Below are 240,976 nucleotides of genomic sequence, written 5' to 3'. Positions count from 1 at the left end.
AAGCAAAATGAAAAGGTGTTGGAGTAAAACCTTGAGAATGAGGACATTTTGGAAAGTTATGACAATTTCAGAAAGTCAGGACATCTTTGGCAAAGAAAGCCTAGCATGTCTGGAATGTCAGAGATCTTTGTAAAGAGAGACATACTCTGTGTTCTTTGCAAACTGATACCATTTTTACAACGTCAAAAGAAATATGACTTGAGGACATTTTTAGAAAATCAGGACATTTTTCGCTGAATGAGGGAAATCTTTTTATGAGTCAGGACATTTTTTGTAAGTCACATCAGTTTTGAAGCAGCAGCTCAGGACAAATGAGGACATTTTGAGCCATCTTTACTTTGTTTATAGAGTTAAGACGGTCTGAAGGATGAAGCGCAGTCTCAGGTTGAGGTTAAGATTCGCTGAATGCATTCAAACTGTGTTAAACCAATTAGGCTCATCACAAATGCTGACATAAAAATTTTAGTCAACAGTTGAAAATAGAAGATCATGTGTGCAAGCATTTGTTTCACATGTGAAAAAGCAAATTTCAATCATTTGTCATGAAAACGTTAAATGTCAGGAACAGTCAGGATATTAAACTATTTGTGGGTGTCGTACCTGTGGTGAGCTGAGAGGGAGAGATCCGTCCTGATGTGGTGATATGATTGGAGCCATACTTTTCCATCAGGTCAGCAAACTCCCTCCTGAAGGACACACACACACACACACACACACACACACACACACACACACACACGTCATGTTTAAATGACATTTTCTGAAAGCTGAAAATTTCACTCTATATCCAAATTTGACTAAATGTAAAAATACTCGAATCATAAAAATGCATTTTAAAAAAATATATATTTTTTTCAATAAAGATACCTTTATTATTATTATTATTATTATTAGTATTATTATTATTATTATTATTATCATTATCATTATTATTACAAATGCATATGAAGGTCTTGATGTGAGCTGTAATGTTTGGAGGTGGAGGAGAGCTGAAGTTTTAAACTCTGACATTAAGTGAAAACCACATTTCTTTACTTTGGTTTATTAACAACAATTTCTCCACTTTCCCTCAAAGTAAGATGTTTGAAATATTGTATTCATTTGTCTCTTTGAGCTGGTCTGAAAACATATATGTTTAAAAACTCTGCTCCTCCTCTCGCTCAGGTCTCTTTTCTCTGATACTGAAATCTGTGGCAGGAGGAGAGATGTGTGTTCACTGTGGTGTGTTTGAGGGAGCAGGAGGATCTGTGAGTGTTTGTCTCCCTCACATGGACGCAGAGGAAACCTGAGGTCAGCGCTCGCTCACACATCACTGTCTGATGTTAATGCCTCTATAACAGGAGTCAGTCAGTCATAGAGGTCAGAGGTCACAGACACTCAACACGTCTGTCTGACTGTGACTCCACATGCTTTCCACTGATTTTGCTTTAATATCGTGATCTGATTTTGTGTGAGAAGAAACTTAACTGCAGGATTTGAAGTGTTTCATTTCAAGTTTCTGGTGACACAATTTTTGCTCAACAACAATTTTAACTATGACCATCGAAAAGAGTTTGACAAGCTGCAGAAGTAACATCGTTTAATGAAATATAAAGTTTGGATCATAACTACAGCATCTCTGTAGCAACAACATAGAACACTCACGCTCGTCCACCTGGAGAATTTTCACACCAAGCAGATTTTCATCCCAAAGACTGGCATGGACAGTAAATAAATAAATACAAATAGATCAAACTACGCATTTAAGAGTGGCCGTTTATAGTCACCTATCCAAGGCACACCTGTGCACTAATCATGCTGTTTAACCAGTTTCTTGATGTGTCACACCTGTCAGGTGGAGGGATGGAGACACTTTCAAACTAATTATTTTACGTGCATAAAAAAAGTCTTAAATCTTTGACTTCAACTTGTGAGAAATGGCAGGAAAAACACAAAAGTAAGAGGAATGAAAACAGAACAAATTGAAAGAAAGAAAGATAAATAAATGAATATAATCAATAAAGGACAATAAGAAGACTTCATCACATGAGACAATTAGAAAACAGATGAAAAGATTAAGAGCAGTAAGAAAACTAAACAGATTAAAATTAAATAAAAGCAGTAAAGGACGTTAAGAAATCACATGAGAGGAAAAAAAACAGAGAGCAAAATAGAAATAAAAAGTTAGAAAGGTGAAAACTTTTTCAAAAGTGGGTTTTAGGACGTGATTTAGAAAAGGTGACTGATTCTGAGAGCCTCAGGTGAGTCCAGGTAAAAAGCTTGGTCACCTTTTAGTTTTGAGCGTCGACTCTGGACTAAAGGGCCCGACCGGAGGATCTGAGGCCGCAAACAGGCTCATATGGGGTCAGTTTTTCAACTATGTCACTTGGGGCATGACCCAGACAAGCTTTAAAAGTAATCAGTAAAATCATCAAATCAATTCTAAAAATCAGACAGCGAGCCGGTGAAGAGCAGTTTGGACTGCAGTGACGTGATGTCGTCTTTTAACACCAGTACCAAGCCGAGCTGCTGCGTCCTCAGCGAGTTGCCCCTCGAGGACCCAGCGACCCGCCTGACTTTTCATGTCGGGACAACAGCTTAAAAATGACATAAACCCCCAGGCTCCATCCTGAACTCACAAAACTCCATCAATGAGCTTAAACTCCACGTGTGTTATTTTGTTTTTATCCATTGAAGCTGTGAGGACACCAGAACCAAATCCACCGCCCCCCTGAATGATCTCATCACGGTGTCCTCACCGTGACCCGCTGTCCTGCCCCGAGGCAGCTGCACAGAATAATCATAATTTGTTTAAAGTGTGAAACAACAATGGAGGTCGAGCTTTGAGGCGAGTTGCTGTCGGTCGGCACAAAGCTGCTTCCACACACACACACACACACACACACACACACACACTCTGGCTGCTGCTTCGGTTTCGTAATAATAAGGATGGAAATGAAAGGAGGGACGACCTTTCCTCAGCTGTCAGTCACAACAACACAGACGCTTCCATTAGCCGCTGTTAGCTGGGAACTCTTTCAAAAAACACCTTCTGTTCCTCAGCGAGTCACTCAGCTCACGTCCTCCGTGTTCCTTCAACAGTTCATGTCCAAAAAACATCAATGTTTAAAAACACACAGCGACCAACTTCTATCAATATACAGTTATCAATCAGTAAGAAGCGTGTGACGGATCACAGCAGTGTACCTCACACTGAAGGACAGGAGGCTGTCATGTATACATGAACCAATAAAAAAAACTTTTGTCATCTTCAAAGAAGAAGACGACAAAAGACAAATTCAGGTGATGTGATCTCATTAAGCCGTTCAATAATTCATTTAGAAGAAGAAACTTCATCACTAAAACTAGACGTTCTAGAAGAAGAATTAAACAAATGATGTATATTCATGATAATACGAGAACAATATTAGTGCTTATATCATATAGAATATTACTGTAGCTGCCAACAGCAAGGAGGAGGATTAAACTGAGTTGATAGTTTGAGGATGTGGAGGTCAGAGTCTCTGTGGAGGTCAGAGTCTCTGTGGAGAACAGAGTCTCTCTGGAGGTTAGAGTCTCTGTGGAGGTCAGAGTCTCTGTGGAGGACAGTGTCTCTCTGGAGGTTAGAGTCTCTGTGGAGGTCAGAGTCTCTGTGGAGGACAAGCAGTCACGTTGCAGGACAGCAGGTAGGGAACAAACACAGTGTTTGTTTGTTTAACTCAAACATCTTAACTCCTCCTGTTGAAAACTTTCACAGAAATGGAAAAATGAAAAAAACAGAAAAATGTATAGAACCTTATTCTATGTGTTCTTATTTAAGGATGTTTTGCAGCACATTCTATTCAAAATGTTAAATATTCAGACGGATCCTTTCTGATTTTCTTCATCACATTTCCACATCGTGATGTTGAGTAACAGCTTTAAACCTGCCACACGGCGCCGAGTTCAACAGCACTCTGCTTCCTTCAGCTATCTGTCACCAGCACCAGGCTTCGAAGCCAATCTTCATAGTGTCCAAACAGTGAAATTACATCATCACGTGAAGCACCGGGGCCAAAGACGCTCACATTGTCAAAGAAGTGGCTGTAAAATGATGGATACATTTCTTTGAATGTTCCGTTCCGTTTTCTTTCCGCTTATCCATGAGGGTCGCGGGATGTTGCCACTTTTTTTTTTTTTTCCCCCCTAAGGGGTTGCGGGGCTTACTGGGGCCAAATCCAGTCTTACTCTATGGGCGTAGGCCAGGGTACACTCTGGACGAGTCGCCAGCTCATCGCAGGACCCTTACTGATGGCAGTGGCTGCCTTTCACAAGGTGCCAACTGCACATCAGGAGCAACTTCGGGGTTCAGTATCTTGCTCAAGGATACTTCGACTTGTAGCTCAGTCCCGCCCTGGGGAGCTGGGATTCGAACCAGTGATCTTCTGATCACCAGTCAACCAGCTCTACCCACTGAGCTACAGCCGCCCCTATTTCTTTGAATGTACTCCTGAGAAATGACTCTCAGAATTTGATCTATTCAGTCATATTCAATATGGAGAGTCAAGAAGAGCCGCACGATTAAACTGTCATGAGAATCCCAGAAAACAACTGCAGCCTGCCGGCAAAAAGTGCAGTCAGGGCCTGCCGGCATTGTTTCTGCTGTTCCTCGTGTTGCTTCGACTCCTCGAACCAGCACGACTCTTCTCCAGAGCAGAAACCCGGCGGACGGACAGCCAGCGCGGTGTCCTTATTGTGTCACTGCTGGTTTGTGTTGACATGGCAGGCTGACGTGGAAAAGCACAGGGGACAGCAGAGTGCCAGGTCGCTTTACCTCCCGCTGGTGAACCGCAGGACGCCGCTGTCAGCCACACACATCCATCCCAGAGTTTACACCGAGGACGATCAAAGCACTCACATGCTCCATTTCCAAAGGCAGTCAGAGCTTCAGGTAAAGACACCTTCCGCTCCTCTGCACGTCAGCTGGTGTCAGGAACCGTTACATCAGGAATACAACACGATCTTGATGAATAACGTCTTTTTAAACACAGATTTCTCTTTTCCACACACTCGAGGATTCTTCTAGAAACCAGACGCACCAGGCTCTGTGGAGCTTAAAGCACCAAAGAAACACATTTACAAAACTCCACATCAATGTCTCTTTTTAGACATCCGGACACTCAAGGTGGCCCACGGACCTTTCTGAGCCACTTCATGCCACTTCTTTAAGGCATTCCTCCACACAGACCAATTTTCCAATACATATCAACATTGCTTTTGCTACTTCTGCCTCCATCTGAACAGGAAGGCCAAAAAAAAACCTAAAAAACAACAAAATAATAAAACCAGAATAAAAACTCCGGGGGCATCTCGATGATACCAGTCAGGTTTTTGTTTCAAGCGTTCAACCCTGCAGACGAGCTCCAACACCTTCATCCTCTGACTGTGTTAGCACTCATTTAAGATGGATCAAAATCAAATCCCATCAGCGCTCCTGTGGGAGAACAGAGCTTTACAAAGTCATTAAGTCTTGCTTCTTGGCGGCCATTATAGCAAGACCCCCTGGCACTTTATCCAGGCTAACAACACCTGCTCCTGTCTAAATGAGTGTTGACGGAGACTAATTTCTAGAAATGTGCAGGATGATTTGGTATGATTTGATGTAATACAGGTCTTAATGTTTGTTTCATGTTTCACAGACGAGAAAGACTCGAAACATTCTGACATTATAAGTATAAACTTATAATGTAATGAGCCCAGGAGCCTCGAGGAATGTGAAATTATTACGTTATGGTTACCGTGGACCTTGTGGAGTTTTAGTTGGAGAAACCGTCTCATGTCTTTGTCTTGCGTTTTCTTGCTCGTGCTTCCACATTATCCCTCCTCGCTGCCCGCGTACGTTTCATCACACCGTCTCTCCAGGTGAGTCTTACCATCAAACTCTCTGTTGCCGACCTCACAAACTTCTTTCTTTTAATATCTAAATGTCTTCAGAACTTCAGACTTGATGGTGGGCTGTGAACAACGTCAGCGTTGACGGACATGATGTTTTTTGGCCTGGGATCCAATAGCAACAGAGGCTTAAACGAGATTTAGCGACACTTTGCAGAATTAACAGCTGAGCTTCAGTCAGATTATTAACTTTAAAATAGGGCCATCATCCCATTTAAAGTACAGTTACACCGGTGAGGGCTAGCACATCGATGTATTCACATTTATAATGTTAAAAACAATTCCTGGTTCATATCTCTAAATAACTCCTATCATAATGAGTCCTAATAAATTTACGTTCAATGGTAACAATGAATCTGCATGTATGAAATCACCATCTGATACAAACGCATACAAATGTTGTGACTTTCAGAATAAAGTTTCATACAAAAACTTTTCCATTTAATGCTTAAACTTCTACTGGACATGCACAAAATGTCTTTTGTGCTGACCCTAAAATCAATACTGAAGTCATGTCAGTGTGTCCAGCTCTCACTTCTTCTGTATCTTCTGACTGAACCTCTTTAGTTTCTCTCGTCCTGTTTGTGCTTTCAAACATCTGCCGTGTGTTACTGCTTCATGTGTTCACTTTCAGCCGGCTCAGGAGTCGTGTTTAGTTACTGCTGCTGAACACACAACGTTTCCTGTAACGCTGCTTCATAATAAAAGCTTTTACATGACTAAATAACGGAGGGCTTTAGAGGAAATGCCATCAGATCCAAACCACATCTGGAGCTGGTTTGAAGTGCGATTCAAATCCAACGCTACGGTCGCTTGTAAAGAATTACAAAGTGTCTTTTTTGTCAATGCAATACACAACGCCGACCTCCACTCCAGACAACAGAGCGACTACGACACAGAGAAACAGCCTGTGGATAATCTGTCTGCTTCATGACTTAACAGTTCTGCAGTGTGAACTTCTCCCTGATCACCAAGTGAGTCCTCAGATTACAGAACACAACATAGAGAACAGTCCAGCGAACCCAAAATGCAACCGCAGCGAGGTTGAACTCTTTTCTCACCTGGATTCATCGTCTCTGGCGATCAGCAGGGCCATGTGATTGGACAGCGAGGCCGTCCTCAAGATCTCCACCGCCCTGTCAGGAAACAGGACAGAAAGCTCAACACACGGATCAAATACTATATTTACTATTCACCACTTTAAACGCACAGTATGTGTGTTCTGCCACTAGAGGTCTCTCAATCACTGACCCAGCCGGCCATCCACAGAGGCTGCTAGCATGGCTAACGACCAAAATACTTTCTACCTTAAAATACCTCTGCAAACACACACACACACAGACACACACATGCACGCACACATACACACACACACACACACACACACACACACACATGCTGGTAAACTGCAGACACATCACAACTCACCTCTCATTAGTCACTCCTATCAGACTGATGTTATTGACATCCAAAATGAGGTCACCTGACTTAAGCCGACCTGGAACAGAGAGTGACAGTCAGACAGACAGTCAGACAGACAGACAGACAGACAGTCAGTCAGACAGTCAGTCAGACAGACAGTCAGACAGACAGTCAGTCAGACAGACAGACAGACAGACAGACAGTCAGACAGTCAGACAGACAGTCAGACAATAACTGTCTCTTTCTACAGTACAAGCCAATGTACCAAAACACCTGCCTACCATCCTGAGCTGCCAGCCCACCACCGACCACCCGCTTGATGTAGATGCCAAACTCTTCTCCTGTGAACTCTCGGTAACCTCCGATGATCTTCACACCTGTGCACACACACACACACACACACAGACACACACACACACACAGACACACACACAGGTTAGTGATCTGTCGATACTTTTGTGACATTCTGTCTTTAGGTCATGAGCAGCAGCTGTGTAAAGAGCCCACATAAACAGATTCAGAGGTCAGACAGGTCAGGAGGAAGATGCTCACCGAGTCCCTTCTTGCAGTCGCTGAACTCCAGCCTCTGTACGGCTCGGTTGATGCCGTGCGGGCCCATGATCATCCTGGCAACAAGCAAAAACACAACAGATTCAAAAACATAACATCCAAAGCCTGTCCCGCTCTCTCTCGCTCTCTCTCTCTTTCTCTCTCCTCGGTGCTCTGCTGCACAAAATAATCAAATCATCACAGGATTTTGTCATTTTCTCCCACTCCCTTCCTCCCTCCTCCACCCAGTCACATCCTAACCAATAAAATCTGTCGCCTGAACCGTGCGGTCGACCTGGATGTAAGGAAGCCCCAACAGACACGAGCGGTGATCAGAAACAATCAAAGGAACATCACAAAGCAGTGATTATGTCCTTGACAGTTCCCGAGTGTGTGCGTGAAGAGAGATTTGTGGGTGAGAAGGTTCAGATTAGAGCTGAAGAGATTCCTCAGACGTGGTTAGCATGATCCTGCTGTCTGTTGGTTCTGCCCCGAGGCTCAGCTCACTGTCAGAACAGAGCCCGACTGAGCACAGTGTTTTAGATGCTTCTGTATGTGGGTGTGTGTGTGTGTGTGTGTGTGTCAAAGTGTTTCTGTAGAGACAGCATCTATTGTCATGGACGGACTGACATGGGCTGGAACGAGAGCTTTTCGGGGCCCTGAGGAGAATTTGATTCCCGTCCGTCCTCCAGCGTTACGTTACAGTCCTCGCAGAGTATCAGTTGTGTTATGAAGTAATCCTCGTGGTCCAAATCTCATATTTCACCACGGATTTCATCCTCGCTCCTGGGAGTCCGCCGCCTCACTGAGGAATCCTCGTCACTGATAGGACTGTCATTTCCAAACCGCATCCAATCAGATCACATCCTCCTCCTCCCGTACATCGTCAGCCTCGTCCTCCAATCCAGAGGCTGCCCGCTCCAGGCACGGAAAGTGATGAGTCACCGCGAACAGACAATATAATATAAATTACTAATGTGTAGAGACAAATGGTTTGTGGTTTTGGGACTGGACAGGGTTTAATTTGTGCCCCCCTGCCCATCAGAACTGATTTACAAGGGGCAGGGGATAAAATCTCCCCCTACGAAATGTGACAACACTCAAAGTCCCTCACACGTCATCAGTAGTTGTCGTCTCTCTTGCCTAACGGTGGCAGCCCTGGTGACATCTCTTTCCGATGGAGATAGAAAAGTATGGATCCTTGCAATTTATTTACAGCTTCTCGCCATTGATCAAATCATTGAATAACAGAACACTTCATTACTTGGACACGGTGCTTTATAGATCAACATTAGCAACCCTAACCCTAATCCCTGCAGTCTGCACTGATAATAGAGGAGCGCTACCAGGAGCAGCAACTTCACTGCTGGACTTAACATTTCAGGATGCTTGTAGCACTTGACTTGACTCTTGTCTCTGCTGAAACAGCTCTGATCAACAGGACACCTTATCAAACTTATTTTGGTCACTCTGATTTAACCACAGATATGCCATGGCAACGCGGCGCATGACGATGCAGCCGCTGGTAGCTCTTCGTGATTATTCAGTTTTTATGACTAATTTTTTGGCTCTGTTGCTGAAACACATACTGTCTATGGCCGAAAGACTCTCATCATCGTTGGAGAAGAAAGCAGGAGTGTGGTTTGGACCGGCCCAGGTAGGAAGAGAGTTGGAACAAGAGCCATGCTGGTTTGAAGCTGCTCGGGCTAATGTCTGCTCACAGGACATGGAAATGGAGAAAGTGAACCTGTTTACAGAGACCTGTTTCAACTGCAACATCTCAGATGAAGCTGCTGCACCTGACGGATGGACTGTGAGTGCAGGACTACAGTGGGACGAGGGGAAGTGGACTCCACTCCCCGTTCAGCATCCGTCTCTGTGGCAGCAAAACAATACACCAAAATATGTTTCTATTACTTCTGATAGACTCAAAGTTTATATCCGGTGGTTTAAAGCTGCTCGGGCTAATGTCTGCTCACAGGACAAGGAAATGGAGAAAGCAGACCCGTTACATTTACTGCCACATCTCAGATCAAGCTCTGTCTCTGTTGCAGCAAAACAATACACCAAAATATGTTTCTATTACTTCTGATAGACTCAAAGTTTATATCTGGTGTACACTCCTCACTCGACCCGAGACAGAGAGAGATCCAACTCACAATCCGACTGAACTCTTACACTTTAAACTCACAACAACAATCTGCAGCTGATGATGACACAGACTGATTCTGGGCTCTGGGTGCAGGCAGCACGCAGAGAGCTTTAACATTGTTTACTTGCATATTCTACCAAAATTGTAATTTGTGATACAAAGCTTGTTGAAAATCAGCAAAGTTCCTCCTTAAGTAAATAAAGTACAACATGTGCTACCTTCATGACTTCATGGGAAACAATTATCGGGTTTGGACTCGACAGCACGGCTCAGAGAACGAGCAGGGAAAGCTTAAAAGTTCAATTTAACTTGTCGTTTCCTACTTACGTCTCATAAGAGAAAGTTATCCAGTCAGGGATCAGGCAGAGAGGCAGCAGGCAGGGATTCAAACAGTCAGACGCAGATTAAAGCTGGAACGCTAAGTAGCAAGACGACCTGACAGAGAGGAGTTGGGCCGGTATGTACAGGAACAGGAACAGCCGGGCCGAGCTTTACGTTATGTTGACTTAAATAATCTTTTGTTATAACCCAGTTAACTCTTAACGCTGCAGTTTTCAGGTCTGCTGTTTGCTCTGCTACACATGGAGGTCTTGTCCACACTTATACTTTGACTTTTATCTTTTTAAAAAGGGATATTTCAGCACAAAAGCTTCTGTCTGAGTGCTGCGAGCTGTCAGGTCACATATACTGTGTGTTACATAAGGGATAATGTACAGCGAAGTGGATGAACACAGACTCCAAGGTGAAGGTGAGGTCCCTCTGATCTCTCTGGAGAGGCTTAATTTGAAATAATACTATCCGTTATCACACAGCGGACGACCAAGTACAGTAAGTGTCACATCCACCGTGTTGGTGTGTACAGTGCAATAAAACACACAAGACTGGTGAACGGTACCAGATTTACTCAACACGCCCATCCGTCCTCGTGTTTTAATCTGTGTTTTGTCTTTACTGGAATATTCCTTTGTGAGATTCAAGGACAACACTGAACATGTGAGTGTGGGCTGAGCGTGTATGTATAATGTAAGCATGTGTTAAGGCGGTTTTCATTAAATTGTTGTTAAAAAAAAAAGTATTCATCAAGAGTCAGTATCAAACTCAAGCTGTCTGCACCGGTATCAACCCGGCCCTCAGTGCACCGCAAAACAAATGCTGGTTTCTGCATGAATAACCTGAACGCAGCGGCTCTGCGGGGCCACATACAGCCGACAACATGCACCAGAGCCAGGCGGTCAACTGCTGTGACACGGGGGAGCAATTAAACTGATCACTTAATACCTGATAATCTGCATTACCTGCCACAAGTGATTAACATCACTCACAGGCCGGCTGCCAGGGGGCACAGTAACACCTCCGCAGAGACACCAGGTCACCACCAACCTACACCTGACCTGAATCCTCCAGCGTCAACACAGTTTACTTCATAGGTTTTATAGATTTCAGTCAGAAATCAAACTGACCGGATGATGAAAGATAATAATACTGAAACACATGTAAAAATCCAACAATAAGATGTTACACTCATATATTTGTAGAGAAATGTTTTACTTTAGACTTTTTCATATTATTTAGATGGAAAGACCTTAATGTAAAAATGTTAAATGTCTCAATAAAAGATTAACGTTCACATCTTTCACTTCCCATTGAAGGGAATTAAGCAAATTAAATCATTTTTTGGATAACTGATTCATGGCAGAAGATATTTGACCTTCTGTTTGTAGTATGTTTGCATGCTTCAGTCAAATTGGCTGTTCATTATTATTTGCTTTTCACTTTAAATGCTGCAAAATGACCTGCCAATCAGGATTGATGAGCTAATCTGAATTTGAATATAAAGAAGTTTAAACCGGCAATACGTTTTTCGGAGCGACGTGATCGTTCGTGTGGAGTGACGAGTGTAAGTCTGTTCACCCTTTAAGCTCCATTTTTGGTCTCCACCATCTCCTGAGGGAATCACATCTGTGTCTTTAGCTGCTAAATGTTCGACATGTTGGCTGAAACTGAAGAGAGCTCTCAGACAAAACAAACTACTTGAGAAGCAGGATAATCGTCTGGAGGAGGTAAAAGAAGAACAGTCCAGAGAGCCGAGGGAAACTAAAGTGTTCGGTGATATTTCTTTCTGTTTCTCACCGATTGGACAAACGTTCCTCATCTGTTGTTTCCAATGCACTTTGCTGATTATCACGCAGTGTTTGGATGTGTTGAATGTTCATTACTCAGGTCAGTTCGGATGCTTAAACCACACCTGACATCGCTGAGCTCGTCAGCCTATTGGTGTGCAGGATGTCTAAATATGGGCATGGTTTGCTCATTTTGAAAACAGTTTGACCTGATGAAGATCCAGCTGTGATCCAATCATCTTCCTGCTGTGTTTGTGGAGACAGAACTAGATGTTTTAAGCTTTCCTAACCATGACCAAGAGAACGAGAACTGTAAAGTTTACATTGCTGACATTTGTTCTGGTGATTGTGTTGATTATACTGTCAGACATTCTTGCAGAGAAACTCGACAGCTGACTGTTTCATTGAGCTGATATCATGTCATCTGAAGAAAGCTTGAGTTTATTCTTGACCTTGGGAGGAGTAGATAAATATGATCTTCACTTCATGTCTACTTTGAAACTTTTCTGGAGCTTTTAACCTCGTCTGTCTTCATCCTAAACCTGAATAATGAAATCTGCATTAAAAGGTTTTGTTTCCTCGGACTCAAACACACAAACCTTCCATTGAACGATCCCATGTTTGTAATGTTGTGTTTGAAGAAGAGACAGCGACGACCGGCCTCTCTGAAGAGCAGTGTTCGGTGTTTTCATTTTTTAATCTCCTCCTGTCTGTTGGCTTTCCCTCCCCGTCTGCTCCAGATTCAAATTAAAACCAGAAGCCCAAAAACAAGGGAGGAAAACAAACCGAGGAGACTCCCCGCGGTGTGGCGCGGCAGATGTTTCGCTGATGCAGACGGATCCATATGCTGACAGATTATCGGCGGTCATGTCGTGAGGCGAACAGACGCTGCTGCAGCTTCAGTTCAGACGGGATCACCCGGTGATCGGATGAGAAAAGATCAATCGTCAGTGAGCTGATTCTGGAGTCATCTCACAGCTAAAGCCGGTTTACTTTCATGTCTCCTGTGCAAATCCCGCCACCCTCACTCCATATGAAGTTATAATAAAGATAAAAACAGGATCAGCATGTTACAGAATGATCATATATACTGCGTCATGGCTGATATACACTGTCAGAAGGTGGTTCTTTCCTTGTGTATTTAGGTAAGAGGTAACATTTAAAAGCAGGACTTGTCGGTGTGAAAGAGTATTTTTACACTGTGGTGTCACCGATGAAGTAAAAGATGTCAAGCCTTCCTCTACCTTCAGCTCACCTGATGTGAAACTCTGTTCTCTGATCCGTCAGTTGAAGGATCACATGCTCCTCGACAGTGAGGCTGAACGTTCAGGCTGCACCGTCTCCGTCACGGTGCTGTGATATTATTTGTACGTATGTTTTCGTGGGTTTTTTCGGTGTATTTTGTATCCTGTTTTCTTTACCAGTGTGCTTTCCCTCCACACCTGCAGCTCGCCCCCTCGTTTATTTAGTTTGTATTTAAGTCCGGTCTTTTGCTCAGTCGTCATCGAGTCGTCTGCTTTGTTTTAATGATCCTGCCGTACAGTTTCCCCGATGTTTCCTCGTGTTGCCGTCCCCGAGAAATAAACTCGCTCCATTGCACCCCTGCCTGCCTTCTCGTGCATTAGGGTCCACCTCCAACGTGACAATATTGTTATAAACGTGTTGACGCGTTTCCACAACAGTACGAACACAAACATGACTCATCAGCCTCCGACGAGGAGCTGGGAGCTGGGAGCTGGGAGGCAGTTCCATGAAGTGGTTCTGGCTACAAGAGGTCAGACCTCCAACAGAGCCGGCACAATAACGGGGAACACGACAGACTTGTTGCACTATGAAGTTGGAGCAGACTGTGGCGACTCGTCAGGAGGAGATCACACCTGCTGGTGAGGTAAACAAGTAAAGACTCACCTGAGCAGATTGCGTTCTGCACGACAAACAGAGCAAACGGTGGGAATTACTGATGCGGTTACATATTATTTGACAGAGATACGATGCTGCTGCTGCCGCTGTTTGGTCACAGATGAACACACTAAGAATCAGTCCCTTAGTGGAAAAGGATGGAAACTATCAATGCTTTAATTCAGTTCCTCTAATAGATCATAAATACCGCTATTGCAATTTTCTCTGAAATATTATGATAAAACTTAAAGGCTGGATATCTCCGTCTCCTACTGGAAGTACTTCTCATTATCACTGACTATACATGATTTTTAAACCGATCTTCGAGCTGTTGAATTGATGAACGACTGACTAGTAATTATAAATGAAGACTGACTCATGATTGTTGCAGCTCGGAAAAATTATTCCAAACTCTCGATAACGTCTCGAGTTCATGGTGTTGAGCCGAGACGTCGTTACCTAGATGTTAAAAAACTTGGAGATACAAGATTTTTACCTGACGACATCCACATTTATCTCACGACACGAATCTTTAAAAAGAAGAAGAAGAGTAACTGCAAACAGCTACCTGAACTGGGCTGAATGAACTGTTGTTATTAAAAATGTTGGTATGGTCCTTTAGAACAGCTCTGACATGCAGGTGGATTTAAAGTCGGAGGCGTCTGTCTGTTTCACCTCTGAAGTCTGTGACCTACATGAACCACTGCAGCCGGAGATCGAGGACGAGGCAGAAAAACAGAGGCTGTAAACCACCTCAAGAGCCCAGTTTTAGAAAAGGAGACAAGAAAGGAAGGAAGGAGGGAAGCAAGGAGGTAAGGAAGGAAGGAATGGTGCAGGAGGAATTCTCTTACCAGTAGAGTAGAGATAGCCCATCGAATCGCTCGGCGTCCTGAGGGAGTAATGGCATCGCACGGCGGCCCGAGACAAAAAAAAGAACCAACCAATCACAAACACACTCTCAATGCAAAGTGTTACGGCGCCATGAGACAGCGGCGGGAGGTTCGGAGGAGGAGACGGGATGAGATGAGACGACGGCAGCGGTTCAAACGAGGTCGGTGTGTGACCGGAGAAGAGGAGAGGGATGGAAATCCGCCTAGACAGGGAGAGACACACGCTTACCTTTACTCACTAATCCATGCTGATACCCGTCCGTCACACACACACACACACACACACACACACACACACACACACACACACAACAGAAGCACGTGTAAAGACACACAACATAAGTACATGTGCACACAAGCCTTACAGCAGATGAAACTTTAAACTAGAGAGGCAACATTTGCCGGAGACGTGTCCTTTCTTCAGCGGAGAGATTAGAGTATTAAAGTTGAAAAACACTGGAAGGAGCTTAGACGTCTTCAGATGTCGCCTCTGTGGAGCCGCAGAAACACATTCAGAGAGATGAATTACCTGTAAACATTTCCCAGAGGGAAGAATCTGCAGCCAACGCTTTCTGAAAGTAACCGAGCGAGCAGGCGGCTGAATTAAGCTCATGTAGATTGAAATTCACATTTCATCCGACTAAGAACACAATAGATTATGAATCATGGATGCAAAATGTTTGTGAGATTAAAAGACAGATGGGAAGAAGGAAGGAAGGAAGGAAGGAAGGAAGGGAAAGAGGACAGAGAAAGGAGGCAATGAGGATCCGTATCAGGATTGATCCAGGAGCATTTTACTGACTCAGATGAAAGACGAGCTCTGATCTGTTGCTGTCCGGGTCTTTGGATGTGGGACGACCTGCAGAACATGAAGGTCAGCTCGTAGTGTCGCGCTGCAAGACGTATGTCAGCTATCTAAAAGATTAAATGCATGCTATATTTTTACCATTTGTTGTTCTTTACACTGTTGTCGGACAGGATAGTCGCAGCTCTGTGCTCCAGCTGTTTGCGTCGGACTTCCAGCGGTTTCTACAGGAGACGGCAGTAAAGATGCCCGACTACAGCAGCACAACACTTTGCTCCTGTGCAGGTTCTACACCGACCAGAACCATCTCTTTAAAATAGACAACTGAAACGATGGTGGAAATATAAGAGAGAAGGAAACATGTCAACATAAGTGTGAAGCGCTGTTACAACATGTAACTGAAAAGTGAACTAAAGGAAAGTGTTTGAAACACATCTGTGGTTTGTAGAACCGTTAAGTGCCGACATGTTCTGTTGGGTTGATGTGGAAGTTGATCATTGCAGCCAAAGAGAAACAAATGCTAAGTGGTGACGTTTCAGTCATGTGACTGTGATGTCGTCTGTCTGTAGTCTAACATTTGTTTTTTACTGCTAGAGTTTTAATTTACCCTTCAAACATCACAGAGTGGTTCATCTGTGAGGATGATCGTGGTGAGCAGGAAGGATCACACATCAGGGCGATGCTAACTTCAGGGTGGGATACAAAAATACATCGTCTTGATTCAGAAAAACTGATGATGGTGAATAACGAGAGACTTTTGTTTTCCGGCTGTAGCAGACTCACTTCTTTGCTGTGACTCGTGCTCTCAGTATCAACTTCTCAATGAAAAGCAGAAGCAGAAAAGTTGCCAGTTTAAAAACAGAGAATATGGAGTCATCTTATTGTGACATGTTGTAATTCAGAGTGAAATCATCATGAAGACGTCCTGATGTGTCACACACAGTGGCAACAACAGTAATCTTGTCATTTCACAACTTCCTCAAATCATTTGTACATTTGTACCCAAACAGGAAACCAGTTTCTAAATGTCACCCTCTGACCTGCGGTGCCTCAACAGTGACGCATCAAATGAAGCGATGTGACCAGCTTTGACCCAGAAAACCTTGTTTGCTTGTCTTGAAATCTGGATGACTTGTTCTACTCTGATGTAAAAAAGTAAATATATAACAGTGAAAATATCTTTTTTAGCTGAGTAGTTGTCACACAATCCTCCACCTGCACCGGCTCAACACAATTTCTGTCAGTTTTCAAGTTGAACCTGTTGACTTTTAAAGGTCCCATATTATGAAAAACAGGTTTTCTCTGGTCTCTACATATATCAGCTGGTCCTCCCTGAGCCTGCCAACTACCAGAATGAGGAAAACCAGTGATTCCTGCATGGTCTCTGCAGCCCACCCACTGGTAACACGGAGCTCCTACAGGCTGTTCAGATTCTGCTCCCGTCGTTACGTAACAAAAGGAATCATTATCATAGGCCGACCTCCTCTGAGCAGTGATAGGAGATATCAGAGAGGGGGGCGTTCATCCCCGAGGTGAAGGTCGGTGTGTCCAGCGGTGAGACAGCAGTGTTTCACAACGTCGTCGCTCAGAGCTAGACACGCAAATAACTCTGTTGTTGGTTGTAAAAATCATCATAAGTGCCTATATTCTGTCCCAGCTACAGAACAACAGAAGAGACCATGGTCGTGTTTCATTTTTAATGACAACGTGCCAGCTGTGGTTTGTGTTAGCTTGTATGTGTGTGCTAACCACTTCACATCGGACGGCTTCAGTAACGAGGGTCAGTACAAAGCTGGCTTTACCTCGACACTGACCCTCGTAAAAGGATCAGTCTCAACCATACCGGACCCAGCAACTGCACCCGAGCCACCGATCAGTGTCACCGCGGTTTGATAGCATTTACAGTTGCCTACAAGTACAGTGAAGTCAGCTGGAAATTGGCTAACTGGTTAGCTCCCTTCGGTCCGCTATGCAATGGCGTTTGAAGCGAGTTTGATGTTAATAATATTACGATGGAGCTTGGTTGTCACAGTAAAAAGTCTGGAAACATGTGCAGACTTGAGACAGAGACGATGCGAACAGTGTCCAAGAGTTTTAAGACTGTGTTGCAGACAAACACAGCTTTCGCTAGCTGTTAGCCATTAGCTACATGGTAGTAACTGTAAAAACACATACGAACAAACTAACATCATTCAGCCACACTAACCATTCTGAAACATCCTGCTGCAGCCGCAGAGTCTGTACTTCTTCAGGAGCCTCAGGGCTAGTGTAAGCGGCATCGTCTCCCAGAGAGCGGCGTGTAGCAGCAAGGCAGGCGCTGACAGACGGAGCTCATTAGCATTTAAAGGTGCAGGCACAGAAACAGCTGCTCTCAGCAGCACAGCTCACTTGAGCGACTTTTAGACAGCTGAAATTCAGGACCATGGATTTAGGGCAATACATTTCGAATACAGTGTTGTTGGACCTCTGACAGCTGTGTGAAACTGATGAAAAAAATTAATATGAATAAAATAAATAAATAAATGAATGAAATAAAATATGTCTTGCTGCTGTCCCCGTCTGCAGCAGCACAACACCTTGCTCTCATGCAGGTACATAGGCTGCTTCTCCACCTGGTGTGAGCCGACGTTACCGATGACACACTTACATCACTTACAAACAACCCCACATCAGATGGTGGAGTTCTAAGAGAGGAGGCGTTCCAACATAAGTGTCAGTCAAACAGCACGCTGGCAGCGTGGAGCCTGAAGAGGAGCGTCGGTTCACATCATAACGCTGAGATCTGTGTGTAAATCTGAAAAACTGCTCTGCAGACTGTTTAAGATCGCGTGGCTGCTGTTGTGTAGTGATTGAGATCCTTACCCACAATGCATCATGGAAGTTTTTAGCTCTAAATGACATCATCACCTCACCATCAGTAAACAGAGGACCCTGTCTGTCTGCCTGTTTTCAGGGGGGAAGTTCACTGAAGCCTCTGTAACGCCAACTGATCCTTATTAAAATGTATTTTATTTTCTATACGGAATTTTTTATGTATCTTATTTTCAATAACAACACGCGTCAAAGGAGACGAGATGTTACCGATGTTTGGTATCTTAGCTGCATGATGACTCTGTGTTGGTTCAAGTCAGCAAATATTTTACACGTGAGCTGAAGATTTGAGATTCCATTACTGATTATTTATTTTTTACATGAACATCAAACATTATTGTGGCTAATGTTTGCAGCTAATCTCACTCAACACTTTGATTTGTTTCATGGCTGAGATAAGCAGTCAACATAGTGCAGTATTCATAATTATTCACAGTGCTGTATTGATTGTTGATTCTGATCCTGAAATGTTGAATATCAACTTCTAAAAATAGGCCCCCTGCTGAAAGGTCTTGAGTAATGTGCTCTTACATATGACACGTTTTCACCGCCTGGACTAGAACAAGTGTGGTAACATGTTGACGTGGAGCCTGATGAGGAACGTCCTCCTGTCAGGGACATAAATACAGAGACGGGGACCAGCCCGCCGTCTGTACTCTCCTCCAGGTCTCTGAGAAACTCTTGACTGGTGAGTTCTGGATGTTGTTTCAGTTCACTGTGATAAAAGTCTTACTTAACGTGTCTGTGTGTTTAATGTAAAATGCATGTAAATAAATGTTTCTTTCTTCTTCTTTCTTAATTCACAGCATTCGTTCTGCTGGTGTAGGTAGAAAGTCATTACTTGAATTGTTTGTTGCTAACTGAAAAAAATTAAATGCTAGCCGGCATCTTGGTTAAAATTAGCAGCTAGCTTGTGTTAGCTGACAGATGTCTTTTTCTCATTTCAGCTGAATGTTAGTCTAATCTTTATAGTTAACGTTGTTAATATGACTGATATAATGAAGCAGACTGTCTTTATGGTGGTCAAGTGGATTGATAATTGATAGAAAATGTTATGTTGTTATGTTTGACTGTTGTAAGATTATCTGCTGTTGGATATTTTGAAGTTTATTTGTGATTAAAGCATTTTATTGATAGAGTTGAGTGATGGTTGAATTTAGTCAATTATTTTATTTAACTGGAAACAGACGTTCAGGTGGAGCACTGCACTTTAAAATGAAAACAGATAATATAGTATCATAACAAACCGCTTTCATCAATATCCAACATCTTAGCTGTCGGGGCTTTACACTTGTGTTGTTGTGCATCTCTGTGGAGAAGTGAAACTTCATGTACAAACACTTTGTTTTGTTTTTCTTTAACACAGATTTCATTCTGCAGGAAACAGGAAGGTGAAAGAGGAAGTGGTAAATTTCCTGAATCACAAAACTTTCTCAGTGTCGTCATATACACACACACACACACACACACACACACACACACACACACACACACACACACTTATTCATGTATTTTGATTGAATAAAAGGTAAAAACACAAATTGAATTACCAAAATGTTGTCAGAACAAAATGTAAACTTCACAACCATGATTCCAAACCTGACGACTCTGATCCCCGGCGGTGGAAGAGGCGGCGGCTGCCCGCCAGTCGGAATTCAACTGGAGGGCGTGATCCTGCCTCCAGTCCTCACCATTGATGTCGTACTGGGGCTGCTGGGAAACGTAGTTGCCCTGTGGATCTTCTGCTTTAAACTGAAGGCCTGGAACCCCAACAACCTGTTCCTCTTTAACCTGGTCATTGCAGACTTTATGTCTCTGGTGAGTCTGCCGCTGAGGATCGATGCCTTGCTCAGAGGCTACTGGGTGTTTGGAGATGGCTTGTGCCGGATCAACCTCTTCCTGATGTTTTCCAACCGCTCGGCCAGCATCGCACTCATGACTGTGGTGGCAATTTACCGCTACTTTAAGGTGAGCAAATGAGAGAACATTACATTATTATGGTTTGGTTACTTTGACGCACATTTATTAAACTTTATTCATACCGGGCTTCTCTAAAGACAAGTTACAGAGTAGAAAATACTCAGAACAAAGTCATGCAACGTACAACACAGATGAAGCCTGGTGATCGTGGGAAGGCCAATGTTCTGTGTTTTGAACAACCGGTCCACAGTCTCAGCTGATCTGATGCTCCAAGCTCCGAGTCTGGGTCTAAAATAGCAGTCACCTTTTGTACAAGCTGAACTCGAGCCAGTTTGATTAAGACGGCAAACAAGTGACTTACAGAAATCAAGACGAGAGAAGATGAACATGTGAATGATCAGTCAGAGGTGGATGGTAGAGATCTCATTTTTGAAATGTTTCTTAATTGAAAGAATCAGGATTGAACGGCGACAGTTTGAAGGAGACTTCTTCTTCTTCATCCTCATTTATCTTTGCTAATTTAAATGAACCCTGTCCTGTTTGCCTCTAGGAGACGACAGTATAACATCATCTTTCTGACATGTTTTTGCCCTTAATGATGTAAAATGATGCATCATACCTGTCGTCCTGCTGCAGGTGGTTCACCCTCACCACCGCTTCAACCGTATGACCAAGAGGCAGGCGGCCTTCACATCGGTGTTTGTGTGGATGCTGGTGATCAGCCCTCGGGTTCCCATGCTGGCTTACAGCCACATCAAGGGCCGCGGCCACAACACCACCCAGTGTTTCTTCTTCACTTCCTACAAAGAGGCGTCGCGGGCCATCATCATCCTGGTCAGCATGCACCGGATCCTGACGGTCCTGGAGTTCATCATCCCGCTGGCCATGCTGATGTTCTGCTCCATCCGGATCTCCAGCTTCCTGAAGGGGCGGCAGATGGGAAACCCAGACAAGGTGCGAAAGGCGATGCGAGTGTGTGCCGCCATTGTGGCGGTGTTCATGGTCTGCTTTTTACCCACCACGGTAACAACCATCGGGGTGTGGGTCATCCGCTCGTACCGCCCATGGGACTGCAGCTCCTTCTACACGTTTACCCAGCTCACCATCGTGTCTTTGGGGCTGAACTTCCTGAACTCTGCCCTCGACCCCATCATCTACGTCTTCTCCAGCTCCATGTTCAGGAGGGCGCTCTGCAGCTCGCTGCCCCGCGCCCTCCGCTGCAGGCAGGACAAAGGTGACGGCGAGAACACGGCTTCTTCGTCAGGAGGTCAGTCGACCACCCAGCAGGAACTCAAATCCATGATGGCTGACAGACGGAGTGAGGCCATGTGATGAGCTCTGCCTTGATAATGACTCGACCAAAATCTACTTTTCTGATCTAACATCCTAAAAAAAAAACATTTTCTGATTTGTGCCATCGAGCAACAGATCGATTTTAATTAATGTACTTAATAATCTTAAACTCTTGATTTGCTGCTAAGATCTTTCCTCAAATGTGAAGTTCTCAACACTTTTACTCTCTTGCACATATTGTCAGTAATGTTACAAAGCTCCAGTATGTCTCCATGAGAGACATTTACACAATATTCACCCTGAAACATTTTGTATATTTGGAATCTCTACTACTGCTCTGTCTGCTCCTACTGCTGCTGTTTCAAAGGTAAAACAAAGCCGGACTCACAGATAAGAAATAAATCTGCTCATGGGTTCACTGTAGGTTGTGATATGTAATGTGCTCCATCTAGTGGACAGATCATTAACTACATCAGCTGATCAGGTTCTTCTGTCTCACATCAAATGTATGAACTGTTGTTTGGTTGTCCTACTGTGTGTACATTTAATGTTCAGGAAACATTTTTTTAATTCAAGTTCAAAGAAATGTTTGTAAAAGGATGTGTAATCTTATCATTTCTATGTAAAAGATTATAAAACCCTTTTTTTATTTGAGGCTGTTTTATTGTTTTGACAATGATAAAACATACTGGGGTTCAGTAAAAGTCTGGCAGAAGTGAGAGAAGGCAGCACACTAAGTTACTTATCTCTTTATTTCTTTAAAGAACAATGTTATCACCTGACCACAGGTCTCAGTCCTGACGGCAGTTACCTGAATAAATAATATATCAAGGTGTGTCATGGGAGGAGTCAGTGGAAGAGAGAGAGAAATCTTACAGTATATAAGTTTCCTCCCAGAATCAGAATTCATCAGACAAGCAGCTCCAGTTGGAAGTCAAGAAGACTCACACACGACTCAGCTGATCTGCACAACTTCACCAGGTGAGGACAAACTGGGCTGATGGGTGACAGAAACAGATCTGTGTTTAGACTGAACTCCAGTCTGTGTTACAGAGTGGAACATTCATGTAACGTCTCTTTACATACACTGCATGTGCCACTAACAAATGGGCTGCAGATGTCTGGGGTGCACCCAGGGATCCAGATCAGAGCTTTGCTGGGGTCTCTAAAAGTAACTCTAACCCTTACAAACGTGAGGATAATAGTGGAACAGGTGTGTTTTGCGACAGAGAGAGAAGAGAGTATATACCTATATCAGTGGAGCAAACAGATACAACGTTTTATTACACAAATAAAGAAATATATTCATGTAAAATGTTTGTTGAATGAACATGTAAGCCAAAATAGATAAGAATGTGTTGCAGACAGCGTTTCACAAAGTTTATACAGATCCTTCAACAACATCAACAAGTCTTAAAATTGAAAATTTTTCAAGGGAGTCTGGTGACTTTCTCCACGTTTTTTCCCCCCTAAGAAGTAGCCTGCTAGTTAAAGTTTACTGGATTTGTATAATTTGACATGTTTGCTGTGGATGTGTTCATTAATCTGGTGTAAATGCTGAAATCAGTAGAGACAGTGTTTTCAAAGAGCTGCTGGGAGGAAAGACTCACCTCAGACACAGAAGCAGCCACGAAGCATTTAAACACAAAAACCACACATTTTTTACAGCAATGCCGCGACAAACCAAAACTTTTTCTAAATGAGGAACAATCTTAATGTGGTGCATTTAAAGCCGAATTCACAAGATGGGACCAATGATTTAAAATGTACCATAGCTGTCTCACAATGTTTGTTAAGTTTCTCCTCATTATGCAACAACTCTTAAAATCCCTGGATTTGTAAGGGAGTCTGGGATATTGCTGTTATTGGTTACTTCACTTGTATACCCAGCCCACTGCCTGCAACAATTGTGTCAAGTAGATCACAACAACAGTTCATTCTTTTATATAAGAAAAGGTGTGACAGTGCACACACTACGTTTCTTTTAACTCATTTATATCATTAATGTAAACATTTCTCATAACATTGAAAAATGCATTAATTGGGATCAAAATACTGGATGTTAGTAATGTAGTAGTGACCCCCACATATGTGTAATTCAACTATTTCAATTGGAGCTCAGCTCCTATTTGCTCCTGACTAACTTGAACCCTGGGTGCTCCTGGTTTTACATCAAGATAAGAGATAAGACTTTATTGATCCCTCATCACGGAAATTCAGGTGCAATAGCAGCTTACAGATACTGAAACAAGATAACAGCAAAGATAGAATACACACCAGAATAATAGAAATATAGAATAACATACAACTACATACATATTAAAATTACATTATAACTATAAATATACATGTTCACTTCTCACATATGAATCTGACCACGGTGGACAGTTGCACTTGGAGTCAAACAGAGTTGTTGATGGGACAGATGATTGTTGTATGGCGGGGCAGAGGGTCCAGCAGCTGAGGATCACATCCCCGTCCCTCAGAGGAGACGAGTGCCTGTTTACATGCTGCAGGTCCGACTCACCTGGCTCCTGAAGGGAATGTGAGAAGACGCTCTGATTGGTTTAATTTATGTTCCGCCCAAAATACATCCATGACTGACATTCAGAGACTGAACACAACCTCTTTGCGTCCAGACTATCTACTGTTTGATGAGCAAAATGGACTTGGACACGCCCTAAACGCACCACCACCATGTACTATAGACCGTTTAAATAGGCCCTTTGACTTGCTGTCGCTTTCTGCTGCCTCAAGATAGCAATCTGCCATCAGTTCACCTGATCACACCTCACTTACAGTCCAACACATCACAAGTATATTTGCTTTTAAACAATGTGGGCACTGGGTGTGAAAATGACAAGTGAGTCAGGCTGAAACTAGCTATGAGACTCGCTTTGCACCAAGTGTAAGTTGGAGCCCTGTATTGATTGATTGATTGATTTATTTCTGGATCAAAAACACATAAAATGGTAATCCAAAAGGACGACATGCAAAAGTATAACACTTATTTCCAGCATGGCCCTTGGTGTTACACATAAAACAACTAAACAAGAGGCAGACACAACACAGAACACAAAGAAATAAGAAAAGCAAAACGGAGTTAAAATATCAGTAACTATCCCCTTGTTCCATACAATCTGCTTAACCTGTCTTTTAAAAATGATACGAGTTGAGTAGCAGTAGGTAAGCCATTCCATGCCATGATACCAGTGTAAAAGAAAGAATGTTTACCTGCATTATTCACTTTAGGTTCTACGCAGGAATGAATGCTAGCCCTGGTGTTATGCCTATGCTGCATGTGGACAATGTTTATGTTGGCATTTAAGTATTTTGGGCCTTACCATTAACAGTGTTAAACAGTGAATATTGTTGGAATACAAAGCTATTTAACACTGGTTTGAATAAAAACCATATCACAACAGCTCTTAGTGTAAATGAAGTCCTGAAGGTTGTGGTGTCTCTTGAACAGATTGAAGAAAATGTCCTCAGAAGTCATGAACATCGCTGCCCTGGGTCGACCTTTCACCCTAGGAATGCTCTATGATGCTCGCAGAGATGAACTGATCCCAGGTAAGTCTTGACATTGACATATAAAATAATATTATATTTAAAACAGTTCTGTATATAGTATATCTATAAATAGGTTCAGGAATTGTCCAAGCTGTTCTGGTCCCTGGTCCACAAATCTAGTTCTGCAGATTTACTCAATCATGTTTGTTTGGACCCCAACAAATGTCACATCATCCTGATTTAATAGTTTGTTCAGTGTAAATTAGAACTGTGACCCAAAAACCATCATTATCTCTGACCTCTCTAATCATGTCACAATTGAAATATGATTCTTTGACCACATCATGCAGCCGATCCAAGATCCAAGTCCACAGTGATTCCTGCTTCATGTTGGGAATCGATGGCAGGGCAGCTGTGGTTATTAGAAATTACTAATCATTGATAATAATTAATAAAATTAATCAATAAAACACACATTATGATTAGATAATTAAATGGGGCACCACCCTGCAATCAGGGACCAATAACCAGACCAAAACTATATATATTTGTAAAGTACTTTGTGAAGGAAATGAATCCGAGCACTGACACTGACTCACAACCAGAAAATATCACAAATACATGCACAAAATAATCACAGAAAACTGCGATGTACAATACCATCCATCCATCCATTGTCAACCACTTATCCAAAATCAGGTCGTGGGGGCAGCAGCTTCAGTAGCGAGCCCCAGACTTCCCTTTCCCCAGCCACATAGGCTAACTCTGACTGGGGAATCCCAAGGCGCACCCAGGCCAGAGAAGAGATATAATCCCTCCACCTGGTCCTGTGTCTACCCCTAGGTCTCTTCCCAGGTGGACGTGCCAGGAACACCTCCCTATGAAGGCGCCCTGGTGGCATCCTCATCAGATGCCCAAACCACCCAACTGGCTCCTTTCCATGCAAAGGAGCAGCGGCTCTACTCCGAGTCCCTCCCGGATGGCTGAGCTTCTCACCCTATCTCTAAGGGAGACCCCAGCCACCCTGCGGAGAAAACCCATTTTGGCCGCTTGTACCCGTGATCTCATTCTTTCAGTCATGACCCATCGCTCATGACCATAGGTGAGGGTAGGGACGAGGATCGAGAGCTTTGCCTTCCAGCTCAGCTCCCTTTTCATTATAACCGTGCTGTGAAGCGCATGCAACACCGCACCCACTGCTCCGACTCTCCAGTTAATCTCACGCCCCATCATCCCCTCACTCATGAACGAAACCCTGAGGTACTTGAACTCCTTCACTTGGGGCAAGGACTCATTCCCCACCCGGAGTAGGCAATCCACCGGTTTCCTACTGAGAACCATGGCCTCAGAATTTGAGGTGCTGATCCTCATCCCTGCTGCTTCACACTCAGCCACGAACTGATCCAGTGAGCGCTGTAGATCTACAGCCGATGATGCCATCAAGACCACATAATCTGCAAAAAGCAGTGATGCGATCTTCAGGTCACCAACCTGTAACCCCTCCATACCACGACTGCGTCTTGAAATCCTGTCCATGTATATCACAAACAGGATTGGAGACAAGGCACAGCCCTGGCAGAGGCCAACACCCACTTGGAACAAGTCTGATTTACTTCCGAGTACACGTACACAGCTCTCGCTTTCAGAATATAGGGATTGGATGGCCCTGAGAAGGGACCCCCTCACCCCATGCTCCCACAGCACCTCCCACAGAACATCCCGGGGGACCCGGTCGTACACCTTCTCCAGATCCACAAAACACATGTAGACTGGGAGATTGTACTCCCAGGCCCCCTCAAGACCCCTGCCAGAGTAAAGAGCTGGTCCATTGTTCCACGACCAGGACGGAATCCACATTGTTCCTCTTCAATCTGAGGGTTCGACAATCGGCCGGACCCTCCTTTCCAGCACCTTGGAGTAGACTTTCCCAGGCAGGCTGAGTGGTGTGATACCTCTGTAATTGGCACACACCCTCTAGTCCCCCTTCTTAAAGAGAGGGACCACCACACCTGTTTGCCACTCGTTCGGCACTTACCCCCATGCAATGCAATGGAATTTATTCAGCACATTGATCAATAATACTTTCAAATAAACAAAATCCATCGCTCGACTAAAGCAGCTAATCTATGAAACTAAAGGGGGGTACATACATAAGGATTTTATAAATCTTAAGAGATGTTTTATCTGTAGAGCCCCCTCACATGAAGATTAAAACATCAGCTTTGATCGTACTGTGTGTGTTGTGCTCCGATATTCTCAGCATAGGACACAACACATAAAGATTATCTGTCTCACAGCTGATCTAGAATCTAGTCCGCTGAGCCAGAAATATCACGTGTTCAAGAGTGATCTACAGTAACCAATGGCAACAACCTCAGCGTCACAGGGCTCTTCATAAACGGAAAAGAGCATAGACTGTATATTAAAAAGAGTAAATAAATGTTTCAAAACATGAAAGACATGGAAGACATAGAAGAGGGAATGTGAGCTTTTGTGTGAGCAATACTTGCATTAACCACCAGTATGACAGTTAATGACAGGTAGCACCAACGCTAAACCCATTAAAAACATTAAAATGGCTAATTCAAACACCCCCATAGAAAAAGTTAGATCTCACCTCTGTTTTTATTTACGTCCACTTCCTTGGTCCTCAGTCAGCTGGTTGATGACATTGTGTTTCACATCACATTGCAAATTAATGGGACAAATTGACTCTTAACACACCATGGACCATAGGATAATCGTATAGGATAATCTTATAAAACAGAAGACTATCTTCCGTGGTCAGGAAGGTGTAAAATCAAAGCAAAATCAGCCCGATTATTGTTACGTATGTACCCTCCTTAAAACAACAAACAAACTCAAGCACGAATAACAAATAAGCATGTAGTCTGTGTGTGTCTGTGTGTGTCTGTGTGTGTGTGTGTGTGTGTGTGTGTGTGTGTTTCGGAGGAAAAAAGAAAAAAAGCCGAAATAGCGGCCGTTGTCAAAGTCAAAAGATGGCGTAGAGCCAAAATGGCAGTCATGATCTCGTGGAGGGTGACATCACGGAGTGTTCTGTGAATGACGACAACACTGGCCGGACATGACTTGGAGAAGTCGCGAACACAACTTCTGAAATTATGATTCTGGTTTTGCTGTATATATTGTATATGCCTCGTGGTAGCACCGCTTTTCGAAACAATATCTTCCGTGTGTATCCAAAAGTGCACATGAATCAAATGGTGTGGTTCAAATCCTGCGCGTTTGTTCCATAGACTCCCTTTGGGTGACGTATTCACGTCCATCATTTTTGAATTCCAGATACATGTTTCAATTAGTATCAATAATTATTCATTTCTCATAACCAAACCTGCCCTACCATCGATTCCCAACATTTATAAAAACAACTGATTTTTTCCAATTTCTTTAGGTTTGACATTGTGGGATGAAAAAACTCTTAAAGAGAAAACAGTTGAAATGACAAAACCATGGAGTGACTTTTACCATTCTGCATCTGACTCCATTGAATCCAAGTCCTCTCTGATGGACATTGAAGCTTCTCTGAAGGCCAGTTTCCTGTGTGGACTGGTTGAAGTTGATGCATCTGCCAAGTATCTGAATGATACGAAGAAATTCAAGAATCAGAGCAGAGTGACGTGTCGGTACAACGCTACCACACACTTCAATCAGTTGTCAGTGATTCAAGGTGAAACCATGAACACCCAACAGGTAGATGTCATCAAGAAGGGCACAGCAACACATGTAGTCACAGGAATCCTTTATGGGGCAAATGCTTTCTTTGTGTTTGACAGTGACAAGTTAGAAGCCAGCAGCGTTCAGGACATCCAGGGCCAGATGGAGGCTGTGATCAAGAAGATCCCCTCATTTAATGTTGAGGGTCAAGCTGACATCAAGCTGACTGATGAAGAAAAAGAACTGACCAACAAATTCTCCTGCAAATTCTACGGAGACTTCATTCTTGACAGCAACCCTGTAACATTTGTAGATGCAGTTAAGACCTATGTAGAGCTTCCAAAACTGCTGAGAGAAAAAGGAAAAGATACTGTTCCTCTGAAGGTCTGGCTGCTGCCTCTGAAGGTCTTTGACACGACTGCAGCTGAGCTGAAGAGAGAGATCAGTGCTGGATTAGTGTGGAAGGTGCAGAATGCTCTCGAAGATTTAAGAGAAATACAAATGAGATGCAACGATTCTCTGGACGACACAGTGGTACAGAATCTTCCACAGATCCAAGAAGAGTTAAACAAGTTCCAAAACTGTTGTAATCGTTACGTGTCTAACCTCCAGACAACCATGGCGAAGGAACTTCCCTCAATCCGTGACGGTAAAGAAGACGAGAGCTCAGTAAAAAAACTCCTTGATAACAGAAACAAGTCACCATTCAGTCATGAAAAACTAGACAAGTGGCTGGATCATAAAGAGAGAGAAATCAACGTCATCAGGTCCTGTGTGGAAATGATGGAGGGAACAAAGATCGTCCATAATCAGTCAGAGCTGGACAGAGAGGTTCTTGCTGCAGGTGTCGATGATGCTCTGTGCTTCGTCTTCACCTCCCTGCAGAGTGCTGACCCCTGCCTGGATGAGATGGACCAATACCTGGATTCACCTAAAGAAAGTACCAATGAAGACCTGGATTCACCGAAAGGAAGTACCAATGAAGTCCCATGGTACTACTCAGATGAAGTTTTTACCCAAATGAGAGAAAAAGCCAAATGTTTGAAAGAATTTGCCAAATCCTTGAAGAGCAACAGCAGATTCTGTTTCCTGGTAGCTGCCATCACAAATGAGAAATACACCGGAGCAACCATCTACCGCTACAGGAACGGTGAACTGGTGTCTGAGGATTTCTCAAAGCCCGCCCTCCCTCCTGTGAGGAACATCACAAACAAAAGAGATTTGATCTGGTGTAAGTCATTTACTGTGCTTCTCTGAGTCATAAATATGCTTCATAACTTACACTGCTTAAGAAATCTGTTTTTATCCATCAGAATGATTAATCATACATTTTGTTTTGGATTCTCCATCAGACGCCTGTGATCTCACCCTGGACCCAAACACAGCAAACGGCTACCTCCATCTATCTGAGGACAACAAGAAGGCAACATGTGGTAGCTGGCTGAACTATCCTGATCACCCAGAGAGGTTTGACAGTCTTACTCAGGTGTTGTGCAAAGAGGGGTTGAGTGGGCGCCATTACTGGGAGGTAGAGATGAGTAATGGTTCGTGGTATAATTCTGTTTATATACTTGCTGCGTACAAGGGAGTGGGGCGAAAAGGAAGAGGTTATGACGCTGAGCTTGGATATAATTCAATATCATGGGCTTTCGGCAAAAACGCAGGCAAATTTAGGTCTTGGCATATTAAGCAGATGTGGGCTGCTCCTATTCCCCCCGAAAGTGTCATCAGGGTTGGGGTGTTTCTTGACCATGAAGGTGGAACTCTGTCCTTCTACAGAGTCTCCTCGAACAACCTGGAACATCTTTACACTTTTGACTCCAGCTTCACTGACCCTGTGTATCCAGGCCTGTGGGCTTATTGGAATGGCAATTATGCGCACATTTGTCCAGTTGAACACGAGCAATGACAGACGTGTTAGATTCTCTGTCTGTCAAAGGTCTTATTGATAACTTTCACACACTAAACAAGTCATTCCATCTCCCCCTTCACCACACAACACTGCTGTTGTTCCAATTATCTGCCCCATAGATTTATATAAAAACCTGATACCAGAGGCAAAGATGGCGCCCAATGAGAATCGCTTGCCTTGTGCATATGCCAAAAAAGTTTACTTCCTGGTTATGCAGCTCACTGAATATGTCCAGCAGTTTTAAAAGTTTTACAAATATAAAACCACTACGGATCAAACATTCATAAATGTCCCGTTTGTAGTTATTGGTGTCAACAGTTTTACAGATGTTTCTTTTATAATGGCGTTCTACAGGGAAATGCTTTTAAGGCTGCAGGTGAATTTTTTGCTCATTAGCTTATGAAACAAAGTATTTTTGGGCCACAGTGCATCGTGTGATGATGTGATTTCACAGTTTAACCGCTACGAAAACTGGCTTCAAAGCCTAGTGCTCTTCCTGAGGGGCTTGAGTGGCGCCCTCCAGCACCTGATTTACCCCCTCAAGTGGTTGCCAGTCTGTTGTAGCTAATGTTACCAATGCTATCCAGCTAGCTAAAACTAGCTTACGCAAACAATGACATTAATGTTGCTAACGCTAGCTAGTTAACGTTAGGGCAGTACAGTTGCTGGGTCCATACTGTAGAAATCAAACATTCTTATGTTATTCAAACAAACTGGTAAATACTCAGACTGTAGATGCTGATGAAACAGAGATACCACCTGATTCCAACGGAGTTATTCTATTGGCTGACAAACCTGTTAGAAGCTATAACCAACTGTCTGTATTCTGACACAGAGATAAATAAAACAATCACTTTGGACCTGACAATATTTTTAAAATGTACTATCACAATCAGAATAATGTTTTTAAAAATGATTTGACTACATGTTATCAATATTACCTCTAACAGGGATATGTGTTCACATTTGAATCTCTCTCTGAACACAGATTTAGATGAAGTCAGATCAAGTTAGCAGACCGCTAATTTACAGAGTTTTATCAACCTCAGAAACGACCGCACGACAGCAATACACTGCAGTAAATGGATCCAAATATAAACCGCCACCAAAAAGCCACAAATAATGCTCAGAACAGCACCAAACTTCAGCAACAGTACAAATAGGGTCTCAGCACATAGTCCGGGGCATCTAACCTCCGCTAGCTTAGCTGGATTTCTACTCAAAAGCTGACTAAATTTACCACTCTTCTGCAGCAGCTTCCTGTTGACGGGAAGTCCTGACGAGTCGATTACCGAGTGCAGTAGAGTTCCGCGGCTCATGGATGAAAATGTATGATTATGACTCCATGGAAAAGCAATCAAAGTTCATCTGTGTCTTACCTGCCAGTTTATAACAGTTATTATCGAGAGCGGACAGGGAAAAGAACGGAATTGAGCATTTCTAACTGCACTCGGTAATCGTTGCGTCAGGACTTCCCCGACCCGGAAGCTGATGGAGGAGAGTTGAAGTCTGTTTTTAGCTTCACAATAGAAATCCAGCTAAGCTAGCGGAGGTTAGATGCCCCGGACTATGTGCTGAGACCCTATTTGTACTGTTGCTGAAGTTTGGTGCTGTTCTGAGCATTATTTTTGGTTTTTTGGTGGCGGTTTATATTTGGATCCATTTACTGCAGTGTATTGTTGTCGTGCGGTCATTTCTGAGGTTGATAAAACTCCGTAAATTAGCGGTCTGCTAACTTGATCTCTCTGGAGATAGAGAGTGTAACACAGTTTCACGGTGATTTAGACCATGGATTAAACTTACACCGGAATATCCCTTTAAAGAGACGGAGCTTATACTGAAACACAGCTGGTTCGCCATTACAGTTTGTTAAATAGAAGCTCACAGCTCATGTAAAGAGTAGGTTAGGATATAAGATGGTTTAAGTGCTGATTGTTTGATTTGATTTGATTATTTGTTTCTTTTTCTTTTTGCATTATTTTTTAAAGAATTGTCTTTTCAGAGTAAAAGAGAGATCTGAGCTGACCTAAAGTTCAGTGAATGTCTTATTAAGCACTCTAATTAATTCATGTTCTGATCTAAAAAATAAACTCTGTTAAGACTTTAAGCACAACACTGATGTTATAGAGCTGAAATATGTCATTTTCTATGTATTAGTCCATGTTGAGTTTATGAATGATCTTCTCATACTGGTTTGGTTTAGACTTTCATTGATTGGTATATCAGATACTTGTTGGTTATAACTATATTTTATTATTCATGATACTTATAGATCTTAAATGAATATATGATTGTTATGTCAAACACGCGTGTTAACAGATTGTGTTGAATTTATGTTTATGTTAAGTTGGGACACAATGTAGCTAAAGTGCAGATTGTTTCATTTAGCATGTTTCTTCATGATGCATTTTAAAGATAATCATCTTTCTACAATAAAAGAGGAATCTTTGTTTTTCTCAAATCTGTACCTTAACTCTGATCTTAGGTTCAATTAAGGATTTTATTGGCCACTGGCCTGCCTCCTGTGTAACTTTCTTATTGGTCTTATTGAATCTTTTAAATGAACTCATTTGAAGTCAGATGGAAATAAATGTCCTGTGAGCGACTGTCCTCTGCCCGACACCTGAACAGCAGGAAGTCTAACCGACGTGTTGATGATGCCGCTGCCTCCACCAGCCGATAGATGAGTTTGTGGTTTGACTTTAAGTTGATCTACGGCTGCTGCACCAACTGACACCTTCCTGTGGCCTGTTCACCCAAAATGTACAGGCTGCTGAGACTCTCCTGATATACTGATATGCTGGATCCTGTTTGACAAACAATGTTGTCTGTTGAGAGAAACGAGCTGTGCTAAGGTTGTTGTTGAGTGTGAAGGTAGAAAAGGTGAGAGCTCTGTGATGTTAGGGCTGATTATTGGACGTTCTTCCTTTTTGTTTTTTGACCTTTGATTTGTGCTGACCTGAGAAAAGGAAGCTTTTGTCATTTGAACTCATTTCTGTACTTTTTCTTTAAACTGTTTGTGATTTAATCCAAAAAAAATATAAAAGCTGAAATAAAACTGGAGTGTATTATGTACATTCCAACCAAAGCTCTTGACTTGACTTCTTTTTGAGGTGATCAGATCTGGTCGTCCACAGGTAAAGAGATCCTGGAGTCTCTGTGAAAGGCTGACACATTCATTTAATACAAAAAGATGTCTGAAATTTAAGGAAACAAATTGCTAAAGCTAATAAGATTCATATTCTATTTGATGGTGTCAAATCTGACTGGTTATTTCATTGGGTTTATTCTAGTGTTTTGATTGTGAAGGTTACACTTTATTAGACATTCTTTCATAGTTTATGCATTTGAGTAGAAGTTAATCCGACCTTTTTATAAATTGTTCAGATTTTCAGGGATCTTGAAGTTTCCCCATTTAAAGAAAAACAGAGTTCCCAGTTTATAGAGTGAGAGTTCCTCCAGTCTGATCTTTTAAAATGAGTCATTCTGAGAGTACAGTAAATCCCTCACCACCTATACTGCAGACTCTGTTGGTAACCAGACACACTGACATAAAGAAGTCCTGAAATATGTGTCACAACAACAGCTGGTGATTAAAGAAGCCCGGCTGGTTTGGTCTCTTTAAGCAAGTCACTGGTTGGAGATTGTGATAAAGACTTTTCCCACCTGAGGTCAGGGGGTTGTTCTGGAGAGTCCATCACTGTTTACACTATTTGGTAAATGTTAAACACAATACACATATGAATATACACAGCAGAGGTAACTCAGTTGGTCGAGCATGCAACCCATCAGAGCTCTCTGACCCCATTTCCTGTCATCTTGAAGCCGTCCTGTAAATTAAAGGCACATATAGTGGCTTGCAAAAGTATTCACTGCCCTTGAACTTTTCCACATACCCAGGTGTCCAAAAACACCTGTGAATAAATGATGATGTTTGTGTGAAACCGGTGGAATGGATTCTGAACATGAAAACAGTCTGAATGTAAAGAACACTCAGTGTTGGTTCGGGGCTATTTAACCGTCTCAGTATTCAGCTGCAGAGACACACAGGTGAGGAAGGTGAGAGGCAGCAGGTGGAACACTAACACTTATAGTGTAGCCAATTATAGACTGTGTGCAGAGCTGCAGTGACCTGTGTTCACCTGCTGAGGGCGCCGTCAGCACAGACATTTACTGTCTGCTGCAGGAGAGCAGAAGAGGAGCTGCAACTGAGCTGTTAACTAATCATAGAAACCATCATGACATGGAAGATTATTTCTACCAGTTCAAGAAAAAAAGGTGAAATCTAAGTTTGATGAAAAAATTAAAGAAAGAAATTAGTGAAAAATGTCCAAAGTGACGTCTTCAAATATCATTTTTTGTCCAACGAACAGTAACAAAAAAACTGAATGATTCAATTTACAGTGAGAATAAACAGAAATGACAAAAAATATTTGCTAAAAATGTTGTTTTATGTACAAACAATAAAGTTCATACCAATCAGATGAACAGTCTGCAGATTAAATCAATACTTCAGTAGCTCTGTTGTTCTTATTGCCTGCTGATTATTAACCTGTTTAATTCCTTGCAGAGCTGCACTCTGAAGCAGTCATTTAACATCTCTGAGTTGCACATTCATTGATATTTTAAATGAGCTCCATCAGTAGAAATAAAGTTCAATAAAACTGATGATTTAACTTCTGTCAGTCGTTTCAGCTGACTGAGGAAATCACAATGACCAGAAACACAAACCACATCTGTTTATCTGCACAGATTTTGAGTTTATTTGTCACATTTTGCAGCATGAAGTTTAGTTCTGTTAACACACACAGGAAGGTCCCAGAACTCTGTGTCAAAGCTTTGAGGTGTGTTTGGGCTTATTCTCCAGCTGCAGCATGAAGTCAAGTCAAATCACAGCTGGATTAAATGCTTTTAAGGGAACAGTGTATGGAACTCTAACCCACGTCTGCCTCACATTCACCTTTCACTGACTGAAATGGATTAAAATCACATCTAAACCACTGCAGAAATACTGTGAGATAAGGACATTAAATCAAATAAACAAAGTGATGTTCAAGTTGGTATTTAGACACATGAGTTAAGATGCTGCTGATACATTTAATGTATTTGAGCTAAAACAAACTGACATAAATTAAAGGAGTTGAATGGGGAGCTGATACTGTATCACAATAATCTTTGTTTCTTTAAGAATAGAATAAATGTATATTGTCATTGTTTCAGAAACAACTAAACAGTTAGCAACTCTTCATTTTGACGAAATAAACATAAATATAAACAAGGATTAAAAAAGATGAAAATCCTAACATATATACAACAATAATACAATATATACAAGATAAACCAGATGAATAGAGCAAAAGGTCAGACATATTAAGGGGGGTACACACTGCAGGATTATCAGGGCAATTTTTGTCCCGATTTCCCGCTTATGATCAAAGCTAGCAAAGGCCCAATTATCTGATGTTTGCAAAGGACATTGTGTCTGATTTTCCTGTAGTGTGGGGTGTGTTAAGAGTGATTTTGTCCAGTCTGATCCGCTCGGAAGGCGTCGGAAGGAGAGATCGTAAATAATGAACATGTTTAATATTTGCGACCAGAAATCCTGTAGTGTGTACCCGCCTTAAGATACTGCCAGACTCTGTCTTCTACTGACTCTTACCATGACATACCTCCAGATATTATCATGATCTGTCTCATAGCGTGACAGGCCCAACTCTAATGGAGGAAGTGAACCAAAATTAAACAAAAGATGTTTTGATGTAATCCAACACTGCTGGGGGACATAAAGTGTTTACACAGAAATAAACATCACCTACCAGCATCCATCACTATAACGCTCACGCTAATTCTGTGGAACTGGAGCTGTTTTGTTTTTTGTGTTTTGAATAGTTTTTGATAGACGACTAAATCAGATCATCTATCATTTGTCATCATGTATTTCAACTAAAGAACTGTAATCATTCAGAAAAAATGTAAAACATTCAAAAATCCAAACTCATTTTTAAGTTGTCTAATTGATTTGAAATATTGCTTATCTACAAGTGTACATGTCGCTGTTATTCCTTTGTTTTATTTCCTGAAATCCATCACTAAAGTTGATCATTTTGCCACATCTCTTTGAATTTTATCATTTATTAGTTTGTGATTTGTCTCGTGAATTCGGTCAAATTCCTGATTTATTATCACTCCTAGGTATTTTATTGACTTAGCTTTCCAGTTTAAACTATATCACTTACTGATTTCTTTGTTTGGCTTTTAATTGAAAGTTAAAACCTGAGTTTTTGACATATTCACTTTGTAGCCCGACATCAATCCATATTCTTCCATTATCTTTACTAATTTAGTAAACATTGTATTTGGGTCTTTAAGGAAGGTAATTATATCGTCAGCAACAGACCTATTTTATGGTAATCTCTTGCTATCGTGATTCCTGTCAACTTGTCTTCTTGTGTAATTATTTGAGCCAGTGGCTCTATGAAGATCAGGAAGAGGGCGGGGTGAACACAACAGCCTTGTCGTGTCCCTCTGTACAGTTTAAAAGTGCCTGTCAGGTGTCCATTGATTTTAACTCTGGCTGATGGGTCAGTATACAATGAATTTACCATTGAATCCCATCCTCTCTAGTACCTTATACAAAAAGTCCCAGCTGACCCTGTCAAACGCTTTTTCGGCGTCTAAGCTGATCAGGGCAGCGCTTGTATGGTGTTTATTGACATGGTCTATAATATGAAGGGTGCGCCTGATGTTATCCTGTGTTTGGCGTCCTTTTACAAAGGGTTAGGGTTATCAGCTCTGTCATGATCTCATCATGGCAGCCCTGCCTTCTCCCTTGTGTGTGTGTGTGTGTGTGTTTTCCCTGTCTGTATTATTCCTCCTGTGTCTCTCCCCCTGTCTGTTCTGTGTGTGTGCATGTGGGCGTGGTCTCTTTCCACAGGCAGCAGCCAGGTGAATCCACTCCAGCAATCAACCTCCTATAAAGCCACTGGATTCCCACTGTCCAGATGTATATTTAGATAAACAATGTTGTGATCACATACATCTGCTGTCCGATGGAACACTCATGTACTCTGTGTCTATCTATTGTATTCATCAGGAAAAAGTCCAACCTAGAATGTACTTTATGTGTAGCTGAATAGTGGGTGAATTCCCCATCCCTTGTATGAATACTTCTCCACACATCAAATAAGCCTGCCTCTCTAATCAGAATATTTAGGTTTTTTGATTTCTGGGGTCCATGTCTGCTCGTGCTTGTTGTGTCTAATTGGTGGTTCAAAATTGTATTCCAATCTCCCTAACAGACTTGATCTACTTTTCAGCTGCTGTCTCTGGCTGTCGTTATGTTTTTCTGTTTTACAGGCTCTCTTTCGTCGGCTTTTTGGCTTCTAAGTGTTCTTCCCCAACCCATCTATCTTTCTTATCGAGCAATACTGAATTTTAAGTTAGTTTGGGTGTAAATTGCAGTTTGTCTGGGAGAGATATCTCACTGTGTGTCTGACTACTCCATGTGCCCTGAATTTCAACTTTTTATCATGTAATTTTGACTTCTTATTTTATGATGAGTCCTTAGAACCATTCACCCTATCGCAGATTCAGAAGATGCAGTTCATCTGTTTGTATATTTGTTTATAAATAACTAGATATATGAATCAATACAACTGTATTCAGGGACCAAACTTTTGAGCGGCAGCACATTTCTAAGTTATCAATTACTGTAAGAATTTCACCATAATTAAAAAAAACAAAAAAACAAAGAAAATCTCTGATGCATTCACACTGTTGCATCATTGTTAAACGTGCTGATCTGTGATTCACACAGTTTAGATCAGTGTGCAAGTCGGGAAGAGGTGAGGGAAACAAAACCACAAGGATATTGTTCAGCATACTTGTAAACGATGGTTGATGAGATGTTAGGACTGTGTGAAATATGGGCCCAAAACAATGTAAGAAGATGAATCACAACAACAATAGGTCACTTTCCAGAGCCAGAAGGACCAAACAACTTCAACCACTAGTCAGTGGGGATAATGGAAATACAGTCAGCCTAATAAGAGGTACTGTAGTTAATGTGTTAGACGTCTATACCAGTATACATTTACACACCTTTACATGTACAGAATATGACCCTATTCATCATTATCTGCCCGCAGAGCTGCTCTTGGTTCTGTTTCATTCTCAACTCTGAGACGAGACCACATTAAAAGTCTCTGATATTGTGAAGTAAACCTGTGATTAATCAGAGAGGTTTGAGCCCTCAGAGGGTCAATTAAAGTGTCAGAGGTCAAACTGTTATTCTGAGCAAAGAGGGTTTATTTCAGCATCAAATCACGGCTGAACTCAGGCGTCCATTAGCTCAGTTGTTATAGCTCGCGTCCCGTGTACAGAGACTCTGTCCTCGCTGAACCAGCACCAGGGTTCCAGTTCCTGCCTGGAGCCCTTTGCTGCATGTCTGATCCTGATTCCTGCCATCTGTCAAGATGCTAATCAGTAAAAAGCAGACGTGTTTCCACAGAAATAATACGACACTTATCAGCATCCATCACTAAAACGTCCACGCCAATTCTGTGGAACTGGAGCTGTTTTGTTTTTCTGTGTTTTTAATAGTTGTTGACAGACAACTAAATCAGATCATCTATCATTTGTCATCGTGTATTTCAACTGAAAGAACTTTACTCATTCAAGGAAGTTTAAAAAAATGAAAAAAAAGATGTGTTTCTGTTTATTACAGTGATCGTGTAGACTGTGAGTTCATTTCTTCATGTCTTCTTCAGAAGGTTAATTGTTACCTTGAATCTCACACTGCTGGGAAATATGAGTATGAAGTTGTTCTAATGAAAACAGCATTTCTGGGAACAAATACTAGAATAGTTAGCAGCTTTTTAATAAGTCTCTGATTAAACAACAGACAGATCCTGCACCTGTCACAGTAAGAGATTTTGCAGATCCGCATTTGCATCATGTGTGTATTCTGATACACATGCAGATTTACAATGTTTTCACATTCCTGTTATTGAATAAAAAGATTGTAGGACTGGTGAACACAATGCTCTCAAGGTTCTGCCAACTAGTCCACAACTTCCTCCTCTCGTCTCCTCATGCAGGATGTTTAAGAATAATTGAGGTGGTTGTTATTACGTGAAAACCAGTTTTACAGCAAATTCCTAAAATATTAAAAGTTTATTAGATAATATGTACATGTACTATAACTCAGTGGTTACCATATTAAGCCCTCTGCTCTTCCTCCTCTGCAGGCTGAGGATCGTCATCATGAACTTCAGGATACTCTGTAACGTCTACAGGACTGCTGAAGCCGGCAGAGCCAGAAGACTGACAACGGAGAACAAGAAGGAGAGGAGAGACAGGAGGAAGTAGAAGAAGTGTTGAACTGAAATTTAGTAAGTTTATGTTCGTAGATGTTTCATGTTCATCAGTGTAATATTTGACCAAAACACAGACTTTAGTAATTAGTTTCCTGTCCCTGAAGGGGCCACCGTAGATCCTGGAGCTTCTCCAACATCCTCAGAAAATCTAATTCAATCTAGAACCTCGATGCTAGATGTCACTACGTACTCCAAATATTACACACTGGAGCTTTAAGAGAGTTGATAGTTTCAGACCAGGATGTTTCCTGAAATAGATAAAAGACAAAGTGATATAATAAGACTTTCATTAACAAGCAGATAAAATAATCTGTTTTGGATCTGTTCCTGGACAAAACCCCCTTTCTTACATAGATCAACTGCCACGACCACCATGAAGCCGGTCCTGAAGAAGACAGTCTGCCTCATCGTCATGGCTGAATGATGACATATGGAACAAACTAAGCAATGAAATTATAACAATTTCAGACACAACTGATCAGTTAAAAGCATGTTTTCAAGAGCACTCAAGGGATCATCAATCACTCTGGTGTTGCTCTGTTCATTTAAAGAATGAATTCCTTACATGTGACAACATCAGCACCATATACAGGGTGAGTCACTCTGCAGAGTAAAACACAGTGTACGTAACGTGTTGAAGCTGTGTGTGTGTGTGTGTGCGTGCTAACGTTTCCCCTCAAGAACATTGAATAGAACCACCTTTCGCCCTGCTGCTGAAAGTTCTCAGTTAAAATAAGGAACATTTTATAGTTTGACTTTTCGGAAATAAATTACACTGGCCAAATACAATGATGAAACATGGTTTGGCTTAACTGTATTGTTGAAGAGTGGTTCATAAGAATTTTAAAAAAAGGTCGTTCAATCTTCAACTTTTTGCTTTAAGTCATATTTTTTAATGCAGTTTTTTGTTAATCTTGTTTGAGTACATTTTAAGGATTGCGTCATTGCTCCTTACACAAATTGAGATGATCCTCAATCTCAAGTCAAGTTTCACTAGCAAGGACCACACCTTCAGCAACAAGATACGTTTAAATGATTTATTATGAAAGACAGAGAAAACCAAATGTTGAAGATCTTGGTTCTTCGAGCTCTTGGACTGCGTTGTGGGGAAGCTCTGTAGAGAATCCGCCGGGCAGCGACGGACCCCCTCATGGTCCTACGAAGGAGTGGAAAGAAAAGAAGAAACGGAGAGAGAAATTGGGTGGGGGGGAGGGGCGCAGAATACGAGAGCGAAGACGAGGAGAGGGTCAGGTGGTTATTTATAGGAATATCGGAAGTTGGCGCTGTTGAGGTGTGGTCCTGCTCCTGAAACTTCGCCGTATAAGCTTCAATACAAGTTTTCAACATCCAAGTCACGTCTCAGTAATTTATTTTCTGCTAAATCATCAAACAGTGACTCCAGTCGATGACTCCAGTCCACATCTCTGGTATTTGGTCAGACCCGACCTGATTGGTCACAGTATGTTTAGCCCCGTCAGTCATTTGTGGAAAAAATCAGCCATTACTCTCTGAAGTTTGATCAGAAGTCATATAATGTACTTATGTTGGCTGTATTTGTCCGTGCATCTCCCGTAGACTTCAATGTGTCTGTCACCACAACCCGGCACCAACACAAGATTTGTTGACATGATGAACTTTCCTTCTTCTTTAGGTTCCTACCGACAAGCAGGACAGGAACAGGGTTTGTGGGTTCCTGACATACATGTAGTGTGCAGTGGGTGATCCACAGGTGTAATTAATGACTGACTCCTGACCTGAATGCTCAGTGTCCAACTAGTTACAGTTTATATGAAATAATAACTTTCACACCATGACACTGGGAGATGCATGTGGCCTCCTCAGAGACTCTCACATTAGACATCACATCGATCAGTATTAATTCATTTACAGACAATAAAATAAAAGGTGCCTACTTTTCTTCTTCTCTAAGATTTGAAACACTTTTAGGGGTCTCTGTAAGACATAAAAGGCCTCAGATGGCAAGTCATAGGGTCAACTACATGTGTCATTTTGGCCCATATGGAGAAAAGGTATACAAATGATAATTCGACTCAAACAACCCAGGTGTGGAGTAAAAATGAACATCAACACAGGATTAAGGAGACAGAGATGGTGTCACCACTGGTGCTAGAGGTTTGCCCAGAGGATCATCAGGGCAAAGTGGGACCAAAGTAAAAACGTCAATTCAATCAAAATCAAAGTCAAGGATCAGCCTGAGGGACCAGGTTTTGTCCTCAAAGTCAAAAAAACGTTTTCGTTCTCAGGTGGGGACGACATCGGTCAACTGACACACACACACACACACACACACACACACACACACACACACACACACACACACACACACACACGAAAGCCTCTGTAGATAAAGATAAATTCTCATCTTAATTGTCTTACTTTCAGTGATAACTACTGACACAAGGGCTTAGACCCTGACAACTGGCTGACCATCAATCCAAAGACAGCTGAGATTAAATTTAACAAGCAGCCTGTCAGAGATTCTGAATTCCTGGTCAATGGGACATATTTTTCTCAAGTGATGTGCATCACAGAAGGTACACTCCTCCCCTGTGTGTCTGCTCCAGCTCTAGATGTTTTACATGTCAGACTGAACTCTCAGCAAGAAGCCGTCTTTGTATTAGTTAATCAGAAATCTATCAAAACACTGGAGCCTGTTCAAGTTTTCATTCCACAGAAATGCTGCAGTCACTGGAAGGTCTTTATCTTCACAGTTCATCATTTCTGTGGAAAGACTACATGTTGTGGCAGGAAGCATGTCGTGGGAGAAGTCAGTATCTGACAGGATATAATGAATCCTGCAGCATCACTGATCACTCTGGAAGCTCCAGTCAGAAGCCAAGAAGACTCTCACAACTCAGCTGACCTACACACCTTTCACCAGGTGAGGACAAACTGGGCGGAGACAAAAACCTTTTTAAAGTGTGTTTAGACTTTTTCAGTACAGTGTAACAGTATCAGCATAAAACTAGTGTTTGATGCTGATACAGGGGAATAACTGCATTTACATGTAGACTTGTAGGCTGACTCCTCCTGTTATAAACAGTGTAACTGCAGTACAGAAGGCAACGTGCTCACTAACCTGACTTTTCTCTACAGCTTGAAGAAATGGACAGCTCAGATCCCCTTGAAGTTGCTGCCCTGGGTCGACCTTTCACCCTGGGAATGCTCTATGATGCTCGGGAAGATAAACTGCTCCCAGGTAAGTCTTTACTAAACTCATATTAATAATATATTTCATTCTACCTCTCTTTGAAGTCATTTCATTAACTGGTGAAACTATTTTAACCAAACCTACATTCATATACATGACAGAAAGAATGAGAAAATGCTGACCACTGTTTGTCTGTTTTCAGCAGGTTCCTGTTCTGTAAAACATGGAACATAACCACAGTCATGTCACACACAGACACAAACACATTTATAGGACATTAGCATGGGCTAGACAGATACAGACAAGTAAACAAACAAACAAACAATACAGATAGTGTAAACAATAGTTAAACAATACACGAACAATCAATGAGTGCAAGTATAAGGGTTGAGAAGGTGTATTTTGTCTGTCTTTTTGAAATATGTGGTAGATGGTAAAGTTCCAACATTTCTTGTTGTTGTTTCATGTCACCAGTGTTGCTCTGTGAATCCAAACTCTGAATGGGGGCTGGTTCTAAAATAGTGACAACAGGTATTTTGGTTCTGAAGACACCAGAGAGGGAGATTAGAGAAGTGAGGACATGATTTTGTTGTAATCATTAATGTGTGTGCTGCCCTAACACTCATGCTCTCTGCTCTCCTGCTCTCTGGATGGAAGCCTGGTTTGCATGAGAGTGGGGCTGAGCAACACTATGCTTGATTTAAAATTTGAGGCTCAAAGTGAGAGAGAGCTGTAATGTCACGTAGTGACGCCTGAGGTGTGATTACAGCTGTGAGTCTGAGTGCAGAGAGAGAGAGGTGAGGCAGGGAGGGAGGGGGGAGAAACCATGGGAGAGACGGGGACGGGGTTCTGCAGCCTCAACGGTAATAACAGCTTTAATAAGTGAGATATGGATATAATACATATAAAAGTATAATAATAACAACAACAATAATAATAATAGTAATAATAATAATAATAATAATTAAAGCTGCAAGCAGCGATGAACAAGCCCTCGCAGTCCACACAACAACGCGTGTGGACTGCCTCCTACCCGGCCCCATTGCTCGATTATTGGGTACGCATCTCTTAACTGTACCTGTTTCGAACAGTGCAGGAAGGGATTAAATGTCATTTCCTGTGTCCAACATGTGGGCTGTGACTATGACTGTATGTTGGTCTATGTTTTCAGGGCTGGACTGTTATCAAACATGTGAAGTTTGGTCCAGACAGGAATAAGGAATTTGTTCCTTTATGATTTTGTGGCCTGCTCCTGCCGGTATTAAATAATGTACGCTGAAGTCAGAAGAACTCCCTGCAATTACATAAATAGAAAATGGACTACAGGTAAAAAAAAATCCCTCAAACTAATTTGTGGTCAGTTGTGTTTTGATTATTGATCCACAGTCCACGCGCATCGGACAGCGGCGCTGTCGGAGGGTGCGTTCACCTTTTAGTTGCATGTCATCTTGTCGTGTATGATATGGAGAAAAACCCTATAAATGTCATGTAAATAGGATGATGTTTGTCTGAATTCCTTTGTCCAGTAGGTGGTGCTGTGGATATGACACAATATTCATGCATGGAGGTATTCAGGGCAACATCGTATACATGTGTGATATCTTTGGTGTACATGGGAAATTGTATGTTGAAGTTATAAGGACTTGGGCATGAAAATGAAGGCGAAGCATGAACATGGATCGCACCATGACACCCACCATGTTAGATGTCGGCAAAAGCTTTTGATAACTTTTCTTCTTCAAGGTTTGAGAATGATACTGATGAATTGGAAGTCTGTGGTGTTCAATCTGTAGGAGGAGTTTGTTGAAGTACGAGGCATGGAAATGAATCAAAATGGGGATGGTATGGGAACTTTGAATCAAAATGGCCGACTTCCTGTTGGAGTGACAGTTTGGTATGGTGGATGTTTTTTGTGCGTCTGGTCATGATACATATGCATACCGAATGTCGTTCATGTATGTGCATGTAGGAGGTGGGCTTGGATTTTAAATATTCCAGGGGGCGCTATAGAGTCCGATGGTAACACCTTTGGTCAGCTATCGTCAGGAGGGCATTGGCAATAATTGTACCAGGTTTCGTGTTAATCTGACTCACAGATGTGGAGATATAAAATACTTCAATTTAAAGAGGGCCACCTTGTGGCCCAACCAACCAACATTTTCCACAGAGCCTCAGGGGCTCATGGGGAAGTAGTCACCTGAATTTCATGTCATTCAGACACACCAATGTGGAGATATGCAACACTTCCTGTTTGTAATGAAATCTGCAGGAAGTTGTCATTTAATAAATTGTGTATTCTTTGGAATATCAAAATCCTTTAAAAACTTATCGTCAGGAGGGTCCACAGATGCTGTGTGCAAAGTTTAGTGAAACTGCCAAGGAGGAGTTAGAAAAAGTAGGTTTGCGACATTTTGCCAATTAGCAAAAAACAAAACATCCAGAAATGGGCGGGGCCTATATCACAAGATTCAGCACAATTCAGCGAGCGCATGGATATAAGGTTTTGCGATAAATTATACGGCACTTATAAGCAAAAATGCACTTTCCTTTATTATAGCGCCACCTAGTGGTGGAAATTCCCAATGACAATAGATTATAAAAATAATCGCCAGGTGTGACATATATTCCAAGTTTGGTGAGTTTGCGATGAAAATGCGATCATTTGGGACAAAAAAGTCATCACTACAAAAACAATAATAACTAATTAAAACTGCAAGCAGTAATGAACGGGCCCTCGCAGTCCACGCGTGTCGGGCTGCAGCGTTGTCGGACTGCGGGCTCACCTGTTACAGGCATGTCATGACGGGGAGAAAACAAGCAGTGAACGTCATGTCAATCGGATGATGTTTGTCTGACTTCCTGTGTCCAGTGGGTGGCGCTATGAATATGACACAGTATTGATGCACAGATCTATTCACGGCAACTCCCTCTAGATTCCTGAGAGATTTGGCTGAGATTTGAAATAGTATGAAGAAGCTATCAGGACTTGATGCTTCATGACAAAGGATTTTAATGGCGGGCACCGCCACTGCCAGCAGGTATGACGTAGGATGAACATTTTCCTAGCGTGTCTTTGGCATGGTCCAAGGAGTATACTGACTGACTGTGAAGTCTGTGGTGTCCAGTCTGTAGGAGAAAGAAGTGAAAGCATGATGTACAGCAATATTTCATAATGGCCGCCAAATTCAAAATGTCCGACTGTGAATGGAGTGTAGATGTATTCAGGGCGAGACTGTCTACATTTATGAGGAAATCTATGGAGATGGGGCATTGTATGTTGAAGTTATAAGGAGTTGATGCTTGACAGCAAAGGGAAAAAATGGTGTCCGCCGTCACACCCACCAGGTTTGACACAGCTGAATAATTTCCATAACTTTTGTTCTTCAAGGCATGAAGAAGATAATTGAGTTCATGTGAAGACTGTGGTGTTTAAGCTCTAGTACAAGATAGTTTTCAAAGTAGGCAAGAATTTGTCAAAAACGCCGCCACACATCAAAATGGCTGACTTCCTTTTGGACCTGAGAGTATGGGTCCAAATGGGTTTTTTGTGCGTCTGGTCATGATGAATGTGCGTACCAAATTTCGTCCTTTTATGTGCATGTAGGAGGCGGGCATCACAATAGGGGTGCTACAGAGCCCACACGTCACAACAACGCCCCATGACCACACAGATCTCATCAGGGCGACTCCCTATGCATTCGTGAGAGATTTGGTCGAGATAGGACATTTTATGAAGAAGTTACGAGGACATGATGCTTTACGGCGAAGGATTTGAATTGACCGCTCGACTGCAGCCATAAGGTATGACGTAGGATAAAGATTTTAATAACTTTTCATCTTCAAGGTCAACGGATGATACTGAGTGACTGTGAAGTCGGTGGTGTTACGTTTGTAGGAGGAGATCATTTAAGTCCGAAGATTGGCAATATTTCAAAATGGCGGCCAAAATCAAAATGGCCGACTAAAGATTGATGCTGAAATTTGTTCGGGGAGAAACAAATGAAGAAGATAACTGAGTTAATTTGAAGACTGTGGTGTTTAAGCTCTAGGACAATATAGTTTTCTAAGTAGGCATGAATTGGACAAAAATGCCGCCACACATCAAAATGGCTGACTTCCTGTTGGAGTGACGGTATCGGTGAGGGTTTTTTGTACGTCTGGTCATGAGGAATCTGCGTATTGAATTTCGTTCTTCTACGCACTTGTGGGAGGTGGGGCTGAACATTAGGGGGCGCTACAGGGCCCGCTGATCACAACCTCGCCCAACGACATTAAATTATCAAATTTTTCGCCAGATGTGACATAAATTCCAAATTTGGTGAGTTTTTGGGTATGTTCAGGCTTCCAAAACTGCAGTTAAAGCGCAGAAGAAGAATAAGAATCATTTTTCCAATTTCACCATTTCTTACCTGCTCGGGCCCTAATAACAATAATAACTGCTCTATCCACTCTTCGTTGATACTCTCCACAGTCTGCCGAGTCAGGAGACATTAGGTTTGGAGGTAGGTTGGGTTGATCTGCGATGAAAGCTGTCGCCTGCCTCAGGATCTGCTGATAGCAAAATTAAACTGCAATTTTTAGACATTATACTTAAAAAGGTAAAGCTAAGTAAAAGACGACTTGAACAATGTCCTTTAATAATAAATGTGATGTGTACAGCATTTATTATTTCTTTACAATATGGTTTTTTTACTTGAGGTCCTTCTGCTTTGCTTTTATGGTAAAATAAAAGTAGCCATGAATTGTCTTTGGCAATGAATGAATGAATGATGTATAACTGCAAAACAATTCAGCAACCAACAGCATTGCCTCCTCTTTTTGTCCAGCAGACGTACATCATCTATCAGTGTAATATGTGCCAGTATTTGAGACTCGTAGCAGCAGATACAAGCAGTTATCAACTTATTTGTGTGAAAAAAGCTTCAAGAAAAAAACATTCAAACTTGTATGTTGTCCTTGACTTCATATTTTTTGATGTGATTGTGTTGAAAGCATTTTTGTCTGTCACTTACGCTTCACTGATAGACCAGCGGCTATCTGCAAAACTATCAGTTCTACTGTCACAGATTCTCTGTTGTTCTGGTCCAAAAATACCTTCATGATGAAGCTTCAGAAATCCAAATGATTTTTAGCATTTTGTCATTTTTGGATTATAATTCTGTGTGGCGATACCAGTTGAACTGCGAGTGGCAGATCTAGAGAATCGATATAACACCAACAACGCCACCTTAGGACTTAAAGAGTATACTCCTTTAACTTTAATTTCTCTGAGGTTTCCCAAAAACCACCCATACACAGGTTCGTACACAAATGAATACAGGCACGATGTAAAATAATTTAACAAGCTTTATTACTCACAATAAAACAATTTCATTTATCAAGTTATGTCTCTAAAACATTTATATAGTTATTTTCTTTAATCTCTAACACAAGTGATGTTCCACCTACACCAAATCAGTGGTTCAGTCAGGAAGTGAAAGGCAGACCACCACGGCGAGCTCCGGCAGAGGTCACTGCACTCAAATGATTCAAAAAAAGAAACAAAACAAAATTTACAAATCACTGCAACTCAAAACGGAAGAAGAGAAACCATACAAGAGGTATAAATGTGGCAGGTCCTCCACTATAGCTGCTGCAGTAACCCCTCCCACCCCCACTAACGTCTCGCAATCTGATTGGGGCGGAGCACATGTGAACTCAACTACACTTTTTAAGAGAATGTCTATACGACGACAGAGCAACTGTTTCCTGCAGGCTAACTAGCAAGGCAAGGCAAAAAAAAGAAAGAAAAGAGGTTAGAGGCAAGGCAGGGCAAACAGCAGCCTCACACCAGACAAGCTTTTAAAAGGAAACAAAGTCAACTGTTAGTGACAACACCTAACCACACTGGCAGACACAATAGCATTTAGCTTATAGCATTAGTTACCTGTGTCACACACACATTGGAGCTTGTAGCTGCTAGCGGCTACAGCGGCAGCAACAGCTAACCAGACGGGGACACACATACACACCACCTCGTCCCAACACGCCAACCTACAACAGAGGACCGTCAGCACAGCATCGTATTACATCTTCACATCACGAGACTGCGCTACATGCCTGCAGAACGCACACTGCACATACACATCTGGACACTACAGCGTGGCGGAGCTGCGAGCCGGCCACACTCGCTTCAGCAGAGGAAAGAGAAATACTAACGACTGGGGGGGGGGTATATGAACCGCCCCGCATTAGCGGGTGAGGACGCGGCTGCACTACAGGTGCCGGTAAGGGCCGTGTCATACACCTGCCGCGATCGCCATACCTGCTGCAAAATGAACAGACTGAGGGACACCAGAGAACTGAAATGCATACACAATATAAACCATCCGGTTAAACATGCTCTAACAGATTACTGATGTTTTCTTTTTTCTGTAGGATTAACTCTCCAAGGACAGATAACTAATAACCCTCAGCCTTACAGTAACTATGAAGTCTCATCATCTGACTCCATTGAATCCAAGTCCTCTCTGCTGGATATTGGAGCTTCTCTGAAGGTCAGTTTCCTGTGTGGGCTGATTGAAGTTGGAGGATCTGCCAAGTATCTGAATGATAAGAAGAAATTCAAGAATCAGAGCAGAGTGACGTGTCGGTACAACGCTACCACACACTTCAATCAGTTGTCAATGACGCAACTTGAAATCATGATCAACCAAAAGAAAGATGTCATCGAGAAGACCACGGCAACACATGTAGTCACAGGAATCCTTTATGGGGCAGATGCTTTCTTTGTGTTTGACAGTGAGAAGTTAGAAGCCAGCAGCGTTCAAAGCATCCAGGGCCACATGGAGGCTGTGATCAAGAAGATCCCCATGTTTAATTTTGAGGGTAACTTTGGCATCAAGCTGACTGAGGAAGAAAAAGAACTGACCGATAAATTGTCATGCAAATTCTACGGAGACTTCATTCTTGAAAGAAACCCTGCAACGTTTGAAGATGCAGAGAAGACCTATGCAAAGCTTCCAAAGCTGCTGGGAGAAAATGGAGAGAAGAGTGTTCCAGTGAAAGTCTGGATGATGCCTCTGAAGGTCTTTGACACGTCTGCAGCTGAGCTGAAGAGAGAGATCAGCGCTGGATTAGTGTGGAAGGCGCAGAATGCTCTCGATGATTTATGGGAAATGAGAACTAGATGCAACGATTCTCTGGACGACACAGTGGTAGAGAATTTTCCACAGATCCAAGAAGAGTTGAAAGGTTTTAAAACACAGTGTGATGGTTATGCATCTAAGCTTCGGAAAACCATGAGGGATAAATTTCCTCTCATCCGTGAAGGTAAAGAAGACGAGTGCTCAGTAGAAAAACTCCTTGATGACAGAAACAAGTCACCATTCAGTCATGAAAAACTAGACGAGTGGCTGGATCATAAAGAGAGAGAAATCAACGTCATCAGGTCCTGTGTGGAAATGATGGAGGGAACAAAGATCGTCCATAATCAGTCAGAGCTGGACAGAGAGGTTCTTGCTGCAGGTGTTGATGATGCTCTGTGCTTCGTCTTCACCTCCCTGCAGAGTGCTGACCCCTGCCTGGATGAGATGGACCACTACGTGAAAACGTTTGAAAAAGGGTGTATCCATGAAGATCCATGGTACTACTCAGATGATGTTCTTCACAAAATGAGAGAAAAAGCTGAAAGTGTCCACCATCTTGCCAAAGCGCTGAAGAACAGCAGCAGATTCCGTTTCCTTATCGCCGCCATTGATAATGTGAAATACTCAGGAGCAACCATCTACCACTACAGGAACGCCAAACTGCTCACTGAGGATTTCTCAAAGCCCGCCCTCCCTCCTGTGAGGAACATCACAAACAAAAGAGATTTGATCTGGTGTAAGTCATTTACTGTGCTTCTCTGAGTCATAAATATGCTTCATAACTTACACTGCTTAAGAAATCTGTTTTTATCCATCAGAATGATCAATGACACATTTTGTTTTGGAATCTCCATCAGACGCCTGTGATCTCACCCTGGACCCAAACACAGCAAACGGCTGGCTCCATCTATCTGAGGACAACAAGAAGGCCACATGTGGTGATTGGTTGTATTATCCTGATCACCCAGAGAGGTTTGACTGTCTTACTCAGGTGTTGTGCAAAGAGGGGTTGACTGGGCGCCATTACTGGGAGGTAGAGATGAGTAATGGTTTGAAGGATTCTGTTTATATACTTGCTGCGTACAAGGGAGTGGGGCGAAAAGGAAAAGGTCTAGATGCTGAGCTTGGACGTAATCCAATATCATGGGCTTTTGGGAAAAAAACAGATGAATCCGAACTTAGGGCATGGCATTGTGGTCAGGTGTGGGCTGCTCCTATTCCCCCGCAAAGTGTCAACAAAGTTGGGGTGTTTCTCGACCATGAAGGTGGAACTCTGTCCTTCTACAGAGTCTCCTCGAACACCCTGGAACACCTTTACACCTTTGACTCCAGATTCACTGAGCCTGTGTATCCAGGCCTGTGGGCTTATTGGACTGGCAATTATGCGCACATTTGTCCATTTGACTAAGAGCAATGACAGCCGTGTTAGATTCTCTGTCTGTTAAAGGTCTTATTGATAACATTCAGACACTAAACAAGTCATTCCATCTCCCCCTTCACCACACAACACTGCTGTTGTTCCAATTATCTGCCCCATAGATTTATATAAAACCAGATACCAGATGCAAAGATGGCGCCCAATGAGAATCGCTCGCCTTGTGCATATGCCAAAAAAGTTTACTTCCTGGTTATGCAGCTCACTGAACATGTCCAGCCGAGTTTCAAAAGTTTTACAAATATAAAACCACCATGGATCTAACATTCATAATTGTCCTGTTTGCAGTTCTGGGTGTCAACAGTTTTACAGATGTCTCTTTTATAATGGTGTTCTACAGGAAAATGCTTTTAAGGCTGCAGGGGAATTTTTTACTCATTAGCTTATGCAACAAAGTCTTTTTAGGCTGCAGTGCATCAAGTGATGATGTGATTTCACAGTTTGGCCGCTACGATTACTATCTTCAAAGCCTGGCGCTCTTCCTGAGGGGCTTGAGCGGCGCCCTCCAGCGCCTGATTTACCCCCTCAAGTGGTTGCCAGTCTGTTGTAGCTAATGTTGCCAACGCTATCCAGCTAGCTAAAAGTAGCTATGCTGATGAAACAGATACCACGTGATTCCAACAGAGTTATTCTATTGGCTGACAAACCTGTTAGAAGCTGAAACCAACTGTCTGTATTCTGACAGAGATAAACAAAACAATCACTTTGAACCTGCCAAACTTTTGAAAATGTACTATTAGGATCAGAATAATGTTTTTAAAAAATTATTTGTCTTCATGTTATCAATATTAACTCTAACAGGGATACGTGTTCACATTTAAATATTAACACAAGCCTGAACACCTACTGAACACAGATTTAGATGAACTCATTCAAACAGGAGGAAACAGGACAGCTGACAGTGTGACGTGTGTGATTTTCTTTGCATCAGTTCTTTTTGATTCTTCGCACTTTTGTGTTTCACAGTCAGGTTTTTTAATCATTTGCTTGTTGTGTCTCACATATTTATTTAATGACTTTCTATAATTCCTGACACTTAAAGAGACGGAGCTTATACTGAAACACAGCTGGTTCGTCATCACAGTTTGTTAAATAGAAGCTCATAGCTCATGTAAAATGTAGGTTAGGATATAAGATGGTTTAAGTGCTGATGGTTTGATTAACATTTGTTTCTTTTTCTTTGTGCATTATTTTTTAAAGAATTGTCTTTTCAGAGTAAAAGAGGAATCTGAGCTGACCTAACGTTCAATGAATGTCTTATTAAGCACTCTAATTAATTCATGTTCTGATTTAAAAAATAAACTCTGTTAAGACTTCAAGCACAACACTGATGTTATAGAGCTGAAAAATGTCATTTTTTATGTATTAGTCCATGTTGAGTTTATGAATGATCTTCTCACACTGCTTTGGTTTAGACTTTCATTGATTGGTATATCAGATACTTGTTGGTTATAACTATAATTTATAATTCCTGATACTTATAGAGCTTACATCAATATATGATTGTTGTGTCAAACACGCGTGTTAAGAGGTTTTGTTGAATTTATATGTATGTTAAGTTGGGACACAATGTAGCTAAAGTGCAGATTGTTTCATTTAGCATGTTTCTTCATGATGCATTTTAAAGATAATTATCTTTCTAGACTAAAAGGGGAATCTTTGTTTTTCTCAAATCTGTACTTTAACTTTGATCTTATGTTCAATTAAGGATTTAATTGGCCGCTGGCCTGCCTCCTGTGTAACTTTCTTATTGGTCTTATTGAATCTTTTAAATGAACTCATTTGAAGTCAGATGGAAATAAATGTCCTGTGAGCGACTGTCCTCTGCCGGACACCTGAACAGCAGGAAGTCTAACGGACGTGTTGATGATGCCGCTGCCTCCACCAGCCGATAGATGAGTTTGTGGTTTGACTTTAAGTTGATCTACGGCTGCTGCACCAACTGACACCTTCCTGTGGCCTGTTCACCCAAAATGTACAGGCTGCTCAGACTCTCCTGATATACAGATATGCTGGATCCTGTTTGACAAACGATGTTGTCTGTTGAGAGAAATGAGCTGTGCTGAGGTTGTTGATGAGTGTGAAGGTAGAAAAGGTGAGAGCCCGGTGATGTTAGGGCTGATTATTGGACCTTCTTCCTTTTTGTTTTTTGACCTTTGATTTGTGCTGACCTGAGAAAAGTAAGATTTTGTCTTTTTCTTTCAACTGTTTGTGATTTCAACCAAAAAATATATAAAAGCTGAAATAAAACTGGAGTGTATTATGTACATTCCAACCAAAGCTCTTGACTTGGCTTCTTTTTGAGGTGGTCTGATCTGGTCGTCCACAGGTAAAGAGATCCTGGAGTCTCTGTGAAAGGCTGACACATTCATTTAATACAAAAAGATGTCTGAAATTGCTAAAGCTAATAAGATTTATGTTATATGTGTTAAATCTGACTGGTTATTTTATTGGGTTTGTTCTGATGTTGTGATTCTTAAGGTTACATTTTATTTGAGATTCTTTTAATTGTTTATGCATTTGAGTAGAAGTTAATCAACAGAAAAAACAGAGCTCCCAGTTTATAGAGTGAGAGTTCCTCCAGTCTGATCTTTTAAAATGAGTCATTCTGAGAGTACAGTAAATCCCTCACCACCTATACTGCAGACTCTGTTGTTAACTGGACACACTGACATAAAGAAGTCCTGAAATGAATGATGAATGATGAACAATTCTGCACACCACACTTTTTTGTTTTTCATTTCTAAAAAAGAAACACTTCATAATTATGCATCACTTTGTGTTGGTCTATCACATAAAATCCCAATAAAATAAATTTACATTTTTGGTTAAAACGTGACAAATGTGGGAAAGTTCAAGGGGCGTGAATACTTTTGCAAGCCACACACAAACACACTCACACACACACAAACACACTCACACACACTCACACACACACAAACACACACACACACACTCACACACACACACACACACACACACACACACACACACACACACACACACACACACACACATATATTTACAGCGCATCATGAAACAAACCTTACCTTTATCATCTCGTTTCTCTTTTCTTGTATCTGAACCAGATGAATGGTTTGTATTGATGCCATGCTGTGAATGACCGGTACCGGCGGCTCAGTGCAGCTCACCTCACCTTTTCCTCCTAGTACTGGTCGCCATAGCAAAGCTGCACAGTAGAGACCAGATCTGACGAATCAGCGGGCCAGGTGCCAGGTACAGGTATGCACCTGCATAGTCCGCATATAGCAAGAAACGGCTCTGTTCTTAGGGTTGACTTTTACCTTTTGATTTGTAAGATTATCTGCTGTGTGATATTTTGAAGTTTATTTGTGATTAAAGAATTTAAGAGTTGAATGATGGTGGAATTTTATACACTCTGTCCACCGCACCTTATATTTTATCTTGCACTACAATTACTCTGCTGGCTTATTTATACATTTTTTATACATTTTGTACATTTTGTATATTACATTCTTATGCTATTTAATATGTGTAGGTTGCTCCTCTTATTTCATAGTTTTGTTATTGTCTCTGTGTGTAATGCTGTTGCTACACTGTAATTTCCCAGCTTGGGATCAATAAACTATATCTATCTATCTATCTATCTATCTATCTAATTTAGTCAATTCTTTTATTTAACTGGAAACAGACGTCCAGGTGGAGCACTGCACTTTAAAATGAAAACTGATAATAAAGTATCATAACAAACCGCTTTAATCAATATCCATTTTCCTGATGAACTGTTTTCAGTCTTAACAGATAACAGATATTAGATGTTGGTGCTTTAGACTTGTGTTGTTGTGCATCTCTGTGGAGAAGTGAAACTTCATGTACAAACACTTTGTTTTGTTTTTCTTTAACACAGATTTCATTCTGCAGGAAACAGGAAGGTGAAAGAGGAAGTGGTAAATTTCCTGAATCACAAAACTTTCTCAGTGTGGTCACACACGGGAGTTCATCATCCCGCTGGCCATGCTGATGTTCTGCTCCATCCGGATCTCCAGCTTCCTGAAGAGGCGGCAGATGGGAAACCCAGACAAGGTGCGAAAGGCGATGCGAGTGTGTGCCGCCATTGTGGCGGTGTTCATGGTGTGCTTTTTACCCACCACGGTGACAACCATCGGGGTGTGGGTCATCCGCTCGTACCGCCCGTGGGACTGCAGCTCCTTCTACACGTTTACCCAGCTCACCATCGTGTCTTTGGGGCTGAACTTCTTGAACTCTGCACTCGACCCCATCATCTACGTCTTCTCCAGCTCCATGTTCAGGAGGGCGCTCTGCAGCTCGCTGCCCCGCGCCCTCCGCTGCAGGCAGGACAAAGGTGACGGCGAGAACACGGCTTCTTCGTCAGGAGGTCAGTCGACCACCCAGCAGGAACTCAAATTCATGATGGCTGACAGACGGAGTGAGGCCATGTAATGAGCTCTGACTTGATAATGATTCGACCAAAATCTACTTTTCTGATCTAACAATCTAAAAAAAAAACATTTTCTGATTTGTGCCGTCGAGCTACAGATGGATTTTAATTGTTGTACTTAATAATCTTAAACACTTGATTTACTGCGAAGATCTTTCCTCCAATGTGAAGTTCTCAACACTTTTACCCTCTTGCACATGTTGTCAATAATGTTACAAAGCTCCAGTATGTCTCCATGAGAGACATTTACACAATATTCACCCTGAAACATTTTGTACATTTGGAATCTCTACTGCTCCGTCTGCTCCTACTGCTGCTGTTTCAAAGGTAAAACAAAGCCGGACTCACAGATAAGAAATAAATCTGCTCATGGGTTCACTGTATGTTGTGATATGTAATGTGCTCCATCTAGTGGACAGATCATTAACTACATCAGCTGATCAGGTTCTTCTCTGTCTCACACTTCGGCCAAATGTATGAACTGTACATACACATGTGAAATACACTTAATAAACTTAGATTTCTGAATGTATAAAAATCCACAGAGGAACAGAAAGTGTGTATTGATACACATCTTTAATGTGCACTCAGTCTTTTCAGTCTGATTATTGTGACGTCTAGAGAGAATTACACATGTAGTTTAAAAAACCTTCACTGTGATCACACTGAGTTGTTCACCTTGTTTTTACTGTCTTCTGTAAATATGTTTGTCAGTGTGCATAATGATAATTACACTGAGAATGATCCTTGTGTAAATAAACAAATGAATACATGATTTTTATAGACATAAATAAAGATAAATAAAGATGTATTATTGGGGAGTAAGAACACCTTCAGGTGTAACCAGCACTGTATAAGGACTGTAGCTGTGCATGATGGCTGTGCCACATGGTACAATGACAGCTTTGAACTTGCTAGAGGACATGTCCAAAGTGTGAGTTAGGCGAGAGAACGTTAGATGACCGCTCATCAAGCGGAGAGAGCGCAGGGATCCCCTCTGCTCCTCAGGAGCTCGCACACCATCGCTGTGTGCAGAGACGAGCTTCTTCACCTCTTTGTTATTGAGGCCTCAGAGAGATTCATGTGCAGATAGGAAATAAATGTCATATATTGATTCTGTGTGAGTTTCTGTTACACATCATCCATTCATTATCAGTAACCGCTTCACCTTTACATGGTAGTCCGTTGTCTGTTTTTCATTTTGACAGTTATGGTCCTCCATGTTTTTGACTGTGAATATTTTCAAAAATGTTTGAAGCTCATGATTCAGTTAAATCAGTCTGAATTCCTGGAGAGCGTTACAGTTGTTTGGAGTCTGCTCGACTTGAGATGACAAAACAAATAAAAATGCACACAATATGTGTTTCAGACTTTCAGTATGTGGGGTTTGGGAGGTGCAGTTCTGTGGGAACACTCATCAATATAGACCACCAGATGAATACTGATTGACTGTAATCAGCTTTTAGACCTCATTTTCATTCTACAGAAATCAGGAAGGTGAAAGAGGAAGTGGTAAATTGTCTGAATTCTGATTATTGTGACGTTTGTTCCCTGTGCAATGCTCTGCTTATGTGATAAAATATGTTATAGATTGATTGGTTGGTTAAAAGAAATGCTTGTAAAACTATGTATCATCTTATCATTTCTATGTAAAAGATTATAAAACCCTTTTTTATTTGAGGCTGTTTTATTGTTTTGACAATGATAAAACATACTGGGTTCAGTAAAAGTCTGTCAGAAGTGAGAGAAGGCAGCACACTAAGTTACTTCTGTCTTTATTGCTTTAAAGAACAACATTATCATTATCTCAACAATACAGCCCAATGGGGCTATTTTTTTCTTTACTCCTGTCATGACTGTAAATCTGTCTGTTGTGTTCTTGTCTGGTTTTGTCTTGTGGCTTCTTGTATTTGATTTCCATGTCTTTGTATCTTGTCTTGTGTCTTGTTTTTCCATGCCCTCATGTGTCCTTTAAGTTCTCCTGTGTCTTTTCCTATGTTCCCTCTGGCTCCCTCTGTCTATTGTTTTGTTCCCCTCATGTCCTCGTGTGCTCCTCCCCTTCGTTACCTCACCTGTTGGTCCACCTCACCTGTTCCTCGTCTCGTCATCAGTGTCTGTGTACTTAGTCTGTGTGTTTCCCTTCACTCCCTGTCTGGTCATTGTTCTTGTCAGCGTCCGTCTTTGTCCATGCTCCAGTTCCTGTGCCTCTGTCTGTTCCTTGTTCCCCCATGGTATGTGTTTTTGGAGTTTTGCATTTTGCATCTTTGATTTGAACTTTGCCTTTTTCTTTGTACCTTGTCTTGCTTTAATTTGCTACTTTGCCTGCTTCTGTTTTTGTGTTCAGCTTTTAAATAAAGCTCGCCTTTTGTTCCGCACGCCCTGCCTCTTGTCCGTAACTGCATTTGGGTCCACCTTCCCCTTTTCCTGAGTCTTCCCTTTAACCCCCCACCTGACAACTCCTATCAAAATAAAACTTTACACAATGAAAGTACCCATGAAAAGTAACATTTTTTGTATTACAAGTTTCCTTGAAAATTTATTTGAATATGCAAATGAGCTATACACTAATTGAATATAGGCTACCCAAAATATACCTGCATAGGCTTAATTTTTTCTTTACTCCTATCACAATCAAACCTCACACAGTGAAAATATACATGAAAAGTAACATTTTTGTTTTACAAGTTCCTTGGAAAAATCCATTTTAAATATGCAAATGAGCTCAACACTAGGCCTAATTGACTTATGGCCAAGAAGCCATGAAGTCACAAGTAGAGAAAACAGGGGCCAAATAACTAACACATTCATGTCCATTCAGTAAGTTAAATTTGAAGTCACTTGCCACAAAAAGACTTATACTGACCTTAAGAATTGATTGCACAATCTTGTCTCCAGTTGCTTTCTAAATTCATTTTTTTTGCGAACAAGCCTTACCTAATGACATTCCCCCACAGATAACATCAGAAGAAAGTCAGAATACCCATCTTAGTCATTGGTAACGTGGTGAGATTACATTTTGGGCTGGTAGATTTACAAATGATTGGTATTGTTGGTAAAATTACAAGATTACAGGCAGAAGTCATTCTTACCATCAAAACGATTCACTCTCACACAGAAGACAGATGAAAAACCAGATGGACACACTTTCCAGACATTCCAGTTCTTTAAGATAATTTTACCAGACACTAAAACTGCTTCTCTTTTTGTAGTTAGCAAGTATTTCAGACCAGGCGGGCCACACATCTGACTTCCACCGTTTGTAAAGTAGCTTTGCAGTGTTCTGAGAAGTTAGCAACAGCAATATCATTAGCGAAGAATGTCATGTACTACCTGCACAAACTCACAGTTGCCTGGTTTATCAGATGAATATGACCCAGAGGGGAAGAACTAAGCAAAGAACAAACCAGGAACTGATATAGGGGGTGCCAGAACTAGAGCCACAGAGAAGGGGTCGAGGATCCAGGCTGGATTTAAAAAAATAAATAAATAAAAAAACCTCCCCTGTTGTTGCTACCTTGACGTGGTGGGGAGGCTTGTGTTCCTCCGTGACCCTGAAGACTATACCAGGGGCGGGCAGGTACTACCAAGCCAGGCAGTTTTCAAGTTAGAGACCAATCTAAAAGCAGCATTGCCATCACCTATTGACAGTAGGATGATTGGATGAAGATTGGGCCGATGTTTTTGTCATACATATTAATGGTGTTTCTGCCTATGCAAATTAGGACATATTCAATAAGTGTGGAGCTCATGTGCATATTCAAATTCATTTCAAAAGAAACTTGTAGTACAACAAAAGTTACTTTTGGATGTATTTTGGGCATATTCGAATAGTGTATAGCTCATTTGCATATCAAAATTCATTTTCAAAGAAACTTGTAATACAAAAAATGTTACTTTTCATGGGTACTTTCATTGTGTAAAGTTTCATTTTGAGAGGAGTAAAGGAAAAAAATAGCCCCATTGGGGTTTATTGTTGTCTGGCCTTACTGGCACACATCTCGGATTGATGAGAATTTAACATATTTCCACGACTAGCATTTCTTAGGACTTTTAGTATGTTGTTCTGGACACCTCATAGAAATGATCTGAGCTGCAAAAAATTATTTTACAATTAGTCTGTCGTAAAACGCTACTTTTCCTGGACTATAATGGCCTCTGCCAAGGGCTCCATGGCGAGAGCAAACAAAAGGGGGGAGATCGGACAGCCTTGTTTAGTGCCCCACCTCACTGTGAATGCAGGGGATCTCATGCCATTTGTATTAACTGAGGCACAAGGGGCGGCATATAGAAGCGATATCCATTCAATAAAATTATCATCCAAGTTAAATTTAGGGAGAACATATAACAGGTAAGGCCATTCAATCCTGTCAAAGGCCTTCTCTGCGTCAAGGGAGATCACAAGAGATTTGACTTTTGACTGTGTGCCATGTTGCATAAGATTTAGGAGTCTCCTTACATTATTATAAGAGTTACGACCTGGAATAAAACCAGTCTGGTCTAATGAAATGATATCTGGGAGGATACTTTCAAGCCTTCTGGCCGGTATTTTAGCAAGTCATTTTCGGTCCACAAGACGGTTATTTCTTAACGAAGCCTTATGAAAGTTAGCTATTGCCCAAAATATGACAGTATATAAGTCAGAGGCACGGACTAAAATGCATTCTTCCACTCGTTCCATCCCTGAAACAACACCTGAGACGAAGTACGCGAGCAGCCTAAACATCGCAAAAAAGATTACAAGAAATCTTCAATAGCAACAAACCAAGGGAATAACAGCACAACGGATTAACCATTTTTACCAACAAGCTGTGGAGTGTAATTTGGATATTGGAATACTTTTGTTCACTCTGCTGGCAGGAAGTTTCAATTTTGAGGAAGTTTACGAGACCTCGGACGGGGTTGTGATTTACCTCAAGATCTTGAGCTCTCAGCAGGAAGGGAGAGGCAAGCCATGGAACGACCTAACCCTCTTCATCTCACTTTCATTCAAGCAATGTAACCGACCTCAGCTCTTTTAAATTGATTCATTATTTACCGGGTTTAGATTTTAGAAATAATTTTTGATAATGAGTCTATGCAATAAAACCAACATAAAATAGTTAAAGTAAAAGTTGTGGACGTTGATTTTATGTCTCTTTGATGGAAGTAAAAAGTTAGTTGTCAAGTGTGCAAAATATCTTAAAGGTTCTTAAAGGTTACTCTAGCCAACCAAACTGAAACAGTCCCTTAGGGTTTACCAAAAGCCCTTAAAATCCACGGGCATGGCTGGTGGCCGTATCTGACTCAAGGGCTGTTCATGTCAGATGCCAAACCAGAGGAAGCAGGGTAGACGTTCGGATTCAGACAGTGAGAAGCTAGGCGAGTCTCTTCACTACCAGCTTGAAAAATCCTTATTTAAAATTCCCACTTTTTTTGCAACCTCTTGTAGGTTTAGGGATCTAACCCTTTATTACGGAGAGCTGGTCGAGTGCCTCCTGGACAGGGGCAAACTCGGTATCTAACAATATATTCATAATCACTTCTCACATCAGACTTCAGGAAGCGTGGGGTCGACCCACTCCCTCTGCACATCAACAAGGAATCTGTTGAGAGGGTTCACAACAGAGATGGGGACTCGAGTCACTGGGACTTGGACTCAAGTCGACTCGAGTCGCTGTTTTGATGACTTGTGACTTAACTTGAAAAAAAATAAGACTTGAGACTCGACTCGGACTTGGAAGTTGATGACTCGGGACTTGACTCGAGACACAATGACTTGAATGACTTGAGTGTTATTCAGTTCATGATTTCTGTTTGAATATAAATTAATTAGGGCTGTCAAACGATTAATTTTTTTAATCGCGATTAATCGCATTTTGTCCATAGTTAACTAGCGATTAATCGCAATTTTTTGGCCACTTTTCTTCTTTTCTAAATTTAGCTTAATGTATTTTTGTCATGTTCTGAATACTTTTAACAACATAAGAAAGGGCAAATATGCTTGCTTTATAAAAATGATTATTCAACACTTCAAATCATGCAGGAAAATGAAAGGCTCAAAAAATATCCCCTCACCCTAAATGAGATCAAAACATGGTGATGTCTGCTTTTGGCGAGGGGGCGGTGGGCTCTCTGCATCTGCCAAGTGTTTGGCTTGCAAACGATATTTGAGACTCAACATACTTCAATGGTAACTCATTTCATGTCGACAGTATGCGCAGATAACTTTTGTCCTATAGACCGAATCATCTGGCAGTGTTTTGAAAGCGATAGACATGCGACATAATCATCTCGGACAGCCAAGCGACAACTTCAAACTTTGTTCGTCATTTGAAGAGCCATTCTGCCCAGTAAGTGCTTGTCAATTAGCTAATATTATCCTGTTAGCCTAGTCAGTCGTTAGCTAACTTTAGCTTAATATGATACGGAGGTGGGGGTGGGAAGGGTCGGTTTGATGGAACTTCTTCTTTTTAATTTGCCAACATCAACCCCAGACAACGTGAGCAAACCTTCCGACCGGTTCACCTTACAAGACTGGCGTGCATGCGAGGGTCATCCCTGCAAAGTAAATATTGCAGCGGTAAAGTCACCTAAAAGTAGTAGTAGTAGTAGTAGGAACTAAGGTTGTGAAGTGGAATGAATACAGTTTGAGATGGACTAAATGAAGCAATTGTCTTAAAAGTGAGTAATTACTACAAGCTGAAACACTAGTAAATAAAGTAGGTGCTGCTTAAAAACAGATCATGACACAAATATGGTTTTAAAACTTAGCAAAGTAAGTAAATACAATTTAAAATAGAATACATATGTTAAAACAGTACATGAAATAAATAGTATTTTAAAATGAAGTAACCCCTAGTTAAAAGATAGCATATGAAGTTGATTTGGGTTAACAGCTGAGTAAATGTAAATTTCTGTTTTGTTTGATACCATTATGTATTTTACTGAATATCAGTAATTACAATGCAATTCCAAAGTATTGTCATTTTTTAAACAGGTTGGACACATTGGCCATTCAGATTCTGCGGGTTAAATTGCAATAATAATAACTTGACTTGGACTTGACTTGACCTAGAAAAATTGACTTGGGACTTACTTGAGACTTGAAGGTTAAGACTTGAGACTTACTTGAGACTTGCACATATGTGACTTGGTCCCATCTCTGGTTCACAACTTTAAATTCTTGGGAACCCTCATCTCGGACTGGCTCACGTGGACTGACAACATCACGGTGGTTGTGAAGAAAGCACGACAGCGCTTGCATTTGACTTCTTAAAAAACCAACCTGTCTGAGAAGCTGCTGGTGCTCTTCTACCGCTCCACTATAGAGAGCATCTTGATGTACTGTGTGACTGTGTAGTACACAGGATGCTCAGCAGAGGACAAAAAGTCAGTACAGAGAGTCATCAGCACAGCACAGAAGATCGTTGGCTGTCCTCTTCCCTCTTTAGAGGAAATCGCCAAAACAAGACTGCTCTCAAAAGCCATCAGGATCATAAAGGACTGTTCTCACTCACTGTTTGAACTTTTGCCCTCAGGGAAATGCTACCCATGTCTAAAAACAAGAACTAGCAGATTCAGGAACAGCTTCTTTCCTAATACAATAACAGTTTTAAATGAAGCCAAACTTATTTTTTAATGATGCGGTTTGAACTGACTGACACTCAACACTTTACATTTTATTATTTTCATGTTTATGATTGCCAACAGGGATACATCTCTGTGTAGATAATGGTGTGGGTGTGTGTATTGTGTGAATGTTTTGCATTGAATGAAGTGTGGAATGAGTTTTTATGATTAATGAGGCACCTTACTGGAGCAGCTCTCCAATTTCGTTGTACTTAAATGCAATGACAATAAAAGCATTCTATTCTATTTACTATACTATAAATAAAGATAAAGACTATATACACAGCGCATACGGAAAGTATTCACAGCGCTTCACTTTTTTCACATTTTGTCATGTTACAGCCTTATTCCAAAATGGGTTCAGTTCATTTTGTTCCTCAAAAATACAATGAACCAAAAAAACACAATACCCCATAATGACAACATGAAAAATGTTTTTTTCAACTGTTTGCAAATTTATTAGAAATAAAGAACAAAAATATAGTATGTACATAAGTATTCACAGCCTTTGCTCAGTACTTTGTTGTGGCACCTTTGGCAGCAATTACAGCGTCAAGTCTTTTGGAATATGAAGCCACAAGCTTGGCACACCTATCTTTGGCCAGTTTCGCCCATTCCTCTTTACAGAACCTCTCGAGCTCCATCAGGTTGGATGGGGAGCGTCGGTGCACAGCCATTTTCATATCCCTCCAGAGATGTTCAATGGGATTCAAGTCTGGGCTCTGGCTGGGCCACTCTAGGACATTCACAGAGTTGTCCTGAAGCCACTCCTTCGATATCTTGGCTGTGTGCTTCGGGTCCTTGTCCTGTTGAAAGATAACTGTCGCCCCAGTCTGAGGTCAAGAGCGCTCTGGAGCAGGTTTTCTTCCAGGATGTCTCTGTACATTGCCGCATTCATCTTCCCTCAATCCTGACTAGTCTCCCAGTTCCTGCCACTGAAAAACAACCCCATTGCATGATGCTGCCACCACCATGCTTCACTGTGGGGATGGTATTGGCCATGTGATGAGCAGTGCCTGGTCTCCTCCAAACATAACGCTTGGAATTCAAGCCAAAGAGTTCGATCTTTGTCTCAATAGACCAGAGAATTTTGTTTCTCATGGTCTGAGAGTCTTTCAGGTGCCTTTTGGCAAACTCTAGGCGGGCTGCCATGTGCCTTTTACTAAGGTGTGGCTTCCGTCTGGCCACTCTACCATACAGGCCTGATTGGTGGAGGGCTGCAGCGATGGTCGTCCTGCTGGAAGGTTCTCCTCTCTCCATAGAGGAACCCTGGAGCTCTCTCAGAGTGACCATTGGGTTATTGGTCACCTCCCTGACTAAAGCCCTTCTCCCTCGATCACTCAATTTAGAGGGCCTGCCAGCTCCAGGAAGAGTCCTGTTGGTTCCAAACTTCTTCCATTTACGGATGATGGAGGCCACTGTGCTCATCGGGATCTTTAAAGCAGCAGAAATTTTTCTGTACCCTTCCCCAGATCTGTGCCTCGAGACAATCCTGTCTCGGAGGTCTACAGACAATTCCTTGGACTTCATGCTTGTTTTGTGGTCTGACATGCACTGTTAACTGTGGAACCTTATATAGACAGGTGTGTGCCTTTCCAAATCATGTCCAACCAACTGAATTTACCACAGGTGGACTCCAATTAAGCTGTAGAAACATCCCAAGGATGATCAGTACAAACAGAATGCAACTGAGCTCAATTTGGAGCTTGATCACAAATGCTGTGAATACTTATGTACAAGTGATTTCTTCGTTTTTTATTTTTAATAAATTTGCAAAAATCTCAAACAAACTTTTTTGAAGTTGTCATTATGGGGCATAATGTGTAGAATTTTGAGAAAAAAAATGAATTGAATCCATTTTGGAATAAGGCTGTAACATAACAAAATGTGAAAAAAGGTGGACAGTTGCACTTGGAGTCAAACAGAGTTGTTGATGGGACAGATGATTGTTGTATGGCGGGCAGAGGGTCCAGCAGCCGAGGATCACATCCCCGTCCCTCAGAGAAGACGAGTGCCTGTTTACATGCTGCAGGTCCGGCTCACCTGGATCCTGAAGGGAATGTGAGAAGACGCTCTGATTGGTTTAATCTATGTTCCGCCCAAAACACATCCACGACCATGAAACAAGTTTCTGTTTTCTTGTGAGATTGGCTTATTGATCTCATTATGTGGAGATATCAACACGTTGTTCCGCCAGACGGAGGATACGATGTTTGAGACGTCAGCAGTCTGAGGGGAGAAGCTGCGACCAGAGAATACATCCAGTCTTTTGTGAAAATTAAAAAATGATTAAAGTAGTTTTATTTTTCTAGACGGTTCCACGCTCACTGATCATACAGCATGTTGAGAGTAATCAAAAAGAAATTAATTATATTCCTTTCCTTGAATCATTTCTTCTTTTCTGAAGTTCTGCTGGTTTGACTGAACTCAGCAGAACCTTCTCGTGTCGTCGCTGCTCTGCCAGTAAAGCTTGAAGTCAAGTTTCTGGATGAGAACAGACTTCTCGTTTATCTTAAATGATCAGCTGACTGTCAGGTTGATTCACATCCTCTTTATTAGAAAGAGCTGAATCTTTACCCTGAATGCCCCCTGATAAATCCATGTTGGTGTTTTTCTGAACCACAAAGATATATTGAAACTTCACATTTTATTATGATGCAACTTTCTGTTCCTTAGCTTTCATGAGAAATAATGTTCTTTGTGCTGTGATTCTGACCTGTAGGCACAAAACCAGCTTGGTCAGGAAAAGATGATCTTTTGGCTCAAAGTAGCCATAAAGTAAAAACCTCCTGCTGTCTGGTCCAACCTGTCGGGTTAATTATCTCGTTAGCAATGATCTGGTGTTAATGCTGCAAACACATGTGGAAAATGTCCCGACATCTTCACCTAAACTATCTAGTTTTTTGCAGTAAACACAATTGAAAAATCCAAACGTTTTGTCAAAAATGTACAGATATTTTTTTTTATTTGAGGCTTTTATTGTTTTGACAATGATAAAACACATACTGGGTTCAGTAAAAGTCTGGCATAAAGAACATTATCACCTGACTACAGGTCTCAGTCCTGAAGGCAGTGACCTGAATAAATAATACGTCATGGTGTGTCATGGGAGGAGTCAGTGGAAGAGAGTTATATCTGACAGTAGATAAGTTTCCTCTCAGAATCAGAATTCATCAGACAAGCAGCTCCAGTTGGAAGTCAAGAAGACTCACACACGACTCAGCTGATCTGCACAACTTCACCAGGTGAGGACAAACTGGGCTGATGGGTGACAGAAACAGATCTGTGTTTAGACTGAACTCCAGTCTGTGTTACAGAGTGGAACATTCATGTAACGTCTCTTTACATACACTGCATGTGTCACTATTTATCAGGTTATTTATTAGTTTGTTTAACAGGGACAATGCACGGCTCTCAGCTGTACCAGTATGAGCTACTAGCTGAATTTCATCTGTAGTCCCTGGGCAGGAACAAATAACAAAAACTCATCACACAAGCAGCCTTTCAAACAACAATAACATGGTTTTACACTCTTAAAACACAATACAACACAACAACAAGAATAAAATCACAATGTTAAGACACAACAAAATAATGTTAAAATACACTAAAAACATTACAAAATAGTGAGCTAATGTTTGAATTTATGGTTGGTGGGTGCATAATTGAGTAGATTTAAGCCATGATTTTGTCTTAGATTTAAAACCAGTAAATGTACTAATGTCTCTGATCTCGTTTGGTACAGAGTTCCAACAATTAGTGGCTCTGACAGAAAAGGCTGATCTGCCAAACTCAGTACATCTGTGCTGTACTGCACAGTGACCTCTGCTAGTAGTCCTCGTTCTTTTGTTGTCTGGGCGCAGTGATATGAACTCCTTTAACGGAGGAGCAGCCAGATTCTGAATTACCCTATACACTAAACTAACATTGGCAAGACACACTCAATTTTCAAAAGTCAAGAGTTTGTGCTTTTGAATGATGTTGCAGGGATCCAGATCAGAGCTTTGCTGGGGTCTCTAAAAGTAACTCTAACCCTTACAAACGTGAGGATAATAGTGGAACGGGTGTGTTTTGTGAAGGGGAGAGAAGAGAGTTTATACCTATATCAGTGGAGCAAACGGATACAATGATTTATTACACAAATAAAGAAATATCTTCATGTTAAATGTTTGCTGAATGAACATGTAAGCCAAAATAGATAAGAATGTGTTGCAGACAGTGTTTCGCAAAGTTTATACAGATCCTTGTTTACAGCGTTTTTTGAGGGAGTCTGGTGACTTTCTCCACGTTCTTTTCCCCCTTAAGAAGTAACCTGCTAGTTAATGTTTACTGGATTTGTATAATCTGACATGTTTGCTGTGGATGTGTTCATTGATGTGGTGTAAATGCTGAAATCAGTAGAGACAGTGTTTTCAAAGATCTGCTGGGAGGAAAGACTCACCTCAGACACAGAAGCAGCCACGATGCACTTTAAACACCAAAACCACACATTTTTTACATCAGTGCCTGTTACGACCCAGCTCATGGGAAAAAGCAAAGCAACATGAACCAGAATGTTTTTGGTAAAATTGCAAGTTATTTATTTGCAGAATTTACAAAAAGAACGGAAAAAAGGGCTGTTGGACGCTGCTTAACGCAAAGAAATAAATACAACTTAAAGAGGTCTCTCCAAAATGAGAGATAGCCACTAGCTACTTCCAAATCAATTATTCAATTTCAACAATAATCAAAAATACAAAATAAGCAGCATCCTTTAAACCTAGTGTGTCTAACAACATGAACCTGCAGGTGTCTGGTTGGTGTCAGTTAACCCCCACAAAAATCCTTGCCCAGTTTCCTTACCACAGTTCACAGGTTAAGACAACACAGGAAACACAAAGAGCACAACACACATGAGGCCAGTTGATCAAAGGGCCAAATGTCAACTGAGGGCAGCTATTTAAACAGAGAGATGGTCTGGAAGGTGGTAGATGGTTGGAGGAGATTGTCAGACGCCGCACGAATCAGATCATGAACCAGGAAGTAGGCAGGTCTCGCACCAGCCAATCCTCGGCAAGGGATCGCACATCCTGCTTAGCATGACACAGCTGCACAACACAGATACACATACACATAGATAACGGAGGAGGCTGTAACAGTGCCGCGACAAACCAACACTTTTTCCAAGTGAGGAAAAATCTTAATGTGGTGCATTTAATGCTGAATTTACAAGAAGGGACCAGTGATTTAAAATTTGACATTTCACAATGTTTGTTAAGTTTCTCCTCATTATGCAACAAGGCTTAAAACCCCTGGATTTGTAAGGGAGTCTGGGATACTGCTGTTCCTACTGACTTCACTTGTACACATGGTTAATGTCTATGACTTTCACACACACTCAGCAGCCCACTGCCTGCAACAACCGTGTCAAGTAGATCACAACAACAGTTCCTTCTTTTAAATAAGAAAAGGTGTGACAGTGCACACACCACGTTTCTTTTAACCCATTTATATCATTAATGTAAACATTTCTCATTACATTGAAAAAATGCATTATTTGTGATTAAATTACTGGTTGTTGGTAATATATCAGTGAGCCCCACATATGTGTAATTTCACAGCCGAGGATCACATCCCCGTCCCTTAGAGAAGACGAGTGCCTGTTTACATGCTGCAAGTCCGACTCACCTGGCTCCTGAAGGGAATGTGAGAAGACGCTCTGATTGGTTTAACTTATCTTCCACCCAAATCACACCCATGACTAATTCAGAGACTAAACACAACCTCTTTGTGTCCAGACTATCTGCTGTTTGATGAGCAAAATGGACTTGGACACGCCCTAAACGCACCACCACCATGTGCTATAGACCGTTTAAATAGGCCCCCTTGACTTGTTGTCGCTTTCTGCTGCCTCAAGATAGCAATCTGCCATCAGTCCACCTGATCACACCTCACTTAAAGTCCAACACGTCACAAGTGCATTTGCTTTTTAAACAACGTGGGCACTGGGTGTGAAAATGACAACTGAGTCAGGCTGAAACTAGCTATGAGACTTGCTTTGCACCAAGTGTAAGGTAAAGCCCTATAACAGTGATTATTGTTGGAATATCGAGCTATTTAACACTGATTTTGATCAAAACCATATCACAGCAGCTCTAAGTGTAAATTAAGTCCTGAAGGTTGTGGTGTCTCTTGAACAGATTGAAGAAAATGTCCTCAGAAGTCATGAACATCGCTGCCCTGGGTCGACCTTTCACCCTAGGAATGCTCTATGATGCTTGCAAAGATGAACTGATCCCAGGTAAGTCTTGACATAGAAAGATAAACTAATATTATATCTAAAACAGCTCTGTATATAGTATATCTATAAACATGTTCAGGAAATGTCGAAGCTGTTCTGTATTCCAACAATTGTTTGGACCCCAACAAATGTCACATCATCCTTTTTTTTTTAAATAGTTTGTTCAGTGAAAATCAAATCACATCATGCAGCCGATCCAAGATCCAAGTCCACATCCAAGTCCGCAGGTGTGATTATTATAAATTAATAATTATTGATAATAATTATGAAAATTAAATCAATAAACATACAAATTATGATTAAATAATTAAACGTGGCACCACCTGTTACGACCTGTCCCATGTTATTGTTTCTCCCTGTATTGTATTGTTTAATTACCTCTCCTCTCATTTTAGATCCCCTCTCTCTACTCAAGCGATTTGCGCCCTCCTACATATAAAAATATCACAAACATATGCACAAAATCATCACAGAAAACTGCTATGTACAATATAATAGAATTTATTAATATAATCACATTCATCAAATCAATAATACTTTCAATAAACAAAATCCATCACTCGACTAAAGCAGCTAAACTATGAAACTAAAACAACAAACAAACTCAAGCACAAATAATAAACAAGCATGCAGTGTGTGTGTGTGTGTGTGTGTGTGTGTGTGTGTGTGTGTGTGTGTGTGTGTGTGTGTTTGTGTCTGAGGAACAAAGAAAGAGCCGAAAAGTTGGCCGTAGTCAAAGACACAAGATGGCGGAGAGCCAAAATGGTGGTCACAATCTCTTGGAAGGTGACGTCACGTTCCATGAAAGGACTACAACAATGAAATCACGTTCTAAATACTACAACACAGATATATGTATATAGATAGATATATGTATTCACGTCCACCATTTTTGAATTCCAGATACATGATTCAATTAGTATCAAAAATTATTCATTTCTAATAACCACACCTGCCCTACCATTGATTCCTAATTCATGAGATAACTAATGTTTCCCAATTTCTTTAGGTTTGACATTGTGGGATAAAAAAACTCTAAAAGAGAAAACTGTCGAAACAACTCAACAATCCAGTAACTTTGAAGTCTCTGCATCTGACTCCATTGAATCCAAGTCCGCTCTGATGGATATTGAAGCTTCTCTGAAGGTCAGTTTCCTGTGTGGACTGGTTGAAGTTGATGCATCTGCCAAGTATCTGAATGATACGAAGAAATTCAAGAATCAGAGCAGAGTGACGTGTCGGTACAAAGCTACCACACACTTCAATCAGTTGTCAGTGACTCAAGGTGAAACCATGAGCACCCAACAGAAAGAGGTCATCCAGAAGACCAGGGCAACACATGTAGTCACACAAATCCTTTATGGGGCAGATGCTTTCTTTGTGTTTGACAGTGAGAAGTTAGAAGCCAGCAGTGTTAAGAACATCCAGGGCCACATGGAGGCTGTGATCAACAAGATCCCCTTTTTTAATGTTGAGGGTAAAGTTGACATCAAGCTGACTGAGGAAGAAAAAGAACTGACTAACAAATTCTCCTGCAAATTCTACGGAGACTTCATTCTTGAAAGCAACCCTGTAACATTTGTAGAAGCAGTGAAGACCTATGTAGAGCTTCCAAAGCTGCTGAGAGAAAAAGGAACCAATACTGTTCCTCTGAAGGTCTGGATGATGCCTCTGAAGTTCTTTGACACGACTGCAGCTGAGCTGAAGAGAGAGATCAGCGTTGGATTAGTCTGGAAGGTGCAGAATGTTCTCGAAGATTTTAGAGAAATACAAATGAGATGCAACGATTCTCTGGACGACTCAGTGGTACAGAGTTTTCCACAGATCCAAGAAGAGTTAAACAAGTTCCAAAACTGTTGTTATCGTTACGTGTCTAACCTCCAGATGACCATGGCGAAGAAACTTCCCTCCATCCGTGAAGGTAAAGAAGACGAGAGCTCAGTAGAAAAACTCTTTGATGACAGAAACAAGTCACCATTCAGTCATGAAAAACTAGACAAGTGGCTGGATCATAAAGAGAGAGAAATCAACGTCATCAGGTCCTGTGTGGAAATGATGGAGGGAACAAAGATCGTCCATAATCAGTCAGAGCTGGACAGAGAGGTTCTTGCTGCAGGTGTCGATGATGCTCTGTGCTTCGTCTTCACCTCCCTGCAGAGTGCTGACCCCGTCCTGGATGAGATGGACCAATACCTGGATTCAGTTAAAGAAAGTACCAATGAAGACCCATGGTACTACTCAGATGAAGTTTTGACCAAAATGAGACAAAAAGCTGAAAGTGTGCACAATCTTGCCAAAGCACTGAAGAACAGCCGCCGATTCTGTTTCCTTGTTGCCGCCATTGATAATGAGAAATACACCGGAGCAACCATCTACCACTACAGGAACGCCAAACTGGCCACTGAGGATTTCTCAAAGCCCGCCCTCCCTCCTGTGAGGAACATCACAAACAAAAGAGATTTGATCTGGTGTAAGTTATTAAATGTGCTTCTCTGAGTCATAAATATGCTTCATAACTTACACTGCTTAAGAAATATGTTTTTATCCATCAGAATGATTTATCACACATTTTGTTTTGGATTCTCCATCAGACGCCTGTGATCTCACCCTGGACCCAAACACAGCAAACGGCTACCTCACGCTGTCTGAGGACAACAAGAAGGCAACATGTGATAGCTGGCTGTATTATCCTGATAATCCAGAGAGGTTTGACAGTCTTACTCAGGTGTTGTGCAAAGAGGGGCTGACTGGGCGCCATTACTGGGAGGTAGAGTTGAGTAACGATGATTCGAATGATTCTGTTCAAATCCTTGCTGCGTACAAGGGAGTGGCTCGAAAAGGAAACGGTTATGATGCCATGCTTGGACGTAATTCAATATCCTGGGCTTTCGGCAAAAACGCAGGCAAATTTCAGGCTTGGCATATTGATCAGGTGTGGGATGCTCCTATTCCCTCCAAAAGTGTCATCAAGGTTGGGGTGTTTCTCGACCATGAAGGTGGAACTCTGTCCTTCTACAGAGTCTCCTCGAACAACCTTGAACATCTTTACACTTTTGACTCCAGCTTCACTGAGCCTGTGTATCCAGGCCTGTGGGCTCATGATTATTACAATTATGCGCGCATTTGTCCATTTGATTAAGAGCAATGACAGCCGTGTTAGATTCTCTGTCTGTTAAAGGTCGTATTGATAACATTTAGACACTAAACGAGTCATTCCATCTCACCCTTCACCACACAACACTGCTGTTGTTGCAATTTTTTGCTTATCAGCTTATGCAACATAGTCTTAGGCTGCAGTGCATCATGTGACGATGTGAATTCACAATTTGGCCTCTACGAAAACTGACTTCAAAGACTGAGTGGCGCCCTCCAGCACGTGATTGACCCCCTCAAGTGGTTGCCAGTCTGTTGTTGCTAATGTTGGCAGCTAGCTAAAACTAGTTAATGCAAACAATGACGTTAGTGTCGCCAGCACTAGCTAGTTAACGTTAGGGCAGTACAGTAGATGGGTCTGTACTCTAGAACTCAGACATTCTTACGTTATTCAAAAAAATGTGATTCCAACAGAGGTATTCTATTGGCTGACAAACCTGTTAGAAGCTGAAACCAACTGTCTGTATTCTGACACAGAGATAAACAAAACAATCACTTTGGACCTGACAAACTTTTAAAAATGAACTTTCACAATCAGAATAATGTTTTTAAAAGGTGATTTGTCTTCATGTTATCAATATTGCCTTTAACAGGGATATGTGATCACATTTGAATCTTAAAACACGCCTGAACACATCCTGAACACAGATTTAGATTAACTCATTCAAACAGAAGGAAACAGGAAAGCTGACGGTGTGACGTGTGTGTGATTTTCTTTGCATCAGTTCCTTTTTTTTATTCGCACTTTTGTTTTTTAATTATTTGCTTGTTGCTTTTCACATATTTTTTAAATTATGACTTTTTATAATTCCTGACACTTAAAGAGACAGAGCTTATACTGAAACACAGCTGGTTCGTCATCACAGTTTGTTAAATAGAAGCTCATAGCTCATGTAAAATGTAGGTTAGGATATAAGATGGTTTAAGTGCTGATGGTTTGATTAACATTTGTTTCTTTTTCTTTGTGCATGATTTTTTAAAGAATTGTCTTTTCAGAGTAAATGAGGAATCTGACCTGACCTAAAGTTCAATGAATGTCTTATTAAGCACTCTAATTAATTCATGTTCTGATTTAAAAAATAAACTCTGTTAAGACTTCAAGCACAACACTGATGTTATAGAGCTGAAAAATGTCATTTTCTATGTATTAGTCCATGTTGAGTTTATGAATGATCTTCTCACACTGCTTTGGTTTAGACTTTCATTGATTGGTATATCAGATACTTGTTGGTTATAACTATAATTTATAATTCCTGATACTTATAGAGCTTACATGAATATATGATTGTTATGTCAAACACGCGTGTTAAGAGGTTGTGTTGAATATATATCTATGTTAAGTTGGGACACAATGTAGCTAAAGTGCAGATTGTTTCATTTAGCATGTTTCTTCATGATGCATTTTAAAGATAATCATCTTTCTAGACTAAATGGGGAATCTTTGTTTTTCTCAAATCTGTACCTTAACTCTGATCTTATGTTCAATTAAGGATTTTATTGGCCACTGGCCTGCCTCCTGTGTAACTTTCTTATTGTTGTTATTGAATCTTTTAAATGAACTCATTTGAAGTCAGATGGAAATAAATGTCCTGTGAGCGACTGTCCTCTGCCCGACACCTGAACAGCAGGAAGTCTAACGGACGTGTTGATGATGCCGCTGCCTCCACCAGCCGATAGATGAGTTTGTGGTTTGACTTGAAGTTGATCTACGGCTGCTGCACCAACTGACACCTTCCTGTGGCCTGTTCACCCAAAATGTACAGGCTGCTGAGACTCTCCTGATATACAGATATGCTGGATCCTGTTTGACAAACGATGTTGTCTGTTGAGAGAAATGAGCTGTGCTGAGGTTGTTGTTGAGTGTGAAGGTAGAAAAGGTGAGAGCTCTGTGATGTTAGGGCTGATTATTGGACCTTCTTCCTTTTTGTTTTTTAACCTTTGATTTGTGCTGACCTTAGAAAAGTAAGATTTTGTCATTTGAACTAATTTCTGTACTTTTTATTTCAACTGTTTGTGATTTAAACCAAAAACAATATAAAAGCTGAAATAAAACTGGAGTGTATTATGTACATTCCAACCAAAGCTCTTGACTTGGCTTCTTTTTGAGGTGGTCTGATCTGGTCGTCCACAGGTAAAGAGATCCTGGAGTCTCTGTGAAAGGCTGACACATTCATTTGATACAAAAAGATGTCTGAAATTGCTAAAGCTAATAAGATTTATGTTATATGTGTTAAATCTGACTGGTTATTTCATTGGGTTTGTTCTGGTGTTGTGATTGTGAAGGTTACACTTAATTAGAGATTCTTTCATTGTTTATGCATTTGAGTAAAAGTTAATCAGACCTAGAAGTAGAAGTTAATCGTTCAGGTCTTTCAGGGATCTTGAAGTTTCCCCATTGAAAAAAAGAGATCTCACAGTTTATAGAGTAAGAGTTTCTCCAGTCTGATCTTTTAAAATGAGTCATTCTGAGAGTACAGTAAATCCCTCACCGCCTGTACTGTGGACTCTGTTGTTAACTGGACACACTGACACAAAGAAGTCCTGAAATGAATGATGAATGATGAATACTTTCGCACACCACACTTTTTTGTCTTTTATTTGTTAAAAAAACACTTCATAATTATGCATCACTTCGTGTTTGTCTATCACATAAAATCCCAATAAAATAAATGTACACATTTGATTAAAACGTGACAAAATGTGGAAAAGTTCAAGGGGGCTGAATACTTTTGCAAGCCAAACGCAGGCACACACACACACACACATATATACATATATACATATACATACAGTATATATATATATATATATATATATACATATACATACAGTATATATATATATATATATATATATATATATATATATATATATATACATAATATATATATATATACATATACATACAGTATATATATATATATATATATGTATATATATATATATATATACATATACATACAGTATATATATATATATATATATATATATATATATATATATATATATATATATATACAGTATATATATATATACACAGTATATATATATATATATATATAGATATAGATATACAAATATATATTTTATCTTGCACTACAATTACTCTGCTTGCTTATTTATACACTTTTATACATTTTGTACATATTACATTCTTATTGCTATTTAATATGTCTAGGTTGTTCCTCTTATTTCATTGTGTTGTTATTGTCTCTGTGTGTAATGCTGCTGCTACACTGTAATTTCCCAGCTTGGGATCAATAAACTATATCTATCTATCTATCTAATTCAGTCAATTATTTTATTTAACTGGAAACAGACGTCCAGGTGGAGCACTGCACTTTAAAATGAAAACTGATAATAAAGTATCATAACAAACCGCTTTAATCAATATCCATTTTCCTGATGAACTGTTTTCAGTCTTAACAGATAACAGATATTAGATGTTGGTGCTTTAGATTTGTGTTGTTGTGCATCTCTGTGGAGAAGTGAAACTTCATGTACAAACACTTTGTTTTGTTTTTCTTTAACACAGAGTTCATTCTGCAGGAAACAGGAAGGTGAAAGAGGAAGTGGTAAATTTCCTGAATCACAAAACTTTCTCAGTGTCGTCATATACACACACACACACACACACACTTATTCATGTATTTTGATTGAATAAAAGGTAAAAACACAAATTTAATTACCAAAATGTTGTCAGAACAAAATGTAAACTTCACAACCACGATTCCAAACCTGACGACTCTGATCCCCGGCGGTGGAAGAGGCGGCGAGTCGGAATTCAACTGGAGGGTGTGATCCTGCCTCCAGTCCTCACCATTGACGTCGTACTGGGGCTGCTTGGAAACGTAGTTGCCCTGTGGATCTTCTGCTTTAAACTGAAGGCCTGGAACCCCAACACGCTGTTCCTCTTTAACCTGGTCATTGCAGACTTTGGGCCCTATCTTAACGATCTGAAACGCAAGTATCAAACGCAAAGCACAAGTAGCTTTGTGGGCGGATCTCAGGCGATGTTGCTATTATGCCGGTGGGATAAATGACTCTTGCGCCCCGCGCAAATCTAAAACGGGTTGGTCTGAAGTAGCTACATTAGTCATACGTGTGGTTTGGGCGTAACGTGCAATAAACCAATCAGAACGTCATCTCACACTCCCTTTAAAAACAGGAGCTTGTGCTATGGTGGATTGCTATTATAATGGCGAATTTGCCAGGCGCACGCCAGGAGCGGTTTACAACCAAGTAGACCGACGTTCTCGTCAGGGCCGTAAAAGACCGAGAAGTGGCCTTGTATGGGGATGGGAGAAATCCATCCAAATTAGCTTTGGTTAAACGGGCGTGGGAGGAAATTGCCACAATTGTCTCTAAGGCTGGCATCCCCAGGACATCGCACCGGGCCTCGGGAGCAGTGCGCACGGGCCGAGCAGAGCGCAACGGCCAGCTGATGAGGGAGCAGCGCAAATTCCAAGGTGCAGAGGACCCAGACCCACTACACGCCGTGGCAGCATCTGTCAACCGTCTTGACCGGGTGGCGATGTTGCTGCGGCCTCTCAGGCGCATCGCCTCAAGTCTCCAAACGCACCACCTGCTCCTGTTGTGCCCCTTCCTCCTCCTCCCCCCAACTCCATCTCCGTCCACCCGCTCCACTAGGAGTACATCGCGCATTGCCACTCCCGGACCCTCACGGCTACGGCGGGCGCGTCACATATCAGAGGGAAAAAGGATTAGTTCTTCTGTTTAAATCTGTTCAACTTTTTTTTGTATGGTTCGCATAAACGGGAACTGCTTCCTTGTAGATGAGAGAAACAAAGTGTATGCACGTTGAGCACATGCTACATCATGGCCAAGCATGCCCCCTTAAAATACTGCATCTGAATAAGCGCCACTGACTTTAGACCAGGTTTTTCCTGGTCTGTGGCGCAAGTGTTTTCTGAAACGGCAAAATAGCACCAGTGAACGTTTGCGCCAGAACACGCCTCTTCTTTTCGCTGAACCGCCCCGGGAGCGCAAAGTCATTCCCTAATTTAAGGACGTGCGTCTGCGGAGGGAAAATTCCAATGTGCGCCGAATGCAAAATAGGAATTACACAAGCGCCAGTGTACAAAGTCAATTGCGCTGAGTGCAAGATAGAGCCCTTTATGTCTCTGATGAGTCTGCCGCTGAGGATTGATGCCTTGCTCAGAGGCTACTGGGTGTTTGGAGATGGCTTGTGCCGGATCAACCTCTTCCTGATGTTTTCCAACCGCTCAGCCAGCATCGCACTCATGACTGTGGTTGCAATTTACCACTACTTTAAGGTTAGAAAATGAGAGAACATTACATTATTATGGTTTGGTTACTTTGACACACATTTATTAAACTTTATTCATATCGCGATTCTTTATTCTTTATTCTTCATTATCTTTGCTCATTTAAATGAGCCCTGTCCCGTTTTCCTCTAGGAGACGACAGTATAACATCAGCTTTCTGACATGTTTTTGCCCTAAATGATGTAAAATGATGGATTATACCTGTCATCCTGCTGCAGGTGGTTCACTCTCACCACCGCTTTAACCGTATGACCAAGAGGCAGTGTCTTTGGGGAAGAACTTCCTGAACTCTGCCCTCGACCCCATCATCTACGTCTTCTCCAGCTCCATGTTCAGGAGCCCCGCGCCCTCCGCTGCAGGCAGGACAAAGGTGACGGCGAGAACACGGCTTCTTCGTCAGGAGGTCAGTCGACCACCCAGCAGGAACTCAAATCCATGATGGCTGACAGACGGAGTGAGGCCATGTAATGAGCTCTGCCTTGATAATGACTCGACCAAAATCTACTTTTCTGATCTAACATCCTAAAAAAAAACATTTTCTGATTTGTGCCATCAAGCTACAGATGGATTTTAATTGTTTTACTTAATAATCTAAAACTCTTGATTTGCTGCTAAGATCTTTCCTCCAATGTGAAGTTCTCAACACTTTTACTCTCTTGCACACATTGTCAGTAATGTTACAAAGTTCGAGTATGTCTCCATGAGAGACATTTACACAATATTCACCCTGAAACATTTTGTATATTTGGAATATCTACTGCTCCGTCTGCTCCTACTGCTGCTGTTTCAAAGGTAAAACGAAGCCGGACTCACAGATAAGAAATAAAAATCTCTGCTCATGGGTTCACTGTATGTTGTGATATGCAATGTGCTCCATCTAGTGGACAGATCATTAACTACATCAGCTGATCAGGTTCTTCTCTGTCTCACACTTCTATGAACTGTGCATATACATGACAAATAAACTTAATAAACTTGGATTTCTGAATGTATAAAAATCCACAGAGGAGCAGAAAGTGTGTATTGATACACATCTTTAATGTGCACTCAGTCTTTTCAGTCTGATTATTGTGACGTCTAGAGAGAATTACAAAGTTTAAATAACCTTCACTGATCACACTGTGAGTTGTTCACCTTGTTTTTACTGTCTTCTGTAAATATGTTTGTCAGTGTGTATAATGATAATTACACTGAGAATGATCCTTGTGTAAATAAACAAATGAATACATGATTTTTATAGACATAAATAAAGATAAATAAATATGTATTATTGGTGAGTAAGAACACCTTCAGGTGTAACCAGCACTGTATAAGGACTGTAGCTGTGCATGATGGCTGTGCCACATGGTACAATGACAGCTTTGAACTTGCTAGAGGACATGTCCAAAGTGTGAGTTAGGCGAGAGAACGTTAGATGACCGCCCATCAAGCGGAGAGAGCGCAGGGATCCCCTCTGCTCCTCAGGAGCTCGCACACCATCGCTGTGTGCAGAGACGAGCTTCTTCACCTCTTTATTATTGAGGCCTCAGAGAGATTCATGTGCAGATAGGAAATAAATGTCATATATTGATTCTGTGTGAGTTTCTGTTACACGTCATTCATCCATTATCCATAACCGTTTCTCCTTTACAGAGTCGCAGGGGGACTAGAGCCGATCCCAGCAGCGGCGGGGTCCACCCTGGACGCCAGTTCATCACACGGCTGACATATAAGCTTTCACAAACAATTTAAAGTGACTAAGCTAACCTGTATGAGTTTGGACCGTGAGAGGAAGTGGCAACTCATGCAAACACAGTCTGCTTCTGTAACAAATAAACCTGCTGCATATCCTCCGTGGAGCAGAGTGGAGAGTTGCTTCTGAAACACACCACGGCTGTGATCTGCTCCGGCGGTCGTGTCGTGCTGTAACGTGATGCAGATGTGCCCAGTGGAACCTGCTGGTGAACTGCGGGGGAAAGTAATTGGCTGTTATACATGTACACAGGCACTGCTCTACTATACGGTTTGTATCCTTAGCTTTGTATGTCACTCTGTAGGGGGGTGAGGTGTGTATTTAGTGTACTATGGCTGTACACAGTGATTAGAGTTAATGTTGGACCGCAGGAATGAATTTCCTCATGAACTCTAGAGTCATGTGAGCTGATCTTTAATGTGATATATGTGAAGGAAGAACACTAAGTTGCCTGTTGTCTCATTATGTCCTTGTTCCTTAAAACATAATGTTCACATTGGTTGTTGTGTCTGGAGGCGCGCATGCCTGAAGTCAGGAGAGAGTTTCTGTCAGATCAGTATTTCTGCGTTCTTTCACACAGTAGACTTGCCAGTGTTGGTGAAGTGCCAGCCGCATATGTTCAGCATTCATAACATGTGAACTGTGTTAGATTAAGGGCTGCCCAGTGTCTGTCCTCTTCCTCTACAGCTACCTGTAGGATCTATATCAGCCTTTTTTAATGCTGAATTACATTTCTATAGACATACAGCAGGACCTGGGTGTCATTCCATGTTGTTTGAGTATGATTTGCAGTTGTACACGTTATCCAGAGTGGATACTTAAAGTCTGTCGTGTGCCACCAGCACCAGGCTCTGTCAGAGGTACACAGAGTCGGTGTAGTGGTGGGTGGTTGGTTGGTTGGTTGGTTGGTTGTTTTTATTGGTTATTGAATTGGTTGGTTGGGTTTTTCTTTGTCTGTTTTTGATTTTGGCAGTTTTGGAACAGAAAAGTGTGAATTGGGGTGACATTATTTGGAGCTGTTTTTTTTTCACTAAAGTGTGTTAGAATTATGTCTCTAGTTTAAAAAAAACTTCACTATGCTCACACTCGTCTGTAAATATGTTTGTGCATTATGATAATCACAATGAGAATGATCCTTACGTAAATAACCAAATGAATACATGATTTTAAACACATACATAAGGATTATTTTCCTGTATTATTGGGTAGTAAGAACACCTTTAGGTGTAACCGGCACAAAAAATTCACACACTTGTTCGACCGCCTTTAGCTTCGATTACGGCACAAGTTGTCAAACCTTGACAATTCACTCGCATTATCATTGTTCATGAAACAAGCATTGGCCTCTCCCCATGCTTGGGATTCTGAACATAGATCAGGTGTATGTTAGACTGCACAAACCATCCAGTTTACTTTGAGCCCTCAGGCTGTAGATCTACAGTTCAACGGTTCAAGTGCAATAGGAGTTAAAACTTCCTTGTTCCCTGTGCAATTACTCTGCACATGTGATAAAGTATGTTAGAGATTGTTTTGTTGAGTGCACATTCAATGTTCAGGAAACATTTTTGAACTTTTGTTGGTTTTAATTTGATTCTCCACATTTAGCAACAAAACAACAAAAACAAGTGTTACAAGGCTACAACACTTTTTTTTTGCAGCAGTACTGTTATTGAATGAATGATTGATTGAAAACATGGTATCAGCATAATTATGCACCATGATTATGTTGACCAGACATTAATTTCTTTGCTGCTCTGCCTAGAAGGCCAGCATCCTAGATTCTCCTCTTCACTGTTGATGTTCAAATTGGTGTTTTGCTGGACCCATTTAATGAAGCTAGCAGTTGAGAACCTGTGAGGCTTCTGTTTGTCAGACTAGAGACTCTGATGCACTCGTCCTCTCGCTCCCACCACTTCTCTTTTTATTCTTGTGAGAGCCAGTTTGTGCTGTTCTTTGAAGGAAGCCTTACCGGTAAATTCCCCTAGATCTGTGTTTGGTCAGTCTCTGCTCCGCCACGGCAGCAGAGCTGATGAGTGTCACTCTAGTCTGTATGTTTACTGCTGTGTCGCGTATTAACTCAGTTACAGCTCCGGCAATCCGGACCCTTCAGCAGCAGATATGCGCGGCTTCTTTTTCTGCCGGATGCTAGAGCACGGCTCAGTAATTCAGCTGAATTCAGCACAGAGCAAACAGGATGACACACTGAAACAACAACGTAACATCCTGTCAATTTTCATAATAATGCAGGTTGACGGACAACGGAGCACGGAGCAAAAACACAACGGAGCTGTTCCACAATGCACATGCATCCAGTGGAATTCCAGCATGACACGGCCTTATATATGATACTTAGTTTCTTGACAATTTCTTGTGTGGAATAGCCTTCATTTCTGAGAATAAGAGAACACAACAAACTTGTAGAGACTCCTCGATCTCACAACTGCAGCTCTCTGGCAGTGGTGGACTCAAGACGCAACCGGTGCGGGCTGCTGGACGACGGAGCACGGAACAGATAAGTACCAGAGCTGTTCTACAATGCACATGCATCCAGTGGTATTCCAGCATTACACAGCTTTATATATGATCTTCAGTAGTTTGACAATTTATTGTGTGGAATAGCCTTCATTTCTCAGAATAAGCGAACACAACAAACTTGTATTTGCTAACACTGTGTGCCATTGGACCACAGGAGTGATGACAACTGAAAACAGTTTTCTGTACACATGTGAATCAATAATTGATGGATTAATCATTTTAATTTGGTTACATATAACCTGACAGACAAGTTTGGACTGTGGGAGGAAGCTGCAACTCATGCAAACACAGGGAGAATTATTTTATGTCTCGTTATTTCCTTGTACACCCAGTGTAGTCATTCACATTTCACAGTCTTTTCAGTCTGTTTATGTGATGTTTGTTCCCTGCGCAATAACTCATGCTTATGTGATAAAGTATGTTATATGCTGTTTGGTTGTCCTATTGTGTGTATTCAATGTTCAGGACCTGACAGACAGACACGTTTGGACTGTGGGAGGAAGCTGCAACTCATGCAAACACAGGGAGAATTATTTATGTCTCATTATTTCCTCGTTCCTTAAAACATAATGTTCACATTGGTTGTCGTGTCTGGAGGTGTGCATGCCTGAAGTCAGAAGAGAGTTTCTGTCGGATTAGTATTTCTACATTCCTTTACACAAAAGACTTGCCAGTGTTGGTGAAGTGCCAGCTGGGTGTGTTCAGCATTCATATCAGATCCAAAACCACCTTCTTGTATGTTATGCCTGCCTGTTTCACACAGATACTGTGTTCTCCAGACAGTAAAAACATTAGAAATATTCCATCAACAAATGGTAAAAATAATATGTGAACTGGGTTAGATTAAGGGCTGCCCAGTGGTTTTTTCTTAGTCTGTTTTTGATTTTGGCAGTTTTGGTCCTCCATATTTTTAACTGTGAATGTTTTAAAAAATGTTTGAAGCTCATGATTCAGTTAAATCAGTCTGAATTCCTGGAGAGCGTTACAGGTGTTTGGAGTCAGTTCGACTTGAGACAACAAAACAAATAAAAATCCAAACAGACTTTCGGTATGTGGGGTTTGGGAGGTGCAGTTCTGTGGGAATACTAACTAATATAGACCTCCTGATGAATTTGTGACTGTTTTTACTGTTTGACAATGTTAAGATTATCACCTGACTACAGGTCTCAGTCCTGAAGGCAGTTACCTGAATAAATAATACGTCATGGTGTGTCATGGGAGGAGTCAGTGGAAGAGAGAGAGAGATCTTACAGTATACAAGTTTCCTCCCAGAATTCATCAGACAAGCAGCTCCAGTTGGAAGTCAAGAAGACTCACACACGACTCAGCTGATCTGCACAACTTCACCAGGTGAGGACAAACTGGGCTGATGGGGGACAGAAACAGATCTGTGTTTAGACTGAACTCCAGTCTGTGATACAGAGTGGAACATTCATGTAATGTCTCTTTACATATACAGCATGTGTCACTAACAAATGGGCTGCAGATGTCTGGGGTGCACCCAGGGATCCAGATCAGAGCTTTGCTGGGGTCTCTAAAAGTAACTAACCCTTACAAATGTTAGGATAATAGTGGAACAGGTGTGTTTTGTGATAGAGAGAGAAGAGAGTATATACCTATATCAGTGATGTAAACGGATACAACGTTTTATTACACAAATAAAGAGATATATTCATGATAAATATTTGCTGAATGAACAAGAAAGCCAAAATAGATACGAATGTGTTGCAGACAGTGTTTCACAAAGTTTATTCAGATCCTTCTGATCAACAAATCTTAAAATAGAGCGTTTTTTAAGGGAGTCTGGTGACTTTCTCCACGTTCTTTCCCCCCCAAAGAAATGGCCTGCTAGTTAATTTACTGGATTTGTATAATCTGACATGTTTGCTGTGGATGTGTTCATTAATCTGGTGTAAATGCTGAAATCAGTAGAAACAGTGTTTTCAAAGAGCTGCTGGGAGGTAAGACTCACCTCAGACACAGAAGCAGCCACGAAGCACTTTAAACACGAAAACCACACATTTTTTACAGCAATGCAGTGACAAAACGAAACTTTTTCCAAGTGAGGAACAATCTTAATGTGGTGCATTAAATTTACAAGGAGGGACCAACAATTTGAAATTTGCCATAGCCGTTTCACAATGTTTGTTAAGTTTCTCCTCAATGTGCAACAACTCTTATAATCCCTCGATTTGTAAGGTAAGTAAGTTAGTTGTAAGTGAAGTCCGGGATTTCACTTGTATACGTGGTTAATGTCTATGACTTTCACACACACTCAGCAGCCCACTGCCTGCAACAATCGTGGTGCTCCTGGTTTTACACCCCTCACTGCAGAAATTCAGGTGTAACAGCAGCTTATAGATACTGATACGAGAAAACAGAATAATAGAAATATAGAATAAAATACTGCTATAAATAAAAAGAAATTCTATATACATATATAAACATATTCACTTCTCATATATGAATATGACCACAGTGGACAGTTGGAATTGGAGTCAAACAGAGTTGTTGATGGTGTAGTGTAAAATAACCTTAGTAAGTAGAAAAACAACCAAAGTTAATAAATAGTGATTAATGGTAACTGATAACTGTTATAATGACAAAAGTAAGAAACGATGGGTAATAAGTGTGAAAGACTTGCTGAAACATACTACTGGGCACCAGCTGACTGAAAAGTACATCTACTGCTTAAAAGTTTCTACAGTCAGATGATGTGAAATGTGAAAATGTAATCACAAATCTAAGAGTTAAGTCTTATAAATATGTAATACTTTCATTAAGTCAAAAAATATAGTCCAAAGAGTGATCAGATATGATGGGTTGCATTAAGAAAGGGACTGAGTTATCAGAGAACCTGAAGGTCTGAAGGCCAGAGTTTCTAAGAGCCAGTGATAAGGACACAGGGAGAGCACCTTCTTTAAAAAAAAACAAAGCAAGGCGAGGAGCAACTGGTTGACATGCAGTTCTGCACGTACACCAATCTTTGCGCAAGCGCAGAAGGTAGTACAGAGTTATTCCATAGGGAAATAGCAGTGCCAGCAGAAATTAAGAAGAATAGGGATCGAGGCAATGACGCCTGAGAAGACACTCCGAGTTTTTTGTGTTTAAAAGAGGATGCTCAATGCTTTCAACCTCAGATCAGTTTGGTTTTTCACAGATTTTGTCTGTGTCTGATCCTGTTCTTTTTTGCCGGCAAATAAAGTCCTAATGCACTCAGCCTTAAAGACTCCTGGTGACTTTTTTGATCTTTGAAATCTTTTGGACCAACCGAGAAAAGAGAAGTCGATATACGACAATGGGACAGATGATTGTTGTATGGCGGGGCAGAGGGTCCAGTTGCCCAAAACACATCCACGTAGCCCTATAACAGTGATTATTGTTGGAATATTGAGCTATTTATCACCGATTTTGATAAAAACCATATCACAGCAGCTCTAAGTGTAACTGAAGTCCTGAAGGTTGTGGTGTCTCTTGAACAGATTGAAGAAAATGTCCTCAGAAGTCATGAACATTGCTGCCCTGGGTCGACCTTTCACCCTAGGAATGCTCTATGATGCTCGCAAAGATGAACTGATCCCAGGTAAGTCTTGACATTGAAATATAAACTAATATTATATTTAAAAGAGTTCTGTATATAGTCTATATATAAGTAGGTTCAGGAAATGTCCAAGCTGCTCTGGTCCCTGGCCCACAAATCTAGTTCTGCAGATTTTCTCTATCATGTTTGTTTGGACCCCAACAAATGTCACATCATCCTGATTTTAATAGTTTGTTCAGTGAAAATTAGAACTCTGACCCCAAAACCACCATTCTCTCTGACCTCTCTAATCATGTCACAAGTGAAATATGATTCTTTGACCACATCATGCAGCTGATCCAAGTCCACAGTGATTCCTGCCTTATGAGACAACTGATGTTTTCCAATTTCTTTAGGTTTGACATTGTGGGATCAAAATACTTTAAAAGAGAAGACAGTTGAAACATCTCAAGAAACCTGTAACTTTGAAGTCTCTGCATCTGACTCCATTGAATCCAAGTCCTCTCTGATGGATATTGAAGCTTCTCTGAAGGTCAGTTTCCTGTGTGGACTGGTTGAAGTTGGAGGATCTGCCAAGTATCTGAACGATAAGAAGAAATTCAAGAATCAGAGCAGAGTGACGTGTCAGTACAAAGCTACCACACACTTCAATCAGTTGTCAGTGGTTAAAGGTGAAACCACAAACACCCAACAGATAGATGTGATCAAGAAGGGCACGGCAACACATGTAGTCACAGGAATCCTTTATGGGGCAAATGCTTTCTTTGTGTTTGACAGTGAGAAGTTAGAAGCCAGCAGTGTTCAGAAGATCCAGGGCCACATGGAGGCTGTGATCAAGAAGATCCCCAAATTTGATGTTGAGGGTAAAGCTGACATCCAGCTGACTGATGAAGAAAAAGAACTGACCAAGAAATTCTCCTGCAAATTCTACGGAGACTTCATTCTTCAAAGCAACCCTGCATCATTTGAAGAAGCAGTGAAGACCTATGTAGAGCTTCCAAAGCTACTGAGAGAAAAAGGAAAAGATACTGTTCCTCTGAAGGTCTGGATGATGCCTCTGAAGGTCTTTGACACGACTGCAGCTGAGCTGAAGAGAGATATTAGCGTTGGATTAGTTGGGAAGATGCAGGATGCTCTCGAAGATTTAAGAGAAATACAAATGAGATGCAACGATTCTCTGGACGACACAGTGATAGAGAATCTTCCACAGATCAAAAAAGATTTAAACAAGTTCCAAAACTGTTGTAATCGTTATGTATCTAACCTCCAGACGACCATGGCGAAGGAACTTCCCTCCATCCGTGAAGGTAAAGAAGACGAGAGCTCAGTAAAGAAACTCCTTGATGACAGAAACAAGTCACCATTCAGTCATGAAAAACTAGTCGAGTGGCTGGATCATAAAGAGAGAGAAATCAACGTCATCAGGTCCTGTGTGGACATGATGGAGGGAACAAAGATTGTCCCAAATCAGTCAGAGCTGGACAGAGAGGTTTTTGCTGCAGGTGTTGAAGCTCTGTGCTTTGTCTTCACCTCCTTGCAGAGTGCTGACCCTGGCCTGGATGAGATGGACCAATACCTGGATTCACCTAAAGGAACTACCAATGAAGACCCATGGTACTACTCAGATGAAGTTTTAACCAAAATGAGAGAAAAAGCCAAATCTTTCCAAGATATTGCCAAATTCTTGAAGAGCAACAGCAGATTCTGTTTCCTGGTAGCAGCCATCCCAAATGAGAAATACACCGGAGCAACCATCTACCACTACAGGAACGGCATTCTGCTCACTAAGGATTTCTCAAAGCCGAACATCTCTGATGTGGAGACTGTCAGAGACAGAAGAGATTTACTCTGGTGTAAGTATTTTATTTTCACTGTAAGACAAATAAGAACAAATGAGTCTCCTTCAGAAACCTGACTGCTCATTCCTTTTATTACTCTCACACTTTATTTTAAGCTTTCTTACAAAAGTCCTGAAGATTTTCTCGGAGCTGAAACTGAAACTGATTTATAGAGGGACTTCAGAGAAATGAGCGACAGTACTATGGATGCACAGTGGTTAAAGAAGTACTCAGATCCTTTAACCCTCTGGGGTCTGGGGTATAATTGGCCGTTTTTGACTATTTTTGATTTTACCATTATATTTCACCTTAAAAACTATTCACCTTGCCTTGTTTGGTGTCATTATTTTCAGCACAACCTCACATGGGTGACTGAACAGTTATTGTTTCATTTTGACATACTGTATTAACACAATGGACCTAAAATCACAAAAAAACATAAAATCCGAGTAGGAAAAAGTTAGATGTTTTTCTGTGAAAACCACAAATATGTTTAACGAACCATTTTTATTACTTACAATGCAAATATAAATTGTTGTTTGCTAAATTTGTGCATGAGTTTTTGAAATTTACAAAGTTATATGTAACTATTTACATTTAAATGCAGGCAATGCCTCAGGCCTCCCTCAGCTCCTTCCTGCCTGCTCAACATTCAGCAGTCTCTTCATTGTTTTGATTCATTAAACCAAAAAACCCTACACTACACACTAAACACACTACACAAACACTACATAATACACTAACTATACACTCCAAACACGCTAAATGTCACAAATCTCTTAACTCTCAAAACCTGCCATCTCTATCACTGTGTCTATCTCCGTCACTGTCACTCTTTCGCCTCCGTCCCTCCCACAACTTCCCCTGTTCCTCAGCAACCAAATCACTTGTTTTGCCATATCATTTTCAGTGGCGTGGCGTGATGAAAATTTCCGGGGAAGCCAAGTGAGACATAACCTCTAAGCTGTGTATGTTTTACGGGGGTGGGGTCAAAAAATCGTATGTTGCAATTTATTTGTTGCTATTTCATGTAGTCGGATGAACTATTAGAGCGCCCAGCATCATTTTACCAGGACTTACACACGCTTGTTATCTGACCGACACTTTGAGCACCGACGTGCTCTCTCTCTCTGTCCCTCAGTCAGTCAGTCACTCATACACGCACACACACACACACACAGTCCTCACAAACATCTCATTAATGTAAGCAACCACCCTCCCAAAAGCACAACCAGCTACTTAATGCACAGCACACATTTGATATTGGACAGATGCGAATTCATTCACACACTCAATCAGAAGCCGTTAAGTTTTACGTCCACGTCAAACACGACTTGTACGCTCTATGTGAGATACACAAATGCTTTTCACTTTTCAGTTTATATACATAATAATAAATGTAAATGTTCATTATACAGCAACACAACAACCCAGTACCAGTGGCTGTAAACAGCACACCTGACATGTGCATGTATTCAGACAACCCGGCCCGTCACGGCCGCTGTCCGTGGTGCTCATTTTCTCCACATAAACAAAACAATAAACAACAACTTCAGGGGACTCACATGCTGCTTAATCAAAGCAAGCAAGACACAATAAGGACTATAATCACATCATTATGATGCGCACAGAAAAAAAAGCGTTTTCCTCACCCTATTCGTAGAGGAAGGCCATCCTCCTGTCTCTCATGGTGGCAAAGTGATCGTGACCATGTCGTATAACTTCCCACTGGCTTTTAGGTCCTCCACAACAACAGAGTCAATGGATATCTTGGTCAAGTTTATAAGCCTGTCCTGTCCACATGTGTTCCTCAGTTTTGTTCCTCTTTAGAAAGGAGAATGAGCGCTCTGCTGATGCGCTGGTCGCCGTAATCGTGAGCATACGCTGCAGCAGTTTGAAGACCTCGGTGTCAAACTCCACAGAATTGCCCCTGTTTGCGCTGCCAGTGGCCTCACTGTGACCCCTGAACGCTTGCTCTTGGCGCGCAAGGTACAGGGCTGCAACGATGAGTCTCATTAAATATCCCGTTTTTTCTTCACCTGCTCATTGTGCTTCTTTGTGCTCAGACTTTTTGCCAAATCCAGAGCCTCGTTAATCCAAGCTTGGCGCTACCAGCTAGCCACTCGGTGCGGACGTAATTCTCCTCATTAAAAGTCCGAAAACTTTTCTTCATCTCAGTACGGAGCTCTAGTGTTGGTGTTAGCCTGCCGTCAGATTTAATTCGGACTTGAGTTGCTGCTGTAGAGGCAGTTTAGTAAAATTATTTTTCACTATATACTCCAAATCTCCACCCTCCATACTTGCGCTTAATATTTTTGCTAGCTTACCAAGTATTGACACAAAACAACAACTTCCGTCATTTCATTCAATGACGTTAACGTACTGTGATTTTATTGGCCTGAAGCCAACGAGTTTGTGGCTTCCCTTAACACTGTCCTGACCAATCACAGGGGAGCAGTGTCGTGCCAAACGCCTCACCTGATTGGTCAATCATTCTTTTTTTTTTTCACGAAGGGAAGCCAGCTCAGCTTGGCCTCCTCACAGAGAACAGAGTGCAGTACCATGTTTTCAACGCTCATTCACCACGTAACATTTAGAGGGGCGCTGTTTCACACATTATGAAACGCTCAATAGTTAATGAAGAGGGACGAGGAGGAGACGACAGGCAAAACACAGAAGGATTACGTAAACTGTTAAAAAAAAGTCCTTTTATTAAATGACGGTTATATTCTGAAAAAAGTGAGGAAGCCTGGCTTCCCTTGGCCTCTGCAAGAAAACGCCACTGATCATTTTGTGATTGGTTTGGTTTGCGTAGTGCCTTTTTCCACCAATAGGAACGTGTTTTTTTGCTTACAAACACTTCCTGCTTGCCGACACGTTCGTGAGAAAAGCCCGTTTTTACCATCTGAGCCCAGAGACCAACAGGGTCAAAAAATGGTGGGGGGTCCCATCCATGTACTTTATTTATGGTGATTTTAGCCATCACAGGTTAGCTTTACAGTGCACACTTTGTGTTGATGAGAGCTAACAAGTCCTCATAGATCTGACAAAAGGCTTCTTTGTCAGCGGCCTACACAACAACACTTCTGAGTGTTTTGTGATCTGACACCTCAGTGGTTCATGTCTGCTGAGGATGTGTCTGTTACGCTATCTGGTTGGAGGTGTCAGGTTCTGGTAAACAGGGGAATACTCAGGAGGAAGGGGTTAGACCCAAACACAGTAAAACAGGGGACATGAGGCAAGATCAGAGATAAACAAAAAGCGAACTTTATTTTAAAGCTGAGTACAAAACCCAAAACAGACAAAACAGGGACGAAAGAACAAAGTAGCAACTGAACAGCGACACAACAAAGTGCAAAGGAAAAAGGGCAAAGTACAAATCAAAACCAAAGTTCAAATCAAAATGCAAAATACAAAACTCAAAATCCAAAAACACATACCAGAAGGAACAGGGAACCGACAGGAGCAGGCATGAGCAAGGGCAGGTGCAGACAAACCATACGGAAGACATGCAATGACCGGGCGAGGAGTGAAGGGAAACACACAGACTAAGTACACAGACAGTGATTACCAAACGAGGAACAGGTGAGGAGAGAGAGGAGGGAGGAAGCCAGGTGTGTTAACGAAGGGGAGGAGCACAGAGGAGCACACCAGGAGGGAACAAGGCAGACAGACAGAGGGCAGACCACAGGAAAAAGTTAAAGGCACATGAGGGCATGGAAAATCAAAACATAAGACATGATACAAAGACATGGAAATCAAATACAAGAACCCACAAGACAAAACCAGACACAAGAACACATGACTCTACAGTCATGACAGGAGGACCTCGTTCATGTAACGGGAACAGATGTGTACCTGTGTAGTGGGGAAGATATAAGGGGAAGGACCCCCGGAAGTACAGGTGTGTGCTTAACGAAAAGAGTTGTAAATAAAGCGAGCTGCAGACTTACAAGTGTCTCCCGTGTGGAACTATATACACAGCCTGAGCCTGGCATGTTACAGTTCATGCAAACAGATTCTTGTTCATGTTCAGCAACTCAAAGTGCTTTTTCATCAAATTTGAAGGGATCTTTTACAAGAGCTGAATTTGAACCTTCTTGCTGTCCATTTAATATTGTACAGGAGTGAATGTTGCCAACCTCTGCACTGTCAAGAACTCCAAAATCCTTCAACCACCACCAGGACAGTCGTATCCTGACCTCCCACAGAGATTTCATTATTGGAATCAGGTTCTGTGCAGAGAGGAGCTGACTGGGCGCTGTTACTGGGAGGTGAAGTGGGAAAGTTTTAAGGTCAATGTCACTGCAGGAGTTTGCTACAGAGGAATGGCAAGGAAAGGAAACAGTGACCAGTCCAGGCTCGGAGGGAATAAACTGTCCTGGGGTTTAGAATACGCCCAGATCCCAGGTCCAGAAGTTCTCTGTGCAGAACATGATAATCAGAGACATAATTTACCTGTTCCTCCTGCCTTCTCTCGTCTGGGAGTGTATCTGGACTGGTCTGCTGGCACTCTGTCTTACTATAAGGTCTCATCTGACACTGTGAGTCACATCTACACCTTCCGCACCAAGTTCACTGAGCCTGTTTACCCAATCTTCATGATTTGGGAGAAATCCAGCGTGTCTCTGTGTCTGTAAACTTGTCAGCACATGATTCAGTTCAGATTCAGTTCAGTTCACTGAAATCACTGATTCAAATGTTTTGATTGTGAAGCGTCATCATGTCAGTCACATAACAATGTTAAATAATATAACGCTTCTTTATGTTTGAGTATCTTTAGTGCACATGTAATCATGTTTGAGGTTCTTTAGTGCACATGTAATCATGTTTGAATATCTTTAGTGCACATGTCATCACGTTTGAGGTTCTTTAGTGTCTTTTGGACGTTCTTCCTTTTTGTTTTTTGACCTTTGAAAAGGAATCTTTTGTCATTTGAACTAATTTCTGTAATTTCTCTTTCAACTGTGATTTAAACAAAAAAATCATAAAAGCTTAAATAAAACTGGAGTGTATTATGTACATTCCAACCAAAGCTCTTGACTTGGCTTCTTTTTGAGGTGGTCTGATCTGGTCGTCCACAGGTAAAGAGATCCTGGAGTCTCTGTGAAAGGCTGACACATTCATTTAATACAAAAAGATGTCTGAAATTCAAGGAAAGAAATTGCTAAAGCTAATAAGATTCATATTCTATTTGATGGTGTTAAATCTGTCTGGTTATTTCTGTTACACTTGAGACTCTGGTGGGATCCAAAAGCGGACTCAAGGCCAGAGCAGGTTGTAAAGGTTCTTTATTGAAACCAATTAACACTCAGATGAAGGGAGCGAGCTGGATGCGGTTAGAGAGCGGTGTGGTGGTTATCAGCTCCGAGGGGTGCAGATCAGGCGGTGTGCAGGTGACGGAGCTGGAGCGCTGCGCGGTAGAGCCGCTCGGAGGAGCACAGGGCAGGTGGAGCGCTCCAGCTGGGCTGAGACGCGTAGTGTGAGTCCCTCGGAGAAGCGCAGGGCAGGTGCAGTGCTGCAGAGGTGCTGGGGCAATGGTTCACTGGAGCAGAGTGGTGGGTTGTCGGGTACAAAGGATGTCACAGGAGATAGAGCCAATATTAGTCACAGTACAAGAAACACAGTTGTTATCTAAGTAACACAGGAACGGAGCCATATACCACGTGTGGTTCACGAAATCATCTGGCGGCAGGTAGCGCGATGACCAAGGCTTTTAAGCGGGCTCTGATTGTTGATCTGCTTATGGTGCGTGTGATTATTCCAAAGACCGGCAAGCTCTCCAATGCACCTCTGCAGGCAGACGAAAAATACACAAGCACAAAAACACAACACCCACACTCGTACACTGCAGCCATATGATCGTGACAATTTCATTGGGTTTGTTGTGGTGTTGTGATTGTGAAGGTTACACTTTATTAGAGATTGTTTCATTGTTTATGCATTTGAGTAGAAGTTAATCCAACCTTTTAATTAATTGTTCAGGTCTTTCAGGGATCTTGAAGTTTCCCCATTGAAAAAAACAGAGCTCACAGTTTATAGAGTGAGAGTTACTCCAGTCTGACCTTTTAAAATGAGTCATTCTGAGAGTACAGTAAATCCCTCACCACCTATACTGCAGACTCTGTTGGTAACCGGACACACTGACATAAAGAAGCCCTGAAATATGTGTCACAACAACAGCTGGTGATTATAGAAGCCCGGCTGGTTTGGCCTCTTTAAAGCAACTCATTTTTTGTAGATTGTGATAAAGACTGTCCCCAACGGAGGTCAGGGTTGGTCTGGAGAGTCCATCACTGTTTACACTATTTGGTAAATGTTAAACACACTACATACACATATGAATATACAAAGCACAAAAGCAGCTCAGTTGGTCGAGCATGCAACCCATGAGGCTGCTCTCTGATCCCATTTTTTATCATCTCGAAGCCATCCTGTAAATAAAGTCATTAAAAGGCATATGTGTGACCACTGTGTAATGTCTTCTGCCTTAAAGGATAACGTACATGTTCATGTTACAGCCTGTCATGAGCCATTAGCCTTACAATAGCCTGTTATGAGTCTATTTGCTCTGCACTGAGAGCTAGCTTGTCTGCGCATGCACATGGTTCTCGCAAAGAGGAGAAACTCGTCAGTCAGATGATGATCAAAGCAGCGCTATGAAGTGATTGCAGTAAGTCTATGTCGTGAAAATGGTTCGAGTTTTTTTCATTTGGACACAACATCCACAAGAGCACCGCCAGGTCGCCGATGTCCTTGGCCGTAAAGCCGCCTCTGCCTGTTCCGCTCTCTGTGCCTCACTCTCCGGCCTCTCGTTCTCTAGTGCAAGTAACTCCTCATCTGTATACTCCGGTTCGAACAAATATGGTCTAACGTTGAATTCAAAAGGTTCGTCATCGATGTCTTCCACTTCGACATCAGACAAGCTCTCCATCGTGACTATTTCGGAAACAGCTTCGATCGCCACTGACGAGTCCCCTCTCTGAACGAGCTACGATCATGCGCAGACAAGCTAGCTTTCAGTGCAGAGCGATTAGACTCATAACAGGCTATTGTAAGGCTCAGGGCTCATGACAGGCTGTAACATGGTCATGTATGAACAGAAAAACGAAAATGCTGGATTACGGTTTCTGATTGCAAAATTCAAGATTTCGTCTCTGTCAGTGAGGGAGTAAGCGCAAGCTCCACAGATTGACTAGTTTGGACTACCAGAAGACAGGGATGTCAACAAACCGGTATGTGGCTGCTTGCACAAACACACTGTTTTAACCGCTTTTTTATTCATTTTGAGTCATACACGCTACAGTGCTGTGTTGTAAGGTGTCTGCTGATGTTGCATAACTTTTGGGGTGAGATTTGGAGCATGTTAAGATGCTTAAAACACAGTATAAAGTTCTGACCCCATGCTGTTAGCTGTCAATGCTAACTCTCCGTTCAAGGAGCCCTGTAAGGGTTGGACCAAACGTGTTCGCGTCTTTGGTACTGGCAAGTCAAGGGTAGCTTGAGCGATAAAGCTGCATGTTTAAATCGACTGAAATTATCTTTTAAGGAATCATTCGGAGGAGTTCAAGTTTGACAGCAGATTCATTGGACACCTGGGTGACAGGAAAATGGATCAGTAACGGTTCTTTGTGTTGACAGGACAGCACGAGCTCGGTCTCTACAGTCGATCTTTCCCGGGTCTGAGGACCACCCACAACAATACAATTATATTACACGCAGTACAATGTTCACTGTGATCGTATAGTGTATTTGGATTGAAATAAATGAAATAAAAGCAGAAAATGAGTATAAATATATAAAAGTAGACAGTACAATTATCTCACTCTGAACAGTTACAAATGTTATATATACTTGTATTTATATGGATTTAAAACGTCACATTACTTCCACCTGAGGTCTAAAAGCTGATCACAGTCGATCAGTTTTCATCTTTCATTCTTATATGAAGTTACTTCGTACTCACTGCTATATATAACAGGTCTCTCTTGTAAATGAGACCCTGGGTCTCAATGAGATTTTACCTGTATAAATAAAGGTTAATAAAAAAATAAATATGAGCACTTCTTATAAAATGAAGCATCGAGCTGATACATCATTACTGTGCCAGGCGGACAAATGGAGCCCTCCTTCGTGCTGCTCCTCCCTCCGTCAGCAGCTTCATCTCCTGTCTGAGCGTCACATCCGCGTTTCAGCGTCCGATTCTAGCGTCTCTTCCCTCGGACGAACCCGCCGCCCTCCGCAACGATCCGCTTCTGGAGGCCGGGGAGAAGGATGGAGGAGCGGGGTCTGTCCCCGAGTCAAGAACCGGCCAGAATATTCCTATAATACCTGTCACGGTGTGTCTGCGGTGCTGCACAGTGAGTCCACTCAGGCCCTTCATCTTATTATTTTTGTTATTGGTATTAATATTATCATCCTGTTTGATTCAGGGTCATATTTCAGTCAGTTTTTTGTGATTTATGTTGATTTTTTGGTGTATTTGTCTTAATAAAACGTGATTTCTGTTTTTATTCCTGATCTCCGGTTCAGTCCAATATCATTCTACTCCTGTGACGTCATGTTGTTCTATATGTCCGGCCCGTCTCACCAATAACACCTCAACCTGTCACCTGACCTGTGCTGTGAAGAGGTGGATGTGTTCTTTATCTGTACGCTGCTTTATGCTTCAACTCGACTAAATGTCAAAGTGGAACATTAGATGTCTCCTCAGTCTGTGGTTGAGTCCTGTGTGCAGACAGGTGCCGCTCAAAAAATTACTTTTTTTTCACCCTGTAATTTAATTTATTTGATTTCATGGTTACAGCTCATGAAAGTCAAAAATACTTTTCAGCATGTCCACATTTCTTATTATAAATCACTCTTTAAAATTATATGTAATATAATCTAATATTTTGAGATACTGGATTTTTTATTTTCATGAGCTGTAAGTCACAAGCATCCAAATTTAAACGAAAAAAGGGGGCTTGAAATATTTCACTGTGTGTGACGAATCTACAAGATATTAAAGTTTCACGTTTTGAATTAAGTTCCCGGAATTCAAAAGTACTTTTCTGTGATATTCTATTTTTTTAAGTGTTATATTTGCTTCTCATGGTGATCTGCTTCGTTAAACAAGCTGATTTTGGGGGCATGTTCTCGCTGCACTGACTCTGTTTCACATGTTTTAAAGGAATAGTTGGAATAGACATTTTGAGGTTCATATGTATAAAACTGTTAAACTCCTTCTGTAGTTTCACAACCTCCCTACTCACACTGACTCACACATCTTGTGCACAGCAAGATGTAACACCTGGATGACCTGTAGGGGCAGAGAACAGCTGGTACAGGGATGTGACGGGGTCAGAGGTCAGCGAGCATCATGAAACTGAGTTTTTCTGTTCTCTGATGAGCCATCTGGTGGTTTCCTCCAGTCACATGCAGAGTATATGCATACAACCCTCGTTACTTTAGTTTGATGCATCTGAGGTGAATTTTGGATCCTTGTTATTTCCCACCATCAGCAGACTGATGTGGACCAATCAGAGCACATCACGCACGGCAGACGCAGCGAGACGAGACAAAGACGTAAAAGCCGTAAGAAGGCGTAAACAGACAGAGAGGGAGACTGGAATGTGGAGAAAAGTCGTGTTAGTGTCTCGTATCTGCAGAGAGTTTCTGATTTTCTCTCTTTGTTGCTGCTCGGGACGCTTTACCACCCCAACATGTGTCTATTTGACGTCCTGGGAATGAGACTCAACAATCAACTGTCTTTGTGGTGCGTTCAGGAACAGCTGGGACAAATCCTACTGATTCTACCTTTAACTTTAATAGTCTTTGAATTCTATTAATATGACGTGAGCTTCAGTTAGCTTTGACCACAAATGTCCTTCAGAGGGAAACTTTTTACTCTGATACCCCGAGTACATGTCAGAGCCTGTAATCTATTACTTGACTGGAGTAAAGAGGCTGAATCAGTACTTCTGCTTTTACCTGAGTCTGTTTTTACACATCTTCTTTGTTCTTCTTCTTTTATATGTTATTTTAAATCTCTTGATTCCTACTCTGATCTCTTTAGAATTTATGCTCAGTGATGTTTAGGATCTATAAATCCTGAGTGCTTCCTCATCCCTAAGATCTGGTTCTGGGTCTCATCGTCCTGCATGGCCTCAGTAGCTGCAGGGTTCTGGGGTTTCGCCGCCTGCTGCTCGCACTCCAAACTCTCCAGAACCGGCAGTCTGAAACTGAGACGAGGCCGATCACCGCCGTGCATGTTGTCCAGCCGGAGATGTTCAGGTGTGCCAGGTCTCGGGGGCGGAGCAGTGTCCCCGGGCCTGTGGTGGCAGAGTTGGTCGAGCCCTGTGTTGGTTTGGGGACCAGCGAGGGCAGCAGGGAGCTGTTCGAGGCCTGTCGCAGCGGAGACCTGCAGCGAGTCCGTAAACTGTTGACAGCCGAGAATGTGAACAGCCGGGACACAGCGGGGAGGAAGTCCGCTACACTTTGCTGCAGGTGAGACACTGTTCAGGCTGTTCAGGCTGGTTGTTCTCTGCTCACTGATTCTACAACATACATTTATGAACACAAAAGTCCTGATGTAAATCCTTGTTCGCTGCCGCGGCGCTCTGCTTTACTGCAAATGTACTGAATACTTTATGGTGATGGAGCAACACGAGACACAAAGACGTCTGAGGGCTCAGACGGTGTGTGAGTAACAAACTTCAGCAACTTCAGAGCTACACTCCGCTTCACAAGGCCGCGATCAAGGGCAAGACTGACATGTGTATTGGTACAAACACACTCATACCTGCACAAACACCTACACACACTCACAGAACTGACTGAGATACTCACTCTGTGTGTGTGTGTGTGTGTGTGTGTGTGTGTGTGTAGTGTTGCTGCAGCAGGGTGCCGAGCCAACCATCAGGAACACAGACGGTCGAACCGCTCTGGATCTGGCAGAATCGTCTGCAAAAGCGGTGCTGACAGATGAGAGCTCTTTGTGGTTTCCTCCATTTCTCTCTCCGACCCGGTTTACCTCGGGCCGATCACAATGTTTTCCTTCGTTTCCATTTTTTAACTTGTCTCGTCACGACGCCAAACACACACTTCTGACGTTTCTGTTTTTTCAGGTGAATACAGAAAGGATGAGCCTCTGGAAAGTGCAAGGTACAATTTGTTTCCATCATGTTTTAGTTTCATCAGAGCCAAAAGACATCGGTCGAATGTATCGTAAGATCAACAAGGGAAAATAATTGGCAATGTTTTAATAATCAGTTAAATACCAATTATTGTGTGAAGTGTTCATGAGCTGCTGTTTGAGTTTGGACTAAAAACATCTGAGATCAAAATAAAATTTTAGAATATTTCAAAATATTTTGGTCTGTGCTCCTCTTGCTTTAATGACGGTGTGCACTCGAGTCGGCACGGACTCCACAAGTTAGTCAAAGCGAGCTGGGATCACATGACCAGGATGAGGGTAAACATTGGGTTTACCCTCGTCCACCATGTTTAAGCATCACATGGCGTCAACTCTGCAACTGACCAACATTTTGTCACTTTTATCTTGTTGGTCTGACGTCCCGGCAGGAGTGGAAACGAGGAGAAGCTGTTGGCTCTGCTGATGCCGCTCAACGTCAACTGTCACGCCAGCGACGGACAAAAGGTGAGGAGTCACCTGTCGAGCCCACTATGAATAAGTTGGTTTTGGTGTCATTAACCATTAATGTTGGGATTCTGTTGGGAGGAGCGGTTCTGGTCGCCGTTGTTACAGTTTGAGTGTTTGTGGATCATCAGCTGGTTTGGCCTTTTTGTTTCAGTCAACACCGTTACACCTGGCGGCCGGGTACAACCGAGTCAAGACTGTCCAGCTGTTACTGCAGCACGGCGCTGACGTGCACGCCAAGGACAAGGGGTACGACGGTGTGTGTGTGTTGCGTGTGTGTGTGTGTGTGTGTGTGTGTCACAGCGGGCTACAATAACCTGGAGGTGGCGGAGTATCTGCTGCATCACGGAGCGGAGGTCAACTCTCAAGACAAAGGAGGACTGATTCCTCTGCACAACGCTGCCTCCTACAGGTTGAGGAGGGGATAACACACACACACACACAATATAGGGCCTTTCTTTATGTCATGGAACCAATAAGTGTTTTTTAATGTTTGAAGTTTGTCTCAGAGCTAAAAATCTTCACGTCAGTGATTCTCTGTGTGTGTTCTCAGCCCCACCAGCTGTGTACAACATGTATTCAACATATATCATCTTTACAGTTATCAAATTAATTCAAATAAATAAATAATGGGTGCCACAGAATTTGTGAAGTAAAGCTTCAGAGCTCACAGTGCAGCAGCGAGGCTGCTTTTCACTGGTCAGCTTCATAACAGAGCAGAGCACATTCCCTTACTTTGTTATCCACATGCACACATGCATGCTTTAAATTCATTAATTCAATAATTGTAATTTATCAAATTCAAAAACGCAGTAGATGACGGTATCATCAGCATATGGTAATAAATTACTTAAATATATTAGCTACATCTTTTTATTTGTGGGTAAAATATTGACCTAAATTTAGTGACAAGGGTCAGGCGATTTGGACGTGTTTGGATCATACCTGAAATCCAATTTGAACAAATCAAATCAGACTTTAATCTGAACGTCTGCTGACCCAAACTGTGCGAACATTTAAACTAAGTTCGGCTGAACGGCTGCGTATGCTGCATCGGTCGATCGCTGCATTGTCAAAGAACTCTCCGGTTTCTGTCTTACTGAACTGACTTCTTTCACTGAAGGAGAGTTTTATCCTCTTGGAGTCTGACTTCAGTCTCAGTTCATTCAAAAAAATAAGATAAAGACAGACAGGCGTGGAGGTGGAGGAGAGAGAGAGAGGCAGCATTTTAATCAACTGATCTGAAGACAAAGTGTCCTCTGATTGATGAGCTACTGATTGAAGAGTCAGAATGTGAACACACCACTTATAGTGTGTGTGTGTGTGTGTGTGTGTGCGCGCGTGTGTGTGTCCTCTTCAGGCCATTCATCCACTCACATCAGTTGATGAAAATGCCGTCTCTCTTCTCTGTTCATCTCTCTCTCTCTCTCTTCCATGCCTCTCTTTATCTCTTCATCTTTTTTTTTTTTTAACATAAGTGGTGCAGGCATGAAAACAACCAGCATAAACCTAACTACAGTGGCCTGAAGGGGCAAAAAGTAAGAAATTTAGTTGAAAACATTTTTTAAAATGTACTAAAATGATGAAATAACAGTTCTGATATATGTGTGTTGTGCTGCAGTGATCTCTACTGAAGTTAGCATGCTAACCAGCTAGGTATATCCGGTCCCAGTCCAAAGCTCCCATGCTAGAAACCAACACTCCCCCTGTGCCTTTTGCTCGTTAGCTGCATGGCTAACTGAAATAATCGATTAACGTTAGCAGCAATCCAGCATTTGCCTTCTTTTTAGTTTGGAGTCTGAATGTGACCTAGGCCATTCATTGTCTTCTCTTCCAGCACGTAGACGTAGCAGCTCTGCTCATCAAGTACGACGCCTGCGTTAACGCCACCGACAAGTGGGCGTTCACTCCGCTGCACGAGGCGGCTCAGAAGGGCCGGACGCAGTTGTGTGCCCTCCTATTGGCTCACGGTGCAGACCCTACACTCCGGAACCAGGAGGGGCAGTCGGCGCTGGACCTGGTCACGGTCCGTCTCACGCTGATTTAAAATGACAGTCCACTACCAAACTTATAGTCCTGACTCTGGATGGATTCTGCTAACTTTCCTGTCCTCCATTCTTTTGTTTTCTGTTTTTCTTCCTATATCCTTCCTGCTCTCCCCCATCTCATTTTGCTCTCTCTCCATCCTCTTGTCCCTTCTGCTCTCTTTTTCATCTTCTCCTTCCTCCTCTTACCCCCTGTCTCTGTTCCCACTTTTTTTCTCCTTCTCTTCCTTCAGGCCAATGACGTTCGGGCTTTGTTAACAGCAGCCATGCCTCCCTCTTCTCTCCTTGGCTGTAATAAACCTCAGGTCATCAGTGTGGCGACCTCCTCTGCTCCACCTGTTGCTGTGGTCCCAACACTCTTCTCCTCCTCATCATCCTCCTCCTCATCATCCTCCTCCTCCTCAGGTCTTGATGCCACAACAGCAGCTGCAACAGACAGCAATGCTACCACTGTGTCAAATGCTTCAAACTTGTCATCTTCGCCGCTGCCATCGTCTTCATGTACCTCTGAGTTTCCTGAGATGACAGCGCTGCTGTCATTGGTTGATGACTCATCGGGTGCTGAGAAGAAAGACGAAGGTGAGAGAGCTGGAAATGATAAGAACATGAGTCTTTGAACCAGAACCGTTTTATAGTTTGTTCTTTCACGGAAGATCCAGATGACTGTTTCCTAAATTATTCATATGTGTGAAGTTTCAGGGGTGGAGCTCAGTATCTGTCAGTTCTTAAAGAACCTCGGTCTGGAGCATCTCCTGGAGATCTTCGACAGAGAACAGGTGAGCTCACCAGGTCACTCTGGCTGCAACATGCAGTGTTTGTGTTTGTGTCTTGTTATAATGGGTGAAGCAACAGGATTATTGAAGTTAAAGTTCACTTAAACGTGACCTGTCATTATGTCCTCTCCCCCATGGTGATGGAAAGTCCAGAATCCAGAAGCCCAGAGATCCCAAACTGATTTAAAAAGATGTCATTTACACATTTTTTTTACGCTGAAATCTTCACTTTAGCTGCTGAGCTAAAAGCGTAAGCATACACTCTGTCTGAAGGGGTTGCACAAGCTTGAGGGTGTAAATAACATATTTTTCAAATCAGGTTTTTTATTTGGGTGAACTGTTCTTTTATGGCTTGGTGCTCAGAACAACAGCTCAGAGAATGAAGAGACACATTGAAAAAAAAAATTAAATAATAATTTCATAAAATAAAATCTTGGATTTTCTTTCTGAAATACAAAGAAGCAGATAAAAGAATAATGCAGTATGCAGTTTGCAAAATATGCTGTCCTTTAATACATTTAGGAACAGCTGCAAATAAATATGCTGCAGAAGTGGTCGCTAAATACAACACAACTCACAGCAGCTGCTCATTCTGTATTTTGACCACTTGGGGGCAGCAGAGTTAATTGTAGACACAACATTTTACAGCCAACGTGTGTGTGTGTGGGTGGGTGTGTGTGTGCGTGTGTGTGTATACAGATCACTCTGGATGTGCTGGTGGAGATAGGTCACCGGGAGCTGAAGGAGATCGGCATCAACGCCTACGGACACAGACACAAGATCATCAAAGGAGTGGAGAGGCTCATCATTGGGCCGCATAGTGAGCACACACTCAGACACACACACTCACACACACACACACACTCTTTGCATCAAATGCAAGAAAAGATCTGTAAAGTGAATATGTTCTTGATCCGTGTGTGTGTGTGTGTGTGTGTGTGTGTGTGTGTCAGGTCTGAACCCCTATTTGACGTTGAATACAACCAATAGTGGGACCATTTTGATCCACCTCGCAGCCGACGACAAGGAGTTCCAGTCCGTGGAGGAGGAGGTACAGGCTCATCTTTACTATTTCTACAGCTGTTAATCATTATTATCATTATCATTATCATTATTATTATTATTATTATTATTGTCATTATTATTGTCATTGCATTAAAAAGGGAATACTGAGCAATGATTTCCAATTTTCTCCAGTATCAGGAACCACTGTTGGGAGCCATCTTCAGCTGGCAGAGTTTGTCACTATCAGTGATCCAAAAGAAAAAAATCTGATTGTTTGTTACTTCACTTCAGAGTTAAGCATCTTTTAGTTGTTTTGGTGAGGCCATCTGCAAAATAACAGATGCAGGATCAGTACTACAGTGCTGATGAAGATGATTAAGACAACTGCTTTATCAACTGCTTTATGAATTAGAAAGGGTATTTTTTGTAAATATGAAAGGCTTTAACAAAATAAATGTTAGAGTAGGAGTGGTCTTCAGTTTTAACAATTGAAAACATTGTTTGTGTTGATCAGATGCAGAGTACGATATGTGAGCACCGAGACGGCGGCCATGCCAGAGGAATCTTCAACAGATACATACTTGTCAAGGTAGCGTTATTATGGATCACACTGCTTTAACTTGCAAGACCAGTCCTTCATTGCCTTTGATGGGTTGCCTGAGTTGTTTGTGTTGTTTGGGAAATACTAAGTTCAAAGTCTGAGTCAAGCATGGAGGATGTATCATGCGTAGTTCTGGTTGTGTCTCTGGGCTAGGTAGAGTGGATGTGCCAGGCTGCTACCAAACAGCATTTTTTTTAAATGATTAGGTAACATTTTTAATTTTTGCTTAATTCTATGGACGTCCTGGGTGCTTGTACCAAATTTCATGGCAATCGATCCAATAGTTGTCGAGATATTTTCCAAAGGGGTCCGCCCACCAGCCGACACTGCCGTACTTCGAGTCTTGCTGCTAATTTGCTAATAAAAATAATCCAACTGACTGGAAGAAAACCATTCAGTTATGAATTAACTGCCTTGTTCCTGCTGTCCGGTCCTGACCTTCAGTCTGACCTCTTGTGTTTCAGATCCAGAAGGTCTGCAACAAGAAGCTGTGGGAGAGGTATACCCACCGCAGGAAGGAAGTTTCAGAGGAAAACCACCACCCTCCAATGAACGCATGCTCTTCCATGGTCTGAATATTACTGTAGTATTATAAGAAGTAGCAGGAGTAGTGAGTGTAGTAATACTATTGAGTGTATGTGTTTGTCCAGTTAAAAGCTGCATATTGACATTAAATTAAGCCATAGCAATAGTAGATGTTTTAGTAGTAACAGTTAAAATAAAGTAGTTTTAACAGTGGTGTTAGTAACGGTAGTGATTTTATTCATCATACTATATTGGTTCCCTCTCAGGCTCTCCATTCATCAACGCCATCATTCATTAAGGTTTTGACGAGCGTCACGCCTACATTGGTGGGATGTTCGGTGCCGGGATCTACTTCGCAGAGAACTCGTCCAAAAGTAACCAGTATGTTTACAGGATCAGAGGAGGGACGGGCTGCCCGCTGCACAAAGACCGCTGCTGCTACATCTGTCTCAGGTACTCAGTCATTTGAATATTACAGCTTATGTCTGACCATGGCTTTATTTCTTGACAGCATCTCTACAAACCAAGAAACACACAGCATTATTTTTCATTCGTCTTCTTTTTGCATTGGAAGGAGTTAGTCTATCATTCATGAATGCAGTTATTTTCTGGGCTAAAAAATGGCCAGTTCAGGAGTCACTGGAATTCAAAGGAGTGATCTGTGTTTAGTCCGTCCCACTACAGCAGGTCAGAAAACCAGTTTTTGTCAGGTAAGCCATCGATAGAAATACCAGTTGATACAAGTTTTATTTTTTGCATATAAAAACACAAAAGCAACATGTCAGACATGTCAACATGATATAAGTTGAACAGAATTGTGTGTAGGATTGATGTAGTAAAATACATATGATTAGACAGAGAGGTGCCAATAAATGTATTAATTGTAATTTGCTTAGTCATTCTTCTTTAAACTCATAAAGGTACTTTGGTGATGTCTGTCTTTCTTTCGGTTTCTGATGTTATTGAGCTGTAATTTTGCCTGTAAACACACCGACCTATTCAGCCTCTCTCCCAGTCTCAGGCCGCTCCTGTCAGGGTCAATCATCTTAAGGAGTCAATCTTAACTACAATAGTGAGTCTGGGCTTGTTAGGGCTGTCGTTGAGCTGTCGTCTGGCTGGCCTGCTACTTGTAGTGATTCATGCATGCCTATCTTGACCCAGTAAGTAGCCATGGCGCAACTTGAGTGCATACACAAAGACTTGAAGGTAGGGTTCACCAATAAATATAAACACTGTTTTACGAGTATAACTTTGCCTACAACATGCACTTACTGGAATGCAGGGCAGTAGCAGTCAGATAACTGTGTCTTAAAGTTGACTCTGGCTGAAACACGTAGGAGTAACAGCTAAAGTATAAAACTTCTGTTTCACAGGGCTGGTAGAATGCTGTGGCTCTATCTCCGGTTCTACTTCTTATTAAGGCTGAAATACAAGGCAGTAACAGCCAGATATAAACTTTTATGTATCACAGGGCCGATGGCATGCTGTGATTAACAAGGGGAACACTTAAATTGTCATCAAATTATTAAAGCTTGACAAGAAGGCAACAAATATAGGATATTCAATGCTGAACTGAAATTCTTACTTGAATCGATAGCAGCAATAGCAAGTGGCTCAAGGTAGCAGTTAATAACCTAAAAGATGTATGTTACTCAAATGAGTTATAAATTTGATAGATTAATCAATTCTCACCACACTTTAATTGTTTGCAAGTACAAATCAACGTCTTCTCCTCTATTATACTAGTGGGGTTGAATCTGAAGACTCTGGCTAAAGGTCCAAGATGTGAATCTCAAATTTCAGCACAGTCCAAATCATGATGAAATTAATACTGCACATTTATAATTGCTTGCCAACAGTACACTGTCTCACACGTGTACCATTATGACGATTCCTCATACGGGGCACCATGTGTTGTCCAATTCCTCACATGGGGCACCATGTGCTGTCAATATCCTCACACGGGGCACCATATGTAGTGCTTCGGTCAACTTTAACTTTTGAGTTACCAACAACAATACTGGTGCCTACTGATCTGGAATACTAGCCAGACCTTTTGTCGCTGCAGTGAGGAGAAGTTCTTCTGGCCTGCTTGAAATGCAGCTAGCATCTCACAGCAGCTGTTGGACCAAGAAGAATCCAGGAGAAGAGAACTTGAGGGCAGGCAGCCCCGTGGGGAGAGAGGTGTAGAAAGTGAATGACTTAATCTGTGGGTCTCAACATGCTAGTCCACCACACAGCCTGTCTGCTCTACCTAACAAGCCCAGAGTCACTGCACTTGAGACAGCCAAAGAAGTCACTGTATGTATGTATATATGTATGTGTGTGTGTGTGTATGTGTGTGTGTATATATGTATATGTATATATGTATATATATGTATATATGTATATATGTATATATATATATATATATATATATATATATATATATATATATATATATTAGTGTGTATATATACATACTTAATTTAACACTTACTTACTGTCTTTTGATACCTTTAGCACTATTCATATGGGTGACTTTCATTTCTACCAAAGTTATATTTTATGTCCATATCTTCACTTTTACTCAGCAACAGTAAGGCAAAGTAAAGACAAAACTTTACAAAAGGAATGAATTGTAAAATTTGGCAACAACAAATTTGATGTAAAGTCATCTTGTAAATTATGTGCTGTTAATATGTAAATTGTTATATCCAAATAAAACTTCAGACAGTAAGTAACAATTTAATCGCCACGTTATCTCGTTACAGTGAATGAAATTGTTTTCTTAATTCCACCGTTTTACATTTTGTGTGTTGTTTCTTGTTCCTCGCAGGCACCTATTGTTCTGCAGGGTGACTCTGGGAAAGTCCTTCCTGCAGTTCAGTGCCATGAAGATGGCTCACTCTCCGCCGGCTCACCACTCTGTTACCGGCACACCAAGCGTGAACGGCCTTGCTCCGGTGGAGTACGTCATTTACAGAGGAGAGCAGCAAAGCCTATACTACATTTTTTTATTTATAGTTTTTGCCGACAGCAGCCATGTTAAGAGGCATTATGTTTTATCTGTATGCCCCATTCTTCTTAACGCCATATTCTTAGGAACGCCTTGAGGGAATTTCTTCAGAAAAAACAAACTTAACTTTAACTTTTGCTGCTCAAAGTAGATTTAGCTGTATTGAAGTGAATATTTAAGCCATAATATTAGTATTTCCAGGAGGTTAACTACTTCTTTATAGTGTGCTGTACAACATTTTCATAGCATCTTTGATGTAAAAAAGATTTAAATAAAGATGATGTTTCCTGGTTAATAGAACCTCCATGTTTACCTGCTGTCTTCAGTTATAAATGTAAAGCTTTCTTATTCTACTTTCTCTTATGGGTGCCTGCGAGCCAGCACCTCATTGCATGTTCCCTCCAGTTTCTTTTATTCACAGTCAAGCCAGCATCATTGCAACTCTACTATTTTTCCACAGTTGTTGGATGCAAAAAGTCCTTTTAAAAAATGTAATCCCTCCCTTACCTCTGAAGCTCTGCAGGAACCACAATAAATACCTTGTAAATGAGGAGGTATTTCTGTTTAAAGAGCAACTAATTTTGTGATTGATGACAGAGTTTTGAATATCAAGAAGAAATATTTTTGTGTTTTAATATGAACCACACAAATACCGTAAACTTATGGACACATTAGGTATAATTTATGTTGATTGGCAGTGTGAGGCATCAACCTTTGGCTCGTCATTGCTGTGAGGTCAGTGTAAGGTTTCCTTTGAAGGGCAGAGTGGTTCTCCTACATAAAAGAGCAGGACAGTAGAGAGTCACTGAATAAGTGGAGAGAACAGCTTGTGCTCAGACGATTGGACGTGTAATGTCTTCTGCCAAAACCAATAGCCGCTCAGAAGTGGCACTTCAAATCCAGCATGAATAGATGTCCACTCAAGCAATCAGCTGTGCTATTAGTGTCTGAAATTACATGTGGTGGTCGGCTTCAGATGATAGCAGCAGGAGTGAAAAGATGAAGAGGATCTGGGAGCACAGAACATTTTCTGTCTCAGGAGCTTGTGTAATTTTTCTGCAAGTTTTAAGATATAATATGTGATGTATTACTAGCTGTAATGTACATTATCCCAAATGTTTCCAACAGTGTTCAAACCACAGAAATCCAAAAGGTAACTGTGCGTTTCATTTGGTCGCCTGTCATACGTGCATTTTCTTTTCACAGTAAAAGCCAGAAAATGCTGTGTTTGAATATGAATAATATCGAATTTGACAGCAAATGTTGTGTTATTCAATGACCCAAGCCTAGCTGTCACTACTCCCATTTTGTAGCCTTCACTTTGTTTTTAAAATGCATTGTTATTATTTTATTGATAAAAGGATGAAGAAATTAGTTGTTGTTACTAAGTGTCAGTGAACACCTCTCTGCCACCGACAGGCGTATCTGGAGTACCTGATCACTTACCAGATCATGAAGCCTGACGAGTCTGCAGAGGGATGAGGAGAAAATATGATGTGCAGACGAAGAGGGCTCATCGGGCTCATCTTCTTCTGTCAGTCATGCCTTTGCATTACTAACTTCATGCACAAAGAAAAACTTTATTTATACAATGTATAAAACATGTAGTTGTTTTTTTTTTTTATCAGATTCCTGTTTTTGTTTTGTTTGTTTTTTTGCTGTTTTTTCTATTGTTTGTTTTATTCTTTACTGACCATGATGTGATGTGACTATTGGTTTCATTCTTGTCGTCAGCAGTTTTTTGACGAGTGTGTCAGTTTTATCATGTCGGTGTTGCCAGAGCTTCAGACGTTCCCCTTCGTGGCTTTGAAGCCTTTCCGCCAAACATAAAATGGTTCTCAGCCTGAACCAGAACATAGCAGGTTTTCCTCGAACTGAAATGGTAACCGCAGTGGGCATGTCGTTTGTGCAGCAACCTCCATCGATGATGCATCCTTGAACTCAAGAAGTAGAGCTAATGTGAGTGGGAAAAAAGGAATTGGAGCATCTTAAACACTTTGTTTTAAGTGTTACCATAATGCCTTTTTTTCAAAGTTGTTTTGCATGCTTTTAAAGTAAGTTACAAACTCCAGGAAGGCAGAGGTGACATTAAAATGATTCAAAATGCAAGAAAAAGACAGTTTGAAACGAAGGCAGTTATCTCAAGCTGGTCAGCAGAACACATCAATCAAAGTAGGCGCGTTTAAGTTGACCTCCTGCTGCCTGACCCAATCAGCGAGATCTGCTGGCGACAGCAGGGGTGGGGCTACAAACACTGCTGTGCAGTCGGACACTCTCTCTTCCCGTAGACGTGACGTGACCTGGCTGAGGTTGCGGTGTTTGCCTTCTTCGTCAGCGAAGAAGTGGAGGAAATTGAAATTTCATTAATGTTTGATTACAATCAACAACGACTGCGATCAGATTTCTTACCTGATGCTATGGGAACTTTGCTGGCCTTTTTCTCATATTAATCTCCTCCTTTCAAAATAGTAGTCACTAGTCAACCAAAACATTTGGGCTGAGTGAATAGAGCAGTGGAACTGCTGCCGTGTTGCATGCAGACGACCAGGGATCAAGACCCGTGTCAAGCCTGTCTTTTTGCAGAGGATGTATTCATCTGATTACCTTACATATATATATATATATATATATACATGTATATATATATATATATATATATATATATATATATATATATATGTATGTATATATATATATATGTATGTGTATATATATATATATATATATGTATATATGTATATATATATATATATATATATGTATATATGTATATATATATGTATGTATATATATATTATATATGTATATATGTATATATATATACATATATGTATGTATATATATATGTATATATATATATGTATGTATATATATGTATATATATATATGTATGTATATATATGTAGACAGTTCATATTTAGAGACAACAGAATGTGACAGCTTTGTCACAATTACTTCAAATTTGGATACTTTGTAATTGCTTCACTTCAAACGGTCACACAGTGGCGCATCAAGAGTAGATGAAGAGCCTAAATGTTGTCTTACTGTAAATGATCATGTTCTGTTTTCCTTGTAATGTCACCTTTAAATAAATTTGAACTTTGTCTATCTGGTACATTATTGTAAGTCTTGCCCGATAACAATACAATTACAACAGTTATTCATTATTATGATGACAACTGTGCTTAGGTGCATCATGATTATATCACAGCTGAGGGGAATTTGCTGACTACATTTAACAAACAAGCAAAACTGTAGACACATAAGATGAAGCATTTTCTCATAGCAACATTTTTCACAATGAATGAAATACATTTCACTGAATGAATGAAATACAATAATCAGAATAAAATGACTGAATCAGATGCCTTGTCCCGCTGCACCATCTCATCACACGCAGAATAGCTCAGGATAATTGTTTGTGTTGTTAATGTGACGGGAACAGAAAGGGTTAATTAATAAGAGTGGATAGTACAGATAACACTGGACACAGCAGTTAACCACTTCTCCATCATCACCCTAAGCTGACAGAACTGAGCAGTTTATTGACAACATCTTTCGGGATGTTGTGTTACATGAAGGATTTTATAGGTTTATTCATGTTGACTATCCCATAGGTGCGGCCACACGGCCGCTACTTATCTGAAAGTATTTGATATTTGAGTAGAAAAGTGGCAGAGGCCTGATGGATATGGAAATTCCTCGAAACACACGTCATACACGTCAGCGTAGATGAGAGCCAATTAGGGCAAAGTCCTGACGTCATGAAGCTGGGTCTGGGGTCGCCCAGTTGCTCTCCAGGTACTGCGCGACCCCAGACCCACCTTCATGACGTCAGGACTTTGCCCTAATTGGCTCTCATCTACGCTGCTCTGCAGCAGCCTCGCTCCCGCGATAACTTAAGGTCATGTGACATCAGATGCGGAGCAGAAACCACTCCCACCCAGGTCATCATGGACACATTTTAACCAGCATGCATCACAATTTATGCAGCGCTGTGCAGCGCTGTGCAGCGCTGTGCAGCGCTGTGCAGCGCTGCTTGATCTTGAACTCGCCTAGTGACTCATCCCTTCTGAGTAGCGATTGGTCACTTTTCTGAACAACATTTCCTTAAAAAACCAAAACATCTCTATGTTGCCTGGCGACATCCTAACGAGGTGAAGTGGTCATTTTATTTAATGATGATGTTGTGTATTCTTTTTTTTTTTTTACGAGCATGTCAGTTTATTAAAATGTATAATGTGAAAAAGTCTTAACTTGAGCTGGTTTTCTCTCTCACGTCACTTCATGTTTACTGAATCAGCCTTAATGAGAAGCAGCCTCTGACTGGATATTAATGTGGTTATCAGCCACTTATACAATATGAGAAAACCTGGTCACTGGCAGATGAGTCTCCTCTGAAGTGTGAACACACGTTATTTATGTGTGAATGTCATCTTTTGTTCAATGATCCAAATACATCTGATCACTGTTCAGAGTTTTGTATTCTGAAATGATGAAAGGTAAGTGATTTTTCTGAACCATGAATGAGGTGACAGGTGTGGAGGTGAGACTGACGTGGCTGCACAGGTTGTTGTTTTCTTTAATGATTGTGATGTTTGAATATTTAAAGCTGGACACAATAAACAAAAATGAAAAAGTGTGACTGGGAGGTAATAATGTAAGGACAATAAAGCACTGTGATCACTCAAGCAGGAAGTGAAGGAAATGTTACTGTTTAAGAAACATGGCTTGAAAATCTCCCAATGTCTCATCAAAAATATCCAGTTTTATCACTGCAGACAGCTGGAAATGGTCTCACATCTCATTAGAACGGGCTGAAAATTGTCCCGTCTTCTCATCAAAATATCCATATTTTGTTCTGACAAACACAGCTGGAAACTGTACAGATGTCTCGTTAAAAATATGAGAAGTCTGGATTTGGACAGCAGTTCACAGATCTTGAAGACGGCTAACGTAAAGCCTGCTTTACTAAAATTTTATTGTAAAATTACACAGCAAGATGACTCACAATCTTAATTTAATTCTGTTCAACATTTATCCTGTCCACATCTGCTGACTGCAGGGTGGCTGAAGCAGTTCAGACCTAGAAGTCAAAGACGAACCTGATCTACATTGTCATGCTCGTGACTGAAAAACATTCAGAGGAGGGCATACAAAAAAAATCTAATTTATGTAAATTTACTCAGACTGATGTGACGTTAACAGGCAGGTTTCCATGCCCTCATGCATGGTGCTGTCAGACTGTCCTCGTTCTGTCTGCTGTGGTGCAGACTGAGAGGAAAGCAGCAGCTGAATGTGGAGGGTTTAAATCCGAAATGACAGTAAACATCACCAACTCTACAAAATGGTGCCAATTGAACTTCTTAAGGCTGGAAAACAAACATGACTGGAAAATGTCCAGACTTGCCATAAAATCTGACAGTGTCCCAGCTACTTTAAAATCCAGTGTTTTCAGGCTTAAACATGACTCAACTGGCAGTCTGTCACTCCCACATGTTTGCAGAAATGTAAAATGCCAACATGTTCTGATGACCTCTTCCTTCAAATACAACTTGACCATAATTTGGTCATTTAAAGCCCATTGCATGCATTTGTAGCAATCAGCAAACAAGATTTCCTTACTGAAGCTGTTTCTCATTTGAACACAGAATAGTTTGTTTGGAGGAACAAACTTCTGGGTCAACTCAGCTCTGAGCATGCAGTTGTTGATGTCAAGAGCTTCAGTGTTCAGCTCTTTTGGCTGAAAACTGCTTCTTATTATCCCATCTATGTCACCACATCAGCCTTCAGTGGAAATTCCCAAGCATTCTAAACTAGTCGGGGACGCAACAGCTCCATGCAGCTTGTCTGCTGTAAGCCATGTCTTTGGAAGCACAAAAACTGTTCTGAAATGCCACAGGTGTGCACACCAATCCTTGTAGCTATAGTTAAGCTGACAGTGCAAATTAACTGAAATTTGTGATAGCATTGCAAAGCATGTAGCAGCTAGAGAGCAAGCTTTAAGACAAATCCTGCTGACGTCATTCCACATTGTGTCTGGTCAAAATGGTGACAATACCAAAGACACTAGAAGTGGTTACATTGTCATTTCAATATCAGGTGCAAGTGGGGGGAAAATAAAAACCATAAACTAGTTTGACTTTTGTTTCTTTATTAATTTCAAACACTCAACATAGAAACAGTTGCAGGAAGACTGAAGCTCACCCTGCAAGACAAAGAGGAGACAGTGAGTCATGATGAACTGTTAGAACAGCTTATAAGTCAGTTTACTCACCAAGTGGGACGCTGTGTCCTCCTTTAGGTCCTGTTGCCGGTGCAGACCCGCTTGGTGCCTTGACGGCCTTGGAGGGATAGACTGGCGGTTGAGGGTATTCTGGGGAGTAGTTGGTATGGGACAGGACTTCTCGTGAGCGCAGGTAGCCGTTCCTGGACTGGACGATGTAGGATGAAGGCGGCAGAGGGGACGTCTCACTCACGCCCTGTGACATCTGGTCGCCAGAGTCCAAGACGCTGAGGTCCGGGAAAGGACGCGACGGCATCCAGTTGCTCGAGTCGTAGAATGAGGCGTCAGCGCCCCCTGCAGGCTGCCCGACCCAAGGAAGGCCTGGAGAACCAGAGTTGTCATAAGGGAGAGGCGCTACGTTGTACCCAGAGCTCGGACCAGAGCCGTAGGCTGTAGCCGTGTTCCCAGCAGAGTACGCAAAGCCAGAATGAGGAGCCTCGTAGACGGGGCCCAGGTTGGATCCTCCGCTGGTTCCAGCAACAGGCTGAAGCTGCGCGGAGAAGCTCGGAGTCTTCTTCCCAGTGCCGACAGGAGGGCTGACGTACCCCAGGCTCAGGGAAGGCGCTTCAGGAGATCTGGAACCTTCAGACTGAAGGTTTGATCCAGGAGCAGGTCCACCAGCAGAGCCCCATGCAGCGGTGTAGGGATATCTGTAGTCTGGACACAGATTGTGACGAGGGGAGAAGCTGAACCTCAAGTTCATTGAGTGCAAACACAGAAATTAATGTTCAAAGTGGCTTTTAACTAAACCAGAACTCAGAAAGATCCATCCAACAAAAAAAAAAAACGCTAGAGTCAAGAAATCAGAGTTCATGTTACTTGTTCATTTCCCAAACAAGACTAACTCCAGGGACAGCAGATTAAAAGTGGTCCTTATCTGAAGTGTTGTGACTAATGGTTGAGCTGGAGCTCATGAGAGAGAGAGACACAGCAGGTGAGAGGACAGGTAGATAACTGTGCTGAGCGTTTGGTCATTTGCATGTTGGAACATTCAGACTGAATACAGAAAGCTGAGTTCTCATCGCTTCAGTCAGCAGACAGTCAAAAGTGAAACTCACCTCCTTTAGTTGCAGGAAAACAAGTGCCGCTGCTGAACAGCACACAGATCCAGGAAAGCCTGTAAGAGAGTGACGGCAGGTGAGATTCAGCTGAACTCCAGCAGCTGTATCATCACTCAATGTGAAAACAAATTCATTCAGTCACCTTCCAAAGAGCCCGAGCGCCATGTTTGAGTCAGAGAGCAGCAGTTTGCGCTTCAGCAGCCTGCTGGAGGTTTGTAGACTGAAGCTTTGTTCTGTAAGCTGCATGCAGCTCCTCTGGTCTTATATTGGTGCTGCAGCTGCTCTCTGCACTAATTAAACTCATTAAACACACCTGGAGGCCAATCAGCCCAAACAGAGGCACAGGCTGTTTCCACTGGAGGAGGACAGAGTTCAAAGTGTCATGTTTTTATTTATTTTCATTACAGTTACTTTAACAAGTGTACTTTAATAAAGTGTTACATACACGTATTGGATGTGTTGAGTGTTTGTGATAAACTGAAGGATGACATGTTCCTGTATCTCCTTCGGAAGATAGAAACTCTTTAATGTTCATCTGTCTGCATCAGACTGACCAAGAGTTTGAATTCTTTTAAAGTCATTTTAATGCTTTGAGCACAATTTTATTGATGTCTGACAAGTTTCTGAAATCTGCTTAATCTACACACACAAGGTTTAATGTCCAGCTTCCTGCAGACAAACTTTACTGTGGTTACTTACTGTTTTTTTCTCCCTGTCATGTTGCAGTGAAGTGGACTGAGATTATAGATATAAAACTCTACTCACACAGAAACTGTTGTCTGTCTCTCTTCACTCTTTTGTTTCATCGGTGATTGTAATTTAGTCATCTTCCCTCATCAGTGTGTGACATTTGTGCAACTTGAACATCCCTGAGAGAATAAACTCTGTTTCAGGTCCGGCTCTCTGTGCATTTCTATCCAGCAACTCGTCTGTTGAGAATTGTGTAGAGGCTGAGCTCAGGTGATTTTAACAGCGAATGAAAAAAAGGCTCCAACACAATCCCAGCCTTCTTCTCCTCCTGCAGATGAAAGTGGAGTGAGTGTCACAGACAGCTCTTAAAGCCGGCTGTGTTTGTTGTCTGAGCTTTGACCTTGCTGCCTCGCGGCTGCAGCCGCGTCAATGAAGTGGAACAAAAGCTTCAAACAGCGACACAGCATTGTGACACTTACTGCTGCTGTACTCCATTCAGAGAGACGATCTGTGTGAGCTGAGGTAGATTCTCACAGCGTCTTTGTTTTAGCACCGTGATTATTACCACAGGATCTGATGGATGTAACCGAGCCACAAACAGAAGCATAGATAAACAGAGGTGTCAACAGTCCACACATCCTTTCCTTCAGGAGAATTTCAGATGCTGATTACTTACTTCAGTCATTGATTCACCGTCTTTACTCCAGTAAAGTAATAGATTACAGGCTCTGACGTACTCAGAGTATCAGAGTAAAAAGTCTCCCTCTGAAGGACATTTGTGGTCAAAGCTAACTGAAGCTTATGTCATATTAATAGAATTCAAAGACTATTAAAGTTAAAGGTAGAATCAGTAGGATTTGTCCCAGCTGTTCCTGAACGCACCACAAAGACAGTTGATTGTTAAGTCTCATTCCCAGGACGTCAAATAGACACATGTTGGAATGGTAAAGCGTCCCGAGCAGCAACAAAGAGAGAAAATCAGAAACTCTCTGCAGATACGAGACACTAACACGCCTTTTCTCCACATTCCAGTCTCCCTCTCTGTCTGTTTACGCCTTCTTATGTCTTTTATGCCTTTGCCTCAACTCGCTGTAATAATCTGTAATAATCCATAAATCACCTCAAATGCATCAAACTAAAGTAATAAACCTGTTTTGAAAATGTGTTGAGGAGAAAGATCAGATATGTGTGTTCAGATGTAGAGAGAAGTCACAGAGATACTCAGAGTACACATACATGAAACATCTTCTGAAGAACAGTAATGAAGTATTTGTACTTAATTTCCCACCTCTGTATCTTAAGTTTCATTTTTAGGTCATTTTCGAGAATCATCTGCCAACACTTTCAATGGTTCAAAACTAAAAACAAGCTTTTTGTTTTTTTGCATTATTGTTCCCTGCTGGAAAAAGCAGCATAGACCAGCACCAAAACGCAACTTATGCTGGAATTGCTGTCACTAGTCACTAGCAAGACTATTATATACAATGAAATGAATGAACATGCGACATTCTGAACTCTGTCCTCCTCCAGTAGAAACAGCCTGTGCCTCTGTTTGGGCTGATTGGCCTCCAGGTGTGGTTAATGAGTTTGATTAGTGTAGAGAGCAGCTGCAGCACCAATATAAGACCAGAGGAGCTACATGCAGCTCACAGCACAAAGCTTCAGTCTACAAACCTCCAGCAGGCTGCGGAAGCTCAAATTACTGCTTTCTGACTCAAACATGGCGCTCGGGCTCTTTGGAAGGTGACTGAATGAATTTGTTTTCACAGTGAGTGACGATACAGCTTCTGGAGTTCAGCTGAATCTCACCTGCCGTCACTCTCTTACAGGCTTTCCTGGATCTGTGTGCTGTTCAGCAGCGGTGCTTGTTTTCCTGCAACTAAAGGAGGTGAGTTTCACTTTTGACTGTCTGCTGACTGAAGCGACGAGAACTCAGCTTTCTGCGTTCAGTCTGAACGCTCTGACATGGAAATGACCAAACGCTCAGCACAGTTATCTACCTGTCCTCTCACCTGCTGTCTTTCTATCATGAGGTCCAGCTCCAACATCAGTCACAACACTTCAGATAAGAACCACTTTTAATCTGCTGTCACTGGAGTTAGTCTTGTTTGGGAAATTAACAAGAAACATGAACTTTTATTTCTTGACTCCGGGTTTTTTTTTTTTGGTTGGATGAAGCTTTCTGTGACTCCTGGTTTAGTTAAAAGCCACTTTGAACACTAATTTCTGTGTCTGCACTCAATGAACTTGAGGTTCAGCTTCTCCCCTCGTCACAATCTGTGTCCAGACTACAGATATCCCTACACCGCTACATGGGGCTCTGCTGGTGGACCTGCTCCTGGATCAAACCTTCCGTCTGAAGGTTCCAGATCTCCTGAAGTGTCTTCCCTGAGCCTGGGGTACGTCAGCCCTCCTGTCGGCACTGGGAAGAAGACTCCGAGCTTCTCCGCGCAGCTTCAGCCTGTTGCTGGAACCAGTGGAGGGTCAAACCTGGGCCCCGTCTACGAGGCTCCTCAGTCTGGCTTCGTGTACCCTGCTGGGAACACGGCTACAGCCTACAGCTCTGGTCCGAGCTCTGGGTACAACGTAGCGCCTCTCCCTTATGACAACTCTGGTTCTCCAGGCCTTCCTTGGGTCGAGCCGCCTGCAGGGAGCGCTGACGCCTCGTTCTACGACCCGAGCAACTGGATGCCGTCACGTCCTTTCCCAGACCTCAGCGTCTGGGACTCTGGCGACCAGATGTCACAGGGCGCAAGTGAGACGTCCCCTCTGCCGTCTTCGTCCTACATCGTCCAGTCCAGGAATGGCTACCTGCGAGCACAAGAAGTCCTGTCCCACACCAACTACTCCCCGGAATACCCCCAACCTCCAGTCTATCCCTCCAAGACCGTCAAGGCACCAAGCGGGTCTCCACCAGCGACTGGACCCAAAGGAGGACACGGCTTCCCACTTGGTGAGTCAACTGAAGTCTAAGCTGTTCTACAACTGTTCATTACTCACTTTTACCCTCTTGGTTGTCTTGCAGAGTGAGCTTCAGCGTTCTGGAACTGTTTCCATGTTTTGGAATTCGTTAATAAAAGACTTGTTCACGTAAACTTGTCTGCTGTCTTTTTCCCCCAAATCACTGCCCATTTATAAAATGGGTCCAAAGCATCGTATTGCTGTGATGTCCAACTTGGATGACTGCTCCACTGCAATGCTGGTGCCATTGGGGTTTGAGCTTCAAACGGGATGTAAATGATCTCCTGCAGCCTCTAGAGGGCAGAAGGTCTGTGTACATTAGCGCAAAGACAACTGCTCTCTTCCAGCGCTGTTTGCCATCAAACTTATGGTTTTAAATTGTCTTTATGTTGATCCCAAGACCACAAAACTACTGTTTCAACAGCTTTCTCCTCCTTGACCCACTGAATGTAAGTGTTCAAAGGAAACTTGCCACAATTCTATTTCCTGTCACTATTGTTGGGCCGGGCCCTCAATCAAGTGTGGGGTTTTGTGTTTTTTTTTTTTTTAACTCATGACTGCATTTCCAGCTAGAACGTGCATCTCTCTCCTCCCAAGTTGCTTGTGTCGCTGCGCGGTGTTACACGTTAACCCTCGTGAGGTGTTCATATTTTGGTTACTCAGCCAGTGTTCATGGGTCTGGACCCACTGCCTTTTTTTTTTTTTTTTTTTTACAAAAAGATTTGAATGGAAGAAATTCAACAAATTTATAAATTAAGGAAAGTTTTACATAACGATTACTGTATTTGAACTTTAGTAATTTAACCCATTCAGGTCAGTTTACACTGCACAAGCTGATGGGTCGGGTGGATGGGGCACCTGAATTCTCCTCATGATGGCTGGAGATCTTGGAACATGTCCCCTCTGGATTTGAGGTCTCATCAGTACCTTTCCCAGTTCTGCGAAAAGAGGCGTCTCCCCTGGAGCTTCCCTCTGTTCCACTGTGGCCTCAGTGCCATCCAGATGAGAAAGGCGTTATACGCAGAGATTTCCAATATGTCGAATATCACTATTGTGTCAAATATCCCCAATTTGCAGCTGGGATAGAGTATGAGAATATAAGGATTGGTTCCCGCAAGAGAGGGTGGAATGTGAGTTCAGATGTTGTTGGTACTTGAATTTTGAAACGTGTGGGAATGACAGGGGCAGGAACACAAAACTCACACACGTGCGCACACACACTGACAGCAGGCCCAGACAGTACAGTGTGAAGGTACACAGAACCTACAATTCCCCCACTTTTATCAGCCCCGGGTCCAGTGGACACGAACACCCTGTATGTAATATAAATGTGTAGGGGGGGTGTACAGTGTGGTCATTGAAAATGGTTTCTGATATATGTTCTTCACAGAAAATGAGCCAAGGCCAATGAGTTTGAGGTTGAAAAAATAATTACTTGTATCATTTTTCTATTACTAAATTAAAAACGGGTCCCACAGACCCGAACACCATACAAGGGTTAAGTGCAACATGGCGTTTGAGAACGTTAGTTATAACAGCCCACGTATCAATGTCTGGTTTAAATCGGGCTCATTAATGTGTCGGGCCGGGCTCGTGTCAGGTCTGGCTTGATATTTTGGGCCCGATCTAAGCTCTGTGTTCACAGTAGGGTTTAACATTGGCACTCACCAAATGCGTTTAAAAATGTTTTGGCGAATAAAATGTCACAAGCCATTGGCAGGCTGCTAAAATTTGCCGACTTTGCTATGTAACTTTCAACATAAATGCCAAACAGTTTACAGCTACAGCAGATCTACTGATTGCTTTTGAAATTTGTCCCTCGCTGTCGACCGTCATTCAACATTTGAAAATGTATCAAGTTGCGCAAGGCATGGGTCGGGTATTGGTAAACATCATGACCGGCCACCGCTGTCAATGTTTTTGTCCCTCTGATTCATGTCTTCATGTCACTCCGCAAGAAGTCCATTCATTTATCACGACGGAACTTCATTGAAAGCAGAGCTCCACCAAAGACTCTCAATCGTTGTTGAAGGTTATCTGACGTGTCAGTGTTTCTCCTAATTGCATTCTGCTGCATGATTTTCAGTGCCGCCGTCGCAAAAAAAAGGCATGATTTCTGTAGGTTTAATATCACCGGGGGTGAATTTAAGTTGCACACAGTGAAAGCACTACACCCTAAGTTATCTTGAAATCTATTATTGTCATTACTGCTATTTGTATAATTTCTGCAGTCACCGTTTAAGTTGAGTGACTGAAATCCTCGTCATCCTATTCAAAGGCTGCAACAGGCGACTCGTCGAACCCTGTGAAGTTAGTTTCAGGTTGGGTATTCGGCGAATATTCATTCGGGTCCAGCTGCGACTTTACTGAGGTTCACCCAGTGTCAGCAGCAGGAGGATGTTGGCTCACCTCTGAATCACCGCCGCTCTGAATCACTGAGACTGATTTAGGGACCGTCATTAAATTACTTAGCAGAAATATATTAATACAAAATAATTGCAGTTCTTTCAATATCTTCCATGTCATGTGACCCAGTGACTCCAAACCAGCAGCAGATTGTATTAGTAAACTGGAGGAATGAGACACACCTATTGTTATTGTATTATAGTGCTTCCTCTATTTTATATGAATATGAATATGCAGAAATCATGCAGAAATGTTTTCTCAATAGCTTCCATGTCACGTGGCCCACTGACTTCTGAAACAGATTCTGTTTCCATAAAATATATAATAGTAAAGAAAATAATGGTAAAAAAGTTGTCTAATGCTCAAGAGGTTAAAATATTTTCAAGCAGCAATGTCAACTTCTAGACTATTTTGTCTCGTGTCTTAGATTCTGATCCTGAAATTATGAAAATGATTTTTTTTTTCAAAAGTCTCACCAGTAGTCACCATTTAAAGGGTTATTTTTCAAATTTTCTTCCAGACCCCCCTAGGGTTGCTCAGTTACCAACTCAGAGCACCGCTGCTACAAAGAAATCTAGGGGAAACACTGTGTTCAAAGAATTTTGGACACGTGGGGCGAACTATTTCTTTCTTAGCTGCAGCCGTCCCAACAGGACAAAATAAATGTAAAGAGGGACAAACTGGAGCTGTATATTTTCCTGCTTTTTTGTACTTTGCCAATCATACCTATGAGTAGTAGAGGAAGAGGAGAAAGTAGTAGTTTAGATAGTTCCCTACTAAAAAACAATCAGTGGGCAATTAACAATTATCTCTATGCTGTTCAGTGTTTCTTACAAGAAATCTGTTGGTTAAGGTCGTGATTGTGAACACTTCAGTGGCTGGTCAAAACATATTTTGGCCGGTAAAATTTGAAATTTAATTTTATACCCTGGTTCACAGTTAATGCAATGACAACAGACCCCTGCTGCAGTTTATGCAGTTGAGTCTCATTCTGCTTTACAACTGAATTTTATTCACACTGACCACAAACTATTTAACAATGAGGTAACTAAAACTGTAGGCTGAGTTTAAAATGAAGGTGCTCTCATTCAGCTGGAGGAGCGGGTAAGTGAAAACTTAATTTCTCATGCAAACATGTCATTTATCTGCATTTGTCTTTGACTTTTGTCCATTTTTCTAAATGCTAATCAGCTCCGACCTCAACATCTGGACCGAGTCAGACTCTCAACCATCCACCTGATCCACCCAGGACCGTGTTCATAAGGCATCTGTGTGTTTGTCCTTGGTCTTAAAGATCAGAGGCTCTGTCCTTGCTACAACACTTTGTCCCTTCAAAGTGAGTTCTGTTCCTTTACTGCACTGTGAAATTTGTTTAAAGCAAGTCTAAGAAGAATGAGACGAACATCTCCTCCAGTAATGTGACACTTTAATGCTCAGAGCACAGTACAGAAGACAAAGGTTAGTTTCACCTTGGAGCGCTCTCATCTCACGTCTGTTCTGTTACAATCTCCTTTTTTTCTGCTCTGTTCCCATCTGAGGCCCAGTGGCAGTTTACTACCCTCCTACCAACTGTCTGCCCGTTAACTATTAGCAACCCCTCTGCTAGTTCCATTACCTGATAGTGTTTCATTTCAAATACACTCCATGAACACTTTTACACTCATACATTTATCATAGCTTGATGAGCAATCAGGCTGGAGTTCACTCTAAATACAAGATTCACAATAATCAAATAGTTGAAAAGGCACATGACGTGCACTAAAGGTATTCAAACATGATTACATGTGCACTAAAGATATTCAAACATGATTACATGTACACTAAAGACCCTCAAACATGATACATGTACACTAAAGATACTCAAACATGACTACATGTACACTAAAGATACTCAAACATGATTACATGTGCACTAAAGATATTCAAACATGATTACATGTACACTAAAGATACTCAAACATGATGACATGTCCGTTATATCATTTAACACTGTTATGTGACTGACATGATGACGTTTCAAAATCAAAACATTTGAATCAGTGATTTCAGTGAACTGAACTGAATCTGAACTGAATCATGTGCTGACAAGTTTACAGACACAGAGACACGCTGGATCCCTGCCAAGGCCCGAAGGCTGGGTAAACAGGCTCAGTGAACTTGGTGTGGAAGGTGTAGATGTGACTCAGAGTGTCAGATGAGACCTCATAGTAAGACAGAGTGCCAGCAGACCAGTCCAGATACACTCCCAGACGGGTGAAGGGACCAGGAGGAACAGGTAAGTCATGTTTCTGATTGTCATGTTCTGCAAATAGTTCTTCTGGACCTGGGATCTGGACATATCTTAAACACCAGCACAGTTTATTACCTGCGAGCCTGGACTGGTCACTGTCTCCTTTCCTTGACATCCCTCTGTAGCAAACACCTACAGTAACATTGACCTTAGGACTTTTCCACTCCACCTCCCAGTAGCAGCGCCCAGTCAGCTCCTCTCTGCACAGAACCTGACCCCAATGATCAAATCTCTGTGGGAGGCGAGGATACGACTGTTGTCCTGGTCCTTCTGTCACCTTCTTGTTTCCCTCAGACAGAATGAGCTGTTTGTTTGCCGTGTCTGGGTCCAGAGTGAGATCACAGGCGTCTGATGGAGAGAATGAGACGTGATCATGATCACAGTTCATACTGAAAACACATTTATTGATTATCATGAACACATTTGAAAGGACAGGCTCATATATTTGAACATCACTCACATGCTCCTACGTACTGTTCATGGACAGTGGTGGAAAGTAAATATTTCACTTTGAGATACTTTCAGTTCCAACTTCAACTGATGATCTTTTACTGTCATGTAGCCAACAGTTAGAGTGGAGCAGTCTCTGCTCATTAAACTCTCAGATCTCAGCCTCTGTCCAGCTGTGTTCTTACAGATAGATATAAAAATATCTGCTTCAGATACTTTGAAGATATTTTGCTGATAACAGCTGTATAACTTTACTACAGTAGTCTTTTGAATGCAGGACTAACTTGTATGAAGTCATTTTCTATTACTAACTAAAGGATCTGAGTACTTCTTTAACCACTGTGCATCCAAAGTACTGTCGGTCATTTCACTGAAGTCCCTTCTATAAATCAGTTTCAGTGTCAGCTCCCAGAAAATCTGCAAGACTTTTGTAAGAAAGCTTAAAATGGAGTCTGAGAGTTGTAGGAACATGTCCTGTCTTTATTCACCTCTATCCATAGGCCTGTTGTTTCCTAATGACTTAACTTTCACCTACAGCACTGCTCCCCCATCAGAGGGTCTAGAAGAACCCCCTCTGTCATCTCTTGCCCCGGCAAGAAGTTGAGAACATTTGGTATAACCTTAAAACTGTGCCTGCAGGAAGAGCCTGACTGCAATAATATATTCTTAACCAGCATGAGAAGGTAGTAATTTGATGTCTTCCACTTTTCTATAGGACCAAATTAACCCAAATCACAAATTCTGGTCTAATATGTCTGAATGTTTGGTGGAACCACAGTGCCACTTTTTGGTAAGTTCTGGTATAGTTAGAAGGCTTAGTTAGGCTTTCTAAAAGAATGTATTCGACATTTACGTCAATAAATATAATTATCTACCTCTGACATATATTTTTGCATTAAGTGTAAAGCTAGAACTATACGAAATATGTATAAGCCATCAGTGCTGTGGCTGCATATGTCTGTGTGTGTGTTTGATATAGTCTAACAAGTAATTTTCTTTTCCTATTAAGTGATTTCTGTTATGTCATTTTAAAACATGTAAACCATGTCTGTGAAACCATGGTGGATTTCTGTGAACAGTGAATCGCAATCCTAAAACTTTCAAGACGATAAGAATAGTTTAATTCCGTAATAAGGAATAAGTCCGTGAGATAAGCTGTGATATCACCGGAGGAAGTGATGCGGTCAGCAAGCCCTCGGTTACGCTTCAGACTAAAATATATAAGAGAAAACTTCGTTTCTGCAACACACTCTGAGACTTGCAATCTCTGCAGATTTAAACCACTTTGAATTTTTTCTTCAACGTTATCACTCATGGTTTTGAAGTGCTTTTATTTTGAAAGCTCGAGCAAGAACAAAACTTGTTTCTTTTTTTACGTTCTTTTATATATCATTAAAGTATCGTTGCCGACTCAGAAGAAGCTAATTTTTAGGGGGCTAAGCCCGAGGGACCAGCGGTGCTGGGAACCCTATTGTAATCGTTAAGATTTTTATTTTTATTTTTCTCCGGCTAAAACTGGTGCTGCAGGCTAAACCGTGCAAGGGAGGGCGGTGCAATTTGGAGGGTTGGTCCAGACTCCTGCGAATATCTACATATATCCGCCTGCAGGGGGTGCTATAACCTAGGAAAACATGTTTTTGCCTATAACTCCCAAACCGTATGTCGCACATTCAAAACCTTGTATCCCCAGATTCCCTGAATGGAGCTGAATCACTTTGCGGTGGCCACGCCCACTTCTGGTTGAAAGTTTTTTCACAAAATTGCAAAAACTGGAAAACCTACTTTTTCGAACTTCTCCTTGGGATTTTGTCCAATTTGCATGAAACTTGGCACAAACACTCTTTAGCTGGACCTGATCTAAAGTTATCAAAAGAATTTTGCTCGGTCAAAAAATGCACAAATTATTAACGAACAAATTTCTGTAGCGAGCTATGAGAATGTAAACTGTTTGATATCTCGGTCAAACTAAATGCTATTAACACCAAACTTCAGATCCTTGGTTGCCATGAGACTGGGAAGGGATGAGCCGAATTTGGCGAAGTTTGGCCATTAGGGGGCGCTAAAAATATGGGAAGTTTATATCTCTTGAACATCTACACCAATTTTTACGAAATTTGGTCGGTATGATACAGGGCCAATACTGACACCATGTCTTGAAGGTGGTCATGACTGGTCAATGTGGGCGTGGCTTATTACAAGACAAACAACAAACATTCATTTCAGCCAAACTATTATGCTGAGAGCTTTGAAATTTATATGGTACAGATAGAATAGGACACAGTTCTTCCATACCAAAAATCACACATGTACTCCACTAGGTGGCGCTATAATGGATGCAAACGCGTTTTTGCCTATAACATCCAAATTTTCAATGACATATTCACAAACCTTATATCCATATGTTCCCTGAATAGAGCTGGGTTTTCTGACATAGGACACGCCCACTTCTGCTGCACATTTCATTCGCTAAAGCGCCACATATGCAAAACCTACTTTTTCGAACTCCTCCTACAATTTAAGTGCCATCTGCCTGAAACTTTGCACATAGAATCTCCAGATGTGTCTGATGAAAAGTTAAGTTATCAAAAGAATTTTGGCACTCCAAAAAATCTGCTAGTTATAACCAAACAATCTTTTTTGCTAGCTAAAAAACACATATTGTTTCATATTTAGGTCTAACTACATGCTTTCAACATCAAACTTAAGTCAATTATTCCTGAAGTCATCTAGAGGCTCTGTGCCAAATTTGGTGAAAATTGGAATATAGGTGGCGCTATAATGGATGCAATCGCATTTTTGCCTGTAACTTCCACATTTTAAATAAAACATTCGCAAACCTTATATCAATATGTTCCCTAAATAGAGCTGGGTTTTCTGACATAGGACATGCCCACCTCTGCTGCACATTTCGTTCGCTGAATCGCCACATATGCAAAACCTACTTTTCCAAACTCCTCCTTGGGATTTTGTCCGATCTGCATTAAACTTGGCACAAACACTCTTCAGCTGGACCTGATCTAAAGTTATCAAAAGATTTTTGCTCGGTCAAAAAATGCGTAAATTATTAAAGAACAAATTTCTGTAGCGAGCTATATAAATTTAAACTGTTTGATATCTTGGTCAAATTAAATGCTATTAACACCAAATCCTTGGTTGCCATGAGACTGGGAAGGGATGAGCCGAATTTGGTGAATTTTGGCCACTAGGGGGCGCTAAAACGATAAGAAGTTCATATCTCCTGAACGGCTGCACAGAGTTTTATGAAATTTGGTCGGTATGGTGTAGGGCCAATCCTGAGGCCATATCTTGAAGGTGGTCATGACTGGTCAATGTGGGCGTGGCTTATTAAATAAAATCCAAATAGGCACACATTCAGCCTTTTGCACTTCCAGTGCACTTCCCATTACAGCGAATGCCACGGCTCAGACGTTGGCCTGTGTCTTCACTTTTGCCCCGAGCCCGACATCCTTTGAGGCCAACTTCGGTAGGCTCTGCGGTGCGCCGGGTCCGAGTCGCACGGGGAGGGCTTGGCCCCTGTTCATAACTGCTTGCAGTTCTAGATATTCTTGTATTTATTGACAAAGGAAGATTCACGTTTCATCCTCCAGTTATTTTTAAACAAAAAAGTTAAATCAGTTCGGAATCGAAGCTGAAGTACTACCGCTCTAAAGAAAATCTGATTAAGACATTGATCATTATTCAGAAGCCGGTGCTAGTTTCCTGCTCAAGAAGCCGTGATCACATCTCCAGCTGAACAGAGAAATTACCATCCAGCCTTGACAGACCGCTTGCAGCGCACTCAAACGGAAAACTCTGTTGGGCCTGTGAGTTTCGTCATCAGAAACGAGACGCAACGTCTCCAGCGGTTGGAGTGCTGCTGCAAACCTGCAGACAAGCTGAGAAAGGATCAGAGTAACCCAAATCCATGGACCACTTCATCTACAAACAAAGTAGGCTGAACCTTCTGTGCACAGCTGGATTCAAACATAAATGAAATCAGAGTTGGTGTTTGTAAAGCTTTGATTCCCGTCTTATAAGCTCAAAGAGAATTTTGGATAGGGCTCTGTTAGTGTAAAATTTACACCCATAATATTTTTAACTAACTTCCTGTTCGCAAATTCACCATCGTCCAAAATTCACCTAATCTCAATAATTTAACCTTTACAGTCTCCATATGTTCCGTTATTTGTTGTCATCTGTTTGAATTATTATTTCATATTATTTACTCTGAAATATTTAATCAACAAACATATATAACCGTATGTCTTTGTCTGTGCAAGTTTAATTTGATGTGGAAAATCGATGGACCCATGTAAAGAAATTACTACTTCAGAATAGGAGATTGAATATAGAACTTGGATATTGGATATAGATTTTGACATTGATTAAATTGGATAATATTGATCCTAACTGCTCCAGTCAAACTCGTGCAGTTGGATGTTTGGAATAATTCCCTCCAGCCTATTCCAATAAATTAAACAACGGAGGTGGAGCCCCATTTACGACTGTGTTATTAATCGCCAGTGATTAATTACCTTTATTATCAATTAGTCTATCTCCTCCAGAGTAATAAAAGGAATGAGCAGTCAGGTTTCTGAAGGAGACTCATTTGTTCTTATTTGTCTTACAGTGAAAATAAAATACTTACACCAGAGTAAATCTTTTCTGTCTGTGGCAGTCTCCACATCAGAGATGTCCGGCTTTGAGAAATCCTCAGTGAGCAGAATGCCGTTCTTGTAGTGGTAGATGGTTGCTCCGGTGTGTTTCTCATTTGTGTTGGCAGCTACCAGGAAACAGAATCTGCTGTCGCTCTTCAAGGATTTGGCAATATCTTGGAAGAATTTGGCTTTTTTTCTCATTTTGGTTAAAACTTCATCTGAGTAGTACCATGGGACTTCATTGGTACTTCCTTTAAGTGAATCCCGGACTTCACTGGTACTTCCTTTAAGTGAATCCAGGTATTTCTCCATCTCATCCAGGCCAGGGTCAGCACTCTGCAGGGAGGCAAAGACGAAGCACAGAGCATCATCAACACCTGCAGCAAGAACCTCTCTGTCTAGCTCTGACTGATTTGGGACGATCTTTGTTCCCTTCATCATTTCCACACAGGACCTGATGATGTTGATTTCTCTCTCTTTATGATCCAGCCACTTGTCTAGTTTTTCACAACTGAATGGTGACTTGTTTCTGTCATCAAGGAGTTTCTTTACTGAGCTCTCGTCTTCTTCTTTACCTTCACGGATTGAGGGAAGTTTCTTCGCCATGGTCGTCTGGAGGTTAGATACGTAACAATTACAGCAGTTTTGGAACTTTTTTAACATTTTTTGGATCTGTGGAAGATTTTCTGCCACTGTGTCGTCCAGAGAATCGTTGCATCTCATTTGTATTTCTCTTAAATCTTCGAGAGCATTCTGCACCTTCCACACTAATCCAGCGCTGATCTCTCTCTTCAGCTCAGCTGCAGTCGTGTCAAAGTCCTTCAGAGGCATCATCCAGACCTTCACTGGAACACTCTTCTCTCCATCTTCTCCCAAAAGCTTTAGGAGTTGTGCATATGTCTTCACTGCATCTTTAAATGATGTAGGGTTTCTTTCAAGAATGAAGTCTCCGTAGAATTTGCAGGAGAATTTGTTGGTCAGGGCTTTTTCTTCTGCAGTCATCTGAGCACCAATGTTACCCTCAACATTAAATCTGGGGATCTTCTTGATCACAGCCTCCATGTGGTTCTGGATCTTCTTAACACTGCTGGCTTCTAACTTCTTACTGTCAAACACAAAGAAAGCATTTGCCCCATAAAGGATTCCTGTGACTACATGTGTTGCCGTGCCCTTCTTGATGACATCTATCTGTTGTATGTTCATGGCTCCAAGTTGAGTCATTGACAACTGATTGAAGTGAGTGGTAGCTTTGTACCGACACGTCACTCTGCTCTGATTCTTGAATTTCTTCGTATCATTCAGATACTTGGCAGATCCTCCAACTTCAACCAGTCCACTCATGAAACTGACCTTCAGAGAACCTTCAATATCATGCAGAGAGGACTTGGATTCAATGGAGTCAGACGCAGTTATTTCAAAATCATTACTTTCTTGAGAACTCCTGATTGTGTTGTTCTGTAGAGTTTTTTCATCCCACAAAGTCGAGCCTACAAACAAAAACACAGAGTATGTGTTCAAGCAAACCCCTTATCTTTTGATTTGTCCAGCAGAACACAGGCAACCTGTTTCAATGGTCTTAAACTTCTTTGGGATAAATAAGGGAGTACCACATGGTTCTGTACTGGGTCCTTTACTGTGTACATCACAGAGGAAATAATATCACACCAACACCAACAGCATCTTTTTTAATGCAGGTGACTGAGTCTTGTATGTATTTGTCTACTCTGTGACCCACAGTTATACATAATAACTTCATGATTTCAAGTACAACAGATCTGTAGATACCGGTGTCATTTATACTTTTCAACATCAAGATTTACCTGGAATCAGCACATCTTTCCGACCATCGTACAACATTCCCAAAGTGACAGGTCGACCTAGAGCAGCCACCGCCATGTCACCTGAGGACAAGTCTCTTCCTGTCGGTAAAAAACAGCAACAGCATTTGTACACATACAGTGATAGAGTGTCCAACCTTTGATTCAGGTGTCTGAAATGAGTGAGAGACAAAACCGTCCATGCTGCCACAGAGACTGGGAGACAGAGTTCTATTTATCTGTTGATTTGCTTTTATTAAACCTGAAAAGAGGGCTGGCCCTCATTTACAATGATCTTGAGTAGACATTAATCATTAATCGATTGATCCCCATTAAAAATGTAACCAATTAAAATTACAAGTCTTCAATTCAAAGCAATTATTATAGTTTTCGTCTTAATTCTCATGCTTAAAAATACATAAAAATGCTTAATCTATCATGATCGTTTCGACTGCTCCCCCCTCCCTTCTCAATCAACACTTCCATTTTACTGCGCATGTGCAGTCTTGGTTCAGAAAGACAGTAGCAAAACAAACTTGTTAGCACAGTTTTGAGAGGTTTTGAGTTGAGAAAAATTATGCGGAGAAGAGGAGAAGGCGAGAGGAAAGTAAAGAGTTTTTTTCAAAACTACCAAATGTGTCAACCTTTTTCACAGGAGCCCCATTCACACAGGAGAAGACGCAAAAAAGTCAGAGCGGCGTTTTGCCAATTCTCCACCGATGGTGATTCACACAGAGCGAATCAGCTCCGACTTAAAGACGAACCGCCATGACTTCACACAGAAAGCCTAAAGAGGTGTAAAGGTACTTGTCATGATGATGTCGTTCGTGTGTTTTCAAGGTGTTTCCCCGGTGTCCCCCCTGTCAATCTGACTCCCTCACTCACAGGGACGGGGGCTGTTTTCTGGGGATAGTTCAGTGAAGTCTCATTCGGGAGGACTGGCTGTCGCTGTGATTTATTTTCATCACAAACAGTGGGTGAGTTAAAGTTTTTTGCCGGTGACAGACGCTGTTTTTCGGGCAGAAATGTGACGAACAGTTGGTAGGACAGGCGGGAGGACAGATGCTTCACGTAAAGCTGCAGTATTTTTTCCTCAAGTTGCCAAAGAAAGTTACTGTAACTACGTTACTTTTGTTTGGTCATGTAACGTTGCTTCGTGGGACATTTCTCTGTATTAAGTTGAGTTGAGTTAAGTTGGCTTTACCGTTCACACTGGTGCAGTTCTCCAATAATATGGCCCTGATACTACCTTCAGAGGCATATCAGCGGCAGGGAATTGGCGTACTAAAGCCGCATCCAAATACCAGTGTGAATGGGGCTAGTGACACCGAATGTAGGAGGAGATGAAGTAGAGAGTGACACGAGTGACGCTCTTCATCACAAACATGTGAGTATTGAAGCGGTCGAAATGATAAACTATATCAAATGTTGATTAATGTTCTTATCAATTACAGTAAAAGCGTTGAGATGATTCACTTGTTAGATAATAACCCTTAAGAAGGATTTTAAGGACTTTATCTAGCTCAGGAAATAGGAGAATTTTCTCAAATTCACACTTTTTAGTTGATTCAAAGTCTTTGTTTGGTGATAAATGTTATTCACTGGACAGGGGGGACATATAAAAACTGTTATGTAACTAGTAACTTAAGCTGTCAGATAATTGTAACAGATTTCAAAAGCAGCACAAAGTTGCCCAAATTGAGCTAAAGTACAGTACTTGAGGAAATCCATTTAGTTACATTATGTTACCGGGTACAAGACTAACACTCTCTTACAGTTGATTCTCAGAATGAATACTTGCTGCTGCCCACATTGAAGACCTTGTGTTGAGGTGAGGATAAACCATGGTAAAATTCCCGACGGTGAAGGTTACGTTTAAGTTTTAATTACCATGGTAACCACCACGGTCGATAACCACGGTGTAGGAAACTCGCGAGATACGCATGTGCAGTGTGCGACGTGCGCTGGTTATGTAGTGGAGAAGACATGGCAAAGGGAGGAGGTGATAGTAGCGGCCCTCAAGGCATTTTTCCGTCTTCATAGAGAACCAAATCTGCAGTCTGGGCGTATTCTGGTTATTATAAGAATGCTCAGGACAGCTGGTCGAGGATGGCAGCCCTGTCTGCAGGAGCTGTGAGAAGAAAGTTGTTGCGAGGGGCGGCAACACATCCAATTTACTCACTTTCACTTTACGACCATCACCCTCAACTGTTCAGCGAATGCAAGGTAAGCTAACCTTAAGCTCGGTTGCATGATGTATGTGTATGTCGAGTTTTCTCTGTCTAATTTGCTGTTGTCACTAATGTAAACTGTCCAGATAGTGGTATAACCGAAAGTTGATCCGTGATTTGGCACGTTATCTGAACCACTTATTAATTGTAGATTTCACTTTTTAAAGTCGACCTAATATTTCCCCAAATATTGATGCAGAGCTGCAGTGAGGAGGGTTTGAAACAGTTTTGTGATCTGTTGGTTGCACCCTTAGTATTGACAGTAATAATTAATAACAACATTTTCTACATTTCTATACACAGAGAGGTTCTGCTGGCCAATCGAGTGCTACTGCCAATACATCTCATTCTACTGTATTTAAAGGAGTCAACACCTGGTTTTTTACGTATCCAGTCCCCCTTGGATTGCTTTGGATCAATTCTTAAAAATTATTAGAATTTTTTTTTTTTTTTTTAAATCAAACATAGGGCTTGTTCTGACACCTTTTCATACCGCGACTTTCTCACGCGAGATTATGCTTGAGCTTTTGACCGGTCCGGATGTGCATTGTATTAATATGTAATGAGGCGCACATTGATTGGCCGCAGGAAGGACAGAGCCAGAATGGGGGGCGAGCCTGCATGCACACGGACTCCAAAACATAAACAGCCCCCTGTCATGGCGCACACACTAAATGACGAACCTTACGGAATTTTACAGAATTCTTTTTTTTTCCTTCTTACTTTTCACACTCGTGTTTTACATGTAAGACCTGAGTTTTAATGATGGTGGTCACGACGCATGGTGTGAAAATGACAGAGAAATAATCAGATTCGGCGTGCTCACTCAGAAAGTCTGGCTGAGGACAGCTGTGAGCTGATGCTTATGCAAGTAGCCTCCTGTGGTAACGTCACCACAGGAGCAGAGTCAAAATCTCGTGCTTTAGGAATGCGCACTGTTGTGCGCTATTCCTGTTCAGAAAAAGAGCCAAGGCGAAAAAAGTGAGCCACTTTCAAACTCCAGTTTTTCAGGCAAGTTTCAACTGAGGTCCAACACCAATATGCATGTTTTAACAAGAGAAATTGTGATTTCCGGGTGATGACTCCTTTAAGGTTTATTTTGCACAGTTTTGATACATTTTATACTTATCTAATGTTGATTTTGCAGTGTTTTGTTAAGGTTTTGGATTTGGACTATATTGATACATAATAAATCTATTTAAATATAAATCTTGGTGAAATTATTTCAATTTAGCAGTGTATCTGTGTTTTTTCAGCATTTTGAAGACAATTTAAAAATACCGCGGTATACCGATAACCGTGATCATTTTTGTCACTATTACCGCGGTGTGAAATGTACATACCGTCACATCCCTACTGCAGACTGTTTGACGAGCAGGCTGCATGACAGTATATACAGTTTTCACACCGACTTGGCTTCAGCTTAATAACAATGTATGCGGCTCGGAACGATGGCTTTAAGTAACCATTTGAACACAGTGTGGTATGAAAGAAATCTCCACGCTGCTCTCGAGCTGCTCAGTGTGAACAAATGCCTCTGACTGTTCCACCCATGAGTTGTTTGTGAGTACAGAAATTCACAACAAGATATAAGACAGACAACATGCACTTTTGGACGATTTATAGACAGTTGCGTTTTTTTTGGACAGGCATCGACACGGTCACCTGCACTGTCACTGTGTGCTCTGTAGCGCTCGTCTAACAGTGGTTTGCGGGTTGCAGACTCAGCATCTCCATGTGGAATAGTGATGTTACAGCCACATCAAAATGAAAGAACATATACATGACTTGGATCACTGAGCAGGGTGATTGGAATGTTGTTCCTGGTTAGCGGACATGGCCGAGGACCCCTCTACAGACGGAATTCTCAACCACACCTCCAGCAATTCTGCGCGAGGGATTTGCATTTCCGTCACAAGTGGCAACCTGCTTGACGGTGTTGTTAAGTCCGTTCAGGACAAATTAATCTGTGTTCCTTTGGTAACACCTCGCTGCACGTTTAGTATGCAGCTGTTTTTGTCTGAAATTGTTAAGTTTCGTGCTCATCGTAAGTAAAGACCTCTCGTCCAGCGTTCTTTTTATACACAACAGGTGTCTTAAACCAATGATGCTCTTATCTGGATCCACGCAGGACTTTCAAAGAATCACCACTAACAAAGTGTCTCCACTGATTCAGTTATAAACATATTTCTCTTTAACGATAACTTTTTCTTCATCCTTCAGTCATTTAAAAGCTTTTATTATGAAGCAGCATTACAGGAAACTACAGTAACTAAACACGACTCCTGAACCAGCTGAAAGTGAACACATGAAATGGTGAAACAGGTCGAGAGAAACTGAAGAGATTCAGCCAGAAGATACAAAAGCACTGAGAGCTGAACACACTGACTTTGGAAAAACATCTTTCTCTCTGGTGTCCTGCACAGACATGAGTTGAGTATTGATTTGAGGGGGAGACAGGCGCTTGTTACGGGTTGGTCGCAGTCGCAACACGTCACCACAGCCTGTTTGGAGGCGGGGCGGGGCGGGGCGGGCGGTTAAGTTTTGTTTTCATCGAAAGTAAAGAGAGTTGTGAGCATAAACCTCTCGTCCAGCGTTCTTTTTTACAGGTGTGTTAAACCAATGACGATTTTATCTCGATCCACACAGGACTGTCAAAGGATCACCGCTAACAAAGTGGGAACGTTTGGTGAATCATGAAACTAGAAAATACTGCAACACATTGACAAACAGGAAACATCTTTCTTCTTCTCTTTCACTTTGAACCTGACTAACAATAAAGAGTCAGACATGTTGAACTCACCTGTTTATCCTCAGTTCTGTCTCCAAAGACAAATGATACCAGTCCTTTCCAACCAGACTCCCTCCTCGTCTCTGTTGCTGGACGGCTGACTCACTCCTGGTCTGCTGCAGTGATCGGAGGAGCTTCCTGCTCTGTTATGCGGTGCATTCAGGGGCTGCTTGGAAATAGCAACCGTTGTGCAGCATTCCATTCCAATCAAACTTTTTAATTCCTATTTTATTTCAACGACTTTATATAGACTGGAGAAGTGTTTCTTCTTTCTTTATTCAGTTTACTTGTTTAATATGTAGACTGGCCAAAATACCAACAGACATATTGGGTCTCACATTACACTAGGCACAATTAAGTAATGTTTATGCAACATTAAAAGGGAGATTTAGGTTAAATGTGGCTATTAATAATAATTAATGATTATCAGGGTTAATTATTAATTACGATAAATAATATGATCCAGTTTACATTAGATCACCTCGGGGCACCACCCTTGATGAAGGGAAAACAGCAAATGTACTAAATCAGTCTCATAATAAGGTACTAAAGTATTTATAACTCTGACTAATAATTAACTTAATTAATAACACCAAATTCACCATAACAGCTGTGATGGTTGAATGATTTTGGAGTCTAACAATCTAACTACCATGTACTATATTCAGATGTGTGTGTGTGTGTGTGTGTGTGTGTGTGTGTGTGTGTGTGTGTGTGATGCCAGGTGAGAGAAGATGGTTAGTTGCATGCAGAGATTCTGAGTCTGTGTGAAACAGCGTTCAACTAACGTCAAATTAGCCGTCTAGGAAAGCAAACTACCAGTAACTGACCTGAGATCACAATAACTCCAAAACAGTGAAGAAACACAGAAATTGAACACATGTGCATGACATCAACCAGAGTTTAAAGTCCTGTGCTTAGCCATGTTATGCTATCTAAGCCCAGTTCAGCGTTACCAGTCTTTGAAGAAAAGGTGCTGGTGTTTGCAGGAGAAGGTTGGGATTCTAATGTTGAAAGCTGTTCTTCAGAGGTGGAGTAACGAAATACATTTACTCAAGTTACTGTATTGAGTAGTTTTTTGTGTGTATTTTGTATTTTTTAAGTAGTTGTTAAGAGAGGTAATTTAACTTTTACTTGATTATGTTTCAGTGAAAAAAAACCGTCTGTTACTGAGTAAAAAAATCCTGACGGAACAAACAACTACGCAGTGACGACTGACCAGCACATCTTCATCAAAGAGATGGTGATGGAGGCTGATCATGAGACCAGCAGTGATGGTGGGTCAGAGGCAGTGGACCTAGAAATGTTAGCTGGACCTAAAACATCAAATTCCTCTGAACTTGCAAACGATGAAAACCCTCAGCCACATTTAAGAGCGTGTTTTTCCTTCAAATACAAGAAGCCAGCAGCGTGGTCATGCAGTGAGGACGTGGCCTCAGCTGCTGCCGAGCAGCTCTTCAGTTGTGCTGGATGATGTTCACTGCAAAGCAAGGATGAGCAACTAACTTTGAAAATCAGCTGCTGCTCAAACCTGACACCATGTTTGTAGACTGACGCTCTGAAGCAAATATCTTTTATGCAGACGTACAGTGGGACGAGGCCATGTTAAGTGTTTAAGTTTATAGCAGCTGCCATTGAGTTCATAACAAGTTAGGAGTTTATTTAAACATGTTTTATCAGGAGATATTAGGCACGCAGCCTGCCATCAGAATATCCCGACACATAGATTTTTTTTTTTATTTTTGTTATTGATTTGTATTAATGTTGTTGATGCGTTTGAAGAAAACAAGGATAACACTCAGAACTCACAATTTATGGCGCTTTCAACTGATGTATTGTTTGAAAATGATTTATGGGATGGTCTGAACTAAAAGTTGCACATTAAACCTTTCCAAGGGTCTTAAATGTGCTGTGTTGACAACTTGACATGTTTTATGTTGTCACTGCATTTACATGTGTATCGATTTCTCTTTAATTAAAAACTAAATAGTTTGGGATGTATGACCCATTCTGTTTTCGCTACACGCCCTGGTTTTATCGTTTGTTAAATGTAAAAGTAACTTTTACTTAAAGTAGATTTTAAATTAACTACGTTTTACTTTTACTTGAGTAGATTTTGATACAGGTAATTTCACTTGTACTTGAGTAATATTTCATCAAAGTATTGTTACTTTCACTTGAATACAATATTTTAGTACTTTTTCCACCTCTGCTGTTCTTGCTGTGAGGGACTGATGAAAGTCGGCAGCGGAGGAAACAGTTCCTTTCCCTTTGCAGGATAGCAGCTTGGAGCTAACCTGCTTGGTGTTCCTCAGATTGTGAAGTTAGCTGGCAAGTTTTGCGTCACAGCTGCTGGTTCTAACTGATCTGGAATACTGGCAGGACCTCGTGTTGCTGCAGTGAGGAGAAGTTCTTTGGGCCGGCTGCAAATGCAGCTTGCAGCTCTCAGCAGCTGTTAGACCAGAAGAAGAGATCTTGAGAGCAGACTTGGGGGGAGGTGGAGGAGAGCTTGAGGATAAGAAGTTGAAGGAGTAGAGGATGTTAGAGTGAGAGGAGGTGGAGAGATCTGATCAGTGGGGGGTCTGTCGACCTGACCAATAGTAGCTCAAAGCTGATTTTTGCACCTCGGTGTGAAGAATGGTGAATTCTGGGACACTGAGTTCAGTCCAGAGTCCATTTTGAAATCCACAATGAACGAATTCATCTGATGATAATAATAATAATAATAATAATAACGTTTTACCACTCCACCTCCCAGTAGCAGCACCCAGTCAGCTCCTCTCTGCACAGAACCTGAGGCCAAAACTTCTAGAACTTGTCGTGACAGAGTTGTGTATGTATTTCTCTTCTCCGTTACCTGCAGTCACACATAATAACTTCATGATTTGAAGCTCAACAGATCTGTAGAAACCTGTTTAATTACTGGAGTTACTTTTCTGTAGTCAACATCAAGATTTACCTGGAATCAGCTCATCTTTCATCTCATCTTTGCCCCTTTTAGTCATTTACTGAATGTCTAACTGATAATCCAGCTGATCAAAGGTCAGTAACACAGAAACATTTCACCTTTACAACACAGTTCAGACACCTGACTGTCAGATCTCTTGTTCAGTCTCAGAGTCTCAGCAGCAGCGGCAGGACGAACCCTCCAACAGAAACCGCCCGCAATTACCTGAAGGGGCAATTAAACACTGAAACTAATGTTGTAATTGATATTAATTAGCCCTGTTTGTCCTCTCAGCCTTGTTTAACATATCAAAGGTTCAGTGAGTGAGTGAACCTGAACCCTCACATCAAACGTCACTGCATCAATTACACAAACTGGATTTTACTGCCGCTGACAGTTAGCCTGTCCAGTCTTTGTGTTATTAGACATGTGGGGCAGCATTTCATGGGTTATTTGTGAAGTTAAAGTTACAGCTGAGATAAAATATGAGTATGAATATTCTGCCGAATTTAAAAATCCAGTCATCAACTCCTTCTTAGTTTCTCAGTCCATGAAACACTTCTGGAGCTTCAAACTAAAACAGCGTTACATTGTCAAACTGCCAAACGGACACGACTTTATTTCATGAGCATAACGTTACAGAGGAGAGAACCAGAGTGTCTGCTGAGTGCTGAGCTCAGTCAGAGGTTGACCTGAATCAAACACACACACACTCTCAGTGCATGATGTCACTCACTATCTTACAGCTACAGTAAATTAATCTGGCTGTTTGAGGTTGAATAAACACAAAGATCCTGAAGTCAAATTCACTTCAAGTCATCAAACAACCACCACTGCTGATGAACATCTATGAGACGTGACTCTCTGACTCTCTGCTGCAAGTTATAGAAACCCGTCGTTACCTTGAGGAAATTCATAGACTTCTCTGTTGGAAATGAACAAAGGTCGAGTCGTTTTCAGACATTTTAATATAGAAATGTTACATTTAATATGTTTAAGTCATCAAATTGTACCTCCAAACGTAGGCTACATACACAATGCACATTTAAAAATACTTAAAAAGATGGTTTGAAATTAAGTCCCGCCTCTCACTGGGCAGCTAGCCAATCATACTTTAGGACACTCAGGGTGCTAGTGTGTGTGTGTGTGTGTGTGTGTGTGTGTGTGTGTGTGTGTGTGTGTATGTGTGTGTGCTCATGTGTGTGTAATGAAGTGAAATCACCAGTGACAGCAGACATCAGACTCCCTTAACAAATCGTGTGTTTATGAGAGTTGTTGCCTCATTAAGAGAAACCTGAAACACATTTTATCAACAGCTGCAGTGAATCCTGAATCATGGCCGCCTTCTTGTAAATTCGGCATTCAAAACAACAACATTAAGATTTTTCACATCCCATCTCTCATCTCAACTCACTGATTTCACCATTTATACCAAATGTATTAAAGAATATAATACAACTAACATGTAAACACAGTAAAAAGTAACTCATACTGGCCTTTTTGTTGCCTGTCAAGAAAATGACCAGACTTCCTTTAAAAAATTGCTAACTTTGAGACTTGTTGCCTCAGGAGACACTGTATATACTGTGTGAAATGCAGTCGACTATAAATTCTTAATTGTTTGAGCCTACTTGTTAATTCTCCTAACATTAAACCTGAAGATATTTCTTTATTTGTATAAAAAGGGTATCTGTTTTCTCCAGTGATGGAGGTGTATATTTACAGGTGACATCCAACTGAATGTGTCATATATGGTGTCTCCAAGGCAACAAATCTCAAAGTTTAGCATTTTTTAAAGGCAGTCTGGTGTCTTTCCCCACAGGCAACAAAGCCAAATATTATTTACTTTTTAGAGTGTGTCGGTGATGCCAAGACAGTCTTCACAAGAACAGAATAAATATATAAATATGTTTTGTATTGAATGCCGATTTACATGAAGACACAAATGATTTAAGATTCACTGCAGCTGTTTCACAGAGATTGTTAATTTCTCCTCATTATGCAACAACTCTTAAAATCGTCGAAGTGTTAAGGGAGTCTGGTGATAGCACTGTTACTAGTGAACTTCACATAGGTTGTCGAAGTCCATCACCTCCACACACACAACAGGTCACTTACTGCAAGCATTATGTAAAGAAGATCACAACACAGGTATTTCATTTAAATATGAAGCATATTAAATATTAACACAACATAAATATGTATGCCATTGAAGTAAAATATTTAACGAAAAACGATTTTCTTGTGATTAAATACTGGTTGTTGTATCAGGATGGATCAGTTTCATGGAAGCTCAGCTCCCGTTGGCTCCCCGGAACTCGAACTCTGTTTCAGCGCTTCAGGGTCTCACAGGTCCTGGATGTGACCCGGGATAAGATAACAGTCTGCGGGTCCGGAGGAGCTGAAGGGCATCATGTCTAAAGAAATCTCCGCCTCGCACTCGTACTGCAGGATGGCGGGCAGCAGTAAGTTGCTGTTGTTGCGGGAATCATCCGAAATGACAGAAACTTTGTCGAAGTTGTGCTCCAGGTTTCCGCCGGTGTGCGGCGGCGGAGGAGGCGGCTGCGTGAGTCTCTGCGCCCCGGGGCCCGGCACGGCGCAGGCCTCCTTCTGCATGGTGGTGTCGTGGTGATACGACACCAGCTCGTTGCTGAAGTCCACCGCCTCCACCGTGGAGGTGGAGCAGTACTTATTACAGCCCAGGATGGTGGAGAAAGCCTTCCTGAAGTCCGCGTTGAAGGCGTAGATGACCGGGTTCAGGGACGAGTTGGCCCAGCCGAACCACACGAAGATGCTGAAGGTGGTGTCGCTGACGCACGGCGGCTCGTCGACTTTGTCCAGGTCGCAGAAAGGCACCACGCAGTTCAACACGAAAAACGGCAGCCAGCAGAACACGAACACTCCCATGATGATGGACAGAGTCTTTAAAACTTTGGTTTCCCTCTTGAAAGATGTCTTCAGCGCACTCTCGTCCTGCGTTGACGCGCGGTGGCGGTGGTTTTGCGCACGGGGCCCCGCCGCCCTCTCCAAAGACGAGATCCGTCTGATTTGGGTTTGCGCGATGCGGAAAATGCGCGTGTACGTCCCCACCATGATCACCACGGGGATGTAGAAGCTGATGAGGGATGAGGAGATGGCGTAGCTCCGGTTCAGGCTGGCGTTGCAGTTGTCCGGGCTGTCCGCCGTGGAGTTGTGCGCGCGGTGCCAGTTGAGCTGCACGGGGATGAAGGAGATGAGGATGGAGAGAGTCCACGCGACGCCGATCATCAGGAAGGCGAACCTGCGCGTCATCTTGTGCTCGTACTTGAAGGGGCTGGAGATGGCCCAGTAGCGGTCCATGCTGATGATGCACAGGTTGAGGATGGAGGCGGTTGAGCACATGATGTCGAAGGCGACCCAGGTGTCGCAGAAGCGGCCGAAGAGCCAGATGCCGGCGACCTCGGACACCGCCCTCCAGGGCATCACCAGCACGGCCACGAACAGGTCGGACACCGCCAGAGAGATGACGAACGAGTTGGTGACTTTGGAGCGCAGGTGGCGGAACTTGATGACCGCGGCGCACACCAGAGTGTTCCCCAGCAGGGTGGACACGATCAGGGCGCACAGGACGCAGCCGGTCAGCGCGCGGAGACTGAGACCTCCACCTGGCCCGGGGCTGTCCGCTCCCGCTGTGACCACCTGGAGCTGCTCCGGGTTCTGGTTCTGGTTCCGACTGTCGTTATAAAATCTCTCCATGGGTGTCCAGACTCACGCCGTGTGCGTCACGAATCTCTCATCCTCCTCCCAGCATCACCTGCGCCAGCTCCTGTGCGCCCAGAAGTCAAAGCCAGCAGGCAGACCCTCCTGCAGGAGACGCGCTCAGATCCTCCAGTGTGTCCGCTCAGAGACCATCACAACATCCCGAACCTCAGATCCACGGTCCAAACCACAGACAGCTCAGAACCAGCTGCACAGCAGGAAGTGTCGGCAGACAGGAGACAGGAGTGAGAGCAGGGAGATAAAACAGCTGCGGGCTCATGAATAAATCACCGACAACCATTTCTGTCACCGCAAACAAAACATGTCATAACTTTTATTCATGTTAATGAAAGAAACATACAGAACCGAACCAGAACACCACATACAGACCATTTCTGCCAGTCCAACACTGGATGAAAATGTAGTCTTGATATAATATTTATGATTAATACATTTAGTGAAACACAATTTTGACTTATCATCTCAGCATTCTGACTTATATCTAATTATTTTGAGTTTTGTTCGGCGTTGTGCTGCTGCAGATCTTAAGAACATTCAGCTGACAGTCTGTGTTTGACTTCCTGAACTTGTTTTCTGATAAACGTTCATGTGTTTGTGACGTAAAGTCTTCAGAGCAGCAGCAGAGTGAAGCAAAGTGACTCCTGTCCTCTAGTGGACGAAAACACTCATCACACCAACAGCTGTGTGTCTTCATGTTGCTTCAGTCTTTAATCTGCTTCAGGAGCAGAACAACATCTGATCACTGCACACATTTGTTCTGAGATATCACATCACACACTGTGGTTCAGTGTCAGGATAAATGTTTTTTTCTTAAGTACTGTACTTTTATAATTCTGAGGTAACTGTATCTGAGAATTTCCATTTTCTGATACTTTACACTTCTACTCAACTACATTTCAGGAAACATTGTGAAAATTGGAAATCGTCTAGAATGGACTTTACGTCTTGAATAAGTCAGTTAGTGTAAATGAAAATAGTCAAGCAAAGTACAAGGACCCTAACACTTGAAATTAAGTACTGTACTTGAGTAAATGTACTTAGGTACATTCCATCACTGTTTTCTGTTACTTTATATTTCTACTCCACATTTCTTATTGACAGTTAGTTCAAATAAAAATGGATTCTGATAATCATTCAATTCATAGTTTACAGTAAATGTATATATAATTTACTTTTACTTGTACTTTTAATACTTACAGTAAGTACACGTTATACTAGATACTTTAAGACTTTACTCGATTTCTTCTTTATATGCTCTGTTCTCATCTGAGGCCCGTGGCAGTTTACAACCCTCCTACCAACTGTCTGCCCGTTAACTATGAGCAACCTCTGCTAGTTTCACTACCTGATGAAGTGTTTTATGTTCCTGATGAACACAGAATGTACAAATACACTCTGTTACATTTATCATAGCTTGAGGAGCAATCAGGCTGGAGTTCACTCCAATTAAAGTTACATGGTACAAGATTCACAATGATCAAGTAGTAGAAATTATACATGATTACATGTACACTAAACATATTCAAAATAATAACAATAACAATTAGAATTGCAAGCAGTTATGAACGGGGGCCAAGCCCCCCCGTGCGACTCGGACCCCGCGCACCGCAGAGCCCATGGAAGTTGGCCCCAAAGGATGACAGGTTCGGGGCAAAAGTTAGGACACTGGCCAACGTCTGAGCCGTGGTATTCGCTGTAAGGGGAACTGCACTGGAAGTGCAAAAGGCTGAATGTGTGCCGATTTGGATTTGTTGTACTAAGCCACGCCTACATTGACCAGTCATGACCACTTTCAAGATATGGCCTCAGGATTGGCCCTACATGATACTGACCAAACTTCGTAAAAATAGGTGTAGCCGTTCAAGAGATATAAACTTCTGATATTTTTAGCGCCCCCTGGTCGCCAAAATTCACCAAACTCGGCTCATCCCTTCCCAGTCTCATGCCAACCAAGGAACTTAAATTTGTTGTTAAAAGCATTTAGTTTGACCGAGATATCAAACAGTTTAAATTTGTATAGCTAGCTACAGAAATTTGTTCGTTAATAATTTGCACATTTTTTGACCGAGCAAAATTCTTTTGATAACCTCAGATCAGGTCCAGCTGAAGAGTGTACTTGCCAAGTTACAAGCAGATCGGACAAAATTCCAAGGCAGCTAGCTACAGAAATTTGTTCGTTAATAATTTGCACATTTTTTGACCGAGCAAATTCTTTGATAACCTCAGATCAGGTCCAGCTGAAGAGTGTACTTGCCAAGTTACAAGCAGATCGGACAAAATTCCAAGGAGGAGTTCGAAAAAGTAGGTTTTCCAGTTTTTGCGATTTTGCGAAAAAACTTTCTAACCACAAGTGGGCGTGGCCAGTCGCAAAATGTTTTTGAATGTGCGACATATGGTTTGGGAGTTATAGGCAAAAACGTGTTGGCCTAGGTTATTGCGCCCCCTGCAGGCGGATATATGTAGTTTTTATGTCTGAGATATTCGCAGGAGTCTGGACTAACCCTCCAAATTGCACCGCCTTCCCTTGCACGGTTTAGCCTGCAGCACCACTTTTAGCCAGAGAAAAATAAAAATAAAAATATTAACGATTACAATAGGGTTCCTAGCACCCCTGGTCCTAGGTTCCCTAGGCCCCTCGGGCTTGCCCCCCTAAAAAGTAGCTTCTTCTGAGTCGGCAACGATACTTTAATGATATATAAAAGAAGGCAAAAGAAGAAACAAGTTTTGTTCTTGCTTGAGCTTTCAAAATAAAAGCACTTCAAAACCATGAGTAATAACTTTGAAGAAAAATTCAACATGTGGTTTAAATCTGCAGAGATTGCAAGTCTCGGAGTGTGTTGCAGAAACAAAGTTTTCCCTTATATATTTTAGTCTGAAGCGGAACCGAGGGCTTGCTGACCGCATCACTTCCTCTGGTGATATCACAGCTTATCTCACGGACTTATTTGTTATTACAGAAATCACTTAATAGGAAAAGAAAATTACTTGTTAGAATATATCAAACACACACAGAGACATATGCAGCGGCAGCACTGATGGCTTATACATATTTCGTATAGTTCTAGCTTCATACTTTATGCAAAAATATATGTCAGAGGTAAATAATTATATTTATTGACGTAAATGTAGAATACATTCTTTTAGAAAGCCCTCTTCTAACTATACCAGAACTTACCAAGTTCCCTCGGCCCCTCATGCTTGCCCCCCTAATAACAATAATAATAATAATGGAGGATCTTGTGTTCAGATCTGACTCTTTGTGTATCCAATTGAACAGTCTGTTTAGATATTTTACATGTTGCTGTTTCTCACATAAAGAAGCGTTATATTATTTAACATTGTTATGTGACTGACATGATGACGCTTCACAATCAAAACATTTGAATCAGTGATTTCAGTGAACTGAACTGAATCTGAACTGAATCATGTGCTGACAAGTTTACAGACACAGAGACATGCTGGTTTCCTTCCAAGGCCCAATATAGTAGGCCCGAAGCCTGGGTAAACAGGCTCAGTGAACTTGGTGTGGAAGGTGTAGATGTGACTCAGAGTGTCAGATGAGACCTTATAGTAAGACAGAGTGCCAGCAGACCAGTCCAGATACACTCCCAGACGGGTGAAGGGACCAGGAGGAAAAGGTAGATGATGTCTCTGATTATCATGATGTGCACAGAGACCTGCTGGGCCACCCAGCTGCATGTATGTTAAACCCCAGGACAGTTTATTCCCTCCGAGCCTGGACTGGTCATGGTCTCCTTTCCTTGACAGCCCCCTGTAGCAAACACCTACAGCAAAAAAAAGTTCAGAACCTTTCCACTTCACCTCCCAGTAGCAGCGCCCAGTCAGCTCCTCTCTGCACAGAACCTGAGTACAATCATCAAATCTCTGTGGGCGGTCAGGATACGACTGACCTGGTCCACGTGTCACCTTCTTGTTTCTCTCAGACAGAGTGAGCCACTTGTGTGCCGTCTCTGGGTCCGGAGTGAGATCACAGGCGTCTGATGGAGAGAACGAGACGTGATCATGATCACAGTTCATACTGAAAACACATTTATTGATGATTCTGAAGACATTTTAAAGGACAGGCCTATATATTTGAACATCACTCACATGCTCCTACGTACTGTTCATGGACAGTGGTGGAAAGTAAATATTTCACTTTGAGATACTTTCAGTTCCAACTTCAACTGATGATCTTTGACATCTTGTCATGTAGCCAATAGTTAGAGTGGAGCAGTCGCTGCTCATTAAACTCTCAGATCTCAGCCTCCGTCCAGCTGTGTTCTTACAGATAGATATCAAAATATCTGCTTCAGATACTTTGAAGACATTTTGCTGATAACAGCTGTATCACTTTACTACAGTAGTCTTTTGAATGCAGGACTGACTTGTATGAAGTAAGTTTCTATTATTGTTGTGGTACTTTTACTTAATTAAAGGATCTGAGTACTTCTTTAACAACTCTGCATCCATAGTACTGTCGCTCATTTCACTTAAGTCCCTCTATAAATCAGTTTCAGTGTCAGCTCCCAGAAAATCTGCAGGACTTTTGTAAGAAAGCTTAAAATGAAGTGTGAGAGTAATAAAAGGAATGAGCAGTCAGGTTTCTGAAGGAGACTCATTTGTTCTTATTTGTCTTACAGTGAAAATAAAATACTTACACCAGAGTAAATCTCTTCTGTCTGTGACACTCTCCGGTGTATTGCTGGTGGTTGCTCCGGTGTATTTCTCATTTGTGATGGCTGCTACCGGGAAACAGAAGCTCTTCAAGGATTTGGCAGTATCTTGGAAAGATTTTGCCTTTCCTCTCATTTTGGTTAAAACATAATCTGGGTAGTACCATGGGACTTCATTGGTACTTCCTTCAAATGAATCCAGGACTTCATTGGTACTTTCTCTAAGTGAATCCAGGTATTGGTCCATCTCATCCAGGCCGGGGTCAACACCTGAAGCAAGAACCTCTCTGTCCAGCTCTGACTCATTATGGACGATCTTTGTTTCCTCCATCATTTCCACACAGGACCCGATAACGTTGATTTCTCTCTCTTTATGATCCAGCCACTTGTCTAGTTTTTCACGACTGAATGGTGACTTGTTTCTGTCATCAAGGAGTTTCTCTACTGAGCTGTTGCCTTTTTTACCTTCACGGATTGAGGGAAGTTTCTTCGCCATGGTCGTCTGGAGGTTAGATACGTAACATTTACAGCAGTTTTGGAACTTGTTGAATTCTTTTTTGATCTGTGGAAGATTCTGTACCACTGTGTCATCCAGAGAATCGTTGCATCTCATTTGTATTTCTCTTAAATCTTCGAGAGCATTCTGCACCTTCCACACTAATCCAGCACTGATCTCTCTCTTCAGCTCAGCTGCAGTCGTGTCAAAGACCTTCAGAGGCATCATCCAGACCTTCACTGGAACAGTCTCAGTTCCTTTTTCTCTCAGCAGCTTTGGAAGCTCTACATAGGTCTTCACTGCCTCTTCAAATGATGCAGGGTTGCTTTCAAGAATGAAGTCTCCGTAGAATTTGCAGGAGAATTTGTTGGTCATTTCTTTTTCTTCTTCAGTCAGCTTGGTGTCAACTTGACCCCCAAAATTTAATTTGGGGATATTCTTGATTGCAGCCTCCATGTGGCCCTGGATGTTCTTAACGCTGCTGGCTTCTAACTTCTCACTGTCAAACACGAAGAAAGCATCTGCCCCATAAAGGATTCCTGTGACTACATGTGTTGCCGTGGTCTTCTTGATGACATCTTTCTGTTGGGTGTTCATGGTTTCACCTTGAATAACTGACAATTGTTTGAAGTGTGTGGTAGCTTTGTACCAACACGTCACTCTGCTCTGATTCTTGAATTTCTTTGTATCATTCAGATACTTGGCAGATCCTCCAACTTCAACCAGTCCACTCATGAAACTGGCCTTCAGAGAAGCTCCAATATCCAGCAGAAAGGACTTGGATTCAATGGAGTCAGATGCAGAGACTTCAGAGTTACTGGATTGTTGAGACGTTTCAACTGTCTTCTCTTTTAGAGTGTTTTTATCCCACAATGTCAAACCTAAAGAAATTGGAAAACATCAGTTGTCTCATAAAGCAGGAATCACTGTGGACTTGGATCTTGGATCGGCTGCATGATGTGGTCAAAGAATCATATTTCAATTGTGACATGATTAGAGAGGTCAGAGAGAATGATGGTTTTTGGGTCAGAATTCTAATTTTCACTGAACAAACTATTAAAATCAGGATGATGTGAAATTTGTTGGGGTCCAAACAAACATGATTGAGAAAATCTGCAGAACTAGATTTGTGGGCCAGGGACCAGAGCAGCTTGGACATTTCCTGAACCTATTTATAGATATACTATATACAGTATTGTTTTAAATATAATATTAGTTTATATGTCAATGTCAAGACTTACCTGGGATCAGTTCATCTCTGCGAGCATCATAGAGCATTCCTAGGGTGAAAGGTCGACCCAGGGCAGCGATGTTCATGACTTCTGAGGGCATTTTCTTCAATCTGTTCAAGAGACACCACAACCTTCAGGACTTCAGTTACACTGAGAGTTGCTGTGATATGTCTTTTTTTTTTTTTTTTTTTTTTGAAGGTGAAGAAATCAGGGATTAAAAAAAGTTTGTTTTTAAATAACAGCAGTAATAAATCAGTAAGAGTAATTTGGTTGTAATTTGGTTTAATGAAGGGGGAAAATGGTTAACTCTGGGATTAAGATTATTCATAAATGAGATTGTAAATATTTGGAATATAAATCAAAAGGAACAGTAAAGTAAACTGTGAAAAAAAAGAGGAGCAGCGGTTCTACCCCGAGTCCCTCCCGGATGGCTGAGCTTCTCACCCTATCTCTAAGGGAGACCCCAGCCACCCTGTGGAGAAAACCCATTTCGGCTGCTTGTACCCGCGATCTAATTTTTTCGGTCATGACCCTTCGCTCATGACCATAGATGAGGGTAGGGACGAAGACTGACCGGTAGATTGAGAGCTTTGCCTTCCAGCTCAGCTCCCTTTTCATCACAACCGTGCGGTGAAGCGCATGCAACACCGCACCCGCTGCTCCAACTCTCCGGTCAATCTCACGCCCCATCATCCCCTCACTCTTGAACAAAACCCTGAGGTACTTAAACTCCTTCACTTGGGGCAAGGACTCATTCCTCACCCGGAGTAAGCAATCCTACTGAGAACCATGGCTTCAGATTTAGAGGTGCTGATCCTCATCCCTGCCGCTTCAAACTCAGCTGCAAACCGATCCAGTGAGTGTTGTAGATCTAAAGCCAATGGTGCGATGAAGACCACGTCATCTGCAAAAAGCAGTGATGCGATCTTCAGGTCACCAACCTGTAACCCCTCCACACCACGACTGCGCCTTGAAGTCCTGTCCATGTATACCACAAACAGGATTGGGGACAAGGCACAGCCCTGGAGGAGGCCGACCCCGACTTGGAACAAATCAGACTTTCTTCCGAGTACACACACACAGCTCTCGCTTTGATAATATCAGGATTGGATGGCCCTGAGAAGGGACCCCCTCACCCCCATACTCCCGCTGCACCTCCCACAGAACATACCTGGGGACCCGGTCGTACGCCTTCTCCAGATCCATAAAACACATGCGGACTAGGAGGCCCACACTCCCAGGCACTCCTCCAGGATCCCTGCCAGACTAAAGAGCTGGTCCATTTTTCCACGACCAGGAAGGAATCTGCATGGTTCCTCTTCAATCTGAGGTTCGACAATCGGCCGGACCCTCCTTTCCAGCACCTTGGAGTAGACTTTCCCAGGCAGGCTGAGTAGTGTGATACCTCTGTAATTGGCACACACCCTCTGGTCCCCCTTCTTAAAGAGAGGGACCACTACACCCGTTTGCCACACCTTCGTCACCAACCCCAGCCTCCACGCAATGTTGAAGAGGCGTGTAAACCAAGACAGCCCCTCAACACCCAGAGCCTTTAGCATTTCTGGTGGTATCTCATCGATCCCTGGGGCTTTGCCACTGTGGAGTTGTTTGACTACCACAGTGACTTCACCCAGGGAAAGCTGTGATGATACCCCTTCATCCTCCAGCTCTCACTGCATGAAAAGTGGGATTTTCGTCAGTATGCGGCACTGTAGATTGACATGGAATTTCAGGTTTGCGGCAATTTGCAGGCAACACTGAAAACTGACGTAAATTGTCGGAAATTGACGTGGGCCTTGCTTGGCAGTTGTCCCCCCATGACCCCCCTCCCACTGATTCTAGGGGAGGCTTTAACATGTTAATAAAAATGCTGTAAGCTATACAAATGCAAATTAGGGTAGCAGGGGGAGTTTTACCCCAGGTGACCTTGTTCTAAAAGGTGTTAACTTCATTTTAAGAAAATCTCTGGTATAAATAGATGAGGCTCAGTATTGCCTAATTATAAACCCTTATATTTGAGCTTGAATGGATTTATTTAATGAAAGTATGCTAGATTAATTACTGTGTACGTCATTAGCAATGGCCAATGTAATGTAAAAAAGATTATTTATTCTTTTCTCTCTCTCTCTCTTGGGAACAAGTTAAAGATAAAACGCCAGTTGTTAAGAAGTTAAAATTTGCATGAAATATTTTGAGATAACCAAGATATTTTTAAAAAAAGTATTTCTATAATTTCATGGATTCTGAATGTTTTAAAAGCAATTGAAAAGTAATTCTTATTGCCTGTGAGAGTTCATGACCTCTAAGAGTTTTTACACTTCCGGGTTGACCGGAGCGTGAGTGACGAGGAAGAAGGAGCAGAGAGTTAATGGCGTCGATAGCTAACAGAGGACTGTGTGTGTCGCCAGTGTCGTGTTTTATTACTAACAGACTGTGAACTGTTGTCGGACGACGCGCTGTGAGTGTGTGAGTTGGACTCTCCATCGCAGTTGAAGTGTTTGTGTTTTAATGGACACGAAGCAAGTTTGGCTAAGCTAGCTAGCAGAAGCTAAGATAGCTAGCAGGAGCTTGGCTAGCGGCCCGGCCATTGTCGAGAGGACGTCTTCGCTGACGGGAGGAGCTTTACCGGGTAGCCACGAAGGATGTCGCCGACGGACGGCGCTTCGCTGCCGCAGAGGGACACGGAGGTTTATCACTGCGAGCATTTTGTTTTCACAGACTTACCTCGCCTCATAACAAGGCCGCGGCCTCCTGTTAGCTCGGAGCTACGTTACGTCTGCAAGTCCAGATTTACACGATGCCGATAATGACGCCATTGTGTGTAAGTAACTGTTACTGTTTTCTCGCTGGTTTAATTTTTCTGTGACTTACGTTTCTTTATTCATACCACTCTCTTTAATTGTTTTCCAGCTGTCTGTAAGACATTATGAGACAGTACGCAGGACAACAAACAACCAGATCTTGCATCGCAGGCGGACGCTGTGAGGAGTTCAGCTCGGAGTCGATCGAGGACAAAGAGGGTAAGATTTATTAGATTCGATCTGTTTTTGGTCAATGTGACTATTAGATGTGTTGTATCCATACGCAGTGCATCGCGCAGTACTGATCGTCTTTATTGATTATTTTCACAGCTGCTGGAAGCGAGACAGAGTGCTAGCTGAGGATGAGGTGGACCTTTGGAAGTGCGCCGCCATGGACCTGATGTCTGAGGAGGAAGACGGCTCAAGATGGCTGGTGTCTGGATGAATTGTGCGACCTCCGTCCTTTCACAGCCGGGAGCTCACCGAGCTCTGTGCCACACTGCTGTCACATGAGAGGCGATTCTGAAGTACAGGGCAGCCCACCACAGACGTCTGCATAAACAGACACTTCGCGGTGTTGTAGGATTTTGGGCCTCTTGTGATCTTCCCGTTTGTTGTGTGGGCAGATTATGCTTTGTACATGCTGTGTGTTTGTATTTGTGCTAATAAAACTCTTTCTTTGAACTCCTTCCTGACAAATGTTCCTTTCCTCAGTAAATTCATTCATGTCATTGATGATATCATAAATATAAATGAATGAATAAATCATATAAATATATATATATATATTCCCACTGGGGTTTGCATTTATAATGACACAGGGTGACCAATCACGAGTGATTTTGCTTGTTTATTAGTAGTGGTTTCATCCAATACTGAGTGAGGATATTGAAGCCAGCCCACACGTTCTCTGGCCAGGCGTGGTTTCGCTGCTATTCATATGCAAATTAGGGCCGTTCGCACCTCCGGGAGGTCCACTGACGTCATGGTTCGTTTCCGACAATTTTCGGCACAGACAAACGCCACTTCACAGCCTGTAAATTGACGATAACTGCCGAAAATTAGGGAGATTTACGGGCGTTTACGGGGCCGAAAATCGCACTTTTCATGCAGTGTCTGTCTCCGTTACAGAGGGTGGCTGAGTGGGATTCAGGAGGTCACCAAAGTACTCCTTCCACCGCCCTATGACCTCCTCAGTTGAAGTCAACTAGGTCCCATCCTTGCTGTACACAGCTTGGATGGTTCCCCGTTTCCCCCTCCTGAGGTGCCGGATGGTTTTCCAAAAGAGCTTTGGCGCCGCCCGAAAGTCCTTCTCCATGACCTCCCCAAACTCCTCCCACACCCGCTGCTTTACCTCTGCCACAGCTGCTGCCCTTCGGGCCCGTCGGTGCCCCAAAACTGCCTCAGGGGTCCCCCAGGACAACATGTCCCTAAAGGACTCCTTCTTCTGTTGGACGGCTTCCCTGACCACCGGTGTCCACCACCGGTGTCCACCACGGTGTCCGAAGGTTGCTGCCCCTTGAGGCACGTAAGACCCTATGGCCACAGGACACAGCCGCAGCTTCAAATCAAATCAAATCAAATCGTATTTTTATAGCCCTTTACAATATCCAGACAGTACCCAAAGTGCTTTACATCAAAGCAATAAAATAATACATAAAAACAACACATAAAACACAAGAAAGTGCTACAGTGCTGCAAGAAAACACAAGAAAGTGCGAATGTCAGGGGGCAGTCTGTTCCACAGCCTGGGAGCTGTGACAGCAAAAGAACGATCGCCCCACTGTTTAAGTCTTGACCTTGGGACCTCTAACAGGAGCTGGCCAGAAGAACGGAGGGCCCTGCCATGAGCTTCAACAACGGAAGCTTTGAACATCGTCCATTCAGGTTCGATATCCCCAGTCTCCACAGGGATGCTAGAGAAGGACCTTCGGAGGTGGGAGTTGAAGGCTTCTCGGACAGGGGCCTCCCCAGACGTTCCCAGCTTACCCAAACTACTCGTTTGGGCTTACCAGGTCTGTCCACACTCACCCGAGTGTCCAAAACATACGGCCTCAGATCAGATGATACAATCACAAAATTGATCATTAACTTTTGACCTAGGGTGCTCTGGTACCACGTACACTTATGAGCATCCTTGTGTTCGAACATTGTGTTCATTATAGACAGAGCATGACTAGCAGAGAAGTCTAATAATAAAGCACCACTCGGGTTCAGATCGGGGAGGCCGTTCCTCCCAATCACGCTCCTCCAGGTATCTCCGTCATTGCCGACGTGCGCGTTGAAGTCTCCCAGTAGGACCACGGAGTCTCCCGCTGGAGCCCCCTGCAGGGCCCCAGCCAGGACCTCCAAGAAGGCCGCATACTCCAAACTGCTGTTCGGTGCATATGCACAGACAACAGTCAGAGTTTTCCCCTCAGCCCTAAGGTGTAAGGAGGTGACCCTCTCGTCCACCGGGGTAAACTCCAACATGGCGCTCAGCCGGGGACTTGTGAGAATCCCCACACCCGCCTGGCACCTCACAACTTTAGCAGCTCCGGAGAAGAATAGTGTCCACCCCCGATCCAGGAGTTTGGATCCAGAGCCAATGCTGTGTGTGGAGCCCCACCAGATACCACCGGTAACGCTCAACCTCCCGCACCAGCTCCAGCTCCTTCCCCCCAAGGGAGGTCAGCCTCTGCAGCACAGGTCTGGGTCGCCGAGGCACGTCACCACCACTGCTACCCATGTGGCAGCGCACCCGCCCCCAGCGGTTTTTTCCTGCGGATGGTGGGTCCACATGATGGGGGAGGGAGAAGTGCCACGTTGCTCGTTCGGACTGTGCCCGGCCGGGCCTCATGGCAGACCGGCCACCAGGCGCTAAAATAATACATGGCCCTCCGTCCAGGCCTGGCTCCGGACGTGGGCCCCGGGCTTCCTCCAGGCAGGGTCACTCGCCTCACACCTCTAGTTCTCATGGGGTATTTTTGAACCATACTTAGTCTGGCCCCTCATCTGAGACCAATTTGCCTTGGGAGACCCTACCGGGAGCACATGGCTCCTGACAACATAGCTCTCAGGTTCATTGGGACACGCAAACCTCTCCACCACGATAAGGTCATGGTTCCTGGAGAGGTTGCTTAGAAGATGCTAAGGACAGTCACACACATTCCTGGTGTAACCACAGTGGTTTAGAGTGTTAGTGCAAGTGGGACCTGAGATAAATGAGCTAGCTGGCTAGCTGTTGGAGCAGCCGACCCTATTGTTTTGAACTTCTATTTGGTGCTTCGACGAGGACCTAAAGAGGACGTCACCTCCGCTGATGGGTTCATCTCATCTTCTTGTGAACTGTGTCTACGCAATGGAAATTACACCGTGAGGTAAACTACTTTTACCGTGCTGAAGAAGAGAGTTTATCGGCCGCTCCGCACCTGTGCGATGCACAGGCCTGCCACACTTTTGTTTTGCGTGCGTGAGAGTGTGTATGTGTGTGTTTAAAGTCTAGCTAATTAATGTATCAGAAGTGTCTAAAACTTTGATGTCATGGTGATTAATGGCTTGAGGCTTTTTTTCCGAAGGCGTAGAAGCCAATAACTTGAGCTATATTTTGATATCAGCTAATTCATTTTCATACTGTTTGTGATTATTTGCTACTATTGGTAAACAATATTTGTGCCAATTTTATTTTAAAGGTATATTTGTTTGTTTTATTTGCGTTTGTATTATGTGAAGAAGGGCTTTCACATTTGTTTGTTACATCCAATCTAAACAAAGCAGCAGTAAAATATTTAATTTAATGAAAGTCGTCACATCAGTCATTGTAAATGTGTATTTGAGGTAAAGAGATTTAAATGCTAATTTGGTTTCTACATATATTAATAGGGTATTGTATCACCCAACATAAGTAAACCTTCGGGCAGCGACCTTTAAAACAACCCGAACCCAAAACACCCCATCATCCAAGTCTGAATTGATTCCAGTCACTTAAGTGTTTTTGTACAGTGGTGGAGTGCTACATTAAAATCAGTGTTAAATAACTCTATATTCCAACAATAATCACTGTTAAAGGGCTCCACCTTACACTTAGTGCAAAGCAAGTCTCGTAGCTAGTTTCAGCCTGACTCAGTTGTCATTTTCACACCCAGTGCCGAGTACACACACTTAAAAAGCAAATGTACTTGTGATGTGTTGGACTGTAAGTGAGGTGTGATCAGGTGCACTGATGGAAGATTGCTATCTTGAGGCAGCAGAAAGTTACTGCAAGTCAAAGGGCCTATTTAAACGGCCTATAGCACATGGTGGTGGTGCGTTTAGGGCGTGTCCAAGTCCATTTTGCTCATCAAACAGCGGATAGTCTGGACACAAAGAGGTTGTGTTTAGTCTCTGAATTTGTCATGGATGTGTTTTGGGCGGAACATAAATTAAACCAATTAGAGCGTCTTCTCACATTTCCTTCAGGACCCAGGTGAGTCGGACCTGGAGCATGTAAACAGGCACTGGTCTTCGAGCACATGATGTGAGCACCACCTTTGTTCTTTGTTCTCTACTATCATTAAAACAAGTGGTGATCAACCATCTTGGACCTGAGTCCAACCCTTCGATCAGCCATCTTGTTTGTAGTCTTGCTTTGTCCATGCCATTTGGCGTGGTACTTTGAACCCGACATAGAACCATTTTGCTTTTGTTTTTCCAGACACACACACACACACACACACACACACACCTGTATATAGTACATGTTAGTGTGTTTTCATCTTTGTGCTTTGAACCTTCATGCTGTCTATTTAATATTATACAAGAGTGAATGTTGCCAACCTCGACTCTGTCAAAGACTCAAAGATCCTTTAAACATAACAGCATACAGTTATGGTAATTTAGATTGTAGTTATTAAGTTAATTATTAATCAGAGTTACAACTGATACCGCAGTATCGCAGAGACTGATTTGGTGAATTGGCTCTTCTCTCTTCTTCCAGGATGGTGCCCCGAGGTGATCTGATGTGAATTGGATCCTTACTTACCATAATTAATAATGCATAGTATTGTAAGCTGAAAAGTAAGTTGTAACTAAAGCTGTCAGACAAATGTAGTGGTGTAAAAATTAACCCAAACCCAGAGATGAAGTTGAGTAGCATCAAATAACAAACATTCAAGTAAAGTGAGTATCTAAGTCAACTTTACCATCATCAAAACAGTTGCACCCCCTGAGAGTTTTGTCAGGGGTTGGTGATAGATTCATTTCCTCTAAATCCTTCACAATAAAAGTCCCCCAGTTCGTAGTTATTTAAAGCTTTTAGGCTCTTATTGACGAAAGGTAACGAGGACCAACCAATCAGGATAAAACAAACTTTGGAAGGTCTGTTGAAAGGTCAAACGGTAGGTAACCACCTCATTCTGATATAATTAATGTTATTTTTTAAGATCAATAAAATACTTTCCTAAATAGTCACCACAGTTTACAGACCATGGGAAATGATATGGATCTGGACAATAATTTCTTCTGTAATATAAATGATGATAGCTGCTATGACAGAGGAACAATATATCAAACCATTGAGACAGGTAATAGATGATCAATAATTAACTTCAACTGCAGAAGCCTGTATGCAAACTTCAACTTTGTCATAAGACAAGATGTTGTAAAAAAGGTACAAAGGTTCGGCCTGATAAGGATGAGGGCACAGTGACGTCTGATTCCGTTCCATTCTGTTTTCTTTTCCGCTTGTCCGTGAGGGTTGCAGGATGCCGCTTTTTCCTCCCAAGGGGTTGCGTGGCTTACTGGGGCCAAATCCATTTTACTTGATGGGCGTAGGTCAGGGTATACCCTGAATGAGTCGCCAGCTCATCGCAGGACCCTCACTGAAGGCAGTGGCTGCCTCACAAGGTGCCAACTGCACATCAGGAGCAACTTCGGGGTTCAGTATCTTGCTCAAGGATACTTCGACATGTAGCTCAGTCCCGCCCTGGTGAGCTGGGATTCGAACCAGAAATCTTCTGATCACTAGTCAACAATCTCTACCCACTGAGCTACAGCCGCCCCAAGGACGTCTGATCTACGAGTTTATATCGCTCATAGCAAACTTAGCAGTTTGAATCTGCTGTAGATTCGTCTACAGAACAGATCCCCGACAAACCAAAATCGTTGTTTGTGTAAAATCGTAGGATGTCCTTCGGTGGTAGAACACTTCCTGTCTTCTACACATTTTCTTTCTATTCTCACTAAGTAAGAGTTCATCTCTTCTGGCTGGTCAAGCGAGCCGAAATTCCCCAACAGAGTTGACGGAGAAAATTAGTCAATATTGATGGTTAAGACCAAATAATGACATCACAACAGTCCAATACTATTTTTAACTTAAAATGAGATATTACTCTATTATGACATTACTATTACAAAAGTCTCCCTCCAAACGATTGGTGAATCATTAAGCTAGAAAATACTGCAACACATTTTACTGAATTGACCAACAGGAAACTTCTTTCTTCTTCTCGTTCACTTTGAACCTGACTAACAATAAAGAGTCAGACATGTTGAACTCACCTGTTCTCAGTTCTGTCCCCAAACACAAATGATACCAGTCCCTTCCAACCAGACTCCCTCCTCGTCTCTGACTGAACTTTGGTTGGACTCTTGTTGGACCAGGTGACTCACACCTGCTTGGCTGCAGTGATCAGAGGAGTGTCCTGCTCTGTTACATGGTGCATTCAGGGACTGCTTGTAAATCACAAACATTGTGTTGCATTCCAGTACCATAAAACTTTGTAATTATTTCATTTCAAAGACTTTTTTCTACACTTTCTGACTTGGATTCAATGGAGTCAGATGCAGTGATTTCAAAGTCACTACCATATTGAGAGCACCTGACTGTGTTTTTCAGAGTTGTTTCATCCCACAAAGTCAAACCTACAGACAAAAAAATAGATTATGTGTTCAAGCAAACCCCTTTGGTAAGATTCAATAGTACCTCAAAATGTAACTTCAGTACTGTGCTTGAGTAAAAGTACCTCCAGGTGTGGTTAATGAGTTTAATTAGTGCAGAGAGCAGCTGCAGCACCAATATAAGACCAGAGGAGCTACATGCAGCTCACAGCACAAAGCTTCAGTCTACAAACCTCCAGCAGGCTGCTGAAGCTCAAACTGCTGCTCTCTGACTCAAACATGGCGCTCGGGCTCTTTGGAAGGTGACTGAATGAATTTGTTTTCACGTTGAGCGACGATACAGCTGCTGGAGTTCAGCTGAATCTCACCTGCCGTCACTCTCTTACAGGCTTTCCTGGATCTGTGTGCTGTTCAGCAGCGGAGCTTGTTTTCCTGCAACTAAAGGAGGTGAGTTTCACTTTCGACTGTCTGCTGACTGAAGCAACGAGAACTCAGCTTTCTGCGTTCAGACTGAACGTCCTGACACGGAAATGATCAAACGCTCAGCACAGTTATCTACCTGTCCTCTCACCTGCTGTCTCTCTCTCATTCAGTCCAGCTCAAACATCAGTCACAACACTTCAGATAAGAACCACTTTTAATCTGTCACTAGAGTAAGTCTTGTTTTGGAAATGAACAAGAAACATGAACTTGGCTTAAGTTTTTGGTTTTCGATGACGCTTTCTGCGAGTTCTGGTTTAGTTAAAAGCCACTTGGAACATTAATTTCTGTGTCTGCACTCAATGAACTTGAGGTTCAGCTTCTCCCCTCGTCACAATCTGTGTCCAGACTACAGATATCCCTACACCGCTACATGGGGCTCTGCTGGTGGACCTGCTCCTGGATCAAACCTTCAGTCTGAAGGTTCCAGTTCTTCCCTGAGCCTGGGGTACGTCAGCCCTCCTGTCGGCACTGGGAAGAAGACTCCGAGCTTCTCCGCGCAGCTTCAGCCTGTTGCTGGAGCCAGTGGAGGGTCCAACCTGGGCTCCGTCTATGAGGCTTCTCATTCTGGCCTAGCGTACCCTGCTGGGAACACGGCTACAGCCTACGGCTCTGGTCCGAGCTCTGGGTACAACGTAGCGCCTCTCCCTTATGTCAACTCTGGTACTCCAGGCCTTCCTTGGGTCGAGCAGCCTGCAGGGGGCGCTGACGCCTCGTTCTATGACCCGAGCAACTGGATGCCGTCACGTCCTTTCCCGGACCTCAGCGTCTGGGACTCTGGCGACCAGATGTCACAGGGCGCAAGTGAGACGTCACCTCTGCCGCCTTCGTCCTACATCGTCCAGTCCAGGAACGGCTACCTGCGAGCACAAGAAGTCCTGTCCCACACCAACTACTCCCCAGAATACCCTCAACTGCCAGGCTATCCCTCCAAGACCGTCAAGGCACCAAGCGGGTCTCCACCAGCGACTGGACCCAAAGGAGGACACGGTGTCCCACTTGGTGAGTCAACTGAAGTCTAAGCTGTTCTGTAACTGTTCATTACTCACTTTTACCCTCTTTGTGTTGCAGGGTGAGCTCCAGCGTTCTGGAACTGTTTCTGTTTTGAATTATTTAATAAAAGACTTAATCACGTAAACTTGTCTGCTGTTGGCCAACTTTTTTTTTCTTTTTTTTTTTTTTTTTTTCTCCCCCAAATCATTGTGTCCTTATAAAATGGGTCTAAAGCATCATATTGCTGCGATGCCACGTAGTGTAATTGATGCTCGTGCCGTTAGGGTTGAGATTTAAACAGGATGTAAACTATCTCATGCAGCCACTAGAGGGCTTCAGGCAGAAGGTCTGTGTACATTACAGTGAAGACAACAGCTCTCTTCCAGCGCTGCTTCACATCAAACTTGTATGGTTTTATTTGACTTTGTCTAAGTAGTTCCCCAGACTACAAACCTCCAACAGTTTCCACCTCAGGTTCACTGAAGTCGTGTTGCTGTTCAAAGAAAATGTGGCACAATTCTATCAACCTGAATGTTCACTGTAAATACAGTGACAGACTGTTTAGTCTCATTCTGCTTCACAACAGAATTGTATTCACACTAAATGTATTTAATGAGCTAACTAAAATTGTAGGAGTTCAAAATGAAGGTGTGGTTCTCATTCAGCTGCAGGAGGAGCGGGTTCATCAGATTGCAGGGCGGCCCTCAGGATCACATCGGGCACTAAGGTGAAAACTTTATTTCTCATGCAAAGACGTAATTTATCTGCATTTGTGACTTTCCTCCATTTTTCGTTTTGCCTTTTCTGGCAGGAAGCTGAATGTTAATCAGCTCCAACCTCTCAATCTGGACCGAGTCAGAATTGCAACCCTCCACCTGATCCACCCAGGACCATGTGTTTGTCTGTGCTTGATCTTAAAGATCAGAGGCTCCATCCTCGCTACAACACTGAGTCCCTTCAAAGTGACACTGATACCTTCACTTACTGTTGATGGAGTTCTGATCATTTACTGCACTGTGAAATAACAATGTTAAAGTATGTCTGTAAGATGAATGAGACGAACATCTCAAGTAATGTGACACTTTATTAATGCTCAGAGCACAGTACAGAAGACAAAGGTTGGTTTCACCTTGGAGCGCTCTCATCTCAGGTCTGTAACAATCTTTATCTGCTGTTCCCATCTGGGCCGACCGTGGCTCCGGTGGTAGAGTGGGTTGGCCTGTTTGGAGGGTCGGTGGTTCAAGGGTTCAGCCACGCTTCCATCAGTCTGCCCCAGGGCAGCTGTGGCTACTATCGTCTGTCAGGCACTTTGAGTGTCTAGAAAAGCGCCATATAAATCCAAACCATCATTATCTGAGGCCCTGTGGCAGTTTACTACCCTTCTACCAACTGTCTGCCCATTAACTATTAGCAACCTCTGCTAGTTTCATTACCTGATAGTTTTATTTTCCAAATGAACACCGAATGTACAAATACACTCCATGAACACTGTTACATTTATCATAGCTTGATGAGCAATCAGGCTGGAGCTCACTCCAATTAAAGTTACATGGTACAAGATTCAAAATGATCAAATAGTGGAAATTATACATGATTACATGTGTACTAAACATATTCAAACATAATGAACATGAGTTCACTCTGATAAATACAAGATTCACAATGATCAAATAGTAGCAATGATACATGAAATGTGAACTAGGTATACAAACATGATGACATGTGCACTAAAGATACTCCAACATAAAGAAGTGTTATATTATTTAACATTGTTATGTGACCAACATGATGACGCTTCACAATCAAAACATTTGAATCAGTGATTTCAGTGAACTGAACTGAATCATGTGCTGACAAGTTTACAGACGCAGAGACACGCTGGATCCCCCTCAAACCATGAAGCCTGGGTAAACAGGGTCAGTGAACTTGGTGTGGAAGGTGTAGATGTGGCTCATAGTGTCAGATGAGACCTTATAGTAAGACAGAGTGCCAGCAGACCAGTCCAGATACACTCCCAGACGGGTGAAGGCAGAAGGAACAGGTAAGTCATGGTTCTGATTATCATGTTCTGCAAAGAGATCTGCTGCTGAACTTGGGTGTTGGCAGTATCTTAAACACCAGGACAGTTTATTCCCTCCGAGCCAGGACTGGTCACCGTTTCCTTTCCATGGCATCCTTCTGTAGCAAACACCTACAGTAACATCAAATACAGAACTGTTTTCCCACCCAGCCAGCTCCTCTCTGCACAGAACCTGAGGCCAAAACTTGTAGTACTTGTCATGACAGAGTTGTGTATGTATTTCTCTTCTCCGTTACCTGCGTGTGACTACACATAAGTTTGTGATTTAAAGCTCAACTGATCTGTAGATACCTGTTTAATTATTGATGTTACTTTTCTGTAGTCAACATCAAGATTTACCTGGAATCAGCTCATCTTTCATCTCATATTTGCCCCTTTCAGTCATTTACTGAATGTCTAACTGATAATCCAGCTGATCAAAGGTCAGTAACAGAAACATTTCACCTTTACAACACAGTTCAGACACCTGACTGTCAGATCTCTTGTTCAGTCTCAGCAGCAGCGGCAGGACGAACCCTCCAACAGAAACAGCCCGCAATTACCTGAAGGGGCAATTAAACACTAAAACTAATGTTGTAATTGACATTAATTAGCCCTGTTTGTCCTCTCAGCCTTGTTTAACATATCAAAGGTTCAGTGAGTGAGTGAACCTGAACACTCACATCAAACGTCACTGCATCAATTACACAAACAACTGGATTTTACTGCCGCTGACAGTTAGCCTGTCCAGTCTTTGTGTTATTAGACACGTGGGGCAGCATTTCATGGGTTATTTGTAAAGTTAAAGTTGCAGCTGAGATAAAGATATGACTAGTCCATGAAACATTTCTGGAGCTTCAAACTAAAACAGCGTTACGTTGTCAAACTGCCAAACGGACTCGACTTTGTTTCATGAGCATAACGTTACAGAGGAGAGAACCAGAGTGTCTGCTGAGTGCTGAGCTCAGTCAGAGGTTGACCTGAATCACACACACACACTCAGTGCATGATGTCACTCACTATCTTACAGCTACAGTAGACCAATCTGGCTGTTTGAGGTCGAACAAACACAAAGATCCTGAAGTCAAATTGACTTCAAGTCATCAAACAACCACCACTGCTGATGAACATCTATGAGACGTGACTCTCTGACTCTGCTGCAAGTTACAGAAAAGCAGCGTGACCTTGAGGAAACTCGTAGACTTCTCTGTTGGAAATGAACAAAGGTCGAGTCGTTTTCAGACATTTTAATACAGAAATGTTACATTTAATATGTTTAAGTCATCAAATTGTACCTCCAAACGTAGGCTACATACACAATAATATGATGCACATTTAAAAATACTTAAAAAGATGGTTTGAAATAAAGTCCCAACTCTCACTGGGCAGATAGCCAATCATACTTTAGGACACTCAGGGTGCTAGTGTGTGTGTTTGTGTGTGTGTGTGTGTGTGTGTGTGTGTGTGTGTGTGTGTGTGTGTGTGTGTGTGTGTGTCATTGACTTGCACCACATAATGTAGTGAAGTCAACAGTAACAGCAGACACCAGACTCCCTTAACAGATCGTGTGTTTATAAGAGTTGTTGCCTCATGAAGAGAAAACTGAAACACATTTTATCAGCAGCTGCAGTGAATCCTGAATCATGGCCGCCTTCTTGTAAATTCGGCATTCAAAACAACAGATTAAGATTTTTCACGTCCCATCTCTCATCTCAACTCACTGATTTCACCATTTTTACCAAATGTATTAAAGAATATAATACAACTAACATGTAAACACAGTAAAAAGTAACTAATATTGGCTTCTTTGTCGCCTGTCGAGAAAATGACCAGACTTCCTTTAAAAAATTGCTAACTGTGAGACTCGTTGCCTCAGGAGACACTGTATATACTGTGTGAAACGCTGTCGACTATAAATTCTTAATTGTTTGCGCCTACTATTTTGCTAACATTAAACCTGAAGATATTTCTTTATTTGTATAAAAAGGGTATCCATTTTCTCCAGTGATGGAGGTGTATATTTGGACAGGTGACATCCAACTGAATGTGTCATATACGGTGTCTCCAAGGAAACAGATCTCAAAGTTTAACATTTTTTAAAGGTAGTCTGGTGTCTTTCCCCACAGGCAACAAAGCCAAATATTATTTACTATATTATTTACTAGTGTCTCGGTGATGCCACGACAGTCTTTACAAGAAAAGAAAAATATAATGTTTTGTACTGAATGCCGAATTTACGAGAAGGCACCACTGATTTAAGATTCACTGCAGCTGTTTCAAAAGATTGTTAATTTCTCCTCATTATGCTTAAAATAGCCAAATTGTTAAGGGAGTCTGGTGATAGCGCTGTTACTAGTGAACTTCACATAGGTTGTCGAAGTCCATCACCTCCACACACACAACAGGTCACTTACTGCAAGCATTATGTAAAGTAGATCACAACAACAGTTATTTCATTTAAATATGAAGTATATTAAATATTAACATAACATAAATATGTATGCCATTAATGTAAAATATTTCATGAAAAATAATTTTCTTGTGATTAAATACTGGTTGTTGTATCAGGATGGATCAGTTTCATGGAAGCTCAGCTCCCGTTGGCTCCCACGGAACTCGAACTCTGTTTCAGCGCTTCAGGGTCTCACAGGTCCTGGATGTGACCCGGGATAAGATAACAGTCTGCGGGTCCGGAGGAGCTGAAGGGCATCATGTCTAAAGAAATCTCCGCCTCGCACTCGTACTGCAGGATGGCGGGCAGCAGTAAGTTGCTGTTGTTGCGGGAATCACACGAAATGACAGAAACTTTGTCGAAGTTGTGCTCCAGGTTTCCACCGGTGTGCGGCGGCGGAGGAGGCGGCTGCGTGAGTCTCTGCGCCCCGGCGCCCGGCACGGCGCAGGCCTCCTTCTGCATGGTGGTGTCGTGGTGATACGACACCAGCTCGTTGCTGAAGTCCACCGCCTCCACCGTGGAGGTGGAGCAGTACTTATTACAGCCCAGGATGGTGGAGAAAGCCTTCCTGAAGTCCGCGTTGAAGGCGTAGATGACCGGGTTCAGGGACGAGTTGGCCCAGCCGAACCACACGAAGATGCTGAAGGTGGTGTCGCTGACGCACGGCGGCTCGTCGACTTTGTCCATGTCGCAGAAAGGCACCACGCAGTTCAACACGAAAAACGGCAGCCAGCAGAACACGAACACTCCCATGATGATGGACAGAGTCTTTAAAACTTTGGTTTCTCTCTTGAAAGACGTCTTCAGCGCACTCTCGTCCTGCGTTGACGCGCGGTGGCGGTGGTTTTGCGCACGGGGCCCCGCCGCCCTCTCCAAAGACGAGATCCGTCTGATTTGGGTTTGCGCGATGCGAAAAATGCGCGTGTACGTCCCCACCATGATCACCACGGGGATGTAGAAGCTGATGAGGGACGAGGAGATGGCGTAGCTCCGGTTCAGGCTGGCGTTGCAGTTGTCCGGGCTGTCCGCCGTGGAGTTGTGCGCGCGGTGCCAGTTGAGCTGCACGGGGATGAAGGAGATGAGGATGGAGAGAGTCCACGCGACGCCGATCATCAGGAAGGCGAACCTGCGCGTCATCTTGTGCTCGTACTTGAAGGGGCTGGAGATGGCCCAGTAGCGGTCCATGCTGATGATGCACAGGTTGAGGATGGAGGCGGTGGAGCACATGATGTCGAAAGCGACCCAGGTGTCGCAGAAGCGGCCGAAGAGCCAGATGCCGGCGACCTCGGACACCGCCCTCCAGGGCATCACCAGCACGGCCACGAACAGGTCGGACACCGCCAGAGAGATGACGAACGAGTTGGTGACTTTGGAGCGCAGGTGGCGGAACTTGATGACCGCGGCGCACACCAGAGTGTTCCCCAGCAGGGTGGACACGATCAGGGCGCACAGGACGCAGCCGGTCAGCGCGCGGAGACTGAGACCTCCACCTGGCCCGGGGCTGTCCGCTCCCGCTGTGACCACCTGGAGCTGCTCCGGGTTCTGGTTCTGGTTCCGACTGTCGTTATAAAATCTCTCCATGGGTGTCCAGACTCACGCCGTGTGCGTCACGAATCTCTCATCCTCCTCCCAGCATCACCTGCGGCAGCTCCTGTGCGCCCAGAAGTCAAAGCTTGCAGGCAGACCCTCCTGCAGGAGACGCGCTCAGATCCTCCAGTGTGTCCGCTCAGAGACCGTCACATATTCTGCCCCGTGCTGAGACCATTACAACATCCCGAACCTCAGATCCACGGTCCAAACCACAGACAACTCAGAAACAGCTGCACAGCAGAAAGTGTCGGCAGACAGAAGACAGGGAGATAAAACAGCTGCGGGCTCATGAATAAATCACCGACAACCATTTCTGTCACTGCAAATAAATCATGTTTAATGTCATAACTTTTATTCATGTTAATGACAGAAACATACAGAACCGAACCAGAACACCACATACAGACCATTTCTGCCAGTCAAACAGAAAACTGGATGAATATTTAGTCTTGATATAATATTTATGATTAATACATTTAGTCTATATAAACCCAATTTTGACATATCATCTCAGAATTATGACTTTTATCTCATAATTTTGACTGTTTTGGATGTTGTGCTGCTGCAGATCTTAAGAACACTCAGCTGACAGTCTGTTTGACTTCCTGAACTTGTTTTCTGATAAACGTTCATGTGTTTGTGACGTGAAGTCTTCAGAGCAGCAGCAGAGTGAAGCAAAGTGACTTCTGTCCTCTAGTGGACGAAAACACTCATCACATCAACAGTTGAGTGTCTTCATGTTGCTTCAGTCTTTAATCTGCTTCAGGAGCAGAACAACATCTGATCACTGCACACATTTGTTCTGAGACATCACATCACACACTGAAGTTCAGTGTCAGGATACTAAAAGTACTGTACTTATATCATTCTGAGGTAACTGTATCTGAGTATTTCCGTTTTCTGCTACTTTAAACTTCTACTCGACTATATTTCAGGAAACATCGTCTAGAATGGACTGCACGTCTTGAACAGGTGAATGAGTGTAAATGAAAATACTCAAGCAAAGTACAAATACCTCCTACTTAAACATAAGTACTGTACTTGAGTAAATGTACTTAGTTACATTCCATCTTACTTTATACTTCCACTCCACATTTCTTATCGACACAGTCAATTAATAGTTTACAGTAAATATATTTATAATTTACTTTTTACTTGTACTTTTAATACTTACAGTAAGTACATGTAATACTCGATACTTTAAGACTTTTACTCAATTTCTTCTTTATCTGCTCTGTTCCCATCTGAGGCCCTGAGCAGTTTACTACCCTCCCACCAACTGTCTGCCCGTTAACTATTAGCAACCTCTGCTAGTTTCACAACCTGATAAAGTGTTTTATGTTCCTGATGAACACAGAATGTAGAAATACACTCTGTTACATTTATCATAGCTTGAAGAGAAATCAGGCTGGAGTTCACTCCAGTTAAAGTTACAAGATTCACAATGATCAAATAGTGGAAATGATACATGATTGCATGTGTAGTAAAGATATTCAAACATAATAATAAAAATAACAATGACAATAATAATAATAATAATACTAATAATAATAATAACTGGGGTCTTGGTGTTCAGATGTGATTCTTTGTGTATCCAGTTGAACTTTCTGTGTAGATATTTTACATGTTGCTGTTTCTCACATAAAGAAGCGTTATATTATTTAAGATTGTTATGTAACTGACATGATGACACTTCACAATCAAAACATTTGAATCAGTGATTTCAGTGAACTGAACTGAGTCATGTGCTGACAAGTTTACAGACACAGAGACATGCTAAATCCCCACCAAAATATCGAAGTCCCAGTCCTGATGACTGGGTAAACAGGCTCAGTGAACTTGGTGTGGAAGGTGTAGATGTGGCTCAGAGTGTCAGATGAGACATTATAGTAAGACAGAGTGCCAGCAGACCAGTCCAGATACACTCCCAGACGCGTGAAGGGAGAAGGAACAGGTAAGTAATGTTTCAGATTATCATGTTCTGCAGAGAGATTATTTGAAAATAGAAACATGATGTATCTTAAACACCAGGACAGTTTATTCCTCCCGAGCCTGGACTGGTCACTGTTTCCTTTCCTTGACATCCTTCTGTAGCAAACACCTACAGTAACAGCAACCTTAAAACTTTCCCACTCCACCTCCCAGTAGCAGCGCCCAGTCAGCTCCTCTCTGCACAGAACCTGAGGCCAATAATCAAATCTCTGTGGGAGGTCAGGATACGACTGACCTGGTCCACGTGTCACCTTCTTGTTTCCCTCAGACAGAGTGAGCAGGTAGTTTACTGTGTCTGAGTCCAGAGTGAGATCACAGGCGTCTGATGGAGAGAACAAGACGTGATCATGATCACAGTTCATACTGAAAACACATTTATTGATGATTCTGAACACATTTGAAAGGACAGGCTCATATATTTGAACATCACTCACATACTCCTACGTACTGTTCATGGACAGTGGTGGAAAGTAAATATTTCACTTTGAGATACTTTCAGTTCCAACTTCAACTGATGATCTTTGACTGTCATGTAGCCAACAGTTAGAGTGGAGCAGTCGCTGCTCATTAAACTCTCAGATCTCAGCCTCCGTCCAGCTGTGTTCTTACAGATAGATGTTTGAAGATATTTTGCTGATAACAGCTGTATAACTTTACTACAGCAGTCTTTTGAATGCAGGACTAACTTGTATGAAGTAATTTTCTATTATTGTTGTGGTACTTTTACTTAATTAAAGGATCTGAGTACTTCTTTAACCACTGTGCATCCATAGTACTGTCGCTCATTTCACTGAAGTCCCTCTATAAATCAGTTTCAGTGTCAGTGCCGAGAAAATCTGCAGGACTTTTGTAAGAAAGCTTAAAATGAAGTGTGAGAGTAATAAAAGGAATGAGCAGTCAGGTTTCTGAAGGAGACTCATTTGTTCTTATTTGTCTTACAGTGAAAATAAAATACTTACACCAGAGTAAATCTCTTCTGTCTGTGACAGTCTCCACATCAGGGATGTCCAGCTTTGAGAAATCCTCAGCGAGCAGTTTGCCGTTCCTGTAGTGGTAGATGGTTGCTCCGGTGTATTTCTCATTTGTGACGGCCGCGACCAGGAAACAGAATCTGCTGTTGCTCTTCAAAGATTTGGCAACAACTTGGAAAGATTTGGCTTTTTCTCTCATTTTGGTTAAAACTTCATCTGAGTAGTACCATGGGACTTCATTGGTACTTCCTTTAACTGAATCCAGGTCTTCACTGGTACTTCCTCTAACTGAATCCAGGTATTTGTCCATCTCACCCAGGCCAGGGTCAGCACTCTGCAGGGAGGTGAAGACGAAGCACAGAGCTTCATCGACACCTGCAGCAAGAACCTCTCTGTCCAGCTCTGACTGATTATGGACAATCTTGGTTCCCTCCATCATGTCCACACAGGACCTGATGATGTTGATTTCTCTCTCTTTATGATCCAGCCACTTGTCTAGTTTTTCATGACTGAATGGTGACTTGTTTCTGTCATCAAGGAGTTTCTTTACTGAGCTCTCGTCTTCTTTACCTTCACGGATTAAGGGAAATGTCTTCCCCAAGTTTGTCTTGAAGTTGGATTCACATTGATTACACCAGTTTTGGAAGTTCTTTAACTCTTTTTTGATCTGTGGAAAATTCCGTACCACTGTGTCGTCCAGAGAATCGTTGCATCTCATTTGTATTTCTCTTAAATCTTCGAGAGCATTCTGCACCTTCCCCACTAATCCAGCACTGATCTCTCTCTTCAGCCCAGCTGCAGTTGTGTCAAAGTCTTTCAGAGGCGTCAGCCAGACCTTCAGAGGAACAGTATCAGTTCCTTTTCCTCTCAGCAGCTTTGGAAGCCCTACATAGGTCTTCACTGCTTCTTCAAATGATGCAGGGTTGCTTTCAAGAATGAAGTCTCCATAGAATTTGCAGGAGAATTTGTTGGTCAGTTCTTTTTCTTCATCAGTCAGCTTGATGTCAACTTTACCCTCAACATCAAATTTGGGGATCTTCTTGATCACAGCCTCCATGTGGCCCTGGATGTCCTGAACGCTGCTGGCTTCTAACTTCTCACTGTCAAAAACAAAGAAAGCATCTGCCCCATAAAGGATTCCTGTGACTACATGTGTTGACGTGCCCTTCTTGATGACATCTACCTGTTGGGTGTTCATGGTTTCACCTTGAATCACTGACAACTGATTGAAGTGTGTGGTGGCTTTGTACTGACACGTCACTCTGCTCTGATTCTTGAATTTCTTGGTATCATTCAGATACTTGGCAGATCCTCCAACTTTAATCAGTCCACACATTAAACTGACCTTCAGAGAAGCTTCAATATCCATCAGAGAGGACTTGGATTCAATGGAGTCAGATGCAGAGACTTCAAAGTTACTGGTTTGTTGAGACGTTTCAACTGTTTTCTCTTTTAGACTGTTTTTATCCCACAATGTCAAACCTAAAGAAATTGGAAAACATCAGTTGTTTTATAAAGCAGGAATCACTGTGGACTTAGATCTTGGATCGGCTGCATGATGTGGTCAAAGAATCATATTTCAATTGTGACATGATAACAGAGGTCAGAGAGAATGATGGTTTTTGGGTCAGAATTCTAAATTTTCACTGAACAAACTATTAAAATCAGGATGATGTGACATTTGTTGGGGTCAAAAAAACATGATTGAGAAAATCTGCAGAACTAGATTTGTGGGCCAGGGACCAGAGCAGCTTGGACATTTCCTGAACCTGTTTATAGATATACTATCTACAGTCCTGTTTTAAATATAAAATATGTTTATATTTCAATGTCAAGACTTACCTGGGATCAGTTCATCTCTGCGAGCATCATAGAGCATTCCTAGGGTGAAAGGTTGACCCAGGGCAGCGATGTTCATGACTTCTGAGGACATTTTCTTCAATCTGTTCAAGAAACACCACAACCTTCAGGACTTCATTTACACTTAGAGCTGCTGTGATATGGTTTTTATTCAAATCAGTGTTAAATAGCTCAATATTCCAACAATCATCACTGTTATAGGACTCCACCTTACACTTGGTGCAAAGCAAGTCTCATAGCTAGTTTCAGCCTGGCTCAGTTGTCATTTTCACACCCAGTGCCCACATTGTTTAAAAAGCAAATGTACTTGTGACATCTTGGACTGTAAGTGAGGTGTGATCAGGTGCACTGATGGCAGATTGCTATCTTGAGGCAGCAGAAAGTGACAGCAAGTCAAAGGGCCTATTTAAACAGTCTATAGCACATGGTGGTGGTGCGTTTAGGGCATGTCCAAGTCCATTTTGCTCATCAAACAGCAGATACTCTGGACGCAAAGAGGTTGTGTTCAGTCTCTGAAATAGTCATGGATGTGTTTTGGGTGAAACATAAATCAGAGCGTCTTCTCACATTCCCTTCAGGATCCAGGTGAGTCAGACCTGCAGCATGTAAACAGGCACTCGTCTCCTCTGAGGGACGGGGATGTGATCCTCGGCTGCTGGACCCTCTGCCCCGCCATACAACAATCATCTGTTCCATCAACAACTCTGTTTGACTCCAAATGCAACTGTCCACCATGGTCTGAAATATATATATATATATATATATATATATATATATATATATATATATATATATGGTCTTTATATTTATTCATAGTTGTATGTTATTATATATTTCTATTATTCTGTTGTGTATTCTATCTTTGCTGTTATCTTGTTTCAGTATCTATAAGCTGCTGTTACACCTGAATATCTTCGGTGAGGGATCAATAAAGATCAATAAAGGAGCACCCAGGGTTTAAGTCACTCTGGAGCAAATAGGAGCTGAGCTCCAATTAAAATAGTTAAATTACACATATATGGGGGTCACTAATACATTACCAACACAGTATTTAATCACAAATAATAAATTTTTCAATGTAATGGGAATTGTTTACATTAAAGATATAAATGGGTTAAAGGAATGTTGTGACCCACAGATGAAGTCTTATTGCCAGCATTGTGGATTACAAAATGGACTCTGAACTGAGCTCAGCTTCCCAGAATTCCCTAGTCTTCACACCAAGGAGCAAATTCAGCTTTGTGTTACTATTGGTGACAGACCCCCCTCTGACTAGATCTTCCTTCCTGTTCTTTCTCTCCTCCACCTCGTTCCCATAGGGACTTCCTGCCTAAAGTTTTTCTTCTCCTGGATTCTCCACGGCCTAACAGCTGCCGAGAGCTGCCAGCTGCATTTCCAGCAGGCCCGAAGAACTTCTGATCACTGCACCAGCTGCTGCAACGTGAAGCTTAGCAAACTCCACAATCCAAGGAACACATAGCAAGTTAGCACCGAGCTGCTCTCTCTGCAAAGAAAGGAGCGACAGGTTTCCTCCGTCCACCATCTTTCATCAGACTTTGCACAGCAAGAACAGCATTCAGCATTGGAATGCCAAAACTTTCGAGCTTGGCTCATCAGAATAGGAACCAGCAGCACCTTTTCTTCAAAGACTGGTAATGTTAAGTTGGGCCTAGATAGCACACAGCATAGCACGGCTAAGCAAAGGACGTTTTACTCTGGTTGATGTAATGCACATGTGTTTAATCTGTGTGTTTGTTCACTGTTTGCCTGTTACTCTGATCTCAGGTCAGTTATTGGTAGTTTGCTGCTTCACACAGATTCAGAGTCTCTGCATGCAACTAACCATCTTCTATAACCTGACATCACGTCTCACACACACACACACACACACCTTAAGTCTACAGCATATCACGCCTACATGTGATATCAGTGAGCACATGATGTGAGCACCACCCTTATTCTTTGTTCTCTACTAGCAATAAAACAAGTGGTGATCAACCATCTTGGACCTGAGTCCAACCCTTCGATCAGCCATTTTTTGTGAAGTCTTGTTTTGTCCATGCCATGCAGCGTGTTACTTTGAACCCAACATAGAACCATTTTGCTTTTGTTCTCCCAGACACACTCTCTGACCTGTATGTAATACATGTTAGTTGGTGTGTTTTCACCTTTGTGTTTTGAATCTTCATGCTTTAATATTATACAAGAGTGAATGTTGCCAACTTCGACTCTGTCAAAGACTCAAAAACCCTTCAACCATTACAGCCTACAGTTATGGTCATTTAGATCGTAGTTATTAAGTTAATTATTAATCAGAGTTGCAAACTGACAATGTAGTATCTTTCTGAGACTGATTTGGTGAATTGGCTCTTTTCCCTTCTTCCAGGGTGGTGAACTGGATCTTACTTATCATCATCAATAATTATCCCTGATAATCATCAATCATTATTGACAGCCAAGATTAAACCCAAAACTCCTGATAAATATTGCATAATATTGTAAGTTGTGCAGTCTCTGGGCTCTCCTCCTCCAAGGTGTCGGCGTGTAGTTTGATGATAAATGAATTCTGCGGAGACAAGGCTGGGTGGAATGATAGAGCAATCTTTATTGAAACAGATCTCAAGCCTGTGTCCTAACCAGAAGCGGCTGCTTTCTGGTATTCTCAAATCTATGGCAAAAGCAATACCAAACTGCTTCGCCCTCTGCTCTATCAGAACTCCTGTATCCTTCGAGCTTAGGAATTCTACAAGTAGCCACCTCCCTTCTTCTCTTCCTATTCAGGGGTTTTTAGATTCCCTTTTCCAGTACACACCCATTTCTTCTAATTGGTCACTTTGGTAAATTATCCAGTAGACTGAAAGAGGAGTTGACCTGTCTCCCTGCTCATCTCCCATAACTCATCTAACTTGGCTGAGGTCAACCTTCTCTGTCCTTCCACTGGAACATAAACTTTTAGGCATCTCCCACCATTTGGCGTGAGGGTCAAACTCAGTTTAATAGTTTATGGTCTGCTAACCTTTGACACACTCACAGTTGGAAACCAACTCCTGGACCTTCATTCACACAAGAAAAACCAATTAGTCATCACTGAATCTAAACTGAGTTGAATCAGAATGAGTTGCCATCCAGATACCTCAGCTGAAAAGTACGTTGTAACTAAAGCTGTCAGACAAATGTAGTGGAGTAAAAGTTAAGACAAACCCAGAGATGAAGTTGAGTAGTCACAAAAAGTAGCATCAAATAACAAATATTTAAGTAAAGTGAGTATCCAAGTCAACTTTGCCATCATCAAAACAGTTGCACCCCCTGAGAGTTTTGTCAGGGGTTGGTGATAAACTCATTTCCTCTAAATCCTTCAGAATAAAAGTCCCCCAGTTCGTAGTTATTTAAAGCTTTTAGGCTCTTGAGGACCAACCAATCAGGATAAAACAAACTTTGGAAGGTCTGTCAGAAGGTCAAACTGTAGGTAACCACCTCATTCTGATATATTTTATGCTATTTTTCAAGATCAATAAAATACTTTCCTAAATATTCACCACAGTTTACAAACCATGGGAAGTGATATGGATCCGGACAATAATTTCTTCTGTAATGTAAATGATAATAGCTGCTACGACACAGAGGAACAATATATCAAACCATTGAGACAGGTAATAGATGATCAATCATCAACTTCAACTGCAGAAGCCTGTATGCAAACTTCAACTTTGTACGACATCTTTACTTATAAGACAAGATGTTGTAAAAAAGGTACAAAGGTTTGGCGGCCCCATAAATATGAGGGCACAGTGACGTCTGATCTAAGATTTTATATCTCTCGTAGCAAACTTAGCAGTTTGAATCTGCTGTAGATTCGTCTACAGAACAGATCCCCGACAAACCAAAGCTGTTGTTTGTGTGAAATCGTTGGATGGCCTTCGACTTATCTGTGGTAGAACACATCCTGTCTTCTACACATTTTCTTTCTATCCTCACTAAGTCAGAGTTCATCTCTTCAGGCTGGTCAAGTGAGCCGAAATTCCACAACAGAGTTGATGGAGAAAATGAGTCAATATTGATGGTTAAGACTAAATAATGACATCACAACAGTCCAGTACTATTTTTAAGTTAAAATGAGATATTACTCTATTATTACATTACTATTACAAAAGTCTCCCTCCAAACGATTGGTGAATCATTAAGCTAGAAAATACTGCAACACATTTTACTGAAGTGACCAACAGGAAACCTCTTTCTTCTTCTCGTTCACTTTGATCCTGACTAACATTAAAGAGTCAGACATGTTGAACTCACCTGTTTATCCTCAGTTCTGTCCCCAAAGACAAATGATACCAGTCCCTTCAAACCAGACTCTCTCCTCGTCTCTGACTGAACTTTGGTTGGACTCTTGTTTGACCAGGTGACTCACACCTGGTTGGCTGCAGTGATCAGAGGAGTGTCCTGCTCTGTTACATGGTGCATTCAGGGGCTGCTTGTAAATCACAAACATTGTGTTGCATTCCAGTACCATAAAACTTTGTAATTATTTCATTTCAAATACTTTTTTCTGCACTTTCACTTTCTGACTTGGATTCAATGGAGTCAGATGCAGTGATTTCAAAGTCACTACCATATTGAGAACTCCTGACTGTGTTTTTCAGAGTTGTTTCATCCCACAAAGTCAAACCTACAGACAAAAACAGAGTATGTGTTCAAGCAAACCCCTTTGGTAAAATTCAGTAGTTTGTATCAGTATGTGTGATCACGTGTGACTTTGGGTACTTTTTACAAAATAACAGAAAATGAAAATGTTCAAGTAAAGTTAAAGTACCTCAAAATGTAACTTAAGTACTGTGCTTGAGTAAAAGTACCTCCAGGTGTGGTTAATGAGTTTAATTAGTGCAGAGAGCAGCTGCAGCACCAATATAAGACCAGAGGAGCTACATGCAGCTCACAGCACAAAGCTTCAGTCTACAAACCTCCAGCAGGCTGCTGAAGCTCAAACTGCTGCTCTCTGACTCAAACATGGTGCTCGGGCTCTTTGGAAGGTGACTGAATGAATTTGTTTTCATTTTGAGTGTCGATACAGCTTCTGGAGTTCAGCTGAATCTCACCTGCTGTCACTCTCTTACAGGCTTTCTTGGATCTGTGTGCTGTTCAGCAGCGGTGCTTGTTTTCCTGCAACTAAAGGAGGTGAGTTTCACTTTTGACTGTCTGCTGACTGAAGCGACGAGAACTCAGCTTTCTGCGTTCAGTCTGAACGTCCTGACACGGAAATGACCAAACGCTCAGTACAGTTATCTACCTGTCCTCTCACCTGCTGTCTCTCTCATTCATTAAGTCTAGCTCCAACGTCAGTCACAACACTTCAGATAAGAACCACTTTTAATCTGTCACTGGAGTAAGTCTTGTTTTGAAAGCAAACAAACATGAATTTATTATTGACCCCAGTTTTTTTTTTGTTTTCAGAAGAAGCTTTCTTTGAGTTCTGGTTTTAGTTAAAAGCCACTTTAAACACTAATTTCTGTGTCTGCACTCAATGAACTTGAGGTTCAGCTTCTCCCCTCGTCACAATCTGTGTCCAGACTACAGATATCCCTACACCGCTGCATGGGGCTCTGCTGGTGGACCTGCTCCTGGATCAAACCTTCAGTCTGAAGGTTCCAGATCTCCTGAAGCGTCTTCCCTGAGCCTGGGGTACGTCAGCCCTCCTGTCGGCACTGGGAAGAAGACTCCGAGCTTCTCCGCGCAGCTTCAGCCTGTTGCTGGAACCAGCGGAGGATCCAACCTGGGCCCCGTCTACGAGGCTCCTCATTCTGGCTTTGCGTACCCTGCTGGGAACACGGCTACAGCCTACGGCTCTGGTCCAAGCTCTGGGTACAATGTAGCACCTCTCTCTTACGACAACTCTGGTTCTCCAGGCCTTCCTTGGGTCGAGCAGCCTGCAGGGGGGGCTGACGCCTCGTTCTACGACCCGAGCAACTGGATGCCGTCGCGTCCTTTCCCGGACCTCAGCGTCTGGGACTCTGGCGACCAGATGTCACAGGGCGCGAGTGAGACGTCCCCTCTGCCGCCTTCATCCTACATCGTCCAGTCCAGGAACGGCTACCTGCGAGCACGAGAAGTCCTGTCCCACACCAACTACTCCCCAGAATACCCTCAGCCGCCAGGCTATCCCTCAAAGGCCGTCAAGGCACCAAGCGGGTCTGCACCGGCAACCGGACCTAAAGGAGGACACAGCGTCCCACTTGGTGAGTCAGCTGACTTGTAAGCTGTTCTGTAACTGTTCATCGTGACTCACTTTTATCCTCTTGTCTTGCAGGTTGAACTTCAGCCTCCTGGAACTGTTTCTGAAATTGTTAATAAAAGATGCGATCACATAAGCTTGGTTGTTGTTGGCCATGTTTTTGTAGTTGTAATTTAAAGTTCAACAGCATTTTTACCCAGAATTCTTTGATGCTTTTGATCGTAAAGATCCCTTGAGTTTTTTGCAACAGTGTTTTAAATTAGTGCTGCGTTCCCTCTGGGAACTAGAACGACACTTAAAAGCCACAGATGACATTACAAATTTGTGACTAAAAGTTGGGTCAAATCTCAGCAGACATTTGATTCGGCCTCTAACAGGGTTTGTGAACATGTTATACCATGGCTGGTATCTGGTCGGCATCAACAGTCTTGCTGGTTGCCAGTTGAGCCTAAATGGCAGTGTCTCTCCAGTATGTGCTAATGTTGGCTTGTGCAACAAACTGGCAACCACTTGAGGGGGCAATTGGGTCAAATGATGCAAGTCAGACATCAACAGGCTGATTTGAGATCAGTTTTTGCTGCACAATGTATGCTGGTAAAAATTACTCTGTAGGCAACATGTCACAGGGATCAAGGTGGCTGCAGTTGCTTTACACCATTGTCATCTTTATTTGTAACTGGTTAATTCTGCAACTCAACTGTTACTATAAATGGTTTTTGCCCCAAAGTATCTTTTCTGTCCTGCTGCTCAGCAGGAGGCTGTGGAAGGTAAACCTACAGTTATCAGTGAGCATGTAGCAAGAGCATCAGTGAAATACAAGTTTAATTGTTTGTCAGAATGTGTTTTTGAAGAAAATGTTCGGTTTCATTAAGTTTTTCAGCGTCAGCACTGTTTACAGGTTCATCAGGTGCAGTTTTAATCACATACTCTCTTTAAGAGTCTTTTGTGTTCATTGAAACTTTGTAGAGTCCATACATTCATGTGCAGTTGGCTACACGCCATCTGGACAATATAACTGTCAATGAGTCAAGAGGTTTACCATATTATTTAAGTAACTTTTAAGTACCGAGTTGGAAGTAATCTTGTAACTTAATTACTTGCGGAGTTACTGATAAAAATCATGTTACCCAATACTGCAAATGCCTGGCTGTCACCTGATCTAACAGCTGATTGATTCAGACTGACTCAACTACATGACGTTTTATAGAACTGATTTATTTTTGCTGAACTGGAGACATTTTGTCTGTCTACAGGGAACATCGTCTAGAATGGGCTGTATGTCGTGAATAAGTGTGAATGAAAAGTAAGTACAAGTATCTCACGATTGAACTTTAGTACTGTACTTGAGTAAATGTACTTAGTCCATCACTATTTTCTGTTAATTTATGGTTCCACTCCCACATTTCTTATCAACATTTAGTTTAAATTAAAAAATGATTCTGATAATCAGTCAACTCAGTTACAGTGAATATATTTATAATTCACTTTTTAATACATGTACATTTTATATCAGATACTTTAACACATTTATTCGTACTATTCATATGGGACTTTTACAGAAATAACATTTTAACGCTATCTTTACTTTTACTCACACAGTTTGACTTTTGGGTACTTTTTTAAAACACTGACAGAAAATTAAAGTAATTAAGTAAAGTTGCTTTACGTAGTTACATCCCTTACATCTTGTAACAGTATATTTACTACATTAAATACAAATAGCGTCTTAAAACGTTTGTCAGTCTTCAGTACGAAGTATTTAAGTGCTAAAAATTTGTTTTTTTTTATGTAGTCTGGTGAGGAAGGGGTTATGTTTACAGTGGGCAGATGACGTCAGTGTCAGCTGTGCCTCGCGCATGCATTTTCCGCGTGCACTTGTGTGTGTGTGGATGATTCAGCAGCTCGTGCAGCTGCAGTCAGTCTCAGCGGCTCGCGCTCACAGTCAGCTAACAGGCAAAAACAAACAAACAAACACAAGGTGCTTTTATTTTGGTGATCTCGGCTAAGCTAACAGTTAGCCAACCCGTGCAGGTGAAGACACACGTCGGAGACCCCGTAGAGCTCGGAGAGGCCGGGCAGCAGCAGCAGAGCGCCGCGGAGAGCAGCGCCGTGTGTCCGCCTCACGCCTCCCTGTGGATTTTAAATTAGATTCAAATCATAATCACGATTATTTTGATTGATATTGTAATCACGATTATTAAAGACGATTATTCATTAATTTGAGAATAAGCACTTACTGAACTTTGAAATCTGGTATTTCTTTTAACACGATAAGTTTGAACTGAAAAGCAAGAAAAATGCTAATAAATAAGAGAAAAATATATCAATAAAATGAATTAAATAATATGTAAAAATAAAAAATAAACACTGTCCCGATGCGGCTTGACCATAGGTCCGTTGTGGTGGCAAAATATAATGGTAATTGTGATGGTAACACATAGTGTGTCCTAATTGAGGACTGTGTGGCGGTGGCAGGAACTGAGGCGCTTTTCATTTTTTAGCTTTTTTGTTCCTTCACTGCTTGGTCTTGTATTACTCTGTGTGTAATCTGATTAGATAAATTGATCTCGTTCCCTTGAGGTGCAGACACGGTCGCGTGACATATCTTGCACAATATCTTTGTTTGTTCCAAGTCAGACTCCTCGAAACCGAAGTGCTTCCACACCACAGAATTCGCTTTACCTTTCTTTCCGACCAAAGGCTGCATTTCTGCCATCTGCTACCATCTTCTTCTACACGTTTTTTCCAAACAAGCACTGGTAATACGCACCGGCATGGCTAAAAGCGAGAATATTTTCGGGCGGGGGCGGAGCAGAGTGCACAGGTGGAGATGGAAGGGATCGCTGCATTTACCACACAAGACACGGCGTGCAGCAGAATGATCGTTTTATTACGATTATCTTGTTTCATGATCGAGGGAAGCCAAAATCGAAATTGAAATTGAAATTCAATTAATCACCCAGCCCTACCTCCTGGGTGACAGAGCTCCTCACCCTATCTCTAAGGGAGCGCCCTGCCACCCTGCGGGGGAAACTCATTTCGGCGGCTTGTATCCTGGATCTTATTCTTTCGGTCATGGCCCAAAGTTCATGGCCATAGGTGAGGGTAGGAACGTAGGCTGACCGATCAATCTTATGCTCCATCCTTCCCTCCCTTGTGAACAAGACCCCAAGATACTTAAACTCCTCCACTTGAGGCAGGAACTCTCCCCCAACCTGGAGGGAGCAAGCCACCTTTTTCCAGTCGAGAACCATGGCCTCGGACTTGGAGGTGCTGATTCTCGTCCCAGCCGCTTCACACTCGGCTGCAAACCGCCCCAGGACATGCTGGAGGTCCTGGCTTGAAGGAGCCAACAAGACAACATCATCTGCGAAAAGCAGATGAAGCTCCCGAACCAGACCCCCTTCGGCCGCTGACTGCGCCTAGAAATTCTGTCCATAAAAATAATGAACAGAACCGGTGACAAAGGGCAGCCCTGCCAGAGTCCAACATATACTGGGAACAGGTCTGACTTACTGCCAACAATGCGAACCAAGCTCCTGCTCCGGTTGTACAGGCACCGTACAGCCCTTTGCAGAGGGCCTCTGACCCCGTACTCCCAGAGCACCTCCTAGAGAATGCCATGAGGGACACGGTCGAATGCTTTCTGCAAGTCCAGAAAGCACATGTGGACTGGTTGGGCAAACTCCCATGAATCCTCGAGCACCCTGCAGAGGGTATAGAGCTGGTCCAGTGTTCCACGGCCAGGACAAAAACCGCATTGTTCCTCCTGAATCCGGGGTTCGACCACAGCCAAATTCTCCTCTCCAGTACCCTAGAATAGACTTTCCCAGGGAGGCTGATCATCATTAATTATGATAAATAATATGACCCAATTTACATTAGATCATTTCAGGGCACCACCCATGAAGAAGGGAAAAACAGCAAATTTACTTAATCGATCTCATGCAAAGGTACTTAACTGTTTGTAACTCTGATAATAATTAAATAATTAACTACAACCAAATTTACCACAACAGCTGTAATGGTGAGTTCTTGACAGTGTAGAGGTCGGCAACAGTCACTCTGCACAATATTAAATGAACAGCAAGAGGGTTCAAAAGTAGTTTTTATGTGTGTGTGTGTGTGTGTGTGTGTGTGTGTGTGTGTGTGTGTGTGTGTGTGTGTCAAGGACTTGGACCACATCATGCAGTGAAGTCACAAGTAACAGCAGACACCAGACTCCCTTAACAAATCGTGTGTTTTTAAGAGTTGTTGCCTCATGAAGAGAAACCTGAAACACATCTTATCAAACAGCAGTGAATCCTGAATCATGGCCGCCTTCTTGTAAATTCGGCATTCAAAACAACACATTAAGACGTTTCTTCCTTGTAAAAACTGTCAGTGTCTAAAGTTTGTTTTACTTCCAAGCAGCTGCTTGAACTGATTTCACCATTTATACCAAATGTATTAGAGAATATAATACAACTAACACGTAAACACACTAAAAACTAACTAATATTGGCTTCTTTGTCGCCTGTCGAAAAAATGACCAGACTCCCTTTAAAAAACGCTAACTTTGAGACTCAAGAGACACTGTGCAAACTGTGTGAAACGCTGTCTACAAGAATATCTTAATTATATCTGACCTACATGTTAATTCTGCTAATATTAAATATGAAGATATTTCTTTATTTGTATAAAAAGGGTATCCGTTTTCTCCAGTGATGGAGGTGTATATTTACAGGTGACATCCAACTGAATGTGTCATCATCAACTTCACATAATAAGGTTGTCGAAGTCCATCACCTCCCCACACATCAGGTCGCTTCTTGCATTAATTATGTAAAGAAGTTCACAAGTTATTTCATTTAAATATGAAGCATATAAAATATTTACATAACAAATATTTATACCATGAATGTTAAAAAATTGTTATTTATGAAAAATGATTTCCTTGTGATTAAAATACTGGTTGTTGTATCAGGATGGATCAGTTTCATGGAAGCTCAGCTCCCGTTGGCTCCCCGGAACTCGAACTCTGTTTCAGCGCTTCAGGGTCTCACAGGTCCTGGATGTGACCCGGGATAAGATAACAGTCTGCAGGTCCGGAGGAGTTGAAGCGCATCATGTCTAAAGAAATCTCCGCCTCGCACTCGTACTGCAGGATGGCGGGCAGCAGTAAGTTGCTGTTGTTGCGGGAATCATCCGAAATGACAGAAACTTTGTCGAAGTTGTGCTCCAGGTTTCCACCCGAGATTTCCAGGGGCCCCCAAACTCATGAACTCATAATAGCTTAAACTCATTATCTCATAAAAAATTATTTAATAAAGTAATCTTCGATTTAAAAGCAATTACTATTGTTTTAGTCTTAATTTGCGCGCTTAAAAATACATAAAAATGCTTAATCTATCATGATTGTTTCGACTGCTCCCACCTCCCTTCTCATGCAATGGACTATTCCATGTTACTGCGCATGTGCACGCTTGATTCAGGAAGACAGTAGCAAAACAAACTAGTTGGCGCGGTTTTGAGAAGTTTTGAGTTGAGAAAAATGAAGCGGAGTTACGCTAGTGGAGCAGAGAGGAGAAGGTGAGAGGAAAGCAAACAGTTTTTTATCAAAATTTCCAAAAGTCAACCTTTTTTCGAGTGACACCGAATGTAGCCGTAGGTACTCGACAACAGCAAGAGCCAGAAGCTGCTCTCAGTGTCAGCCGAGGAGGAGATGAAGTGGAGAGTGACACAAGTGATGCTTTTCATCATAAAGATGTAAGTATTAAAGCAGTCGAAATGGTAAACTAAATTAAATATTGATTAATGTTCTTATCAATTACAGTAAAAGCGTTGAGATGATTCACTTGTTAGATAATAATCCTCAAGAAGGATTTTAACACTAGAACGGCCGAGAATAACTTTAACTTTGTTGAATGAAAAAATGCAGTACTGCTGTTAACTTACCTAACTTTTCCCAAAAGTGTCTGTATTTGAATTTAGAAGAGTTTTTATATAAATTACACAAAACACAAAGAAAATATGATATGATTTACCTATTTCAGCCATAAGCGGTCATGTTGACCACACATCATTTCTCGCGGTTTGCTGCTTTCATTGTCTCTCTAGTCTCTAACTTTGCTAGCGGCCTCCAGCTGCGCTTCTTTGCGAATTTATTTTTAAGTTAATTGTATTATACAGCCTGGTTGGCACCATGGGCAAACAAAAACAGGAGTTCCCCCTCCCTGAAACAGCAAGCGGAGCTGTTGCGACTCTGACTGTGTACCAGGGAAAGCCGAGGAAGAATGTCTGCATCCTGAGCACCGTGCACACAGGTGTGGGCACCTTTAGTGGGGCGAAGGCAAAGCCAGAGTCTGTGATTTACTCCAAAAGCAACAGAGATTCCAGTAAGAGCAGAGGTGGTGGCCTGTGTATTTACGTACACAATGACTGGTCTAAAAACAACGTAGTCACGCATACACATTGTTCACCGGACATAGAGTTCATTTTTATTAAAGCCCGTCCTTTTTTTGTATGTTGATGCTGGTATGGTATGTCAACAACTTATTTCATATTGCAGTGTATAAGGAGGAGTGAATTTGGCTGTGAAAATCCAATACAGGACACAGAGTCAGTGAGGTTGTCACAGAAAACCCATAGTTGCCAACTCTCCCGATTCAAGCGGGAGACTTACGATTTTTAACCCTATCTCCCTCGATGCTCCCGGTCAGTAATTTCTCCTGTTAATCTCCCGATTTTACAGTAAAGGAAACAAGTAAGATTGTGTCCCTATATTTGTTGCAGTATCTGGCAACCCTGGCCTGCCAAAATCATTTGATTTTGATGATGACGTGATTTTTGTCTGTTTAATATCACGAGCGAATGGGGAATTTAAGTTGCACACAGTGAAAGCACCACACCCCAAGTTATCTTGAAATCGATAATTATTGTCATTACTGCTATTTGTATAATTTCTACAAGTCACCGTTGAAGTTGAGTGACTGAAATCCTCGTCATCCTATTCAAAGGCTGCAACAGGCGACTCATCGAACCGGGGTGAAGTTAGTTTCAGTTTGGATATTCTGTGGATATCTACTCGGGTCCAGCTGAGACTTTACTGAGGTTCTCCCAGTGTCAGCAGCAGGAGGACGGTCAGCTCACCTCTCAGAGCCTCGCGCTGAATCACTGGAGACTGATTTAGGGACCGTCATTAAATTACTTAGCATGAATATATTAATACAAAATAACTGCTGTTTTTTAGAATATCTTCCATGTCATGTGACCCAGTGACTCCAAACCAGCTGCAGATTGTATCAGTAAACTGGACGAGTAAGACACCTATTGTTATTGTATTTTAGTGCTTCCTCTATTTAATATGAATATTAATATGCAGAAATTATGATTATTTTTCTCAATAGCTTCCATGTCATGTGGCTCACTGACTTCTGAAATGCTCAGGATGTTAACATATTTTCAAGCAGCAATGTCAGCTTCTACACTATTTTGTCTCATGTCTTAGATTCTGATTCTGAAATTCTGAAAATGATTTTCTTTTCAAAAATCTCACGAGTAGGTGAGATTTAAAGGGTCATTTTTCAAAAAAATTTCCGGGGGGGGCATGCCCCCAGACCCCCTAGTGTTGCTAGGTTATCAACTCAGAGCACAGCTGCTATAAAAAACATTAGGAGAAACACTGTTCTAAGAATTTTGGACATGTGTGGTTTAAAATACAAGGCAAGAAATTATGACAAATAAATCGCACACCTGGCGAAGGAACCTTGTTACTTGGGCCTATACACCGATGAAAAAAATCTCCCTATTTTTCACAACCCAATGTTGGCAAGTATGAAAACCAAGTTTATTGAATACAAGCTTCAAACCTGCAAGATTTTGAGCTCATTTGAGGGCACCAAACTGTAAATACTGCACTAAATAAATATACAAACATATAAATGCAACACTTTGTTTGTTGCTCCCATTTCTCTCACAAGTTTAAGTAAAACATTTTATAAAGTTTTTCTTTTGTATGTCCACAAAATAATTACTTCTTTCAGATGTTGAGCATACATTTGTTAAAATCCAATAAGATAAGCCATCTAACCTGACAGGTGTGGCAAATCAGGATGCTGATTGAACAGGACTGTTCCCTACCAACATGGGCAGTGAACTTCCCATGCTGGTGCATGGGATGCTGGTGACCAACATACCAGCACCAGCATGGGATGCTGGTAATTGGATGCTGGTGACCATCATACCAGCACCAGCATCCCATGCTGGTAATTGGATGCTGGTGACCATCATACCAGCACCAGCATCATCAGTGACATCACCAGCAAGACTATGCTGGTAGGCCATCATAATTAATAGGACCTTGCTGGTGGACCAGCTTCATTATGCTGGTATTTAAAGGAGAACTTTGCACACTCGATGGATATACTAGTTTGGTCTAGCTACCAGAACACACTGATGTCAACAAACAGGTATGTAGCTGCTTGCACAAACACACTGTTTTAACTACTTTTTTATTCATTTTGAGTCATACATGCTACAGTGCTGTGTTGTAGGGTGTATGCTGATGTTGCATAACTTTTGGTGTGAGATGTGGAGCATGTTAAGACGCTTAAAACACAGTGTAAAGTTCTGACCTCATGCTGTTAGCTGTCAATGCTAAATCTCCGTTCACGGAGCTCTGTAATGGTTGGACCAAATGTGTTTGCGTCTTCGGTACTGGCAAGTCAAGGGTAGCTTGAGCAATGAAGCTGCATGTTTAAATCGACCGAAGTTCTCCTTTAACAAGGCAAACCTGAAGTCTGTCCAGCCTAAATTCTACCAACATGTAAGTTGTGCTACGTGAGGAGGTAACACTTTAGATCATGTTTACACAAATATTAAACATGCATGCAGAGCCATACAACTCCCATACTTAGGCCAGTCCGACCACCTCTCTCTGCTCCTTACCCCTACATACATGCCTCTAAGAAGAAGCAAAAATCCAGTAACCAAGACCATCACGACTTGGCCTGAAGATGCGCTTCCTCAACTACAGCACTGTTTCCAGCACACTGAATGGAGTGCCTTTGAACATCAGGACCTGACCGTACACACAGAGGCTGTACTGCCCTACATCAAGTTCTGTATGGGGAATGTAACAGTGGATAAACGTATCCGAGTGTTCCCCAGTCAGAAGCCCTCAAAGACCGCAACACTGCCTTCAGGGCTGGAAACAGAGAACTATACAGCGCTTCCAGAGCTGACCTGAAGAGAGGAATCAGGAAAGCAAAACCAGAGCACAGAGGATTGAAAACCACCTCTCCAATAACAACCCTCGTCAGGGGTGGCAGGGAATCCAGCAGATCACCAACTTCAGGGGACAGACCAACACAGGTGCGGACTCTAACAACGCACTAGTGGAGGAGCTAAACTCCTTCACGCGCTTCGAGACCCCTGCCCAACAGTCTGCAGCCACACTACCCCCACTTTCTACCACTCTACCATCGAGAGCATCTTAACTTGCTGCATCACGGTGTGGTTCTCCCACTGCACCGAGGCAGATAGGAAGAGGCTACAGAGAGCGGTCAAGACAGCACAGAGGATCATCAGATGCCCCCTCGCTTCCCTCAGAGACAGCTACACATCCCATTGGTCACCTCTTCGGCCTGTTACCCTCTGGCAGACTCAGAAACAGCTTCCTTCCACAAGCCATCACTGCACTGAACACAAACAGACATTGACACACACACACCACCCAAGGACAAATGAGCAATAATCGTAAAACAATCATTGCATTGTATTGTATACAAAAACATTCTACATAATTATTTATTTTTTTATACTACAATGCACTAATGCCTTGTACTTTTTACTATATTTATGTCGTGTGGACACTTGATTCTCTGATTCTGACATAATTTCACCAATAAAAAAAACAAAAAAGCAATAATATCAAGATGAAGGGCCTGAGTGGACTCACTGTGCAGCACCACAGACACTCCGTGACAGATATTATGGGAATATTCCGGCCGGTTCTTGACTCGGGGACAGACCCCGCTCCTCCATCCTCCTCCTCCCCGGCCTCCAGGAGTGGGTCGTCGGTGTAGTATATAGTGTCACGCACCTATACTGACATGTTTATGTTAGTGAAGTGTAGGCGGAGTGATACATTGTTCTAATTCCCAGGCTACCGGAGTGCATGTAATGCAGGCTACAAATATGTGTAATAAAGTAACACTCATGGAGTTGAAGACAAGCCTATGGATGTCCATTGTGTATGTCGAGTAACCCGGTTATGAAGAACTATAACAGTCGGGGAGGGCGGCGGGTTCGTCCGAGGGAAGAGACGCGAGAATCGGACGCTGAAACGCAGATGTGATGCACAGACAGGAGATGAAGCTGCTGACGGAGGGAGGAGCAGCACAAAGGAGGGCTCCATTTGTCTGCCTGGTCGACTCGCGTGGGCGGAGCTGCAGACACAGTAATGATGTATCAGCTCGGTGCTTCATTCTATAAGAAGAGCTCGTATAATAAATATGGATTTAAAACGTCACATTATTTCCACCTGAGGTCTAAAAGCTGATCACAGTCGATCAGTTTTCATCTGGAGGTCTATATTGGCAAGTGTTCCCACAGACTCACAGATAATAGCTACTGGATCATTTTCCTCAATAAATAAATGACCAAGTGTAATATATGTATCTCATTTGTTTAATTGAGTTCTCTTTATCTATTTTGAGGACTTGTGTGAAAATCTGATGATGTTTTTGGTCATTTTTATGCACAAATATAGAAAATTCTAAAGGGTTCACGCTCAACAAACTGAGCTACCTCTACTGTAATCATATATTGTATGTAGTGTGTTTAACATTTACTAAATAGTGTAAACAGTGATGGACTCTCAAGACCAACCCCCTGACCTCAGGTGGGAACAGTCTTTATCACAGTCTCCAACCAGTGACTTGTTTAAAGAGACCAAACCAGCCTGGCTTCTATAATCACCAGCTGTTGTTGTGACACATATTTCAGGACTTCTTTATGTCAGTGTGTCTGGTTAACAACAGAGTCTGCAGAATAGGTGGTGAGGGATTTACTGTACTCTCAGAATGACTCATTTTAAAAGGTCAGACTGGAGGAACTCTCACTCTATAGACTGGGAGCTCTGTTTTTCTTTCAATGGGGAAACTTCAAGATCCCTGAAAAACCTGAACAATTTATTAAAAGGTCGGATTAACTTCTACTCAAATACATAAACTATGAAAGAATGTCTAATAAAGTGTAACCTTCACAATCAAAACACCAGAATAAACCCAATGAAATAACCAGTCAGATTTGACACCATCAAATAGAATATGAATCTTATTAGCTTTAGCAATTTCTTTCCTTACATTTCAGACATCTTTTTGTATTAAATGAACGTGTCAGCCTTTCTCAGAGACTCCAGGATCTCTTTACCTGTGGACGACCAGATCAGACCACCTCAAAAAGAAGCCAAGTCAAGAGCTTTGGTTGGAATGTACATAATACACTCCAGTTTTATTTCAGCTTTTATATTGTTTTTGTTTAAATCACAAACAGTTGAAAGAAAAAGTACAGAAATGAGTTCAAATGACAAAAGCTTCCTTTTCTCAGGTCAGCACAAATCAAAGGTCAAAAACCAAAAAGGAAGAAGGTCCAATAATCAGCCCTAACATCACCGAGCTCTCACCTTTTCTACCTTCACACTCAACAACAACCTTAGCACAGCTCATTTCTCTCAACAGACAACATCGTTTGTCAAACAGGATCCAGCATATCAGTATATCAGGAGAGTCTCAGCAGCCTGTACATTTTGGGGGAACAGGCCACAGGAAGGTGTCAGTTGGTGCAGCAGCCGTAGATCAACTTAAAGTCAAACCACAAACTCATCTATCGGCTGGTGGAGGCAGCGGCATCATCAACACGTCCGTTAGACTTCCTGCTGTTCAGGTGTCGGGCAGAGGACAGTCGCTCACAGGACATTTATTTACATCTGAATTCAAATGAGTTCATTTAAAAGATTCAATAAAACCAATAATTTTCTTATTTCTAAAGACCCTCAAACATGATGACATGTGCACTAAAGATACTCAAACATGATGACATGTGCAGTAAAGATACTCAAAAATGATGACATGTGCACTAAAGAACCTCAAACATGATGACATGTGAACTAAAGATACTCAAACATGATTATATGTGCACTAAAGAACCTCAAACATGATTACAGGTGCACTAAAGATACTCAAACATGATGACATGTGCACTAAAGAACCTCAAACATGATTACAGGTGCACTAAAGATACTCAAACATGATTACATGTGCACTAAAGATACTCAAACATGATTACATGTGCACTAAAGATACTCAAACATGATTACATGTGCACTAAAGATATGGAAGTTAAATCATGTCATTAATCAAGAGCATAGATTTTCAGTTTGAGAGCATGATTTCATTCCTTTTCAGTGACACAGCTCTTTCGCGTGCTCAGATTTTTTCTCCTCATGCTCACATTTTGTTCTTGCATTTAAATTTCTTCTGCTCTCTTTCAAAATGTCAGCTTGAACTCAAAAATCACATGCCCGTGTTCACATTTCTCCTTCTTGCACACAAAAATTTCGCTCGCATTCAAATGTGCCCTCTGCGCGCTCAGATCTAAAGTGCACACGCTCAGAACACACACCTGCTCACAGGTCAAGTTCTGCTCACGGATTTTTCTTGTGTATCAACACTGTCAACCAATAGAAGGCCGGCTACTGTTGACCAATCAGATTACCCCCGCTTCTTTGCGGGGCGGGCACTCTTTCTAACGGGTTTATCTACTTCCGCCCTCCAGGCTGTTAAATGTGGTGGTTGCCTTTATTTTTTGACGACTTTTGGAATAAAATATCAGTTAATCAATACACGAGCGCCCGTGCTTTTCATTACAATAGCTACATCAACATAAAGTAGAACAATAGCTGCTGTACTTTCGCCATATTAGCCAGCTGCCCAGGCAGCGGGATATATCTTATATAGTATAAAAATACTGTGAGTCAGGTAAGTTCGCGATGATAGTACAGGGGTTTAAATGTTCGTTTCATAATGACTGCACCTGGCGTTTAAAGTGGACCCTGCGGTTAATTGAAACTCGGCTATTATATAATGTACATTTACACCCCGCTCTGTACGCCGGGCCGGGATGCGAACCAGCGTCCCATGAAGCAAAAATCATTATCAAACGATATTCTTAACCGCTGTACTATCGCCCCAATCATAACCACTCTGCAGTATTCTCTGTAGTAGTCCATTAAAAATCGGGAATCGTGTGTTGATCTGGACCATTTCACAACAATGTCCAGTATATTATAACATGTGTCAAATACAATTTGTGTATTGATGGAATGCAACTTTTTCCAATTGAGAAAAGCCCTATTCGCACGGGACTAGTATAACCTGGGGACCTCTAGTAATCTGTAATAATTGCGGAGGTCGTCTGTAATCTTAATCCCGTGCGAATCTGCCATGTCCGTAATTTGTAAAGTAAAAATTCCACTGCAAATTACCTCCCATATATCACCAAACACAGAAGAGCTGCATTTTCCCCGTAGCCAAATACCGGAGTGTTGCTAAATATTTTAACTCTGGCGTTATTGAATTGTTTCGGTTGATTGGGAACGTTATTGCGTCCCTCACCAACTCAACCACAACTTCAATCCCTTCATGGTCCACCCAATATTGTTTTAATAATTCCCCGTCATTTAGCGTCTCCAAAACATTTGGCTGTGACCAGGTCTTAGCGAGTTAGGAGTCCTCTGGACTTCGTCTAAGGTCTCCCAGACTTAGGTGCTACTTTTATGCTTAAAATGTTTTGTGAATAACTCTTATTTTCAAAAATTAGGAGTTCTAAAGTTACGACTGACACGCCTATTATTTTTAGGAGTTGCTCCTAAATTCACCTGTTTGGAGCTAATCTTAAGGCAATTCTCATATCTCACACCCTCCTCCACCATATACGAAATGTATCCAGTCCTGGTAGCAGCCATCCTTTGGGGACACGAATGGTCAAAGAAGACCATTGCCATCTACTCAGACAACAGCGCCGTCGTGGACATAATCAACAAAGGGCGGTCGCATTGCCTCGACATTATGCAGTTCATGCGGAGGCTCACCCTGGTCTCAGCCCAACACCAATTCATCATCCTAGCCTCTCACATCCCAGACCATAAAAACTCAGTTGCTGACTCACTATCTCGTTTCTCATTTCAGAGATTCAGACAATTGGCACCAGCCTTCGAACCTCATCCGACCCCAATCCCACCATTTTCAGCCACCATCTTCAACTGACCCTGCCATTGGAACATCTAGTCTCCTCAACAGCGTCACGCCGCATATGCTCTCATCGTACCTGACCGGATGGAATTGTTACAAAATTTCCCATTCCGCATACAGCCTCCCGTTCCCTTCATATGACGTCCTGACACTCTCTTACTTCATCACATTCGCCCATTCCATCCTCATGATAAAATCGTCCACCATCCAGGTCTATATCAGCGGCATTAACTTCCTCATTAAACTACCCTCAGGGGCTCCATGTCCAGCCTCGTCCCACTCACATATAAGCATGCCATTGAAAAGGCCTAAGTAAGGCCGAACCACGTCCTATGCCGAAACCTCACTTTAGACCTCCTCGCCCGCTGTATTAGTACTCTCCGCACCAGCTACCTGTCTATACACATCGACAAAGTCCTAGAACCCATGTTCTTATTGGCTTTCTACGGCTTCCTACGCTGCTCAGAGTTCACCGCTCCATCCCTCGTCTACAAACCAACTCGACATGCCTCTCTATCCGACATTTCCATCCATTCCGCCGACACTCTCATTTTCCACCTCAAACTCAGCAAGACCAACCAGTCTAGTTACATCAACCCATTTACCTCTTCCGCCTAGACTCTTTCCTGAGTCCATACGAACCCATTCGCAGTTACGTTTCTTCCCCCCCAGACCCTCTGTTCGTCTCAGAAACAGGCCAAGTTGCCACACGATTCTGGTTTCACCACCATTTCCGCCAAATCCTCTCAGATCCGGAGTACCCCAAGCTTTATTCCGGACATTCATTCCACATCGGAGATGCCTCCACCACTTCGAGACAGGGAATCCCTGACCACACTATAAAAATCCTCGGGCGCTGGTCTTCCCCTGCGTACCTCACATATATCCGCCACAATCTGAACAACATTAGAAACGATCATACACACCTTTCCGCCTGAAATTCTGGGGATCATTCCATAAAAGAGGAAGCATGGAGACGGCTCCCCGAACCCTACACCCAGTGTTTCCCCTAGGTTTTTTTGTTGGCGGGCTCGTCCGACTGAAAATGTTTTACATTGAAAATGTACATTCAGCGACTCCTCAAACCTCAAGGTAATGAATAGAACAATTTGATTTAATTAAAACACAACAGAACAACATTAACAAAACAGAAACACTCAAACACTTCATTGAAGGGCTGAGCTGGACAGGACAGGTTAGGTAGGGGCTGGGATTTTTTGTGAGTCCAGCAGATCCTACAGAACATTCCTGAATTAAAAAATGAAATTTATATATATATATATATATATATATATATATATATATATGTATATATATATATATATATATATATATATGTGTGTATATATATATATATATATATATATATATATATATATATATATATAATAATCTATTTAAAAATTTTGCCACCAATACAAGGCCAGCTGACTTGTTATCTTGCAAGGATCATACAAGCTGGCTTACATAACATAATAATAACAGCAGTTTTGTTCCGATTAATTTTGGCGCTACCCAAGCCAGCCTTAGTAAGTAACGCACTTCTGGTCATTTTCAAAAAAATAAAACACCCGTTGTCCTTTAATTATAAAGAAAACCATAAGGATAAAATTTGTGCTCTTATTTTATAAACAGGGAGCGAACCACCCCTCGCTATGGCTAAATTGAAACCGCCGTAACACTGTTTTAAATTCCGCTATAGCGCGGGTAACATCAGGTTTTAAAGCTTTATCGTGTGAGAAAGTAGCCGTTTAGTTCCCCGTTGTGCCGCCAGTTTAACCAAATAACGCTTGTTTGCACATTTGCTCCGACGTGGTGGGAGAAGTCCAGACCAGCCGCACCTGTATTGGAGCGGCGGAGCAGCCCAGCCCGGGTTTGCTGAGCTGATCTGCGGTCAAAACTTCACCATCATACCGGTAGAAGAACACCAGCCGATTAATTTACCTGCAGCTTTTTGGAGATTTAACACGGGCTGGATAGCTTCATTTCGGAAGATAAATGTAGGTCTCATAGATGAAAATAAACATCTGTGGCAGCTACGATAGCTTATTTTAATGAAAAGTGTAACATGTAAATAGCATCTGACAGTGTGCAGAAAAACAGACAACAACGCGCAGGTTTGCACGTAGATTTTCACGTTTTTCAAGGGGGGGCGGGGCTGCCCCGCCCAACAGAATGGTAGGGGAAACACTGCTAAACCGGTCCATCAACCTCCTCCCACATCCTACTGCCTACAACCCTGACTACCCCCTCCTTCCCTCCATCCTTCCATCCCTCTACCCTCGACCTTTATCTTTCACCCCTCCAACCCTCCATCCCTCTCCCCGAACCCTCAATCCATCCCTCCTACACATCGTCGATCCTACCAAATTCATATTGTACAATAAACCATTTTAAATTCATATCAGTATTTGGCGTGGTCTGTGTTAGTGAAGAGACTTTGCTTCCTTCTGCTTAAATAAATGGTGGTGCCATTAGGGTTGAGATTTAAAACAGGACGTAAACGCTGGTGTAGCCACTAGGCAGACGGTCTGTGTACATTACAGTGAAGACAACAGCTCTCTTCCAGCGCTGCATCACATCAAACTTGTGGTATGGTTTTATTTGACTTTGTCTAAGTAGTTCCCCAGACTACAAACCCCAAACAGTTTGCACCTCTGGTTCAAAGGAAATGTGGCACAATTCTGTTAACCTGGATGTGTTCACTGTAAATAGTGACAACAGACTGTTTCTGCTTCAGTTGAGTCTCATTCTGCTTCACAACAGAATTTTATTCACACTTAAGCTTTTCAATGAGGTAACTAAAACTGTAGGCATTCAAAATGAAGGTGTGGTTCTTATTCAGCTGCAGGAGGAGCAGGTTCATTAGATTGCAGGGCAACCCTCAGGATCACACGTCGGCACTGAAAGTGAAAACTTATCATGCAAACATGTAATTTATCTGTGTTTCACTTTCCATTTTTTCCTTTTGCTTGTTCAGGCAGGAAGCTGAATGCTATCAGCTCCGACCTCGCCATCTGGACTGAGACAGAATCACAACCCTCCACCTGATCCACCCAGGACCGTGTCCACAAGGCATCTGTGTGTTTGTCCTTGGTCTTAAAGATCAGAGGCTCTGTCCTCAATACAACACTTTTTCCCTTCAAAGTGACATTGAATCCTTCACTTACTTCAATAGAGTTCTAATCCTTAACTGCACTGTGAAATTAAAATGTTTTAAGTAAAAGTATGTAAGAATGACACGAATATCTTCTCCAGTAATGTGACACTTTATTAATGCTCAGAGAACAGTACAGAAGACAAAGGTTGGTTTCACCTTGGAGCACTCTCATCTCAGTTCTGTTATAATCTTCTTTTTTTTTAATAGGAAGTTATTTTTTTCACTCACATTACACACAAGTGCGCACACACACAACACACATGCAGTGTAGAGGAGATGAGCAAAGTGGCTGCCACACATGCCATGGCGTCCAACGAGCAGTGTTAGGGGTCGGTGCCTTGCTCAAGGGCACCTCAGCATTGCCTAGGATGTGAACCAGCATTCTCCAACTGCCAGTCCACATCGTTCTTTTTTGGTCCGAGTGGGACTTGAACCTTCAAGTCCCCAAGGAAAGTCCCTACGGACTGAGCTATTGCCGCCCAAATCTGCTTTATCTGCTCTGTTCCCACCTGAGGCCCAGTGGCAATTTACTACCCTCCTACCAACTGTCTGCCCGTTAACTATTACTTCATGAGCAATTAGCATGGAGTTCACTCTACTTAAAGTTACACAGTAAAAGATTCAAAGTGATCAAATAGTAATGATACATGACATGTTCACCAAAGATACTCAAACATACAGAAGTGTGATATTATTTAACATTGTTATGTGACTGACATGATGCTGAATCTGAACTGAGTCATGTGCTGACAAGTTTACAGACACAGAGACAATGATCCCTGCCCAATCCTGCAGGCTGGGTAAACAGGCTCAGTGAACTTGGTGTGAAAGGTGTAGATGTGACTCAGAGTGTCAGATGAGACCTGGTAGTAAGACAGAGTGCCAGCAGACCAGTCCAGATACAATCCCAGGGGGCAGATGAAATGAGGATCAGGTAAACAATGTTTCTGATAATCATGAATTGCATAGAAATCAGGATTTGGGAAGTGGTGGTATCCTAAACCCCAGGACAGTTTATTCCCCCCGAGCATGGAATGGCCACCTCTTCCTTTCCTTGACATCCCTCGGTAGCAAACACCTCCAACAACATCCCACATACAACCCTCCACCTCCCAGTAGTGGCGCCCAGTCAGCCCCTCTCTGCACAGAACCTGATGCCAATAATCAAATCTCTGTGGATGGTCAGGATACGACTGTTCTATTTCAGCTGTCAACCTCTTGTTTCCCTCTGACAGAGTGAGCTTGTTGTTTGCTGTGTCTGGGTCCAGAGTGAGATCACAGGCGTCTGATGGAGAGAATGAGACATGATCATGATCACAGTTCATACTGAAAACACATTTATTCTGAACACATTTGAAAGGACAAGCTCATATATTTGAACATCACTCACATGCTCCTACGTACTGTTCATGGACAGTGGTGGAAAGTAATTATTTCACTTTGAGATACTTTCAGTTCCAACTTCAACTGATGATCTTTGACTGTCATGTAGCCAACAGTTAGAGTGGAGCAGTCGCTGCTCATTAAACTCTCAGATCTCAGCCTCCGTCCAGCTGTGTTCTTACAGATAGATATAAAAATATCTGCTTCAGAAACTTTGACAATATTTTGCTGATAACAGCTGTATACTACAGTAGTCTTTGAATGCAGGACTAACTTCAGTCATTTTCTATTACTGTTGTGGTACTTTTACTTAATTAAAGGATCTGAGTACTTCTTTAACCACTGTGCATCCATAGTACTGTCGCTCATTTTACTTAAATCCCTCTATAAATCAGTTTCAGTGTCAGCTCCCAGAAAATCTGCAGGACTTTTGTAAGAAAGCTTAAAATGAAGTGTGAGAGTAATAAAAGGAATGAGCAGTCAGGTTTTTGAAGGAGACTTATTTGTTCCTATTTGTCTCACAGTGAAATCAAAATACTTACACCGGAGTAAATCTCTTCTGTCTGTGACAGTCTCCACATCAGGGATGTGAATAAAATCCTCAGTGGACAGAATGCCGTTCTTGTAGTGGTAGATGGTTGATCCGTTGTATTTCTCATTTGTGATGGCCGCGACCAGGAAACGGAAGTTCTTCAAAGATTTGGCAATATCTACGAAATATTTGGCTTTTTCTCTCATTTTGGTTAAAACATCACCTGAGTAGTACCATGGGACTACATTGGTACTTCCTCTAAGTGAATCCAGGTATTGGTCCATCTCATCCAGGACGGGGTCAGCACTTTGCAGGGAGGTGAAGACGAAGCACAGAGCTTCATCGACACCTGCAGCAAGAACCTCTCTGTCCAGCTCTGACTGATTATGGACGATCTTTGTTCCCTCCATCATTTCCACACAGGACCTGATGACGTTGATTTCTCTCTCTTTATGATCCAGCCAGTTGTCTAGTTTTTCATGACTGAATGGTGACTTGTTTCTGTCTTCACAGAGTTTTTCTACTAAGCTCTCGTCTTCTTCACCATCACGGATGTAGGGAAGTTTCTTCGCCATGTTCGTCTTGAAGTTAGATTTGCGTTGATTACACCAGTTTTGAAACTTGCTCAATATTTTTTTGATCTGTGGAAAATTTTGTACCACTGTGTCGTCCAGAGAATCATTGCATCTCATTTGCATTTCATGTAAATCTTCGAGAACATCCTGCACCTTCCACACTAATCCAGCACTGATCTCTCTCTTCAGCTCAGCTGCAGTCGTGTCAAAGACCTTCAGAGGCAGCAGCCAGACCTTCAGAGGAACAGTATCTTTTCCTTTTTCTCTCAGCAGCCTTGGAAGCTCTACATAGGTCTTCACTGCATCTACAAATGTTGCAGGGTTGCTTTCAAGAATGAAGTCTCCGTAGAATTTGCAGGAGAATTTGTTGGTCAGGTCATTTTCTTCTTCAGTCAGCTTGATGTCAACTCTACCCTCAACATTAAATGAGGGGATCTTCTTGATCACAGCCTCCATGTGGCCCTGGATGTCCTGAACACTGCTGGCTTCTAACTTCTCACTGTCAAACACAAAGAAAGCATCTGCCCCATAAAGGATTCCTGTGACTACATGTGTTGCCGTGCCCTTCTGAATGACATCTATCTGTTGGGTGTTCATGGTTTCACCTTGAGTCGCTGACAACTGATTGAAGTGTGTGGTAGCGTTGTACCGACAAGTCACTCTGCTCTGATTCTTGAATTTCTTCGTATCATTCAGATACTTGGCAGATCCTCCAACTTCAATCAGTCCACTCATGAAACTGACCTTCAGAGAAGCTTCAATATCCATCAGAGAGGACTTGGATTCAATGGAGTCAGATGCAGAGACTTCAAAGTTACTGGTTTGTTGAGATGTTTCGATTGTTTTCTGTTTTAGAGTGTTTTGATCCCACAATGTCAAACCTAAAGAAATTGGAAAACGTTAGTTGTCTCATAAAGCATGAATCACCATGGACTTAGATCTTGGATCGGCTGCATGATGTGGTCAAAGAATCATATTTCAATTGTGACATGATTGGAGAGGTCAGAGAGAATGATGGTTTTTGGGTCAGAGTTCTAATTTTCACTGAACAAACTATTAAAATCAGGATGATGTGACTTTTGTTTGGGTCTAAACAAACATTATTGAGAAAATCTGTGGAACCAGATTTGTGGGCCAGGGACCAGAGCAGCTTGGACATTTCTTGACCTGTTTATAGATACACTATATACAGTACTGTTCCAATTATAATATTAGTTTATATGTCAATGTCAAGGCTTACCTGGGATCAGTTTATCTTTGCGAGCATCATAGAGCATTCCTAGGGTGAAAGGTCGACCCAGGGCAGCGATGTCCATGACTTCTGAGGACATTTTCTTCAATCTGTTCGAGAGACACACAACCTTCAGGACTTTAGTTACACTGTGATAGTGTTATCACATATATCACATATCATATCTGTGATATGTTTTTTTTAATTAATGTGGCCCAGGTGAAGAAAACAGGGACTCAAATGAATTAGTTCCAAAATAAGAGCAGTAAAAATTCAGTAAGACTAATTTGGTTGTAATTTGGTTTAATGAAGAGGAAAAATGGTTAACTTGGAGATTAAGACAAATAATTCATGAATGAGATTGTAAATATTTGGAATATAAGTCAAAAGGAACAGTAAGGTAAACTGTGAAAAAAATACAGACTGTGTCTTTATTGTCGATTGTTGTATTTGATTTGTAACTGCAGTCCGTCAGTGTCACTTGTAGTAATTGGCTGTAGGTAAGGAAGAGCCCGGTAGGGGGCGTGGGAAAGAGTGAGAGGCCACGGAGCTGGATAACTGAGATAGCCAACTTTTGGAAGTAGTCTTTTTATGTGTAAGTCGGTGATGGTATGGACAGTCATGCACATTCCTGGTATAACCATGGTGGTTTAGTACAAGTGGGACCTGAAATAACTGAGCGAGCTGGCTAGCTGTTGGAGCAGCGGACCTAATTGTTTTGAACTTCTACTGCTTGGTGCTTCGACAAGGACCTAAAGAGGATGTCACCTCCGCTGCTGGGTTCATCTCATCTTTTTGTGAACTGAACCTCTCCGGGAACAATCAACATATCGCGGTGGAGAGGTTTGCGTGTCCCAATAAACCTGGGAGCTAGGTTGTCAGGAGCCACGTGCTAGTTGGTCTCAGGTCAGGGGCCAGACTAAGTATGGTTCAAAATACCCCATGAAAGATGGAGCTGTGAGGCGAGAGACCCTACCCGGAGGAAGCGTGGGGCCCACATCCAGAGCCAGGCACAGACGGAGGGCCCATGAGTGCCTGGTGGCCAGGTCTGCTTTCTCTCTCCTCCATACCATGGACCCACCATCCATAGGAGAAACCGCTGGGGTTGGGTGCACTGCCACATAGGTGGCAGTGGTGGTGAAGGGCCTCGGCGACTCTAGGGATGTGGAACATCACCTCTCTTGTGGGGAAGGAGCCGGAGCTGGTACGGGAGGTTGAGCATTACCGGTTGGATCTGGTGGGGCTTACCTCCACACACAGCATTGGCTCTGGATCCAAACTCCTGGATAGGGGCTGGACACTGTTCTTCTCCGGAGTTGGCAAAAGTGTGAGGTGCCGGAAAGGTGTGGGGATACCCACAAGTCCCCGGCTGAGCACCGCCGTGTTGGAGTTTACCCAGCTGGACGAGAGGGTCATCTCCCTACACCTAAGGGCTAGGGGGAAAACTCTGACTGTTGTCTGTGCATATGCACTGAACAGCAGTTCAGAGTATATGGCCTTCTTGGAGGTCCTGGCTGGGGTGCTGCATGGGGCTCCAGTGGGGGACTCTGTGGTCTTACTGGGAGACTTCAAACTTCGCACGTCGGCAATGATGAAGATACCTGGAGGGGCATGATTGGGAGGAACGGCCTCCCCGATCTGTAACCGAGTGGTGTTCAATGATTAGACTTATGTGCTAGTCACGGTCTGTCTTTAATGAACACCATGTTCAAGGATGCTCATAAGTGTATGTGGTACAAGCTGTCGGACACCGTGGTTGACAACCGTGGTCAGGGAAGCCATCAGACTGAAGAAGGAGTCCTTTAGGAACATGTTGTCCTGGGGGACTCTAGAGGTAGCCACGGGGTATCGACAGGCCCGAAGGGCAGCAGCCGCAGCTGTAGCAGAGGCAAAGCAGCAGGTGTGGGAGGAGTTCAGCGAGGCCATGGAGAAGGACTTTCAGGTGGCGCCAAAGCGCTTTTGGAAAACCGTCGGCCACCTCAGGAGGGGGAAACTGGGAACCATCTGTGTACAGCAAGGATGGGACCTTGTTGACTTCAACTGAGGAGTTCATAGGGTGTTGGAAGGAGTACTTTGGTGACCTCCTGAATCCCACTCAGCCACCCTCTGTAATGGAGACAGAGCTGGAGGATGATGGGGTATCATCGCCGATCTCCCTGGGTGACATCACTGTTATGGTCAAACAACTCCACAGTGGCAAAGCCCCAGGGATCGATGAGATACCACCAGAAATGCTGAAGGCTCTGGGTGTTGAGGGGCTGTCTTGGTTGACATGCCTCTTCAACATTGCGTGGGGGTCGGGGTCGGTGCTGAGGTGTGGTGGTACCTCTCTTTAAGAAGGGGGACTAGAGGGTGTGTACCAATTACAGAGGTATCACACTACTCAACCTGCATGGGGAAAGTCTATCCAAGGTGCTGGAAAGGAGGGTCTGGCCGATTGTCGAACCGCAGATTGAAGAGGAACAATGTGGATTCTGTCCTGGTTGTGGAACAATGGACCAGCCCTTTACTCTGGCAGGGATCCTGGAGGGGGCCCGGGAGTACAATCTCCCAGTCTAAATGTGTTTTTGTCCCCAATCCTTTTTGTGATATACATGGACAGGATTTCGAAGCACAGTCGTGGTGTGGAGGGGTTATAGGTTGGTGACCTGAAGATCGCATCACTACCATTTCCAAATGATGTGGTCTTGATGGCACCATTGGTTGTAGATGAGTTTGAGGGGGGATGAGGGGGGATTCCGTCCCCCTTGTTAGCAAAATTACCAACAAGCATCCTCCTTGTTAACCTGCCATCTCTCTCCATCCACAATCAGCAGATAGTGTGTTACAAATTACAAGCGACCGCGATCAGCTCCGACACACAGTGAAGTCAGGCCGGGCATGGCTACTTTGCGATCCGGCTGCCTGGTTTATTTTGGACAGAAGCTGCAACAAGCCGCACACAGCAGATCTCTCCAGATCTTGCCCCAAGTGAAGGAGTTCAAGTACCTCGGGATTTTGTTCATGAGTGAGGGGATGATGGGGATGGAGATCGACCGGAGAATCGGAGCAGCGGGTGCGGTGTTGCATGCACTTCACCGCACGGTTGTGATGAAAAGGGAGCTGAACCGGAAGGCAGAGCTCTTGATATACCAGTCAATATTCGTCCCTACCCTCACCTATTGTCATGAGCAATGGGTAATGACTGAAAGAACAAGATTGCGGGTACAAGCTGCCAAAATGGGTTTTCTCCACAGGGTGGTCTCCCTTAGAGATAGGGTGAGAAGCTCAGCCATCTGGGAGGGACTCGGAGTAGAGCTGCTGCTCCTCTATGTGGAAAGGGGCCAGCTGAGGTGATTCAGGCATCTGATGAGGATGCCACCAGGGTGCCGTGTTGCACCCTTTAATGTCATAATTTCCTGAAAAAATAGTAACACCTGAAAATGTAATAAAATTTGCACTTAACTCGATCAAAAATGTAATAAAATCCAATAATGTAATAAGTTAACCCATAATGTAATAAAATATCCTGACTGATATTGTAATAACATTTTTACCGATGATGTCATACCTTATTACATTATTGGGAATTTATTACAATTTCAGGTGGGTCTTTTTTTTTCAAAACTGATAATGTAATATATGTTCATTTTCAGTCCAGGGTTCTACATTTTGTGTTTTGAGAATCTAAAAATATTATAAATACTGGATCTGAAACAACAGAATGACTATTGGGTTAAATTGCAGACTTTGAGTACCATACAGCCATATGCATATGTGAAGATACTCAGGGACATGCAACTACATCCTGGTCCTACTGAGTGGGTGATGGACTTACCTCCTTGGGGATCCAGAATTCCAGCTCAGATATAAGCTTCTGAGCAGCACTGGAGACCACAGGTAACTCTTCCCTAAACGTACCACTTCACTCCACAGATTTCCAACAAATAACTACTTCATGAAAACAACCACAAACCAACAAAACAACTTTCAGTAACACTTCATTTGAAGAGAGTACACACAAGCATTCGTAACACCTACATACACATTACATGACACGTGAGAAATATAGGCCTACATATCCACTCATAAATTTTTAGAAGCTGGCTTTGTCAAAAAAAAAGTCTAACAAAAAAAACAAAAAAAAAACAGTACCACTACCATTTGTTGAAAGTCTTAACAGTACCCTGGTACCGACCCAATTAGGAGCCAGTACCAAAAAGTACCGGTCTTCATTATACATCCGTATCCATCGATCCACCAATTGATTATGAAAAGAATTAGTTGAAAACAACCGCACATGACCGTGGGAGGAGGCTTAGGAAAACAGCGGAGATGTGAGCCACAATGGTGGCAACAGTCTGATACGATGTAAACAGGAAGTCATTATCGAACCTGTCAAAATTTTTAAAATAATTAATACAGACTAAATATAATTTTTGATGGAGAAGGAACACTTTTATTCTGCACCCCTCTAAACACCCCTTGGGTGTATTATTTTCGAAAAATATAGCTTTTAATAAACATTCTCCATATTCAACCGTTAATTAGCCAAGCCTTGGCTAAAGTGACAAAAAGTTGGTATCAGTAAGAACTAGCATGTAGCCATATGGTCAATAAAAACTAGTCTAAAGCCTACCACTGTCCTACCATTATCAAACTTTTTCTGGTATACTACAGAAATCTGAAGGTATTGATGCTGAGACATTGCATACTCACTTACCTGGATATTTTCAGCTAGCCACCACTGAAAGAGACCCTGATCGTGCTCTCCCTTGAAAGCCCTCTAGTGGCCTGCATGCCACTGGAGATTGATAAACATATTCATTTTTTAATGAAACTAGTGACTGTTTAATGGAAAATCCAAAATAAATAGGTTACTGGCATTACCAGCAGGAAGCGTTGCAGAAATGATGTTATGTCAATAAAACATATGTAAAATGCACATAAGACCTTTAGACAATTACTCTTACCACTAAAAAAAATTTACTATCATAGAAGACGTCAATTTGACATTTAAAGTGATATAGTAACGATTTATGAGTGGATATGTAGACATATGTTTATGTCAGGTGTCATGTAATGTGTATGTAGGTGTTATGAATGAAGGTCTGCAATTTTGTTGTTTCAAATCCATTGTATAACATTTTTCCATTCTCAAAACACAAATGTAGAACTCTCGAGTGAAAATGAACATATGTATTACATTATCAGTTTTAAAAAAAATAGACCCACCTGAAAATGTTATAAATTCCAAATAATGTATAATGTAATGTAATAAGGTATTACATTATTGGTAAAAATGTTATTACAATTAGGTTTTATTACATTTTCGATCAAGTTAAGGGCACATTTTATTACATTTCCAGGTATTATTACATTTTCAGGAAATTATTACCGGGTGCAACACGCCTTCCTAGGGAGGTGTTCTATGGGTAGACCCAGGACCAGGTGGAGGGATTATATCTCTTCTCTGGCCTGAGAGCACCTTGGGATTCCCCAGTCAAGTTAGCCGATGGGGGAAAGGGAATTCTGGGGCTCACTACTGAAGCGCCCCTACTTTGGATAAGCGGTTAACAATGGATGGATGTATGGATGGTAAACTGGTTTTACCGTGCTGAAAAAGAGAGTTTATCAGCTGCACCACACCCAAGTGACCCACAGGCCTGCTATGCTTTTGTTTTGCGTGTGAGAGAGTGTGTATGTGTAATTAATGTTTTAGAAGTGTCTGAAACCCTGATGGCATGGTGATTAATGTCCTGAGGAGAAATAAAAGGAGGAAATAAGGAGTTTTTTTCTGAAGGCGTAGCAGCCAATAACTTAAGCTATATTTTGATATCAGTTAGTTCATATTCATACTGGTGGTTATTATTTACTACTATTGGTAAACAATATTTGTGTTTCCAACTATTTACCATGCCAATTTTGTTTTAAAGATATATGTTTGTTTTATTTGTGTTTATATTATGTGAAGAAGGGCTTTCACATTTGTTTGTTACATCCAATCAAAGCAGCAGTAAAATATATAAAGGTCCCATATTATGAAAAAAAAATTTTTCTCTTCTCTGCATATATAAGCTGGTCCTCCCTGAGCCTGCCAACTCCCAGAATGAGGAAAACAAGTGATGCCTGCATGGTCTCTGCAGCCCATCCACTGGTAACACAGCGCTCCTACAGGCTGTTCATATTCAGCTCCTGTTGTTACATAACGAAATCTGAGAGGGGGGCTTTCATCCCCGAGGTGAAGTTTGGTGTGTCCAAAGGTGAGACAGCAGTGTTTCGCAATGTCGTCACTCAGAGCTAGAGACGTAAATTGCTCTGTTTGTGCAATTTGTTTGTGCCTATATTCTGTCCCAGCTACAGAAGCACAGAAGAGACAGTGGTTGTGTCTTATATTTTAACGACAACATGCTGGCTGCGGTTCGTGAAATGTGTGTGCTAACCACTTCACATCGGACTGCTTCAGTGACGAGGGTCAGTACAAAGCTGGCTTTGCCTCCAAGAGTTTGCAGACTGTGTTGGAGAGAAACACAGCTTTCGCTAGGTGTTAGCCATTAGCTACATGGCAGTAACTGTTACAACACATACGAATAAACTAACATTGTTCAGACACACTCACCATTCTGAAACGTCCTGCTGCAGCCAAAGAGTCTGTAGCCCCATTCATACTCCCGCCTGCATTCAGGGATTCTGCACCAATTCTCCGCACCCTTCTCCGTGTGAATGTTTCAGATGTGGGGAAGGGGGAAATTTCTCTCCGGCGCTGATCCGCCTCTGGAGGTATCAGGGCCGCATTGTTCATGAGCTGCCCCAGTGTGATCGGATAAGCTGGAGGCGCGGAGTAAGGGCGTGTCGGTCTGACAGTCTGATAACTACACAGGTCCTTCACTCAACTATATACAGAGAAATGTCCCAAAAAGCAACGTTACATGACCAAACAAAAGTAACGTTGTAACTGTCTTTGGCAACTTATATGAGGAAAAAAATACCACAGCTGTAGATGAAGTAGCGTCCGTTCTCCCGCCTGTCCTAACAACTCTTCGTCATATTTCTGCCCAAGAAACAGCGTCTGTCACCTGCAAAAACCTTTAACTCACCGAGTGTTTGTGATTAAAATAAATCACTGCGATGGTCAGCCCTCCAGACTGAGACTTCAGGGAACTTTCCCCCAGAGAACGGACTCCATCCCAGCTAGTGAGGGAGTCAGACAGCAACCTGTTTACTGATGGTTATTATTAATTAAGATAATTTAGTGAGAAAACGTCACTTTGTCACTTTCCAGGATGTTTGGTTGGTCAGGATCTCAATCACTTCACATTGTAACAGCATCCATATGATTATAACCCATCCGAGGGTTTAGATCAATAGGGGAACACCTGGGGGAACACAGACGTCATCAACATGACGTGGACCATCACGCCTCTTTAGGAGCCGCAGCGCCGCCTTTCTGTGTGAATTACACACCTGAAGGCGGAGATGCTTCGCTCTGTGTGAATCACCATCGGCGGAGAATTGGAGAACCACCGCTCCTGAGATAACACAGAGGTGCTGTGTAAAAAGGGCTTCTATGTCTTCAGGAGCCTCTCCCACTGGGTCCAATTCTGAGTCAAACTGGTATGGTTGGACGAAAAAATCTCTGCAGGCAATACCTACATCCACTGCAAACATTAGCACATGCTACCGCAAACGCAAGGGGATTCCTCTCCCTAAGAGTGACGTAGCCTGCTATGGGCTCTCCAACTAGGTGGTGACAGAGAGAGCTCATTACCATTTAAAGGTTCAGGCACAGAAACAGCATGCTGTCAGGAGAGCTCAGTAGAGCGACTTTGAGACAGCTGAAATTCAGGACCACAGATGGGTTTGGGGCAAAGCATATCGAATACAGCGTTTTAGGGCCTCTGACAGCTGTGTGAAATTGATGAAAAACAGTATAATATGAGACCTTTGATTTAATTTAATGAAAGTCGTCGCATCAGATATTGTAAATGTGTATTTAAGGTAAAGAGATTTGAAAGCTAATTTGGTTTCTGCATATATTAATGCGGTGTTGTATCACCCAACATAAGTAAACCTTTAGGTAGCTACCTTTAAAACAACCCGAACCCAAAACACCAAGTCTTAATTGATTCAAGTCACTTAGGTGCGTTTGTACAGGATGGTGGAGTGCTACATTAAAATCAGTGTTAAATAGCTCTATATTCCAACAATAATCACTGTTATAGGGCTCCACCTTACATTTGGTGCAAAGCAAGTCTCATACTTAGTTTCAGCCTGACTCAGTTGACATTTTCACACCCAGTGCCCACATTGTTTAAAAAGCAAATGTACTTGTGTCGTGTTGGACTTTAAGTGAGGTGTGAACAGGTGCACTGATGGCAGATTGCTATCTAGAGTCAACAGAAAGTGACAGCAAGTCAAAGGGCCTATTTAAACGGTCTATAGAACATGGTGGTGGTGCATTTAGGGCGTGTCAAAGTCCATGCTGCTAATCAGTGTTGGGTGTAGTTACTTTGGAAAGTAGTTAATTAGGTTACAACGTTACCATCAATTAAAAGTAATCAGTTACGTTACAGCGTTACCTATGAACAAAAGTAATGCGTTAGAGTACTCATGCGTTACCAAAAATTAAAAACCGTTTGCAGCGCCTCGCACATACTGCAACTTAACTGACACACACACAGCCTCCTTAAAATGCACCGAGAAGTCATGACAATGATGAATAACGTCAGTCATCCAACCAAATTAACTCTGCAGGATAACAATAACAGGAAAGACATTCAACAATATGCCACATAGCGTTTTATTATTTATTTATTTTTTTGACCACAGAACTATTGAATCAAAATTCACACCTACCCAGCCCAGGTAGCCTATATATGAGCACCAAACAAGATTAGGTAACTCCTGAATTTTTTTTTAACCCGAATGCAGTTATGAAAGTGCATAAAGTGTGCTTACTTGTAAACACAATCTGAGGTAAACACGTAGCAGATTCAGATCCATTTAGAAATTAACGACCAGTCAACGATCCAACAGAAATTTTAACAGCTGCCTCTATGTCAAACAAAAATGATAACAGGTCAAATAAAATACCAGGGTGATAGAGTGGTGCTTGGATACAAGATGTTTTTTTCTTTAATTTGAAGTGGAATTTTTTGCGGTCGACAGAAGCTTTTCACCAACGCAGAGTGTGCATTTTACCATTATGTTGTTCTTGTCCTTTTCACTGGCAAATTGAAAATAATGTGCGTACTTCCACGACGCAAAAGCTGTCCTCTCTGCCATCTTGCGGGGGTTCGAAAACACCCACACACAAACACACACACACACACAGGTAACGTAGGTCAGCAGCAGGGCACAGACGCATCACAGCGCTGCACCTCCGCTGACACATCCGCAGGTGGCACAGTACTGTCTGACAAAAAGCAGTCTGCAGTCAGGATTTCCCTTTCCTTATCCGCAGAAATTCTTAAAATAACGGATTACTTTTTAAAAAAAACAACGAAGTTACTGATTGCTTGACGCACGAAACTAACGCGTTACGTTCGTTCGTTCGTTCGTTTTCTTCCGCTTTATCCATGCGGGTTGCGGGTGATGTTACCGCTTTTATACCACCTTATTCAAGGTGGAGCGGGGGTTACTGGGGCCAAATCCAGTGACTCTATGGGCGAAGGCCAGGGTACTCCCTGGATGAGTCGCCAGCTCATCGCAGGGCCCTTACTGATGGCAGTGAAGGTGCCAACTGCACATCAGGAGCTGTTGTTGTTGGGGTTCAGCATCTTGCTCAAGGATGCATCGGCATGTAGCTCAGTCCCGCCCCGGGGAGCCAGGGATTCGAACCAGCGACCTTCTGGTCACTAGTCCTCAGCTCTACCCACTGAACTACACGTTACCCACAACACTGTGGCTAATCAAACAGCAGATAGTCTGAACACAAAGACACCGAATTAGTATATATATATAGTCTTTATTTTTATTAAACGTAGTATTTTATTATATATTTTTCATTATTCTGTTGTGTATTCTATCTTTGCTGTTATCTTGTTTCAGTATCTGTTAGCTGCTGTTACACCTGAATTTCCTGCGGTGAGGGATCAATAAAGTCTTATCTCTTATCTTGATGTAAAACCAGGAGCACCCACAGTTCAAGGTACTCAGGAGCAAAAAGGAGCTGAGCTACAGTCAAAATAGTAAAATTACACATGTGTGGGGGTCACTAATACATTACTAACAACCAGTACTTTAATCCCAATAATGCATTTTTCAATGTAAAGAGAAATGTTTCATCAAAACAAGTTGCACCCCCAGAGAGTTTTGTCACAGGTTGGTGAAAGACTAATTTCCTCTAAATCCTTCAGAATAAAAGTCCCCCAATTTTTAGTTATTTAAAGTTTTAGGCTCTTATTGATGAAAGGCGACGAGGACCAACCAATCAGGATAAAACAAACTTTGGAAGGTCTGTCGGAAGGTCAAACTGTAGGTAACCACCTCATTCTGATATAATTTATGCTATTTTTCAAGATCAATAAAATACTTTCCTAAATAGTCACCACAGTTTACCAACCATGGGAAATGATGTGGATCCAGACAATAATTTCTTCTGTAACGTAAATGATAATAGCTGCTACGACACACAGAAACAATATATCAAACCATTGAGACAGGTAATAGATGATCAATAATCAACTTCAACTGCAGTAGCCTGTATGCAAACTTCAACTTTGTACGACATCTTTACTTATAAGACAAGATGTTGTAAAAAAGGTACAAAGGTTCGGCCTGATAAGGACGAGGGCACAGTGACGTCTGATCTAAGATTTTATATCTCTCATAGCAAACTTAGCAGTTTGAAGCTGCTGTAGATTCGTCTACAGAACAGATCCCCAACAAACCAAAGCTGTTGTTTGTGTAAAATCGTAGGATGGCCTTTGACTTATCTGCAGTAGAACACTTACTGTCTTCTGCACATTTTCTTTCTATTCTCACTAAGTCAGAGTTCATCTCTTCAGGCTGGTCAAGTGAGCCGAAATTCCACAACAGAGTTGACAGAGAAAATTAGTCAATATTGATGGTTAAGACCAAATAATGACATCACAACAGTCCAGTACTATTTTTAAGTTAAAATGAGATATTACTCTATTATTACATTACTATTACAAAAGTCTCCCTCCAAACGATTGGTGAATCATTAAACTATAAAATACTGCAACACATTTTACTGAAGTGACCAACAGGAAAACTCTTTCTTCATCTCATTCACTCTGATCCTGACTAACAATAAAGAGTCAGACATGTTGAACTCACCTGTTTATCCTCAGTTCTGTCCCCAAAGCGAATGATACCAGTCCCTTCAAACCAGACTCTCTCCTCGTCTCTGACTGAACTTTGGTTGGACTCTTGTTTGACCAGGTGACTCACACCTGTTCGGCTGCAGTAATCAGAGGAACTTCCTGCTCTGTTACATGGTGCATTCAGGGACTGTTTGTAAATCACAAACATTGTGTTGCATTCCAGTACCATAAAACTTGTAATTATTTCATTTCAAATACTTTTTTCTTCACTTTCTGACTTGGATTCAATGGAGTCAGATGCAGTGATTTCAAAGTCACGACCATATTGAGAGCACCTGACTGTGTTTTTCAGAGTTGTTTCATCCCACAAAGTCAAACCTACAGACAAAAACATAGATTATGTGTTCAAGCAAACCCCTTTGGTAAGATTCAGTAGTTTGTATCAGAATGTGCGATCACGTGTGACTTTGGGTATTTTTTACACAATGACAGAAAATGAAAATGTTCAAGTACCCCAAAATGTAACTTAAGTACTGTGCTTGAGTAAAAGTACCTCCAGGTGTGGTTAATGAGTTTAATTAGTGCAGAGAGCAGCTGCAGCACCAATATAAGACCAGAGGAGCTGCATGCAGCTCACAGCACAAAGCTTCAGTCTACAAACCTCCAGCAGGCTGCTGAAGGTCAAACTGCTGCTCTCTGACTCAAACATGGCGCTCGGGCTCTTTGGAAGGTGACTGAATGAATTTGTTTTCATGTTGAGCGACGATACAGCTGCTGGAGTTCAGCTGAATCTCACCTGCCGTCACTCTCTTACAGGCTTTCTTGGATCTGTGTGCTGTTCAGCAGCGGCGCTTGTTTTCCTGCAACTAAAGGAGGTGAGTTTCACTTTTGACTGTCTGCTGACTGAAGCGACGAGAACTCAGCTTTCTGCGTTCAGTCTGAACGTCCTGACACGGAAATGACCAAACGCTCAGCACAGTTATCTACCTGTCCTCTCACCTGCTGTCTCTCTCATTCATTAAGTCTAGCTCCAACATCAGTCACAACACTTCAGATAAGAACCACTTTTAATCTGTCACTGGAGTAAGTCTTGTTTTGAAAGCAAACATGAATTTTTATTATTGACTCCAGTTTTTTGTTTTAAAGGAAGCTTTCTTTGAGTTCTGGTTTTAGTTAAAAGCTTCTTTAAACACTCATTTCTGTTTGCACTCAAAGAACTTGAGGTTCAGCTTCTCCCCTCGTCACAATCTGTGTCCAGACTACAGATATCCCTACACCGCTACATGGGGCTCTGCTGGTGGACCTGCTCCTGGATCAAACCTTCAGTCTGAAGGTTCCAGATCTCCTGAAGTGTCTTCCCTGAGCCTGGGGTACGTCAGCCCTCCTGTCGGCACTGGGAAGAAGACTCCGAGCTTCTCCGCGCAGCTTCAGCCTGTTGCTGGAACCAGTGGAGGGTCCAACCTGGGCCCCGTCTACGAGGCTCCTCAGTCTGGCTTCGCGTACCCTGCTGGGAACACGGCTACAGCCTACAGCTCTGGTCCGAGCTCTGGGTACAACGTAGCGCCTCTCCCTTACGACAACTCTGGTTCTCCAGGCCTTCCTTGGGTCGGGCAGCCTGCAGGGGGTGCTGACGCCTCGTTCTATGACCCGAGCAACTGGATGCCGTCGCGTCCTTTCCCAGACCTCAGCGTCTGGGACTCTGGCGACCAGATGTCACAGGGCGCGAGTGAGACGTCCCCTCTTCCGCCTTCATCCTACATCGTCCAGTCCAGGAACGGCTACCTGCGAGCACGAGAAGTCCTGTCCCACACAAACTACTCCCCAGAATACCCTCAGCCGCCAGGCTATCCCTCAAAGGCCGTCAAGGCACCAAGCGGGTCTCCACCGGCGACTGGACCCAAAGGAGGACACGGTGTCCCCCTTGGTGAGTCAGCGACTTGTAAGCTGTTCTGTAACTGTTCATCGTGACTCACTTTTACCCTCCTTTGTCTTGCAGGTTGAACTTCAGCCTCCTGGAACTGTTTCTGAAATTGTTAATAAAAGATGTGATCACATAAGCTTGTGTGCTGTTGGCCGTGTTTTTGTAGTTGTAATTTAAAGTTTAACAGCATTTTTACCCAGAATTCATCATTAATGCTTTTGATCGTAAAGATCCCTTGAGCTTTTTGCAACAAAGTGTTTTAAATTAGTGCTGCGTTCCCTCTGGGAAATATAACGACACTTAAAAGTCACAGATGACATTACAAATTTGTGACTAAAAGTTGGGTCAAATCTCAGCTGACATTCGGCCTCTAACAGGGTTTGTGAACATATTATACCACGGCTGGTATCTGGTCGGCATCAACAGTCTTGCTGGTTGCCAGTTGAGCCTAAATGGCAGTGTCTCTCCAGTATGTGCTAATGTTGGCTTGTGCAACAAACTGGCAACCACTTGAGGGGGCAATTGGGTCAAATGATGCAAGTCAGACATCAACAGGCTGATTTGAGATCAGCGTTTGCTGCACAATGTATGCTGGTAAAAATTGCTCTGTAGGCAACATGTCACAGGGATCAAGGTGGCTGCAGTTGCTTTACACCATTGTCATCTTTCTTTGTAACTGGTTAATTCTGCAACTCAACTGTTACTATAAATGTTTTTGCCCCAAAGTATCTTTTCTGTCCTGCTGCTCAGCAGGAGGCTGCGGAAGGTAAACCTACAGTTATCAGTGAGCATGTAGCAAGAGCATCAGTGAAATACAAGTTTAATTGTTTGTCAGAATGTGTTTTTGAAGAAAATGTTCGGTTTCATTAAGTTTTTCAGCGTCAGCACTGTTTACAGGTTCATCAGGTGCAGTTTTAATCACATACTCTCTTTAAGAGTCTTTTGTGTTCATTGAAACTTTGTAGAGTCCATACATTCATGTGCAGTTGGCTACACGCCATCTGGACAATATAACTGTCAATGAGTCAAAAAGAGGTTTACCATATTTCAGTAACTTTTAAGTACTGAGTTGGAAGTAATCTTGTAACTTAATTACTTACGGAGTTACTGATAAAAATCACGTTACCCAATACTGCAAATGCCTGGCTGTCACCTGATCTAACAGCTGATTGATTCAGACTGACTCAACTACATGACGTTTTATAGAACTGATTTATTTTTGCTGAACTGGAGACATTTTGTCTGTCTACAGGGAACATCGTCTAGAATGGGCTGTACGTCGTGAATAAGTGTGAATGAAAAGTAAGTACAAGTACCTCACGATTGAACTTTAGTACTGTACTTGAGTAAATGTACTTAGTCCATCACTATTTTCTGTTAATTTATGGTTCCACCCCACATTTCTTATCAACATTTAGTTTAAATTAAAAAATGATTCTGATAATCAGTCAACTCAGTTACAGTGAATATATTTATAATTTACTTTTAATACGTATGTACATTTTATATCAGATACTTTAACACATTTATTAGTACTATTCATATGGGACTTTTACAGAAATAACATTTTAACACCATCTTTAATTTTACTCACACAGTTTGACTTTTGGGTACTTTTTTAAAACACTGACAGAAAATTAAAGTACTGTAATTAAGTAAAGTAGCTGAGTACTTAGTTACATCCCTTACATCTTCTAACAGTACATTTACTACATTAAATACAAATAGCGTCTTAAAACGTTTGTCAGTCTTCAGTACGAAGTATTTAAGTGCTGAAAATGTGTTTTTTTTAATGTAGTCTGGTGAGGAAGGGGTTATGTTTACAGTGGGCAGATGACGTCAGTGTCAGCTGTGCCTCGCGCATGCATTTTCCGCGTGCACGTGTGTGTGTGGATGATTCAGCAGCTCGTGCAGCTGCAGTCAGTCTCAGCGGCTCGCGCTCACAGTGAGCTAACAGGCGAAAACAAACAAACAAACACAAGGTGCTTTTATTGTGGTATTCTCGGCTAAGCTAACAGTTAGCCAACCCGTGCAGGTGAAGACACACGTCGGAGACCCCGTAGAGCTCGGAGAGGCCGGGCAGCAGCAGCGGAGAGGCCGGGCAGCAGCAGCGGAGAGGCCGGGCAGCAGCAGCGGAGCGCCGCGGAGAGCAGCGCCGTGTGTCCGCCTCACGCCTCCCTGTGGATTTTATCCGAATTTATCGGGACTTTCATCGGCCTTCGTCCGTCTCAGACGCTCTCCGGGCGGACTGAACCTCGACACATCCCGCCTGACATCCAGCTGCTCTCATTCAACCGTCCGACTCCGACATTTCCGCATTTTGACGTCTGATGCTTCGTCCCCGCGGCAGGTGAGTCCCCCCGCGCACTGACACCAGACACACAATGTGAATTTAACACACCTGCGTTCACTTCCACAGATATATGAACACAGATGACGTTATGTACGTGACCCGTCACTGATATTACAGGTGTGGGAGCCTCCTAACAGCGAGCTATCCGCCCGTGAACGAGGGCTGAAGGTGCTTCTGTCACAGCAGACCCTCACTGCGCAGGAGAATTATCGGTAATGAGCTCAAAGACACGTTAAGGCTCATAGCTGCATTACCGTATTACATACATTAAAGGAGCACTCTGTTTCAGGGGAGGAGACGTTAATGAGCAGATAAAGATCTTCACTAAAAACAAACTGTCTTTGTTTTCATGACTGAACAAACCAGCTGACTTTAAAGGGGTTTTACCTTGTTTATATGTGGCGGACCCTGCCACCTCCCTAGCTTCAAACAGTGTGTCCGGGACCTTGTTTTCCTCTGAGAACAGCTCGTTCATTCACTTACTGTAAATATTACAATGAGATTGATTTACTGTGTGGAAATCAGAGCCACACGGGATTTTAGTGTATAAGTTTATATCAAACACATACAGTTTTACTACCAGTATATATTTAAATCAGAAAGGAGAACTAATGCTATTTTAATGAAACGTGTATAAAGAAAGAGGAATATTTACTTTCCTCTCTGCGTTTCATTTGGAGAAAACTGAGATTAAATGATCAGCAGTCAATGTTTCTGTAGTTTAGAGTCTCAGGTCGCAGGTTCGACTCCCCGGCTCCTCTGACCTCATGTTCCAAGTATCCTTGAGCAAGACACTGAACCCTTCGAGTTGTAGGTCGACTGGAAAAGTGCAGCAGTGAATGCACCACAGATGCATCCAGATATCTTTGTGTCATCTGTACCAAACGTAGCTTCACATTACATGTTTATTATATCTGGTGGCAGACGGGAAAGACGGTCGTGTTTTTGGTGAACAAACCAGCATTTTAAGCCTCAGCGTGATGTTTTGACACTGACCAAGTGGTTTCTGTTCCTGAAGCTAACCAGAGCGTCACAGCGCTGGAGGAGACGAGAGAGAAACAGAAAGTTCAACCCAAACAAACGTAAAGAAGTTGCGACATAAAGAAACGTTAAGTTTGAACTGATCTCAGAATTCCACTTACATTTTGTTCTGGTGACTGTTCCACTAATTTTAAGAAATCAGTTTTTATTTAATTCAGCAGCAGATTCATCAGTAATGAAAATAATAAGATAATAAAGGTTAGAGGCAGAGATAATACATGAAAAATAAGAGAAAGAGGAAGAGAAACTCTGTGGGAATTTCTGCCACATCATATGAAATGAAAAGTGAATATTATGAAAATAAAATACATGTTCAGTGTCACCATGGAAACATATATATATTTATCAAAGCTAACAGTTTGTGTTGGACTGGCAGAGCTGGTCTGTTTGTGGTCGTCCGGTTCGGTTCTTTATGAAAACATGTTTCCTTCATGGAGCAACTTAAATTAATTAGCTAATGAAACGTGAAGACAGTTAAAAATGTCCGTCACAAGTTCCCACAGCTCAAGATGACGTCTTTAAATGTCCGACTAACAGTCCAGAACCCAAAGATAATAAACCTGGAGTCATATTTAAACAGAGGCGAGCAGAATAGTTGAAATGCTTCCAGACTGACGGAGACGGACTGAGGAATGTTCTGGAGGCTCACGGCTGTTCCAGTGGATCCACATTTCTCACGTCTTCAACCCACATTATTTACATTCTTCAGGTCCACTTGGTTCCATTCATTCTGCTATTTAACACGTTGGGTCGTATTGTTTTGGCTCTTCTGGTTCTGCATGTTCTGTCATATTGTTCTTCGGCTCCACTGGTTGAGTTCTCCAGTTGTTCTGTCCCACAGGTTCTGACGTCTAGTTCTGCGGTGATGTTGTCCGGATGTTTGGTTCTGTCCTCCACATCCGGAGCTCCACTGGCTCTGTTCTCCAACTTCGCTCCAATTGTTCCAGGTTCTGTCCTCCAGTTGCTGGTTCTGTCATTCAGTTCTTTGTTGTGGAGGTTTTGGTCTTACGCTTCTTGTTTCTTTTTGTCGTGTTCTTCAGGTTCTGTTGTTTTTACAGTGATGTCCTCTGGGTCTCTGGTTCTGTCCTTTACATCTTGAGCTCCACTGGCTCTGTTCTTGAATGATTTTGTTCTGCAGGCTCGGTTCTGTAGTTGTTTTGTTCAGCAGGTTTTGCCCTCTAGTTGCGGGTTCTGTCCTCTGGTTGTTCTGCGGGTCACTTGTGTCTCACTTGGTTCCACCTGCAGTGTGTTCTCTGACAGCAGGAGAACAGAAGCTGCAGTTGATGTGGTGTCAGTCCGGAGGGAACCCGCTGACTCTGTGACCGATCTGTTTGGGTCCATTACAGTCTGGCAGGCGTCCAGTCGGGTCTGTCCATCTGTCTCCCTCCGATGTTTCCACTCGGCTGGACCAACTTTCTTTTCTTTTGTCTGTTCCGTTCCTCAACAGAGAACCAGAAATAAGAACAACTTAAACATGTTTTACTTGTTTTATATCGTTCCTCTGTTCTGAACTGAACCCGTCTTCAGTAGATAGATGGATCCAGACCGTGATGCAGGCCTTGTGTAGACCGGGCCGAGCCTTTGGATGGGACCGTCCCTCCCTGGTAATAAACACAAGGACAGAGGCAGTTTGGGTCCGGCTGATGAAAATTTAATTCTGCAGGCTGTTAGGAACCAAAACACCACATGTGCTGAATAATGTATATATAAAGTCTGCAGGCGGAGAATGAATTTAACTTTACTCTGTATTATTTCTGTCAGATCACAAAACAACCGTGAACGTTTTGTCCTCCAGCAACAGTCGGTTAAATAACTAAAGTCAGTCTGCCAGTAATCAGCAAGTTATAATAAATTAAAGTCAGAGTTACAACAATAAACATGTTTATTCCTGCTTTCGTTCTTTGTCCTAAAAAAATCTAAACAAATAACACTCAAGCTGATGAATGGATTATCAAAGTATCGGGGGATTAATTTAATAATTGATCATCAATCGTGTGCAGCGATTGTCACATAGAAACAGACTCTGTGATGCTGCTGTCGGGCTTCGACCCGACGTTGTGCTCAGGCCTCATTAAGTCTCTGTGGTTTATTAGTGAGGAGCTCTTAACGACCCCACTTTAAAGCACAATCATCAGTTAGCTTCCTGGCTAACGATCGCAGCCTCTCTCTCTCTGTTCTGCTGCTGACTCTTTGCTTTAACGACAACCTCTCTGACTTCTCCTCTCCTCCATCACTGAATCTCTCTCTCAGCTGCTGATTCACTCCTTTCCTCTCAGCCGCTGACTCGTCCTCTTCTTCCTCCTCCTCCTCTTCTTCCTCCTCTCCGTCTCTCTTGACCTTTCTCTTTACGACTCTTTGTTTGCTCTCTGGTCTTTTGTCCTGCTGGGTTCAGTTGGTAGGCTGTACGTGTGGAATTTCATTTATTCGCTGTCAAGAAAGAGAGAAACATCCAGCATGTCGTGAATGAATACATGTCTCCTTTCAAGGATTTATTGATGCGAGAGCTCACTGTTATTTTAACGGTCGACCCAGAAGTTAGCATCGTCCTGGTTCCCTCGACAGAAAACCTGTTTAGGATTTTTCTGTTGTTTTTTGGGTTGTTGTAGAAAACAAGTTACAATCTTCAGTTGTGGACTCTCCTCCAGTCCTCTCTGTGAGTTTATTCTATATCTGATAGATAATTGATGCCCTCTCCCTCCCTCTCTCTCCTTTATGATGATGGATTCTGAAAGGCAGGAAATGTTTGGTGAATCTTTCCATCTCTCTGACTGGGTGGTGACTGTCTGCAGTGTTTCCTCACTGTGATCAGATCAGCCGAGCTGCTCGTGTTGTTGTTGGGTCATTAGTGCTGAGACGTTTCCAGAAAGACCTTTGGAAGAGGTCCAGTATACTGTACTACTTATGATACGATTTATATTACGATACAGCCATTCTGCAATAATCGATACATTGCAAGACGATCATATATCGATACATCACGACATCTTTCTAACTGAAGAATACAAAATGTCCGTAAAAAGGTAAAGTGCAGGATTTCTTTATTTATTCACTGCGATTTGGTTTCTCATTCACAGAATTTTGACTCAAGCTGAGATGAAACACTGAACAAAAAGTGTATAAAGTCTGAGTGCTGTCGTAGTGCGTCTTTACAAACACACTGACTGTTACCTGTGAGTGTCACATAAACACAAAGTCCAAACTGTAAGAAAACAGCACGTTTTTCCAGCCTGTAAATTAAATATACAGAACTATAGAACCATGAAAACAAACGGTCAAAAAAATACAAATTTCTTTCTAAAAGACACATATAAATCTACATATTTTAGTGCTTTGCAAGTATAACCGACATGTAAACCTGTATACATTTTATGCTTAACAAACGTGCTTCTGTCATTAATCTATAGGAGTTTAAACACATTGAACACAGCGCCTATTAGCTGGAGAACACAATGAGTCCACATCACATAGTCTTCAGTGGTCCAAGTTCAAATTTAATAACACTTTTACTGCAAATGAATACTCAACACATTTAAGAGAAAATATTCAGCCTGCTGGACAAAAACATGATATTTTATGACCTGCTTGAGTGTAACAGGAGCAAGAACTAATTAAAGTTCTTTATTTCCTTATTTACATTACCTTTGTTCACATAAAGTAGTCAAAAACAAGTCCATCCGAAGAGCAGAATGCATAAAACTAAATCAGTTAGCATAATTTCCAAGTTAAGGGCTTTAAAAGCTGATACAAACTAGATATTACTGGATTTTGAATGTGATTGGCTACACAATGCATCAATCATCCGGAGGCTGCCGTGTGATTGGCTCAGGGGAGAGAAGGAGGAAGAGAGAATGGGTCGCTTGTTTAATTGATCTGTCATTGGCTGTTCTGCACAAATTAGCTGTCAATCAAACAGCTGCGCTCTCTGGATCTCCAGTGCAGAGAGACGATGGCGTCTGCTGGGAAATGTCACCCAGGAGTACGCTTGTTTATTACTGAGAGTGCTTGATGAGCATTATGTCAGAATAAGATACTAATTGATCTGATCAAAGAATCAGTGAGCGACTCCCAATGTTTACTGTGTGTCAAACCTCAGCACTTCTTGTCTTTCACTGGGAAAGACTGTGAGGTAAGACAGGTGTACCAGTTTCCTCGGCTGCGTCAGGATTTAGGCTGTATTTAACCAGCACTCATGTGCAGTTATAAACATAGTTTTGGGCTGTTGGATGGTGAAACAAGCTGCTTATTAGCTGCAGTAGCTGTTTGCAGAAGTAGGTCTCCTGGCTGGTTGGATGAAGGTTGGCGGATTAGCAGAGCTGAGTGCAGGGCAGTGCAGAGAAAGAGCTGCTTTGTGGCAGATTAATGATGGTGGGGGAGTTTCTGAGAGAGTGGAGGTCCACAGCTCCCAGCACAACAGGGATGTTGTCCATGCCAAGTTGCTATGAAACCAGGAGGGTAGATGGGGGGGAGGGTACCGAGACGAGGGGCTCTGAAAGGCTCCCGGGCAACACGGGACGCCTTCAACTGCTGCAGCTCAGCTCATGTGGTCGAGACGAAGAGCCGAGTTCAGCTTTGTGATCAAGTTCTCTTACAACAAACAGAATATTTGCTATTATTTAAGCCTTATTTATCACAGTATTTAACCCATTAAGACATTAAGACCTCAGGTGTTAAAAATATTCTCTAAAAGCTTTATTTCTCCGCCTCTGGAGCAGATAGAACCTGGAAGTGAAAATCAGTTAAGAGCTTTAGACTTTGGCTTTAATTTAGATTCTATTAAGAGTCATTGCCTTTGCTCTAATGTTCATTAATCATTAACGAACCACAATGCATTTCTTCAGTCACATGTCTGGAAAGTGACGGCATCATCTAAAGAACACGCTCACTCACATCTGGCTTTAAAAGCTCTAAATGTATTTATGTACACGCTAACGCTGCGTCCGGTCCTGAAGGTAAACACACACACAGACGCACAAAAATGCAAAGTTCATAACGATCAGCTGTTTGTTGTTGGTGGAGGTGAAGCGGTGACGTCAGACTCAGACTGTAGTCTGTCTGTCTGTCTGTGGGCGAAGCTTGTTCAGGCGTGTGTGAGGAGAGTGTGTGTGTGTGTGTGTGTGTGTGTGTGTGTGAGAGAGGAGGGTGTGTGTGTTTCTTGGTTTAATGCCCAACAAGACAGGGCATTCATGCTGTGTGTGTCATATCTGGCCTGAAGCTGTTAAAGTGTGTGTGTGTGTGTGTGTGTGTGTGTGTGTGTGTGTGTGTGTGTGTGTGTGTGTGTGTTGCAGCCTCACACACACACACACACACACACACACACACTGCAGCCTCAGTTAGTTATTAGTTGTTTTACACACATAGGCACAAAAATGAGTCGGATCAGAGTAAGTTCGGGAATTTCTAATACAAAACCTTGCAAATGATGAATATTTGAAACCATTTTCGATAAACTGGGGAAACAATGGTGCAGCATCGGGCTGTTGGATATGTTTTTGATATATAATATCATGGACATGTCATGATACATGATGTAAATGTCAATATTTTGAAATCTCCTCAAGGCACTGCATTAGTTTGACCACGCAGACTCGACTCTGATGTCGATGTTGCAACATTATTTTTTTTTTCAGACAAAACCACAGTCGTGTGAACTATTCAGAAGTCGTGACACGTCCCTGATTGTAAGGATGACCCTCAACTAATGATGACGCAGAGATACAAAATATAGAAATTAACACACCGATTCAGCTGGATTAGATGAACACAATCAACAGAAACAGTGAAGCAGCTGGTTTGTAACAACATCCAAAATCTAAGACAATATATAGTCTCATATCCAGATAATATCTCACATATCAAGGGCATTAAATATTTGATTTCTATTAAAATATAAGTGTAACAAGACCAAAACATCACAACAGCAGCGGAGAGCAGCACAAAGACGACATTCTGATAATAAAGCGGGGGTTTCCTCTCCGAGGGTCTCCGGGCAGATTACAGCAGCCTGCGTTTCCTTTTCTGTCTGACTGGATATTTAGGCTAACGGTGAGCGTGTGGACATCAGGCCGGGAGGAAAACCTGTCCTCATGCTCCACAGATCAAATATCCTCCCCGGCATGATGACGCGCTCAGTCTGCCCGACGCCCCGACACACCCAGCGTCCGGCCGGCAGCCATGATTAATGCAAACAGCGGCTAAATGTGTCCGTTCTATTTTGATGAGGAGTCGTCCTGACTGAGGGTGTCAGTCCTCCACTGTGGTGATGACGATGATGTTTAAATGCAGAGCAGAGTGATTTAGATTTCAGAGCCTGTTGATTGATGACAGCCTGCTTTACTCTTCATGTGTTTATTGATGAATCATTTCTTCAACCTGTTTGCTGACAGTACTTATTGATACGCGCTGTACAGAAAGTCACATGACAGATTTGTGAGGCCGACACGATTAGCAATCAAAATTAAGGTCATAATGATCATAACGCTGTTCACACATGACTTTTATTGATGAGGATATTTCTGTAAAGCTGCTCACAGTACAGGAAACACTTGTTGTGCTTTCCATAATAATGGTACAAGAATTAGAAATATAAGTGCGCCTTAAATTCACAATTATTTTCAGGCCTTGTGTGGACAAAGCCTTAAAATCATGTATCTGAACTGTGATCAGCAAAATATACTTTACTTCAGTGTTTACATTTTGTACTACTGACATTATCTACTCAACTACAAGTGCCTTTAGTTCGCAGTTGAAGATATAACGTGCAACATTTCTGTATTTAAATGTCTTAAAACGACTCCACCTTTGTTCTTTATGTGGTTGCGTTGTGTTCTCACATCATCCCAAGTGTTTCCAACAATGTTCAAACCAGAGAGTCCACGAGTTTCTTTCAGGTAACGATGCGTTTCAATTGGTTGCCTGTTGCTTCCAGGAGAGAGTCAGAAGGTGAGAAACAAGACTAAAACTTTAAAACGTTGTCTCGTCTGTGAACATGTCACGCTACTTCACGACTTTAAGTTAAACTACGTCTGTTGTTGAGGGACTCGTAGTCACATAAATACAAACTGGACTTAATGATTTGAGTATTAAATATAGAGAATCGTGGAGAAGGAATCATGTTGCTGAGATGTGTACAGCTGGTTGGAGCACGCTGGCAGAGCTTAACGACACTTTGATACTGCAGCAGAGCTCAGTTAATGTTTGTGATGATGGTTGGAGATGTTCGGTGGTTGGGAGGCCACTCGATCAGGCTCTTACGTCTCTGAACTGCAGTTTGAACAAGAAGGACTGAGGGAACGAGACTACAGCTCAGTAATGAAGGCAGGGAGGAAAGGAAGGAGGAGGAGGAGGAGGTTATGTTACTCTGCCCTCTGCCAAGAATATCTCTGTCCTCTGTGATCAGCATGTAGAGAGACTGAAACCACAGAAGGCCCAGAGGAGGAAAACAAGGACATGATGGGAGGAGGAGGAGGAGGAGGAGGAGGAGGAGGAGCCTCATCATAGATCAGAGGTGTGAACAGCAGATGAGGAGCATCACTTCACTCTGCCTGACTTTAAATCACCTCTTCCTCTTCTACCCATAATGCCTTGCTGTTGGGAGTTGTTGTGCAGGATTTATAGAGTTTATTTGCGCTCTGTGAGACCAGATGTAAAGATTAGAGCCGATTCACTGAACCGTCACTGGAAATAAAATCCTCACATGATGATCAGCTGTTTCCTGTCTGCATGATCATCATTGCACGGCCGATGTGAGCTGACATGACAGAACAATTACAACCTGCCCGATGGAAAGAACTCCCTGACGACCTCTCTCCATGTTGTCTCCTGGTTTGTTTACCTCCAGCCTCGGTTCACTTCCACGCGTGACGTAGCCGCTGACGGCTGCTGTTTGTTATTGAACTCTTGAATCTGGATTATTTGAGGTGTGATGGTCCAACAGTGTCTAACATGTGAACAGGACTTGTGTGTGTTTTTAACCGGACGCCTTCTCTCGGTTGTGTTGTGACGCGGACCGAGTGCAGCAGCAGCCGATCAGGTTTCTATTGATTCATTTATCATTGAGCGACGGTGGAAGATGATCCCGGGCTGCAGACCTTTGGCCTGTGAGCGTTGTTATTGTCACTGCTGAGAGATCCTCTTACATTTCCAACACACAGACCAGGAAGCAGCTCTGAACTGGAAGGTGTGTGTGTGTGTGTGCCTCCGTCCTCAGCATGGGGACAGATGAGATTAATGGAGTCCAGTCCGGTGGGCTCAGGCCCGACCATCTGTTGTGTCGCTGGTCCATCTGTGAGCGCTGCTCTGGCTGCTTTTGGCCTTTTCTCAGTCTGAGAGTGTGAAAGAAATCTGAGGTGACACGCCGCTGACAGACTCACCTGAGAGTCTGGAGCCTTTCTATGAGGAGACAGGAGCATCTGTCAGGTGACAATGAGACTGTCTCACCTGGAGAATCAGCCCTGAGTGTCACATTGTCCTGTTTATATCATCTTTATCTGCAGCGTGCACACGCTAACAAATCTGAGTGAAGCAGGGACGAGCTCTCTGTTCACCAGGCTGAATTATTAAAGAGCGTCGTGTCAGTTAGCATTGACGTTATCGGTCCTGCTGTTGTTGAGAGATGTTCCAGAATATTCTCATTAGAATAGAATATGGTGTCTTTATTGTCACTGCACAGTGTGCAGCGAACTGTCAGTGCAGCAAACAGGAAGTACACAGACGACTCAACACACAGTGTAACACGGAGGGTTCAGGTGCCGGGTTTCTTCATTCTCTGTCTGACCTGCAAAGCTCTTAATTTTAGTGTGTTAGAATAATGATGAAAAAGGTGGAGAGCAACGTCCTCAGTGCTGCAGGATCCGCAGTGAAATGATTTGTCCAGACTGAAATAAGAACTTTGTCTCCGAACAGAACGACCTGAAGATTATTGCTTTAAAACTCTTCAGTCTGGCTCTCGATGTGCAGTGACTCAGATTTCCCGACCTCGACTGATTTCATTTCCCACGATGACCTCAGACTGACGTGATCACCGGTCGCAGCAGAGCTCTCGAAGCCTCCACCTGCTGTTTGTACTCATCAACCAATCAGATAGCTGCTTCCTCTGTTAGCCAGTTAGCTCCTCTGTATGTTTCCAACAGTGCATGAGGTCATTGATCAGCTCCGGTCTGTACGTGGCTCTACAGGCTCATTGATCGATGGTCTGACAGACTGAGAGGGAGATATGGCTGCATATCAACATGGCCGCCTGCAGCAGCAGCAGCAGCTGTATTCAGCTTCAGCACAGAGACACGATTCAAACAGGAAACCCAACAGCTGATTAGTGTCGTTACAGATTAATCTGCAGATTATCGTCATGATTGTTGAATCTAAAAAATCTCAAACAAATCAAAAACCCAAAGACGACTCTTTCAGTGAGAAAGGAGAAGGAAAAGAAGCAAAACCTCACGTTTAAAGTTTCTATGAAGTCAAGTTTTATTATCATTATTATCAGTTTATCTATCATAACATATTACTCTGACACCAGTATCAGGCCCGACAGTGGCCGAAGATTAAATCACTTTGTGGTTGTTCTGAGTGGAATTATCTGTCCAACAAACTCAAACACGTAACAATGCAGAAACAAAATCAAATCTTTTTGTATTTTGAATAACTTGTACTACGATTAAATAAATGTTTCTTATAATCCCAAATACTTTTTGATTCATTCGTTCCCGTCTCTGATTATCAGCCAAGTGATTTTAAATCAGTTAAATTCTTAACGCAGATTAATCAATGAACGATTCATCGTTACCCTCCTGAATCAGGACGTCCAGGATTCAGAGGAAAGCCAATAAAAACTGATCACACATCAGATATTTGAGTTTTTGGTTTGGTTTTGGATTTAGTTGCCAACAAAAAACATGTTGAAACATGAACTTCATTTAGATTCAGTCTCTCTGTAACCTTAATATGTAAACATTTCTCCTTTGTATTTCTTCCCTGACCTCCTTCTCCTCTCTTTATCTCCAGTCCTCCTCCTCCTCCTCCTCCTCTTCCTCCTCCTCCTCTTTCTCTTCCTCTTCTTCTTTGCATTAGCCTGTTGTTATCCCCACATCTTCCTCCTCCTCCTCTTCCTCCTCCTCCTCCTCCTCCTCCTCTTCTTCTTCTTCTTTGCATTAGCCTGTTGTTATCCCCACATCTTCCTCCTCCTCCTCTTCCTCCTCCTCCTCCTCCTCCTCCTCCTCCTCCTCTTCTTCTTCTTCTTTGCATTAGCCTGTTGTTATCCCCACATCTTCCTCCTCCTCTTCTTCTTCTTTGCATTAGCCTGTTGTTATCCCCACATCCTCCTCCTCCTCCTCCTCCTCCTCCTCCTTCTCCTCTCTTTATCTCAGTCCTCCTCCTCCTCTTCCTCTTCCTCTTCTTCTTTGCATTAGCCTGTTGTTATCCCCACATCTTCCTCCTCCTCCTCCTCTTCCTCTTCTTCTTCTTCTTTGCATTAGCCTGTTGTTATCCCCACATCTTCCTCCTCTTCGTCTGCTGAACATCAGTCACACACTGGCTTATCGATGTCCTCATGCTCTACTTCTCCGCTCACTGAGCTGAGAGGAATCGAGCGCCGTCAGCTAGAAAAGGTCAACTGCTTCCATCTGCGTCCTCATATTTCACTTTTCACTTAGAGTGCAAACAAGGATTTATAAAGCACAATGCATACATACAAACTATGAATCTATATTAGAAATTACAGTGAAAAGCATCTTCAATTACCGACGTGCGAACAGAATTCTTTATTTCTGAAACGGTGACTTCTTTTAAACCAAAACCTGTTTTTATTCCAAGGTGTTATTTTACATATAATCCATAAATGTTTCTTACAGTTTGGAGCATGATTTAATTAATTTAAAGATAAACATCTGCCAGTGCAGACACAATAAATACTCGTCCTCTTCTTTCAATTATAGTGTTTTATTTCTCCAGAGAACCGACAGAGTCGAGAAGAATGAAGGTATTGTTACAGCACTGGGACAAAATCACAAGATCTCCGTTTACAGCTGCAGCTATCGATTATTTTGGTAATCAGACGTGAAATATTGCGATCTAAACAGTCCATAAGATAAAGTTCCAGATGACAAAACACTGAGTGAAGTTTATGATGATGAATTCAGTTATTGTGGAAACGTTTCAGCGCTAACGATTTAGAGAAAAGATGAAGTGATTACAGGGTCGGTCGACGCGCTTTGTAGCTGTCATGTTTCTTCTTCTTCTGTTTCTTCTTCTTCTGCTGGTTTGCGTCTGCAGTGTCTCTCATGATGATTGTTTTTAGTTTCCTGTTGTTTTATTGGTCACAGCTTTTATTTCATCACCGCTTCAGGCCGTTAAAGCGCTGCGTGTCATGTCAGTAATCACAGTGAAGCGTTTTCTTATCCATTAAACAAATGCAGGGAGTTTTTACACCTGTGTGTCGTCCATCAGCTCAAATGGACTCTCTGGCTCTCGGCCAAAGACGAAGAGCTTCAGCGTTCGGTGAGACAGGAAGTGACACACACACAAATTAGACTGCAGCTGAGACATGAAGCGTTAAAGATCCCTGCGGGGAAACAAGAACTTTATCAACCTTTAACAATCAATTCTCTTTCGTTGTTTCTTATCTTCCTGCAGTCAGTCGGACACACGTGGTGACGCGTTGACCTCAGTGACCTCAGTGACCTCCTGCCTCCAGCTCACAAGTTCAAAGAGACGCCACGTTGTCCGACGTGCCTGAACGTGACCTTTAACCCTCAAACCTCCCGTCATGTGTGCGTTCACACACTTTATCTGACACGTGTCTCCGCTCTGTTGGAACATCAGTAGGGCTGTTCTGTAGTTTATGGAATGATAAGATTTATGATTTTTGATTAGCAAGACCATCAGCTGCGTGTCAGACGAGTCCAGGAAAGAACAGAACCTTTAAACCTCCCAGCAGTGTTGAATGTACATGTGGCTAAAACACACTTAATATTCACAATATGTGCAAACTGTGTGTTTAAAGGCAGATGTCGAAAAAGTAATTCTAATATTGACGTATATATCTGCACACGTTCTTTGTAATGATCCCTCAGATGTCGTCATCACACTCTGCTGATCTGTAACAGACGCAGGATGTTATATATGATATTTTGTCTCCAGCTGCATTAAGACGAGATGGAAGAGCGATTATTGGGGCGGATATTCTGTGTTTTCCGACCATCATTATGTGTGATTTTTCTGTCAGATTGCTGATGAAATAAACTAATTTAATGATGCACATGATGTCCCGCCCACAACTTTCATTAATCCGTCCCTCCAGGATTTCACTGACTTGTTCTGTGATTGTTGCGACCTGAATTGCCTGATTTTGCAGCAGCTTTTCTACAAAATTGCTGAATTTCTTACTTCTTTTAAATAAAGTTCAATACCTACAGCAGCTTTAGATGAAACAGCCTCTGTCACAGAGATTTGTCTCGCCTGGTGTCCACGTGATTTACAGCAACGAGGTGTTTGATGTCGTTATACACCGTGTAAAAAAGTTTATCTCCACTTCCGTGCAGAACATCAGGGACTTGTTTTTACGCTCGTAGTTAACTGTGAGACGTCTGCCGAGCACATGTCCACATCTTAAACTCTGGAAACAGGGAAGTGAGTTCACTGAAGTCCGTTCATGACGTGAGCAAATAGAACCGCTGTGATTGGTGGAAATAGTGGAGCCATGTGGATTTTTGGTCATATTTTGCAGGAAAGTTGGACTGAATTTGCGTGAACTGTTGCAATCGCGACATCCTGGAGAGATTAACAGCCTGTAAACACTGAGTAATCTGAATCTGTAAAGTAACTAGTAACTAAATGTATCAAATAAATGTCGCGGAGAGGAAGAATGAAGTCGCAGCGAATGGAATTACTCAAACATGGACTTAAGAGTCAGATTTATTTCACTGGTCGTTGGAAATTCTGGCACAAAGATTTACATTTTTACTGCAAATGAATTCCAGTTTTCAGTCTTCTTGATTTCTAATAATCGCTGTTGGAAAGTTTTCTTGTTCTGTCTCATGGAAGCAACGCTGCCGATGAAGCGTGCACAGAAAGAATATATTTATTCCAAGCAGAGAGAAACGATCAGAATAAGCGTTGACATGTTTGATATTTTCGAAGGTTTCCAGCGCTCTTCTTCCTCGGAGGTGTTTGCATGAACATCAGGCTGCTTGTAAACTTCTGTCCGGGTGTTTTGAGGCTGTGATGACTGTTTCTGCTTCTGCTTCTCGGCCTGTGACGGCGACGCAGCAGTGGGGAAGTTATGAGTCAGCTTAATGCAGCATCTTTAACACTTTATGACTTTATCTGTCTGATGGGAAAATGTTCCAGCAAACACAGTGAGACAAGCGTTTGTTTCAAGACGAGGACTCACTTTGTGTATCTGCATCGGCGTCTTGTTGGTTTTATATAATATATATGATCTCAGAAACACTTGAGGACATGCGGATGATCGTCGATGATGTTTTGGCCTTTCTGTTTCCCTCACGCTGAAATCACAAGGTGTTCAGCCGTCAGGCTTCGCTGTCTTGTGTCGGAGATAAACACATCAGCTGTTTCACTTTAGCGTCCGAGGGAAGCTTGTGACGCTCCGGTTAGTGAAGGTATGGTGGCCTTGGGCGGACAAGTGACTGAGGAGGCTTCTGTTGGTTCTTTATATCATTTATTCCAACATCAGCACCATGTGTTCAGACTGCAGGGCGAGAGACGAGGAGAGAGAGAGGAAAGGAAGGTCGCTACGAGGACCGACTCACTTTAACTCGTTCTTTAATTAAATAATTCAGGTTATGTTGGTGTCACAATGCTCTAAATCATCATTCGATTGGACTTTTGACTTCTTTTCAGCACCGACGGCTATGCAGTTTGTTTTGACTTTTATGTCCTGACGGGTGTCCTTTACATGAGGTGCACTTGAACGCAGCATGGCGTCCCAGTCGGTGTGTGTCGTCTTTAACCTTGATTTTACAGACTCATCACAGTAAAACGATTTTCTGAACTCACCAGACTGTTCTAATACTTTCCTGTACACACCTGATCATTATCTTCACATGACTGATGATTATTGATCAGTAGTCTCAGTTCCAATAGGACTATTTTTTGTGTGTGTCTCTGTTTTTGCTGCTGTAAGAATGCAGATGTCCTCGTTGTGGGTATTTGCTCCAAAATACTGGGAAATATTTCAGTCTGAGCATTTATTATGCATTTAGTGGAATTAAGAATATCAGGATATGTGTTGTGTTACATGTGATATTGATAGTTTCTAGTTAAATGTTCTCCTCATGTACTTCTGCTCTCAGAGAAAGTGAGCGTTGAGTATCAAACACAGACCAGAAACAGGCCGGCCTTGTTTTTAAACTCCTGCCTCAGGGTTTGTTTCCTGTCTCACCTCCGTGTGTGTGTGTGTGTGTGTGTGTCTGTGTCTGTGTGTGTGTGTGTGTGTGTGTGTGTGTGTGTGTGTGTGTGTGTCTGTGTCTGTGTGTGTGTGTGTGTGTGTGTGTGTGTGTGTGTGTGTGTGAGCTTCAGGATGTGCTGGGTGTGTGTTGCATAACGTGATATGTCTGATTACTATCTGTCGTTTGCTGTTGGAGGTGACGGGACGGCTGATTGTTTTTATTATGGGCGTGGTGTCTGTGTGAGAGAGAGAAAGAGAGAAGTGGTTAATGGTTAGTGGTTAGCACACACACACACACACACACACACACACAGACACACACAGACATGCCTGAACTCGGCCTGCAGCGTTGAAGGTGCAGATCCGTCCACGTGTTTCGGCTGCTAATCGCAGGTCGTGTTGGAACTGCTCGCTGGATTTTTCCACTGACTCAGCAGCTGAATGTTAATTATTTTCTGTAGGTGTGTTAGAAACCTCTCTATGTTACAGTTCATCTCAGCAGTTACTGATAATCATGTCGATGCAGATTATTTTAGTTAAACAGACACAAAACTGAATTCTGTGTTGTTGCTGACGGTGAACAGTTGAGCTGCAACAGTTCGAGCTAAAGAAAACAACGTGATTGTTTCAGGATTTGCAGTCGATTAGTGGTGAAAATAACTGACAGATGAATTGATCAGCCTCTCTTGTCTGCTTCCTCTCCAGCTCCTCTTGCTCAGTGTCTCCATGGTGAAGTGGGCGGGGTCTGATGTCAGCCCCTGCTCTCGACAACCCTCCCGTCATGCCCACCATGGTTTCTAGGCTCCCCAAGTTCGGCTCGTGTCCCAAACCCATCCCGCCTTTGAGCAGCAATCAGACCGGTCCGGCTGCCGCTGCAAGCACTTGCACCTTCACCAGCACCGCCGCCACTAGCACCCGCCTCACCAACGGGTTCTACCACCACCCGGGCCCAGCGGGGGTCAACAGCAGTTTAACCGCACCCCCCACCTCTGGGAAGCAGAATGGATTCATCAGAGCGCCGATTTCTTATTCCATGAAATGGAGGAAAGAAAATGAGCCTGTGGAGGACGGAGGGGCCGACGGAGAGACGGAGCCGAGGAGAGGAAAGGGCGGGAATGTCGGGCATCAGTATTATTCTCAACGGCAGCAGGGATCATCGTTGGTTTCTCTGCGAGACGCTAAGAAGCCAACCACGTCGTCTGCAGGAAAGGGGCGTGGGCTCAGCCATCCTGTGACGTCCTCATCCTCGCCATCGCCGCAGTCCAGCCCCAGAACGCTTCCCGTCTCTAAAAGTGGATCACACGGTTCCAAACTCAGCCAAACTTCATTCGGGCTAACCAACGGCACAAAACAGGCCCTCGGCGGTCTTTCTGGGACTAAACCACGGAGCAGTTCTCTGAGGCAGCCTCAGAGCTTCATCCGCTCTGGTGGTTCCAGGCCAGGTTCTGGTCCTGGATCTCGTTCTGGTTCCCCTCTCCAGAACAAACCGCAGGCCAGCCGCTCCCTCTCCAGCGACAGCCTCGGGTCCGCTCCGTCCGTCCCGCTGACTGAAAGCGATCGTCTGCGGTCACGTAGCCTCACCCAGGTCCGACGGCAGCCCTCCCCCACCCTCACCCCTTCATCCACCTCCTCCTCCGTCTCTCGCAGCTCCGCTGTCCCCCGATCCCCCGGTCCAGCTCCACCCAGAGGAAACCTGTCAAAACCCCCTGAGGGAGGAGGTGGTGGGGTCAAAGTTCAAAGTTCTGCTGTTCCAGGGAGATCCCTCATGCCGCCCTCTGCCTTAAAGAAGCCCCTCCTACCCAGCCTTGGCTCCGCCTCTAAGCCCAGTGGCATCAGCTATAAACTGTCCCGCCCGTCACTCAACAAGCCGTCCCGCCCGCTGCGAGTGACCCCAGCCAGCGTGTCAGGAGGCGACCCGGAGGGGAACCGAGGCCCGCCAGGACGGAGGAACTCTGTCGAGACGCTGTCGACCACAGAGACCAGCCCAGGTCTGAGATCACCTCTAATCTCTAATCACAATCTCATCCTGTCTCTTCTCTGACATCCCATCAAATCTAATCTCAGATGTTTCATCTCTTAATATTATTTTATTTCATCTACATTCCTTCAACAGATCTCATATTTTGTGTTTAGTCTCTGTAATCTCATCGGTTTCCTTCTGACGTTTCTAATCTCTGGTTTTGTTTCATCTCCTCCGTCCTCACAATCAGAAAGTTCCCCAGACGCTCCAGAGACGGAGGGGCTGACGGCGGAGGCCGTGTCCCATGGAGAGCTGTCGATTGTCGGGGAGACGCTGGAGGACATGTCCCTGTCCTCCAACTCGTCCCTGGACAGAAATGACACCAGTCAGGAGTACATGGACGACTTCGACAACCTCGGTGAGACGGCAGGGACGGACGCTTCGGTTCTGCTTTTTAAGATCCGTACGGAGGGTTTAGGAGTTTAATCTGTGAGTTTACTTCATCGCGTCTCCTTCACATGATAACTGAGAATATTCTCGATCATAGGAAACGGAGGCGTTGGCATTCTGCTCCTCTCCTCTAAAAACGAAGAAGACGACTCAGGGCTCGACCAATCGTGCGCCAGGTTTGATGATGACAAGGTGGCTGTGAACGGCGTCGCCAAGGCAGCAGGACTGTGTTTCCTGGACGACGGTGTGGACTGGGCCAGCATGAGACTCGGCGGTGAGTTTAATGTCACGTTCGGGTCGAGAAACGCTCTCTGAACAAGTTCTGAAAGTTTCTGTCTGTGTCCAGGTGAGCGAGGGGAGCACCGGCTGACCCGACTCCCCCATCGGAGAAAGTCCAGTCAGCCGGACTACCACGACCAGGTACCAGCACACAGCAGATCAATACACAGTTTGATGGAAGTGTAACTGATCGATAACATTCAGTCGATCATTATTTAAACTCTCCCAAACTACAAAATACTGTAAAGTGTTATTAGTCTCATGTAGTTGTTCCATTTTTAGAGACCTTCCTCTGATTTCTTGGTTAATCAATGGAATATTTGATGGAACTCAATTACTAAGACAATCAATACCTTCAGCTCTAATAACGACTCTCTGACTGAGTGCCAGCGGAGTTCATGCAGCCGCTGTAATTCACAAGAGAAACAGACAACGGGGTTATTAGTTGATTAATTAAGGACCACCAGCGAGGTAAAAATGATCTGTAGAAAAGAGCAGGAAGCTGATCCAGCTGTTAACCAATCAGAAGCCAGGACTGGCTGCAGATACAGTCGTGATAAAACTAGTTTATTTATTAAACCAAAATGTAATCGAACACTTACAACAGAGGTTTGTAAAGTGACATTAGAACAAAAGAAAAGCAGAGTTTTTCAAGACGTTTCCTCTAAATTTTATTTCATGTCAGAAAATTCATCAACATTCTTCTTTTTTGCAAATTAAGTGACATAATCTGAACTTTCTTTGTCTCAGAACAGGCACATTAAATAAATCTGGAAATGAGCAGAATGTAATTTCACTGCTCAGTTATGGTTATAAACACTTCTGTGGCTTCTTGTTTTGATTGGTGCCTCCTGAACGTGGTGTGATGTGACAGACGACGTCATTAAAATGATGTAATGTAACCACGAGGAGCGTCCTGATACTTGACTCACAGTTACAGGTGCAGCAGGTGTGGTTGACTCCACCCTCAGACGGTTACAACAGTGACACATCGGCCGCGTCGGTTCCCAGCGTTTCTAACCTCCATCAGGTGCTTCGTCACCAAACGGCTTCTTAACGAGCATCAAACAGAAGCGAAGCAGCGATTGTGATTTGAGTCCGCAGGAAATATCTCGATGATGAATCCATGTTCAGTCTTTCTGTTTACTTTGATGATTAGAAAAGAAAAAGCTCAAAGTATTTCTGCTCATCGCTCTGCTGAATAAAAAACTAAAACTCACGTCGTGTCTGAAGGAACAGATTTATAAAAGAGTAGAAGAAGAATCTGTTGTGTCACGTTTGCGTCACTGTCTCACGTTTCCTGTCAGCGACATAAATAGAACTTCCTCTCCGTCCTTTTCCAGGGCGGTTCGTCTCTGGACCTGTCCCCCTCAGACAGCTGTGGGTCCGGGGGAACTTACATGTGGGACGAGGAGGGCCTGGAGCCGCTGGGGGGCGCCGCCACGACCGCCTCCATCAACTCCAACGGAAACACCACCCATCACATCGGGAGCTTCGACTCCGACCTCAACAGCATCGTGAGTAGAGATGAATGAGAGTTTATTGATATAACAGCATTGATTCTGTTTATCAGCCCAGATTCTTTATTGATTCTAGATCAGTCAGTCGGCTTACGCAAGTTTTCAGTATCGTTTTAAAGACTGTTGTCATCTTTCTTTGCGACATGAAGCCACGCTTTGACCCGTTTCTTCCTCTCTGATATGAATCCTTCTTCTTCTGCACGGTCCAACCCGCATCGACACATGAGTTTGGTTTTATTTTTAAATGTGCAGCAGTCAGAAAAACCTGCGTGCATTGATAAAAGATTGATCATATCGTGACATAACAGACGGACGGACGTCGTCTGTAGTTTCAGATCATATAAAACAGGATCATGTACGTAACTCACAGCCAGTTTGGGGCCACATGCAGATCGATCACGTGACTCGATCCGTCAGCTGACCGTTTGAAAGTGATCAGATTAATTGTTGTTGTCAGTGTGAGCAGCTGAATATACTCAGAGACAAAAGGACGAGGTGGAGAGGAGAGTTTAATATTCCTGCAGCATCGTCCGGCCTCTCCGTCCTACATGGGAGACAGTTTTTGGCTTCAGCTGAAAACGGGTCGTCTGGCAGCCTGGAAACAAGAACGTGAACAGGAAACGGGCAGAAACAGGCAGAAAGAGCGTCGCTCATGAAGCTGAATGTCAGAACGTTGCAGCTGTTTTTTATTTGGAACCTGTTGCACATTTTTCTAACTAGTCTGAACTCGAGTCCGAACTGTAAACTCAGAGCTGCTCCTGCTTCTGTGACCGTCTCACTAACCCACACAGTAGCACCTGAATGCACCACAGGAAGTCCCAGATGTCTGATTTTTCCAACCAGCACTTGAACCACGTCTACTGATTCTTTTAATATTAACTGAAGTGTGTGTAAACCTGCAGATTCAGGCTGCAGTTAACAGGTGTTTAATGATGAGAAGTCTTATTATTGATATTCACAGATCAAGATCAGGAAGTCCTCAGTGAATTCTCTTCTTCTTTATGTATAACTGGTTGAAGTTTAAAAAACCGACACAGAAGAATCGCAGCTAATTCTCAAACTAAAACACACAGTTCATCTAATGACAGGACAGAAATGCTCCGCTGGAAAACTGCAATTTAACCTCGTGTTTCTCAGAGAAATAATCACCTTTTTATCCCTAAACTGAGTCGGTGTGTTTCTTCTCCGTGTCCTCAGTCAGGCGAACTGAATCACAGCTGAAGATAAATGTTCTTCTAGACTCAGACGGAGGTCGGCCATGTTTAAAGGAGCAGTCTGTAGTTTTGGGAATGAAGACAAAGATGATTTTTTTTTTTTACCCCCCCCCCCCTTAGCTTCAAACTGTGTTCTGGGACCTTATTTTATTAGTTTATTCACGTATGGAAAGAGTTTGTATTATGACTGAATTAATATTGTTAGTGCTCAGACTCCCTCTCCCCTTTTTAAATCATAAACCTGCATCAGGCTCATTATCAGGACAGTTGAAGTGTGAATAAAGTCCTCTGGCGCCCTCGTGTGTCGGCTGTGTGAATCACAGAGTTCTCTGCTGTGAGTCAGTTCACACTGATATTCAATGTTTTACACTTTAATGTTGTTACTTTAACTTTTAACTGTCATTAAATGAAGAAACAAACAACACTTGTATTTAACATAATTAATTTTTGATGTGTAGATCTAGGCAGGTGCACGGCTAACCGAGCTAACTAGCTAACAGCAGCTACAGCTAGCAGCAGTTAGCAGTCACATTTATAAATCTCCCAGATCTGACATGAATGTCAAACGCTGTCTTGTTCCAGCTTCTTCTTCACAAACTGTGACAGAGCTCCAACTCTCTGTTTTTAATCATCATTCTCCAGCCTGGTTTGTTGATTGGAGCTCTTTGATTAGTCAGCTGATGACAGCAGAGTGAGGACGGGTGAGTCGTTTCATCGTCAGTCGCCTCAGTTATTACTGTTCTCCACCGTTAATACACCTCCTGGATGATGTGGAGGCTGCTAACGAGCTCTCTGCCTTAATGTGCCCCTCGTGTTAACGAGCTGTGGGTCCTACAGAGTGATTGACCCTAATGAGCTGTGGGCCTTAATGATCTGAGGACGTTAACGAGTTCTGAAGTGATGTGTGAAGTCGTGTACTGTACACACCTGACTGTACCTGATCCCGTCCGTCACTATCAGCAGCTGAGACGGTTGTTGACGTGAGGCGACATTAATGATGTTTGAAACGAGCAGCAGGGGTCAGTGTTGATCTGTGTGATCATCGATTAGTTCAGAGGACAGAGCGAAGAGGAGGAGGTGAGGAGGAGGAGAGGAAGAGCTCAGAACAGATGAGAGGGAGGAGAAGATGAGGAGACAGAAGATCAGAGCAGGAGGTGAGGAAGAGGAGGAAGAGGACGAAGACGAGTCCTGGATTTTAACTGCTGTTGTCCGGCTGAGATGCAGCTGATCAGTGTGTAATGAGGTGACTGGACGAGTCAGAACATGAGACGGGACACGGTTCTGTTTGTCCACCACAGGAACAGGAAGGAAGGAAGGAAGAAGGAAGGACGAAGGAAGGACGAAGGAAAAGAAGGCAAAAAAGGAAGGAAGAAAAGGAAGAAGGAAGGAAAGGAAAAAGGAAAAGAAGGAAGGAAGGAAAGAAAGGAAAAGAAGGAAGGAAGGAATAAAGAGAGAGAAGGAAGGAAACAGACACGGGAGCGGTTTTGGGTGAGATAAAAGATGGAGGTTCATGAGAGAGAAGAAAACATGGAGGAGAGGAGGAGAAGAGAGGAGTGATGAGAGACGAGGGGGAGGAAAAGTTTGGAGGAGGGCAAAATAACGGGAGAGAAGTAAAGAAGAAGAGAGAAGGTGATAGGAAAGGAAAGAGGAGATGAGGACGGATGGAGAGTAAGGAGAGCTGAAGCCCCGCCCCTTCCTGTTCCCCTCATGGATCTTATTGGTCAAACCTTTGTCTGGTAGTGAGACAGATAAAGTATTGATCCTGTTTGAACTGTGTCATGAATCTCACACATGATGTTTGTCAGATTATCATCAAACTAATTAAATATCAGCCCGAGAGAATCCGTCATTATGAAGACGCCTCAGTGTCGTTAGTGATGTCGTCTCCTCACGTAAACACTGTAGAGCTTTTTGGATTATCTGGTTTAGAGAAATACAACATCACTAACAGCAGGAATAATGATGCTGCTGAAGTGAAAGTTGTTAAGTTTCCAGATACATCTGAACTGAATCGCTCTCTCTTCTCCACAACAAGTCTTTGATCGGCTGTTGATCGGCGGCCCGAACAGATCGTCTCCTCATTATGAACGAAGGTCTTTATGTTTTTCATCAGCGTCTGGTCGAAGCTCCCTCCGTCCTTCATGCTGTCGCTGCTGTTTCACAGAGAAAGAGCAGATTGTTTTTACGCCCAGTTTGTGTTTTTGCTCAGGGATTTTTATTTAGAGCAAAGGCAAAAAGAGCCGCGCTGTGTGTGTCTCAGTGTCGGATTCACCTTGGATGGAAAAAATTAAATCCATCATCTGTTCCTCTTGTAGTTTTACATCATCGATCGGTGAATTTTGATTTTCTAATGTTGGTATTCCTGCATTTCTACATTGTAGAACGAGTGAGTTTGCCTCCAACAGAAAGGACGTCCAAAACACCTCGAACACACCACGACTGGTCGCTAGCTTAAAAGCTAACCGCTATCGTACACTGTGCAGAAACACAAACTGTAAATAAAGACAGCTGCAAGATCAGGGATGATCAATGAGTGGAACCTCTCTGGATTGTTCCCCTGAGACTGTATATATATATTAAATAATTGTTTAGCTTCAACACGTGTGGATCGAGGTAGATGATGGTTCAGTTTAGCGTATGAAACAGTGTCGTAGCTTCAGGTGAGCTGATGGTTCTGCTCTGTTTCGTCGAAGGTTTCGTCCTGCTGAATGTTGGCGGCTCTTGAAGCTCTCGCTCTGTATGTGAGGTGACATCGGCTCTGAAGTGTTTAAGGATTAAGAACATACAAATATGACACAGTGAACTAAAGACCATGTGTCTCTGTCCTCCTGTATCTGTCAGGACATCTTGAACAACCTGGACTCTTGTGATCTGGATGATGACGACCTCATGCTGGATTCAGACGCTCTAGAAGAAGCGTCACTGCACAGCGGTAAGTTTGTGAATATCTCGCCCTTTTTAATTAAACTCTCACAACATTTTGTCTTTACTAACCAGTCTCGTCACGCTGCGGTTTGAATCCTGCAGATGGAGACGGGATTGCACACATGGCTCAGTGGAGGATGAGGCAACTCTGCTGGGGAACGCAGGACGTCCACAATGACAATGAAAGGTGAGAGAAGCTGCTTTTTCATTTGTAGAACCGGGTCTACGTGGTTCTGCACTGGAGTGAGCACCCAGGAAATATTACGAAAGTTTTCAAGAGATTGCAAACTCTTTACGAGTGAAATGCATGTAGAAATATTCAGAATTTTAATTCTTATTTTAGCAGAAAACACTCAACATGGAGACCTTCATGTTTCCCAATTACACTGTTGGAACTCTGCCGAAGCTTAAACTTACAGTTGCTAAAGTGAAGGTCAGAAAAGGGTCGTCGAAATTTGTAGAGATGTGAAAAAAGGTCATAAAGGCAACAGATTGTCTTTTGCTTCTTTGTTTGGAAGCATGAATTTGTTGGTTTGTGCCCGATTATAAAAAGGTCGACTCATTAAAGAAACTGAAAGTTCGGTGAGCTCTGTGGAGCTCGAGGGGAAGTCAAAGGGTCAATTTAATCAATACGCTCTTTTTCTGTCATCATATAATATTCTGAACTCAGAAAAACAAACGAACGAACAGGATGTTGCCTTCACCTCTGCTGTGTGGGAGAGTAAATTAATGATGTGTAGCTTTAAGCTGGATGTAAATATTAAATAGTCAAACACAACTGCAGATCATTAAATCTCATTAAAGATCATTAAAGCTCTCAGTAGAATTAAAATGGAGTCAGTGCAGATTTCCATCCATGTTTGTTTGGAGGCTGACCTGCACTCACAGTTAGCATCCAGCAGTCATGTGATAGCTGTCAGAAATCCAAAGTGTTTTACTGTAAAACTCGTCGGAGCGTTCACAACAGTTTCCTTCTGTTGTTGCGGCAAAACATGAATTCAATGAGGCACGTTTATTTGTAAAGAGTCTTTGAACACCTTTATTTCTGACTAATTACTTCTTAATACCCACTTTCATAGACCTGCTTTCATGTGAAGTCGCCTGTTGTCAATTAGTTTGTCCGTGAGAATCGTGTCGTGAGAATCTGACAGCTCGACTTGACACATATCAAAATGTCTGAGATGAAGAGATGTACAACGAGCATTTTGGGTCGTGAAGAAGAATTGTAGCGATGGTGAAGGAATGAATTAAAGGTTGTGTTACTGAGCTAACAGTGGTGGTGAACGTGAAGACGGTCAGTCCCTGTAATGATTCCATCGTTGTCTCAGTGATTTCCAGTGCTACAAACTGACGGAGGATCCTGGGAACAAGAGGACCGACACGACCCGGGACAGTGACCTCATCCTGGACCTCTGTCCTTCAAGGTGATTCAGACGTCTTCACGGTCACACTAACATATGTTAAAATGTGTAAAATATGTTATTTACACCCTTTTTTAAGATGAAACCTTCACTGTAGCTCGTCTGCACATCGAGGGGTGTTTGATGTGTCACACTTGCCCTGATGGACTGTAACGATGTCCAGTCTGATATTCATCTTCATCCAGACGCTTTAAGTTTAGCCGCTGCAGTAAAGATTTAGTTTTTAAAAGGGTGTAAATCAAGTCTCCAGCTACTTGAGTTGTTTGTCAGAATGCTGCAACTCTGTTTTACTGTAAAGGTGGTTTAGATCTTTACAGTGTTTCAAGCCGGTCCCTGAACGCAGCAGACCGGTTGTCAGCCACCAGACGTGGATGTGTAACTGTGAGCTCTTCTCCTCAGCTCCTCCTGCCTGTCTCCTGGTTCCCCTGGTCTGGGTGTTGATGTGGAGGAGCTGGCTGAAGACTGTTCAGCTGTCAAGTCACAGCTGGAGTACCTGCAGAGGTTACTGCTTCAGGTGAGGAGGAGGAGGAGGGGGGGGGAGGAGGAGAGGAGGAGGAGGAGGAGGAGGAGGAGGAGGAGGCACCTGCTCTGTTAGTGACACCTTAAGATGATCTAGAGCATGACTGTTTCCAAAGCTGTTTAAAAGTCTCACAAGTCAAAATACAAAAGCTTTTAAAGTTCTTGTAAAGGTACTTATGTTCTGTCGTGTTCCTGACTCGTGATCTTACACACAGTAAATGTTTTTCAGGAGGAGGACGCGGACGAGGACACTCTGACCACAGACACTCTGGGTCCTGAAGCTAACGAGTCCCACAGCTCCGACACACAGGTCAGTAAACAGAAAGGTTGATCCTCCCTCACAAGTGATCGAATGATGCAGTTTATGTTGAGCGAGCGATAAAGCTAAAGCCAAGCAATCAGTATCGACATCCTGACGAAGACGTCTACGTACTGTGTTCCAGAGAAGTCTACTGAAGTTAGCATGCTAACAGCTAGCTGCTAACAGCCCTGTGTAGCTCAGCGGTGACAGTCTGACAGCCTGTAGCTTCAGCTGGAGATGTAAAAGTTCACTAATGAGTCTCATAAGTCATCAACATAAACTGTGATGAAATATTCTGACTCCTGTTTTCATTATAAACAGAAAAATACAAACGTCTGAATTCAAGTTTCTCACTGACTGAACAAAAACGAGTTTAATTGCCTCGTTAACTCGTCGTCAAAACACTTCATCCAGACTGAGGTTTGTTGTGTTGTCTTGTGTGTGTGTGTGTGTGTGTGTGTGCGTGTGTGTGTGTGTGTGTGTGTGTGTGTGTTCAGGTGCAGGCTCTCCTGCAGGAGGTGCAGCAGCTCAGAGAGGAGCTGAGGAGTCGAGACCAGACCATCGCACAGCTCACCCTGCAGCTGGTCAGTGTCTCTCTGCCCTCGTTACGACGCCGGCGTGTTGATGTACCACCCGTTGTTAACGAGCGGCCATGTTTTTTTTCCTCCTGAGCAGTCTGTTCCCGCGGCGACCACCAGGTGTCGTTGCCAGGAGACGACACCGAGGATGGATCGACACACACAGACGAGTGTGACGGAGAGAGAGAGCGTCGCCTCGCAGACGCCCTGGAGAGAGCACACTGTGAGCACACGCACACACACACACACACACACACACACACACACACACACACACACATAGAGAGAGACAAACACACACACACACACACACACACACACTTCACAACATTTAGCAGTAAACTACCAGCTGTGATGAAGAACAACAACAACCCTGAAACATTGAGAAAATAAACAGGAAGCGGAGAATAGAAGCTGTTTGTCGCAGTAATGAAGGTGAAGGAGTTTCTGTTTGTCACATCAGTGAAACACACTTTATATATTATGACTCAAAATAAGTGAAAATCTTTTGACTCCAGCTTTTAAACTGTGAACATCTCCTGGTTTCTCTC

At 42.5% G+C, this 240,976-nt stretch overlaps 17 protein-coding genes and 1 pseudogene across 20 annotated transcripts in view; 11 read left to right on the top strand and 7 right to left on the bottom strand.

Annotated features, from left to right (window-relative positions):
• The window catches only part of LOC115571555 (discs large homolog 1-like protein), a 17,116-nt gene extending 1,986 nt beyond the window's left edge, over positions 1–15,130 (bottom strand). The window contains exons 1-6 of the mRNA XM_030401002.1: positions 14,904–15,130; positions 7,885–7,958; positions 7,614–7,709; positions 7,339–7,408; positions 6,972–7,046; positions 601–686 (exon numbers count right to left, since the gene is read on the bottom strand). Of these exons, the coding sequence (XP_030256862.1) occupies positions 601–686; positions 6,972–7,046; positions 7,339–7,408; positions 7,614–7,709; positions 7,885–7,958; positions 14,904–14,959 (457 nt within the window). The 5' untranslated portion in view covers positions 14,960–15,130. The remainder of the gene's footprint in view (positions 1–600; positions 687–6,971; positions 7,047–7,338; positions 7,409–7,613; positions 7,710–7,884; positions 7,959–14,903) is intronic.
• Positions 15,131–19,208: 4,078 nt separating this feature from the next.
• LOC115571494 (hydroxycarboxylic acid receptor 2-like) lies at positions 19,209–22,483 on the top strand. The gene is made up of 3 exons (XM_030400936.1): positions 19,209–19,306; positions 19,985–20,586; positions 21,175–22,483. The coding sequence occupies exons 2-3, from the start codon at positions 20,173–20,175 to the stop codon at positions 21,868–21,870; spliced, it is 1,110 nt and encodes a 369-aa protein (XP_030256796.1). The 5' UTR covers positions 19,209–19,306; positions 19,985–20,172; the 3' UTR covers positions 21,871–22,483.
• A 233-nt stretch (positions 22,484–22,716) lies between these two features.
• On the top strand, positions 22,717–30,928 carry LOC115571554 (stonustoxin subunit alpha-like). The gene is made up of 5 exons (XM_030401001.1): positions 22,717–22,812; positions 25,304–25,404; positions 28,757–30,250; positions 30,372–30,563; positions 30,777–30,928. Exons 2-5 carry the CDS (start codon positions 25,314–25,316, stop codon positions 30,926–30,928), a joined length of 1,929 nt encoding a protein of 642 aa, XP_030256861.1. The 5' UTR covers positions 22,717–22,812; positions 25,304–25,313.
• Positions 30,929–43,179: 12,251 nt separating this feature from the next.
• Positions 43,180–54,322, top strand: LOC115571482 (neoverrucotoxin subunit alpha-like). The gene is made up of 4 exons (XM_030400918.1): positions 43,180–43,210; positions 43,426–43,528; positions 49,898–51,343; positions 51,465–54,322. Exons 2-4 carry the CDS (start codon positions 43,435–43,437, stop codon positions 52,013–52,015), a joined length of 2,091 nt encoding a protein of 696 aa, XP_030256778.1. The 5' UTR covers positions 43,180–43,210; positions 43,426–43,434; the 3' UTR covers positions 52,016–54,322.
• A 1,700-nt stretch (positions 54,323–56,022) lies between these two features.
• On the top strand, positions 56,023–79,377 carry LOC115571509 (hydroxycarboxylic acid receptor 2-like). Its single transcript, XM_030400958.1, has 2 exons — positions 56,023–56,376; positions 79,193–79,377. The coding sequence occupies exons 1-2, from the start codon at positions 56,039–56,041 to the stop codon at positions 79,299–79,301; spliced, it is 447 nt and encodes a 148-aa protein (XP_030256818.1). The 5' UTR covers positions 56,023–56,038; the 3' UTR covers positions 79,302–79,377.
• On the top strand, positions 67,182–75,606 carry LOC115571474 (neoverrucotoxin subunit alpha-like). Its single transcript, XM_030400912.1, has 4 exons — positions 67,182–67,336; positions 70,271–70,371; positions 71,381–72,841; positions 72,963–75,606. Exons 1-4 carry the CDS (start codon positions 67,197–67,199, stop codon positions 73,508–73,510), a joined length of 2,250 nt encoding a protein of 749 aa, XP_030256772.1. The 5' UTR covers positions 67,182–67,196; the 3' UTR covers positions 73,511–75,606.
• Positions 79,378–84,363: 4,986 nt separating the features above from the next.
• Positions 84,364–93,390, top strand: LOC115571553 (neoverrucotoxin subunit beta-like). Its single transcript, XM_030401000.1, has 4 exons — positions 84,364–84,450; positions 86,583–86,683; positions 87,037–88,553; positions 92,637–93,390. Exons 2-4 carry the CDS (start codon positions 86,593–86,595, stop codon positions 93,117–93,119), a joined length of 2,091 nt encoding a protein of 696 aa, XP_030256860.1. The 5' UTR covers positions 84,364–84,450; positions 86,583–86,592; the 3' UTR covers positions 93,120–93,390.
• A 3,208-nt stretch (positions 93,391–96,598) lies between these two features.
• On the top strand, positions 96,599–110,641 carry LOC115571552 (poly [ADP-ribose] polymerase tankyrase-2-like; annotated as a pseudogene).
• A 3,560-nt stretch (positions 110,642–114,201) lies between these two features.
• On the bottom strand, positions 114,202–115,709 carry LOC115571503 (leucine-rich repeat extensin-like protein 5). The gene is made up of 4 exons (XM_030400951.1): positions 115,557–115,709; positions 115,412–115,470; positions 114,345–115,010; positions 114,202–114,275 (listed from the first exon to the last, which is right to left on the bottom strand). The coding sequence occupies exons 1-4, from the start codon at positions 115,658–115,660 to the stop codon at positions 114,271–114,273; spliced, it is 834 nt and encodes a 277-aa protein (XP_030256811.1). The 5' UTR covers positions 115,661–115,709; the 3' UTR covers positions 114,202–114,270.
• Positions 115,710–117,688: 1,979 nt separating this feature from the next.
• Positions 117,689–119,199, top strand: LOC115571502 (DNA-directed RNA polymerase II subunit RPB1-like). The gene is made up of 4 exons (XM_030400950.1): positions 117,689–117,847; positions 117,934–117,992; positions 118,392–119,057; positions 119,130–119,199. The coding sequence occupies exons 1-4, from the start codon at positions 117,744–117,746 to the stop codon at positions 119,132–119,134; spliced, it is 834 nt and encodes a 277-aa protein (XP_030256810.1). The 5' UTR covers positions 117,689–117,743; the 3' UTR covers positions 119,135–119,199.
• Positions 119,200–122,875: 3,676 nt separating this feature from the next.
• On the bottom strand, positions 122,876–158,157 carry LOC115571477 (neoverrucotoxin subunit beta-like). 2 transcript variants are annotated; one of them, XM_030400914.1, is made up of 5 exons: positions 158,136–158,157; positions 148,828–148,928; positions 147,556–148,467; positions 128,860–129,444; positions 122,876–124,109 (listed from the first exon to the last, which is right to left on the bottom strand). In XM_030400914.1, exons 2-5 carry the CDS (start codon positions 148,916–148,918, stop codon positions 123,562–123,564), a joined length of 2,136 nt encoding a protein of 711 aa, XP_030256774.1. In that variant the 5' UTR covers positions 148,919–148,928; positions 158,136–158,157; the 3' UTR covers positions 122,876–123,561. The 2 variants fall into 2 exon arrangements, with proteins under 2 accessions (XP_030256774.1, XP_030256775.1); XM_030400915.1 differs by lacking the exons at positions 147,556–148,467; positions 148,828–148,928; positions 158,136–158,157 and adding exons at positions 130,690–130,788; positions 135,721–135,853 and having other exon boundaries at positions 128,860–130,356.
• On the bottom strand, positions 139,740–142,617 carry LOC115571492 (D(5)-like dopamine receptor). Its single transcript, XM_030400934.1, has one exon. It carries the CDS (start codon positions 142,388–142,390, stop codon positions 141,002–141,004), a length of 1,389 nt encoding a protein of 462 aa, XP_030256794.1. The 5' UTR covers positions 142,391–142,617; the 3' UTR covers positions 139,740–141,001.
• Positions 158,158–158,619: 462 nt separating the features above from the next.
• Positions 158,620–177,233, top strand: LOC115571500 (uncharacterized). 3 transcript variants are annotated; one of them, XM_030400949.1, is made up of 4 exons: positions 158,620–158,776; positions 158,863–158,921; positions 159,303–159,956; positions 160,026–160,092. In XM_030400949.1, exons 1-4 carry the CDS (start codon positions 158,673–158,675, stop codon positions 160,028–160,030), a joined length of 822 nt encoding a protein of 273 aa, XP_030256809.1. In that variant the 5' UTR covers positions 158,620–158,672; the 3' UTR covers positions 160,031–160,092. The 3 variants fall into 3 exon arrangements, with proteins under 3 accessions (XP_030256809.1, XP_030256808.1, XP_030256807.1); XM_030400948.1 differs by lacking the exons at positions 158,863–158,921; positions 159,303–159,956; positions 160,026–160,092 and adding exons at positions 175,985–176,043; positions 176,436–177,101; positions 177,173–177,233 and having other exon boundaries at positions 158,682–158,776; XM_030400947.1 differs by lacking the exons at positions 158,620–158,776; positions 158,863–158,921; positions 159,303–159,956; positions 160,026–160,092 and adding exons at positions 175,747–175,898; positions 175,985–176,043; positions 176,436–177,101; positions 177,173–177,233.
• On the bottom strand, positions 164,594–166,116 carry LOC115571493 (D(5)-like dopamine receptor). Its single transcript, XM_030400935.1, has one exon. The coding sequence runs from the start codon at positions 166,037–166,039 to the stop codon at positions 164,651–164,653; it is 1,389 nt and encodes a 462-aa protein (XP_030256795.1). The 5' UTR covers positions 166,040–166,116; the 3' UTR covers positions 164,594–164,650.
• LOC115571476 (neoverrucotoxin subunit beta-like) lies at positions 167,614–170,957 on the bottom strand. The gene is made up of 3 exons (XM_030400913.1): positions 170,854–170,957; positions 169,000–170,493; positions 167,614–168,362 (listed from the first exon to the last, which is right to left on the bottom strand). The coding sequence occupies exons 1-3, from the start codon at positions 170,942–170,944 to the stop codon at positions 167,806–167,808; spliced, it is 2,142 nt and encodes a 713-aa protein (XP_030256773.1). The 5' UTR covers positions 170,945–170,957; the 3' UTR covers positions 167,614–167,805.
• A 17,408-nt stretch (positions 177,234–194,641) lies between the features above and the next one.
• On the bottom strand, positions 194,642–209,576 carry LOC115571486 (neoverrucotoxin subunit beta-like). The gene is made up of 4 exons (XM_030400922.1): positions 209,556–209,576; positions 198,282–198,382; positions 196,477–197,922; positions 194,642–195,836 (listed from the first exon to the last, which is right to left on the bottom strand). Exons 2-4 carry the CDS (start codon positions 198,370–198,372, stop codon positions 195,307–195,309), a joined length of 2,067 nt encoding a protein of 688 aa, XP_030256782.1. The 5' UTR covers positions 198,373–198,382; positions 209,556–209,576; the 3' UTR covers positions 194,642–195,306.
• Positions 209,577–210,120: 544 nt separating this feature from the next.
• On the top strand, positions 210,121–211,599 carry LOC115571504 (uncharacterized). The gene is made up of 4 exons (XM_030400952.1): positions 210,121–210,272; positions 210,359–210,417; positions 210,801–211,466; positions 211,539–211,599. The coding sequence occupies exons 1-4, from the start codon at positions 210,169–210,171 to the stop codon at positions 211,541–211,543; spliced, it is 834 nt and encodes a 277-aa protein (XP_030256812.1). The 5' UTR covers positions 210,121–210,168; the 3' UTR covers positions 211,544–211,599.
• Positions 211,600–213,350: 1,751 nt separating this feature from the next.
• LOC115571472 (serine-rich coiled-coil domain-containing protein 2-like) overlaps positions 213,351–240,976 on the top strand; it is a 37,594-nt gene continuing 9,968 nt past the window's right edge. Inside the window, exons 1-13 of the mRNA XM_030400910.1 lie at positions 213,351–213,813; positions 229,964–231,246; positions 231,469–231,636; positions 231,766–231,942; positions 232,015–232,088; positions 233,291–233,464; positions 237,523–237,613; positions 237,709–237,793; positions 238,935–239,030; positions 239,427–239,541; positions 239,776–239,856; positions 240,345–240,431; positions 240,523–240,648. Of these exons, the coding sequence (XP_030256770.1) occupies positions 230,007–231,246; positions 231,469–231,636; positions 231,766–231,942; positions 232,015–232,088; positions 233,291–233,464; positions 237,523–237,613; positions 237,709–237,793; positions 238,935–239,030; positions 239,427–239,541; positions 239,776–239,856; positions 240,345–240,431; positions 240,523–240,648 (2,514 nt within the window). The 5' untranslated portion in view covers positions 213,351–213,813; positions 229,964–230,006. The remainder of the gene's footprint in view (positions 213,814–229,963; positions 231,247–231,468; positions 231,637–231,765; positions 231,943–232,014; positions 232,089–233,290; positions 233,465–237,522; positions 237,614–237,708; positions 237,794–238,934; positions 239,031–239,426; positions 239,542–239,775; positions 239,857–240,344; positions 240,432–240,522; positions 240,649–240,976) is intronic.

The sequence above is a fragment of the Sparus aurata genome, chromosome 20 (assembly GCF_900880675.1).
Source record: "Sparus aurata chromosome 20, fSpaAur1.1, whole genome shotgun sequence".
Taxonomy (NCBI): Eukaryota; Metazoa; Chordata; class Actinopteri; order Spariformes; family Sparidae; genus Sparus; species Sparus aurata.
Note: the sequence above shows the minus strand (reverse complement) of the source record. Positions and strands in the feature narration are given on the sequence as shown.

What these genes read in the sequence shown, in the direction of transcription:
- LOC115571500 (XM_030400947.1), top strand. Translation starts at nt 175,795, where the DNA reads ATGCAGCTCACAGCACAAAGCTTCAGTCTACAAACCTCCAGCAGGCTG. An exon ending in GTGCTCGGGCTCTTTGGAAG is followed by an intron (nt 175,899 to 175,984) that starts GTGACTGAATGA and finishes ACTCTCTTACAG; the next exon opens with GCTTTCTTGGATCTGTGTGC. An exon ending in TTTTCCTGCAACTAAAGGAG is followed by an intron (nt 176,044 to 176,435) that starts GTGAGTTTCACT and finishes ATCTGTGTCCAG; the next exon opens with ACTACAGATATCCCTACACC.
- LOC115571553 (XM_030401000.1), top strand. Translation starts at nt 86,593, where the DNA reads ATGTCCTCAGAAGTCATGAACATTGCTGCCCTGGGTCGACCTTTCACC. An exon ending in CAAAGATGAACTGATCCCAG is followed by an intron (nt 86,684 to 87,036) that starts GTAAGTCTTGAC and finishes CAATTTCTTTAG; the next exon opens with GTTTGACATTGTGGGATCAA. An exon ending in ATGAGTCTCCTTCAGAAACC is followed by an intron (nt 88,554 to 92,636) that starts TGACTGCTCATT and finishes TGCACTGTCAAG; the next exon opens with AACTCCAAAATCCTTCAACC.
- LOC115571494 (XM_030400936.1), top strand. Translation starts at nt 20,173, where the DNA reads ATGTTGTCAGAACAAAATGTAAACTTCACAACCATGATTCCAAACCTG. An exon ending in CAATTTACCGCTACTTTAAG is followed by an intron (nt 20,587 to 21,174) that starts GTGAGCAAATGA and finishes GTCCTGCTGCAG; the next exon opens with GTGGTTCACCCTCACCACCG.
- LOC115571493 (XM_030400935.1), bottom strand. Translation starts at nt 166,039, where the DNA reads ATGGAGAGATTTTATAACGACAGTCGGAACCAGAACCAGAACCCGGAG.
- LOC115571474 (XM_030400912.1), top strand. Translation starts at nt 67,197, where the DNA reads ATGGGAGGAGTCAGTGGAAGAGAGTTATATCTGACAGTAGATAAGTTT. An exon ending in GATCTGCACAACTTCACCAG is followed by an intron (nt 67,337 to 70,270) that starts GTGAGGACAAAC and finishes TCTCTTGAACAG; the next exon opens with ATTGAAGAAAATGTCCTCAG. An exon ending in CAAAGATGAACTGATCCCAG is followed by an intron (nt 70,372 to 71,380) that starts GTAAGTCTTGAC and finishes CAATTTCTTTAG; the next exon opens with GTTTGACATTGTGGGATAAA.
- LOC115571482 (XM_030400918.1), top strand. Translation starts at nt 43,435, where the DNA reads ATGGACAGCTCAGATCCCCTTGAAGTTGCTGCCCTGGGTCGACCTTTC. An exon ending in GGAAGATAAACTGCTCCCAG is followed by an intron (nt 43,529 to 49,897) that starts GTAAGTCTTTAC and finishes TTTTTTCTGTAG; the next exon opens with GATTAACTCTCCAAGGACAG. An exon ending in CAAAAGAGATTTGATCTGGT is followed by an intron (nt 51,344 to 51,464) that starts GTAAGTCATTTA and finishes AATCTCCATCAG; the next exon opens with ACGCCTGTGATCTCACCCTG.
- LOC115571503 (XM_030400951.1), bottom strand. Translation starts at nt 115,660, where the DNA reads ATGCAGCTTACAGAACAAAGCTTCAGTCTACAAACCTCCAGCAGGCTG. An exon ending in GCGCTCGGGCTCTTTGGAAG is followed by an intron (nt 115,471 to 115,556) that starts GTGACTGAATGA and finishes ACTCTCTTACAG; the next exon opens with GCTTTCCTGGATCTGTGTGC. An exon ending in TTTTCCTGCAACTAAAGGAG is followed by an intron (nt 115,011 to 115,411) that starts GTGAGTTTCACT and finishes ATCTGTGTCCAG; the next exon opens with ACTACAGATATCCCTACACC.
- LOC115571502 (XM_030400950.1), top strand. Translation starts at nt 117,744, where the DNA reads ATGCAGCTCACAGCACAAAGCTTCAGTCTACAAACCTCCAGCAGGCTG. An exon ending in GCGCTCGGGCTCTTTGGAAG is followed by an intron (nt 117,848 to 117,933) that starts GTGACTGAATGA and finishes ACTCTCTTACAG; the next exon opens with GCTTTCCTGGATCTGTGTGC. An exon ending in TTTTCCTGCAACTAAAGGAG is followed by an intron (nt 117,993 to 118,391) that starts GTGAGTTTCACT and finishes ATCTGTGTCCAG; the next exon opens with ACTACAGATATCCCTACACC.
- LOC115571554 (XM_030401001.1), top strand. Translation starts at nt 25,314, where the DNA reads ATGTCCTCAGAAGTCATGAACATCGCTGCCCTGGGTCGACCTTTCACC. An exon ending in CAAAAGAGATTTGATCTGGT is followed by an intron (nt 30,251 to 30,371) that starts GTAAGTCATTTA and finishes ATTCTCCATCAG; the next exon opens with ACGCCTGTGATCTCACCCTG. An exon ending in GGAGGTAGAGATGAGTAATG is followed by an intron (nt 30,564 to 30,776) that starts GTTCGTGGTATA and finishes TTGACCATGAAG; the next exon opens with GTGGAACTCTGTCCTTCTAC.
- LOC115571492 (XM_030400934.1), bottom strand. Translation starts at nt 142,390, where the DNA reads ATGGAGAGATTTTATAACGACAGTCGGAACCAGAACCAGAACCCGGAG.
- LOC115571476 (XM_030400913.1), bottom strand. Translation starts at nt 170,944, where the DNA reads ATGTCCTCAGAAGTCATGAACATCGCTGCCCTGGGTCAACCTTTCACC. An exon ending in CAGAGATGAACTGATCCCAG is followed by an intron (nt 170,494 to 170,853) that starts GTAAGTCTTGAC and finishes CAATTTCTTTAG; the next exon opens with GTTTGACATTGTGGGATAAA. An exon ending in CAGAAGAGATTTACTCTGGT is followed by an intron (nt 168,363 to 168,999) that starts GTAAGTATTTTA and finishes TCTCTCCATCAG; the next exon opens with ACGCCTGTGATCTCACTCTG.
- LOC115571509 (XM_030400958.1), top strand. Translation starts at nt 56,039, where the DNA reads ATGCTGATGTTCTGCTCCATCCGGATCTCCAGCTTCCTGAAGAGGCGG. An exon ending in CCCCGCGCCCTCCGCTGCAG is followed by an intron (nt 56,377 to 79,192) that starts GCAGGACAAAGG and finishes CCTCCGCTGCAG; the next exon opens with GCAGGACAAAGGTGACGGCG.
- LOC115571477 (XM_030400914.1), bottom strand. Translation starts at nt 148,918, where the DNA reads ATGCCCTCAGAAGTCATGAACATCGCTGCCCTGGGTCGACCTTTCACC. An exon ending in CAGAGATGAACTGATCCCAG is followed by an intron (nt 148,468 to 148,827) that starts GTAAGTCTTGAC and finishes CAATTTCTTTAG; the next exon opens with GTTTGACATTGTGGGATAAA. An exon ending in CAGAAAAGATTTACTCTGGT is followed by an intron (nt 124,110 to 128,859) that starts GTAAGTATTTTA and finishes TCTCTCCATCAG; the next exon opens with ACGCCTGTGATCTCACTCTG.
- LOC115571486 (XM_030400922.1), bottom strand. Translation starts at nt 198,372, where the DNA reads ATGTCCTCAGAAGTCATGGACATCGCTGCCCTGGGTCGACCTTTCACC. An exon ending in CAAAGATAAACTGATCCCAG is followed by an intron (nt 197,923 to 198,281) that starts GTAAGCCTTGAC and finishes CAATTTCTTTAG; the next exon opens with GTTTGACATTGTGGGATCAA. An exon ending in CAGAAGAGATTTACTCCGGT is followed by an intron (nt 195,837 to 196,476) that starts GTAAGTATTTTG and finishes TCTCTCCATCAG; the next exon opens with ACGCCTGTGATCTCACTCTG.
- LOC115571504 (XM_030400952.1), top strand. Translation starts at nt 210,169, where the DNA reads ATGCAGCTCACAGCACAAAGCTTCAGTCTACAAACCTCCAGCAGGCTG. An exon ending in GCGCTCGGGCTCTTTGGAAG is followed by an intron (nt 210,273 to 210,358) that starts GTGACTGAATGA and finishes ACTCTCTTACAG; the next exon opens with GCTTTCTTGGATCTGTGTGC. An exon ending in TTTTCCTGCAACTAAAGGAG is followed by an intron (nt 210,418 to 210,800) that starts GTGAGTTTCACT and finishes ATCTGTGTCCAG; the next exon opens with ACTACAGATATCCCTACACC.